Source organism: Myotis daubentonii, chromosome 1 (genome assembly GCF_963259705.1).
Source record: "Myotis daubentonii chromosome 1, mMyoDau2.1, whole genome shotgun sequence".
Taxonomy (NCBI): domain Eukaryota; kingdom Metazoa; phylum Chordata; class Mammalia; order Chiroptera; family Vespertilionidae; genus Myotis; species Myotis daubentonii.
In genome coordinates this window covers 165,930,903-166,219,260 of record NC_081840.1, presented here as the reverse complement: position 1 = coordinate 166,219,260, position 288,358 = coordinate 165,930,903, and the positions used below count along the sequence as shown (strand labels likewise).

General features: G+C 40.3%; 1 protein-coding gene, 3 non-coding genes and 2 pseudogenes across 10 annotated transcripts; 3 read left to right on the top strand and 3 right to left on the bottom strand.

Moving 5' to 3' along the window:
• Positions 1-36,894: 36,894 nt before the first annotated feature.
• Positions 36,895-37,029, top strand: LOC132224601 (small nucleolar RNA SNORA16B/SNORA16A family). Its single transcript, XR_009450701.1, has one exon. It is a non-coding gene; the product is annotated as a small nucleolar RNA SNORA16B/SNORA16A family (small nucleolar RNA).
• A 6,758-nt stretch (positions 37,030-43,787) lies between these two features.
• On the bottom strand, positions 43,788-43,893 carry LOC132224298 (U6 spliceosomal RNA). Its single transcript, XR_009450642.1, has one exon. It is a non-coding gene; the product is annotated as a U6 spliceosomal RNA (small nuclear RNA).
• A 24,330-nt stretch (positions 43,894-68,223) lies between these two features.
• On the bottom strand, positions 68,224-70,532 carry LOC132238127 (UDP-glucuronosyltransferase 2B31-like; annotated as a pseudogene).
• A 28,929-nt stretch (positions 70,533-99,461) lies between these two features.
• Positions 99,462-99,594, top strand: LOC132224945 (small nucleolar RNA SNORA51). The gene has a single exon (XR_009450769.1). It is a non-coding gene; the product is annotated as a small nucleolar RNA SNORA51 (small nucleolar RNA).
• A 38-nt stretch (positions 99,595-99,632) lies between these two features.
• Positions 99,633-118,676, bottom strand: LOC132238085 (glyceraldehyde-3-phosphate dehydrogenase, testis-specific-like; annotated as a pseudogene).
• Positions 118,677-129,416: 10,740 nt separating this feature from the next.
• On the top strand, positions 129,417-273,828 carry RAP1GDS1 (Rap1 GTPase-GDP dissociation stimulator 1). Of its 7 annotated transcripts, XR_009448690.1 has the most exons (18): positions 129,418-130,584; positions 150,935-151,045; positions 186,660-186,782; positions 190,969-191,094; positions 212,691-212,837; positions 230,198-230,326; positions 236,576-236,701; positions 246,638-246,781; positions 247,551-247,682; positions 249,649-249,783; positions 251,158-251,283; positions 252,011-252,150; positions 255,181-255,307; positions 258,016-258,144; positions 264,975-265,166; positions 268,486-268,582; positions 269,999-270,176; positions 273,717-273,828. XR_009448690.1 is itself a non-coding variant. In XM_059665013.1 (15 exons), exons 1-15 carry the CDS (start codon positions 129,771-129,773, stop codon positions 265,100-265,102), a joined length of 2,634 nt encoding a protein of 877 aa, XP_059520996.1. In that variant the 5' UTR covers positions 129,417-129,770; the 3' UTR covers positions 265,103-266,795. The 7 variants fall into 7 exon arrangements, 6 of the variants coding, with proteins under 6 accessions (XP_059520996.1, XP_059521026.1, XP_059520982.1 ...); XM_059665013.1 differs by lacking the exons at positions 268,486-268,582; positions 269,999-270,176; positions 273,717-273,828 and having other exon boundaries at positions 129,417-130,584; positions 252,014-252,150; positions 264,975-266,795; XM_059664999.1 differs by lacking the exons at positions 268,486-268,582; positions 269,999-270,176; positions 273,717-273,828 and having other exon boundaries at positions 264,975-266,795.
• Positions 273,829-288,358: the final 14,530 nt, after the last annotated feature.

The following is a 288,358-nucleotide window of genomic DNA, read 5'->3' as shown; positions in this document are numbered from 1 at the left end:
TAGTTTCAAGCTGCCTGGCTGCCGGCCGCCATCTTGGCTGACAGTTAATTTGCATATCTCCCTGATTAGCCAATGGGAAGGTTAGTGGTCATACGCCAATTACCATGTTTCTCTTTTATTAGATTAGACTAGAAGCCCGGCTGCCTCAGCCCTTGCAGCCCTGGCTTCATCCAGAAGGTCGTCTAGAAGGTCATCTGGCCAGTTCTGCTGTTCAGCCATTCAGTCGATTTGCATATTATGCTTTCATTATTATAAATATAATAAAAGGTTAATATGCAAATTGACCGAATTGCAAAATGACCAGTCGCTATGATGTGCACTGACCACCAGGGGGCAGACACTCAATTCAGGAGCTGCCTCCTGGTGGTCAGTACGCTTCCACAGGACAGCGCTGCTCAGCCAGAAGCCAGGCTCATGGCTGGCAAGCACAACAACAGTGGCAGGAGCCTCTCCCGCCTTCGTGGCAGTGCTAAGGATGTCCAACTACCAGCTTAGGGCCAGCTGGCAGTTGGACATCCCCTGAGGGCTCCTCGACTGCAAGAGTGTACAAGCCAGGTTGAGGGACCCCCCTGAATGCACTAATTTCGTACACTGGGCCTCTAGTATATATGTTTATTAAAATATCATTTCATCAACTTTTTTATACTGAATTTCATTCATTATTTTCCTGTTAAAATTATAGATTCCAGGGAGCAGTGATTTGTATTCTATATATTATCAGTACCCGGCTTTATGGCTGATACTCATAGTTACTGAAAAAATGTCTGGTAAATCCTTACATGAGTAAGTAAACATGTACGTGTCTCCACACGTGAAATGGAGAAAATTTAAATCCTATAATAAAAGGCTAATATGCAAATTGACCAACCAGCAGAACGAGCACTTGCTATGACACACACTGACCACTAGGGGACAGACACTCAACGCAGGAGCTGCCCCCTGGTGGTCAGTGCACTCCCACAGGGGGAGCACCTCTCAGCCAGAAGCCAGGCTCATGGCTGGCAAGCACAGGGGCAGCAGCGCTAAGGATGTCCAACTGATGGCTTAGGCCAGTGGTAGGAAAACTCATTAGTCAACAGAGCCAAATATCAACAGTACAATGATTGAAATTTCTTTTGAGAGCCAAATTTTTTAAACTTAAACTATACAAGTAGATACATTGTTATTAACTTAATTAGGGTACCCCTAAGGCTTAGGAAGAGCCACACTCAAGGGGCCAAAGAACTGCATGTGGCTTGCGAGCCGCAGTTTTCCGACCACTGGCTTAGGCCCACGAGGGAGCAGGCCTAAGCCATGAGGGGGTCATCCCCCAAGTGCTCCCAGATTGCAAGAGGGCACAGGTCAGGCTGAGAGAACCCCCCCGCCAAGTGCACAAATTTCGTGCACCAGGCCTCTAGTATACTAATCTCATTGTGATTGCACTGACATTATTCAACTGAGTACTGAACCCTAAAATATATTCTCCTAAACAAACAGGAAACTAATTCAAATTTAATTAATATGAGTTATGTGAAGAAGTTATGGCAAGAGAAGATGGAACCACTCAAAAGAAACCATGACCAAAATCTGAAAGATTACATTATTTATTTCAAAGAGGTAGGCCTTTGGTGTAAAAATTATTCATTTACATAACACCAACATACCTTTACAAACATATTACCTGCTAGTCCCCTACACAAATTCCTCATTCCAGTCAAATAATATTTTATATATATATATCTTTACCATTTAAATGTTAAGCTTTTTATTTCAGGAATTATGTTTTAAATTTCACTGATTGTTTTAACCACTTGGACAGAGTTTCATATATAAACACATATACAGGTAAACCATTGAGATGGTTTCTAAAAATCTTCCTTACTTTCTGTTCACCATGGATATAGGAAGTGACTATAGATTTATCCAAAGCAAAAAAGAAGTCAGATGGCAATACAATTAAAAACTTAAGTATACAAAATCAAGTGTCCATTTAACTATAAATAACTATTATATGGATACTAATATACCTACTACTTTTTATAGTATTGCTTTTTAAATGCACTTAACATCACAGAAAACACTGAACCGTTTCTACTTTAACTAAAAGAAATGTCATTAGAAGCATACTTTAAAATTGCAACCTACTGATTGAAGATGCTCTTTAGCCTCTAGAACTTTTCTCTTCATGGTATCTAAGGCTCCAGGACAAAACTGATCATAGCTTGCCGGTCCTGGACTATCGGAAATAAACTTCTTAAAACGTTTCTCCCGGTTTTGTAGACTATGGCCTCCTTTTATATTACACTAAATTGAAGAGAAAAAAATGAAGTAATTAAAAGAAGCACTTTATAACTAATACCTATTTGATAAGTACATGCTTATATGAACAAATAGTTTTTAAACTCAACCTGAGAAAATTAAGGCCCATGACTGAAGACCTAGTCCTAAGAGGATGAGAAACTGACAATGATACCTGTCAGTTTTAACTCTAAACTCAAACTAAAATTTACTCAGAGCACTCTAAGAAAATGAAAAACTCAGTTTTAGAATAGGTATCAGAGGCACAGGAGTCTCCAAAGCTGTGGAGCAAAAATAAAGAGTGTATAGCCCAGCCAATGTGGCTCAGTGGTTGAGTGTAAACTTATGAACTAGGAGGTCACAGTTGGATTCTGGGTCAGGGCACTTGCTAGGGTTGCAGGCTCAATTCCCAGTGGGGGTTGTGCAGAAGGCAGCCAATCAACAATTCTCTCTCATCACTAATGTTTCTATCTCTCTCTCCCTCTCCCTTCCTTTCCAAAATCAATAAAAATATTTGTATTTAAAAGAGTGTATGCTTACAGGCTCATGGAGAATTTATACCTCTGAAATGAGCTAAAAAATTCTGGTATTTATATTGCAAGGAAAAAGTAAATCTTCTAAGCTTGCTACGATTATTTATTTTTGTGAATAACATTTTGGTCATTTCTAATGATATTTATGTAGCTTTACTGGCACTTGCTTGATTTTATGCTCGGATTAATTTTAAACATTTTTCTTATTGCAGAGAAGGCACTAGGAAATGTCTTCCATGCCTAATATCTGAATTCTCTCGAATCAGAATTATCAACTGGCTAATTGCCAGTTTATTCAGATAAAATTCCATCACAGTTTCTATAAACAGTCATAGTGCAGTCATTCCAAAGATGATTCATAATAGTGGCTGGCATTTGACTGATCAGATACAATTTTTTTTAAGTCACTGATTTACCAACAGATTTTTTCACATGAGATACATATATATATATATATATATATATATATATATATATATATATATATCTCAACACTAATAAAAAAGAAAAATGGTAATTGGCGTACGACGATACCCTTTTCATTGGCTAATCAGGGCTATATGCAAATTAACCGCCAACTAAGATTGGCAGTTAACTGTCAACAAGATGGCGGTTAATTTGCATATGTAGGCACAATGCAGGGAGGCGAAAGGGAAAGCAGGAAGAAGCCCCCTGCCACTGACAGTGATCGGAAACCCAGGGGGAGCTAAGAGCTGGGGGGCAGGGCAAAGGCGGCCCTGGGGCCGCCTTTGCCCTGCCCCCCAGCCATGATCAGAGAATCAGGTGCCTTTTCCGCCCTGGCCAGTGATAGCAGGAAGTAGGGGTGGAGCCAGCGATGGGAGCTGGGCACGGTCGAAGCTGGCAGTCCCAGGAGCTAGGGGTCCCTTGCCTGGGCCTAAAGTGAAGCCCACAATTGCGGGGCCGCTGCAGCTGCGGGTCCCCGCTGCCCGGGCCAGACGCCTCAACCAGAGGCGTCCGGCCTGGGCAAGGGGCTGATCCTGCGATTGGAGGGTGATGGGGGTCAACGCCTGAGGGCTCCCAGTATGTGAGAGGGGGCAGGCTGGGCTGAGGGACACCCCCCCACACACACCCAGTGCACGAATTTCGTGCACCGGGCCCCTAGTATATATATAATCAGTTGTTCACAATCACTATTCACTGAGCTTATCTCTAGTTTGCATCTTATTTACCTTCATTTGGCTTTTAAGAAGTACACAGTAGAGGTCTTCTTTTAAAAAAATGAGTCAAATTATATTCTTAAATAGCCAATTCACTATTTGATTACTGTTTTAATAAGATCAGAATTCCTATGTTTAAAGAGATTGGATCTATAATAAACTTTAATGATTTTGCAAAAAACATTACAAGTTATATAAAAAGTTAAATCACTCTAAGAGAGAAGGCCTCCTCAAATTTTGATTATTTGAAAGCCATTACTATGGTCTCTGGGATCTTAAAACTCAAACTGCAATTTAAATTTACATTGAATACTTTTACAGAAGATTTAAAAATTGATCTAGATTTTTTTAAACTATGATACAAATTAACCAGAATATTTTCAGGTTATTCATATTTCATAATTACCAATTCTACTGATTTTATAAGAGGTTACAAAAGGAACTGCCGTATGTCAGATAAATGACCCAAAAATATATTACCGATTGTGCATTTTATATGAAAACCTCTGAGAAAATGGTTTTACTACTTTTTGAGTACTGACTTTTGTCTAAATACTATAGTTATTTGATGAGTTATTACATTGTCAGCAACCCCCCAACACTATAGGGGCAATTCTCATCTGAAGGATGAGGACATGTACTGTATCATATGTGATGTCCTATCACTCAGCTCTAGTGAGAGATCTCTCTCAGATCAAAAATCAAACCTAATTTGGACATCTATTCCTAGGCCTACATAATAAAAATTATGAAAGAAACTATTTGTCTAGACCCAGAGAAGAGATTCCACATCTAGAACCATTCTCATGTAGCAAGAAACAAAATGGTACCTACCAAGCAGAGATAGGTCAGAAATTGGAAAAGAACGGGACCAGAAAACATAAGTGAATTTTGTACTGACACTTTGAAGTAAGAATGCTAGGAAACAGGATATGAACAGAACAAGGCAGGTAACTTAAGGGGCTAATTATCTACTAAAGGATCAAAAGCCTGTACTTTGTAAACTTGATTCTTCTCCTTTTATTTTAATTCCTTTATGTTCTTTTCTACTAAACAAACTTCCTTTCAAAAAACTCAGCATGCTGCATTATATTCCACAAATAAGTGAGATCTTGTGATATTTATCTTTCTCTGACTGGCTTATTTCACTTAGCATAATGCTCTCCAGGAGGTGGGGGGGGGGGTAGGAGTAGGAGATCAACCAAAGGACTTGTATGCACACATATAAGCATAACCAATGGACAGACAACTAGGGGGGTGAGGGCATGTGCCAGAAGTTGGGGGTGGCTGGGGGGAGGTCAATGAGGGAAAAAGGAGACATATGTAATACTATATGTAATACTTTAAGCAATAAAATAAAATTTAAAAAAAAACTTAGCATGCTTTAGATATGCTAAAGGAAAAGTGATTTTGCCATAACTGGGCAAGAGTTGTAAAGGCAAAGGTATACCCAACCTCCCTCCCCACTCCCTACCCCCTGCCCAACTTTGGAATAGTAATAATGACCATAATCAAAGTGAAATAGCTTTAAGGGATACAGAGAACCACACAAGACCAAATTATGGCACGCAGTTCCAACACCTAAATGTTCTACTTAATAAAGCTTCAGGTATTTTGTATTTTACACTGGAGGTAGGCCCTCACAACCACAACCCACATTTTAGGTTTTTCAAAATGTCATTTGAAGTCCCTAAATAATATTTACTAGTACTAAGTATTACTGATAGAAAGCAACATTTCAACCCATGCTTCCAAAAGAAAAGTTTTAAAAAAAGTTAAATACGCATATTAATTTCCAATAGTATTATCCCTTTAATTATGTTCCATATTTACAGAATAATTATGTAAACTATGTCACATTACAATCATGTTTCCTAATTCATCCATTTGAAATGAAATAAACTTTTTTTTAAACAGTGTGATAAATGCACACTTCTTAAACTTCTAAAAGTTCTGCAAGAGTTTAGACTAAAACTACACCCCCCAGAAAAAAAAAATCAACAGCAATTAAGTAAATAAATTAGAAGTCATTTTATAAACCAAGGAAATCAATCTTCTTCTGGCATTTGTTTAAAATTTTAAGAAGAAAAACAGAGACTACTAGAACTTTTTTCTTGATCATTCATTACATAAAAAAAGCAGAATTCCTAATTCCTTATTCTTTAAATCCAAGAAATTTACCCAATTTGAAATGAAGTAAATTTTAATCTAGATTGTACTTTATATTATCTCACATGGAATTGACTAAAATCAGTATTAATATAAAATAACATTCCAACATCCTGACACATAATTTTTAACAAGTTTAAATTCTACCTATTGTGTATTTTACTACATTTCCCTCTTAGAATACTGGAGTTATGTATCAGTTTTAATAAGGAAACTGTTGGTAAAACTAGAAAGCCCATACATCCATTAATATGCTAGTCTGTGGACCATGGCATGGAAGTAGGTGTGACACTTCTAATGATTACATTTAATGACCCACTATCGAATTTTTTGCTTTTTGTCCTCTAAGCTCTAGCATTCTTAAAGTTTTAAGACAGGGAGAAGCAACGTATGTTCCATTGAATTGGAAGTTGAGACCACCAACTGACCATTCCAGGGTCTTTATGCTACAAAGCAAAAAGCAAAATAAGAACCTACCCAGTTTGTCAAAGTGGTTAGAGCATTGCCCAAGGACTGAAGAGTCCAGGGTGTGATTCCAGTCAAGGGCTCAATCCCCAGGGCTGGTTGAGGTTTGTGTGAGACAACCAATTGATGTGTCTCTCTCACATCAATGTTTCTCTTTCTCTGTCTCTCCCTCTCCCTCTACTCTCTCTAAAAATCTATGGGGAAAAAATATCCTCTGGTAAGAATTAACAAAAACAAACAAACAAAAAGCAAAATAAGGCGGTTAGTGCATTGACTAAGGTGTTAACCTAACCAGGTCTGAAAAACAAGACTAATGAAAGCCAAGGTTAGATGGAACACCAGGGACACCCTACAGAGCTTTCTCACACGGTAATACAGGGAAAATGCTAAAAAAAAAAACAAGTTTATTTAAAGGTGATGGCTTAGGTGAAACAAGCCTGAGAATCAAGAGTTCAGGCTCCTTAGAACTGAAGATTCTGATCACCCCACCAAACTAAAAACTACCAGATAAAGTGCTTGTTGAAAAGATGGGGAAAGTGGAATGAGTAATGGAAAAAATTCTTAAATTACCTATAACCTCATGATCAGTTACAAAATAGGTTCCTACCACTATTTCCTTACTTCCTCCATCCCTTTCTTTCCCTCTTCTATTATAAAATGGCAACATTAATAATGTTGAAGTGTATTGAATGCCAACTATAATCAGGCACTGTTCTAAATGCTTATTAACATTTAGTCCTTAGAAAAAGCCTATAAAATTATTACTCCTATTTAAAAGTTGAGGAGACTGAGGCCCAAAGAGCTTAAAGGTTAAGATTAAGTCTCACAGCTTAATCAGTAAGTGGCAGAGACAGATTTTGAATCTATGTAGTCTACCTCCAGAGCCTACAGTCCAAACCACTTCTTTATACTATCTCATGTTATACTTCCTACTTAATCTATAGGTTGCCAAATAATGAAATAGAAATGTGAAAGAACAAGAGAATTAATGGCTTTAATTTATTAATACAGGATTCATTTGGTAGTAGTGACACTGTAATATCACCTCTTCATGCAGTAGCTAGATAGTAGTTTGGCTACTCCCAGGAAGATAATTGCTTTTGTTTTTTTTTAAATATATATTTTATTGATTTTTTACATAGAGGAAGGAAGAGAGAGATAGAGAGTTAGAAACATCGATGAGAGAGAAACATTGATCAGCTGCCTCCTGCACACCTCCCACTGGGGATGTGCCCGCAACCCAGGTACATGCCCTTGACCGGAATCGAACCCAGGACCCTTCAGTCCGCAGGCCGATGCTCTATCCACTGAGCCAAACCGGTTTTGGCAAGATAATTGCTTTTTATAAATTACATATATATGGTAAGAATAACTCAGTGTGTGTGTGTGTGTGTGTGTGTGTGTGTGTGTGTGAGTGTGTGTATGTGTGTTGTGTGTTGTATACATGAGAGAGAAGAGAACTGGGCAGTGAAGGGGTGAAATGTAATGGAAATTAATTGTATTGATCTATCCAGCATCTCTTCTATTATCTACTCAACTAGAGGCTCGTTGCACGAATTCATGCACTGAAGGGGTCCCTTGGTGTGGCCTGTGGGGATTGGGTTGTAACTGGCAGTCCAATGCTGCCTGCCACTCCTGCCTATTGCTCCCACTCATCCCGGCCCACTGAGCCTGCTGTGGGCTCATGCCCAGTCAGTTCTGATTGGGAGAGGCTATGCCACCGCAGCCCATCCTGAGAGGAGTGAGGGTGGGGGCAGTACTCTATTGGCCCTCTGAGCAGGTGGTGGTATGCCCTTGTCGGCCCGGGATCCGGATCTGTCCTGCTAACATTCATGCTGGTTGTCGGGAGCAACCTGGAGGCCACTTTCATATTATTTCTTCCTTGTGGGGTGTCTAGGGAGAGGAAGCAGCCGCACTGCCCGAGGCTGACTTCCAGGAGGCTAGTGGTGCTGTCGGGTCCATGCCAGCGGAGCCGATTTGTTGGTGCCTGGTCCGTTCTCCAGAGATTAGACCTGCAGGACTACTGAGGGAGTGAGTGGCTGCTGCCAGGCTGGTGGGGTCAGTCAGATGAGCGGCACTCTCGCTGCGGGAGCACACTGACCACCAGGGGGCAGCTCATGCTTTGAGCATCTGCCGTCTGGTGGTCAGTGCGCATCATAGTGACCAGTCTACCAACTGGTCGTTTGGTTGCTAAGGCTTTTATATAGAGACTAGAGGCCCGGTGGACAAAACTTTGTGCACTCAGGGGGGCAGGGGGCCAGGCCTGTGCCCTCTCGCAGTCTGGGACCCCTCGGGAGATAACGACCTGCTGGCTTAGGCCTGCTCCCGGGTGGCAGAGGGCAGGTCCAATCCCTAGGTGCAGCCCTGGTCGGGCTCAGAGCAGGGCTGACTGGGGAGTTGGGGCGCCGCCCTCTGTCATGCACAGAGCAGGGCGGATTAGGAGGTTGCAATGCTACCCTCAGTCACCCTCAAGGTAGGGCTGATTGGGGGGTTGGGGCACCGCCCGCTGTCACACTCAAGGCAGGGTCGATGGGGAGGTTGCAGCGCCACCCCGTCACGCACAGAGCAGGGCCAATCAGGGGGTTGGGGCGCTGCCCCCTGTCACAGAGCAGGGCCCATCAGGGGGGTTGGGGCTCCGTACCCTGTCATGCATAGAGCAGGGTTGATCAGGGGGTTGGGGAGCTCCCCCATGTCACGCACAGAGCAGGGCCCATCAGGGGGGTTGGGGCTCCATACCCTGTCACGCACAGAGCAGGGCCGATCAGGGGGTTGGGGCGCTGACCCCTGTCACACACAGAGCCGCAGGGCGATCAGGGGGTTTGGGCGCTGCCCCCTGTCACGCTGATCCCGGTGCTGGGAGGCCTCGTGGCTCTGCTGATCCTGGTGCTGGGAGGCATATTACCCTTGTACTATATAGGATAGAGGCCTGGTGCACGGGTGGGGGCCGGCTGGTTTGCCCTGAAGGGTGTTCTGGATCAGAATGGGGGTCCCCACTGGGGTGCCTGGCCAGCCTGTATGAGGGGATGATGGCTGTTTGCAGCTGGTCACACACCCTTCAGGGTGGGGGTCCCCACTGGGGTGCCTGGCCAGTCTGGGTGAGGGGCTGAGGGCTGTTTTCAGGCTGGCGGGTGACTGAAGCTCCCAACTGCTCCTTTTTTTCTTTTTTTCTTTTTTATTCTGGGCCAGCTTTAGCTCTGAGGCTTGGCTCCAGCTCTGAGGCCTCGGCTGCTGAAAGCAGGTATCTGGTTTGTTTGGGTTCTATAATCGAAACACTGTTTCAACTCCAGCTTTGAGATCCCAGCTGGCTGAAAGCAGGTTTCTGGGGTTTTGTTTAGCTTCTATATTTGTAACAATGTTTCAAACAGCAAGCTCAAAGGCCGGCAGCGGCAGGCGGGGAACGTTGGAGTCCTCCGTCACTGAAGCAAGCAAGCCTCATGTTCGCTTCAAGCTGCCTGGCTGCCAGCCGCCATCTTGGCTGGCAGTTAATTTGCATATCTCCCTGATTAGCCAATGGGAAGGGTAGCAGAGGTATGGCTAATTACCATGTTTCTCTTTTATTAGATAGGATAACAGCATATTCATCAGCCTTGGGATAATCAAATCCTAGCCCCCTTCCCAAACTTTTGTGGGGGTTTTAAATTTTTTTAATTTTTAATTTTATTGAATTTATTGGGGTAACATTGGTTAATAAAATCCTATAGGTTTCAGGTGTATAATTCCATAATACATTATCTGCATATCATACTGTGTGTTCACCATCCTAAGTCAAGTCTCTATCACCATTTATCTTCCTTTATCCTCTTTTACCTCCCACCATCCCCCTTCCCCTTTGGTAATCATCACACTGTTATCTGTGTATATAAATATTGGGGGTTTTCTGGCTTATTCCTTTGAACTTTTTCACATAGTCCCATAACCTCTCTCCCCTCTGACAGCTAAAATACTTTGTCGTTTTTAAAGTAGCTTACAAACACAGGATATCCTATCCCTGGAGTCACAGGTGTTGTTCCATAATGAAACCAGACCAATCAGATTCTCCCTATTGAGAATTTTAATCCTCAGTGGAGTCACATGTAAAAAATGAAAGGAAGCAAAAAAAATTTTTTAAAACATGGAGGAGGAGGAGGAGGAGGAGGAGGAGGAGGAGGAGGAGGAGAAGAAGAAGAAGAAAGGTAGTGGGGGGAAGGAGGAGGAGTTTAGAAGGAAGAGAAGGAGGGGGAGGAAAAAAGAGAAAGAGAAGGAGAAAGAAGAAAACATAAATAATTATATCTAATGGCAGTTTCCTATTAAAAGGTGCAGAAGTTTCTACTACTGAAATACCTAGAATTATCTTAGTCCTATCCTGCCTTAAGACTTGACTATTCAATATTCCTTAAGTCTTTGAGCTTCTCAAGTGCCTTTCCTATAAATCTTTCATTGTAAACCTAGTATCTATCTTTAAAATCTATTTTATTGCTTGCAACCAAAGTCTACTAACTGACAGAATGGTTGCTATTCTCAACTCAGGGAGATTAATGCAAAAGTTAAGGCCTCAGTGACTGCATCTGGGCCTCCAACAAGGGAGATACGGTCTGGTGGGGTCAGCGAGGAATCATTATTTATGAAGGCAAAGTGTGTGGAAAGAGTAGAAGGTGATATTCGTGATTATGAAGATATTGGAGTTACATCACTGTTTTTTAACATGAATAGAATATCAAAAATATTCTTGTCACACACTCTTGAGAATGTATAGAATTAGGAGACATATGATTCAGTTTCAATAGTTCTGGCTTTACAATATGTGTTCAACCAGCATTGAAACGCATTTACTTTCTCTTATTCTAACTACAAAATATAGATCAAAAGGAGAAAGAAGATAATATGAAGGGAAAAAAACAATTGACATGATAGTCTATTAAAGGAAGAAATCATAATTTTTATTAACTTATATAATTATCACAATTATTATAAACTTACCTTTTTTTCAGAAACATTATAGTGTGCTGGACCTGGAATAGCTTCCTCAGTGTTAGGGGCAATAGTGTTTCTGGCAGCCAAAGAAAGGAATGGTGCGTAGCCACCTATAAAAGTAAAATCATATCGGCGGCAGGTAAGATTCCAATGATTTCAGAGAAAAAGCGCTCAAAATGCACAAAATCATTTATTAACTACAACTGTTGATACTATACTATCAGAACTAACAGCTAGCTACAGAAATTGTTGCATTTTAAAGATTCTAATGTAAAAGCAGAATTTCTATTAATATATGTATTAAATATAAGAACCTGAATTTGCAAAAATACCTAAAGAAAATAAGAAACAAAAGTCTGTTTTCTTCTAAGCATATGTGGTTGGAATAAAAATGGCAGTTATATTTAGCTGATAAAGTATTTTCATCCTCCAAAGACCACTGTTTTGTATTTTGGAACAGCATCTATTATTTGTAGACAATGACATATATAAGTTTATAGAGACAGCCTAAGTAGAAATAACTTAAAGTGAGTTTATAACAAGTAATTAATAATGTCCCCTTGCTTTGATACATAGTTGGATTGCCACACCCCAAAGGTTTATAAATAAAAGTTACAAATTTCACTGTAAAAGCAATCATAAACTTAGACAAACTTAGTAGATAGACAGTAGACAGACTTAGCCTGCTGAAAGACTGTTAAAATATTTCAAGAACTGTATCAAGAAAATTAGTATAGTTAAAGCAACATAGATATTAAAGAAGAGATGGGAGCCCTAGCCAGTTTGGCTCAGTGGATAGAGCATCAGACCATAGACTGAAGGTCCCAGGTTTGATTTCAGTCAGGAGCACTTCCCTCAGCTGTGGGCTCAATCCTTGGTCCCGGGCACATGTGGGAGGCAACCAAGTGATTTGTTCATCTCACGTGGATGTTTCTCTCTCTCTGTCTCTCCCCCTCCCTCCCACTCTCTCTCTAAAAAAAAAAATCAATAAAAAATATTGTTTGGTGAGGATTAACCAGAGAGAGAGAGAAAGAGAGAGAGTGGGGGGGGGGAGATGGGAAAGAATATAGCAGCTATAGTCAACCGGTAATAAAAAAATGAAAGTGAGGACTCAAAACTGGTAAGAATTTTATACACTAACAGAAACTGAAGGCTAGTATGAAATTTTATGGTGATAATTAGAATAGTTTAAAATCTCACTAATCAGACTAATTATAAAAGGTATTCATTTTAAAACTAGAAATAACGTGTTTCTTTTGAGGCCCATGTGTATTAAAATGTGACTGAAATCAAATATTATTTATTTATGTTAGGTATTACAGCATAAAAGAAGCGAGTAAAATATAGAACTTGCCCTTAAAAAGCAATAGTCTATCAAATATTAAGAAAACAACTAAAATAATTTTAAATAAAGAAAAATATATCAAGTGCCAAAATGCTTAGAAGCTCAAAAGAGGAGAACTTTTCAACCATGCTTTGATGACTAGGAAAAGCTTCATGGATGATGTTAAAACTCTGATGGTTTGAATTGGCTGTGTCAAAGCAAAGAAAAAAAACAAAACAAAACACTTGGATAGTAACAAAGACCACAAGAACAGAAATCCTTAAAAGTAAGCCAATGTTCACTTTGAAAAAGCAAGTGTTGTTCAGTAGAGCTGAGAAACACAGGACATGAGAGAAATATAACAACTCAGGGTAAGAAACTAGAGAACAGTACTCAGGTTTCATTCAAGACACACAGATAGCACACACTAATCAAGCTACAGATTATATAAAGTCAATAGTGCAAACTACCAAAACGTCTTCTTCCAAGTGGGAGGAAAATAAGTCCTATAAACAGGAAAAGAGTCAATGAAAAGAAACAGGTCTAGAAATGAGAAGATGGAGATAGCACATACAAACATTAAAGTATCACAAAAATTCTTCATATATTTAACAAGGTAGAAGAAAGATGAACATGATGAAAAGATAAAGGAAAGATACTACATTAAAAAACTCAAATCAATTCTAAAATGAAAAGTGCCACTGGATAGAATTAACAACAAAATTTATGTGAGTTAATAAAAGAGTTAATAATATGTGAAGTGGTACAGTATTTTTTGAAGGTAGATTGTGATAAGTTAGACAAACCCTAGAGCGGTGGTTCTCAACCTGTGGGTCGCGACCCCTTTGGGAGTTGAACGACCCTTTCACAGGGGTCACCTAAGACCACTGGAAAACACATATATAATTACATATTATTTTTGTGATTAATCACTATGCTTTAATTATGTTCAATTTGTAACAATGAAAATACATCCTGCATATCAGATATTTACATAATGATTCATAATAGTAGCAAAATTACAATTATAAAGTAGCAACAAAAATAATTTTATAGTTGGGGGTCACCACAACATGAGGAACTGTATTAAAGGGTCGCGGCATTAGGAAGGTTGAGAACCACTGCCCTAGAGCAACCACTAAAAAAATAAAACAAAGAATTATAACAATAGTGAAGACAAAAACAGAACAATTTAGCCCTGGCCAGTGTTACCCAACTGTTAGAGCATCAGCACGTGCACCAAAGGGTTGAGAGTTTGCATCCTGGCCAAGAGCATGTACCTGGGTTGCAGGCTTGGGGTGAGGGCAGGAGCAAGCAATTGATGTGTCACTCTCACATCAATGTTTCTCTCTCTCCCCCTCGCTCCCTCCCTTTCACTCTTTCTAAAGATCAATGGAATACAGATCTTGTAACATAGAAACCCACATCTGAAACCTATATGATCATGCTGACAAATTTCACCCCAATAAATTTAATTTTTTTTAAATCAATGGAGACCTAGCCGGTTTGGCTCGGTGGATAGAGCGTAGGCTTGCGGACTGAGGGGTCCCGGGTTTGATTCCAGTCAAGGGCATTTACCTTGGTTGCCAGCACATCCCTAGTAGGAGGTGTGCAGGAGGCAGCTGATTGATGTTTCTCTCCCATCGATGATTCTAACTCTCTATCCCTCTCCCTTCCTCTCTGTAAAAAATCAATTAAAAAAAAATTTAAAAATCAGTGGAAAAAATATCCTCTGGTGAGGACTAACCAAAAACTAAAATAAAATAACAACAAAACAAACAAACAAAAAAAAAACACAGAATAATTAAAAAAAAAAACAAAACTCAACTCATTCAATGAAAGTTGAGAAAGAAGAAAAAGGAAATAAAGAATGGATGAGATGAATAGAAAACAAATAGCAAGAGAGAAATTTAAATGTAAAAATATTGATAATTAAGTGGAAGAATTCCAAACACCTCAATTAAAAGACCAGATTATCAGACTGAATGAAAAAAGCAAAACCCCCATTTTATGCTGTCTACAGTAGACCTTCTTAAAACATAAGGACACAGGTTCAAAATAAAAGGATGAGAAAAATATACCATGTACCCATGAATCCATTAAAATTGTTTTGACTATATTAAAATCAGATGAGGAAAAGCAGGGATAAGAGAGACATTTCATTATGATAAAGGGATCACTTCATCAAGAGAATTTAATAATCTGTAAAGAAAAGCAAAAAGTGATAGCCATAAAAATCAGAATAGTGCTTATCTATAGGGGAATGGAAAAGGATTATGATTAAAAAGGAAATTTTGGCAATGCTATATTTCTTGAGTATTCACTTTTTAAGCCATAAATTTATATTTTATACGCTTTTCTTCATAAGTATTTCTCACAATTAAAAGTCTATTTCTTCTAATTTAAGTTCATACAGACACTAAGTTAATGAGACCTAACATGTGAGAAATATAAGAAAGCTAAGCTCAGGCTAGTTCTGAGGCTACTGTTATCCAAGCATGCAGAGATTCTAACTGAATTTATCTAGACAAATGTAAAATTAAATGCAAAATACTGAAATTAATATAAAAATGCAAAAACAAAATACACAACAGCCCCATGAATTCAAGACTCATCAAATCTTCACTGAAGTTTTCCAAAGGTAATTATTTAGAATCTTTCATCAATGGGCTAACAGTTTATATGAAACATTGAGTTCAAATAAAACCACAAGAAAATTAAAATGTTTATACTGATGATCTCCATGAGAGAATGGAGTTTTCTGTTTTATGCATAGCACTAGAGGCCTGGTGCATGAATTCATGCATGGATGGAGTCCAGCTGGCCCACCCTGATGGGTGCCGATCGGGCCAGGCCAGCTGAGGGGAAGGAACGCGGAGGTTGGCCAGCCCCCTGATCAGACCAGTTGGCCAGCTGCAGTGCACGTCATAACGACCAGCCATTCCAGTCATTCTAGTCATTCCAGTCATTCTAGTCATTCCGGCGTTCCAGTCGCTTGGCTTTTATATAAACTACTAGGGGCCCGGTGCACGAAATTCGTGCACTGGGTGGGGGGAGGGGGAGTGTCCCTCAGCCCAGCCTGCCCCCTCTCACATACTGGGAGCCCTCAGGCGTTGACCCCCATCACCCTCCAATCGCAGGATCAGCCCCTTGCCCAGGCCTGACGCCTCCGCTAGAGGTGTCAGGCTTGGACAGGGGACCCCCATCTCCCCCCGATCACTGGCTCTGACCCCCGCCCAGGCCTGATGCCTCTGGCCTAGGAATCATGCATGGGCAGGGGACCCCCATCTCCCGCTGATGCTTGCTCCACCCCCCCGCCCAAGCCTGATGACGTCTCTGACCCATGCTTCAGGCCTAGGCAAGGGGACCATCATAACCCCCCAATCCCTGGCTCCGCCCCCCACCCAGGCCTGATGCCCCAGGGCCGCCTTTGCCCTGCCCCCCGGCTCTTAGCTCCCCCCTGGTTTCCGATCACTGTCAGTGGCAGGGGGCTTCTTCCTGCTTTCCCTTTAGCCTCCCTGCATTGTGCCTACATATGCAAATTAACCGCCATCTTTGTTGGCGGTTAACCACCATCTTAGTTGGCAGTTAATTTGCATATCGCCCTGATTAGCCAATGAAAAGAGTAGCGGTCATACGCCAATTACCATGTTTCTCTTTTATTAGTGTAGATACCTAGTGTTTACAATTAGGGTGACACACTGTCCTAGTTTACCCAGGAAACAGGACTTTTAGGGCTAAAACCAGGACATGTCTAGATAAACCAAGATAATTGGTCATCCTATCATAGTGCCCTGCATATTAAACAATAAATATCGAATTAATAGGTGATATTCTAAATTACACATTTAATAATTTATTCAACAATACTGACTACTTTATTAGATGTCAGAGAGGCAGTGAGGGTACAGTAATGAAGAAGCTAAAACCCTGGCCTCAAATAGTGAGAAAGCCAGACAAATAAGCAAATAATTACACTATAAATAGTGCTGCTATTAATTATGGTATAAAATTTAGGAGATGAGAGTTCTGGGGAATTAGAGTTGGTGGAATGTAACAGAAGTTTTGTTTGGGGCATATGGACCTATTGGCATGTAAAGTGTGCAACTACAAATGATAAACTGTCAGGTAGGAAGAAAATAAGAATATAGAAGAGGAAAAGATTTCAAAAGAAATAAATTTATTTTGGGATATATTGAGTTTGAGGTGCCAACAGCAGGAGATAAATCAAACTGGCATGAAGCAATAAAATCAGTCCATTCTGAGAAAGAGGGTGGGCAGCATGTGATTAAAAATAAATTCCACCCATACAACTATAACCACAAAACAAAAAAAGAGTATTCCCAACATAAAAGTAGATCTTTGAGCATATACAGCAGCAATTTTCAACCTTTTTCATCTCATGGCAATTTTAGTAAAGTATTTACTAAAATTATGCAGCAAACCAAAAAATATATGTATGTATTTTTGCAGATCTGATACAAAAAATAGGTATAATTTTGATTCATTCACTGGATGGCTATTGTGTTCGCCATTTTTTATTTGACAATCTAAAGGAGAAGAGGTCAGTGCTCCTGACTACTAGTAAATAGTCAGATATAGCATGTTTTAAAATTCTTGCAGCACAGGTTGAAAATCACTGATATTGAGCAATCAAATTAATATTGTTTATTTAAACTTAAATAAAGATAGATTGCACAACCTGATGTGATCTCCTTAAATTCTGATTCGCTAATAAAATAAAATCATCATTGTTGGCATAAGCACATGGGCATAAGTACAAGACCACAGGCAGCTCATGCTTCTGTGGCAAATAAAGCTAACTGCTCTCCAATCAAAGAAAAAAAAAATGGGAAAGAATATAGTATTTATGGACTTATGTCACCCAGTTTAGAAAACTAATATAGAACCGAATCACAAATGACTGTGAGCCTGGCTCCTATCAAGAGTAAAGAACAGAAGATTCAGGAAGATGGCGGCAATATAGGCAGACGCGACCCAGGTCGTGTCCCGGAGCAAATGGAGTGAGCAGCTGAAACTAATAACACCCACCCCGAAATGGCGAAATTGCTCAGCTGGTGAGACCGTTTGCAGCCGGGAAGGGCAGAATTCCCCTGGAAAGCAGATCCAAGCAATAGCAGCCTCCTGAGCACCACACCCTCTGTTGAGGAACAGCAGCTGTACGTGAAGCCTCCCCCACCAACCAGAAGAGCCACCACAGCTGTGAACAGCACCCACCAGAGGAGCTGCTGCCAACTGAGGAGCAGCTGCTACCGCAATCGCCCGAAGAACAACCACAGACCAAGGAGTCACTGCCACCCAGGGAGCAGCCACTGAACGACTCAACATCTAGATATGTCAGTGAGATCAAGCATGGATAGACAAAGAAACCCCCAAAGGAAAGAGAAGGTGGACTCTCCAGAAAAGCAGCTAAGTAATACAGAGGCATGCAACATGACAGAAAAATAATTCAGAATAAGGGTCCTAGAGTGCATAAACTGAATGGAGGAAAAAATCAACAACTTCTACAAGAAGCAAGAAGAAACAGATGAAAAAGTCAACTACCTATGCAAGAAGCAAGAAGAAACAGATGAAAAAATCAATAACATATGGAAGAAGCTAGAAGAAACAGATGAAAAAATCAACAACTTAAGTAAGACCCAAGAAGAAATGAAGAGTGATATAGCTGCAATAAAAGACACCATTGAAAGTATCAACAGTAGACTAGGAGAAGCGGAGGACCGAATTAGTGAATTAGAAGACAAGGAAGCAAAACACACCCAAAATGTACTGCAATTGGAGAAAAAAATTAAAAGACAGGAGGAGAGCCTAAGGGAGCTTTGGGACAACATGAAACGAAACAACATACAAATAATAGGGGTGCCAGAACAACAGAAAGATGAACAAGGATTAGAAAACCTATTCGAAGAAATAATATCAGAAAACTTCCCTGAGGTGGGGAAGAAAAAAGTCACACAAGCCCAGAGAGTCCCAAACAAGGTGAACCCGAAAAGACCCACACCAAGACACATCATAATTACCATGGCAAATGTTCAGGACAAAGAGAGAATCTTACAGGCTGCAAGAGAGAGATAGAAAGTTATATACAAGGGATCTCCCATTAGATTATCAAATGATTTCTCAACAGAAACACATCAGGCCAGAAAAGAATGGACGGAAATTTACAAAGTGATGCAAAGCAAAGGACTGAATCCAAGAATACTCTATCCAGCAAGGCTATCATTCAAACTTGAAGGGGAAATAAGAAGCTTCACAGACAAAAAAAGGCTAAGGGAGTTTATCACCACCAAGCCAGCAATGCAAGGAATGCTAAAGGGACTGGTATAAAAAGAAGACATAAAAAGCTCAGAAAGAAAAAAGCCACACACAAAAAGAAATGGCTACAAACAAGTACCTTTCAATAATAACTTTAAACGTAAACGGACTAAATGCTCCAAACAAAAGACATCGAGTGGCTGAATAAATAAAAAAAACATGACCCATACATCTGCTGTCTACAAGAAACCCACCTCATTAGAAGGGACTCACACAGACTGAAAGTGAAAGGATGGAAAAATATCTTTCAGGCAAATGGAAAGGAAAAGAAAGCTGGGGTAGCAATACTTATATCGGACAAAATAGACCTCAAAGTGAAGGCCATAACAAGAGATAAGGAAGGCCATTTCATAATACTAAAAGGATCGATACAAAAAGAAGATATAACCCTGGTAAACATATATGCACCCAATGCAGGAGCACCCAAATTCATAAAAAAAATTCCTGGAAGATATCAAAGGAGAGATCGACAACAATACAATCATAGTAGGGGACTTTAATACACCACTGACAGCACTGGATAAGTCCTCTAGACAAACAATCAGCAAAGATACAGCAATCCTAAATGACTCACTAGATCAGATGGACTTAATAGACATCTTCAGAACACTTCACCCCAAAGCCAGGGAATATACATTCTACTCATGTGCTCATAAGACATATTCAAAAATAGACCATATATTGGGTCACAAGCAAAGTATCCCCAAATTCAAGAAGATTGAAATCATAAAAAGCATCTTCGCAGACCACGATGGCATAATATTAGAAATAAACTACAATAAAAACAACCCAAAACACTCAAACACCTGGAAGCTGAATAGCATGCTATTAAATATTGATTGGGTTACCAATGAGATCAAAGAAGAAATTAAAAACATCCTGGAAACTAATGACAATGAAAACACAACAATCCAAAACCTATGGGACACAATGAAAGCAGTCCTGAGAGGGAAGTTTATAGCTCTACAGGCCTATCTCAAAAAACAAGGAAAAATGGTAGTAAATCATCTAACTCTACAACTCAAAGAATTAGAAAGACAGCAACAAGAAAACCCCAGAGTGAGCAGAAGGAAGGAGATAATAAAGATTAGAGCAGAAATAAATGACATAGAGACCAAAAAAAACAATACAGAAAATCAATGAACCCAAGAGCTGGTTCTTTGAAAGGATAAACAAGATTGACAAACCTCTAGCCAGACTCACCAAGAAGCAAAGAGAGAGGACCCAAATAAACAAAATCAGAAACGATAGAGGCGAAATAACAACAGACCCCACAGAAATACAAATGATTGTTAAAAAATACTATGGACAGCTCTACTCCAACAAACTAGACAACCTGGAGGAAATGGACAAATCCCTAGAAAAATACAACATTCCAAAACTCAATCAGGAAGAATCTAAAAATCTCAACAGGCCAATAACTATGGAAGAAATTGAAGCAGTCATCAAAAAGCTTCCATCAAACAAAAGCCCAGGACCAGACGGCTTCACAGGGGAGTTTTACCAAACATTCAAGGAAGAACTAAAATCTATCCTCCTCAGACTACTACAAAAAATTCAAGAGGAAGGAACACTTCCAAGCTCATTCTATGAAGCCAGCATCACCCTAATACCAAAACCAGGTAAAGACAACACAATGAAAGAGAATTACAGGCCAATATCCCTCATGAACATAGATGCCAAAATCCTCAACAAAATCTTAGCAAATCGGATCCAGCAGTACATCAGAAAGATCATACATCATGACCAAGTGGGATTTATCCCAGGGATGCAAGGATGGTACAATATCCGCAAATCAATAAACGTGATACATCACATAAACAAATTGAAAGAAAAAAACCACGTGGTCATATCAATTGATGCAGAAAAAGCATTTGACAAAATTCAACACCCATTTTTGATAAAAACTCTCAGTAGAAGGATCATACCTCAACATAATAAAAGCCATATATGACAGGCCCACAGCCAACATCATACTCAATGGACAAAAACTAACATCATTTCCCCTAAGAACAGGAACAAGACAGGGATGCCCCCTCTCACCACTCCTGTTCAACATAGTACTGGAAGTGTTAGCCATTGCAATTAGGCAAGAAGAAATAAAAGGCATCCAAATTGGAAAAGAGGAAGTAAAACTATCCTTATTTGCAGACGACATGATATTATACATACAAAACCCTAGAGACTCCATCAAAAAGCTACTAGACTTAATACATGAATTTGGCAATGTAGCAGGATACAAAATTAACCCCAAGAAATCTGAGGCATTTCTATACACCAATAGTGAACTTTCAGAAAGAGAGATTATAAAAACAATCCCGTTTACCATTGCACCAAAAAAATTAAGCTACCTAGGAATAAACTTAACTAAAAAGGCAAAAGACCTCTACTCAGAAAACTATAGGACATTGAAAAAAGATATAGAGGAAGACATAAACAGATGGAAGAACATACCGTGTTCATGGATTGGTAGAATCAACATCATTAAAATGTCCATACTACCCAAAGCAATCTATAAATTCAACGCACTTCCCATTAAAATACCAATAGCATACTTCACAGATCTAGAACGAATCTCCAAAAATTCATCTGGAATAAAAAAAGACCCCAAATAGCTGCAGCAATCCTGAAAAAGAACAAAGTAGGTGGGATCTCAATACCAGATATCAAGTTGTATTACAAAGCCACTGTTCTCAAAACTGCCTGGTACTGGCACAAGAATAGGCATATAAATCAATGGAATAGAATAGAGAGCCCAGAAATCGGCCCAAACCAATATGCTCAATTAATATTTGACAAAGGAGGCAAGAACATACAATGGAGCCAAGATAGTCTCTTCAATAAATGGTGTTGGGAAAATTGGACAGATATATGCAAGAAAATGAAACTAGACCACCAACTTACACCATACACAAAAATAAACTCAAAATGGATAAAGGACTTAAATGTACGACAGGAAACCATAAAAATTCTAGAAGAATCCAAAGGCCACAAAATCTCAGACATATGCCGAAGCAATTTCTTCACTGATACAGCTCCTAGGGCACTTGAAACTAAAGAGAAAATGAACAAATGGGACTACATTAAAATAAAAAGCTTCTGCACAGCAAAAGAAACCATCAACAAAACAACGAGAAAACCCACTCTGTGGGAAAACATATTTGCCAATGTCATATCTGATAAGGGCCTAATCTCCAAAATTTATAGGGAACTCATACAACTTAACAAAAGGAAGATAAACAATCCAATCAAAAAATGGGCAAAGGACCTAAATAGACACCTTTCAAAAGAGGACATTCAGAAAGCCAAGAGACATGTGAAAACATGCTCAAAGTCACTAATCATCCGAGAGATGCAAATCAAAACAACAATGAGGTACCATCTCACACCTGTCAGACTGGCTATCATCAACAAATCAACAAACGACAAGTGCTGGAGAGGATGTGGAGAAAAAGGAACACTTGTGCACTGCTGGTGGGAATGCAGACTGGTGCAGCCACTACAGAAGACAGTATGGAGTTTCCTCAAAAAACTGAAAATGGAACTCCCATTTGACCCTGTGATCCCACTTCTAGGAATATATCCCAAGAAACCAGAAACACCAATCAGAAAGGATATATGCACCCCTATGTTCATAGCAGCACAATTCACCATAGCTAAGATCTGGAAACAGCCTAAGTGCCCATCAGTAGATGAATGGATTAGAAAACTGTGGTACATCTACACGATGGAATACTATGCTGCTCTAAAAAGGAAGGAACTCTTACCATTTGCAACAGCATGGATGGAACTGGAGAGCATTATGCTAAGTGAAATAAGCCAGTCAATGAAGGAAAAATACCACATGATCTCACTCATTCATGGATAATAGAGACCATTATAAACTTTTGAACAATAATAGATACAGAGGCAGAGCTGCCTCAAACAGATTGTCAAACTGCAGCGGGAAGGCCGGGGAGGGTTGGGGGACAGGAGGTACGGGGGTAAGAGATCAACCAAAGGACTTGTATGCATGCATATAAGCATAACCAATGGACATAAGACCCTGGAGAATAGGGGAGGCTAGGGGACTGTCTAGGGCGGGGGCTGGGGGGTAATGGACACATATGTAATACCCTTTGCATTACTTTAAGCAATAAAAAAATAAAAATAAATAAAATAAATTTTAAAAAGAGTGAAGAACAGGTCACTGCATCAGGATTAAAAAGCCTAGCATACCTGCTTAGTGTGCCCTACTCCCAGACCATGTGCTGCGCACCTTTCTGCAGAAATAAAGGTATTTGCCTTGCTGCCTGGCTCCCAAGTAAAAAAAAAAAAAAAGAAAAAGAAAAAGAAAACTAATATAGAACCAATACAGATAATATACAGCTAATGTGAGGTGCCACTGATTATGTAAATCAAGCTCAAAACCCAATGGAAAAAAAGAAAACCAATGAAATACTGCTTAAGCACAGTAATACCAGGAGCAGATTATTAAAGGGTTTATATTTTTAGTGTATTTTGCCAAGGGGGTTGTCTCTTGGGAAAATTTGCTTTGATGAGATAAGATAAGCTTGCTTCTCAGACAATTGTGAGAAAATCAGAAATAGCTCTTATTACTCTGGAACTGGAATATCCATTATCTCTCCTACTCCTTAAATCAGAACAGCTAAGTCCTGTGCCTTTCAGGCTGCAAATCTATAAAAGTCTCCCGGATCAAATGACCAAAAGCCATTGAAATGGTCAAAAGGCAATGAAGTTTGAAAATTAGGGTGGAAACAATTTCCTGAGGAAAATCTTACAGTACATTGCAGGATTGACAGAGTGGGCAACAGTAAAAGGAAAGCAGTAATTAGGAAAGAGAAATGCCAAAAACAAAGAGTATTTGCTTCTTTCTTTTGAAGATCTAAGACTCTAAAGCAGCAATTGTCAGCCTTTTTCATCTCATGGCACATATAAACTAATTACTAAAATTCTACACACACCAAAAAATGTTTTTGCCAATCTGACAAGAAAAAGGGTATAATAATAATTTTAATTCACTCAAACAGGGCAGCTATTATGGTGTTGGCACATGTTACATTTTTAATTGATAATCTAAGAGAGAAGTCAGTATCTGTGACTAAATAGTCGGGTATTGCATGTTTTAAAAATTCTTGTGGCACAGCGGTTAAAAATCACTGCTGTAAGATCTTCACCTCTTGTGTAATTCAAGGTAACAAGTTATATAAAGTCTCCACATCTGCTCTTCATACATCATACTCTATAAAATCTACCTAACCATTTATTAAATTACAGTTTACTTTTAAAATTATTTTGTATTAGTTTAAGGTATTCTGCATAATGGTTAGATACTCATATACTTTACAAAGTGTTCCCCTGATATTTCCTGTACCCACCAGGCACCATACATAGTTATTACAATACTAGTGTCCCGGTGCACGGATTCATGCACATTGAAAGGAAATTAATTAGAAGAAATATTTTAATATTGCTACTCACCCTCTCTCTATAATAGAAGTGTCAACCAAATTCACAATAGACAATGACAGATAGAAACACGTGTGCGATTTGTGCCAGTGAGAGCTTTATATGTATTGTGCATGTGCCAGTCAACTTAGCCTTTTATAGATATAGAATAAACGTGCTTAATTAGGCCTGCTTTCTGATTTAGCTAAACTTTTTCCAGCCCTGTGAAGCACCCCAACTTCTCTTTCAGGTAATTGTCAACAACACAGCAGTAAATATCAACATGGAGCAAATTATTATTATAGATCGCACAAGGAGAATAAAGGGTAAAATATTTAACTGTAGAAGTGTTTGACTATATTCTGTGCAGTGAGAAAACCTGAAGTCATTTCAAGTTCCACCATTTCTTACTTCTTTTCAGTCGGGTCAAGTTTCTAAACTTTCTAAATCTCTGTTTTCTGGCTAATGAAAATAGGATTCCACCGAGTCTCCTTTCAACCTACTCCAGGACTTCTGTGAGGATCAAATAAGATGAGGCATGGGAAAACACTTCATGGACATTTGGTTAAAGTATAAAATGTTTCCACCTGCTATAAAGCAAGTCGAGCAAGTCATATTCTTGGGATGAAGAAACTCCAAGGAGGCTAGTCGCTAGGGAGAGGAAGCCAGGTGTTGCTACGTGACGTCATTACCTGGTGCCCACAGCCACCATTTCCAGGCTGGGCTGGGCTGTATTTTGCACCATGGGGTCTTAGCAGCATTGGCTGTAATTTGGTGGGGTGTTGCTCCGGGATGGTGACAAGGCCTGTATCCCACTTGGGTGAAGCCGAGTGTTGCTTTGTCGGCACCAGGTCCGGGGTGCCATTTATTTTTAAACTAGAGGCCCAGTGCATGAAATTTCATGCACTGGGTGGTCCCTCAGCCCAGCCTGTGCCCTCTCGCAGTCTGGAGCCCCTTGCTTCTTACCACCCTCCTGCAGCGGAGGCAGGAGTGGCTCCTGCCACTGCCACTGCACTCACCACTCTGAGCCCAGCTTCTGGCTGAGCAGAGCTTCCTGAGTGCACTGACCACCAGGAGGCAGCTCCCACGTTGAGCGTCTGCCCCCTGGTGGTCAGTGCATGTCATAGTGACAGGTCAGACAGATAGCCTTTTATATATATACTAGAGGCCCGGTGCACAAAAATTTGTGCACTCGGGGAGGGAGGGGGGTCACTCAGCCCGGCCTGTGCCCTCTCCCAGTCTGGGAACCCTCGGGAGATAACGACCTGCTGGCTTAGGCCTGCTCCCGGGTGGCAGAGGGCAGGCCCAATCCCTAGGTGCAGCCCCTGGTCGGGCTCAGAGCAGGGCCATTTGGGGAGTTGGGGCACCGCCCCATGTCATGCACAGAGCAGGGAGGATCAGGAGGTTGCGATGCCACCCTCAGTCACACTCAGGGTAGGGCCGATTGGGGGATTGGGGCACCGCCCCCTGTCACACTCAAGGCAGGGTCGATGGGGAGGTTGCGGCACAACCCCCTGTCACGCACAGAGCAGGGCCAATCAGAGGGGTTGGGGCGCCGCCACTCTCACACTCAGGGCAAGGCCGAAGGGGAGGTTATGGCTCTACCCCGTCACACACAGAGCAGGACCCGTTGGGGGGGGGAAGAGGGGGGAGGGGGTTGGGGCACCACACCCTGTCACACACAGAGCAGGGCCGATCAGGGGGTTGGAGCACTGCACCCTGTCACACACAGAGCTGCAGAGCGATCAGGGGGTTGGGCAGCTCCCCCCTATCAGGCACAGAGCAGGGCTGATCAGGGGGTTGGGGCGCCTTCCCCTGTCCCGAACAGAGCAGGGCGGATAGGGAGGTTGTGGCCACGCCCCCTGTCGCACACAGAGCCGCAGGGCGATCAGGGGGTTCAGGGGGTTTGGGCACTGCCCCCTGTCACACTGATGCCGGTGCCGGGAGGCCTCGCGGCTCCGCTGATCCCCATGCACTGGGTGTGTGTGGGGGGGGAGTGTCCCTCAGCCCAGCCTGCCCCCTCTGACATACTGGGAGCCCTCAGGCGTTGACCCCCATCACCCTCCAATCGCAGGATCGGCCCCTTGCCCAGGCCTGATACCTCTGGCCTAGGCGTTCGGCCCGGGCAGCGGGGACCCGCAGCTGCAGCGGCCCCATGATCCTGGGCTTCGCTTTAGGCCTAGGCAAGGGACCCCTAGCTCCTGGGACTGCCAGCTTCGACCGGACCGTGCCCAGCTCCCATCGCTGGCTCCACCCCTACTTCCTGCTATCACTGGCCAGGGCGGAAAAGGCACCTGATTCTCTGATCATGGCTGGGGGGCAGGGCAAAGGCGGCCCCAGGGCCACCTTTGCCCTGCCCCCCAGCTCTTAGCTCCCCCCTGGGTTTCTGATCACTGTCAGTGGCAGGGGGCTTCTTCCTGCTTTCCCTTTGGCCTCCCTGCATTGTGCCTACATATGCAAATTAACCGCCATCTTGTTGGCAGTTAACTGCCATCTCAGTTGGCAGTTAATTTGCATATAGCCCTGATTAGCCAATGAAAAGGGTAGCTCGTACGCCAATTACCATTTTTCTCTTTTATTAGTGTTGACTAGAGGCCCGGTGCACAAAATTCATGCACTCGGGGGGGAGATCCCTCAGCCTGGCCTGTGCCCTCTCACAGTCCGGAGCCCTTGGGGGATGTATGACTGATGGCTTAGGCCTGCTCTCTGTGGGGAGCAGGCCTAAGCCATCAGTTAGATATCCTTAGCACTGCCGCCAAGGCAGGAAAGTCTCCCACCACTGCCGCTGTGCTCGTCAGCCATGAGCCCAGATTCTGGCTGAGCAGCGCTCCCTCTGTGGGAGCACACTGACCACCAGGGGACAGGTGCTGCATTGAGCTTCTGCCCCCTGGTGGTCAGTGCACATCATAGCGACCACTCGTTCCACAGTTTGGTCAATTTCCATATTAGTCTTTTATTATATAAGACTGGAGGCCCGGTGCACAAAAATTTATGCACTGGGGGGGGAGGGGGGTCCCTCAGCCCGGCCTGTGCCCTCTCGCAGTCTGGGACCCCTCAGGAGATAACAACCTGCTGGCTTAGGCCTGCTCCCGTGTGGCAGAGGGCAGGCCCAATCCCTAGGTGCAGCCCCTGGTCGGGCTCAGAGCAGGGCCAATTGGGGAGTTGGGGTACTGCCCCTGTCATGCACAGAGCAGGGCGGAACAGGAGGTTGCAATGCCACCCTCAGTCACCCTCAGGGTAGGGCTGATTGGGGAGTTGGGGCACCGCCCCCTGTCACACTCAAGGCAGGGTCGATGGGGAGGTTGCGGCACCACCCCGTCACGCACAGAGCAGGGCCAATCACGGGGCTGGGGCGCTGACCCCTGTCACTCACAGAGCGGGGCCCATCAGGGGGGTTGGGGCTCCGTACCCTGTCACGCACAGAGCAGGGCCCATCAGGGGATTGGGGAGCTCCCCCCAATCACACACAGAGCAGGGCGGATCAGGGGGTTGGGGCGTCGCACCCTGTCACACTCAGGGCAGGGCCGATGGGGAGGTTATGACTCTACCCCATCACATACAGAGCAGGGCCCGTGGGGGGCGGTTGGGGCATCGCACTCAATCACCCACAGAGCAGGGCTGATCAGGGGGTTGGGGCACCGCCACTGTCACACTCAGGGCAGGGCCGATGGGAAGGTTATGGCTCTACCCCGTCACACATAGAGCAGGGCCCGTGGGGGCGGGGGGTTGGGGTGCCGCACCTTGTCACACACAGAGCAGGGCCAATCAGGGGGTTGGGGTGCTGCACCCTGTCACACACAGACCAGGGCCGATCAGCGGGTTGGGGCACCGCACCCTGTCACACACAGAGCCACAGGGCGATCAGGGGGTTGGGGAGCTCCCCCCTATCAGGCACAGAGCAGGGCTGATCAGGGGGTTGGGGCGCCTTCCCCTGTCACGAACAGAGCAGGGCGGATAGGGAGGTTGTGGCCCCGCCCTCTGTCACACACAGAGCTGCAAGGCGATCAGGGGGTTTGGGCACTGCCCCCTGTCACGTTGATCCCGGTGCCTGGAGGCATATTACCCTTTTACTATATAGAGGCCTGGTGCACGTGTGGGGGCCGGCTGGTTTGCCCTGAAGGGTTTCCTGGATCAGGATGGGGGTCCCCACTGGGGTGCCTGGCCAGCCTGGGTGAGGGGATGAGGGCTGTTTTCAGGCTGGTGGGTGACTGAAGCTCCCAACCGCTCCTTTTTTTCTTTCTTTTTTTATATTCTGGGCCAGCTTTAGCTCTGAAGCTTGGCTCCAGGTCTTAGGCCTCCGCTGCTGAAAGCAGATTTCTGGCCTTTGTTTACCTTCTGTATTTGAAACAATGTTGCAATCCTGCTGGCTGAAGCCCGTCAACTAAAGCAGGTTTCTGGGGTTTTGTTTAGCTTCTATATTTGTAACATAGTTGCTTAGAGTTGCAGGTCAGAGGCCTGCAGCGGCAGGCGGGGAACGCTGGAGTTCTCCGTCACTGAAGCAAGCAAGCCTCATGTTAGTTTCAAGCTGCCTGGCTGCCAGCCGCCATCTTGGCTGGCAGTTAATTTGCATATCGTCCTGATTAGCCAATGGGAAGGGTAGCGGTCGTACGCTAATTACCATGTTTCTCTTTTATTAGATAGGACTAGTGGCCCAATGCATAAAATTTGTGCAAGAGTAGGCCTTCCTTCCCCCAGCTGCTAGCACTGGCTTCCCTATAGCACCCGGGACCTGGGCTTGCTTCCCTCCAACTGCCTGCAGGCCCCTGGGACCTGGGCTGTCTTCCCTCTAGCTGCCTGCAGGCACCCGCAATCTAGGCTGGCTTCCCTCCAACTACCCACAGGCACCCGGGACCTGGGCCTCCCTCTGGCCCCATCTTCGTCTGGGAGGATGTCTGGAATGTTGTCCTGAAAGATGTCTAGTGTAATTAGCATATTACCCTTTTATTATTATAGACTAGAGGCCCGTTGCACGAAGATTCGCGCAATAGGCCTTCCTTCCCCTGGCTGCCGGCACCGGTTTTCCTCCAGCACCCAGAACACAGGTCTTTTACTGCTCTCTACACAGAGTTCACAAAGATTATATTATATGAGTTTTTATACTGCTATGTGCCACTTACTAATTTTTTTTATTTTATTTCAAGAATTACTATAGGTTTTTTTAATTAAGCACTTATCTTGAGCTAAAACCTGAGAATAACAGAGTAAAAATCCTAATTATTTCCCTCAAGAAAGTGACATTTTTGTGCAGCAGCCAGATGATTAACAGATAATTGCAAGATAGTATCAAAGTGCTATCAAAAGTCAATAAGAAGTCCAAGAAGAATTAAGAAAGAGTAAAGTAAGAGAATAACCTCGCTTTACCTGAGTCTCAAAGAATAAATAGGAATTAGCCAGGTGAGGAAGAAAGAGAGAGCATACCAGGCAAAGGTATCTGGAGGTACAAAGGCATGGAGGTGATTAAGCATGAACTTCTAGAAAATGCAAAGTTGGAACTGCTGATATGTAGGTTAAGTCTTGGTGGAGGTGTGCCTGGAAAATTCAGTAAAGCAGGAGAGCAGGTCAGGGATCATATCATGAAGACTCTTATGTACCATATTGAGGAATTCAGATTTTAATCTTAGTTTTAAAAACAAATAACATAACTCTAATGATCATGTGAGCCATAAGACAGAAGTTGGATTGGAGACTAAAATAGAGAGAAACCAGCAATGTCTTATGGGTTTATTTCAGAAAAAAAAAAAATAATGATACCTGAACTAAGACAAGGGTGGTTAAATGAAGAAAGAGGACTAATTTGATAGATAATAAGAAGATAGAATCAATAGGTCTTTAAGATCAATGGAATGGTCAGTCAGAGAAGAAGAAGGAGCCTGGATAATTCTAAAGCTTAAATTTTATAAATGACTGGTAGGGAATTTTTTTTTCAAAGGAGCCAGTAAAGGTGGGGAAAATGATGAGTTCAGACATTTGGAATTTCAGAGGCCAGAAACCACCCAGGTGGAGATGTCCAAAACAGAAATTGGCAATGCGGAGAACTTAAGATAGGGAGAAAGCTCATCTTAGAGATACAAATCACCTGTATCTCTAAAGACTTTCTTTTGGGAAGAATCAGAATGTGGACAGTGGTTGAAGCTATGGGTTTGAATGAGAAAGTACACATGAGAAAAGCAACAAGCAAAGAATAGAAAGTACAGTATATAAATGTTTAAAAGATGTTTAGAAAAATGTAAACTTTTAAAGAAGACTATGAAGGGTTGGTTAGAGATAGAAAATGATTCCCTGACTCAGCATGTATTAGGCACTATTCCTAACTGGTGTGGCTCAGTGGTTGAGTGTCAACCCATGAATCAAAAGGTCGCCAGTTTTGACTCCCTGTCATGGCACCTACCTGAGTTGTAGGGTCACTCCTTAGTAAGGGGTGTGCCAGAGGCAGTGATTGATGTTTCTATCTCTCCCTCTCCCTCTCTAAAAATCCATTTTAAAACATTCAAAATAAAAACAGAGTGGTCAGTTATGCCAAAATAAAATCATACGTGTAATCACTGGTAGCTAGTAAACTCTTAGGGAGTTATTGTTTTTAACAACTCAACTGCATTAAAGACAGACATGGTAAGCTCCAAGGATATTGAAATCAGATGCTGACAACTAGTAAAACTCAATATTAAAGCAAGGACAATTGACAAATATGTCCTCCACCCAGAGAAACCCAAATTAACCTAAAATACTAATCTGATCAGTCATATCAACAGAGTAATGGATCCTGGCATTTGTTTAAAAATACAGACATAGCCCTAACCAGTTTGGCTCAGTGGATAGTGTCAGCCTGCGGACTGAAGGGTCCCGGGTTCGATTCTGGTCAAGGGCATGTACCTTGGTTGTGGGCACATCCCCAGTAGGGGGTGCAGGAGGCAGCTGATCGAGGTTTCTCTCTCATCGATGTTTCTAACTCTCTATCCCTCTCCCTTCCTCTCTATAAAAAAAAATCAATAAAATATTTTTTAAAAATACAGACACAAAATAATAAAAATACAGACATAGTGTAGGAATAGGAAAAATGCAGATTAACAAGGAAAAAAACTTTTAGTTTGAATGGTATTAAACTCCACAAAATCAGCAGATTAGGAACAGCAGAAAGCAAATTGAACTATTTTAACTTCATAAAAATCCCTCCTAAAGTCACTAGCTGCAAACAAATGAGGAGAGTGAATAACTGTTTAAATGATCCATTCCCACTTCATCTCTCAAGATGTAAAGCTTGACTTTGCACAGAATGGGGGAATGAAGGGACTGCTCAAAGAGAACAGGGGTTTGGTCATACAAGAGGCATCGAACTGAAAAAACACATGGAACCATCTTCAAATGACATTGCAAAGCAGAAACATAAAAATTACATTTTAGTAAATCGATGTGTCTCTCGCTAAGGGTAGGGCAGGTGTGTGACGCCAACAGGGTCGCCATGGGAAAGGCCGGCGGGCGGTAAGAAGGACATCTGGAGCCTGTGACGGCCCACAGGGCGGGAAACCGAAACCTGGCATCCAGCTGCACCCCGGCAAGAACGATGTGGGCGGCCAGGGCCCTGTGACCAGCTGGCGCCCGTAAAGACGGGCGGCATCTTCCTGCTGCTTCCTGTGGGTGACACCTGGGAAGGGGCGCTATCCCATTCACCGGCAGGCACCCCACGGGGCGGGAGGGAAGGGAGGCGCCCTGCGGAGGCCTGCCTTGCCCGCACCTCACCTGCTGCCTGCTGCTTCGGGAAAGGCACCTGGTAGGCCCCGGGCCCCACATGGTCCGCGGTGCTGCCGCCGTCCGTGAATCTGAGCACGCGGGGAGCCCGCTCATACATAGCGGCCGGCGGGCGGGCTGGGAGGGGGCGGCTGAAAGGGGTAAAGACACGTTGCTTGCAGCACAAGGAAGGCCTCGACAGCCCGAGGAGCTGGCAGCCTCTGGGAAGAGGGAGCTCGCATGGGCCGCCTCCCCACCTGCTCGGGTGCCCGAGGGACCCCGGGGAGCTCTGGCCCTGTGGTAACGGGAAGGGCGCGGAACGGACTTAAGGCATCTCGCACAATCACCGGTTCACCGCTGAGAGCAGCGGCTGTCGCCCCGTAGGAGATCTAAGGACTGGTCTCCAGCCCTCTGCTTCCGGCGCTGGCCCCGCCCCGGAAGTTCCCGGGGAGCGGCTGCAGACTCTCCCTTGTGAGGCCCACGGAGCATGCGCATAGCGTGGAGCCCGCCTCGCTTGTCCCACCCTGAGCTCTACGTCAACTGCTGTAGGTCCTGGTTTCTCAGAAAAGCTGTAGGAAATGAGTTAAAGGGGTTAGGGCTTCTGATGCATTTTCGCAATAAATGAATTAGGGCGACATGGAAGGGACTAGCAAAAACTGTGAATGAAAAACTAAGCCTTAGTGCCAAGCAGAGCCTGGGTCCTGCCACGCTCACCGCCCAACCCCTACTGGACACCCCCGCACTCACAGAGAAGCACCTCGGACTTTATCCTATGTATAACAGAAACTCTGCTAGAGACGCAATAAGCCGGTCAGAGGAAGAGAACTATCACATGCTCTCACTCATTTGTGGAATATAATGAACAACATAAACTGATGAACAAAAATAGAAATTAAAAAATGACTCATTCCACCTGATTCAAATGACACTGTGATGAGAAAAATCCGTTTCCAAATGAGGTAAACAGATATTGGAAGCAGAGCCACATCTGGTCTAGCGAGGTTCATCATAGGAGACATGTGGAGAGGCACTTGGGAGAGCTTTTGTCACACAATGTAGGGTCGTGAAGGGAATGATGCAAGTTAAATGAAGTTTACACACTTAGGAATTACTCAGGAAGGGACAGATAGAACGTCTCTCTTACTAGCTTTGACCAAAATTAGTGTACATAACAAATCACCTGCCTGAAAGCAGTGGCCACTGCTCATTCTTCTGATGGCCTGTGGAAACTGCATTTGAGAGCAAAGCAAATGAGGTAGCCTGATACTTAGATTGCTTTCCCTGTCCTTATCATGAGTTACTGTGAGTTTGGTTCTCCTAGCGTGGATAGCCCTAGTTAATAATAGACTGGTAATACAATTGCTAAGATTTGGAAACAGCATAAGTGCCCATCAGCAGATGAATGGATTAGAAAACTGTGGTACATCGACACAATGGAATACTATGGTGCGGTAAAAAAGAAGGAATTCTTACCATTTGCAACAGCATGGATGGAACTGGAGAACATTATGCTAAGCAAAATAAGCCAGTCGGAGAAAGAGAAATATTACTTTTGTGGAATATAATGAACAACATAAACTGATGAACAAAAATAGATCCAAAGACAGCGAAGCATCGAACAGACCGTCAAACTTCAGAGAGAAGACGGGGGTGGGGTGGGGGGTGTTAAGAGATCAACCAAAAGGCTTGTAGGAATGCATACAAGCATAACCCATTGACACAGACACTGGGGGGGGGGGGGCGGGGGTGGCCAGGGAGAGGTCAAGGGGCAAAAGGAGATATGTAATACTATATGTAATATTATATGTAATACTTTTAACAATAAATAATTTTTTAAAAAGAAATAAACATTGTTCTGAGTGAAAAAAAATAGACTGGTGATATTTTTTTAATAGTGTGAAAATAAGGAAAACAATAGCAAATGCAGTATTTTCATTTTACAAAATGTGAATGAAATGGTAAGGCATTATACTTTTCCTTCTAGGAAAGTGAAATGAAGACTAAATGAAAATCTTTTTAAAATCTGGTGTGTGCATTTAAAAGATTGGAAATCAGCGATTTTGACACCTATCATCATTTAAATTCATTATGTTAAAAATGAAAAGCATGTGGGTATTAAGATCTGAATCTTGTGGCTCAACTTATAATTTGTTGATAAAAAAATGTAAGAACATTTTTACATGATACTTTTTTAAAAATCTTTATTGTTGTAAGTATTACATATGTCCCCTTTCTTCCCCCATTAGCCCCTTCTAGCCTGCTCCCCCCACCACCCACCCCAGGCCTTCACCACCCTAGATCCAGAGACATATAAGCATGGTACATGACACTTTTTAAAACCTACTGTCTTACATAACATCACAAAGGAGCTTATTGTAGTTTTAAAAGATTCTTAATTGTTGGAATTCTGTCTCAGCATTGTACAGCACTTTACTAAATATATGTAGCTGTGTTTTTTCTGTGTAGACCATATTAATATGAAACCATATTAAATTGACTTGTAGTTCACATCCTATGTAATAAAAGGCTAATATGTAAATTGTCCCCTCGGGAGTTCAACCACTCGCTATGACATGCGCTGACCACCAGGGGGCAGCACGGAATGAAGGAAGGCCCTGGCCAGGAGCCAGAAGGCCCTGATCGGCCCTGATTGCTGTCCCAGCCTAGGGACCCTACTGTACAAGAATTTCATGCACTGGGCCTATAGTTGATTAAATAAATCTGCTGGCTACAATCTAAGTACTCTTTTATTCTTTTATTTTTTTTACTGATTTCAGAAAGGAAGGGAGAGGGAGAGAGAGAGAGAAACATCAATGATGAGAGAGAATCATTGATCAGCTCCCTCCTGCAAGCCCCACGCTGGGGATTGAGCCCAAAACCCAGACTTGTGCCCTTGACTGGAATCGAACCTGGGACCTTTCAGTTCACAGGCCGATGCTCTATCCACTGAGCCAAACCAGCTAGGGCCTAAGTACTTTTTTAATGTCTTTATTAATATTTTATTATTTTTAATATGATTTTAGAGAGAGAGGAAAGGAGAGGGATAGAGAGATGGCAACATAAGTGAGAGAGAAACATTGATCAGCTGCCTCCTGCATGCCCCCTACTGGGGATCAAGCTGGCAACCTGGGCATGTGCCCTGACCAAGAATCCAACTGGAGGCCTCTTGGTTCATGGGTCAATGCTCAACCACTGAGCCACACCAGCCAAACCAGTCTAAGTATTTTTTAAAAATTACCTTAAATAGTATTTAACCTTAAAAATGAAATCTTATCACATGCTACAGCATGGATAAAACTTGAGAACATTATGTTAAGTGAAATAAGCCAGTCACAAAGACAAAAATACTGTATGATATCGCATATATGAAGCATCTAAAGTTGTCAAACTTATAGAAAGTAGAATGGTGGTTGCTAGGCACTGGCCGAAGGGGAAATGGAGAATTGCTGTTTAATAGATACAGAGTTTCAGTTTGGCAAGATGAAAAAGTTCCATTGCACAACAATATGGATGTACTTAAGGCAACTGAATGAATGGTTAAGATGTTAAATTTTATGTTATGTATTTTTTACAATGAAAAATAAAATAATTACCTTAAGTTACATGAGTGTTTGTGAAATCTCAGACATATGAAATATACTTTCTCTCAATGGATGTACTAGATATCAGATTTGTTGATAACATGTTTTTACCTGGGTAAAAGAAAATTCCTCTGAATCCAGAAAACTACATAACAACTACTTATCAATTGCCTGCTATGAACAAAACATGAGAGGTATGCAAAACATTTCACACATATGCAGATATGGATATAGATAAAGTTGCTGACACAGGTCCTAAAAATATTAATAGCAATTCACAATACAAAAATTTTCAAGAAAATAATAGAAGTCACAAGATGATACATGATTAATAGTTAAGTGAAGGTAACTAGATAAAAGAAATCTTTAGCCTAATTGAACAGGCATAATAACTAATACAAATGATCTGTATATGTCCCAATATACAGGTAGGTAGTTACAGAAATTCTTCCTAAAGTTTTGTGGTGAAAGGAATTGATACTTGTTACATCACTATGTTTCTGCACAACTATTTTAAAAGGTACCTGAATTTACCTGACTTTGCTTCCACCTCCACTTTTTTTTAACATATGAAAATTAAGTCATCAAAAGTAATCAGGTAATTCCAAAGTCACAAAAACCCAAATCTGGATAAAAGTAACTTCAAAGATTTCTGTCAGTTAATCTCTGCTGCCAGAACACTGAACTATAATTTTTCATTTTCTCTACCTTCTCCCTCACATTTCCCATTTATCCTAATGCAACTCACAACTCCTCTCTTCTTCCTCTTATGAAAACATGCATGCACACACATACAAAAACCTCTACTTCCCCCAATTCTCAGGATAGGGCCTAGGCTGACAATATAGACAGGGGAAAGACAAGGAAGGGGACAACAATCTTGAAGCCAGACTCTTCAAGATCCTGCCTTTGATGGCCCTTATCAAAGCTGCAGTTACTTCCCTGTGCCTGCTGCAGGCAAAAAGAAGCCCAGAGGGACAGTTTTCCGTGATGGCCAACACTCTGTCTGCTGTAACTGATCTGCAACATTTCAGGAAAATACAGTTCCGAAAGGGAAAAAAAAAGATTTTCCCTTCATTTCATCACCAGCCACCAAGAATCTCATTATTTGGTGGCTTTTGGTCTCACACTCCTCTTATCTCTACTCCCCAATAATACACACGCTCCATAGGAAACATTATATTACATATAGCAAACAAAATCTTAGGAAATGCTTGGAATGACCTCACTAATTTCTAGGGATTGGCTAGAATTTCCTTCTGTGCTTGGAATACACTCTTCCAGTAATATGTGTCCTAAGTTTATTTTATTTTGTACTCATATTGCTTATCTTTCATACTTAGGAATTGGAAAAATAGTTTCCTAGACTCATTTTTAATCAGTAACATTTAAAAATTGGGGAAGCTGAAAAAAAAAATTTTTTTAATACAGTTTTTTCATTAAAGGACACTAGATGGCACAATTTCACCAATTTATGCTAATAAAGTCATTCATCCTCTTATCAATTCGCAAATAAAATAATTTGTCTTTATAAATAGTTATACCTAAATAATCTAACAGGAAACTTATATAACCATAAGAAATTATTGAGAATATAATATTTCCAATTTAACATGTTTTATATTCTTATTTATGAACACAGTAACCAGAATTCCAGTGTTGGATGAATAATTTAAGGAACCCAAAGAAAATAGCAGCCTCTCTACAGTGAAATACATCAAGTAGTTATAGATGTTAGACATTAATATCTATCAAATGAACATTTTTATAGTGTTACTAACATATAATAACACTCTGTAACATAATAAAGTAAGCTGGTGATTCCATTCATTATGCATATTTAAAATGGGGTAAATAGACAAGCCAAAAATTCAACAGTATGAATTTTTCTTACTTTATTGCTTGCCTTAAGCAAATTATACACAATTAGGATCTTAGTTTCCTCATATGTAACAATGAAAAAAAAATAATCTAGAAGCAATAGAAAATGATTTGAGTCTACCTGATTTAGCATCCACTTGACCTTTTATTTGCTAAAAATACCATATTTATAGCAAAAGTAGCAGATGTATCCAATGTTTTCACTATCACTTCATTTTCTGGAATTTTTGAAAGTGTATTAGCTCTTGAGCCGTATCTTGGCAGATAAGACAGCACATCAGCCAAACAAGCAGAATGTACACCTCACCTGGATCATCTCCCAACCCTGATTATACTCAACCCTGGCTGGGGTTCTTGGAGAACTCTTGCCTAGTTACATAGTGCATACTCTGGCCAGATGGTGCAATCAACTGTGGTAAGTCTTTGCTTAAGAGATTCTAATAGGGTGAGTCTCCACTTAGGTACTCTTACCTAATGAAAAGTTCTCTTTAGATAAAAATTATCATCTTGGGCAAAAGGAACACCTCTGGAAGGCCACATATAAAGAGGGGAGTAAAAAAACATGACATCTGCATTGTTAGCTAGACTGTCCCAAGCTACACTAGATATTAATGTAGTGACATGTTGTATAGCCAAATTGCCCTTAGATTTCAACAAACTGGAGTGGGGTGTTGGATGGGCTGAGGAAGTGAGAGAAGTTAGACAATTCCTGGAGAAGAACTCTTAAAGCAATACTGTAGATCTTTGAAAGTTAATGAGTCTATAAGTAGCTCATCAATGGTGATGCTAAATAGACAGTGATTTCTAATAGAGTTGTTCTGACATCTAAGGTGACTTACCTATAACAGCTGAACCAATATCAATTCTACATGTTTTTACATAAAGATTTTTAAGAAATTCCAAATTTGATCCATCAGCTCAAGTTACTCAGCTGTCTCTTTTTAAGATAGTTTACTATGATAGAGTAATAAAAACAGATTCTTTTTGTTCTCAAATGCTAGGCTTCACTTCAAAAAGCATCTTTTTTTCCTCCCCCAAAATAATTTTTAACCAATATCTGAATCAACATATATTACGCATTATGGAAAATAAGGAGGAAAGTAGAATACTAATAATATGATAGTATTCTTTGTAAGAAAAACATATCATAAAGAGAGAATATATAAACCCATTTGGTAATTCTCAAAGAAGCATTGTAATGTGAGTACATAATATATATTGTGGTTTATTCCCCAGTCATTCTATCCCAGAAGACTTCATGAGCAAATTATGGAAACTCATCCCCCATGACAATGATTCTTTCAGGAAAGAGCATGTGATCCAACTGTGGCTGTTGTAGGCATAATTCTAAAATGCTACCCCTCACAAAGATGTTCTACCCTAATCCCTGAAACCCATGAAAATGAAGAGATATCACCCTGGTGATTACGTTACATTATTTGTATGGTTAGTTTTTTAAAAAGGGTAGACCTGATCTAATCACAAAAGCAGAAAGGTTTCTTCAATTGATGGGAGAAAGGAAAGTCAGAGAGATTTGAAGCACAAGAAGGATTTAAGTGAACTCCTTGATGACCGTAGTCAGCCCCAAGGAGCTGAAATCAACCCCCAGTTAAGAGCCAGCAAAGAAACAGTGACCTCAGTCTTAGAACCACAGAGAACTGGATTTCACAAACAACCTGAATGAGCTTGGAAGTGGGTTTTCCTCTCAAGTCCTCCAGTCAGGAGGCCAGCCCAGCCTTCACATTGACTTTAGCATTTAGTACACAGAGGACTCAGTAGAGCCCACCTGGACTTCTGTCCCACAGAACTGTGAAGTAATAAGTGAGTGTTTGCTATAAGCTACTAGGTTTGTGGTGACTTATCATGATAGTATTAGAAAACTTGGTTCTGAGGAAATTTTATTACTTCTACAAAAGAGCCACAGGACCAAATTGTGTCTCTTCTTTCTTTGAATGTTGCTGTCTGAACCTAATGGCTACAGCTGACTTATAGATGTGCATGATTATGTCAATGGCGTTCCTAAAAGTAAATCACCCTGACAATCATAGACTAACCCCTACTAAGACATAAGCAGATTTAAAGATGGAACAAAGGTAAGTCTTCATGCCAGTAAAGAGACTAACCCTGCGGTCCACTCTACCTCTGGAATTACTGATACGTGGGATAATAAATTTCTTTATTGTTTAAACCAATTTGAGTCAGGGTTTCTGTTACAGACAAAATATTTTAAGTGATAGCCTTATTTGACATAAAGCTGAAGACAGTCCCTGATTCATAATTGTTTGATTTAGGATTTTTTGACTTTATATTAGTGCTAAAGCAAAATGCATTTAGAAGAAACTTTAATTTGAATTTTGATCATTTCCTGGGCTAACGATATGCAGTATGATACTCTCTCATGCTTGGCAGCGGCTTAAAGCCACAGCTCCAAGTCAGCCACACAATCATGAGAGTAAACAACCAATACTCTACAGCAGTGGTTCTCAACCTTCCTAATGCCGCGACCCTTTAATACAGTTCCTCATGTTGTGGTGACCCCCAACCTTAAAATTATTTTTGTTGCTACTTCATAACTGTAATTTTGTTACTGTTATAAATCATAATGTAAATATCTGATATGCAGGATGTATTTTCATTGTTACAAATTGAACATAATTAAAGCATAGTGATTAATCACAAAAACAATATGTAATTATATACATGTTTTCTGATGGTCTTAGGCGATCCCTGTGAAAGGGTCGTTCAACCCCCAAAGGGGTCGCGACCCACAGGTCGGCGACCCACAGGTTGAGAACCGCTGCTCTACAGTGTTCTGTGTTGCCAGAGTTTTTTGGATATTGTATTATTTGAATATTGTATTATATGTTTTCCTATCCCATCATGTCTACAAAATGCCTGCCTGTGTATCCTGTTTCTGGTGAGAGGAGGAAGGCAATTACTCGTGAGATTAAACTCAAGATAACTGCTCAACTGTAGGCTAATGTAAGTGTTCTGAGCACTTTAAGGTAAGCTAGGCTCAGCTATGATGTTTAGTAGGTTGGGTGAATTAAAAGCATTTCTAAACTTATGATATTTTCAACTTGTGATGGGTGAAAGGGCGAGGACTACGCCCTCCATCTTACCCTGGGTCCTCCATTTTTGGCAGAGCCATGTGCTTGGCAAGGCTTCTTCCCGGAAGAAGTCTCTGCTAGCCACACCCAGGATTTCTCTGGACTAACCAATGGTAATCAAGGGAAGTGCACGCCATGGAGATGACCACATCCTGTGTAACGAGACTCGTGCCTGGCCAATCGGCAGGGCCCACAGTCCCCTCTCCTGCCCTTACTCCACCCCCCTATAAAACTCCTCGTCCCATCAGGCTTCGCTCTCTCGGCCACTTGGCTTGCCGTTGTGTCGGTGAGTGTGGTGGACGGGGAGCTCGAGCTAGCTTGAAATAGAGGACTCTTTGCTTTTGCATCAGACTGGCTGGCTCCCTGGTGGGCTCTTGGGAGCCTTGAAATCTGGGCATAACAATGGGTTTATTAGGACATAGCCTCAATCTTAAAATGAGCATCTGTAGTATAGTTATATCTAGAGAGATACATAAAAGAATATTGGACATTGAAATGAAAAAGTTGAGATAACATATCTACCTACAGTTGTATATTTATTTAATTTCTCACACATTTAAAAAGTATCTAATTTTCTTCCCTTTTTAATCAACATATCTAATGAAATAGAAAAAAAATTCAAAAGAATAAGATTATGTGGAAGCTATGTCTAACATGAAAAAATCTGCCTAATACTAATACATATGGTTGAGAAACTTAAAGTTTGGGCAATAAAATGATTATTTTCACAGTTTAAAATGCCAACACTTCACCAATACTTGAGAATTGGTATCTAGTTAGTTATGTAAGTATGAATTCAGGAGAGATAATGGTTGATATAGAGATTTAAAGGTCAGCATACAAGAGGTAATTAAAACCACTTTAATGTTTATCCAACATGAGGGACAAAGAGAGAAAAGCCGGGCCTGCAGACAGGAAGACACTCAGAAACAACTAAAATTAAAGATTTATAGGCAAAAGAGGAGGGGCCTGTGAAGGAAAAATAGCAAAATTGGTTAGGCATATGTGATTAGAATCAGAATAACTAATGTCAAGGTCACAGAGGATGGAGTTTTGAAAAGTGCCTGTGCAACAATCAGAAATAGATGAGAGATTCCGTAAAATTAAAAAGAATTCACTGAATATCATAATTATAGTGCATTATTTTATTTCAGTAAAGATAATTTCATTCATGGGGTGAAGGAAGTAGAGGATAGGCAGAAGCCAGATTGTTGTGGGTTGGATAGTGGGAGGGACCTTTTATCTTCTGAGACAGGAGAGAAAGAAAATAAAGATGAATGCAGATGTTTATCACAATGGAAATAACGCAAATAATACAATAGCAGGATACCTAAGCTCAAGTGGAGAACTTACAAGGAGTAGTAATGCTTAAGAGATTTCCTAAAACACCATCTCACACAATCAGAATAGCTATTGATGTCCTGGAAATGCCACCAACCCCAAATGCAGTGATAAGGAAATACTAATTTACTTACCTACAATTGTCAGTACAGAGTGTTACAGGGAGTGATCTCATGAGAATTGGGTTGTTGGGTAAATAAGATTGTCCTTAAAGAGTTAAACTCTGTACTTACTTATAATTGATTTATTGGCAGTCACCAGAAAGACAGAATTCCTGCCAAGTCTGTAATTTTTTACTATACTTTATTAAATATATTAATATAGCTAATGAAAGAATATATCCATAAAAAAGGGGACATTAATTGGCTACAGAAGTAGAGTAAAAGGAGATTCATATAGGCAAACCCACCCAAACACAGGGATGAATATGCTTTTCCTGCTGGCAGAACTATTCTCAATGGGAAAATCAATATAGAAAATATATGCCCAGAAATTATTACAATTCAACCTATAGACAGAAAGACATGGGAATTAAGAGAAAAGGGAGATGACTTCTAATTGATCAATGGCATATAAGTCTTGAGGCAGGGAGGATAAACATAAAGATTGTCAGGCATATGGAAGAATTTGTTAATGTTCTATAATTTTTTTCATTTCTATCTGTTTTGTTTTCCCAACCATGTTATCAAGTTCTTTCCTGTCAGGGACTTATAATAAGACTTAAAGGCCCAGCATACAAAATCGTGCGCATGTAGAGTCCCTACCCTAGCCTGCCATCAGGGCCCACCACACTCCGCAGCGCTGCTCACCACCACCTCGGGACACTCTGTGATGCTGTTTGCCACTGCCCCAGAACGCTCCATGACGCCGATGCCACTCTGGGACACTCGGCCATGCTGCCGCTGCCCCATGAGTCCAATCCCCAGTCCCACCCCACCACCACCCCCTATTCGCCATGGCTCCCTGTTAGCCATGCTGCAATCACAGCCTGCCAGATGGGAGGGTGGGGGGGACAAGAGGTGGTCAATGCACCTCATGGCGACTGGTTGAACAGTTGTTTCAGTCATGATGCTTATGGTCTGGCCTTTTATTAGATAGAATTTTGCTTATCTATTCATCAGTTGATAGACACAGGCTGCTTCCATGTTTTAGTTACTGTGAATAGTGCTGCTATAAACATAGGTATACAAATATCTCTTTGAGACTCTGCTTTCCATTGTAGGCAGCATGTACCTTAAATCATATTGTAATTCTAATTTTAATTTTTTGAGAAACCACCATAATGTTGTCCACAGTGGCTGTATTATTGATTCCCACCAACAGTATGGAAGGATTCAAATTCTCCATATCCTAACCCTTCAAAATGGGTGTGAGATAGATCTCATTGTAGTGATTTATATCTCTAATTATTAGTAATGCTGAGGATCTTTTCATATGTTTATTGGTGTTATGTATTTCCCCTTTTTGTTTTTTCTTGTATGGAACGCTTCATGAATCTGTGTGTCATTCTTGCACAAGGCCATGCTAGTTCTCTTTGTATCATTTCAATTTTAGTGCATGAGTTGCTGAGGCAAGCACTGTGCATTTTTCTTGGAGAAATGTTTATTTGAGTCCTTGCCCATTTTTTAATTAGGTTGTTTGGCTTTTTATTGTTTAGTTTGAGAATTTCTCTGTATGTTCTGGATATTAATCCCTTATCAGATATATGGCTTGCAAATATTTTTCCCATTCTGTGGATTGCCTTTTAACCCTGTTAGTAGTATTTTTTGATGCACAATTTTTTTAAATTTTCATAAAATCCAGTGTGTCTATTACTTATTTTTGTTTCTTCTGCCTTTGATGTCATCCAAAAAATCAATACCAAATCCAATGTCATGAAACTTTTGTCATTTTTGTAAAGATTTTTATTGTTTTAAGTCTTACATTTAGGTCTTTGATCCAGTTTAGTTAAGTTTTATATATGGTGTTAGATAGGATCCAACTTTATTATTTTCCATGTGAATATTCTGTTTTCCCAGCATCATTTGTTGAAAAGATTGTTCTTTCCCTATTAAAGGTCTTGGTACTCTTGTCAAAAATCATTTGACCATATTAGAGAGGGTTTATTTCTGGATTCTCTATTCTTTTTCATTGATCAATACATCTGTCTTTACAACTGTACCACACTGTTTTGATTACTGCTACTATATAAGTTTTGAAATCAGAAGCTATGAGTCCTCTAGCTTTGGTCTTCTTTTTCAAAATTATGTTGACTATTTGGAGTACCTTGAGAGTTTATGTAAATATTAGAGGCCCAGTGCATGAAATTCATACACTCAGCGGGGTGGTGCCTCAGCCCGGCCTGCACCCTCTTCCAGTCCGGGAGCCCTTGGGGGATGTCTGGGGGGAGCAGGCCTAAGCTGGCAGTCGGACATCTTTAGCACTGCTGTGGAGGTGGGAGAGGCTCCCCCCACCACCACTGTGCTGGCTAGCTATGAGCCAGCTTCTTGCCTGAGCAGCGCTTCCTGCGTGGGATCAAGCAGAAACTGGCTCTCCGACATCCCCCAAGGGGTCCCAGATTGCAAGAGGGCACAGGACAGGCCGAGGGACCCCACCAGTGCATGATCAGGGCCAGGGAGAGATGTGGGAGGTTGGCCAGCCGGGGAGGGACTGTAGGAGGGCTCCAGGATGTGTCCATCCTGTTTCACTCAGTCCCAATTGGCCAGACCCCAGCAGCAAGCTAACCTACCGGTCAGAGTGTCTACCCCCTGTTTGTCAGTGCATGTCATAATGAGCAGTTGAGCAGCCTTAGCATACCATTAGCATGTCAACTGGACACTTAGCATATTAGGCTTTTATTATATAGGATTAGAATGAGTTTTTCTAAATCTGCAAAAAAACATTGCTAGGAATTTGAAAGAGATTCATTTGAGTCTATAAATTGCTTTGGGTAGTATTAACACCTTAACAATAGACATATAATCCATGAACATGCAATGTATTTCCATGTATTTATGTCTTCTCTAGTTTCTTTCAGCAATGTTTTTGAGTTTTTATTGTACAAACCTTTCATCCTTTTAGTTAATGTCTAAGTCTTTTGTTCTTCTTTATGCTATTGGAAATGGAATTGTTCTTGAAATTTCATTTTCAAATTGTTCATTGTTAGCGGATAGAAATGCAACTGATTTTTGTGTTGATGTTGTATCCTACTACTTTGCTGAATTCATTTATTAAAACAGGTTTATTTGTGTGTGAAATGTTCAGAGTTCTCTACATATAAGATCACACAATCTACAAACAGAGGTAATTTTACTTCTTCCTTTTTGGGTGTCTCTTATTTCTTTTTCTGGCCTAATTGCTCTGGCTAGCACTTTCAGTACAATTAGTGATAGTTTTAAAGAATTGTTGTAACTTCATACATTTTGTGACTTCATAAATTTCCCATTGCTTAGTATAAGGCTTAAGTTGGATTTTGTTTCTTGTTTTGTTTTTCAATTTTGGTAAAGGCTATGCTGGGGATAAAGGTATTTCAGGTATTGATTATACTAGTAGACATTAATCAAAGGTCACTCTCACATGTGCTCAGGAAAGCTCAACTAAGCATGTGTTTTTCTGCATTGATCTTTTGACCACACCCATGAAGTCTATTCATGATTCATTTTAAAGGAACATCATATTTTAAAACAACTCAAAGAATGAAAATTAACACTTCACTGAATGCACCATCTATTTCTTAGAAGAACTGTGTAATTTTTGTTATTTACACAAGAGAAAAGTAGAGTTCAAAATCATTGGTGATGAATGTGTGACTTGTAAGTTAGAGAGCTAAGATAAAAGCACAGTTCTGATTCCAGAATTCTTTTCACATGCTATAGTGCTTGCATGTTATTATCATACAAACAAGTACAGTGGGGCCTTGACTTACGAATGTCCCAACTAACGAGTTTTTCGAGATACGAGCCATCTCTCGGCCGATTTTTTGCTTTGAGTTGCGAGCTAAAATTCGGGTTACGAGCCAGCTTCAGATACCCCACCGCTAGTTGGTGCAGCAAATGTCACAACATCAGCCCAGCATCACGTGTCTCACTTGTTCACTTCTTGATTTGACATACGAGTAATTTGAGTTATGAGCTCCATCACAGAATGAATTAAACTCGTAGTCAAGGCCCCACTGTATTTGAGAGCAATGAAAGAGAAAGAAATGACTAAGGACAAAATAATTTGTAAAGTGACTTTTATATTCCATTTATGTATTTTTCAAATTTGAGTTTGAAATGTAAGAACTTAGGGTCTGTGGAAAGAAATTTTTCTGCACATCACTGCAGTAATATCTAATAGATATTAGATACTTCTAATAGCAATGTCTAGCTACTAGAATATCCAGTAGCTTCTCTAAAGACATTTGAAAAGAAAGATATTCATTTCAGTGAATTCCCAAACTATAGAAGTATTCAAACTCACCTTAACTACACAGATACAAAAACTAAAGAAGAATAAAAATAAAAAATGTATATGATGTGTTGATGGGTTTGTGGATTATTTTACCTTCTTTTAACAAATAAAGGTGTCCTTCCAGAGACACAGAAGCATGAACAGACTGTTGAACATCAGAGGGAAGGCAGGGGAGGATGGGTAGGAAGAGATCAGCCAATGAACTTGTATGCATATATACATAACCTGTGGACACAGACAATGGGGTGGTGAGGGTGTGGAGGGGGGTATGGGAAGGAGGGGTGGGAGCAGCCTGGAAGAGGTTAATGGGGGAAAAAGGAGGACCTATGTAATCCTTTCAACAATAAAGCTTTTTTAAAAAGTGTCCTTTATTGCTATTATCTTTGCTTATTTTACAACAAATAAACATCAGGAAGAAAAATACTACAGTGGAGTTTGCTTCTTGATTGCACCTTTAGCCTCATTGAAAAAATTACCTTCCTTACAGAGAACAGACTGATGGTTGTCAGAGGAAAGGGAGGGTGAGGTGGGAGGCTGAAAAAGGGATTAAGAACTACCAATTGGTAGTCACAAAATAGTCCTGAGGATACAAAATACAGTTTAGAGAATCTATAATAATAAAAGCATAATATGTTAATTAGATCAGACATCCTTCTGTCCTTCCAGACAAAGCCAGGGCTTCGAGGCAGGCCAGGGTCCCGGGTGCCAGCAGCCAGGGGAAGGAAGGCCTACTCTTGCACAAATTTCGTGCATTGGGCCTCTAGTATAGTCAATAATACTGTAATAACTATGTACAATGCCAGATGGGTACTTGAAATATTGGGGGACCACTTTGTAAAATATATTATTGGCTAGCAACTATGCTGTACACCTAAAACTAATATGAAATAACTAGAGTCCCAGTGCACAAATTCATGCATGGGTGGGGTCTGGCCAGCCCGGCCCAGATCAGGGCCGGGCCAGTCAGGAGGAGGAGATGGGCCCACCCCGATCAGGGCCCAATCAGGGCCAGGCCAGCTGGGGAGGAGGGGCCACAGGTTATTGGCTGGCGGGCCCCAAACCTGATTAGGGTTGGGGGGCTGATTGGAGGTAGAGCTGGCTGTGGGAAGGGACTGTGGGTGGTGGGCCGGCCAGCCCCACCCCTGATTGGTGTGTGTGTGTGTGGGGGGGGGGGGGGATCAGGGGTGGGGCCAGCCAGAAGAAGGGGCTGTGGCTGGTGGGCTAGCTGGCCCTGGCCCCAAATGGGGAGCAGAGGCTGTGGGTGGTTTGCTGGCGAGCCCTGCCCCTAATAGGGGTGGGTGTTGATATGGGGTGGGGCCACGTGGGGAGGGAGGCTGCAGGAAGTTGGCTGGCTGGCCCCTCCCCCAGTCTGGGCAGTTTGCTGGCCACAGTGGGTGTCATAGTGACTGGTTGTTCCCGTTGTTACAGCGTTCCGGTCCCTGAGTTTTTATATATATAGATATTGAGTGTAAACCGTAATTGAAAATAATTTTTTACAAAAATAATGAAAGAATGTACAGGTGAAAATCATTATTTTTCCGAACCGTGGAACTGATTGAATTCTGGATGAACTTATTTAGAATTAGCCTTTTGGACTCTTTTACAACACAAATCTTTTGGTCTATGCTGAGTCAGTTATTTCTGTCCCCCAAGCAACTTCATGTATATCAAAGCTGAAGGTCAGAACAAAGTGAGTGCATTTCATTAAGGTAAAATAGAATTGCTTTGACTTTCAATTGGTGCTATTTGTTTTTGTATATTCAAATGTCCCTATTACCACTGTTGGTTAATTCTAGGTAGTTTGAATCTCTCATACATTTCAAGTTTGAAGCATTTTATGGAAGAAAAAAATAAAATTTAAAAACTGAACGGTAGTTATACAAAATAATTAATAAATGATAATTTTTATCTTTATTAGTAATAAAAGACATTGAAATCCAAACAACGAGATAACATTGTTCTAATATCAAATGAGCAGATTTAGAAAATAATACCCAGTTCCAGTAAGGGTGCAGAGAAATGTTTCTTGTTTTGGCTTTGCTGTGGGTGGTGAAAATGGCACCAGGTGTTAGACTTTTGAGGTCAGATGGGATTTGGGTTCAGCAACCTCTGCATTTGAGTTCTGGCTAGGAAAGAATGCAGAGCCAAGACTCAAAGAATAAGAGAACATTTATTTGGAAAATCACAGCGGTATAACAAGTACTTTGTGGAAGAAATGGGTTTAGGAAACAAGTATAGAGGTAAAAGAAGGTCCCTTGAAGTTTAGAAGTGAGGAAGGTGACAGGTGCTGTGCCTGGGGGCATGGGGAGGGGGAAGAGAAAGGCTAGACGTGCTCCTGCCACTGGGTCCCATGTCTTAAGGGTTTTAAGGGTGGAGACTTTAGGGGAGGTCTCAGGGGAAGATCTCAATAGAATATTCAGCAGCTTTCCAGGTGTGTCTTTTCAAGGTCTAGATCTCCACTGATTGCTTGGTTTCTCTAGGGGATCATTATCCAACGCAGCTGGTCCTGAGGTCAGCTGTGGGGTCACTGTTCTGGTTTTGTTGCTTTTCTGGGCCTGGAGCTGAAATACAGCTGAGGAAATATGTTAACTCTAGGGAGAAAAGGTCAGGGGTTCAAACAACATGACCAGCATATGCTAGGGGAGGAAAGGTCCCCCCGCGGGGGAGGTCCCACCCTACAGTCCTTTGCTAGGCACCTGGGGCTTTCTACCCTGTGACCTTCGGTGCCTAGCCTTGCTCTGCTTATATTTGTCTAACTGCCTACCATAACTTCACATTTCTACAGCTTTCTAGTTCAGATATTCATTATCTCCTGCCTAGAAAATCTCAGTAACTCTCTTCTAACTTGTCTGCCTGATCCAGTCTTGTATTTCTTAAATCCCACGCTGCAGCCTGAGAGACCTGTCTAAAACATCATTCTAACCCAATTACCACATATGTTTCTCAGCCTCTCAGTTTCCAAGGTGGAAGAGTTACTAATACCTTATATCTGTAAAGAAAAAGCTAAATGCATGGCTGTGTTGGGGATGAAAACAGCACCAGGTGTTAGACAGATGGAGTCAGATGGACCTTGGTTCATCAACCTTGGTACTTGAGGTCTAGCTAGGAATGAATTCAGAGTCAAGATTCACACTATAGGAGAAAGTTTATTTAGAAAGTCACAGAGGTTGAAGTAAGCTGTAGAAGAAATGGGCTCAGGAAACAAGTTACAGAGGCAACTTGTTTAGGAGAAAGAGAGAGGTAAGGAAACAGCGCCTGGGGGGCGGGGTGGGGAAAGGTGCAGAGTACTCCATAGTGCAGTGGTTCTCAACCTTGGCTGCACATTAGAATCACCTGGGAATCTTTTTAAAATCCTGATTTCTGGGCCTCGACCTCCGGAAATTCTGTTTCTTTGTTACTAATGTTGTGGCCTCACACCATAACAAAGAAACAGAATTTCCGGAGGATGAGGCCCAGAAATCGGGATTTTAAAAAGATTCCCAGGTGATTCTAATGTGCAGCCAAGGTTGAGAACCACTGCCATAGAGAGAGCTGCACTGTCTTCAGGGTGTTTAGCTGGAGGTCTCTGGGGAGGATCCCAATAAAATATCCATCAGTTTTCCAGGTGTGTTCTTTCAGGGCTGTGATCTCCACTGATTGGTCGGCACCAGAGCTCCTTTTAACGCCTTGGAAGGAGTGAACTGCTTTCTTCTTCAAGCTGACCAATCAGGGCCTGTCCCATGTCTCCTGCCCTTGTATGGAAATCAAATGGGGCTTTCTGCCAGCCCCCTTGTTCTTCTCTAGGGGTATAGTATGTGTGTGTGTTGGGGGGGGGGGGGTAAAGGTGACAGGTACCTCGTCTAGGGGGATAGCTCCAGCCACTGGGTCCCCTGACCTAAGGGTTTTAAGAATGGAGATTTTAGGGGAGATCCCAAGGGAAGATCTCAATAGAATATTCAGCAGCTTTCCAGGTGTGTTGTTTCAAGATCTAGGTCTCCATTGATTGCTTGGTCTCACCAGGGGATCACCAGGTGTGTGTGTGTGTGTGTGTGTGTAGGTGGGGGTGGGGAGGTGGGGACGGGAATCCTACTGCCTGACAAGCTACACGTCATGGGGAGGCTCTCACCCAAATGACCAGAGAGATGATCTAGGGTAGGAAAGGTGTCTCGGGGCAAGGTCCTAATTAACAATACTTATCTCCAAGTATTTGCTCTCCAAGTTCTGCCCATTGCTACTTAACCGTTGGTAGATACGCTTATTTCTGCCCTGGTGACATTTTGTACCTGGCCTATTGGGAAGCTTGTTAAAAACTTTAATCATTTTGTACATATCTATCACATATTGGCTTCTCTTAAAATGTAGCACTGAGGATGACCCTACTTTTCCATTCTCCTTAAATTTAACAGTAGATCATTTTAGGATAACATAGAATAATCGGTTTTGCCTTTAATTCATGTTAAAGAGTTTGAATTATGGGCATAGAGTTTAGTAAAAAGTTGTCATTAATTGCTACATTTACATACTTCTCTTATTCTTTTATCTGAGCTCTGTCTTTGAGCAGCAATGGTTAAGAAATCCTTGTAGCATTTTGTACTCCAGGAAATGGCTATCCAGAAAGCACAACCCTGGCCCCTCACAGTCCAAGATGCTTCCATCCTTCCTCCTAACTCCCCTGTGACAGATGACTTCATTGTTTATCTGCCTCTATAAAATCCTAGGCCCTCCCTTTCCTTAGAGGATGTCTCTCCATTGCAATTGTTTAAATAAAATAATCTCCTTAATTGTCCAGTGCACTCTGTCTTTCATACCAAATCATAATGTTCAATGCTGCCTTAACACTAAGTTGATTAAGTTTTAATGAGGATTAAATAAGTTAATATTTGTATATTATTTTGAATGGTATCAGACATCTAGTACATTACAACTTCAATAATCTGTAATACCTAAATTATCTATAACTAGAGGCCTGGTGCAACCTCTCACAGTCCAGGACCATTGGGGGGTGTCTGTCGAGGGGTCCTTAGTGCTACTGTGGAGGCGGGAGAGGCTTCTGCCACCACCGCTGTGTTTGCCAGCCATGAGCCCAGCTTCTGTCTGAGCAGCACTCCCCCTGTGGGAGTGCACTGATCACCAGGGGGCAGCTCCTGCGTCGATGTCTGCCCCCTAGTGGTCAGTGTGCATCATCGCAACAGGTCGATTTGTATATTAGTCTTTTATATATAGGACTAGAGGCCTGGCGCACAAAAATTTGTACACTCGGGGGGGGGGGGGGGTCCGTCAGCCCGGCCTGTGCCCTCTCGCAGTCTGGGACCCCTTGGGAGATAACGACCTGCTGGCTTAGGCCTGCTCCCAGGTGGCAGAGGGCAGGCCTAATCCCTAGGTGCAGCCCCTGATCGGGCTCAGAGCAGGGCCGATTGGGGAGTTGGGGCGCCGCCCCATGTCATGCACAGAGCAGGGCGGATCGGGAGGTTGTGATGCCACCCTCAGTCATGCTCAGGATAGGGCCGATTGGGGGGTTGGGGCACCACCCCCTGTCAGACTCAAGGCAGGGTCAATGGGGAGGTTGCGGCGCCACCCCCTGTCACGCACAGAGCAGGGCCCATCAGGGAGTTGGGCGCTGCCCCCTGTCACGCACAGAGCAGGGCCCAACAGGGGGGTTGGGGCTCCGTAACCTGTCACACACACAGCAGGGCCCATCAGGGGGTTGGGGAGCTCCCCCCATCACTCACAGAGTAGGGCTGATAGGGGGTTGGGACACCGCCCCCTGTCACACAGAGCAGGGCGGATCAGGAGGTTGGGGCACCACCCTCTATCACCCACAGAGCAGGGCCAATCAGGGGGTTGGGGCGCCACCACTCTCACACTCAGGGCAGGGCCAATGGGGAGGTTATGCCTCTACCCCGTCACACATAGCGCAGGGCCCGTGGTGGGGGGTTGGAGCGCCGCACCCTGTCACACACAGAGCCGCAGGGTGATCAGGGGGTTGGGGAGCTCCCCCCTATCAGGCACAGAGCAGGGCTGATCAGGGGCTGGGGCACCTTCCCCTGTCACGAAAAGAGCAGGGCAGATAGAGAGGTTGTGGCCCTGCTGCCTGTCACACACAGAGCCACAGGGCAATCAGGGGGTTTGGGCGCTGCCCCCTGTCACACTGATTCTGGTGCCAGGAGGCCTCTCAGCTCCACTGATCCCGGTGCTGGGAGGCATATTACCCTTTTACTATATAGGATAGAGGCCTGGTGCACAGGTGGGGGCTGGCCGTTTTGCCCTGAAGGGTGTCCTGGATCAGGGTGGGGGTCCCCGCTGGGGTGCCTGGCCAGCCTGGGTGAGGGGATGATGGCTGTTTGCAGCTGGTCACACACCCTTCAGGGTGGGGGTCCTGACTGGGGTGCCTGGCCAGTCTGGGCGAGGGGCTGAGGGCTGTTTTCAGGCTGGTGGGTGACTGAAGCTCCCAACTGCTCCTTTTTTTGTTTTGTTTTTTATTCTGGGCCAGCTTTAGCTCTGGCTCCAGCTCTGAGGCCTCTGCTGCTGAAAGCAGTTATCTGGTTTGTTTGGGTTCTATAATCGAAACAATGCATAACTCCAGCTCTGAGATCCAGGCGGGCTGAAAGCAGGTTTCTGGGGTTTTGTTTAGCTTCTATATTTGTAACAATGTTTGAAACTGCCAGTTCAGAGGCCGGCAAGGCAGGCAGGGAACGTTGGTTTCCTCAGTCACTGAAGCAAGCAAGCCTCATGTTCGCTTCAAGCTGCCTGGCTGCCGGCCGCCATCTTGGCTGACAGTTAATTTGCATATCTCACTGATTAGCCAATGGGTAGGGTAGCGGATGTAAGGCTAATTACCATGTTTCTCTTTTATTAGATAGGATTATTATTATTTACTTATTATTAATTCCCAATCAATGTTAGGGAATAAACATTATTCAAATTGGTAAAGAAAACATTATTTATCTCACTTGTTAAAGACAGTAGTGCAGACTATTCAAGGGAGATCATGGCAATGGGTGTAGGGAAACTGCAGTGGGGTCTTGTAGCAGGGGAGAGATTGTACTCAACTTCAAATCCAGCACAGTCCAATGGGAATGTATAGCCAAGGAGCATGGTGGGGTCATTACTAAGAGGAAACCAGAGGTGACTTTGGCCAAACCAACTTAACAGGATTCTTGCTAAAGGCAGGTCAGGATAATCAGATATCACCTGGGGAATGATGGCAGATGAGAAACCCAATTAGATGATGAGAATGATCAGATATGGAAGATGAGAGATTCTAGTTAAACTGACTTATCAGGATTCTTGCTAAAATTGGGCAATGCTGAGAGGAACACCAAAGTGCAAAGGTCAGGCATAGTTGCAAAACAGTTCAGCAGAGACAGAATAGTTTGGTTAAGAAGAAAATCTTTGTCGTTAGGGAAAGAGGCTTAGAAAAATATGCTCATATATGGGGGAGAACCAAGATGGCGACATAGGTTAACGCCGGAGTTTGCTGCTTTGAACAACTACTTCAAAAGTGAAACCAAAAAACGGAAGGGACATCACCCAGAACCACAGGAACGCTGGCTGAGTGGAAGTCCTACAACTAGGAGGAAAGAGAAACGCACACGGACACTCAGAGGAGGCGCAGTGCTGAGGTCAAGTTCTGAGGTGCGGAGTGCGTGGAGCGGGCTGGCGGCGGAGGGCGCGGTTGGCGTTTTCAATCAGGAGGGAGTCGCAGACTCTGAGCTCCAGATCCCGGCGAGTCTTTAGGGACCCAGACTCAAACGGGAGAAGCGGGACTGTCTGGCTTCGGTCAGAGCGAGTGCAGCTTTCTCTCCCAGCTTTGCAGCGGGTGCTGGGACTCAGAGAGGCAGAGCCCCTGGGGACAGGACTGAGAGCCACCATAACTGCTCTCTCTGGCCCACCCTGTTGATCCTGTGCGACCCGCCCCGCCCAAGCCCTGCACAGAGGCATTTGCCGGATAGCCTCAGGCAAAGGCTAGATTAGCACCTCCCTAGAGGACAGAAGTTCTCTCACTGCTGACACAGCTGATTCTCATAGCCACTTGGCCTGGAGGTCAAACCCTCCCTGGAATTAGCTACAACAATCAAGATTTAACTATAAGACTTCGAACAAAGAACACTAGGGGGTACACCAAGGAAGCATAACAAAATGCGGAGACAAAGAAACAGGACAAAATTGTCAATGGAAGATATAGAGTTCAGAATCACACTTTTAAGGTCTCTCAAGAACTGTTTAGAAGCTGCCAATAAACTTAATGAGATCTACACGAAAACTAATAAGACCCTCGATCTTATATTGGGGAACCAACTAGAAACTAAGCATACACGGACTGAAATAACGAATATTATACAGACGCCCGACAGCAGACCAGAGGAGCGCAAGAATCAAGTCAATGATTTGAAATGCAAGGAAGCAAAAAACATCCAACCGGAAAAGCAAAATGAAAAAAGAATCCAAAAATGTGAGGATAGTGTAAGGAGCCTCTGGGACAGCTTCAAGCGTACCAACATCAGAATTATAGGGGTGCCAGAAGATGAGAGAGAGCAAGATATTGAAAACCTATTTGAAGAAATAATGACAGAAAACTTCCCCCACCTGGTGAAAGAAATAGACTTACAGGTCCAAGAAGCTCGGAGAACCCCAAACAAAAGGAATCCAAAGAGGACCACACCAAGACACATCATAATTAAAATGCCAAGAGCAAAAGATAAAGAGAGAATCTTAAAAACAGCAAGAGAAAGAAACTCAGTTACCTACAAGGGAATACCCATACGACTGTCAGCTGATTTCTCAACAGAAACTTTGCAGGCCAGAAGGGAGTGGCAAGAAATATTCAAAGTGATGAATACCAAGAACCTACAACCAAGATTACTTTATCCAGCAAAGCTATCATTCAGAATTGAAGGTCAGATAAAGAGCTTCACAGATAAGGAAAAGCTAAAGGAGTTCATCACCACCAAACCAGGATTATATGAAATGCTGAAAGGTACCCTTTAAGAAGAGGAAGAGGAAGAAAAAGGTAAAGATACAAATTATGAACAACAAATATGCATCTATCAACAAGTGAATCTAAGAATCAAGTGAATAAATAATCTGATGAACAGAATGAACTGTTGATTATAATAGAATCAGGGACATAGAAATGGAATGGACTGACTATTCTTGGGGGGGAAAGGGGTGTGGGAGATGTGGGAAGAGACTGGACAAAAATCGTGCACCTATGGATGAGGACAGTGGGTCGGGGTGAGGGCGGAGGGTGGGGCGGGAACTGGGAGGAGGGGAGTTATGGGGGGGGAAAAAAGAGGAACAAATGTAATAATCTGAACAATAAAGATTTAATTAAAAAAGAAAAAAAAAAGAAAGAAAAATATGCTCATATATGTATTTTATCTGCAGTGCCGAAACGTGACCTAAATTGCCCAGAAGGGAAAGGTTAAAGGGGGAGGTAGAAGGGTACAGCAAGGCTATTCCCCTGGATTCCCAATGCTACTTCTTGACAATAAGTAAGGACCTTCTCTAACAATCTAACCATTTGAAACATATAACCTCATTCTAAGTCCCCTCCCCACTTGACAGTGGTATAGCTCTCATGTAGCAGACATCTCTCCCTTCTCCTTCAATACATAAGCCTACAATACATTCCTCTATGTCAGTATGTTCTGCATCCTAAGGCAACTTAGCTCCAGTTCCCTTAGTTCCCATTTCCCTCCTGGACTTGCAGACCTCGCTCTCCATTCCACCAGCCAGTCACCTGCAAGGCCTTTACTTTGATCTGCTCCTCATTCTAATGAGCAATCCTCAGATTCTTTTTTTAAAAATTTCTTTATTGATTAAGGTATTACATATGTGATCTTATCCCCCACCATTACCCCCCAACCCCTCCCCCCGACTCATGCCCTCACCCCGTGGTGTCTCTGTCCATTGGTTAGGCTTATATGCATGCATACAGGACCTTTGGTTGATCTCTCCCCCTTACCCCCACGCTCCCCTACCTTCCCTCTGAGGTTTGACAGTCTGATCAATGCTTCTCTGTCTCTGGATCTGTTTTTGTTCATCAGTTTATGTTGTTCATTTTATCCCACAAATGAGTGAGATCATGTGGTATTCATCTATCGCTGACTGGCTGATTTCACTTAACATAATGCTCTCCGGTTCCATCTATGCTGTTGCAAATGGTAAGAATTCCTTCTTTTTTACCGCAGGGTAGTATTCCGTTGTGTAGATGTACCACAGTCAGATTCTTTACATCAAAAATCCCTCTCTTTTAACAGGATTTCTCTTTTACATGCCACACTTCCACTCTTACCATACAGAGGCCAACTTGCTTTTTACCTTCATCACAACTTGCAGTTACCTAAGCAGTCCCTCTTTCTCAGGTTAAGTTACTAGATATATCCTTGCTCTGGCTGGTTTGGCTCAGTGAATAGAGTGTCGTCTGTGGACTAAAGGGTCCCAGGTTTAATTCTGGTCAAGGGCATGTACCTGGGTGGCAGGGCACGTGGAGGAGGCAACCAATGGATGTGTCTCTCTCACATGAATGTTTCTCTATGTCTCTCCCCTTCCCTTCTACTCTTTCTAAAAATCAATGGAAAAATATCCTTGGGTGAGGTTCCCAAGACTTTTTTCAAACTCTACTGTGTCGGGGATGTTTTCAACTTCAGGGAAAGAAAATCCCAACCAAAAGTGGATTAAGTCTAAATTCTCTGAGAGTTTTAAGTGGTTAAAAGCTAAGATAGTGATCATTTAGTATTTGGAGAAGGCATTTAAGGTGTGAGGGATTGTCTCCAGGACTGAGCAGCTTCGTCCCCCTACCTACATGTGGCATATACATGTTATCATTTCTGTGTGGGCCAGGATATGGAAAGGATGAGAAGCGCTGGCTTAAAAGAATAGAAATTTACTATCTTACTTCCAGACTGGTGCTATGACTCAAAAATGCCACTGGACACCCAGGCTCTTTCTACCTTTTTGGCCTGTCACTTTTATCTTGCTCTCATCATCCTCTTACTTGCTGCCTCACTGTACCAAATAGTGTCAATGCCTCCAGGCCTCAAAACCACAAATCACATCTGCTTACTCTCATTGGTCAGAACCATGTCACATGGGCACTTTAGTTTCCAGAGAGGCTGGGAAATTAAATTTTTAGGTTTTATAGCTGCTATAATAGAGTCAGGTAAGAAAAAGACAGGGAATGAGTGTTATATGAGCCAATCTATAATATGTGACAAGCTGAGACTCCAAGATGACAATATTTAATATAGCTATATCTAATAGAATTCAATACTCTAGAGTCTAGGGCAGTGATGGTGAACCTTTTGAGCTTGGTGTGTCAGCATTTTGAAAAACCCTAACTTAGCTCTGGTGCCATGTCACATATTGAAATTTTTGATATTTGCAACCATAGTAAAACAAAGACTTATATTTTTGATATTTATTTTATATACTTAAATGCCATTTAACAAAGAAAAATCAACCAAAAAAAATGAGTTCGTGTGTCACCTCTGACACGCGTGTCATAGGTTCACCATCACTGGTCTAGGGCCTAGACTAGACATTCCTAACCATGCAGGGGACCTATGATATCTCACTGAACCCCAGTGTCTGCTTCTAGCCCCTTCAGCAGCTGGATAATTATTCATTCTCACTCTCCCGTGGAAATTTCATTCTATTGAAGCTCAGCTTTTCTAATACAAGCCTACTTGTAGTTATTACTGGTCTTTCTTTTAAATGTCCATCCCTTCATAGGAATGAAAAAAACAAACAAACAAAAATACCCCATGATCTACTAGTCATATAGTAGATCAAACTCCCCTTTATGCTTTTAATACCAAAAACAGAAAGAGGAGTGGGGCCAGGTCAAGGGAAGAGAGGGCTATTGTGAAAACTTAAGTTGAACGGAGTTGATCAAGATGGCAGCTGTTACTTGGCAGCAATGTGGATAGGCGGGGCAATGAATTCAAAGGCTTACACCACACCAAAATAGAGTTATTGGGACTGCATTGGGTCCTACGCTGCATTATACTTGAACCTGTTCTCCTCAGAAGGCTCTGGTCCTGCCCCCAAGAATGTGCCACAAGTATCAGTCACCGCACTCTGAACCCAACGCATGACAGATAAATTCAATTCAATTTCTATTTCTTTCCTGGGCATTTTACTTTGTTTCAGTTCTACATTTTTAAGTCCTCACAGGACAACCCCAGTCAGTTGTTTCTGATCTGCACAGGAACATTAGAGTGATATTGGAAGCAAAATGGAAAAGAAAGTCACCTGCATTACCACCCCTATGGGTTAGCGTCCAATTTGTAGCAGGTAAGCTGTGAAGAGCTTTTTGCACAGACTGCCAGGAGGAAGAAAGGTGCAGGGTACCTTGACCTAGAGCAAGGGCTGAATCTTGCCACCCTGGTTTAGAAGAATAGGAGCTTTAAAAAAAAAAAATCAAAGCTGCCAATGGTTTTTGGAAACAAATTTATGACAAACAGCTCCTTTGTTCTGATGAACTCTCTTGCATTTTTTGTTCCGTGAATATAAAGCAAATACAAGTATAAAAAGAAAGGTTTTGTTTAATTATGTAAAAGATTGTTCACTTGGTAGACAAGCATTGAATTTCCACGGGTTTGGTTCCCTTGAGTGAATGTCTCCCCTGAGAGTACACTCCTTTGTACCTGAAAAGAGTTGCTTTTCCTGGGAGATGTGAGATGAGGACATTGCTGACAGACAAGGAGTGGGGGCCAGGGGTTGCAGGAACTGTTTACATAAGACACACTCTGAACTGTGCTGCTTTCCGCTCCAGATTGTGAGGTGTGATACCCAGCTGAGGAGGCGGACTCCCTGCCCAGAATCTTTCATCAACTAACACGCTGAGGAGTGTCAGCTTTTAGAACCTCAGACCTGGAAACAGCACTTGATGTATCTCTCTCTCTCTCTCTCTCTCTCTCTCTCTCTCTCTCTCTCTCTCCCTATCTTTTTGTATTTCTAATCTCTGCTATCTCTCCGGGGGTTTCATTATCTCCTACTACAAACAAACATTCTCCACGAGATAAGAAATAGACCCACTGGCATCTATTTTCAAAACCTTCTAACTCTCGTCTTCCACGGCCAGGCCTTCCTTGCTATCTCCATCTGGTGGAATGGTATGACTTGGATCACATGACTTACCTCACCAGAGGGAGAAGTGTTCTGACTGACCTGGGCTGAGCCACGTGCTCAGGGATATAAAAGCTTTTGCTACTAGAAAAAAAGTGTCATGGAAACTGGCCAGTAATCTGACTGGTGTCCTTGGAAGCTAAAAACAATAGCTAGCACTTGCATTTTGTGAAAAGCCGAGTAAGAGTTATTTCTCAACTCTGGGCATATATCCACTGCTTCAGAGCCTCATCTGTGCCACCTCATTGTCTCAGCTAAGCCCTTAAGGAAACAGAGAAAAGACATAACAATAAATTGTCCAAAGCTTGAACACTAGCACTAAGAATGAGGGAATAAATGAAAATCCGGACCTTTCCCACCACCTACTTTGTTCATCCTGCTCCATCTTCTTCAGGTAATGACATCACCTATGGGGGTTGGAGGTGGGTGGGGGGCTAAGAGGAGTGGTCTTGTCTGTCTGATTCTTGACTGGATAGAGGGGGATGAGGTTTGAGGGATGCAGTTTATTTTCAACAATGAATTTTGAGCCATTTAATTCTCATAAGTCTGTGAAGTAGGAATCCCAGATGCTGGATTTTTTTTTTTTTAATATATTTTATTGATTTTTCACAGAGAGAAAGGGAGAGGGATAGAGAGTCAGAAACATCGATGAGAGAGAAACATCGACCAGCTGCCTCCTGCACACCTCCCACTGGGGATGTGCCCGCAACCAAGGCACGTGCCCTTGACCGGAATCGAACCTGGGACCCCTCAGTCCGCAGGCAGACGCTCCATCCACCGAGCCAAACCGGTTTGGCAGATGCTGGATTTTTAAGTGTGTTAATCAGCCCTGGCCAGTGTGACTCAGTTGGTTGGAGCCTTGTCCCATACACCAAAAGGTGGCAGGTTCCATTCTCAGTCAGAGCACATATCCAAGTTTTGGGTTCAATTTCTGGTCAGGGTGAGCTCAGAAAGCAACCAATCTCTCTGTTTCTCTTTCTTTCTCATTCTCTCTGTTAGGTCTGATCAAATAATTGAATCAATACCCCCTCTCCTGGGAACTGACCTTTTAGATCACTTCACAACCTACATCCCCTTTTGCTGAGACCACATCCCACTTGCTGAGACCATTATCTTTCCTCTCCGGAATTTCCCAGGAACTAGACCTGTCCAGAGAGTTTCTCGCCGAAAAAGCCTGCCAAGAGTCCTTTAAAATCTCTGACTCCCAGAGCCTGGGTGCTAGCACCACTTGGAGGCTCAACATCATCTGAGCCCCCAAATTTATAATTCCTTACCACTTTGGCCCCATGTGTTCCTCCTTCGGCAACCCTAACACCCTCTTTTATAAATAAATAAATAAATTAAATAAATAAATAAATAAATAAATATGTTAGTATGAGTGTAATCAAGTTTAAACTGCATATAGGATCAGAATAGGATTTTTTTAAATTTATATTTATTGTTGCAAGTATTACAGATGTCCCCTTTGTGTTTCTTTTTACCATTGACCCCTTCCCCCCCCCATAACTGCCCCTCCCAGGCCTTCACCACTCTATTATCTGTGTCCACGGGTTATGCATATTAAGTTCCCCAGTTAATCACTCCCCTCCCACCCATCCCCAACACTGCCTTTTCTCTGAAATTCGTCAGCTTCTATGTCTCTAGATCTATTTTACTCATCAGTTTTTTTGTTCATTAAATTACACAAATGAGTGAGATCATGTGTTACTTATCTTTCTCAGACTGGCTTACTTTGCTTAGCATAATGCTCTCCAGGTCCACTCATGCTGTTGCAAATGGTGAGTTCTTTCTTTTTTATAGCTGCATAATATTCCATACTGTAAATGTACCACAGCTTTCTTATCCACTCATCTGCTGATGGGCACTTGGCCTGTTTCCAAATCTTAGCTATTGTAAATTGCACCACTATGAACATAGGGGTGCATATATCCTTTCTGATTGGTGTTTCTAGTTTCTTAGGATATATTCCTAGAAGTGGGATCACTGGGTCAAATGGTAGTTCCATTTTTAATTTTTTTAGGAAACTCCATACTGTCTTCCATAGTGGCTCCACCAGTCTGCATTCCCACCAGCAGTGCACGAGGGTTCCCTTTTCTCCACATCCTCTCCAGCACTTGTCGTTTGTTGATTTGTTGGTGATAGCCATTCTGACAGGTGTGAGGTGATATCTCATTGTCATTTTGATTTGCATCTCTTAGATGATTAATAACTTTGAGCATTTTTCATATGCCTTTTGGCCTTCTGTATGTCGACTTTGGAGAAATGTCTATTTAGGTCTTTTGCCTATTTTTTAATTGGATTGTTTATCATCCTTTTGTTAAGTTGTATGAGTTCCCTATAAATTTGGAGATTAACCCCTTATCAGATGTATCATTGGCAAATATGTTTTCCCACGTAATGAGCTTTCTTGTTATTTTGTTGATGGTTTCTTTTGCTGTGCAGAAGCTTTTTATTTTGATGTAGTCCCATTTGTTTATTTTGCAGGAGGCAACCCATCGATGTCATTCTTTCTCTGTCTCTCCCCCTCCCTTCCATTCTCTATAAAAATATAATTAATAGAAAAATATCCTCAGGTGAAGATTAACCAAAAAAAATCATTTAATAGTTCAGTAAAGTATGTTTGCTTTCTACTTATGTCTTAAAGATATATCAATTTAAAACATAGATTCTTGCCCTAACTGGTTTGGCTCAGTGGATAGAGCGTCGGCCTGCGGACTGAAAGGTCCCAGGTTCGATTCCAGTCAAGGGCATGTACCTTGGTTGTGGGCACATCCCCAGTAGGGAGTGTGCAGGAGGCAGCTGATCGATGTTTCTAACTCTCTATCCCTCTCCCTTTCTCTCTGTAAAAAATCAATAAAATATATTTTAAAAAATTAAAAAAAAATAAAACATAGATTCCTTCTTCCATAGGAATATTATCCTATATATTAACAGAATTATTCTGTAATTTTTTAAAAAATATGTTTTTATTGATTTCAGAGAGAGGGAGATAGAGAAAGAAATAGAAACATTGATGGTAGAGAAACATTGATTGGTTGCCTCCTGCACATGCCTACTGGGGATTGAGCCTGCAACCCAGACATTCCCAGGGCCTGTGCCCTGCCTGGGAATCAAACTGGTGACTTCCTGGTGCATGGGACGACGCTCAGCCAACTGAACCACACTGGCTGGGCTATTCTGTGATTTAACCATGAACAGTTTTTAGATAGAAGTGGTAGAAATTATTTGGTATTTATTAAATATACAAAATTCATGGTCTTTATAATATAACTAGAGGCCCGGTGCACAAAAATGTGTGCACTGGGGGGGGGGGGGAGTTCCTCAGCCCGGCCTGTGCCCTCTCACAGTCTGGGACCCCTCGGGAGATAACGCCCTGCTGGCTTAGGCCTGCTCCCGGATGGCAGAAGGCAGGCCCAATCCCTAGGTGCAGCCCCTGGTTGGGCTCAGAGCAGGGCCGATTGGGGAGTTGGGGGACCGCCCCCTGTCATGCACAGAGCAGGGCGGATTGGGAGGTTGTGATGCCACCCTCAGTCACGCTCAGGGTAGGGCCGATTGGGGGGTTGGGGCACCGCCCCGTCACACTCAAGGCAGAGTTGATGGGGAGGTTGCAGCGCCACCCCCTGTCACGCACAGAGCAGGGCTGATCAGGGGGTTGGGGAGCTCCCCCCCATCACGCACAGAGCAGGGCCCATCAGGGGTTTGGGGAGCTCCCCCCTGTCACGCACAGAGCAGGGCCCATCAGGGGGTTGAGGAGCTCCCCCCTGTCACTCACAGAGTAGGGCCGATAGGGGAGTTGGCACACTGCCCCCTGTCACACACAGAGCAGGGCCGATCAGGGGTTTGGGGCGCCGCCACTGTCACACTCAAGGCAGGGCCGATGGGGAGGTTATGGCTCAACCCCATCACACACAAAGCTGGGCCCGTTGGGGCGGGGGTGGAGTTGGGGCACCGCCCTCTATCACCCACAGAGCAGGGCCGATCAGGGGGTTGGGGCGCCTTCCCCTGTCACAAACAGAGCAGGGCGGATAGGGAGGTTGTGGTCCCACCCCCTGTCACACACAGAGCCGCAGGGCGATCAGGGGATTTGGGTGCTGCCCCCTGTCATGCTGATCCCGGTGCCGGGAGGCCTCGTGGCTCCACTGATCCCAGTGCTGGTAGGCATATTACCCTTTTACTATATAGAATAGAGGCCTGATGCACGGGTGGGGGCCGGCTGGTTTGCCCTGAAGAGTGTTCTGGATCAGGGTGGGGGTCCCCGCTGGGGTGCCTGGCCAGCCTGGGTGAGGGGATGATGGCTATTTGCAGCTGGTCACACACCCTTCAGGGTGGGGGTCCCCACTGGGGTGCCTGGCCAGTCTGGGTGAGGGGCTGAGGGCTGTTTTCAGGCTGGGACTGAAGCTCCCAACTGCTCCTTTTTTTCTTTTTTTCTTTTTTATTCTGGGCCAGCTTTAGCTCTGAGGCTCCAGCTCTTAGGCCTCCGCTCCTGAAAGAAGGTATCTGGTTTGTTTGTGTTCTATAATCGAAACTCCGTATCAACTCCAGCTCTGAGATCCCAGCCGGCTGAAAGCTGGTTTCTGGGGTTTTGTTTAGCGTCTGTATTTGTTACAATGTTTGAAACTGCAGGCTCAGAGGCCTGCAGCGGCCGGCGGGGAACGTTGTAATCCTCCGTCACTGAAGCAAGCAAGCCTCATGTTAGTTTCAAGCTGTCTGGCTGCCGGCCGCCATCTTGGCTGACAGTTAATTTGCATATTGCCCTGATTAGCCAATGGGAAGGGTAGCGGTCGTATGCCAATTACCATGTTTCTCTTTTATTAGTGTAGATTAGTGTACATTTTCTCTTAGACACTTTGATAGGCAGCTATGATGGCAAGAACCATGTTCATCGAGAGATCTTCACTGGGATTTTGTACAGGTTTGGTGTATGGCACAGAACAACTGCTGCAATAAGCAAGTCTCTTTTATGCTCTAGATGTCAAATCTTGGGATCTCAAATGAGGAGTTGTTTGAATACTGTAATGAAGGCAAGTAAACTTTGGGTTTGGCTCCCAAAGCTAGAATACTTTAAGCTAGAACACTGGTAAAGAGCTTCAACCTTTACTAAAAAAAATTAGCATTTCACCTTGCTCATCTGATTGCCAAATTACATATGCATTTACTGTTAAGGACTTCACAAGATATGTCCTCTATGACTTTGATAGAAAATACAACCTTGATCTATGAAAACCAGTTTTTACTAAATGAGGAATCACATCAAAATAGGCTGACACATATTGGGTTATTAATAATATATAATACAAACAAAAATAAAAATAGTGACAATAATTAATATACTTCTGTATCACTGACCATGTGCCAGAGACATTTTACATATTATATATATATATATATATATATATATATATATATATATATATATCCTATATAATAAAGAGCTAATATGCTAATTAGACCAAACAACCATCTGGACAACCTTCTGGGTGATGCCAGGGCTGCAAGGGCTGGCTGGGGCTGCAAACGGCTGTGAGGGCCAAGCCCCTTGCACAAATTTCGTGCTTTGGGCCTCTAGTGTGTGTATATATATATATATATATATATATATATATATATATATAAACTTTTTTTCTACTGAACAGAAATATGAGGTTGATGTAATTATGAGAGTAGGCATATTCATATCTTTAATGTTGAGTTTTTCATCATCTGTTGCTTGAATTCTTGCAATAACCTCCTGTATGGCCTGCCTTTCTACTCTTGCCCCTGTACAATTCAATCCAGAGACTGCATCTTGATGGCTTAATAAAAAAAAAGGAAATCTGATCATATCTATCCCTTTTCACTCCTTTTTCTCTTTTCCATTGGCTTATGCTTCAAATCTACACTAATAAAAGAGAAAAATGGTAATTGGCGTACGGCGATACCCTTTTCATTGGCTAATCAGGGCTATATGCAAATTAACTGCCAACTAAGATTGGCAGTTAACTGCCAACTAAGATTGGCAGTTAACTGCCAACAAGATGGCGGTTAATTTGCATATGTAGGCACAATGCAGGGAGGCGAAAGGGAAAGCAGGAAGAAGCCCCCTGCCACTGACAGTGATCGGAAACCCAGGGGGGAGCTAAAAGCTGGGGGGCAGGGCAAAGGCGACCCTGGGGCTGCCTTTGCCCTGCCCCCCAGCCATGATCAGAGAATCAGGCGCCTTTTCCGCCCTGGCCAGTGATAGCAGGAAGTAGGGGTGGAGCCAGTGATGGGAGCTGGGCACGGTCGAAGCTGGCAGTCCCAGGAGCTAGGGGTCCCTTGCCTGGGCCTAAAGCGGAGCCCATGATCACGGGGCCGCTACAGCTGCAGGTCCCTGATGCCCGGGCCGGACGCCCAGGCCAGAGGCGTTAGGCCTGGGCTGGGGCGGAGCCTGCAACCGTGGGGAGCTGGGGGGGTTGAGCCGGGGATTGGGGGGATATGATGGTCCCCTTGCCCAGGCCTGAAGCCTGGGTCAGAGGCGTCAGGCTTGGGAGGGGGGTGGAGCAAGCGATCAGAGGGAGATGGGGGTCCCCTGCCCAGGCATGATTCCTGGGCCAGAGGCCTCAGGCCTGGGCAGGGGCCAGAGCCAGTGATCGGGGGGAGATGGGGGTCCCCTGTCCAAGCCTGACACCTCTGGCGGAGGCATCAGGCCTGGGCAAGGGGCCAATCAGGCGATCGGAGGGTGATGGGGGTCTACGCCTCTGGCCGAGGCATCAGGCCTGGGCAAGGGGCAGAGCCAGCAATCGGAAGGGTCTGGGGGTCCCCTGCCCAGGCCTGATACCTGGGCCAGAGGCATCAGGCCTGGGCTGGGGGCAGAACCAGTGATGGGGGGAAATGAGGGTCCCCTGCCCAGGCCTGTCACCTCTGTCAAAGGCGTCAGGCCTGGGCAAGGGGCTGATCCTGCGATTGGAGGGTGATGGGGGTCAACGCCTGAGGGCTCCCAGTATGTGAGAGGGGGCAGGCTGGGCTGAGGGACACCTCCCCCCCCCCACCCAGTGCACGAATTTCGTACACCGGGTCCCTAGTTTCTTATAATTACTTATCTCTAACTTACTTTTCCAACATTATCTGCCTCTTTTTCCCCCTTTTTTGTTAATCCTCACCCAAGGATATTTTTGCATTGATGTTTAGAGAGAATGGAAGGGAGGGAGAGAGAGAGAGAAACATCAATGTGAGAGATACATCGATTGGTTGCCTCTTGCACATGCCCTGACCAGGCCCTGGGATTGAGGTACATGCCTTTGACCTGAATCAAACTCAGGACCCTTCAGTTCACAGGCCAATGCTCTATCCCCTGAGCCAAACTGGCAAGGGCTCATTATCTGTCCTCTTCCCACTACACTAAATTTGGACTTCTTGGGAACTGTCATTATGTTTCGTCTGCTTTACTTTTGGTGTCTCTTTCCCTGTCCCGTCCTCCTACTACTGCACATCCTCCAGGTGTCACTAACTGTCATTGATATGAAATACTTTCTTTGCTCCTTCCTGGATGTTCTCTAGCACTGTGGTCTTTCCTTATTATAATACTCTTAATACTCTTCACACAACTTTTATTACTTACTTAAATTCTATCTTTTCATGTAGAATGTCAAGTGTGTATAGATGAGATTGTGTCTACACTGTTTCTTTGCATATCCAGCACTTATCTTGGACTATGCTAGTCATTTTAAGAATATTCTTTGGCTGAAACCGGTTTGGCTCAGTGGATAGAGCGTCAGCCTGAGGACTGAAAGGTCCCAGGTTCAATTCTGGTCAAGGGCATGTACCTTGGTTGTGGGCACATTCCCAGTAGGAGATGTGCAGGAGGCAGCTGATAGATGTTTCTCTCTCATCGATGTTTCTAACTCTCTATCTCTCTCCCTTCCTCTCTGTAAGAAGTCAATAAAATATATTTTTAAAAAAAGAATATTCTTTGAATGAATGACTGACACTTTCTTATGTGTTGGATAATGAGTCATTAATTTAATTAACTGACCCTATTCCCAGAATTTCCCAGGTATAATACTTTATTTTGTAATGATAATGAAATTCAGATTATAATATGGTATTGAAATACTTAAGTTTTTAATTGGCAGGTCATTTTGTCCAATTTCCCATATCTTTCTCATTGTGATCAAACATCCTAAATAAAGAATACATTTCCACTAAAAATGCAAAGTAAAAAAAGCAAAACAAACAAGAATAGGTTAACTTAGGCAAGGGTTTATATGGTTTGCAATGGAGTCCTCCAACAAATTCAAAATGTGGTGAGAGTGGGTGAGGAAATTCAAGAACCCAGTACACTACATTTGGACTTCTTAGGAACTGTCATTATTTTTCTTCAAATGAGCCATGATTCAGCCTTCCCCTTTAACTCACAGAGTGTAGGGGTCTTCCTGAAGGGGGGGAAAGAACAAAAACAAACAAACAAAAACCACAAGCAAATGCTGGGGAAAATGAGAATATTGTAATGTGAATACACCAGGTAATTTTCTGAAAGTAACTTGGAATAATATAGCTAAAGATTTGTAAATGTGTCTTGGTTTGAAAATACAATTACAAATATATATATTTTGTTCATATATAAAAAAAGTATAATAGACTTTTATCACAACTGTCACCTCAGTACAGTCAGAATCATAAACAAGTATTAAACTAAGCATTAAAGAATTAAACATGCATTTGTTTATTCTGTAAAGATTCAAAATTAACTAGTGCAAATGCAAACAATGATTTCTACAACTTAATTAATTAACCCTACCATACCCATGAAGACACCTTTCCTTAGAGTACTCAGTCTACAATGTAGCAAGCTATTCCCTTATTCCTAAGGTTTCCAAGTCAACCGTGAGGGTTCTGAGAGTATGGCTACTACTGCAGTTGGATCATGTTAGGAGCTTAACAATATTTGTGTATTAAATAAAAGTATTTTTTAAACAGCTGGAAAATGTTCATAAAGTATGGAAATAGATGTGCTCACCCATAAGTTTGGCTCATTTTCCTCTAGTGAGAGACATAGTTTTTGAAAATATAGAGTAATAACATGTATGTCCACCCTTCAACAAGATTTTAGACCTTTAAAACAAATAATTTGTAAATACTTAATGAAGGAATGTGTAATGATTAGAAACCTAGAATTATAGGTTTCTGAATCTGAGATAGGGCCACTTTATCTCTCAATTGTGAAGGAATCCTTCAGGTAATATGGGAAAATAGTTTAATTTAAATGAAGCAAAGCTATACAAGGGGAAACAATTTCCTCAATGCTCCATAAACTATGTGCTAGAAATATTTAACTCCTCAATCTACATGTCTGCCTGCTTTGATGAAGATATTTAGTGAAATTTCTAATGCCGCTTATTGACATTGGGGAAAAAATTATAATAAAATTGACATGTAGAATGAATAGGCAAAGCACAGAGGACTTTTTAGGGCAGTGAAATACTCTGTAGAATACTATAATAGTGGATATAAAACATTATAAATTAACACCAAGAGTGAATGTAAACTATGGACTTTGGATGATAATGATATACCTACATCAATCGTAACCAATATACTTCTCTGCTGGGGGATTTTAATAACATAGGAGGAAATGTATATATGGGGGCAGGGCATATATGAGAAATCTCTACTTAATGTTGCTATGGGCCTATAACTCCTCTATAAAATAAAGCCTATTACAAGCAAACCAATAAATAAGAATGAATATGTGATTGCTTAAAGAACTCGTCAGTGCCTCAGTTTGTGGTCTCCAACTTCCAGAAGTACTTGTATTAATAATGGACCACAGGGTTCAAACTGATCTTATAATTTATTTGCAGGTTGAAAGACCATTTATATTATTTCATCATTTCACTTTTAAAGACAAATTTCTCTGACTCTGACTTTATACTTATGCAAACTCACTTTCTAAGACAGTAGGAAATTTAGTTTGTGCTACCAACTAAAAACATGACTTACCCAGTGCTTCACTATAAAATTGGTTCCACTTCTCATTAAATGTTTGGAACCAAAAGTCAAAATACTAGTAAAGCACATAGATCATAATTTTTATCCTCTCCATGAAGGTCATTTGATCACTTAATTCTGACATAATAACAAGTACATAGGTTGGAGGGATTGGGAGTTCTTCACTGTACTTTTCAATTGTCTAGCCAGGAAGGAAGCAGAAAGTGTACACTAAAGGTATTTTCAGTAATTCAGCCAGCAGCTGACCACAGGGAATGATGGCATCTGCAAGAATGATTCTTGTAGTTTTGTTATGTTTCCTATTAAAAATGATATTTTTACAGAGCTTTTCAATAAAATCAGACAATTCCCAAAACATTTCTTGCATTAGGTGAAAAAAGCATCCAAAATGTGTCTTTTGGCAGATCACATGTCTATTTATTTGGTCAGGTACATGAAAACACATACCATGATATTATTTTTTATTGAAGATGTAGGGTAAATCTCAAATTTAATAGCAGATGGTTTGTTGGGATCAACAAACACGGAAGCAGAAGATGTCAGAACAATCACTTCATGACCACTGTGGACAAGTTCACCCAAGATTGTCTGCATATTTATCCAAAGGCTGTATTCTGTGGGATGTACCAGCACCTTTCCACAGCTCCCAGGCTACAGTTACAACTCAACCATAGCAGCAGAAAAACTGAAATCCATTTCATAGACATCCTGGTGGGCACAATGGTTCTTTTCAAATTGCCAATCCCTTCTGCCATTGCTCATGCTTATGACCAAGGAGAAATCAATCCAAAGTTAAAATATAGCCCAGTCAGTGTCACTCCGTGGTTGAGCATTGACTTATGGATCAGGAGGTCACAGTTGGATTCCCAGTCAGGGGACATGCCTGGATTGTGGGGCTTGATCCCTAGTAGAGGGTGTGCAGGAGGCAGCCAATCAATGATTCTCTGTCATCATTGATGTTTCTATCTCTCTCTCCCTCTCCCTTCCTTTCTAAAATCAATAAAGATTTTTTTTAAGTTAAAATTTAACTCCTACACTGCAAAGTGTAACCACAGAACCAGCTCAAACTGGTCCTATCCTATTTCTAACAAGACCCAGAACCAAAGTTTAAACCTTGGATATATCACTTAAGAGTAACACTGTGAACACCATTAATGGGTAACACTTGTGAACCCTTTACTGTTCCCTTCAGTGGAACCAAAGGGCCTGGAAATGACCAGAAACTCAACACCAGATCCTTTTCAGGAGGGAAGGATACATTGTCCAGGAAGATCGGAAGCTGAAACCTCTTAAACCTGCCCTGAACCCTGGATTGAGGAGACAGATTGGAGTCCTGCCTCCTGTCTCCTTGTCAGTCGACTTGCAAATAAAAGCCTTCTCTTTTCTCAAAAGCTGATGTCATAGTATTGACTTCTATGCACACAGAGCAGCAAGCCCTTTGTTCTTTAACAAAAGTAAATGCGTCAATGCCCAGTCAGAGCATTTGGAGGGCAAGTGGGGAAAGTAAAAGGTAGATGAATACTAAGGCAAGGATGATGACACACGTTTTTACATGAAAACAACACACACATTCACAACAGGTAAGGTTATTAACTATATGGAATGATGATTATTTACTCTTCATTAAGTAGAAGTGGATCAACATAAAAGTCTCCATCCCCTTGTCGTCACGTTGAGTAGGCTGAAGAGGAGGAGAAAGAGGAGTAGTGTTCTTGCTGTCTTGGGGGTGGCAGAGGCAGAAAGTTGGAAGGGGAGACACGAGAGGCAAGCACACTTGGTGTAACTTTACAGTAACACAATTTCTGTCTGACTCTTTTACTTTTCATTTTTCAAAAAATGCTTCCATGCAGTGTCAATCCTTCTTCCAAGGCTAGCTTTAATTTCAGTGCCAGTTTCATAGAAGGGCCCATGTCATAAAACCTTAAATATAAGAAACCTTCTGCAAGATGTTAACCACCATGCTATGGTGACTCACCTGTCTGGGTTACAGTTATTTTTAAAATGTAACATTTATAGTTTCCTATTTTAAAAATATATATATTTTATTGATTTTTTTACAGAAAGGAAGGGAGAGGGATAGAGAGTTAAAAACATCAATGAGAGAGAAACATCATTGACCTGCCTCCTGCATACCTCCAACTGGGGATGTTCCTGCAACCAAGGTACATGCCCTTGACCTGGATCCTTCAGTCCACAGACCAACGCTCTATCCACTGGGCCAAACCGGTTAGAGCTTTTCCCATTTTTATAGCTATCTCTTAACTGTACTATTATTACAAATTATTTAAATATAGAAATTTTCCAGCTATCTACCACTGTATTACAAACTGCTCTCAAATGTAAGGGCTTAGAACATCAACAATCATTTTATTATCACTCTCATAGTTCTGGGTGTCTGCTGGGCTCAGCTAGTTAGTTCTCTCTTGGGTTGGTTCTTGGTTCTTGGCTTCTCGGGTGGATCAGGCACATGGTGGCTGGAGCTGTAATCCTCTGAAGGCTGTTCACTCCCACATCTGGTGACTAGTTTGAGAAGACTCAAAACTGCCGGGGGCTGGAACAACTGGGATTCTAAGGCACATTTTTGTAATCTCTCTACCACTTGGTCTTTTATCGTGATACTTCAGGTGTGACATAGGGTTCCAAAGTGAGTGGATCCAAAGAGAGGGAGGGAAAGAGAGTGAGAACGAGACAGAGAGAGACTATATTGCCTTTTCTGTCAGAGCCTTGGAAGTTGTTATATCAGTTCCACTGCATTCTTTTTGTTGAGACAGCTGCAAGGCCTTCCACAGTCCAAGGGGAGGAGATGTGATGGGAGTATTTTAATCTTGTCTCAAAATCACTGCAAATATAACGTTTTCCCCCCACTACTTATAAATTAGAAATGTATTTATTTATTTAAAATGTATTTTTGCGAGTATTATAGATGTTCCCCATTTCCCTTCCCCTGCCCCGCTCCACCCTACCCCAGGCCTCTACCTCACTATTGTCTGTGTACCTGGAAATATAACCTTTTGAAGTAAGCCAGCAGAGGCCACTAAGCTACTGTAAAATTCATGACATGTTGACATGCAAAACACAGCAGCATCATTAAGAATTGTGAGAGTTTAGATTTTCACATGTGCTAAATTAGGAGCCTGACCTTCAGGCAGCTGCTTTTAAAATATGCAAATAGGACAAGATGGAAGCTGGGCTTTTCTGTCTGCCAGTTCTGCACTGCGTCCTGGGGGCCAGCCACAGTGAGTCCTTTCCAGCCTGCCAAGAACTGTGACTGTTTGCTCTGGTTCTGTGGTTGTGTGGATACAAGCTCCATTGGCTTTCAGAACTAGGTGTTCTGGGGGGCTGTCCCTCAGGTGGAAGTTTTGCTAGATGTAGTGCTAGATGTTCAATGCAAACTCTTCATTCTCCAGGGATAATCTGGGAGTTGTGAATTCTTCCTGATTGTATGCTACTGTGCCTGTAGTGGGGTTTATTGTGGGGTTTATAGTGGGTTTAACTTGGGTATTTTCTCATTCACCCAATCTATAGGAGTCATTCAGGTAATTTCTGGATTTCTTTCAGAGGAAAATGCTTTGTGCATAGCTGTAGACTTGGTGTATCCACAGGAGGTGAGCTCAAAAGCTTCCATCTTGGACCAGAACCCTCTTGCAAACTCTATGTGCTTAAGATAGTTAGTTCTAAAATCTTGGTTGTCAACAGTTGTTGTTCATGTTAAATGGTCATCTGTTCACAGTATTAAAAACAAAACAAAACCAGAGAAAGCAATAGTCAGTATCTCATTATGAGTTCCTGACTATTCTCTAATGTTTTATGTATTTGTTTTACCCCCTTCCCCAAATAGATGGCAAATTCCATTAGATATCATACATTTGTGATAAAGTAATCCTGGGTTGAGAATGTATATTAAGACTATTTAGAACTCTTGATGAAAGTGGGGAGAGAATGGATATTTAATAGGCAACAAGTACTGTCTGCTTTTTATATGTTCACCAAATATAATAAATATCAGTGGTTATACTTGAACTAGAGGCCCAGTGCACGAATTTGTGCATGGGTGGGGTCCCTCTGGGTGACCTGCAGGGACTGGGTTGAAACCCGCAGTCCAATGCCACCTGCAGGTCCTACCTGCTGCTCCCGCTCATCCCGGCCTCAGTGTGCCTGCCACGGGCTCGTGCCCAATCAGTCCCGATCAGAAGAGGCTTGCGCTGCCGCAGTGGTGCTCACCAGCAATGAGCTCTGCATCTGGCGCCCTCCCAAGGGGAGTGGCCTGCGGGATTGGGCTGAAACCAGCTCTCCAACATCCCCTGAGGATGGGAGAGGGCACAAGCCAGGATGAGGAACCCCACCGATACACAATTGGGCCAGGGAGGGACTGCAGGAGGGCTCCAGGGTGTGTCTGGCCCATCTCGCTCAGTCCCAATTGGCTGGACCCCAGCAGCAAGCTACCCATCTGCCCCCTGGTGGTCAGTACATGTCATAGCGACTGGTCGACCAGTTGACTGTCTGCCCCTTGTTGGTCAGTGCACATCATAGAGAGCAGCTAAGCAGCCTTAGCATATCATTAGCATATTATGTTTTAATTGGTTGTTCGGTTGTTCTGCCGTTTGGTCTATATGTATATTACCCTTTTATTATATAGGATAGTAAGAATATGAGTGAGTATACTTTTTTGTATTGCTTTATTTTCAACGTGGGTGTGTGTGTGTGTGTATTTAATTGAAAAAGAGCCCAATAAAGCTATTTTCATTTGTGGGGAAAACAGAAAATTTAAAAATTTGTTTTTATAGGCTGCACCAAAATATTGCTGGTATTAAATGTCTGCTTCAAATGATCATGACAAAATATTCTCACTAATGTATAACGTTGGACATATACTCTCTGAGCCTCAGTTAACTTCTCTATGAAATAAGGACATTATAGTCAACTCTCAGTTATCATAAAATTTAAATGGGATAATGTATACAAAATATTTAGCACAGTGCTCACTAAGTGGTATCTTTAATATTAATAATTAGATACATGGTAGATGGTGTAAAATAGCCATTTGATTAACTGTATGGTTTATTGATTTTACTTAGCTATATCTTTGTATTAGCTCATTTCCATTGGACATTTACTATGTGGCAGGAACCTTGCCAAATAGCTTATCTATATTAACTCATTTAAACCTAAGAATAATTTATTATTGTCACCTGCATTTTACATATGAAAATAACTGGGCCTTAGGGGAGGTAAGGAAATTGCCCAAGATTATATAGTTAGAATGTCCCAAAGCTTGACTTAGATCCAGGCATTTTGATTCCAACTTTTCATTCTTAACTAGTCTATTACAACACAAATCTGAAATTCCTCCCTTTTGAAATTATGAAAATATCATTAGCCTGGTTATATAAATCAATTCATCTAAGAAAGTGCTTTGGCTTTTTTAATTTCTTAGTTTAGCAAAAAGAACTGTAGAATCAGCTGAATAACATCCAAAAATTAAAAACATTGCAGTTTTTTCCTAACATTGCACTTTGTTGATAAGGCCACATTGAATAACTTCTAAAATTCTACTCTAAATTGTCAGAAAAATATGGATTCATACTTTTTATAAATATATGAAAACACGAGTTTTTCAAGTTAATTCATGTGCTCATTACAATTTGACTAGGTCAGTCTAGAAAAATGAACAATGCTGTGAAAAAGAATCAAGGAATCTGTAAAAGAAGGACAATATAAATAGATGCTTTTTCTCAGACATTTTACTGGTGTAACTTATTGTAGTAACTACTCACATGACTCCATTTATATGTATTAAAATTAATAAAATGACAAGGAAATAATTTTTTAGTTTAAAAAAAATCCTAATTGAAATAATTGTTTAAACAAATCACAAGTTAGCTGAATCTAAAAAAGACTATAGTAATTGGCAAAATATATTGGTAAAAAATTTAGATAATATTATAGCAAGTATCTCTCCAAGACTCCTGCATCTACCAACACAAATAAATTAAGTTCAGTAAAATGTAATAAGAGCCTAATATCTTTCTGCTGGCTATCAGAAAAGACAGAATAATATAAGAAATGAATTTTATAGCTAGTGTTTAAGTGTTTTTGAGATACAGAGGTACACAGAGGAAGGAAGGATTATATGTGGAGGTCAATCAGAAAAGGTTTAGATGGAATATAACATAATACCGTTTTGAAAGATAATAGAGCCTTTTCAGATGAATTTCATGAAGAAAAACATTCCAGGAAAAGGGACCAATATGAGCAAAAGCAGAGAGAGTATAAAACAATAGGGTAATTCTGAGTAATTGCATGCTCTTCAGCACTCCTAAACACGAATTGTGAGGAAAGAATTACTTGAGATGTTAGCAGTAAAACAGATGATTAATGAAGGCTCTTATCTGCCATAATTATAGTTTGAGCTTTATCCAAGGTCAATGGGAGACACTGAAAGATTTATATCAGTGAAATAATGTCATCTGGCATTTAAATCAATCACTTCTATCATTCTGATGGAAGACCCTTGTATCATTATGAAATATCTTCATTTGCTTCTAGTAATACACTTGCATTAAAACCTATTTTAATATTAGTATAGCTATACCAGTTTTATTTTTATTAGAGTTTCATAGTCTAGACTTTTAAACCATTTCACCTTCAACTTTTCTGCATCCTTATATTTAAAACTAGTGGTCCAGTGCACGAAATTCATGCAGGGGTGGGGTTGTCCCTCAGCCCAGCCAGCACTCTCTCCAATCTGGAACCAGTCGGACATCCCTCTCATAATCCAGGACCCCTGGCTCCTAACCGCTCTCTTGCCTGCATGCCCAATCGCCCCTAACCACTCTGCTGGCCAGCCTGCTCGCCCCCAACTGCACCCCCCCACCAGCCTTCTTGCCCCCAACTGCCCTCCCCTGCTGGCCTCATGGCGCCCAACTGCCCTTCCCGGCCAGTCTCCCGGAAAATCTCCCGGTCTAATTAGCATATTACCCTTTTATTAGATGTTTCCTTTGCAACATTTAGGTAGGGACTTTGTCCCCATCTGACAATCTTAGTCTTTAGAATATTAATCCATTTGTAATTAATGTTATTTTACTGATATAACTGTTTGCTTTCTACTTGTCCCATCCTCTCTCTTTTTTTGTTCTATTTTTTTGCTCTTTTAAATTAGCCAAGTAATTTTTTTGTTCATTCTTTCCCTGCCCAGCATTAGCTTATTAGTTACATATTTTAAATTATTATTTTAAGGATTACTCTAGAGCAGGGTCTCTCAACCATGTTATGATTGACATTATGGACTAAATAATTCTTTATGGGATGTAGGTGCTATTCTCTGTATAATATAGGGTGTATAGCAGCATCCATGGCTTCTACCCATGAGATAACAATAGCACCACCCACACTCCCACAGTCATGACAACTTCAGACATTATCAAATATACCCTGGGGGTGGGGGAAAATCTCTCCCTTAAAGCCACTGTATTAGGGCTGGGCTGTCTAGTAACCACATGTGAACATTTGAAATGTGGCTAGTCCAAGTTGAAATGTGCTCTAAGGGTAAAATATTCACCAGATTTTGAAGACTCAACATGATTTTTTAAAACCTCATTAATAATTTTTATATTGATTTATAAAATCTTAGATGTATTAGGTGAGAAAATATATTATTAACATTATTTTACCTGCTTTTTTTTACTTTTAAAAAATATAACTGCTGGAAATAGAAGAATTATTTATGTGGTTCTCATTTGTGGTCTGCATTATATTTCTTAGATATCACTTCTCTAGAGTTTATGGCATACATTGCTCACTTATTAGAGTCTACTATAAATTAATTAGTACTTTTGCAAATTACCCGACAATGCAAGGATGCAAGAACTTTAGAACATTTTCATTCTGTTAACTGCTCTTTCCCTCCTTTTGTGCTATTGCTGCCAAGTATTTTAATTCTAGATATTATAAATGTCATTTGACATTACTATTGGTGTTTTATACACTTAATATTAACCCTCATTTGACCCTTTATGTTGCTACTTACTGCTTCCTGAATTTCCATGCTTCCACTTAGGATTATTTCTTGATTGATTGGTTGATTGGTTGACTGGAGAGAGGAAAACACAGATTTGTTGTTTCATTTATTTATGCATTCATTGGTTAATTGTTGTATGTGACCTGACCAAATATCAAACCCGAAACCATAGCATATTGGAGTGATTCTCTAACCAACTGAACTACCCAGCCAGGGGCTAGGATTCTTTATTTTATACTGAAGAACTCCCTTTTATTTCTTTTCATGCATACCTACTATTGATTAATTCTCAAAATTTCTGTTTTTTCTCAAAGTGCTTTTTTATTACTAGTAAATGAATTTTTACATATGTATCTACTCATGTAGCCACACCTAGATCAAGCACTCTGGGAGTACTTCCAGCAGTCTAGGAGGCTCCACAAGGCCTCTTCTAAGTATTTCCCCAAAGGTAATACCTTCCTGACCATAATAACCATAAATTAGTTTTGCCAGCTTTTGATCTTTGTATAAATGTACTTGTATGTAGTGTTTATTGCCTGCTTTCTTTTTCACAATTCTGTATCTGTGATATTTATCCAATTTGTTGCATGGAGCAGTTTTCTGAATAATAAACCAATAGTACTACAGTTGGTTTATCTGTTATCATGTTGATGTAGATTTGGGTTGTTTCCAGAATATTGAGAGTATGGGTAAAGCTGTTATGACTATTTTTGTACATCTACTTGGTGAACATAAACACTCATTACATATAAGGAACAGAATTGCTGGGTCATCTGGTATACTGCTTCATAGATAAAACAAATTTCCAGTCCTTTGTTTTTTCAATTATTCCATGAAAAGTAATTTCTTCCCAGTGTTAATTTCTTTATCATCTTTTCTCATTTAGCTCTAAATTAATAAAAGTGTTGATTAAGAAAGCTGTTAATCATGTATTTCCATAAAGATTTACATGTCTGGAGCATGGATAGAACAAACACCAAAAGGATATAAATGGAACAAAAGTAGCAGATACAAGTTTAAGCCGAAGTAGATCTGATATTACTGGTTTAGAGAGTAGACACTGAAGTAAAACTACAGGTTGTAGAATATGGCTGTCTAATTTGTGTCCTGCCTTTTCCACTACTACTTGTGTGACATTGGGAAAGATGCTTAATCTCTGAACGCTTCCTTTTTCTTATTGATAAAATGAAAATAACAGCAATCCCTATTCCATTGGGTTGCTATAACAATTAAATGAAATAATGTGTGCAAAGTGCTTAACACAGTGTCAGGCATGAAACAAACTGTACTCAAATATGAAAAGTACAGGCATGTAACAAACTGTACTCAAATATGACAACTTCACTCATTAAATCAATGAATTTCAATGATTCAAAAGCTAAATGCTTATTTTTTTAAAAAGAATTATAATTATAATTTTTCAATATTATATTAGTTTCAGGTGTGTAATATAGTGATTAGTCATTTATGTATTTTATGAAATGATCACCCAATAAGTCTGGTACCCCTCTCACTTACATCTCTGTGAGTATTTTTGTTGTTATTGTTAACCTTTGCTTGAGGATATTTTTTTCCATTGATTTTTAGAAGCAGTGGGAGGGGAAGAGAGAAAATTCGGTGTGAGAAAGACACATCAGTTGGTTGCCTTCTGCACACACCCTGATGGGGCTGCGGAAGGAAACTGCAACTGAGGTACATGCCCTTGACCGGGAATTGAACCCAGGACACTTCCATGCAAGGGCCAGTGCTCTAACCACTTAGAAACACCAGCCTGACCCCTGTATTTTTATAATTGGCATTAAATGCTTGCTATTTTGTCTAAAAATAATAAGCAAGTTTATATTCAGTGCTGAATAAGTGGAACATTGACTTTACTTTCTTTTTTTTAACTTTTTTTACCTTTAATATTGTCTTCATATGAATGTGGTAAGTTAATGTGCAGTAATGCATTCAGAAAACATCCTTCATTCTTCAAGAAATTTACTTTATCTGTGTGAATGGAAGAGAAGAAATTTGTTTGCCCTATGCTCACATTTCCCTTATATTCTACAAATTGAAAATTTTGAAAATGAGGTAGATACATTGTGTTCTTAAGACTCTTTCAGTTGTAGGTGGTAGAAATACAATACAAATTATTTGGTACTCAGAGCCAATATGTGGGCCAAGTAACTGCAATGCGCAGGAATGGGGCTGGCCTAGACTCAAATGAATTAAGGCTTTCAAACTGCACTGTCACAATTGTCACCTTTATCATCTGTATTGATCTCTCTGTGTCTCTTTCTCTGTTTCTCTCATCTCTCCTGGGGGCTGGGGAATTTGTATTGGTTTTCTTGTCACTGCTTTAACAAATTACTACAACCTTAAAGGCTTAATAAAACAACACAAATTTATTCTGTTAAAGGTGGAAGTCAGAGTGCAAAATAAGTCCTGCAGGACTAAAATCAAGGTGCGGTCAGGGCTAATTCCTTCTGGAGGGTCAAGGCGATGATTTGATTCTTGCTGTGGTGGCTAATTTAATGTGTCAACTTGACTAGGCCACAGGGTGCCCAGATATTTAAGTAAATATTAATTCTGGGTGCTTGTGTATGGGTGTTTCTGCATGAGATTAACATATGAATCTGTAGACTGAATAAAGCACATTGCCCTCGCCAGTAGAAGTGAAGCTCTTTCAATACATTGAAGGATAAAACAAAAAGGCAAAGAAAGAATTCTCTCTCTGCCTGTCTTCAAGATGGACATCAGTCTTCTTCTGCCTTCAGACTTGAACTCAAACTGGAATTTATAACATCTGTACTCCTGGGTCTCTCTAGCTTGCCAGCTAAGTATCTTGGGACTTCTTAGCCTCCATAACCACATGAGCCAATTCCTCATAATACAGCTCTTTATATATTATTTTCTGTTTCTCTGGAGAACCCAGACAAATGACCTTGCCTCCTCCAGCTACTAGAGGCTTCCAGCATTACTTGGTTTGTGGCCACATCACTCCAATCTCTACTTCCATGGTCATTTTGCCTTCTATTCATTCTGATCTTTTGCTCTGTCTCTTAGAATGACTGATGACTACAGTAGGCCCACCCAAAATGCAACATCCAAATAATTCAGTTTAATCTCAACAGCTTAATCAAGTCTGCAAACTTTCTTTTACTGTGTAACTTATTCAGAAGGTCTAGAGATGCCAATATATTTAGGGGGGGGGGGGCAGCATTATTCAGCCAACCACAGAAGATGTCTTGTACACCAACTTTAATTGTAAAGTCCTAGGAAGCATTCTTTTTGGCCCAGTTTGAGTAACAAATCCATCCCTGAGCCAATCACCATGGCCGAAGGGGTGTCAAGAATTGGTTAACTGAATTTGTATGCCCACTCCTTCTGAAAGATGAAATGAGAATGTTTTGACAATGGTTCCACAAAGCCCATAGGAACTGGAGAGGAATGGTTCCCCCCAAAAAGTCGTGGCCAACGGATGGTGAGTAGAAGCAGCAGATGCTCACTACATAGTTTCATTTGAACTACACTGTCAACCCTCCGATAACAGCAGCAGGACTGTTCTTATTTTAAAATTCTATGTATGAGAGAATGAACTTCCTATGCTTTTTGTGTAGACAAAAATAGCAGTGGATAAGGGCATGGGATTTAGAGTTAGAAAAACCTGCATTGATAGCCGAACTCGACCCTTTCTAGCTGTGTAACATCACACGTCATTGAAAGTTCCTGATTTGCAGTTTCCTCACAGGTGAAATAAAGTTGCTTTCCATATTGGACATGGATATTTTTTTCATGTTTTCTGACTACATAGTACATTTTGAAAACATCTTTACCTTACTGGAATATTCCTAGTTTAAGAGTCCTTGCTTCCACAAGGGAGAATGTAGAAAACAACATTCTCAGCCTCTCATGTAGCGGAGGCTAGGGCTATGACAGTGACCGTGGCTTCTCCGAGCAGACTCACACTGACCAGAATTGGACCAGTAAGTAAGCAACAAGAGGAAGGAAGCTCCAGTCAGAGTCCACTTTGGCTGGCAGGGGAGGCTTCTTGCCATGATAGCAACAGCAGTGCAAGCACTTTCTCCGTGGTTTCTAGGTCAAGTTCCTGGCACAGAAGTAGCCTAGATGGGAGCTGGGAGTTGGCAGCACCTTCGCTAGTGCTCTGTAAGACAGCAACGGAGGAAACAGTTTTCTCTTTGGCCAACTGTGCCATGTGGTTTTCAGAATTGTTCCCAGGAGCTTAGCATCAAGTTTAGTTTTCCAGTCCTCCCAACAATTCTGTGAATCAACCAATATCCTATTAATAAACTTCCATTTTTTCTTAATCATGTTTCAGAATTAGCTTTTGAGGGAACCCGATGAAGACAGACCCTATTAATGGAAGTCCAATCTCAGGAAAATATTGCACATTAACTTTGAACATTTTACATACAAATAGGCATTTAAGACTAAAATTCCAAGGTAAATGCCTCTACCATTGTCTTCCTCAAGTCAAAATGCTAAAATACTGAATTTTATCTTTTAAAGTTTGAGATAATTCCCACAACTTCTATGCCGTTAAGGTATCTGGCATACATTATTTATTTTCCACAAAAAAAAAAAAAAAAGATGTTGGCAAAATTTCCTGGAGGGAACAGTCGTCTTCATATATCAAGTAATCTTTTTGTTTATCTCGGAAGTAAAGGTTTAATATTTAGTGCTGAAATTTTAGAATGCATTCAAAAGAATAAGATTAACATTCTGTAATATCCTACTGATTGAAATGTAGTGTATAAGAAAAACCAATTACTTTTACAGAGGAGTTGAAAACCTTAGGCCAATAATATGTGAATGATTTTCATTTGAACAAATTAAGAGGATTGATTCATCTTTGTTGCAAAGAGATCCTGTTACATTTAGTCAAGGAACATTCATAACATTTGGACTCAGTGTTTCTGGAAACTTAAAGGAAAAAAAAATCACACACAAAAATACTAGAGTACATTTTCCCTGCAGGCTTTAACTTGAAAATTCAATTAAGATTTATTGATAAAAGACTGCACCAGCTAAAATATATTACCCTAAGTTAGGCATCAATAAGCATTTCTGTGATTTTTATGTACCATAAATTATGTACTTTAATTTATGTCTATCTGATGTCCAAATGTGTTGGTAAATGAGAGGCCTAAAGCAATGTGGGGATAGACTATAATTCTGTTAATGTTGAAAAGAGGGGACACTTATATTCTAATCATAACAGAGCTTATGTGGACTGTTTTAACAACTTGCACACTAGACTCATTATATCTATACAGTGGCCATTCTTTCTCCAGTCTTTTGCACCTGGCGGATCCACCCACATACCAAAAAAGATTTACTGTTTTAGGCAATTGCCTCCTCACTTTCCTTTTTGTCTCTCCTAAAACTCATACCTCCTTCTGTCCTGCTTTGCTTTCTGATAGTCTGCATATGTAACAGGGCCCAGGTGAGGCTGAATGTAGAATACTGAGTGAGAAGTTGGCAGCATTTCTTGGTGTTGGTATCTATAGCCAGTTCCCTTGGAGATCTCTGTTTTGCTCTTTGTTATGTTAGATATTCAAGCACCTGTTCTCTTGGGGTAAGTCTCATAACCTGATGTTTTCCATCAAGACTTCTTGATATACATGGCCCTACCTGGTTTGGCTCAGAGGATAGAGCATTGGCCTGTGAACTGAAGGGTCCCAGGTTCGATTCCAGTCAAGGGCACATGCCTGGGTTGTGGGCTCAACTCCCAATAGGAGGTGTGCAGGAAGGAGCTGATCAATGATTCTCTCTCATCATTAATGTTTCTATCTCTCTCTCCCTCTCCCTTCCTCCATGAAATCAATAAAATTATATTTTAAAAAAGATTCTCCCAAAATTTAATAGGTTAATTCAATGTCATCGCTCAAAAAAATCCAAAGAGGTTTCTTCTTTTCTCTTTGAATTTGAAAAAATAATACTAGAATTCACCTAAAAAATAAATGTATGCGCAGAGCCAGAACATTTACAAAAAATGAATGTGGAGGGAATATGACTACCTGCATAAATATGTATAAAGCTTCAATATTAAGGAATGTTATTATTAGCCAATGGTCTGTTAAATCAAAGAGAATTTGGAAATAACCCTCCAAACAAACAGGAATTTAGAACATAATAAATATATCCCTTCAAATTATTGAAGAAAAATGAATTATTCAATAAATGCTGTTGAAACAACTAAGCTAACAATTTAGAAAGATCTCAAAATAAATTCCAGATATATAAATAATTAAATGTAAAAGTTAAATCATAAAAGAACTAAAAAAAGATGAGATAATTTTTTTTACAATTTAGTGTAGAAGACTTTTTATAAGAAGGTTGAAAATCCAGATGTCATTAAGAAATGGATTAATACATATGATTACATAAAAACCAAGAACTCCTGCAAGACAAAAGCAAATACTACAAATAAATACTAAATATAACCAAATAACTGGAGGAAAAATAATTTTCGACAAGTGACAATAAAATTCTATTTTTTTAAATATAAATTTAACACTTGCTAACCAATAAGAAAAAAGAAGGAACAGAATAGACAAAATTTGACATAGGGTGTAGACTTAAAAATCAACTTAAAATATTTTATTTTAAAAAAATGATGCAGGCACAAAACAAAGCCTCCTTCATGAGTTTTAATTCTAGTAGGAAGGCTTGACACTCAGCTGAAGTCCCTTCTATGGCCGTATTAGTTGCTTATGACTTGTGCCTAATCTGGTCAGTACCCATGCCCCTTCCAGTTGTTCAGTAGTTTTAATATCATCCCTGCTAGTAGAGGCTTGAGTACCGATAAACCAACAAAGCATCTCAACCTCTAAAGTATTGACATTTCAGAACGGATAGTTAATTCTTCGTGTTGGGAGCTATCCAGTACATTGTAGGATGTTTAACAGCGTCTCTGACAGCTAACCAGTAGATGGCGGTAGCAGCAGCTCGTCCTCCCCAGTTGTGATAACCAGAATTGTTTCTAGACAGTGTCTCATGACCCAAGCAGGTAAAGTGCTATACAGTTGGATAGAGAGAGGCAGAACAGAGAGGAGACAAGTGTACTTTCAGGAGGGTGGGTAAGGTAAGAGCTCTGAAAAGATGCCATTTGAACAGCAAAACACAGTAAGCGAGCCATGCTGCTCTTGAGGGAAGAGATTCCAGGCAGAGGGAACAGCAAGAGCTAAGGCCCTGAAACATAAGTATGTCTAGCATGCTTGAGGAAAAGCAACAACACCAAATTTGTTGGAGCAGAGTAGGAGGAGCAGAGAGAGAGAGAGCGAAAGAGAGAGAGAGACAGAGAGAGAGAGAGAAAGAGAGATTAGTATCAGTATTAGTATTAATACTAGTACCTATTAATAGGTCAGAGAGGAAGCCAGAAACCAGATCTTTTACTTTGGATAAAATTGATAAACACAGGAAGGTTTTGAGAGAAGACTGATATAATCTACCTCATGTTAACAGAAAAAAAGGAACAAAAATAGCTAAGAATCTTATGAAAAAATAATCAACTTCAATTGTAATTAATTCAAAGGGCTTTTTAAAAATTGATATACCATTTTTTTTTCACCTAGGATATCAGCAAAGATTAAAAAGTTGAAGCACCCAATGATGGTGAATATTTAAGGAAATAGACACATATTTCTCTGCTTTTAATTTATGTAAATTTCTTTGGAGGACAATTTGTCCATGCCTATTAACATTTTTAAATTGATACAAAATTGCATTTAAAAGGAACTGAACATACAAATGTATTTGCACAAATGTGCAAAACTATAAAATTACTTTGTGTTACATTGTTTGAAATAGTAAAATCTCAGCATTTTGTTTAGGGTTCACTAAATTGGACTGATTATATAAATTACAGTAAATCCATATAATACAAAACTGTGCAGTACTCAAAAAGTTTAAGGTAAATCTATATAGGCTGACATGGAAATGGCTCCAAAAATATTTTTAGTTTAAAAAAAATTAAGTACAAAAGCAGCTTATAATATAATTCCATTGTTACTTACAAGAATTTGAAAGGCATATGTGTGTTTGCTTTAAGGATATCTATTTTCTTTATATTTGGTTCTAATTAACTGATTTGTTCCCTATAATTTTCACTGAACATAATAAAAAATGATTGCTAATGAATGATTCCTTTTACTTGGGTGCTTAACTTTTAGAACTTTGCTTATTTTTTGGATTTACTTTGGGGAACTCTTCCTTTTAAAAATATTCCATTCCTTACATTTATATTTTAATATAATTGTATGATAAATAGCATAATAATTCTAAAAGTAGAAACTCTGTACTAACAAATGGCAGAAAATTCCTCTAAGGATCCATAAGAAACTGTTAAAATGGTTATCTCTGAGAGTGAAAGCAGAAGTGAGGGAGGGTGGGATATTTTATATTTCATTTTATATCTCTATGAAGTTATTAAATTTTTATTTATGAGCATATTTTCTATAATATTAATAATAATTTAAATTAAAACAAGAAAATAAAGTCTTCTAGAATATCAATGCCATTCCATGAGCAGTCTCTACACCAGTGGCTTTGAACTCTTACCTCCTGGGCCCGTCTCCCATTCCTGGTCTAGGATTACTTCTTGGAAATGATAACAAATTTGTGGGGTTTTTGTTTTGTTTTGTTTTGTTTATTAATATACTTTGATTGATTTCAGAGAGGAAGGGAGAGGGAGAGAGATAAAAACATCAATGGTGAGAGAGTATCATTGATTGGCTACCTCCTGCATGCCTCACACTGGGGATGGAGTCTGCAACTCCGGCATGTGTCCTTGACCGGGAATTGAACTGTGACCTCCTAGTTCAGTGATGGTGAACCTATGACACGTGTGTCAGAAGTGACACGTGAACTCATTTTTTTGGTTGATTTTTCTTTGTTAAATGGCATTTTTTTAATTAAATCTTTATTGTTCAGATTATTACATTTGTTCCTCTTTTTTCCCCCCATAACTCCCCTCCTCCCAGTTCCCGCCCCACCCTCCGCCCTCACTCCCCACCCACTGTCCTCATCCATAGGTGCACGATTTTTGTCCAGTCTCTTCCCGCATCTCCCACACCCCTTTCCCCCCCAAGAATAGTTAGTCCATTCCCTTTCTATGTCCCTGATTCTATTATGATCACCAGATTATTTATTCACTTGATTCTTAGATTCACTTGTTGATAGATGCATGTTTGTTGTTCATAATTTGTATCTTTACCGTTTTCTTCTTCTTCCTCTTCTTAAAGGATATCTTTCAGCATTTCATATAATACTGGTTTGGTGGTGATGAACTCCTTTAGCTTTTTCTTATCTGTGAAGCTCTTTATCTGATCTTCCGTTCTGAATGATAGCTTTGCTGGATAAAGTAATCTTGGTTGTAGGTTCTTGCTATTCATCACTTTGAATATTTCTTGTCATTCCCTTCTGGCCTGCAAAGTTTCTGTTGAGAAATCAGCTGACAGTTGTATGGGTACTCCCTTGTAGGTAACTGAGTTTCTTTCTCTTGCTGCTTTTAAGATTCTCTCTTTGTCTTTTGCTCTTGGCATTTTAATTATTATGTGTCTTGGTGTGGTCCTCTATGGATTCCTCTTGTTTGGGGTTCTATGTGCTTCCTGGACCTGTAAGTCTATTTCTTTCACCAGGTGGGGGAAGTTTTCTGTCATTATTTCTTCAAATAGGTTTTCAATATCTTGTTCTCTCTCATCTTCTGGCACCCCTATAATTCTGATGTTGGTACGCTTGAAGCTGTCCCAGAGGCTCCTTACACTATCTTCGTATTTTCAGATTCTTTTTTCATTTTGCTTTTCTGATTGGGTGTTTTTTGCTTCTTCACATTTCAAATCTTTGCCTTGATTCTTGCGCTCCTCTGGTCTGCTTTTGGGAGTCTGTATAGTATTCGTTATTTCAGTCAGTGTATGCTTAATTTCTAGTTGGTTCTTTATCACAACATCGAGGGTCTCATTAGATTTCTTGAGGATCTCACTACATTTATTGGCGGCTTCTAGACAGTTCTTAAGAGACCTTAAAAGTGTGGTTCTGAACTCAATATCCTCCATTGACAGTTTTGTCCTGTTTCTTTGTCTCCGCATTTTTTATGCTTTCTTGGTGCAACCCCTAGTGGTCTTTGTGTGCAGTCTTGTTGTAGTTAAGCCTTGATTGTTGACGGCAATACCGGGGGTGATTTGACCTCCAGGCTTACTGGCTATGAGAGTCCGCTGTGTCTGCAGTGGGAGAGCTTCTGTGCTGGATCTCTAGGGCGGTGCTAATCTAGCGTTTGCCTGAGGCTATCCGGCAAATGGCTCTGCTCAGGGCTTGGGCGGGGTGGGTCCCCGGGGATCTACAGGGCGGGCCGGAGCGAGCAGTTATGGCAGCTCTCAGTTCCGTCCCTAGGGTCTCTGCCTCACAGAGTCCCAGCAACCACTGCAAACCTCGGAGAGAAAGCTGCCTTCGAGTTCCGACCGAAGCCAGACAGTCCCGCTTCTCCCGTTTGAGTCTGGGTCCCTAGAGACTCGCCTGTATCTGGAGCTCAGAGTCTGAAACTCCCTCCCGATTGAAAACAACAACCGTGCCCTCCGCCTCCAGCCTGCTCCGCGTGCACTCCGCACCTTAGTATTTCACTTCAGCACTGCACCTCCTCTGAGTCTGGGTATGATATTCTCTTTCCTCCTAGTTGTAGAATTTCCACTCAGCCAGCCTTCCTGTGGTTCTGGATGATGTCCGTTCCGTCTTTTAGTTGTTTTTTGAAGTGGTTGTTCGAGGCAGCAATCTCCGGCGTTAACCTATGCCGCCATCTTGGTTTCCCTTTCTGTTAAATGGCATTTAAATATATAAAATAAGTATCAAAAATATAAGTCTTTGTTTTATTATGGTTGCAAATATCAAAAAATTTCTATATGTGACACGGCACCAGAGTTAAGTTAGGGTTTTTCAAAATGCTGACACACCGAGCTCAAAAGGTTCGCCATCACTGTCCTAGTTTATAGGTCAATGCTCCACCACTAAGCCACGCCAGCTGGGCAGTTTTTCTGGATTTCATTCTCAATACTCTGACTCCATTTGCACTGGCTGTTCTTCTTAGCACTTCAGGTAACCACCTCATGTGATTTAACCTGTGCCCCATCAGCTTGCATAACTGGGATCCAAACCAGGCCTGTAAGAGAGGCTTGGGTGGAAGTTCCACAAACTTCCAAGTGCAAGGAAGCAACACCATCACTTAGGAAATGCTGTTATGAAAAATATGGTAAAATTTAATAGAATTGATTTCATTAAGATGCTCAATAACTGTACTGCATCTAAATTAGAGTTAAAAATTAAAAACTGCTTGCTGTTCTTGTTGTTATACTTTTTTAAATTTATATTCTTTACTGTTTAAAGTATTACATGTCTCCTTGTTGTTATACTTTCAGTGTGAAATTATAGATTACTATGAGTTTTGTGATTTAGGGCTGTTTGAGCAGATTCATGAATTAGCAAGATTTGGTCCCTTCAAAATATCCGTGGAGATATTTGGCCTCGCCAGAAGGTCCTTGATATTTGGTTCTGTTCAAAACACCCATAGATATATTGGGTCTGCATAATTAATATAAATCTTGCTCTCCTCCAGCATTTGAACCCTGACCACACCTACCTAATCCCATGCCATTACGTTAGGCTACCGAGGCAAAAGGGTTATTATTGGCGATTCAGACACAGCACAATTATTGGACCAATAAAATACAATATATTTTTATATGTTAATCCTGTAAACTGAAAGCATAAATAATGTTATGGGCTATTTGAACCCTGGCACATTTTCTAAGTGTGGATGTTTTTGACAGAACCAAAAATCAAGGGCCATTTGGCAAGGACCAAATACGATCATGGACACTTAGAACAGGATCAGATTTCAAGCATCTGTTTGTCAGCGACCAAATGTCTCCATGGACATTTTGGACTGAATCAAATGTCCTGCAATGAATGCAGGCCTAGCGTGGAAGATTTACTCACATCATACAGCAGACATAACAATTACAAAAATAGTAGATGGTTTGGTAATTTTTTTTCTTACTGGCCTTCATTAGACCTATTTTTGGTGCCACACAGTCCAGAGAATATATGGCAATACTGTTTCAGACTGACTTGGGGAAATATGTAGTTTGCAAATAAGAATTTCTTGTCTTTCTGTTAACCACCCTTCTTCCCATGGTTGGTTTATTTTCACCAATCTTATTTATTTATCTTTATTGTTGAAAATATTACAGATGCTCCATTTTTTTTCCCCATTGGCCCCCTCCACCCCACACCTGTCCCCTCCCCAAGCCTTCACCATACTATTGTCTGTGTCCATGCATATATGCATATAAATTCTTTGGTTAATCTCTCCCCACCCACCCACCCCCATTCTTAAACACCACTTTCATAGCCATTACTCCCACCTCTCAAATCTAGGTTGAGTACTTTTCATCTCTGCTACTATGATAGGTTACCCTGAGCTGTTAACAAATGGCCAATAATAAGTGATGACATTCTTGGCATTTTCACGAGGAATAAAACAATGTACATGGGTGTATGTGTCAATTTTTTGATGTCCAAACATCAAAAACATGCTTTTTCTAACCTTTATTTTTTTTTCCTTTACATTAACATCAATTTTTGAGCAGAGTTTTCTAGATTAAAATGTCCTGATTTGTTGACATCTTCTGGCTGAATAACTGCCAGATTCCCATTTGGCCTTTATGCTTTCTTCCACACCAAGTGGGTAAACATTAGGAGGGAAAAAACACACAGATACTGAGGAACAGCCTAAATAGCATATGGTGTTTTTTTTTCCTATTCAGCCATTGTCAGTGGCATTGCAACTCCAATTAATAAGTGTGGTTTGCTGCAACAAAATAATAAACACAATTATTTTTTTCAGTAATTATATTAAGACAATATTCACATGATTATTCAGGTACCCTGCTCTTTAAGGACTGATGAGATCCTATAAAACTGACTGAAAAGCTAATTTGATTAAATCATATTTGATATTTTAATTACAGAATTGGAGATATTACCATGGAAAACAAATCCTCCAATTGCCCGAGTCAAAAGCTTTCAGGAAAGAAAAGATTGCTATGGTGATCATCCTTGCGGTTTGCTGTGCACTGTCAGATAATTGCATTCCAGGCTGGCACTGCACGGAGAGATTAGCTCTTTCTGCCTTTAGGTATTGAACATTCGGACGAATCTTAGCAGTGCCTTCCCTACTTCATCCTCTACCCTTTCATCATTTCCTTCCACTATAAAACCTTAGGATGTCTGTTTTGCCAGAATATTTCCAGGTACTACATAGAATCCTCCTACCTCTTATGCTTTTAAAATGTGCTAATGAACCCACATAGATAGTTGACTAACTGCCTGTGTATTTCTTTGCAAGATTTCTTAACTTGAAGTAATGTGCAAGTTTCTTATTTTATCAGTTTTGTAAGTTTGAAGTTTCATATATTAAGTAATGAATGATATGCTATACTATGACTATTTCATATATAGTAAGCCTCACTATTAATATAGAAATATGAAATATTGACAATAGGTCTTTAATTAATATTCAACCAGTCTCAGAAGGACAGCTACCACTTTATAAGTGAAGATCTATTTTATCTGAGATGTGAAAGGAAAGACTAAAATTTTAGTTGCTCACATAGTAATTATTGGGAAGTGACAATAATGCTGTATGTCTTTCAGAAATATGATTACATGGGAAATTAAAATGTTTTTAACATTGTAAAAATAGGTTTTTAAATTTAAGATACATGCATTTGGACTATGGATTGTAAGTTTCTTTAAATCTAATTTTAATTGCCTATTGTTTATTTAATAGTTATCATGCAAGCTGGTGTGGCTCAGTAGTTGAGCATCAACCCATGAACCAAGAGGTCACCTGTTCGATTCCCAGTCAGGGCACATGCCTGGTTTCAGGCTCCATCCCCAGTGGGGAATGTGCAGTAGGCAGCCAATCGATGTTTCTCTCTCATTGATATTTCTGTCTCTCTATCTGTCTCCCTTACTCTCTCTAAAAAAAAAAAACCCCAAAAAACAACAACAAAAAATAATCAATAGTTATCAGTTCTGACAAAGAATACTTACAATTATTACATTGCACTTAATTTTTTTCTTTTCAAGTACCTTTATAAAACAGGGTTTCTAAAGCTGAAAACATAATTTTGGGCCAGATCTTTTTCCTCTATATGCCTCATATATGTTCTTTTTCCAGAAATTTCTTTCAAGTGTCAATAAGTCAAAAGATGAAGAGGGAAGCAATAGAGAGAAATCAAATTTTCACTGCAGCTATTTATATCATTGTAAAGTCATTTCATCAACCTTAAAAGAACAGTGATATGAAGTGGTGGGAAAAGAGATCAGATAGAATAAGTAAACCACGGTTTGAATGAAGGGCTGACAAACTTGGATTTAATTTTACAAGTAAAAGAAAGTCAGTGAAATTTCCTGATCAGTGTGTTGACATAATAAAAAATTATCTTTACAAAGATTAATCTGCAAGTCTGTCACATATTAACAGGAGTCAAAGAGATGAAAAGATGATGATAAAGGAATCTGGTTATAGCCTACCCAGAAGTTCTGACCAACTGAAGTAAAGTGGTTGTTAGGCAGAGGCAGAGAGCATTTAATAAATATTTGAAGGTCCAGCTGGTGTTGCTCAGTGGTTGAGTGTCGACCTATGAACCAGGAAGTCACGGTTTGATTCCCTGTCAAGGTACATGCCCAGTTTGCAGGCTCAATCCCTAGTAGGGGGCCTGCAGGAGGCAGCCAATTGATGATTCTTTCTCATCATTGATGTTTCTCTCTCTCTCTCTCTCTCTCTCTCTCTCTCTCTCTCTCTCTCACACACTTTCTCTCTCCTTTCCTCTCTGAAATCAATGAAAACGTATTTTAAAATTTTTTAAATATATTATAAAGAATAAATGGCAGAGTTTGGAAATTGATTGGTTTGGATAACAAATGAGAGGGAAAGATAAAAGAGACTCTCAGGCAATGCAGTGAAATTTAAAAATGATCTTTTTTATTTAAGGACATCTTTTTAAGAAAGTCATAGCTGTTTACAGGATAGTAGTTATAACTTAAATATTCAATGATGGAGAGAAGTGCATAATAACTCAATATATTGCTTTTAGATAAAGTTGTATATCATGAATCACAGCCACCTTATGGCTGCTCACATTGTGTACTGCGTGGATCTTTCACATGTTGACACTGATCTGAATGCTACCCTAGGAGTTGTGCAGTGTACCAGCTACCCTAGTGTACATAGTGGTGGTGATTATAGTTCCTACATATCTTTGAAAACTATTTAGTAAAACTTGAGAAAACCAATTTATTCAGTTCTCAGATACTATCTAATCCAAAAGGGCTTCAGGGATGCTTTGCAAGGACTCCTTAATTCCCCAGGGGGCAGTCCTTCATAGTCCGGCTACCAGTAGGAGGAGAAATAGGAGGATTATATTGTTGTGAACAGTGATAGGAAAGTTCAGAGAAGGGAGGACTCTTTTCTCCTGGTCTCTCTGCTTCTAAGATAAAGTAAGGACTAAGAATCATCTACTATACAACATTAGTTTCCCAGAGCTACTGTAAAAAAAAAAAAAAATACCACAAACTTGGTGGCTTAAAACAACAGAATTTTTTTCTCTCATCCAAAATCAAGGTGCCAGTAGTGTCATGCTCCCTCTCAATGCTCTAAGGAAGGACCTTTGCTTGCCCCTTCCAGCTTCTGGTGACTCCCAGCAATCCTCGATGTTACGTGGCTTGTAGCTGCATCACTCCAATCTCAGTCTTCATCTTCAGCCTTCTAGGTGCATCTCTGTGTATCCTCACCCCTTCTTATGAGGACTCCCCTTATTGGACTGAGAGCCACCCTAACCCAATGCAACCTTACCCCAAGATCGCTAACTAAGGTCTGCAATGGCCTTGTTTCTAAAGAAGATTATATTCTGAGGTACTAGGTGGACATGAATTTGGGGGAACACTATTTAACCCATTACATATACCTAAGTGAAAACCTCAAAATGTCACAGATGTTCTCTCACATCTCTGAAAGAAAATGTTACATTTTTTACAGTTGCTTAGCTTTACAAACGTAAGGAAACATTATGTTCACTCTCTGTAGTTCAAATAGGAAAATAATAACCACAAGGCTACATTGAGAATGGTTAAAGCAAAAATGTTTTGGTTGAACAAAACAGCGCAGGGCATTAAATAAAAGGCAAGGTCTCTCAGCTCCTGCTTCACTCTCTGGAGAACATAGCCTTCCCTTGAGTGATGGCTTTTATACACAGACCTTTTCCTAAGACAAGTCCTGCTTTTATTTCCTTATGAAGGAGGAAATGAAGGAAAGAAGATAGGACATAATTCTGCAAGCTTGTTATCTAATTTTCTTTTCATAAAACAAAAACCTTTTATTTTCTTGTTAATTGATATTTAAATTGTACAATTCACATTGTACAAAAAACATCAATCAAGTTATTATCTTGATCTTTTCTTTCTCTAATTCAGCATATTTATTCATTGAAACCTGATTAGAATATTTTACTTTATCTAAAACATTCTGATTGCTTGTTAATGTAGAATGTAATGTGTGGGATTTTAAAAATATTAGTTTATAATTCTTTTTGAAGTTTGAAAAAAACTGTGGATTTTAAAAAAAATTATCAATTTTTTTCCATAATATGAATTCTTTATCCTTTGCATAAAGGAATAGGAAAGTGGTGATATGAGAAAAAAAAATTTAGATTTATAAAGCCATGGTCTTTCTTACTCGGTTGTTTTCACATTTTCATGTAGCAAATTAAAGGCAGAATTACATCACTGTAGGAATTTACTAACCTTTTCCTATATAAGGATAAATTTCTTCTCCTGTCTAAATTAACTCTGCCTCTGCAACTGAAGTATTGAACAAACTAGTGGTAAAGAAATAATTATAATATGATGCATGCTGCAGTGGTGAAATTTACATATTGATATGACATTTATGAAAGACAAGTTGGTCATTAGGAGATGACATTTGAACTAAGTCTGGAAGGATAAGAGAGACTTTGCAAGGCAGAGAGTGAGTTGGAGAAGAATGTTCTAGGCAAAATAAACAGCTGTGCTAATTCATGGAGTATGCTGTGTTCAGAAAATGCTAAGAAATTTATTGTGCCTGAAGAACAGGCTATGTGGGCCCTGGCTCAGTTGGTTAGAGCATTGTCCCAAAACGCCAAGGTTGCGGGTTTAATCAACCAATGAGTGTATAAATAAGTGAAACAACAAACCAATGTTTCTCTCTCTCAAAATCAATCAATGAATAAATAAAAAAAGAAGAGGATTTGTGTAGCAGATGGAGCCTAGTAGGGAATGAGGACAAATGATAAAGCAGATCCGGATCAGGTTGTGATGTGCTCTTTTCATGTCGTAGGGAACATATTTTGCAAATACTAAATCTGCATTTTAATATCTCAATTAAAGCATATTCCTTTGCATTTCTGTACTTCCAAAATCAAGCAGTGAGGCTTACTCATCATGTGAGGGTAGGAGAACTACTGTAAAGTGAAGTGGCCTTTGATGAGCTACAAGTCTCAAAGCAGATTGTCTTGACTTCTTTAGGAAGAGAGTATTAAGAGAGAGCTAGGTTTTGCAGGAGACAAAAGGGTTTGCTAAATTCCTTGATTTCTCCCCTTAATATTTAAAAAGCCATCCTATACAGTGTGTGTAGGGAGAACCAATCCAGTCAGGAGGGTTAAGTTGGCAAAGTCTACCCCTTTCGGTCTTGTGGGTTTTAGTAGAAAGACAAGAGGTAGACCAGGAGCATATTTTCTCTCTCCTTCTGGTTCCTACTTGGAGACAGCAGAGGAATCGCAGGTAGAGGTGGGGCATGAGAGAGAAGAGCACCTGCAATATGCTGTTTTACTATTATCATTGACAATTTAAAGACTACAAACACAGGCATCTCTTTGTAGAGCAAACAGGCTCAGTGGAACACCTACAGGAGAGTAATTTCTTGGTGCTGATGTCTAATTAGAAAATTGTGAAAAGTTATGTACTAAAATACTTCAATCAGTTTAGTGTATAACTAAAGAAAAAGAAATAATACAATGTATATATGATTGTATGGATAACCGCAAGTTAATATTATCATATTTTAATTATAGTTACAATGAAGATAGAATCAGTTACAATTCTGATAGGTGTGCTATTTTAAAAAATATTGTTTTTCTTTCAATTACGGGAAATGATAACTGTGGAAAATATTGAACTGTCCTAATAATTAGGATTAGCAAAGGGATATTGATAAACAGATTCAAATCCTAGGGCATATATTAAAACAAAAACATATATAAAATAATGAGGTCTCACTTAGCAGTAATCTCTTTGGGAGCCTCTCTTCAAATTCAGATATGAGGACCTGGGAAACACAAGCTGATGCAATATTCTAAAACATCCTCCAGGGGAAAGAACATCTACAAAACAAGCACATCAAATTAATTGCGTTCAAGAATTTAAGCCAAAATGCTAACATTAAAAAAGCAATACAGGATCATGAAAATAAATTATTTGCATTATCATTTTAAAGCATTCTCTCTGTTGGGGGACTGCAGTAGTTACTTTCAAGAATATATTCCTTATGTAAAATTTGACTACTGTAATTATTTTATCTTGGTTTTGTTTTCTTTTTAAGTATTATTTTAATGATAGCATTTGACTTAATAGAAATAATAAAACTAAAAGCTCCCTATTTGGCCACACCAACCTGAAAAATGTTAAGGCAAGTTTAATGTTCATAATAAATCCAATCGGGTTTGAGAATATTTTCATGACTATGTATATAAAAGTTCCCATGAGAAACATTTGCATTATGCCACTGCATAAAAAACAAAGCACATTGCAAATGAGGTAGAGAGAACTAAATTAAAAAAATTTCACCAAATTTTAATTCTTGAATACCTACCAAACCACTATGGTAATATTCTCATTGACTAATTAACATTGAAGAAATAATTTTTAATTTTAAGTAGTTTTCTAACAGTATAAACTATCCTGGCTCTAATCTTGGTTTACAGTTTAAAATGTTAATATATGATAATTAGGCTTCCTCCTGAATTACTAGTAGAATATACGTAATCACTGTGATATTTGTTTTTATATTTTAATGTATCCTATGGAAAAGATAGTTCTGTGAATTTAGCCAGATATCAAAACTTGTAATGATCTCTGTAGTTAAAATTCTTATACATTATTCAATACTTATACTGATATGTTATCTTTTAGCATTGATATGGATAGCAATCTCACTATTTTATAATAGTACTTATAAAATTTAGAATCCTTGCTAGAACAGGAAGGACTCTTATAAGTTACTTAGTATAAACTCTACTTTAAAACTTTGTTTCTGAGCTATAAAATCAAACATACTCAAAGTGAAAGAAAAAATTATATGTTTGGTATCCATTCATATTTTTGTTGACTATTCTGTGTCTTTGCCCACTTATACTTTTCTATTTGGTTGGTTGCCCTTTTTTCGTTGATTTAAGAGTTCTTTGTGCCTTGGACAAGTAGCTCAGTTGGTTAGAGCATCATCTTGAAATGCCAAAGTTTCAGGCTTGATACCCAGTCAGGGCACATACAAGAATCAACCAATGAATGCATAAATAAGTAGAACAGCAAATTGACGTCTCTCTCAAACCAATTTTAAAAAGAGTTCTTTGTATATTAGACACTGACCTTCTGTTTAGCAAATATATCACAAAATTGTCTTCTACTTTCCAGCTTAATGATTGTCACTTACTGTATTTGAGATGATTTTTCCATATAAATATTTACATGATAAGTTAATTGTTCATTTAGTGGCTTCTAATTTTTATGATATTTTTAAATGTCTACCTCACTCACTCATGTTTTCTGCTTATACATTTCTGATTTTGTTTACCAAAGATATTGAGATAAATGTTTAGCAATCATTTATGTAAATGAAGGTATAGTTTTCTTCAGAATTAGCACACTTAAACATAATATTGAGAAATTCACCCAAAAATAGAAATTAGGGACAAAGAGATTTATTTAAAAAGAAAGAGATAGATGAGTTGAGTTAATATTTCTAAATTTTTAAATATATTTTTATATTTATTGATTTCAGAGAAGAGAGAGGGAAAGAGAGATAGAAACACCAATGATGAAAGAGAATCATTGATCGGCTGCCTCTTGCATGCCCCTTACTGCAACCAGGTCATGTGCCCTGACCAGGAATTGAACCGTGACCTGCTGGTTCATAAGTCAATGCTCAACTACTGAACCATACCGGCCGAGCAAGAGTTAATATTTCTTTAAAAAGAGAGAACAGGCAATAGAGTGTGAAGCTTTAGCATGTATCTAATACGTATTCTTACATAATATAATGGAGGAAATGGCAGAGAAATCGGTTTTGAAAAAACGGTAGCTGAGAAATTTCAAAGTTCAAGACAAATATAAGTGTTGAGGTTAAGAACAGTCTAACACTAGGTAGAAAAATGAAAATAAAGTCATGCTAGGTATGTCCTCATAAATCTAGATCACATTAAGAATAAAGATTAAAAATATAATTTTAATTGGCTAAAGTATAAAGAATACCTAGAACTCTCCTACATTGTTGGTAGGAATGTAAAATTGGACAACCAATTTGGAAAATACCTTTGCAATTTTTTATAAAGTGAAACAAATGCTTCTCATATGAACCAGCAATCACATTGCTAAATATTAACCTAAAAGAAATAAAAGCATATGTCTGCACAAATTTCTGCAGGAGAATGTTTATAGAAGATTTATTTATAATCGCCCCCAAACTGGAAACAATTCAAATACTCATCAACTCTGGAATAGTGAATGGATAAGCAAATTGTGGAGCATTTATACAATGGAATACAACTCGTCAATAAAAAGACACAAGTACTAATACATCCAGCAACATAGTTAAACCTTCAAATGATCACATTGATGATAAAAATCAAATGCAAAATTCTGTATGATTTCATTTACATATCATTCTGAAAAAGGCAAATCAATAGAGACAATAATCAGGTCATTGTCAGAGATTGGAGATGAGGGAGAAATTGAATAACAAGGGTCATGAAAGAACTTTGTGGGTTAATGGAAATGTTCTACATTATTGAGCTGTAACACATAAAAGAGTAACCTTTACTGTATGTAAAATATACCTGAATTTTTAAAAACGAATAAAGAAAAATAAATATTGCAAGCTACCAGAGAGTAAAGGAACACATTTTAACCTATAGCAGGCCTCTCCTCAATAACAGTCAACAGAAGACAATCAAGTAATAGCTTTAAAGCATTGAGGAAAAACAAGTGTTAACCTGAGATTTTATGTCCAGTTGAACAATCACTCAAGAGTGAGGCAAAATAATGACATTGTCAGATATACAGACTCAGAGCTAATTTGCTACTTATGGATTCTCGTTAAAAGAACAAATAAAGGATGACTTTCTGCAATGAGTAAAGAAAAACCAGCAGGAACACCTGAGATGTTTTTAATGGTATGTTAACATTTAACTTAAAATTTTAATTAGTACTGCCTGTAAACAAACTCACTCCTTTTGTTTTTAAAAAAATCAAACTAGGCCTTCCTGGTGCTTACCACAGGCTGTGTTCCTACACTGACTGTACAGAAATAGGAGGCAGAGTAAACTTACCCCATGTACACCTCAGCTCAGGCTCTTTGCCTGGTCTGTATTGTGAATGGGGAGACATTGGGGAAAAAAAACTATCAGCAGGGGAACTTTGTGCGCCTGATGGGGGAGGAGGTGGGGACTGGCTCGCTGGGGATCAGCGCAGAGACAGGGACGCAGCTGAAATGAGCTTCACTAAGTTGTCATTGAGCAAGATGCCGGCTTTAGCATGGAAGATGGACTCGTGGGTATCGCTGACAAAGTCCGTAGAGACAACATGGGTGTCAGCGTTTCTAAGGAAGCATGTATTGAGCATCTGCTGCGTGCCAGGCCCTGGGAAGATGGCTGGAGGTGTGTAAGTGAAAAGATAGTCCCCAATCCTTGCCTTCTTGGAGTGCACGTGCTAGCAGGACCAACAGTGACCAAAATGGAATTTCAGGTGAAGAAAGGGGCCACAACAAGAACGTCTTGCTGAGGAGGGAGGCTGAAGTAAAGAATTGGAGGAGGTGAGGACAAATATATGGCCACTTGGGAGAAAAGTTTTCCAGACCAAAGGAGCAGCAAGTGCAAAGATGCTGAGGCAGGAGATCTGACTCTCCCAGCCCTGCAGTTCCTATCTTGATTCATTGTGAGCAGCTCCTTGGCAAGTGGGAAGTCACGCTCTCCCCCCAGAGGGTTCCTCCCAGGGTCTCTCCTCCTCAGTCCCTACCTCATCCTCATTGTAGGCAAGTATGCCGGCCATTGGCCCCTTGGCTGCTGTTCCTATGGCATCCTTGATGCGGAGTATGGTAGGCCGGCTAGGCGTCAGGTCAGGTCCACGACAGACACGCCTGGGGCTGGCACCCGGAACGCCATCCCTGTCAGCTTCCTGGACAGTCCCACATGGAGGTGGAAGTCAGAACCCAAGGACTTCTCCATCTACACCCTCCCCTCCACCTTCCTCTCATTAGATACCGCAAGGATGGGGGCCCGTCTGCTCTTCCCAGGGTGTGCCTCCCATCCTGGTGGCAGCTTCCCGCCCTCATACCCTTCGAGGTCTAGGATGACTTTGCCTTGGCAGCCCCTGTAGAGGCTGGGATGATGTTCTGGTGGGTTCCTCGTCCGTCTCGCCAGGCCTTCTTTGATGGCCCGTCCACTGTCTTCTGGGTGGCCATGTAGAAATGGACTGTGGTCTTGGAGAAGAAGAGGGCTGAGGTGAGGCCTTCCTGCTCTCAACTTCCCATGCCTCTTTATTTTAGGCCTGAAGTGATGAGCCAGGTGGGGACCAGTGGAGGGGCACCTGCCAGCCAGGGTCCAGCCTTGCCTGAGAGTTACATGGTATTTTAAAAGACTCCACCACTGGCGGGCCTTTCCTCTTGAAACCAGTCTCTTCCTAGTAAAGTCACACACTAAGCAAATCCTAAGCGGAAGAGGTACAGGTTCCCTGCCATCCATCCTGCCCAGCCCTTTCCCCAACTCACCATCAGTCCTTCCACAATCCTAGATCGCTCATGAATGACCTTGGAAAGGGGCGCCAGGTAGCTGGTGGTGCAGGATGCACTGCTGACACAGCAAGGGAACTGTGAGGTGAGTGTCAGAGCCACACTTCCACCCTTACCTCATTTGGGGGAGATGCTCAGAGGCTTGGATTTGTGAAAAGTCAGGATGGGGATGAGAAGGGTCCCTGGGGATGCCTTCAGACTGAAGGAGGCACTGGAGGTGCAGCTGGGGGCACCTCCCCAAGCATATTCTCCAGAAGTTGTGCATTGCTAACAGCTCTAGGGGAATGTCAACATGGTGGCTGTTAACACTTTGGGAGGGAGAAGCAGAGGGATGTGAAAGAAGCACCATTTGGGTGGGGATGGGAGTGGGGAGGCTGAGTCTGATCCCTTCCCATCACAGGCTGGCATATCCTCTGGGCATCACCCACCCACTTCTGGATGCTGCTGCCCGTTACCTGACAAATTTCATGGAATCAGGATTATAGTCCTTTTCATTCACCCCCATGACAAAGATGGGTGCATCTGGCGAGGGTGCGTGATGACCACATGTAAGGCACCTGCCTGGATGTGGTTCTAGGGAAGGAGAAAGGAACACTGGTGTCATGAATTGATGAGATGCTTTCAGTGTCACACCCCTGGCCAGCCCTGTGAACTTTTCTCCCGCTTATGGAAGCTTCCTCTTGGGACAGGTACCCTCCTGTGAACTCCACCACAAAGGGGCTCCCGACAGACTTCCAGGGGCTCTCTCTGGGCTGCCTGCTGTGGAGAGGTGGCAGGGCTGTGAGTCATTCTCCCTTGCATGGCCTTGCCTTCATAGTCCATGGCCTTTACAGTTTGAAAGGCTGGCCAGACACCTTCCTACCTGGCCTGCAACCATCCCCACACATACCTAGCTATTTCAGGTGGATTTGACCCTGCTGGTCTTGCCTCTCACCCCAAGATCCCTTTGTGGGCCACTTACCTTGACTGCCCTTCCCCTGCTATGCCTGGGTATATACAAGTTACTACCTCCCCTACTCAGGCTCATTCACCCTCTGTCTCCAGGGGACCACCCTGACTACCGCCAACCAGGTCAGGCCCTTTCTGCATATGCTGCCCGGAATGTAGACTCCAGGAGGGCGAGGCCTGCCGCATGCTTCTGATTCCCTGCCCTCACAACCTCACCATGGCCCTCCTTGCCTCTCGTTTCTACCCCTCAGCTTCTGCAACAGGGAGCCTGCTGCCAGAGGCTGAGCAAGTCCCTGAAGACAGGCACTACATCCTGGGAGCAATGGGGGAGAGGCGTGTAACTGGAGCCTCAGGCTACCCTGGGGTCAGAAGTGGTTAGTGGTTTACATCAGAAAGGTCAAGGCCTTTTTGGTTTCCTCTTTTATAAATTTATAGTTTTACTTGATAGTTTATCTAACATTTGCATTTAAAACATTAAATATTATTGCTGTTTTCTAAAAAAAAAAAAATCAAACAATCATAAGATTGGAGAGCATAATAATGGGTAATTAAAGCATGCTAAGATCATTTTTATGTTTGGAGAAGAATAGAAACACCAAATAATTTAAAATCTGTGAGAACAAATTATAGTTAAATATTCTGTTGAAAAATAAGAATTACAACTAAAAGGCAGAATATATAATCAGTAATAAATGACTCAGCAACAAAAAGTAGTGAGTGGAAAACTGATGGATCAAGGGATGCTAGAATAAAATTTTTAAAGCAACAAAATAAGAATGATAAGCATATAAAATATAAAATAAGGTGGTAAAAATCAGTGGAGATTCACCAAAAAAATGATGTTATTTGAGATTATTATACAGGTTAGGTAAAAGAACAAAATCCTGCTCTATGCTGCTAACAATATGCTAAACTAAAAGACCAGACAAAATAGCAGAAAACAAAAGATACTGATATCTGGTATCTTATGCAAGTACTAGGCAAAAAAAAAAAAAGGTATTTTAGCAACATAATATTTGAAAAAAATCAAATTTAAAAAAAATCAAGAGGATAAACCACAGTCTGGGAGAAAATACAAAAAGACACATCTGATAAGGACTGTTAATTCAAAATATATAAAAAATGTAAAACTATAATAAGAAAACAAACAACCTGATTAAAACATGGGCCAAAGAGCTGAACAGCTACCTCACCAAAGAAAATATACATATGGCAAACATGCATATGAAAAGATGCTCCACATCATATGTCATTAGGGAATGGCAAAGTAAAACGATAATAAGTTACTATTACAGCAAATATTAGAATGACCAAAATCCAAAACACTGACAACACCAAATGCTGGAGAGGATCTGGAGCAACAGGAACTCTCATACATTGTTGGTGTGAATGCCATTGTTGGTATAGCCAGTTTGGGAGACTTTTGGAAGTTTGGTTATTTCTTACAAAGCTTTACATATTCTTCCATATGACCCAGCTATCGTGCTCCTCGGCATTTACCCCAAAGAGTTAAAAACTTATGTTCACACAAAAACCTATACATGGATGTTTATAGCATCTTTATTCATAATTGCCAAATCTTGGAAGTAACAAAGATGTCCTTCATTGGTGAATGGATAAATTGTGGTACATCCAGACAATGGACTATCATTCAGCACTAAAAATATATGAGCTGTCAAGTCATGAAAGACACAGAGGAACCTAAGTGGAAGAAAACAACCTGAAAAGATTACATATTGTATGCTTGTAATTATATGACTTTCCTGGAAAGGCAAAACTATCCTATCTAATAAAAGAGAAACATGGTAATTGGCCATACATCAGCTACCCTTCCCATTGGCTAATCAGGGTAATATGCAAATTAACTGCCAGCCAAGATGGCAGCCGGCAGCCAGGCAGCTTGAAGCAAACATGAGGCTTGCTTGCTTCAGTGACGGAGGACTCCAACATTCCCCGCCTGCCTTGCCAGCCTCTGTGCATGCTATTTGAAACATTATTACAAATATAGAAGCTAAACAAAACCCCAGAAACCTGCTTTCAGCCCGCCGGGATCTCAGAGCTGGAGTTGATACAGTGTTTCGATTATAGAACCCAAACAAACCAGATACCTGCTTTCAGCAGCCTCAGAGCTAAAGCTGGCCCAGAATTAAAAAAAAAAAAAAAAAGAAAAAGAAAAAGAGGAGCGATTGGGAGTTTCAGTCACCCACTAGCCTGAAAACAGCCCTCAGCCCCTCACCCAGACTGGCCAGGCACCCCAGTGGGGACCCCCACCCTGAAGGGTATATGACCAGCTGCAAACAGCCATCATCCCCTCATCCAGGCCGGCCAGGGACCCCAGTGGGGACCCCCACCCTGATCCAGGACACCCTTCAGGGCAAACCAGCTGGCCCCCACCCATGCACCAGGCCTCTATCCTATATAGTAAAAGGGTAATATGCCTCCCAGCACCTGGATCAGCATGACAGGGGGCAGCACCCAAGCCCCCTGATCACCCTGCAGCTCTGTGTGTGACAGGGGGCGGGGCCACAACCTCCCTATCCGCCCTGCTCTGTTCGTGACAGGGGAAGGTGCCCCAACCCCCTGATCAGCCCTGCTCTGTGCCTGATAGGGGGGAGCTCCCCATCCCCTGATTGCCCTGCGACTCTGTGTGTGACAGAGTGCGGTGCCCCAACCCCCTGATCAGCCCTGCTCTGTGTGTGACAGGGTGCGGCGCCCCAACCTCCCCCCCGCCCCCGCCACGGGCCCTGCTCTGTGTGTGACGGGGTAGAGCCATAACCTCCCCATCGGCCCTACCCTGAGTGTGACAGGGTATGGAGCCCCAACCCCCTGATGGGCCCTGCTCTGTGAGTGACAGGGGGCAGCGCCCCAACCCCCTGATGGGCCCTGCTCTGTGCGTGACAGGGGGTGGCGCCGCAACGTCCCCATCGACCCTGCCTTGACTGTGACAGGGGGCGGTGCCCCAACCCCCCAGTCGGCCCTACCCTGAGCGTGACTGAGGGTGGCATCGCAACCTCCCGATCCACCCTGCTCCGTGCATGACAGGGGGCGGCGCCCCAACTCCCCAATTGGCCCTGCTCTGAGCCCGACCAGGGGCTGCACCTAGGGATTGGGCCTGCCCTCTGCCACCTGGGAGCAGGCCTAAGCCAGCAGGGTGTTATCTCCCGAGGGGTCCCAGACTGCGAGAGGGCACAGGCCGGGCTCTGGGACCCCTCCCTCCCCCCCGAGTGCACAAATTTTTGTGCACCAGGCCTCTAGTAAAGACAATAAAAAGTTCAGTGACTGATAGAAGTCAGAGGAGCAGAGCTGAATCTGTATGATTTTATTATAATGGATACATGCCATTATACACTGTACTCCTAAATAATAGCAAGCAAAAGAAGGCAATAAAGTAATAGCTTTAAAGTGTTGAGGAAAAGTGATTATTAATCTGAAATTTTATTTCCAGTCAAACAATCATTCAAGAATGTATATTACACATTTGTCCAAACCCGCAGAATTTACAACACTAAGAGTAAGCCCTAAATTAAATATGGATTTTGAATGATTATGATGTTACAATGTAGGTTCATCCTTGTTTAAAAAATGTACTATTCTTGCCCTAGCTGATTTGGCTCAGTGGATAGAGTGTTGACCTGCAGACTGAACGGTTCTGGGTTCGATTCTGGCCAAGGGCATAGGCATATGCCCGGGTTGTGGGCTCAATCCCCGTATAGGGTGTGCAGGATGCAGCCGATCAGTGATTCTTTCTCATCATTGATGTTTCTATCTCCTTCTCTCTTCCTCTCTGAAATCAATAAAAATATATATTTCTAAAAATGTACTATTCTAGTGAGTGATGTTGGTAATGGGCTATGCATGTGTGGGGAAGGGGTATATGAGAAGTTTCTGTACCTTCCTCTCAATTTTGTTGTATACCTAAAACTTCTGTAAAACAAAGTCTTAGAAAAAAGATGCAGTGTCTGGGCAGTGGTATTGTTATAGAATTAGCTTGGCTTCAGACTTAGTTTCTATTTGTATAGCTGCCAACACTGATTCTCCTTTCTTTCCAGAGACTTTGAGTGGTATCCAATATCCTTTACTAAAATCCCTTTTTTTTTTTTTTTTTTTTTCTGATGCCCATCAGAGCTGCTTTTATTGTTTAAACTAAGAGCTCATACTGATACAGCTGTGAGGTCCAATCCACCTGGAAAGTTTAGAAAGTTCATCATATAACCTCTGTTGAGAAACAAAGATTCTGCCCTTGGGCTATATTGTTGGGCCTCTGAGCACAATAAGAGTTTGAAGAACCCACTGAAATTGCTCTCCGATTCTTTTACTGCTGAATTCAATGGCCTCTGTTCTCTTTTCAAGGTTGACCACTATGCCATATTTGACACTGCTGACTACTCCTTTCCTCTGGGAGCTCTATTATCCCTTGACAGAGAACATGTCAAGGGCAGAGATTGAGCAGGATTATTTTTGTATTCCCAGCATATTGCATTCTGCTTGACACACAGCACTCAAGTACTTAATGAGATTCCAATGAATGAATGAATGAGTGAATGAATGAATATTGAATTTTTAACTAGGACTAAAGGAAAGAGCATAATTGGATAAAGCACACAGAAAATTTTGGTCGAATGGTGAAAAAGTCACAGTAACTCATTTTGAGTGTTTTGAGCCCACTTTAATTATAGTGATTAATTTGCATGTAAGCAAATTGTGGATTAATGCAACAAATAAGATGGATAATTATCTTGTAACTAAAACATATCAATGGGATTGGTCTATTTGCCAACATATGTTGATTTATCAATTAAATTGGAGAGTAAAAAATAATAAAGGAACTACAAGAACTGCATAAAGTTATAAAGATGCTAAGGAACATCAAAAGTCCCATGGATATTCAGTTCATCATACATGTCTTTATCTAAAAAAAAAAAAAAAAAACCCACAAAAGTGTTCTTGATGAGTTAACAATACTGTTTTATTTTTTGGAACTTGAATGATCACCAGATTGATTTTACCACACTTGGATTAAAATCTGAAGATAAAAGTGATTTTTATCTATGGCTACTTCAGCTCTACAATGGCAAATGTAAGTAGTTGGAGGAACAGAGATGGTATGGCCCACAAAAAGTCTAAAATATTTACTATCTGGTCCTTTACAGAAAAAGTTTGCTGACCCCAGATCAAGATTATATGGAGAAAGTTAAGGGGTCTAATTTACATTTTTAGACTTGTACAAAAAAGGCCTGAAAAGGAAAGTCTTTCTATCCAAACCTCACAGCTGAAGTTTCTCCCTTAATCCACCTCCTTAGTACCATCCCCTAGCTAATCAGGGCTTATATCTGTGAACAGTTTATCATAATTAAACTTTATGATTAAAAAACTATGTTATATCAGAATTCCACATCCACTTGTAAATTATCCTAATTCTTTTTCCTAAGTTCTCACATTGTTCCCACTTTTTCAAAAAGAATAGTCTGATTTTTATCTACAGTCCTTCTGTTTCTTACAACTCTAGATTAATCCGTTTCTTTGCTCCTATTTCCCACACATATCTTTAAAATAATACTTTCTTATGTACATGTTCTTAGCATTATTTTCTTCCAGCTCCACACTTGCTCATGCATCATTTATCTGCTTCCACAGCTTTTATCATCATTCAGTACAGCTACTTCCCCCTCGCTTTGACCTTTCCTTTAAACATCATACCTGCATTTCCAAATGCTATACATCTTCATTTGGGTGTGTTGCTTTCCGGTTCACATTTGTCTGGTTTGACAAACTGAATTTCCTTTGACATCTAAATCATTATCTCTGCCCACACAAAGAAATCATAAAATGCATTAAAAAAAATAGTGATTATTCATTGTTTACATTCCCTAACTCAGTTAATTGCATCACTTTCCAAATGGTTTCCAAAGCTAGACACAAAGGAAACCTCTCAACAATCTACCACTCACATAATTTAAAATTTTTCCTGCTATCTGCGGCATAGGAGTTGAGTCATTCTCCCCACTCACACTCCTGTGCCCACCATTCTAAATGCAGGTGACGAACAATAGGTGGTCATAGTTTGGCTCAGTTAGATTTTGGTTTGAATCCTATGCACCCTGGCTAGAGAAGCAGGGGAGAGGAAAAAGAGGACTGAGCAAGGCAATTAAAAAGGCCGCTGAGGGGATTCTCAGGGAGGAATAAGATGATTATAAGAAAAGAGAAACTGCAGAAAGAGCAGCGTTTTAGGTTGCTTTCCTATATGACTTCTTTAATGTTTTCTCATTAAATCTTTAGTAAGTCTATATTTCTAAGCGATACCCTCACAAGTTGAATTTATTTAAGGGCTAAAACTGAGTGCCCTGGCCTGGAGATGTGTGTGAGTTGAGTCTAAGAAGACTTTGGATTTAATTGAACTGTGTAGATATTTGCTTCCACTTTTATTTTGTAAATTTCTTTGAAAGCATGAATCATGTTTTATAGTAACTGATCTCTGTTTATGCTATTGATTTGGATTCTATCCATCTCTCACCTGTATTTCTCCTGTAATTTCTTTTTTTAATACTCTCTCTGTGTCCTATTCTCCCAATCCTTCATATTATAACCAGCTAGACAAATGAGTTGGCGCTCTTCCACAATCTTATCTCCTATATCTTATCCCTGTCCTATATCCTATCACTGTCACCGGCACAGCACACACTCAAAAACTCCTTGCGCCTATTTATTCATTAGTTGAACCAGAAATTTAAAGATAAGATTCTTTAGAAAACAGCTCTTCCGTGAGACATCTTACCCATTATCAAACAAGTGCTGTTGGATATACCGGCTTCTCCCATTAAATGACATTACATATGGGACACTTTTAATGAGGCTCGTGATATTCTATCTTTAAAGCTCTCTCTTCCAGTATACTAAATTGATGGTTAAAATAAAAGTATGCCAGACACTGTTCTGACAGTGCCAGTGAACAAAAAAGACAAAATCCTTGCAGTCATCCTTGTTACATTCTAGTACAGAGAAAACAAATAAATAAAACAAGAAAATATCAGATAATGATGTGATAGAATTCAATTACTTCAGATCTTGCTTGTGTACATTGTAGAAGATAGGCAAATGAGTTCCTCTGAGATATTTGAGCGTGACCTGCATGACAAGAAAAAAAAAACAGTTATGGAAATATCTGAGGAAAAAGAATTCTTGGCTGAGGGAATAGCTTCAGTGATAGACCAGATCTATCATCAAAAGATCCTGTCAAACACTACAGTTTTTATTATCTCTGTTTCGGTGGTTAGAAATTTTGTGGGCAAAACTAGTGTCAATCCTTCTCTCTCCTGCCCAATTCCTGCCTTCCAGCATAAAAGTCAATATTGTAACTATTGTCTGCTTACAGTTGGTACTTAATAGTTGTACTACAGTGAGACTTCTCAGTGAAGCCTCTACTACACCAAGTGTTGCCAAGAGGAGCAGTCACTCCAAAGTCACTGTTTTACTGTTTAAATAGGACCAAGTGTCATCTTCTTCATTCTACTGAAGGAATATGGTTTCCCAAGTGGGGTATGCAAAACAATGGGGAGTAAGAATAAAATATTAGACTTGATGCATATTAAATATATGTCTATAAAATATGAAGGGATGTACGTGTTTCTAATACTTATTGTGCTGGCTGACACTGCTTTCCTCACTTGTTCCAGAAGTTAATACATAGCGGTTTGGGGTGGGCATTGAGGCACTCATCAGTTGGTTTCCTTTCTATGAATTATACTGTACCACAGTTTATGTGCTACCCAGAATGTCATCAATATGGTTAATTTTTATAAAATAAGATCTTTAAAATAATGATAATTATTATATCTTTATAATAATACTTTATAATAAGACAAGGGTTGACCATGAAAATCATTTTTACCACATGGTATCCCATTATTGGTTTTCTGTAAGAAGCATTGTTCAACTGAAAGCTGAATGACACTTCTCTATAAAAATGACCTGACAAGTGTTCACAATTTTCTGTCCTTTTCTATGAATACAAATGACTGTGAGATTGTTTTCTTTTTACTTTTATATTTTATTGTTTAAAGTATTACATATGTCTCCTTTTACCCCCAATTGACCCTCCCACCCCACCCCTCCCACCGCCAAGGGCAAGCCCTCACTGCCCCAGTGTCTGTGTCCATTGGTTATGTTCATATGCATGCATACAAGTCCTTTGGTTGCTCTCTAAACCCCCTCCCCTGCCATTTGTCTCTGGATCTATTTTTGTTCATTAGTTTATGTTGATCATTATATCCACATATGAAGAAGATCATTATCTTTCTCCGACTGGCTTATTTCGCTTAGCATAATGCTCCCCATGCTGTTGCAATTGGTTAAAGTTCCTTCATTTTTATAGCAGCATAGTATTCCATTGTGTAGATGTACCACTGCTTTTTGTGTGTGTTTTAAAATATATTTTATTAAATTTTTACAGAGAGGAAAGGAGAGGGATAGAGAGTTAGAAATATCAATGAGAGAAACATCAATCAGCTGCCTCCTGCACACCCCCTACTGGGGATGTACCCACAACCAAGGTACATGCCCTTGACTGGAATCAAACCTGGGACCCATTAGTCCTCAGGCTGACACTCTATCCACTGAGTCAAACCGGTTATGGCTGTACCACTGTTTTTTAATCCACTCATCTGCTGACAGGCACTTAGGTTGTTTCCAAATCTTAACTATTGTAAATTGAGCTGCTATAAACATAGGGGTGCATATATCCTTTCTGATTGTTGTTTTTAGTTTCTTGGGACATATACCTAGAAGTGGGATCACTAGGTCAAATGGGAGTTCCATACTGTTTTCCACAGTGGCTGCACTAGTCTGCATTCCCACCAGCAATGAACGAAGGTTCCTTATTCTCCACATCCTTGACAACACTTGTCGTTTGTTGATTTGTTGATGATAGCCATTCTGACAAGAGTGAGATGGTATCTCATTGTTGTTTTGATTTGTATCTCTCAGATGATTAGTGACTTTGAACATGTTTTCATATGTCTCTTCACCTTCTGTATGTCCTCTTTTGAAAAGTGTCTACTTAGGTCCTTTGTCCATTTTTTTATTGGATTGTTTATCTTCCTTTTGTTATGTTGTATAAGTTCTCTGTATATTTTGGAGATTAAACCCTTATCTGAAATAGCATTGGCAAATATGTTCTCCCATGCAGTGGGCTTTCTATTGTTTTCTTGATGGTTTCTTTTGCTGTGCAGAAGCTTTTATTTTGATGTCGTCCCATTTGTTTATTTTCTCCCTAGTTTCCATTGTCCTAGGAGCTGTATAAGTAAAGATATTGCTATGAAATATTTATGATATTTTGCTGCCTATGGATTCTTCTAAGATTTTTATAGTTTCCTGTCTAATGTTTAAGTCCTTTAGCCACTTTGAATTTGTTTTTGCATACAGTGTAAGTTGGTAATCTAGTTCCATTTTTTTTCATGTATCTGACCAAATTTCCCAGCACCATTTATTGAAGAGACTGTCTTGACTCCATTGTATGCTCTTGCCTCTTTTGTTAAATATTAATTGAGGATAATGGCTTGGTTCGATTTCTGGGTTCTCTGTCCTGTTCCATTGGTCTATATGTCTGATCTTTTGCCAGTACCAGGCAGTTTTGAGAACAGTGGCTTTGTAATATAGCTTGCTAGCTGGTATTGTGATCCCTCCAACTTTGTTCTTCTTTCTCAGGAGTGCTGTGGCTATTTGGGGTCTTTTTTTATTCCAGATGAATTTTTGGAGAGTTTGTTCTAGATCTTTGCAATATGCCATTAGTATTTTAATGGGGGTTGCATTGAATCTATAGATTGCTTTGGGTAGTATGGACATTTTAATGATGTTGATTGTACAAATCCATGCACATGGTATGTTCTTCCATTTGTTTATGTCTTCCTCTATCTCTTTTTTCAACGTTCTGTAGTTTTCCGAGTACAGATGTTTTACCTCCTTAGTTAAGTTTATTCCTAGGTATCTTAATTTTTTTGATTCAATTGTCAATGGGATTATTTTTTAAATTTCTCTTTCTGTGAGTTTATTATCTTATATAATAAAAGGCTAATATGCAAATTAACTGAAAGGCAGAATGACTAGTTGCTATGATGTGCACTGACCACCAGGGGGCAGATGCTCAATGCAGGAGCTGCCCCCTGGTGGTCAGTCCGCTCCCACAGGGGAAGTGCCGCTCAGCCAGAAGCTGCTAAAGGAGTGGGCCTAACCTGTCAGTTGGGCATCCTCCAAGGGCTCCCAGACTATGAGAGGGCACAGGCTGAACTGAGGGACACTCCCCCTTCTCCCGAGTGCATGAATCTCGTTCACTGGGCCTCTAGTCCTATATCTTATCTAATAATAGACAAACATGGTAATTGACCATACTTCATTACACCTCCCATTGGCTAATCAGTGAGATATGCAAATTAATTGCCAACAAAGATGGCGGTTAATTTGCATACATAGGCATGAAGTGGCGGAGCAAAGACTGAAGGCGGCTCTAGTCAGAGCAGCGAAGGCTTGAAAGCATCTCGGGCTGAAGCAGCAAAGGCTTAAAGGTGGTGCTGGCCGGAGCAGCAAAGGCTTGAAGGCGGCTCCGGCCAGAGCGAAGGCCTGACTCCTTGGTGCCAGAGGAAAACCGGTGCCGGCAGCCAGAGGAAGGGAAGGCCTATTGCACAAATCTTTTTGTGCAACAGGTCTCTAGTACTAGTAATAAAAGGCTAATATGCAAATTGTCCACTGGACCAGGAGTTCAACTGGGAGATCAATCAGGAGTTTGACCAGAGGGCAGGACTGGCCAGCCAACCGCCCATGACCCACCCAGATTAGGGGTGGGGGCCAAGCGGCCAACTGCACACAGTCCCTCCCCTTGGCTGGACCCCGATCCCCCACCCCCCCATCAGGGGCAGGGCCATTCAGCCAACATCCTGCGGCTCCTCCGCCCAAATGGCCCAGCCCAATTGGCCCCAATTGGGGTGGTCCAGCTAGACCCCCCCCCCTTGTGTACAAATTTGTGCACCTGGCCGTTAGTTGTTGTATAAAAAGGCCATAGATTTCTGGGTGTTAATTTTATATCCTGCTATGTTGCCAAATTCATTTATTAAGTCTAGTAGGGTTTTTTTGTTTTTGTTTTTTGTTATTGCTTAAAGTATTACAAAGGGTATTACATATGTCTCCTTTTTCCCCCCACCCCTGACAATCCCTTGGCCTCCCCTACCCCCCAGTGTCTTATGTCCATTGGTTATGCTTATATGCATGCATATAAGTCCAAGTCTAGTAGTTTTTTGATGGAGTCTTTGGGGTTTCCTATGGACAGTATCATGTCATCTGCGAATAAGGACAGTTTTACTTCTTTTCCAATTTAGATGCCTTTTATTTCTTCTTATCTGATTGCTATGGCTAGCACTTCCAGTACTATATCAAACAGGAGTGATGAAAGTGGGAATCCCTGTCTTGTTACTGTTCTTAGGAAAAATGGTTTTAGTTTTTGCCCATTGAGTATGATGTTGGCTTTAGGTTTGTCATATAAGGCTTTTATTATGTTGAGGTATGATCCCTCTATTCCCACTTTGCTGAGAATTTTTATCAAAAAAGGGTGTTGGATTTTGTCAAATGCATTTTCAGCATTGATTGATACAATTTTGTGATTTTTATCTCTCAATTTGTTTATGTTTATTGATTTATTGATATTGTACCATCCTTGCATCCCTGGAGTAAATCCCACTTGGCCATGGTGTATGATCTTTCTAATGTAATGCTGGATCTAATTTGCTAGAATTTTTCTGAGAATTTTGGCATCTATGTTCATGAGGGATAATGGCCCATAATTCCCTATCTTTGTATTGTCTTTATCCGGTTTTGTGATTAGAATAATGCTGGCTTCATAGAAAGAGCTTGAAAGTGTTTCTTCCTCTTGAATTTCTTGGAATAGTCTGAGTAGGACAGTATTTAGTTCTTCTTTGAATGCTTGGTAGAACTCCCCTATAAAGCCATCTGGGCCAGGGCTTTTGTGTGCTGGGAGACTTTTTGATTACTGCTTTAATTTCTTCAGTAATTGTTGGCCTATTCAGGATTTTTTATTCTTCCTGCTTGAGTATTGGGAGCTTGTATCTTTCTAAAAATATGTCCATCTCGTCTAGGTTGTCCAGTTTGTTGGAATAGAGTTGTTCAAAGTATTTTTTCATAATCATTTGTATTTCTGTGGATCAGTTGTTACTTCACCTCTTTCATTTCTGATTTTATTTATTTGGGTCCTTTCTTTTTTGCTTCTTGGTGAGCCTGGCTAGAGGTTCATCAATTTTGTTTATCCTTTCAAAGAACCAGCTCTTGGTTTCATTGATCTTTTGTATTTTTTTGTCTCTGTCGTTTATTTCCTCTCTGATCTTTATTATTTCCTTCCTTCTGCTTACTCTGGGCTTTTCTTGTTGCTCTCTAATTCTTTGAGTTTGTAGGGTTAGATAATTTATTACCATTTTTTCTTGTTTTTGAGGTAGGCCTGTAGAGTTATGAACTTCCCTCTCAAGACTGCTTTCACTGTGTCCCATAGATTTTAGCTTGTTGTGTTTTCATTGTCTTTTGTTACCAGGATGCTTTTTATTTCTTCTTTGATCTCTTTGGTAACTGAATCATTGTTTAATAGCATGCTATTTAGCCTCCAAGTGGTTTTTTTTTCATTGTTTTCATTGTAGTTGATTTCTAATTTTATGCCATTGTTATCTGAGAAGATGTTTGATATGATTTCTATCTTCTTGAATTTGAAGAGACTTGGCCTGTGTCCCAATTGTTCCGTTTTTTGTTGTGTTTTTTTTGTTTGTTTTTTGAAAAAATAAGAGAAAACTCTTAATCGGTTTCTTCAAGGTAAAGGTGACATTTTTAATAATGAAGGAGAAAGGAATTGCAGCACAAAAGACATTTGTGCTATGGAGAGAGCATTTCCATTTTTTAAATAAACACTTGGAAATGTTCCATTGTTATATAATCTTGTGGCTGAAAACAATTTCAATGTAAAACTCTTAATATTTGCACGCTTAAAAACTTGGAAATAGAGCTTTAAAAACTGTTTAAAAAATCTTTTCAGTGAGTAGTTTCAATGGGTTTTGAACCCATTTCTTAAAAAATCCAAAGATGCAATAACTTCTGATTAGTTTTCAAGAAGAACTGACTGATATGGGGGATTATATATGTTTGCTAGCTGAATTTCAACAAAACCTTTAGTATAACTAGGGATGGGATTGAAAAATGAGTACCATGATTTAGCAAGCACAGCTAATGGTGCACTTCTTCCATCTGGCTGTTCTTATTTTTGTGAGATAGCTCTTTCAGCTAAAACAGCCATTAAAGCCAACATGGGAATAAACTGAACTTAGAACCATTCCTCTGAGCTACTATATCACAAGGTATTAAACCAAGATTTTTTAAATTGATGAGGAATCGGCAACCAAATTGCTCTCATTAGAAAGACAAAGAGGCTATTGAACCATTGATAAGTAAAATAATATGAAAACTACTATTTAGCTTTTCTTTCAAATCTCATCAGCCTTAATATTTATTTTATGTTTGTTCTGCAAAATACATATTACAGCAGAATATTATTATATATAATTGATAATTATACAGTTATAATGGATGAGGAATGTTTAATAATTTTTAGTTTGATGATGCACCAAATAGAAACAGGCATGGATACATGGAACAGACTGACAACTGCCAGAGGGGTAGGGTTGAGGTGGCTGGATGAAAGAAGGTGAAAGGATTAAAAAATATATATGACATAGACATAGACAACAGGGTGGTGATAGCCAGAGGGAAAGGGGGGTATGGCTAGGTAGAGTTGGGCAAAGTAGGGGGAAATGGGGACTGAAAGCAGTTTTGCTTTGGGCGATGGGCTCATGATCAAGTATGCAGATGATGTTTTGTTGAGCTGTAAACTTGAAACCTATATGGTTTTGTCACCCCAATAAATTCAATATTTTTTTTTTTTTTACTTTTAGGTGCATAATTTTTAAACATCTGGAGATCACTGCTTTAGTAGAACTAATGTCATCATGTCTCAATTTTCTGTACCTCATTCATCTTTAAAAGTACAAGTCTTCCCGTCATCTGTTACAACCTGATCTGTAATCTTGTATTCTGACTGAATCCTTCTCCCATGCCAACCTTTTCATTTCGCCCTCTAAAGAGCCTGGGTCCAAATCAACACACTTCTTGTGGTAGCTAATCTCACTGATGACTCCCAGTGGATCTCATCTCCTGATGTGACATCATTGTGAGACCCCTCCCTTGAATCTGAACTGGCCCTTTAATCAATAGGATGTGGCAGAAGTGAGGCAAAGCCAGTTCTGAGTCTAAGCCTCAAGAAGTTCTGGCAGCTTCCACTTCTGTGCTTTTGGGAGCCTTTAACTGTTATGTTAGAAGTCCAGTTATACTGCTGGAAAGTTCAGGGGGAGAGGGAGAGACCCTGAGATGAGAGAGAGAGATAGGGAGACAGATGCAGGTCTAGGAATCCTGCTGAGCCCAGTTTTTCAGTCATCTCCACTAAGACACCAGATATGTGAATGCCAACTTGGGTTTTCCAATGTAATAAAAGCCCCTGGTGACTTCAGTCCCATCCAACATCATGTGAATCATAAGAACCACCCAGCTGGGCCCAGTCAACCTACAGTACCCTTAGAAAGAATAAAAATGTTATTTTAAGCCACTATTTTGGTATGGTTTATTAAGCAGCAATTGATAACAAAACCCTCTGTCACATTCTCAAGCTTCTGGAAAACTTCCTTTCAATTTTTGGACTGAAAACTTACTTTCCGCCGAAACCGGTTTGGCTCAGTGGATAGAGCGTCGGCCTGCGGACTGAAAGGTCCCAGGTTCGATTCCGGTCAAGGGCATGTACCTGGGTTGCGGGCATATCCCCAGTAGGAGATGTGCAGGAGGCAGCTGATCGATGTTTCTCGCTCATCGATGTTTCTAACTCTCTATCTCTCTCCCTTCCTCTCTGTAAAAAATCAATAAAATATATTAAAAAAAAAAAAAAGAAAACTTACTTTCCATTTGAGGACATGTTACCCTAGAGCAGCGGTTCTCAACCTGTGGGTCGCGACCCCTTTGGCGGTCGAACGACCCTTTCACAGGGGTCGCCTAAGAAAAAAGAATCCAAAATTATGAAGATAGTGTAAGAAGCCTCTGGGACAACTTCAAGCGTACCAACATCCGAATTATAGGGGTGCCAGAAGAAGAGAGAGAGCAAGATATTGAAAACCCACTTGAAGAAATAATGACAGAAAACTTCCCCTACCTGGTGAAAGAAATAGACTTACAAGTCCAGGAAGTGCAGAGAACCCCAAACAAGAGGAATCCAAAGAGGACCGTACCAAGACACATCATAATTAAAATGTCAAGGGTAAAAGACAAAGAGAGAATCTTAAAAGCAGCAAGAGAAAAACAGTTAGTTACCTACAAGGGAATACCCATAAGATTGTCAGTTGATTTCTCAATAGAAACTATGCAGGCCAGAAGGGAATAGCCAGAAATATTCAGTGATGAATAGCAAGAACCTACAACCAAGATTACTTTACCCAGCAAAGCTATCATTCATAATAGAAGGTCAGATAAAGAGCTTCACAGATAAGAAAAAGCTAAAGGAGTTCATCACCACCAAACCAGTATTATATGAAATGCTGAAAGGTATCCTTTAAGAAGAGGAAGAAGAAGAAAAAGGTAAAGGTAAAAATTATGAACAACAAATACACATCTATCAATAAGTGAATCTAAAAATCAAGTGAATAAATTATCTGATGAACAGAATAAACTGGTGAATATAATAGAATCAGGGGCATAGAAAGGGAGTGGACTGGCTATTCTGGGGGGGATGGGGTGTGGGGGATGCGGGAAGAGACTGGACAAAAATCGTACACCTATGGATAAGGACAGTGGCGGGGGGGGGCGGTAAGGGCAGAGGGTGGGGGTGAGAACTGGGTGGAGGGAAGCTATGGGGGGAAAAAGAGGAACAACTGTAATAATCTGAACAATAAAGATTTATTAAAAAAATAAATAAATAAAAATAAAAGAAAAAAAGATAATATGCATCCCTATGTTCATTGCAGCATCCTATATAATAAAAGCCTAATTTGCAAAAAAACAAACAAAAAAAACAGTGGTACATCTACACAATATAATACTATGCTTCTCTCAAAAAAGAAGGAACTCTTACCATTCGCAACAGCATAGATGGGCCTGGAGAGCATTATGCTAAGCAAAATAAGCCAGTCGGAGAAAGATAAATATCACATGATCTCACTCATTTGTGTAATATAATGAACACCATAAAGTAATGAACAAAAATAGATCCAGAGACAGAGAAATGTGTAACAGATCATCAAACTTCATAGGGAAGGCAAGGGAGGGTGGGGGTGGGTGGGTAAGAGATCAACCAAAGGACTTGTATGCATGCATATGAATATAACCAATGGACACAGACAGTAGGGAGGTGAGAGCATGTGCATGGGGGTCGGGTTGGCTGGGGAGAGGTCAATAGGAGAAAAAAGAGACATATGTAATACTTTAAACAATAAAGAATTTTTTTTTTAAAAAAAAGAATGTTGGAGCTCCAGTTGCGCAATCGGTTAGCGCGCGGTACTTATAAAAAAAGAATGTATATAAGCAATCACCTACTGGTTCTTCTTCAAACTCTAAATCTTGGCTTTGCTTCCCAGTATTCACAAAAATTATTCTTGCAGAATCATCCATGTTCTGCTTGCCAAATCCAAGGAATATAACTGTGTTGCCGTCTTATTTCTCTCCTAGTTTTTCTCATTTGAATACACGATACCACCAATCATCCAGTCACTTAAACCAGAAATCTTAGCCTTAATTAGCTTTAATCACTTAACCTTAATTCCTCCTTGACTCTCTCCCCTAAATCTAATTCATCAGCAAGTCCAGCCTTTCCAGCTCTAGGCCTCTAATCCTCTTATTTTCTCCTTCTCGGTTATAACTATCCTGGTGAAAGCCACATCATCTCTCACAGATCATCTCACAGATCTTACAGTTCTGTCATCATCAGCTCTCCTTATTTCCACAGGTCTCCATGGCAGCCAAGGTGATCTTTCCAAATTATAAATCAGTCTATGTAACTGCACTGCTGAAAACCTTTCACTGATTTTTATTTGTACTTTAAAATGAAATTCAGATTCATAGCCTATGAAACCCATCTGATGGGGGTATAAGGGTAATATTTATCCCTTCCTACACACATTCCACAGAAAGGAGAGAACTTGCTCTGTGCAGGAAGAAAATAGTGGAAATATTCCTGTTTTTACTCACCAACTGCCCCCTCCACTCTCATCCCTAATACCCCTTTCTTCTCCTACCAGAAAGAGGGAATTGTCTCACTGATGAGACAGGTAACAACAGGAACTGAATGTGTGGCTCCGAGACTCCTTGGGTTCTTTCGTTTAGATTGGCTTCATTCCCTGTTGCTCTTTAGTGAACTGCTTCCCCTCAGGGGCTGTCTGCAGTTCAGTCTGCTGGGGGTGACAGGGGAAGTACGTGGGAAGAGTACTAGGAAGCCCATTTTACTGTATTCTCCAATAACCAGAATCAGTGACAACAGCTGCTATTTTCATCTCCATGAAATCTAACTCCTGAGTCCTGTATCCCACTTGGCTCTAAATTCGGGGATAACACGGAGGGCTTAAAGCCCCCAGTTTCCCTTCGTTGGGCTTTTAGCTCCTTCTGCAGCTTCGTTGTTTGCCTCTCCCTGCTTCTGAGGCTTCAATGACTCTGGCTTTCTTTCATTTCCTAAAACATGGCCAGTTCTGCCTCAGGCTCTCTGCACTTCCAGCTCCCTCTGCCTGAAAAGTTCCTCCTCTGGGTTTTGCATGATTTGCTTCTTAGCTTTAAGGCTCGCATTCGTTACCATGTCCCAAGGGTGGCCTTCCCACTCAGTGTTACATAAAGTCACTTCCCCACTGCCATTTCTGTCTGCCCCAGCTTCCTTCACAGTGCTTGTCACATCTTCATGTTTGTTTGTTTGTCCACCTTTCTCAAATGTGCTCAAGGAATGAGCAAGTCTTTATTGTTTACCATTATATCCCCAAGGATTAGATCATAACAGGCTAGTAATAAGTATTGGTTGACTAAACGAATGATTACATGAAAATAGCAACTTAGAATTAAGACCTGGTTTGTTGACATGATAATTACAAAGTGTTTATTCCAATTAATTTCCAGGTGAATTTTTCATATTCGTGTAATTGTTTCCTATCCAGAAAACCAGGAATTGGTTTCTTTACCACACAAACCAGGTTCCAAAAGTTCAAAAGTCCAAATGCCTTAGAGAGATGATTATTTTAAGGATGCAGAGTCAAGTTAATAAGTGCCTTAACTTACACACATAGAACTATTACTAGGTTCTAGGAAGGAAAAAAGGACATAAGCCCAACCTAACATAGCTCAGTGCTTGAGCATCGACCTATGAACCAGGAGGTCAAGGTTCAATTCCAGGTCAGGGCACATGCCCAGGTTGGGGGCTTGTGGGACGTGCAGGAGGCAGCCAATCAATGAGTCTCTCTCATTATTTGATGTTCTTCTCTCTCTCTTTCTCTCTCTCTCTCTCTCTCTCTCTCTCTCTCTCTCTCTCCCTCCCTCCCTCCCTCCCTCCTTCCCTTCCTCCCTGCCTCTCTCTCTGAAATCAATAAAAGGTGGGTCTGGATGGTGGTTCTGAAAATATGAAAATGTATATCCATGAAATGATTAAAGTACGCCTACAAAATGAAAAGTCTGTTTTCCTGCCCAACCTGTGTGTGTCAGTGGTTGAACGTAGACAAGGAGGTCATGGTTTGATTCTTGGTCAGGGCACATGCCTGGGTTTCTGGCTCCATCACCAGTAGGAGGTGTGCAGGAGGCAGCTGATCAATGATTCTCTCTAATCATTGATGTTTCTAGCTCTCATTCCCTCTCCCTTCCTTTCTGAAATCAATAAGAATATATACATATATATATTTTAAAGAAAAGTCTATTTTTCAGCATAATTAGAGAATTAGTACATAAATTTATCAAGTACACTCATATATACATATTATATATATCACCGATACATATAGGTATTTACTAATTTTCATACATTTCAAAGAACAAAATAAATTTAAAATTGAGTACTGAGCTAGGTAGAATAATGCTTCTCCCTGACTCCCCAAATGTCCATGTCCAAGTCCCTGGGACCTGTGAATATGTTACCTTATGTGGCAAAAGGGACTTTGCAGTTGTGATTAAATTAGCATCATGAGACGGGAAGGTTATCCTGGATGGTCCTAGTGGGCCCCATATAATCATGAGGGTCCTTATGGGGGAAAGAAAGAGACAGGGGAGTAAGAGGAGATGTGATTGCTGGCTAGAAGGGGTACACAAGCCAAGGATATTAGGAAAGGCAAGGAAACCGATTCCCTTCTAGAGCCTCCAGAAAGGGTCACTAAACCTTGAGTTTAGCCCAGTGAGCTCCATTTTGGACTTCTGATCTCCAAAACTTCAAGATAGAAATTTGTGTTAGTTTAAGCCAGTAATTGTGTGGTGATTTGTTACAGCAGCCATAGGAACCTAATACATTAAGCAAACTTTATTCAGTCCTTAATACTTCAGAATGTTACAGCACCTCAGGATCATCATTATAAGAATTAATTACTGGTGAACTGTAAGTAAATAGTCATGCTTTTCTGTTCAGAAGTATGAATGAGCATTTTTATTACAAAACCTATATAAGCACTAATCAGGGTTGGAGGAGATTGAATTAGAATACATCTTCTTAAAGAAGTTTTTAGGTGAATTTTTAAGTAGAAAAGGAGACAGTAGATCCTTCATGAGGGTCTAGAAAAGCACTAAGAGTAGGAAAAAGGACAATACTGGTGATTTGAGCTACATATACTATGCATCCTATCTAATAAAAGAGAAACATGGTAATTGGCGTACGACCGCTACCCTTCCCATTGGCTAATCAGGGCAATATGCAAATTAACTGTCAGCCAAGATGGCGGCCGGCAGCCAGACAGCTTGAAACTAACATGAGGCTTGCTTGCTTCAGTAACGGAGGACTCCAACGTTCCCCGCCTGCCGCTGCAGGCCTCTGAGCTGCAAGCAACTATGTAACAAACATAGAAGCTAAACAAAACCCCAGAAACCTGCCGGGCTTCAGCCAGCAGGATCGCAACATTGTAAGCAAAGGCCAGAAACCTACTTTCAGCAGCGGAGGCCTAAGAGCTGGAGCCAAGCCTCAAAGCTAAAGCTGGCCCAGAATAAAAAAAAAAAGAAAAGAAAAAAAGGAGCGGTTGGGAGCTTCAGTCACCCCCAGCCTGAAAACAGCCCTCAGCCCCTCACCCAGGCTGGCCAGGCACCCCAGTGGAGACCCCCACCCTGAAGGGTGTGTGACCAGCTGCAAACAGCCATCATCCCCTCACCCAGGCTGGCCAGGCACCCCAGTGGGGACCCCCACCCTGATCCAGGACACCCTTCAGGGCAAACCAGCCGGCACCCACCCATGCACCAGGCCTCTACCCTATATAGTAAAAGGGTAATATGTCTCCCAGCACCAGGATCAGTGGAGCTGCGAGGCCTCCCAGCGCTGGGATCAGCATGACAGGGGGCAGCACCCAAACCCCCTGATCGCCCTGCGGCTCTGTGTGTGACAGGGTGCGGTGCCCCAACCCTCTGATCGGCCCTGCTCTGTGGGTGATAGAGGGCGGCGCACCAACCCCCTGATGGGCCCTGCTCTGTGAGTGACAGGGGGCAGTGCCCCAACCCCCCTGATGGGCCCTGCTCTGTGAGTGACAGGGGGCAGTGCCCCAACCCCCTGATTGGCCCTGCTCTCTGCGTGACGGGGTGGCGCCGCAACCTCCCCATCGACCCTGCCTTGAGTGTGACAGGGGACGGTGCCCCAACCCTCCAATCGGCCCTACCCTGAGCGTGACTGAGGGTGGCATCGCAACCTCCTGATCCACCCTGCTCTGTGCATGACAGGGGGCGGCGCCCCAACTTCCCAATCGGCCCTGCTCTGAGCCAGACCAGGGGCTGCACCTAGGGATTGGGCCTGCCCTCTGCCACCCGGGAGCAGGCCTAAGCCAGCAGGGCGTTATCTCCCAAGGGGTCCCAGACTGTGAGAGGGCACAGGCCGGGCTGAGGAACTCCCCTCCCCCCTGAGTGCACAAATTTTTGTACACCGGGCCTCTAGTATGTATATAAAGGAAGCAAGATAATCTAACCAGAATTCCTCTTTTGAATTATTTTATTTTTATCTAACAGGCATTCTTATAAGGCTGATAATATGTTTCACAAGAGAAAGTATGGTTATAAGCCTATTGATATAGATTACTACATTAACATCCTATTATCTGAAAAGAAAGGTATTCTTAGATGGAAACCAGATAGGTAAACTGGCTAATGTGAAGTAGGTAAGATAAAACGTAGGTATCTTTTCCTCATGCATAGTCATAGCAAAGGTGAGCTGAGGGATGAGGAAACACGTTTATATAAGGCAGGGTGATGAAACGAAAGGAGCAGGGACTTTGAAATCAAACAGACTTGGTTCAAATTCCAGCTTTACCTTCAATTGGTCATGTGACATTAGGCAAATTAATTAAAATAGTTTGACTCTCCATTTCTTATCTGTAAAATATCTAACTCATGTGGTTAGTATTAGATGTTAGTATTACATGAGAGTTTCTGACACCTAAATAATCCTAAGAGCACCAGGCTCATCGCAATTACTTCTCAGTTTTGCCTTAGGCCAGCCCAGCTTCGGAGGAATGGAATGTTTTAAGACAGAGTATTGCTCTAGCAAGTCTGCGAGGATGTGCCTATGTGGGTAGATGGGGTGGAGAGGAGAGGTAATTTCAGGTAGTAGAACTAAATGCCTCTATTAGAACCAAGCACAATAAGAAAAAAATATTCCTTAATTTTGAAAAACAGTTCATAGTTTCTCCCCTTGAGAGAGATACTATCAGTCACAATTTTTACAAAGAAGAAATCTGAGAGATAGAAACAAAGTGAATTGCTCCCAAAGACAAATGAACTGCCAAAGTAGTAGTTAGAGGTGGAATAGACTCCGCATTCTTATGTCTTGAACTCTCTTTCCTTCTAAGATAATAGCCTAACCATTAAGTCTCTTGGTGTTCTCAAGCCACCTATTATTTTACTCTGGCACTATTTCCTCATTATAATGAAATGTGGAAGATACAGTGAAGTGAGGAAACTCAGTAAGGTGCCTGTAAACTCAGATTTCATTGTTCTCAGCTGATATCTCACTAACGAACTCTTTAAGGACTAAGTAAAATTTGAAGTTTAGGGGAAAGGAAACAAAGTTTATTCTTACTTATCAAATGGTCTGAAAACATACAAATATTACAGATTCCTACATGTTATGATTTAGAATCTTGGAAGCATAGCAAGCTTTTAAACCCCTGTTTAATTCAATAGAATGGCAAAGCCAACTGAGATTAAAATAGGCTGAATATTATTTAAAGAATTACTGAGCCTAAATTCTAATTAAAAGTAACTTTGTTAAGTATTCATAAATACAATAATATAGTAGTATAGAGATCCCGTCTTTTACACTTGTAAAGTTCAAAGAGGCAGTAGAAAAAAATACTTACATAAGAAACTCTTGCTTCAAACAAATATATTTTACAAACCAGTATTATTTTTTAGTCTGTTGAGGTCACACAAAATATAAGATATTTTCCCTCAACACATTTATCTAAATATTACTGTAATGAGGGGTTGAGTTAGAAAGTCTTAGATTTTGTTTCCTTTATTAATTATAGATCCTAAGTTATTTAACCTCTCTCATCATTTGTATAGCTGAGATCATTGTACCCCCCACATAAACAATACTACACAACATCTAATCAATCACCAAGTCAATACTACTTCGTTAATATGGCTTAAGACTGTCCATTGTTCTCTATGCCCACTGTTTCCATTTTAGTTCAACTCACGTCTGGAATATTACAACAGTATTCTAACAGCCTCCCAGTCTCGTCTAGACCTCATTCTTAGCCACTTTCCAACTACTAAAATATAAACTACATAATTTTCAAGCTTAAAACCCTCCAATAACTTGCTGCTGCCTTCAGGATAATGTCCAATATCTCACCTCAGTCATTGAGGCCCTATAGGATTTGACCTGTTACTTCTCTACTTTTGTTCCAGGACCTTTTTCCTTTCCCCAGGAAGAATGGAATGTATATTTCACTTTACCCATGAATAAGCTGCTTGCAGGTTCCCGTAAAGTGTTTGAGCCCATCTAAAATATATACAATCTAGGTATATATTTCTTTGAGCTATGTAGACATTAATAAGCTTGAGGTGATAGACTATGGGGAAAAAATTTAGATTTCATAAGATTTAGAAAATGGTTAATACAGTAAGTAAATGAGAGGTAGGGGAGGTAGGGTTACATTACAATGAGCCAGGGGTTAATACATTTCAGTTGTTCAGCCTGGACCAGCCTAACCTTACTGAGACCTTTTAAAAATGAAGAGTTTAGCCCTAACCGGTTTGGCTCAGTGGATAGAGCGTCAGCCTGTGGACTGAAAGGTCCCAGGTTCAATTCCAGCCAAAGGCATGTACCTTGGTTGCGGGCACATCCCCAGTAGGAGGTGTGCAGGAGGCAGCTGATCGATGTTTCTCTCTCATCAATGTTTCTAACTCTCTATCCCTCTCCCTTCCTCTCTGTGAAAAATCAATAAAATATACTTAAAAAAATAAAAATAAAGAGTTTAAGCAGAAAACTGTTCACTGTGAAATAATTTTTATCACAGCAAAGTTCAGTTAACTACTACAGTGAGATTCCCTTAAATGATATTCAGAGGCAATCAGTTCCCTGCTATTCTTTTAAAGAAGAGTCTCTCTCTTCTCCTTCTCCTTCCTTTCTCTCTGCCCCTCTCAATACATTTCCTTAAAGAACTTAAATCACCTTCTAATCTCTATAAGGTTACATGCACCAATGAGGTAAGTTATGTTATAAACCTTATCAAAATATAATGCTTCTGATCCTCTCTAATAAACGTTTTCCTTGATACTCTCTGCACCCCCAAAAGCTACTGGGTAATCAAAAATCAATTTTCAATAACAACTTGTTATTCAACTAAATCTGTGATACTTGATGATTATATATTTTTAGATAGAATTTGAAAATGTCTGCATTGGGCCAGAATTTCCTCCTTTATTATGTAGAGGCCGAATCACATCCTGATCATCTACTGGAGCATAGGCACCAGAATTATTTCTGGAAAACTCTTTTAATATCAGGTGAATATTTTCTGGCTATTTATGTGATCAATGGCTAGAATTATCATCAAAGCAATTTTTCTAATATGTAAGATTTTTGAGGGCAGGGGCCATAGTTTATTTTTTATCTCTAGATCCTATTATCATGCCTGATACATAGTAGGCACTCAATAAATCTCTATTGAGTGAACAGGTGCATAAAAAGACTAGACTCTACCCAATGGAGGACTCATAGTCTAAGATAGAAACAACACAGCAGCTATCATCATCATCGTCGTCACTATAAACATTATTGAATCATTAATTTTCCTTGGTGAGGTACTAGAGTTCTGCCACAGCCAGTGGCTCAGTTAGTTGGAGCATTGTCCATTACACTAGAAAGGTTTAGGTTCTGATTCCTGGTCAGGGCACATACCTAGGTTTCAGGGTCGGGGCGTTTATGGGAGGCAACCAATTGATGTTTCTTTCTCTCTCTTTCTTCCCCCCTCCTTCCTCTCTCTCTAAAATCAATAAACATATTTTCCAGTGAGGATTAAAAAACATATTAACATTTTTATTAACAAAGAATAAAAAGACTTCCATTCATACAATAAGTTTCTATTGACCACTTGCTATGTCCTAGCATTGTTCTGGCACTGGGGACATAAAGGCAGACAAAAATTTCTGTCCTTGGAGTGCTTAAATTTAATGGGAATGACATCCAATAAATAAAATATATCTTAGTGATAAGTGCTAAGTAAAAAATAAAGTATGGAAGTGGGGATATGAAGTGGAAGAGAGTGTTGAAATTTTAGATAAAATGGCTAAAGCCTCATGCAGGCAATTTATGAATAAAAAAAATGAAGTAAAGATATGAGAAAACAATGTTACATTTTTATAATAGGAGAAGAAAGGGAGGGGAACTAATGTATGTGACAAGGATAAGCATTCCACCAGTCCACTTCTGCATGTAGTCAGTGCAGTAATCCTCCCTTATCTGAGGTTTCACTTTCCCAAGCTTCAATCGACCACAGTCAACCTGGGTACAAAAATACTAAATGGGATACTACAGAATTATACTTCACAAATTTGAAATTGTGTTCTGAAAATCGTGATGAAATCTCATGCCTTCCCACCCAGGATGTGAATCATCTCTGTGTCCAGCATATCCACACTGTGTATCCTCCCCGCCATTAGTCACTAAGTGATCTTCTCAATTATCAGATTGGTTATCAGAGAGAGAGAGAGAGAGAGAGACCATATGATGCCCACATAACTTTTATTATAGTATATAGTTATAATTGTGCTATTTTATTATTAGTTGTTAATCTCTTACTGTGCCTAATTTGTAAACTTTATCATAGGTATGTATGTAAAGCAAAAAAACAATATATACAGGGTTTGGTACTATCAGTGGTTTCAGGCACCCACAAGGGGTCTTGGGATGTATTCCCTGTGGATAAGTGGGGACTACAGTATTAGATCTCATTATTGCTACACACCAGTATGTTGGGACTCACTGCACGCAGCAAGCCTGGACAACCCAGTGTTTTCTTTTGTGTGTGTGTGTGTTTTTTTTAATTTTATTGTTTAAGGTATTACAAATAGTAGTATCTCTCTCTCTCTCTTTCTCTTTCCCCCAGGGGAGCCTGGGGGTAAGTCAACCCAGTGGTTTTAACTGGTCCGAGGGCTGAAGGGATGGCTTGTGGATTCAAGCAGAATACAGTGGGGCCTTGACTTACGAGTGTCCCGACTAACGAGTTTTTTGAGATACCAGCTGTCTCTCGGCTGATTTTTTGCATTGAGTTGATAGAGTAATTTGAGTTGAGCTCCTTGAATTAAACTCGTAAGTCAAGGCCCCACTGTAAAAAAAAAAGGCACTTAAATTAGCCTCAGGTGGGAGGTCACAAAGCCGAGTCAGCTGCTTTTGCTAGTTTCAATTCATACATCCAAACGGAAGATAGAAGATGCTCTGAGAAAGTATTGTAATATATAATTAGAAAAGGAAGGAGCAGGAAAAGTGAAACAAGTGAACTAGAAAATCTGGAAGAGATTGATGAAGGTTGAGGAAAGAGAAAGCAGGATGAAAAATGAACAGCAATACAAAGGCCCCCAGTGGCCTTCTGGGAAAGTCCAAAATGAATGTGGAACAGGTAGGGTGTGTGTATGCTGGCCGGGGAGTGGAGCCTGCATGGGTGTGTGTTAGGGATGGAATCGTGTCCCCAGCAAATTCATAGGCTGAGGTCCTCAGCACCTGTATCTCAGAACATGACCCTTTCGGAAACGGGGTCAGTGGAGTCATTATAGGGAGTTCAAGATGAGGTCATTCTCGAGTAGCCGGGCCCCTAAGCTGGCTGGTGTCCTTGGGAAAAAGGGACATTTGAACAGACATGCCACAGGAAGGGTGGAGCTACGGTACCGCAGGCCACCGACCCACCAGGAGACCCACCAGGAGACCCACCAGGAGCGAGGCGGCCTGGAAGGGATCCCTCCTTGTGACGTCAGAGGGAGCCCGGCTCTGCCAACCCCGGTTCCAGCCATCTGGCCTCGCGCACTGGGAGGCATCCGCCCGCCTTGTTCTAAGCCACCCAGCGTGCGGTGCTTAATTATAGCAGCGGCCCTAGGAAGCTAACTCAACTTTGCAAAATTATGTTGAGGCAAAAGAAAAGAACATCCTAATATCACAGAAAGCAAAGGCTGGTAGCTCAAGAGGTGCCCGATTGTCTCGTCTTGTGCAGCAGAAAAGTTTTACAGCTTTGACATCTGCAGCTCAATTTTATTTTCCTGTCTTACCAAACCTCTTTTTAACAGTTGTTTTGTTTTAGGGGGAAACAAAAATCACATAAAACCTGCTCCCTGCTGAACAAATTACAAGGCCCGTTCGGACCTGGGTGCTTGTAGGGTGTCGTACAAACGGAAACCGACCTGACTGTAAGAGGGAGCCACGGACGAAGAGGGTAAAACGCGCCTTTTCTCAGCGCTGGATGGGAAAGTAAAAGTTGAAAAGGTGAAGAAACCTCGATTTAACTATTCAGCGCCTCCCTCCCACAGGTTGTGCGGCTCACTGCTCCTCTCCCCGACTACGGACCGAGGAGCCAGGGCCGGGCCCGGCGGCGGCGGCGGCGGCGACTGGGCAGGTTCCCCGCAATCCCCGCCCTCCGCACCGAGCACCGGCGCCCGCCCCTCCGCGCATGCGCAGCCGGAGGGCGCCCTGGGTAGGGAGCGCGCGGCTCAGGTTTTCTCCGCAGCTGGGAGGGGCCGGAGCCATCGGCGGCCCAGCGGACCCCGGAAACTGCGGCCAGGCCACCGGAGGGGCCGCAGCCAACTCTGCCCGGCTTTCATTTCCCGGCCGCGTTCAAAGGGAGCGGGGCGGAGCTGGGGCCATCCCGGTAGGGTGGAGCCCGGCGCCGGAGGCACTTCACTCCATGGCTTCTCCCGTGTCCTCCGGGGAATGGAAGCCCGCGCCCCTCTAGGAGGGGGAACCACACTCTCCCCGAGGAAATCCTGGGCGGCCCCTCTCCCTGGCGGCCCGGACCGCTCGTTCTTACGCCAGCCGCAGCCAGGACGGCCTGAACTGTCACCGAGATGGCCACTAATAACCAGCGCCCTCCCAGCGGGCCCCCGGACGGCCCTGAAAACGGGCGTCCCTCAGCATCCGTCTCCCAGAGGCGCTGGCCTCGCCGCCCAGACAGTTCGGAACCTCCGCCTGGCTGCCCCCCGCCGGGCCCGGCGCCTCCTCCTCCGGAAAGCTCCCTCCACTACAGCCAGCCGTCCCGTGTTGGACGCCGGCCCGTCCTCCGGTGGTGGGCTGGCGGAGTCGGGGTAGTAACCCTGAGGCTAGCCCTCCGTCCGGGTCCGGGCTTCCGAAAGGCCATGCGCCGCCTTTTCAGGGCCCGCCCTCCGCCCCTCAGGCGGGCACGCCGGAGCCCCTCCACCTGCAGAAACACGCCCACCCTCCCGCTCAGACTTGCGGGCCACCCGGGGGTTGGGGGAGGGAGGTGCTGCGCATGCCCGGCGGGGAGGGCGGGGCGCACGGGCTGCGCGTCGGGGCGGGCGCCGTTCCGGCCGCCTCAGCGCCTCCGCTGCCTGCCCGCCCGGAGCCGCGTCCGCTGCAGGCCGCGCCCGCCGCCGCCCTGCCCCGCCCCACCCCGCCCCCAGTCGCTCGTCCCCGCCGCGGCCGCGCCGCTTGCAGCAGCAGCAGCGGCAGCACCAGCTGCTCCTCCCCGGCGGCCGACCCCCGCGGGTCCCTACCCGGCTGCGGGAGAAACCGAGATAGAGGAAGGATACAGCGCCGTGCCGCCCGCCCGGGAAACCTCCGCCTCGCCCTCCCGGCGCTCCAAAGCGACCTCCCGGCGCTTCGCCTCGCCCTCCCGGCTCTCCACCCTCGGGAGCAACATGGGTAAGTCACCCTTCCTCCCCCGTCATCGCCTGACATTTTTCTCTCTCTCGGCGTGTGGCAGGGTGGGGAGCATTTCTCGCGCAAAGTTGCCGATTTCTCAAACCTCCGGGTGTGAGGCGGCGGCTCTTGCTCCGGGGAGAGGGGGCGCGCGCGGAGCGCACGCCGGGGCCGCGGGGCCGGGAGGGTCCCGAGCGCGAGGCGGCTTGGGACCGCCGCCCACCCGGCACCTCGCCGCCTCGCTCCCCTCCTCCACCCTTCCTGCCCGAGTCGGTGCCGGGCCCCGCGGAGCCGGCCTCGGGGGCGCCGTCCTCGGCCCCATCCGCCGTCCTCCGGGGGCCGTCCGCTTCCTTTCCCCCCCGCCCCCACCCCCCCCCGTGTCTGCGGGGCTGCGAGCTCGGGTCGGACGGCGAGCCAGACCACTTCACCCAACTTCCCTGGCCGGGCGGCCTCCCCCGCCTTGGGGACCGCTCGTGCCGACGCGGGGAAGTGCGAGCCAGTCGTGCCGTGTGCGGGCGATGTTGCCACCTGCACGGACGGGGAGAGCGGACCGACACCGAGGTTGGAAGGGATGGCTTGTCAGAGGCCACGGGGGCCGTGGGGAGGATGGACAGCCGCTGGCTGTTGTTGGGTGACTACTATGTGCAAATACTGCCGTGCTCACCCCTCTTCTGGGCTCCTTCGCCTGTCTGCCGTGGCAGGAAGCCGCACCGCCGAGCCTGATAGCAAACTTACATCACTTATTCCTTCCCAGCCTCCCCGGACTCATCTACAGAATCCGATTCCTTTGTATAGTAAATCTGAAGAGATTGGTTTTAAGGAGATATTTAAATGCAGATATGTTTTCTAAAACCATGTAATTCATCCTACAAATTCATCCTACAATTTTCCCTGAATTTGTGGCTTCACTGTTAAATTCAGTGATTGCAAAGCGCCTGATGAATCCCATAATGTGATTAAAGGCCGGAAGTTTTTAAAGAATATAGTAGCCATTTGGGAATACCATATTAATTTTTACATGTTCCCTGGTTGGCTTTCACTCCTGTCTTACCATAATTTCTTCTTTTTAAATGTGCTCCATAGGCATCTGCCAACCCAGACTTTCCCCACCCCTCTGTGCAAGTTATTTTAAGCTGAAAGGAGTGTGGTCCTTTCCTCTGTTGTGCAGTGTGCAGCAGATCCAGGGTTAGGTCATGGCAGCCCAGAATCCTCAAGGAAGTATCTGAAAAATGTAGAAATGGTTGGTGTCCATGGAGCTTCCTTGAAAAGCATATGCTTCCAGGTCTGATTCAGACCTTTGGCCATAGGTCTGGAAGAAGCCAATGCTGCAGGAAGTGGTATGAATGAAAAATGAATCTAGGACCCTGAATTTTATTTTCATTTGTTCACTGTTTTCCCTTTTAATGTACTATTAAGTATGCTGAACAAATATCTGTAAAAATTGGGTGGCCCATTTATATGTACCTAGCGTTCCTCTGACAGTGTAGTGTTAAGTAATTATTAATATCGGTTATTGGACACATTATGTCTTTCTCTTGAACATACAAAATTTTCCTTCTCAATTGTAACCCACAAGTTTTGTCTGTAAAATACATTTCCCCATGTTTCAAGGTGAGCTAAAAAAATATCCATTTAACTTAAATTTTAACTTGCATGTTGAATCAGTACCTTTTCAATGGGAAAAAAGCCAATTCTGTTGTAATATTAGTGAATAAAAATACTTAAAATGAAATTATCTACTTAAATAATAATCTTGAAAATTGTGAATGTTATTGCTTGATTTTAAAAAGGCCTAATAGGAACCCATCTCTCATTAGAAGGTTTTCAGGTAACTCTTGATTAAATTCATCTCTCTCTTTCATAGAGCTCTGTTTGTACCTTATTGGGAGCTTTTTAGCACTTACATAATCTGCCTTATAATGGAGCTGTTTATGTGTGTGTTGTGCATTTAGTCATGAGTTCCAGAAGATGAGAATTGTCATTAATTTTTGTTTCCTCAACAGTCCTTTCCACATAGTAGGTATTCAGTAAATACTCCTTGAATTAACTGTTTAACTTAAAACCTATCATTTTAAACTGGTGAACCTGAAAGTATGGCTCTACACAAACATTTGGGTTGATAGATGTTATGAAGCTGTGGAGGGAGGGAAACCGAGAAGTATAATTATACTATGACTGGCCTGCTCTAAAAAAAAAATTTGGTTGCGTTAGTGATAGGGTTTTGGGGCAGCCTCCAGGCAAGCCATTTCCTTCTACACTACTGTTTTCAATGGTAAGGCGATTGAGTGTATGATCATTAGGTATATATAGTAGTGTAAAATTGAAATCTTGGAAAGCAATTTTATATTCTGAGCCAAGGAAGTTTTTATAATTATTCATGTACACATAAGAGGTAGAAGGTGTACTGATTAATGTTGAGGGAAGGGCGGGAATCACGTTTTAATCTGTCATTATAAAAAATTAAATAAGGTGACTTTTGCAAAAGATATTCTCATGGCAGTGATTTTTCTCCATAAGAAAGTGAAGGAAACTTCTTATATAATTTTATGGACCATGCTATTATTTTATATATATATTTTATTTTAAACTTAACATGTATTTAGTATTTATTGAATGTCAACCATGTGCAATATACTGTGGGAGGACAAAGATGAATAAGACATTTCATATTTCAAGTTGCTTGTAATCTTAATAGGAAGGATGTAACATACATAGGTAAATATAGTAGAAGTAAAGTAAAAGTTATATTAAAAATAGCCTTTACATATATATTATAGAGTCAGGATGGAGGGATGATTTTTGAAAAATGATGTTATTTGAAACAAAGGTTGGGTAAGTTTCTGAAAGATACAAATGAATGAAGACTGTTAATAAGGTTGGGAGGAGAGAAATGACATAAATGAAGATAGATAGGGACTATTCAAGGAGTTTCCAAATAATATTAAGTAGCCATGTTGGCTGGATCTAAAGGTAAGGAAATAGTGGATGGCAGAGATGAAAAAGTATTAATAGATAAAGACCAGGTAATGGAGGACTATAAATGCCAAGCTGAAGAAGTTTTTGGATTTGAATTGTCTATTGAGGAACTATTAAACATTTTTATTTAGTGAAGTGATGGATCACATCTGTTTGTGGTTTGGGAAAATTAACCTGTTAATTGAGTTCAGGATGAATTAGATGAGAAATTAGAGAATGCTTCGGAAGCAATGGTTGTTGCAGTTTGGGTGAAAGTATTTAATGGCTTGAACTAGGCTCAGGCAGTGGGAATAGAATACTGCCAATAAAGAACAGGATTTAGTTGGTAACAGATCGAATATGGAATTGAGAAAGGAGTTATACATTACCGCCTTGGCAATAATGAGAATGTGCAGTCTATTAATATGTTGAATCCATTAGAGGAGGAAACAGCAATAGTCAATTTTGGACCTTTAGAGTTCGACTTTTGGTCTGTCATTTACATGATCTGTTCCTTGATGACAGTGACTTTCATATTAGGTTCTGAATACATTTCTAGCACTAGTGTCTGGCACATAGCAGCTATGCAGTAAAAATTTATTGACTGACTGAAACTAGGTACAGAGTATTTAACAGTTATTTTAACTCTCAAGAGAAAATTCCAATTAGAGATCTGGAAGTTATCCACAAATGTACTGCTATGATATTTTAAGTTTGGTGGGAGGAAGAGAATCAACAAAGAAAAAGGAAGAAAATTTGTCCAAGGTAAGAATCTTGAAGAGTACCCTGTAGATAGAGGAAAGGAGTGAAATGATTTGACACTGAAAAAGACAGAACTAGAAAGACTGGAATTGGCCGATAGTTGGTTTCAAGAAAGAGTAAATGGTCGAAAAGTTGTTCATTGCTTCAAAACAATTAGAGTAATAAGGATGGAGAAAAGGCTCTAAATTAATGTGGTTTAGTTAGTTTACTACCGTGTGTGTGTGTGTGTGTGTGTGTGTGTGTCCTTTTATATAATAAAAGCCTAATATGCTTAGTGTCCAACCAGCCGCTATGATGTGCATTGACTACAAGGGGGCGGATGCTCCAACCTGTAGTTTAGCTTGCTGCTGGGGTCCTGACGATCAGGACTGAGTGAGAAGGGCCAAGCACACCCTGGAACCCTCCCATGGTCCCTCCCCAGCCCCGATCATGCCCTGGCGGGGTCCCTCAGCCTGGCCTGCGCCCTCTTGCAATCTGGGACCCCTAGGGTGATGTCAGAGATCCAGTTTTGGCCAGATCCCCGCAGGCCAGGCCGAGGGACCCTGGGCCTCTAATGTGTGTGTGTGTGTGTGTGTGTGTGTATAAATATATTTATATATGTATATGTAAATATATATACATATTTAAAAGGCATCTTTAAGAGGTGTGGTAAATGTGGAGGTGAATTGTAAAAGCTAAGTGATAATGAGTAAGTGGAATTAAGAGTTTACTGTGTATAGTCATGCTGTATTCCTTGACCATTTTAAAGATGTGTAAATTAGCATATATTTTTTAACATTTTAAAAATATTGCACTTTACATGGAATGACACATGCTGTTTTCTTGCCCGAGAATAATTTGTAATCTCACCATAGTGCCTCATATCTCTTTGACATGCCTTTGACTTAGTTTAGAAACTTTTATTTTTGCAATATCTGTCATGCAGAATGAGTTTAGGAATGGTTTTATAATTTTACATGGCATATTGCATAAAATTTTTTCTTTTTCTTTTTGCTAATCCTCACCCAAGGATATTTTTTCCATTGATTTCTAGAGGAAAGAAAGGAGGGGGAGAGATAGAGAGGAACATCTAGGTGAGAGAGATACATTGACTAGTTGCCTCCCGCACACACCCTGACCAGAGGCTGGGGATCAATCCTGCAATTGAGGTATGGGTCCTTGACCGCCCTTGACTGGAATCCAGCCTGCCAATGCTATAATCATTGAGCTATATGGGCTAGGGCCATAAAGGTTATTCTTACCAATTAATGTATTTTATCCCTCTTTATTTAGTCTTTGTGAATTTGGAATTTCTCTAGTTATATTTATGCCTCTAATTTTACTCTTATTTCCTAGAGTTTTGTTTTTCTCTTTAAATGTGTACAGTAGGTCCTTGAGTTACGTTGGAGATCCGTTTCTATGGCGAGACATAATGCGATTTTCACCAAGTCGGAACCACCTATATAAACACCTACATCACTCACATGGAACACATACAAGCAGTAATGAAGTGAAACAGTAAAAAAAAATTAAAAGAAAGATAACAATTCCTGACCTTTACTTGTGGTAAATAAATAATAAAAAACATAAAGCACATATGTACATACGTCAAAATGACGGAACTTTTTTTTTTATAAATAAATGAGAGATGGCGACGTAACCACGAAACAACATACGTCAAGTCTGAAGTAACTCGAGAACTGTCTGTATTTGGCAATATAGATTTTTTTAATCTTTGTGTTTTAAGTCCAAGAATGGTTTCATGGATAAATAGTAAAAAATAGTACTTTACTTGCACTTTGCATGTCAGAGTAGAGTGATAAAATGTTTTTGTAATCTGGTGGTCACTAAAATTAATTTTTTAAAAAGAGCATAGATGATAGATTGACTGGTTCAATAATTTTTCTTATGTTGGTATTATATCTATTTTGTATATGCCCTCTTTTTTGTTTTCATATGGGAGAAGGGCTAAATTCACTATCCTTGAGAGAGTCCTGTTCTGAAATCACTAGTACTACTATTTGGAAAGTGATAATAGCCTTAATTCATTTTGAGATCCATAGAGTTTTAACTTTCACAGTGGAATGATGGGACTTCTATCACTGGAGAAATATTGTGATTATTCTCTCCAGAGATTCCAGATCACCTGAATTTGAATTTGAAAATTCTGGAGTTATTGGTGGCACCACAATAGCCATAAAAATTACCTAATTTTTTTAAAATTATACTTTTAAATTTAGAGAGGGAGGGAGAGTGAGAGAAAACATTAATGATGAGAGAGAATCATTGATTGACTGCCTCCTGCACATCCCCTACTGGCGATGGAGCTTGCAACCTGGGCATGTGCCCTGACCAGGAATTGAAGGGTGACCACTGGGTTCATAGGTCCATGCTCAACCACTGAGCCACACTGGTCTGGCAAGAATCACGTAGGACGAGAACCAAGATGGCAGCATAGGTAAACACCAGAGATTGCTGCCTCGCACAGCCACTTCAAAAATACAACTAAAAGACGGAACGGACATCACCCAGAACCACAGGAAGGCTGGCTGAGGGGAAATTCTACAACTAGAAGGAAAGAGGAAAGCATACCGAGACTCAGAGGAGGCGCAGTGCGGAAGTAAAATACAAAGGTGCGGAGGTGCGTGTGGAGCAGGCTGGCGGCTGAGGGCGCAGTTGTCGTTTTCAATTGGGAGGGAGTCTCAGGCTCTGAACTCCAGTTCCAGGCGAGTCTCTAGGGACCCAGACTCATACGGGAGAAGCGGGACTGTCTGGCATCGGTCAGAACTCGACAGCTTTCTCTCCGAGGTACTTGAAGCAGTTGCTGGGACACTGAGAGGCAGAGCCTCTGGGGACGGGACTGAGAGCAGCCATAACTGCTCACTCTGCCCACCCTGTTGATCCCCTGGGACCTGCCCCGCCCAAGCCCTGCACAGAGGCATTTACTGGGTAGCCTCAGGCAAAGGCTAGATTAGCACCTCCCTAGAGGACAGAAGTTCTCCCACTGCAGACACAGCCGATTCTCACAGCCAGTTGGCCTGGAGGTCAAATCCCCCCCCAGTGTTACCTACAACAATGAAGGCTTAACTACAACAAGACTGCACACGAAGACCACTAGGGGGTGCACCAAGAAAGCATAAAAAATGCGGAGACAAAGAAACAGGACACAAATGACAGAAATGGAGGAAAGCAAAATGCTGGATATAGAGTTCAAAACCACACTTTTAAGGTCTCTCAAGAACTGTCTAGAAGCCGCCAATAAATTTAGTAAGGCCCTTGAAAAGACTGGTGAGACCGCCGATAAATATAGTGAGATCCTCAAGAAATCTAATGAGACCCTCGATGTTGTGATAAAGAACCAACTAGAAATTAAGCATACACTGACTGAAATAAAGAATATTATACAGACTCCCAACAGCAGACCAGAGGAGCGCAAGAATCAAGTCAAAGATTCGAAATGCGAAGAAGCAAAAAACACCCAACTGGAACAGCAAAATGAAAAAAGAATCCAAAAATACGAAGATAGTGTAAGGAGCCTCTGGGACAGCTTCAAGCGCACCAACATCAGAATTATAGGGGTGCCAGAAGATGAGAGAGAGCAAGATATTGAAAACCTATTTGAAGAAATAATGACAGAAAACTTCCCCCACCTGGTGAAAGAAATAGACTTACAGGTCCAGGAAGCGCAGAGAACCCCAAACAAGAGGAATCCAAAGAGGACCACACCAAGACACATCATAATTAAAATGCCAAGAGCAAAAGACAAAGAGAGAATCTTAAAAGCAGCAAGAGAAAGAAACTCAGTTACCTACAAGGGAGTACCCATACGACTGTCCGCTGATTTCTCAACAGAAACTTTGCAGGCCAGAAGGGAATGGCAAGAAATATTCAAAGTGATGAATACCAAGAACCTACAACCAAGATTACTTTATCCAGCAAAGCTATCATTCAGAATTGAAGGTCAGATAAAGAGCTTCACAGATAAGGAAAAGCTAAAGGAGTTCATCACCACCAAACCAGTATTATATGAAATGCTGAAAGGTATCCTCTAAGAAGAGGAAGAAGAAAAAGGTAAAGACACAAATTATGAATAACAAATACGCATCTATCAACAAGTGAATCTAAGAATCAAGTGAATAATCTGATGAACAGATTGAACTGGTGATTATAATAGAATCGGACATAGAAAGGGAATGGACTGACTATTCTTGGGGGAGAAAGGGGTGTGGGGGATGCGGGAAGAGACTGGACAAAAATCGTGCACCTATGGATGAGGACAGTGGTGGGGAGTGAGGGCGGAGGGTTGGGTGGGAACTGGGAGGTGGGGAGTTATGGGGGGGGGGAAGAGAAACAAATGTAATAATCTGAACAGTAAAGATTTAAATTAAAAACAAAGAAGAATCACCTAAATTTTTAATACTCATGAATGTCAGGAGGATGGGAGAAGGAAAATCCACTCCTTTGGGAACTCCATGTTAATTTTAGATAACCAAATGTTTGGATATCTATAAGGAAAAAAATTAATTTAAAACACTTTCCTGGACATTTAATTTGGCAAATAGCTCTTGTGGAGAGAAAAGCAATAATAATGAAGCTATCAGAATAGATTTTAAAGTCTATTTTGATTCTATGATTCATTGAAACTAAACCTTAAAATATACTCTGTATCATTGATGTCTTAAATATGATATAATCAGCCGTAAATAATTCATTTTTCTTTAGTATTCAAAGGGTAACATGTGCTTGAGGTAGCTACTTCAGGGTTTGAACCAACTTGTTAGCTTTGTCTAAGTAGATAGCCTGAAATACCATTACCCGTGCTATCCAAGATGTGGATGTTGGATTCAAATTGCAGAATAATGTAATCCTCTCACAACATCTATTTATACAACTTTTGTGGCTAGAAACATTCTAGGAGTTAAAACTGAGAATTAGGATAGTGATAAATGGAAGTAGTTACATTGAGCTGGAAGCCATGGTTGGCTTTACTTACAAACTCCAAAGTTGACTTTTTTCACAAAATGAAATTTTTTCACAAAATAATTTTTTTTTATATGTGCTCACTATCTGTCCTCTTTTCTAAAGACTTTTTTGCTTAATTTTGTCCATGTTTTGTATTTCAGCTACTATGTATGTACTATTGGTGCGAAAATATAGGGTGTCCCCCAAAAATGTATTCACACTTTAACAGTTGATAGCTCAATTGATGTTTCTTTACTGATTTAACCCATTGGAATTAATGATTATTCAAAATGTGTATACATGTTTTTGGAACAGACTGTTATATATATCTGGGCTATTTCTTTGTATTTAGTAGATTATTTGACATCTCTACATGCATAGTTAATTCAAACTCATTGAGCTAAAAACTGAATTCACTGTGTAATTTTTAGGAATTTTAACCAGAGGTATGCTGGTTAATATTTAACCCAAAATGCTTCTCCAATAATCTCACATTTGTGGTGGCGGTTGATTTCCTGTGACTGCATAGTTGGGAAAAGATGAGATGCAGCATGCCATTATATAGAATATCTTTACATAGAATATCCTATAGACTCTAGAGGCCCGGTGCAGGAAATTCGTGCATCGGGGAGGGGTGTCCCCCAGCCCGGCCTGCACCTTCTCCAATCTGGAGCCCCTTGGGGAACATCCTTCCCACAATCCAGGACTGCTGGCCCCTAACAGCTCGCCTGCCTGCCTGCCCGATTTCCCCTAACCGCTTTTGTCTGCCTGCCTTATCGCCCCCAACTGGCCTCTCCTGCTGGCCTGATCACCCACTACTGCCTTCCCCTGCCATGACCCGCCTCCTCCGCTGGGACCGGCCTCTTCTGTGCCACGCAGAGTGTGGGACCCCCAGGCCTCACCACACAGAGCAGCCACTGGGCCCCTCCTCTGCTGTGCGTGATCTTGTGGCGGCCATCTTGTGATGATGTTGTGTGAGGGCGTGACGCCACCTAGGCTTTTATTATAGAGGACTAGAGGCCCGGTGCACAAAAATTTGTGCACTGGGGGCAGGGATGGGGAGATCCCTCAGTCCAGCCTGTGCCCTCTCACAGTCTGGGACCCCTCAGGGAATGTCCGCCTGCCGGCTTAGGCCCATGGAAAGTGGGCCTAAGCCAGCAGTCAAACATCCCTGTTGTAGTTTGGGACCCCGTGCTCCTTACCACCCGCCTGCTCACTGCTCCTTACTGCCTGACTTGTTGCTCCTTAGAGCTGCCAGAGGCGGGAGAGGCTCCCACCACCACCGCTGTGCTCGCCAGCCATGAGCCCGGCTTCTGGTTGAGCAGCGCTCCCCCTGTGGGAGTGCACTGACCACCAGGGGCCAGCTCCTGCATTGCACATCTGCCCCCTGGTGGTCAGTGTGCATCATAGTGACCAGTCGTTCTGGTTGTCCCACAGTAGCAGTCGCTTAGGCTTTTATTATATAGAAGATATGAGTGAAATCATTTTGTTATTGACTCTTCCTGTCTGACTTATTTCCCTTAGCATGATATTCTCAAGATCCATCTATGTCGTTGCAAATGGCAGTACTCATCTTTTCTTATGGCTGAGTAATATTCCATTGTATATATGTACCACACTGAAAGGGGTGGCATTTTTTCTACAAATCTACATGCCTGTCATAATAGAAGATAGTGGATTCTCATATCTGCTTCTGTATTCAATCTTTTGTAATTTGTTATTTTGGTTGAGTAGATGAAGAAAGTCTAGCCTCATCACACATATACATAGTTGAAAAACAGGAGAATGCTAACAGTCTTTTCAGATAATCATGGATATTCTTTGATACCACACCAAACCATAGCAAGTGGTAATTTTTTAGAGGTTAGCTGCCATGTGAAATCTGAAACAATATTAATGAATGTTTCCAACTCTTACATTACAATCCATTGGTTTCTTACACTTTGAATCTTATATGCATACAAGATATTTACCATCAATGCATTTGGTCATTAAAAATTTTGGTGAGAGTTATGCATACCTTTCAAGTATTGACACATTTCACTGTACTATTTTAAAATACCACATTTGTTAAAATCACTGATCTTATTAAAAGACTTCTTTAAGTACTGGGAACATGTCCAGTTCAAGGTAATACAAGTTTTCCAAAATTCTAATTTTTTAAAAAAAACTCCAACTTTATCACTGGCAAAATATACCGTCAGTTGGTCGGTTGTTCTCCTTAAATGGCAAATTAACCTCATTCATTTGTGAGAAAATGTCTGCCAAATAAGAAAAACCAGTTTGTCGCTTCTTTCAAATAAAAAGTGTTATTCTATGAAAAAAATACTTTGGTCAGCTCACAACTCAAACTGTTACTTTCGTGTTTTTCTTCAAAATTACCACCAGATTTTGTAATGTAATGAAAGTTTATATGTACTTCCCATTTCACCAAATAGAATATTTTTAATTTTACACAAAGGCTGAGATTTTTAGAAACACTATTTTCCTGCTTACTTATGGACATTCATTAAGTCAAACTGGTATTTTTCACTTCAAGAATATGATGGTGAAAAATATCATAACTAGCCCTAGCCAATTTGGCTCAGTGGATAAAATGACAGCCTGCAGATCAAAGGGTCCTGGGTTTGATTCCGGTCAAGAGCATGTACCTCAGTTGCAGGCTCCTCCCCAGCCGGGGCCCTGGTCGGGGACGGGGCAGGAGGCAACCAATCAATGTGGTTCTCTCACATCGATATTTCTCTCTCTTTCCCTCTCTCTTCCACGCTCCCTAAAAAGCCATGGAAAAATATCCTTAAGTGAGGATTAACAACAAAAAAGAGAATATCATAACTACTAATACAGTTTGGTGCTACTACTACCCTGATTTACACAGACTAAAGCATCAGCAGTTTTTTACCCACAACTGCTTTTGCACCATTATCAGTGCAAATGTCAACACAGTGAAAAAAAACAATGTCTTGATTGTATTATGCAAAGAGTTTTGATCTCGTGAACAACCTACTACAGTGATGGCGAACCTATGACACGTGAACTCATTTTTTTGGTTGATTTTTCTTTGTTAAATGGCATTTAAATATATAAAATAAATATCAAAAATATAAATCTTTGTTTTACTATGGTTGCAAATAACAAAAAAATTTCTGTATGTGACACAGCACCAGAGTTAAGTTAGGGTTTTTCAAAATGCTGACGTGCTGAGCGCAAAAGGTTCATATCACTGCCCTAATAGGATACTGAGCACCCCCTAGGATCAGCGGCCCGCGGGCCATATCCGGCCCGTTTGAAATGATAAAACTAAAAAAAAAAAAAAAAAAAGACCGTACCCTTTTATGTAATGATGTTTACTTTGAATTTATATTAGTTCACACAAACACTCCATCCATGCTTTTGTTCCGGCCCTCCGGTCCAGTTTAAGAACCCATTGTGGCCCTCGAATCAAAAAGTTTGCCCACCCCTGCCCCAGGATGCTGCTCTCATATTAGAATTTCAGGCATTTTCTTACTTCAAAGTAAGGTATACACTTTAATAGACTTTTGTGCACTGCTAGCTCATGACAATTTGAAAAACATGATGGAATCCTCTGTTATAAAATTAGAAATAATTTATTTTCCATTTCAGCCCAGGAAAAAGTAGCCTTAAAAAAGTACATCAAATAACAGTAGCATGCTCTATTGATGCCTAGTATAACAAGTAATTACTAGTAAACATAAACCAATACTTTATTAAAAATTCTAAGGCATCATTCACAACGAAGGTTAATATTTATTTCCTTAGAAAAAAATAGTTTTGAAAAATTGATTTTTTTTTCCTAAAGATAAAGAAACTATATATAAAAGTATCTCTTCTATAAACTAAAAAGAAGTTGAAGGATATCTCAGATATACTTCTTTAATCTTATTAACTGGATATGAAGTTGATTTTTCTAAAATAAAGTATAAATAATATACTATAATAACTAAGTTCATATTATTATTTTTTATTGATTGATTTTAGAGAGGACAGAGACAGAGAGAAACATTGACTTGTTGTTCCATTTATTTATGCATTCACTGGTTGCTTCTTGCATGTGCCCTGACCAGGGATCGAACCCGTAACCTTGGCATATTGGGACAATGCTCTAACCAACTAAGCTACTTAGCCAGGGCCTAAGTTCGTATTATTAAAATAAAAAGTAACTATCACAACACTGAGGAAATAAATAAGACTTATAATGTTAGTCAAATTATAGCAATTCATCAAAACTACCAGTCAATAAGTAATGAAAGCAGTTAGGACTTATTGAATACTACCCATGTTGGCACATGGGTCTTTTTAAAATTCTTTCCTTTCCTTTATCTCATCCCCAGTACTCCTTGCTTGCTATCCCTTCCTCATCAAGTCTCAACCTAGATGTCTCCACCTCAGAGACCATCTTTGCCCACTCTAAGTCTCCTCTTCATTAATCCTCCAGGGTCATTCTCTAACACTGCATCCAACCTTCACGGTTCCATGCACAAATTCTAATATTCTTTTGTTTAGTTTTTTTGTTTAGCTATATGCTCCCCCACTATATTATGCACCTTGTTAGTTCCAGTAGTCCCCCACTTCTCTGTGGTTTCACTTTAGTTTCAGTTACCTGTGGTCAACCACAATCCAAAAATATTAAACAGCAATACCAAAAATACACCACTCATAAGTTTTAAAATGCGCCCCCTTCTGAGCAGCATGATGAAATCTCGTGCCTTCCTACTCAGTCCCACCCCAGATGTGAATTATCCTTTTGTCCAGCTATCCATGCTGTATGCTCTCCTCACGCCCCGCCCATTAGTCACTTGGTACCCATCGTGGTTATCAGATCGACTGCCCTGGTACTGCAAAACTGTTTCAAGGAACCATTCTTTTACTTATTAAAGGCCCCAAAGTGCAAGAACAGTGGTGCTGGAAATTCAGATATGCCAAAGAGAAGCCTAAGTACTTTCTTTAAGTTAAGGGTGGGGAATCTTTTTCCTGCCAAGGGCCATTTGGATATTTATAATGTCATTTATCAACTTAAAAATTAGCCTGCTATATTTAGGCACATTTAATTTAACCCGCCCTAATGCCTTGGCAGAGCCAGACCAAATGTTTTCTCAGGGCTTATACAGGCCACAGGCAGGACACGTTCCTCACCCCTGCTTTAAGTGAAAAAGTGAATATAATACAATAAGATATATTGATAGAGTATAACTTTTATTAGAGTACATTGTTATAAATGTCCTACTTTTTATGTTATTATTCTATGTGCCTAATTTATAAATTAAATTTTATCATAGATGTTAGGTCTGATCAAAAAATCGAATCGATACCCTCTTCCTTGGGAAACTGATCTTTAGGTCATTTCGCTACTGACATTCCTTTTCATTTAGACCACATTCCATTTGCTAAGACCACAATCTTTCCCCTCTGGACCTCCCCAGAGAGAATTCTTCACCCAGAAAAAGCCTACCTGGAGTCCTTTAAAATCTGTGTCTCCCAGTCCCCGGGTGCTGGCACTATTTTGGGGCTCAGCCCATCTGGTTTTCCAGATGACCTAAGAAATTCATCATTCTTTACTACTTCTGACCTCATACGTACTTCCTTCAGCGACCCTAACAATAGATATTTATGTAGAGGGGGAAAAAACAGTATATATAGGGTTCACTACTATCCTCGGTTTCAGGTATCCACTGGGGGTTCTTAGAACATATCCTCCTGAGATGTATAATGCAGAGTCATTGCACTATACCTATCACTTGGCACATAGGAGGTATCCAGTAAACATTTGTTAAATTAACTGAATAGGGGAATGAATTTCTCATTTGAAATTAAAGAAAAACTCAGTAAACATTTATTTAGCAAGTAGTTCCCACTTTGGTGAGTACAGTCAAACCCCGGTTCTCAAACGTCTCCCATCTTGAACAATTCAGTTCTTGACCAAGTTGTTCACAGAAAAAATGTCTGGGTTGTGGAACTAAACTTTAGTTTTAGACCAGAAAACTCTTTCAGGCTGATACCTCAGCAGGACAGAGAGAGTATCTCAGGATACAAAGGAGGGAATGCACAGCTTTAAAACATAAAGAGGCCATCACAAGTGCTGATGTTGCTAAGGGTGTGAAAGAAATCAGGGCACAGGCACTTGAAGAGGTAGAAAACTGAGTTGATTTGGATAACTGAAAAACAGTTAGCCGGGGACAGCATTCAGAGGCAGCCATATATGAACAAGCAAAAATGCTACATACTGACAGAAAGACACCTCTAAAACTAGTGCTGAAAATGATTTGGTTAAAGCTAGTAGGGGGTGGTTCAATGAACTTAAGAAGTGTTTATTTACAGATTAAACAGTATATTAGACATATACTGTATTTAAGAAAGTTTAAAACAGGGAATCATTTGTGGGTCTGGAATGGATTTATTCAATATACATTATTTCTAACGGGAAAAAACGATTTGGTTTCCAAACTGCTGCTTGAACAACCTTCTAGAAAAAATTAAGCAAGAGAATGGACGTTCCACTGTAATCTGTTTCTTACTGAGACAATGTATCTTTAAAGTTTTATAACTATTCCAATTAGTAATGTTATATACAAACCACCCCAAATGTACTGACATAAAACAAAAGCCATTTTATTGAGTTCAGATTCTCTGAACCAGGAATTCACAAAGGGCGCATTGAAGATGGCTTGTCTCTGCTCCACCAGGTCTGGAGCCTGGATGCAGAGTCTCCAAGTCTAGGAGTGTCCCTGGGAGTGATTCAATAGCTGAGGCTGGCATCATCTGAATCATCAGATAGTTCATTCACTCACACGTCTGGGGACTGGCCTGGAAGGACTTGAAGGCTAGGACTGACCACCTGAGACCTTAGGTCTCTCCATGTGGCTTTCCTCCCAGCATGGCAGATTCAGGGTCTTAAACTTAGTGCTCCAAGAAGCCAGTGTTTCAACAAACAAGGTGGAAGCAGCATTGCTTTTTAAGACTGAGGCTAAGAAATCACACAGCATCACTTCTGCAGCATTCTACTGGTTACCAATAGGCATGTGCAAATCCAGCAGGAAGTGAACTCCCCAATTCTTAATGGGTGTAGCCAGTTCTAGAAGAATATGTGGGGCAAGAGATATTGCTTGTGGTCATCTTTGGAAAATATAATCTGCTACAATAACTCAGTACTCACTACATGATTTGGTTAAAATAATACAAGTAGCACTATATCCTTTGTTTGGTTTTAACCCACAATACAAAATAATATTTCCCCCAAATGACTGTATTTTCAGCCTTGGAAATAGAGATTAAAATTTATATGGATAGCCCTGACAGGGTAGCATAGTTGGTTAAAGCATCGCCATGACATGCCAAGGTTGCAGGTTCAATCTCTGATCAAGGCACATATAAGAATCAACCAATGAATGTATAAATAAATGGAACAACAAATCAATGTCTCTCTCTCTCCCCCTTCTCTCTTTAAAATAAATTTAAAAATTTTACATATATTATTTTATGTGATATTTACAACTACTTTGTGAAATAGATGTTATTACTACCTGTATTTTTAGTAAGGTGAGAAAGTTGAATTCAGAAACTGAGTAACTTGCCCAGAAAGATAAGTGCCAACGTTGGGATAAATCCAGACATGTGTGTTTCAAAGTCCAGGATCTTTCCACTCAACAGGCAGTTTGCACAGTACCATTTTAAATAAAATTCACACAGATCTCATGTACATCAGAGCTGTGCAAAGCAAGGACTACCTGTATCTTGCTTTATATAGATGTAAGCTCTTCAGGAATGAATTTATAACCCAACCATGTTAGATAGTTGTACTAGCTAATAACTGTCTATAGATCTGAATATGTTAAGTTTAAAAAATCACAATGAAATGTACCAGGCAGCACTCTCTGCTATAGTTTCTTAATGGTGGTATAGCGCTGAGTACATATTCTAGCTTTCAGTACGTAACTGATTAAGTGAATTCTAGGGAAAATTTCCAGATCATTGTAAGTAATAAGCACTTTCATATTTCAGAGAAACTGTACTAGATGCTAAAAAGCTAAATATGATCTATCCTCTCATTTAAATTCTTTGGCATTTGTGTCTCAGGAATTAGGGCCTTATCTGTATCTATTATTCATTGCTTATATTATTCTTCATCTACCAGTTAGAAGTGAAGCTTTTAAAAAGCAGAAGATGTGGCTACGTTGCACTACTTATTTTTTCACTTTCCGTAATGCCTGATATGGCTGTCTTGTGTTTCTGATTTGACTGACTGTGCTATGTACAAATCATATCAAAGCCAGAAATGTGGCACAGTGGACAGTTATTCTCTTGGAGCTTAACACTACCCTCCCCCAAAATGCATTCTTGCAACCAAAAGGAAATTAATCAAATCATGTAAATTTTCTATCTTCGTTCTAAATAATTTTAAGGCCAAATACCTTATAAGTCTAAAGGCAGACAAACATTTGTACTTCTATGGAGGATAAGTATGTCAACGTAATGTTTGCTTTTTCTAATGAACAGTCTCACCTTTTATGCTGGAGTTACTTAATAAAACAACAAAAGGGAATATTTTCAGAAGAATTAAAGAAAATAGTTTTTAATAAAACAAATTTCTTGTTAAAATAAAATTATTCCTGGTTTGTTTGTTTTCCGGCTATGAAAAACAAAACCTCTCCCCATAAATTAGGGAACTTCCTAGATATCTAAAATTAGTTTATAAATGTTATATAATTTTTAATACAAATTTTTAAATACATTTTTAAAATGTAAAATCAGGATTTTATATATTTATAGTTATACTAGAGGCCCGGTGCACAAAAAATTGTGCACTCGGGGGGAAAGGGGGGGTCCCTCAGCCTGGCCTGTGCCCTCTCGCAGTCTGGGACCCCTCGGGAGATAACGCGCTGCTGGGTTAGGCCTGCTCCCGGGTGGCAGAGGGCAGGCCCAATCCCTAGGTGCACCCCCTGGTCCGGCTCAGAGCTGGGTCGATTGGGGTGTTGGGGCACCGCCCCCTGTCATGCACAGAGCAGGGCGGATCGGGAGGTTGCGATGCCACCCCCAGTCACGCTCAGGGTACAGCGTATTGGGGGGTTGGGGCACCGCGCCCTGTCACACTCAAGGCAGGGTCCATGGGGAGGTTGCGGCACCACCCCATCACGCACAGAGCAGGGCCAATCCGGGGGGTTGGGGCTCCTTACCCTGTCACGCACGGAGCAGGGTCGATCAGGGGGTTGGGGAGCTCCCCCCTGTCACGCACAGAGCAGGGCCCATCAGGGGGTTAGGGTGCTCCCCCCTGTCACGCACAGAGCAGGGCCCATCAGAGGGTTGAGGAGCTCCCCCCTGTCACTCAGAGATAGGGCCGATGGGGGAGTTGGGGCGCTGCCCCCTGTCACACACAGAGCAGGGAGGATCAAGGGGTTGGGACGCCGCCACTGTCACACTCAGGGCTGGGCTGACGGGGAGGTTATGGCTCTACCCCATCACACACAGAGCATGGCCCGTCGGGGGGGGGGGGGGTTGTGGCGCCCCCCTCTATCACCCACAGAGCAGGGCCAATCCGGGGGTTGGGGCGCCGCCACTCTCACACTCAGGGCAGGGCCGATGGCGAGGTTATGGCTCTACCCCATCACACACAGAACAGGGCCCGTGGGGGGCGGGGGCGGGTTGGGGTGCCGCCCTCTATCACCCACAGAGCAGGGCCGATCAGGGGGTTGGGGCGCCGCCACTCTCACACTCAGGGCAGGGCCGATGGCGAGGTTATGGCTCTACCCCATCACACACAGAACAGGGCCCGTGGGGGGCGGGGGCAGGTTGGGGCGCCGCCCTCTATCACCCACAGAGCAGGGCCGATCAGGGGGTTGGGGCGCTGCCACTCTCACACTCAGGGCAGGGCCGATGGGGAGGTTATGGCTCTACCCCGTCACACACAGAGCAGGGCCCGTTGGGTAGGGGTGTTGGGGCGCTGCACCCTGTCACACACAGAGCAGGGCCGATCAGGGGGTTGGGGCGCCGCACCCTGTCACACCCAGAGCTGCAGGGCGATCAGGGGTTTGGGGAGCTCCCCACTATCAGGCACAGAGCAGGGCTGATCAGGGGGTTGGGACGCCTTCCCCTGTCACGAACTGAGCAGGGCAGATAGGGATGTTGTGGCCCCGCCCCCTGTCACACACAGAGCCGCAGGGCGATCAGGGGGTTTGGGCGCTGCCCCTTGTCACGCTGATCCCGGTGCCGGGAGGCATATTACCCTTTTACTATATAGGATAGAGGCCTGGTGCATGGGTGGGGGCCAGCTGGTTTGCCCCGAAGGATGTCCTGGATCAGGGTGAGGGTCCCCACTGGGGTGCCTGGCCAGCCTGGGTGAGGGGATGATGGCTGCTTGCAGCTGGTCACACACCCTTCAAGGTGGGGGTCCCCACTGGGGTGCCTGGCCAGTCTGGGTGAGGGGCTGAGGGCTGTTTTCAGGCTGGCGGGTAGCTGAAGCTCCCAACCGCTCCTTTTTTTCTTTTTTCTTTTTTACTCTCGGCCAGCTTTAGCTCTGAGGCTTGGCTCCAGCTCTAAAGCCTCCACTGCTGAAAGAAGGTATCTGGTTTGTTTGGGTTTTATAATCGAAACACTGTTTCAACTCCAGCTCTGAGATCCCGGCTGGCTGAAAGCAGATTTCTGGGGTTTTGTTTAGCTTCTATGTTGTAACAATGTTTCAAACTGCAAGCTCAGAGGCCGGCAGGCAGGCGGGGAACGTTGGAATCCTCCGTCACTGAAGCAAGCAAGCCTCATGTTAGCTTCAAACTTCCTGGCTGCCGGCCGCCATCTTGGCTGGCAGTTAATTTGCATATCGCCCTGATTAGCCAATGGGAAGGGTAGCGGATGTACGGCTAATTACCATGTTTCTCTTTTATTAGATAGGATGTCAGTCCAATGAATGGAATAAAAAATTTAAAAATACCATCTTTTTCAATAACTTTTGTTTTTCAAATAGTTATTTTTCAGTAAATATTAAGTACGTAATAAATAATAGTTTTGTAGTTGTTAGATTGAAATGCATTATTGGAATCTTAAAAAGTCTCAGTTTTAATATGTTAAATATCAATAGAAATAATTGATGTGAGAAAGAAAAACCACACCTAAATATGTATAATTAGGAGGTGAGCATAGTTTTATAATCTAAAATGTACATGTTTTGGCTTAAAGCAGTATTTTGATTTGAAGTGTTTTTGAAATGGCAGTGTTAAAGTAGGTTACAGTCGGTGTTACTTTAAGTTATATTATTTTGAAACATTTCTAAACCTTCATTTTAATTTTATGTCTTTAAAATACAACAGAAGCAGCATAAAATGAAATAAAATATTTGCAAAACTAAATTTTATTTTGTGGAACCTTAGTTGTTGTTGTTTTTTTTTTTTTATTAACCATGGCTAGTTTCTTGAACAAGCTAAATAAGATCTAAGAATGCTGAAAAAGATGTTCTGCAACCGTTTGTGGACTATTCCTGATATTTTATATATACAGAATAAATTCTTCATATTTGACTTAAATGGATAAAATTTTATTTAATAAATTAGTAGTAGTACAGTCCATTGCCATTTTGGTATGTATGTGGATGTTAATTCACTATAATGAGAGCCCTTTGCCTATTATTTTAACTGTTTGTTATGTAGCATATGATGACCATATATTTAATAAGGTTTCTGATTTTTTTTTCTTTCATAAGCAGATAATCTCAGTGATACCTTGAAGAAGCTGAAGATAACAGCTGTTGACAGAACTGAGGATAGTTTAGAAGGATGCTTGGATTGTCTGCTTCAAGCCCTGACTCAAAATAGTAAGTATCATTATATTTATTCAAGTGCCAAACAAAAAGATCAGCAGTCATTCAGAAATTGGTATGTAGTTTATCCATAACTTGCACTCACATAACTTGAATATTTTGAATCCTATCTCTGTATACTGAGGTTGTTTTACATGTTCCATACTCCTACCCCATATCGCCATCCCCAAAGTATTGAAAGCCAAGTTGATAGTCAGAAGAAAGGAGGAATTAATTAGTGATGGTGATGACATTAATACCATTCCCAGAGAGAGGCCATTATTTCATTTTTAACAGATAGTTGTTTTTCTTAACACCTACATTTGTTCTTTAAAAAAAGACTGTGTTTATATGTGAGGAGACTAGGGAGGAGAAACAGAGGAAGCTTAAAAGACCTAATATTTTAATCTGAGATCTTATGGCCACCTTTTAAATAATTTTACTTTAAAATAATGTGTATCTTAGATTTAATTGAAAAGAACCATTAGACCCTAGCTGATTTGGCTCAGTGGAAAGATCGTCAGCCTGGGGACTGAAGGGTCCTGGGTTCACTCCAGTCAAGGGCATCCACCTCAGTTGCAGGCTTGATCCTGGCCCTGGTCAGGATATGTGCGAAGGCAACCAACTGATGTGTATCTTTCACATCAGTGTTTCTCTCTCTCTCTCCCTTCCACACTCTCAGAATTGATTTTTAGAGAGTGTGGAAGGAAGAGAGAGAGAGAGAGAGAGAGAGAGAGAGAGAAAGAGAGAGAGAGAGAATTGAGGATTAACAGAAAAGAACCATTAGTAGTCATCCAAAAGTCCCTTAAAATTGGGGTAAGATTTAATCTTTGGAGGTAAATAGTACTACCCATAAAAATTATACAACTCTTCATTGACTTACACATTGTATTGTTGCATTTGAGCTATCATATTTCTATTAGTTAATTTCTGTATTCTCACAGTGAAGATACAGATACAGAATGATTTTCATTTTTTCCCTTAATTCTGCTTGGTTGTGCTATCATTTGCACTGTACTTATTTGTAGTTATGCCATTATCTTACCCTGGGACTAATTATGTAGCTGACAAAAGAATTTAGGAGAAAGTATATATTGTTAAAAGTTTCCATTTCAAGCACTCAGAGATGTATATGCTATTTCTTTTTAATTTTATTTTTTAGTAAACTGATTAGCACTCTTCATTAAAAAGCACATTTTAAAGCTAGCTTTGAAAATTCTTTACAAAAATTCTCTTTCTTTTGATCTTAGAGATAATAGAGAAGCATTTGATACAGGGACTTTATTAAGAGCATCTGTATAAGACTCACAATGGTAAAGAACAAGAACAGGAAAGGAAAGTCTAAGGCTATGTTATCCATTGTTGTAGTACATGTGACTATTTAAATCTACTAATTAAATTAAAAATTAGGCTCCTTAATCTTACTTTTCAGTAGCCATATTTAACTAGTGACTACCTCATTGGGCATCACAGATACAAATCATTTTCCATGATCACAGAAAGTTCATTTGGGTAACACTGGTCTAGAGGTAGAAATATCATGTGATGACCTGATTTTCACACATCCTATCCTATATAATAAAAGCCTAATATGCTAAGTGTCCGATCAGCCGTTCAACCAAAATAACATGCTAATGATATGCTAAGGCCACTGAACTGCTCGCTATGATGTGCACTGACAACCAGAGGGCAGACACTTGAACTGATAGGTTAGCTTGTTGCTGGGGTCCAGCCAATCGGGACTGAGTGAGATGAGCTGGACATGCCCTGGAGCCCTCCTGTGGTCTCTCCCTGTCTGGCCAACCTTCCGCATCCCTCCCCGGCCCGATTGTGCACTGGTGGGGCCCCTCAGCCTGGCTTGAGCCCTCCCACAATCTGGGACCCCTCGGGGGATGTCGGAGAGCTGGTTTTGGCCCGATCCTGCAGGCCAGGCCAAGGGACCCCACTGGTGCACAAATTTGTGCACTGGGCCTCTATTATCTATATAAGCAGATTTATTTTATCATGTAATTAGACTAGGTAAATTGAATATTTCAAGTTCATTTTTTTAAAGAGTTGTTCTATTATAATGTTCCGTTTTTAATGGCCCAGTTTTTTCTCTGTATTAGAAAAAGTAGAATTACCTAAATGGATCATTGGTTCAGGAACTGAAGAGCATGGAGGTGATACCATTAGTTATGTGGGTAGGATTGCTCAGTCCTCTCCTAGAAATACTGATAGAGAGATGAAGAGAAATGAATAAAAGGAAGCAAAAATTTATAACTTTTTAAAGAAAGGGTTCAAGAAATATTGAGAATTATGTAATTGTTGGATTAAAATTCAGACCTATTACAGACTTATTCATGGAACCCATTTTTGAAAATGGTCTTAAACTTGTATATCATCAAATATTAAGACCAAATAGCCACTAGGTATTAATTAAAAACAATAAACTCTACCATTATAACTGTTGACTCCCCAGGGAGGGAACAAAAGGAATATGTCATTTTAAGAATCTATATCAAAATTTATGTCCTTACATCTAAGACTATTGACAGAAAAGAATTTGACATAGGAAGAGGGAGTACATGCAGATGTCCAATCTTTGACTGAAGAGTGATAGCTGTCATTGATTGAGCACCTGTTATGTACTCAGCACAGGGCTTGGCACTATATCTGTTAATTAATCTTTCCTATAGCTCTTGAGGATGTACTACCATCACCATTTAAAAGATAAGGAAACAGACCCTGTGATATTTGCTTTGCTCTGACAAAATCAGTTTGGATTAAAAGTCTTAGTTCACAAAATCAAAAATTACATTTTGAGCAAAGTGCAGATTTTTGTTGAATTTATAAAACGTGAAATTGTTTCCGGAAGCTAGATTTTAAAACATATTATGCCTTAAATATTTTCTTTTTAAAAAAAACAACTTTCAAATTGGTATTAAAGAGAAGGATGATATATAAACCTTGTTTTTCCCTTGAGCTATGGACTGATATATTGATTTTATAGCTATTTATTGATATGTTTTATAAAATTAGCATCTGGCTTTTAAACAAGAAAGGGTAAAAATATCAGTAAGATGTTTATTTTCTACAGTTGTTCTTCTCTGAATAAAGTGATTGTTCGATTGCTACTGTCCTCTTAAGGGTAAAATTATAAAACATCTAACTTATGTGAATCTGTACTGTTATTTTCTTTTAAACAGAGACCTTCTAGTTTCATAATTCTTCCTTACTGTCAGCCTTTTTAACTAAAAATATCACGGTTTGCACCAGCATTGCACCTGATCAAGAAAGAATGATTTTATCATTTTACTCAAGTACTAGAGGCCCGGTGCACAAAAATGTGTGCGCTCGGCGAGGAGGAGGGGTCCCTCAGCCCGGCCTGTGCCCTCTCGCAGTCTGGGACCCCTCAGGAGATAACGACCTGCTGGCTTAGGCCAGCTCCCGGGTGGCAGAGGGCAGGCCCAATCCCTAGGTGCAGCACCTGGTCGGACTCAGAGCAGGGCCGATTGGGGAGTTGGGGCACCACCCCCTGTCATGCACAGAGCAGTGCGGATCGGGAGGTTGCGATGCCACCCTCAGTCATGCTCAGGGTAGGGCCGATTGGGGGTTGGGGCACCGCCTGCTGTCACACTCAAGGCAGGGTCAATGGGGAGGTTGCAGCACCACCCCCTGTCACGCACAGAGCAGGGTCAATCGGGGGTTCGGGCTCTGTACCCTGTCACGTACAGAGCAGGGTCGATCAGAGGGTTGGGGAGCTCCCCCCTTTCACGCACACAGCAGGGCCGATCAGGGGGTTGAGGAGCTCCCCCCAGTCACAGAGTAGGGCCGATAGTGGAGTTGGGGCACCGCCCCCTGTCACACACGGAGCAGGGCAGATCAGGGGGTTGGGGCGCTGCACCCTGTCACACTCAGGGCAGAGCCAATGGGGAGCTTATGGCTCTACCCCGTCACAGAGCAGGGCCGGTGGGTGGGGGGGGTTGGGGCGCCTCCCTCTATTACCCACAGAGAGGTCTGATCAGGGGGTTCGGGCACCGTCACTGTCACACACAGGGCAGGGCCGATGGGAAGGTTATGGCTCTACCCCGTCACATACAGAGCAGGGCCCGTGGGGGGTGTTGGGGCGCCGCACCCTGTCACACACAGAGCAGGGCTGATCAGGGGGTTGAGGAGCTCCCACCTGTCACGAACAGAGCAGGACGGATAGGGAGGTTGTGGCCCCGCCCGGTCACACACAGAGCCGCAGGGCAATCGGGGTTTGGGCGCTGCCCCCTGTCACGCTGATCCCGGTGTCGGCAGGCCTCACGGCTCCACTGATCCCAGTGCTGGGAAGCATATTACCCTTTTACTATATAGGATAGAGGCCTGGTGCACGGGTGGGGTTGGTTGGTTTGTCCTGAAGTGTGTCCTGGATCAGGGTGGGGGTCCCCACTGGGGTGCCTGGCCAGCCTGGGTGAGGGGCTGAGGGCTGTTTTCAGGCTGGTGGGTGACTGAAGCTCCCAACTGCTCCTTTTTTTCGTTTTTTTTTTATTCTGGGCCAGCTTTAGCTCTGAGGCTTGGCTCCAGCTCTAAAGCCTCCACTGCTGAAAGCAGGTGTCTGGTTTGTTTGGGTTCTATAATCGAAACACTGTTTCAACTCCAGCTCTGCGATCCCGGCTGGCTGAAAGCAGGTTTCTGGGGTTTTGTTTAGGTTCTATATTTGTAGCAATGTTTCAAACTGCAAGCTCAGAGGCCGGCAGGCAGGCGGGCAATGTTGGAGTCCTCTGTCACTGAAGCAAGCAAGCCTCATGTTCACCTCAAGCTGCCTGGCTGCAGGCCGCCATCTTGGCTGGCAGTTAATTTGGATATCGCCCTGATTAGCCAATGGGAAGGGTAGCGGAGGTACGGCTAATTACCATGTTTCACTTTTATTAGATTGGACAAGATGGCAATGTTTGTAATGAGAATCTAAACTTATAGTTCTATTTTATAATCTACTAACCTGCCATTAAAAAGGACAATACTGAAAGGAAAGAAATTATGCTTTTAAAATTTACACTGTGGGAATTTAGTATATTTGAATTGTACATTACAAATGATTATAATATGAAATTAGAGTTTTTACTTTGACGTGTGATTTCAAAGTGGTTTTCTGGTTTTTTAGTTTGAGTGACATTAAATAGAGTATATGTGTCAGAATCGTGATGTGTGACTTCAGAGTGGTTTTCTGTTTTTTTAATTTGGGTGACATTAAATAGAGTATATGTGTCAGAATCATAAGAGACAGGAGTTAGAAAAATTTGAACACTGATTAGACTTAATGGAAAATATTTTGTGTAAGCAAGCTTTTTGTGTAAATCTCTGATCTAAATTAATATAGGAGCATTCATTCTCTCATATAAATACTCAGTTTTAAATCTTAGTAAATATGTGAAGGCTACCAGCCAAGAAATCAGCTTTTGTTTATTGTGGTCTCTTGATTCAGAGACTAGTTAGGAGAGTCTCAATAAATGCATGCTGAATTGTAATACAGTTACTCTATTTCATACTTATTTGAAAATTAAAACAATATGCCACCTATTTTCACCTCTAAACTTAACATAGGAATTGCCTTTATAGAAAGTATGACATCTATACATGATAATTTTGCAAAAGCAAGTATCATAAATCAAAGGCTCAAAGACAAGAAATATTAACAGGGCATTCATTATAGAAAATCTATTTCATATTAAGAACATGGGGACCATGTTGTATTGCTGGAGAACCAAAAAAAAAAAAAAATGCCAGCATGATAACCAACACAGCTTTAAGTTCTTTTCCTGCAGATTAGGCCGTTTACCTGTCTCATTGCCTCATTTACCTTTGTACTTTAACTTTGTTTAGTTAGTTGCCTGACTACAATTCCTATTTCATACAAGAGTCACATAATTGTTTATTTTCTATGGAACAACCTTGTGAGAGAATACATTTGTCTTAAAATAAAAAAGTATTTGCTATCTAGTTCCGCATTCCAACTTTATATCATAGTACTCATCTAACTGTTGAACTCTTAGGTTTTCTTAGTTCTTATATTGATTTTTCACTTCCTTCTAGGCTATAATTCTAAGTATACCAAATTATGTACACCAGTTGCTAATGCAGATTACTGTATGAATCTTCTCTAACAGTAAGAACTTTCTTTTGTCATTTGCTTTTAGTCTCTTTTGTGCCTTTAATATTTCTAAACAAATTTACTCTCAGGTTTATCAAAGTTATTTCTTAAGTAGAAGACTTTAAAACTTAATAATCAACTGTTTTTCAATAGCCATATTCAGTCTGCATCACTGAACATGAAAGATTGCTGCTGTTTTCATAGAAATGAAAAATTATTTTACTTAATCCTTTCATAGGAATACCTAGATTATGCCTTATTATGCCTTTTTACCCTATGTTATCAAATACACTACAGAAGTGATAATGTTCCCTTTGTAAACTAATTGACTATGCTCACTTCCTTCACATATTTTTTATCACGTGGCTCTTTTAGTTACTGTGTTTTTTTTGTCCAAGAGGGCTTATATTGGTGCTAAACATAATTGATCAAAGTATCAGTTTTTCCTAAATAAATACAGGGGTGGGCAAAAGTAGGTTTATAGTTCATATGGGAAAGATATGCAGGTTATGATTATGGCAGCTTTATTCACACTCTGTTTCTCTGTTTAAAACTGTAAACATACTTTTGCCTACTCTTGTTTAATATTTAAAGAACTGCCCTGAGCGGTTTGGCTCAGTGGATAGAGTGTCGGCCTGCAGACTGGGGGGTCCCGGGTTTGATTCCGGCCAGGGGCATGTACCTTGGATGCGGGCACATCCCCAGTTGGAGGTGTGCAAGAGTGAGCTGATCGATGTTTCTCTCTCATTGGTGTTTCTAACTCTCTCTTCCTCTCTGTGAAAAAATCAATAAAATATATTTTAAAAAAATAATAATAATATTTAAAGAAGTAGAGGCCCGGTGCACAAAAATTTGTGCACTCGGGGGGTCCCTCGGCCCGGCCTATGCCCTCTTGGAGTGTGGGACCCCTCAGAAGATGTCCATCCAAGTGTGGGACCCCATGGAGGTTTGGCCAGCCTGGGTGAGGGGCTGATGGCTGTTTTCAGGCTGGCCACACCCCCGTTAGGGTGGGGGGTCCCCACTGGGCTGCCTGGCCAGTCTGGGTGAGGGGCTGAGGGTCATTTTCAGACTGGCCAAGCATCCTGGCCAGGTAAGCTCCCAGCCTCTCCTTTCTTTCTTTCTTTTTTTTTTTTTTCTATTCTGGGATTTATTTACCTTCTATAATTGCAACTTTGTTGCCTTTAGCAGAGGCCTGCGGAAAGCTTGGCTTCCTGCATTGCGAGGGGCAACCCACTCCTGCTCGCTCCAGCTCTGTGGCCACGGCTGGCTGAAAGCAGGTATCTGAGATTTATTTACCTTCTATAATTGAAACTTTGTTGCTTTCAGTGGAGCTCAGAGCCGGCCGTGTCATTCGGGGAACCTTGGCTTCCTCCATCACTGGAGCAACCAAGCCTCCTACTCGCTCCAGCTCTGTGGCTGCCGGCCACCATCTTGGTTGGGTTAATTTGCATATAGTCGCTCTGATTGGCTGGTGGGTGTGGCTTAAGGCATAGCGAAAGTATGGTCAATTTGCATGTTTGTCTTTTATTAGTATAGGATAAAGGAGGCATCTCACACGTGTCAGGATGGCTAGCTCTTTTTTTTATGACTATTACAGTAGCTTTATTAACTCAAAAGAATATCATAATAATAAGACAAGTAATACAAGAATTAATAAATGAATAATACAAGAGCAATCTCCGTGTTTCATTACTCACAACTGTATACCTACTTTTGCCCACCCTGTATTTTGAAATGCTTACCTTGAGTACTTCTTGTTATCTAGTTCTTTTGGGTTTTGAAATCAGAACATATAAAAGTGATATTTTTGTTTCCTCTTTCCCTTGCATCTATAGTTGACTTACTGTGTTGCTTATTGGGTTGGCTTGAACTTCTGGCACAATAGTAAATAACATTGAACTGAATAGTATCTTATTTTAGTTTCTGATATTAATGGCAGCCCTTCTGATTCTTTACCAATTCAGTCTAAGACCTCTTGATTTAATGTAAAAGTCCCTTTTCCTGTTAAGAAAATATTCTTTTTTTAAAAAAATATATTTTATTGATTTTTTACAGAGAGGAAGGGAGAGGGATAGAGAGTCCGAAACATCGATGAGAGAGAAACATTGACCAGCCGCCTCCTACACACCTCCTACTGGGGATGTGCCCGCCACCAAGGTACATGCCCTTGACCGGAATCGAACCTGGGACCTTTCAGTCCGCAGGCCGACGCTCTATCCACTGAGCCAAACCGGTTATGGCAAGAAAATATTCTTAATTAAATGATTTTTTTTAAAAAATCAAGAGTAGGTAACTTTAAACCACAAATCCTTAGCCTAATCAATTAGTATTTCAAAAAGTAAATATCCACCTTTTATTATTTTATGGTTTGTTTATAATAAAATTGTTGGGAACATTAATACTAGAGGAACTTTTTTTAGAATTTGCCGGGAGCCGGTCCATCCTTGCTGTTTCAAAGGACCTGGCATATATGGCATACTGTTCCTAATATGTTTGCTCACCTTCTTGGCACTATGTGTTTTAACCAAGGTCTCTGAGAAAGGTTGTTTTCCCAGGTAGGGATTTTCCCCTGAAGTTAGGGAGGGAATAAAACCCCTTAACTAAGTGCCAGGCGGGTAATTAATCACTTTAACTACAAAAAATCATTCTTAAGCTGCATAATCTTTACTCCCTGGAATGGAGATAAGAAACGCCCTAACTTTTGTAATAGAGATTGATAGGATTTAATCAACTGGTATAAATACAGATGTAACAAGACAGAAAGAGACAGAACTTAGAACACAGAACTCAGGAGACAGAACTTAGAAGACAGAATTCAGAAGACAGCAAGACACAGAACTTAGAACACAGAACTCAGAACACAGAACTAAGGAGACAGGGCTTGGAAGACAGGACCAAGAGAGGCAGAGCCTAGGCACAGAACCTACACAGAATGTTCTCTAGGGACAGAAGAACTTCGCTGGCGAGAGCATGCCGGAGGATCCTGGACAGGGACTGGCCTCGGAGCCTGGAGGCGGAGCCTGGCGAGAGAGCATGGCAGGGGATCCTGGACTGAACCTGACTGCGGAGATTGGCAGGAGAGCCTGACTAGAACCTGGTGACTGGACCTGCCTGGAGAACCTGGACAGAACCTGGCTGGAGATCCTAAGCAGAACCTCTCTGGAGATCGAGACCAGAACTTGGCTGGAGATCCTGGCTAGGCTGCTGATCAACTGAACGCTGTCTCCATGTCATTCCTTCTTCGCCGACTCCGTCCACACCTTTGGGGACCCCTGGACCCGCTGGGGCTGGACCCCGGCAAGAATTGGGAAGTATAACAGTTACATGGTCTCAGAGTCAAGGTCATTGAGTATTATTAGTGAGGTTCAATATAATTTATATCTTCCTTTGTGTTATTCAGGGACATATGTTTATGTAATGAGAATTAGTACCTAAAAATGACTAAAATTAATATGGCACTAGCCAGTTTGGTTCAGTGGATAGAGCGTTGGCCTGCGGACTAAAGGGTCAGAGGTTCGATTCTGGTTAAGGGCATATGCCTGGGTTGTGGGCTCAATCCCCAGTAGGGGGTGTACAGGAGGCAGCCAGTCAATAATTCTCATCATTGATGTTTCTATCTCTCCCTCTTCCTCCCTGAAATCAATAATAATATATATAAAATTATAATAAAAAGTAAAATTATTAATATGAATTAGATATTTTAGAATGAATGATTATTAAATGGTCTTATAAACACCATAAAAATTTCTTAATTTAATAATTATAGCCCCTATAGGTTCAAAACTACAGTTAGTAAAGTATTTTTTTCTACCAGAAAATTGTTTACAATTGCAAGGTCATACCACATTAACCTTTGAACTATGTCTATAGCTATAAATTTAGATATTCATTTTTTGTTAGTTTGTTTCTATTATTCAACCCTGAAAATGTGAACTTGATTGCTTACGATTTTTCTTACTTTATTTTAAAGTAGCTTTACATAGATTCCTCTTAGTGAATTTGTGATGCCATGTGAATTTTGTTACTTCAAGACTTAGTGAAATATGAATATAAATTATTTTATAGATTAAAATTGTTTTAAGTATTTCGCATTAAAGAATATTTAAAAGTATGTAACTTTTGACTCAGAGGAAAGAAGAAATATTAGCTAGAAAATTCAGTGATTAAAGTAAATTCTCCTTTTGGAGGTTTGATTTTGTATTAATTTTAATTCACACAAATCTATAATTCACCAATATTTTAAAACTAGAATGGATGTCCATCATATCATGGGAATGTTTTATACTGAATTAATAAAGAAAGCAAAATTATTTCATTTTTATTACATATTTATTGTAATTTTCACTTTGAGTTATACTAGTAAATGTATGTGAATATTGATGACCATCTGCAAAATTGTTGAAATAGGAAAAAGAGTCATAATATTAAAGACAAAATACACAGCAAAAGATTAATTATTTGCTTGCAGCAGTCAAAATAAGTCAAAAATAGCTAGGAAATGAAAAAGGTCTCAAATTAAGAACCACTTTTTAGAAGCACATTAAAAAGAATTCGAAGAAATGTACACTAAGTCAGAAATATATCTTATTAATATAAGATACTACATTATTTTCTATTTGCTGTACAATAAGATCTTGATGAAAAATATTAAGGACAAAAGTATTATATGTCATATTCTTAACCACATGCAGTTCATTGTCACTTTACTCTTTCATAGAAAATCACTCATAATTGAGGAAATGTGAATATTTCATGTTTTTATTAAGGTAGAGTTTATAAGTTTAATTTTTAGAGTAATCCTATCTAATAAAAGAGAAACATGGTAATTAGCCGTAACTTCGCTACCCTTCTCATTGGCTAATCAGGGCTATATGCAAATTAACTGCCAGCCAATATGGCGGCCAGCAGCCAGGCAACTGACGCGAACAGGAGGCTTGCTTGCTACAGTCACAGAGGAAGCCAACGTTCCCCGCCTGGCGCTGCTGGGCTCTGAGCTGCTCTCAAAGAAACATTGTTACAAATATAGAACCTAAACAAAACCCCAGAAACCTGCTTTCAGTCAGCCGGGATCTCAGAGCTGGAGTCGCAACAAAGTTTCAAATACAGAAGGTTAACAAAGCACAGAAACCTGCTTTCAGTAGCCGAGGTCTGAGCTAAAGCCGGCTTTCAGCTCCAGTAACAGCCATAGATGGTAAATAAATTCCAGAATTTAAAAAAAAAAAGGAAAAAAGGGGAAGTTGGGAGTTGCTTCAGTCACCCGCCAGCCTGAAAACAGCCCTCAGCCCCTCACCCAGACTGGCCAGGCACCCCAGTGGGGACCCCCACCCTGAAGGGTGTGTGACCAGCTGCAAACAGCCATCATCCCCTCACCCAGGCTGGCCAGGCACCCAAGCGGGACCCCCACCCTGATACAGGACACCCTTCAGGGCAAACCAGCCAGCCCCCACCCGTGCACCAGGCCTCTATCCTATGTTTTAAAAGGGTAATATGCCAGCACCGGGATCAGCGGAGCCGCGAGGCCTCCCAGCACCGGGATCAGCGGAGCAGCGAGGCCTCCTAGCACTGGGATCAGCGTAGCCAGGAGGCCTCCTGGCCCCTGGAGCAGCGTGATGGGGGGCAGTGCCCAAACCCGCTGATTGCCCTGCAGCTCTGTGTGTGACAGGGGGCGGGGCCACAACCTCCCTGTCCACCCTGCTCTGTTTGTGAAAGGGGAAGGCGCCCCAACCCCCTGATCAGCCCTGCTCTGTGCCTGATAGGGGGGAGCTCCCCAACCTCCCCATCGGCCCTGCTCTGTGCATGACAGGGGGGAGCTCCCCAACACCCTGATCGGCCCTGCTCTGTATGTGAAAGGGTACGGAGCCCCAACCCCCCTGATGGGCCTGCTCTGTGTGTGACAGGGGGCAGCGCCCCAACCCCCTGATCGGCTGGCTCTGTATGTGACGGGTGGCGCCACAACCCCCTGATCCACCCTGCTCTGTGCGTGACGGTGTGGCACCGCAACCTCCCCATCGACCCTGCCTTGAGTGTGACAGGGGGCGGTGCCCCAACTCCCCAATCGGCCCTGCTCTGAGCCGGACCAGGGGCTGCACCTAGGGATTGGGCCTGCCCTCTGCCACCCGGGAGCGGGCCTAAGCCAGCAGGTAGTTATCTCCCAAGGGGTCCCAGACTGTGAGAGGGCAAAAGTGGGGCTGAGGGATACCACCCCACCCCCGCCCCGGCCAGTGCACAAATTTTTGTGCACCGGGCCTCTAGTATTCATATAATTGGCTATATAATGCAGAGAATCTTAATTCTCTGTTTTTAAAAAAAGTTAATAGTATTTAGTGCCTTTTGTTGTCAGATACATTAACTGGAAAATTTGGACTCTTTTACCACTACTTAAAAACAATGTATTTGTATATTTCTTTGAAATTTAAGAAAGCTAGTACATTTAGGTAGAGTGAAAGTTTTTTTTTCTTTTCTGACTCTAGTTATACAGGGCTGTTGGAGCAGTAGTAGAGAATACTGTGTGACATTTCATGATCATACACATCAATTATTCATCTCTAGAGTAAAAAAAGAAAGTGCACTTACTAAGTGTAGATGGACTCACTAGAATATATGTATTCATTTGAGTTCATACTGCCATGCTATGTCATACTGCTTTGGTTAAATCTTCAATATCTAGTTTAAAGTTATATTTGGGACATTTTCTGCAGTCTTGTCATACTTGGATGAGGTGTGAAGATTTAGACTGCACATCTTCCATCTTCAGGTCTCATTGATTCATATATTCAACACTGAGTATTTATTTAGTATGCTATCTCCTATTTATTTTGTGTGCTATCTCCTCATAATGGCAGAAATTTAGTCCCTGCCCTCAGAGCTCATTATTCTGTGTTGGAGACTGATAAATAAATGTAAAGTTATAGTTTATCATAGTGAGTAGTGTAATAGAGATATGTTCAATGTCTGATAGGTGTGCATATATTTGATTTATTATCACATCAAAAAGGAATAAAAGGCAATAGGAAATGCTCTGACTTTAATACTTAATTCAGCTTTTTAAAACTATCAACTCTTCAATTGTTGACTAGATTTTTAAAAATTTATAGTATACAAAATTAGGCTTATGTGTACAACATGGTGATTTTACATTTATGTATCTTATGATCACAAGTCTAGTGACCACTTCATATTTATTACGATATTATTGACTATACTAGTGGCCCGGTGCATGAAGTTCATGCACATTAAAAGGGAATTAATTAGAGGAAATATTTTAATATTGCTATTTGCCTTTTCTCTATAATAGAAGTGTCAGAGATGAAAGAAAATTAGTAAAATAATTTTTACTAATTTGAAAATGTCCCTCCTGTCAGAGTCTGGGGCACTCCGCGGGACCCAGAGTCAAGTCCCCACCCACACATGTGCACCTCGAGATCACGAGACCCGGCCGGCCCCATTCCCTGTCAAGCCCCGCCTGGCGGGGGGTGCAGCCTCAGGTCTGCAGTCAAGCCCCACCTGGCGGGGGGTGGGCGCAGCCTCAGGTCCCTTGTTAAGTTTCGCCGGGCGGGGGGCGCAGCCTCAGATCCCCCGTCAAGCCCCACAGGGCTGGGGGCGCAGCCTCAGGTCCACCGTCAAGGCCAGCAGGGCCGGGGGCGCAGCCTCAGGTCTCCCGTCAAGCCCCGCCTGGTGGGGGTGCAGCCTCAGGTCCCCTGGCCCGGCACCAGAGCGGGGAGCATGGCCTCAGGTCCCCTAGCCTGGCGCTAGGCATGGGGTGCGGCCTCAGTTTCCCCGGTGCAGCCTCAGGCCCCCTGGCCCCAGTGCCTGGGCGGGGGGCGTGCGTCCTCAGGTCCCCTGGCCCCAGCGTGAGGGCGCAAGGGCATGATGACCATTTGCATACTAGCTCTTTATTGTATAGGATTCCCTATTCTATATATTACCTTGACTGATAACTGGCAATTTGTACTTCTTAACCCATTTCACCCTTTTTTATAACAAAAAATTGTTTTAGAAAACACTAAAAGTAGTTAATTTACATGAAACATACTGAGCTAATTTATACTGTGCCCTGAGTAACCTAATAATCAAAAGCATGCTGATGCTTTTGATTCACGAACCACTCTGGCATGGTTCTAGACCTGTGCTATCCAGTGAAGTGTCTACTAACCACATGTGGCTATTGAACACCTGAAAGATACTAGTGACTAGTTGAAATTGAGATGAGTTATAACCTCAAAGGCTTAGTACTAAAAAAAGAATGTAAAATGACTTGATTCTTATGTTGATTACATATTGAAATGATAATATTTTTAAGTAAAATATTTATTAAACTTAGTTTCATTTGTTTATTTTTACATTTGTTTAACATGGCTGCTAGAAATTTTTAAACTATGTATGTGGCTCACATATTTCCATTGAACATCACTATCCCAGACCAATGCTTCTCAAATATTAGAGTGAATAAAAATTATTTAGAGAAATCGTTAATACTCAGATGCCTGGGTCCTATCCCCAGAGGTTTTATTCAGTAGTTTTAGGCGGAGCCCAAGACTTTGCATTTCTAATAAGCTCCCAGAGGACACTGATGTGCTAAGCCATGGATCATACTTTAATTAACAAGGTTCTAATGTAGGCAGTATTTTTCTTCTGTGGCATGTATGTATTTTTACTTGGAAATATTTATTAAAAAGGATAAGGGATACTCTTTTTTAGGAGTAGTGTTATATTAGGGTTCTCAATAGAAAAAGAACCAATAGGATATGTAAAGATAGATTGATATCTCTAGATCAGAAATTTTTTTAAAAATATATTTTATTGATTTTTTACAGAGAGGAAGGGAGAGGGATAGAGAGTTAGAAACATCTATGAGAGAGAAACCTGGATCAGCTGCCTCCTGCACACTCTCCACTGGGGATGTGCCAGCAACCAAGGTACATGCCCTTGACCGGAATCGAACCTGGAACCCTTGAGTCTGCAGGCCGACGCTCTATCCGCTGAGCCAAACCAGTTAGGGCTAGATCAGAAATTTTTAATGTTTTTTATCTCATGGAACACATAAACTAATTACTAAAATTTTTTTGGCACCCAAAAATATATTTTGTCTTTTGCCAATATGACAGAAAGAAAAAAAGGTGGTATTTTGATTCATTCACACCGGATGGCTGTGTTGTATTGGCTGTTGTCATTTTTTTAAATTTGGCAATATAAAGGAAAAGAAGGCAGTGCTCCTGACTAAACAGTCAGGTATTGCATGTTTTAAAAAATTCTTGGAACACTGGTTGAAATTCTCTGCGATAGATAATAAGAAATACGTGCGAGAGATTTTAAGGAATCTCACTCAGTTATGGAGCCTGGTAATTCCAAAATCTTCTGGATGGGCTGGCAGGTTGGAAACCCAGGGAAAAGCTGATGTGCTGTCAGTTCTGAAGATGATATGCTAACAGAATTATCTCTTGCTCTTGTACTGGGGGCGGGATGGGTGGGTGGGCGTTGTTTGTTAACGAGGTCAGTCTTTTGTTCTATTCAGGCCTTCAACTGACTAGATGAGGTCCACCTATATTATGGAGGGCAAACTGCGTCACTCAGAGTATACAGATTTAAATGTTAACCTCATCTAAAAACACCCTCACAGAAATACTCAGAATACTGTAGTGTTTGATCAGATATAAGGGTATCCTTGCCCAGCCAAGTTGACACATAAAAGTAACTAACCATCACAAATGGAATTTATATTCCACTAAAGTATCAAAATGGATTGTGTGGCATAATAATTATGTGTTGGGAAAACTGCTAGTGAGGAATGATGCCATTGGTATTAGAACTTTCTAGACAAGAATCTGTAAATAATTTTACTGAGGTTTTTCATGACCTACTTTTTAACATTCATTGTGATAAATCCCAAAACAAGGCTCCAAAAGGCAGAGTAATGGGTTATCTTGTTTTGTTTTCTTTTTGAAAGGGATGTATGGATTCAAAGTCTAGGTTGTAGCATACAATGTTCTGTAAGATTAATTTATTTTAGATGCTTGTGATTTTCACTTTTCTATGGTTGTTACATACACATCTTTGCTAAAGGAGCAAAAGGATGTTTTCATTTGGTTCATTATAACAGTGTGGATTATTCATTTTTTCTTTATGATGTGTGCATGTGGGAGGGATAATATAAAGACAAGGTAATTTTTTACAATGATTTCTGAAGGTTTAAAGAACATTTTTGCATATGTTTGCTTTTGAAAAATATAATCTAGGACTTGATTAGCTTATGCAAAGTGAAAAGTTTAGACTCTGCATGAGCTAGTGATTGGTAAATAATTCTGTAAAAAATTTTCATTCTTGAGAGAATTCTTAAAATATAAGATGGTCTTTAAAAAGCTCAGTTCTTTTTTATGTTAAAAGTAATAACAAGCCGAAGCCGGTTTGGCTCAGTGGATAGAGCGTCGGCCTGCGGACTGAGGGGTCCCGAGTTCGATTCCGGTCGGGGGCATGTACCTGGGTTGCGGGCACATCCCCAGTGAGAGATGTGCAGGAGGCAGCTGATCGATGTTCCTCTCTCATCTCTCTCATCGATGTTTCTGACTCTCGGTCTCCCTTCCTCTCTGTAGAAAATCAATAAAATATATTTAAAAAAAAAAAAGTAATAACAACATCTACAACATCAATACATGTAACTCAGTTGCTCCATCTTCAGTATTCTATAACTGTTTATCCATTCCTCTATTTTAACTTATTTCAGTGTATATTATTTGCATATTCCTTTTTAATTGGTTGAGTTGTAAGGGGAAGGCAATTCTGTTGAACTAGCATTAATTGGGTACCACCATGTATTGGGTACCGTGCCCTGGAACATTTGGTAAGACAAGTAATAGTTAAATTTTAATAGAGTGTAATACATTATATGGTAGAGCTGATTATAAAATGTTGGGAAAACAGAGAGCTGGATTCAACTCATAGTTGTTTTTCAAAATGTCACAAAGGGACTGACATTTCACCTGGGTCCTGAAGGGTAAATAGGTGTTTTGTAGCCACACTACTCTTCTTTTACCTGCCTTTTCTTCAAACTTTGAATAATATCAACCATCTACCTTTTCACTTCTCAGTGCTGATAGCCTTCAGCTGCTGGCAAAAACAAACAAACAAATAAAAAACCCAAAAAAACAGTAAAAAAAAAAATCACCCTGTGGTATAGAATGTTGCTATTACAAATTTAGAGTCTCTGGCCCCAGCTAGTAATGCTTTTTCTTTCTTGTAGAATATATATTTTCTCCTTACTGCTTAGAATATGCTTTATTATCTTTTAAAATTCAGTTCAAATGTTACCTTATTTATGAAGATTTCCATGATCTTCATGGAGGTTTTGTACATAACCTCCATAGTAGTATCAGTCCTCATTTATTAAAGTACTAGAGGCCTGTTGCACGAAGAGATTCATGCAATAGGCCTTCCCTTCTCCTGGCTGCCGGCACAGGTTTTCCTCCAGCACCTGGGACCCAGGCCTTTGCTCCGACTGGAGCCGCCTTCAGTCTTCTGTCTTGGCTGCTCCGGCTGGAGCCGCCTTCGGTCTTCCATCTTCGGGGCTCCGGCAGTAGTCGCCTTCAGTCTTCGGTCTTCGCTGTTCTGGCTCACCTTCAGTCTTCCCTCCACTGCTTGGAGCCTACGTATGCAAATTAACCGCCATCTTTGTTGGCAGTTAATTTGCATATCGTGCTGGTTAGCCAATGGGAGGTGTAGCGAAGGTACAGTCAATTACCATGTTTGTCTATTATTAGATAGGATAGATAGGATTTCTCTCTCTCTTTTTTTAATTGTTTTATTGCTTAAAGTATTACAAAGAGTATTACATATGTCTCCTTTTTTTCCCACCCTTAACAATCCCCCGGCCTCCCCTACCCCCCAGTGTCTTAAGTCCATTGGTTATGCTTATATGCATGCATACAAGTCCTTCAGTTGATCTCTTACCACCACCACCACCACCACCACCACCACCACCCCCCCCTTGCACCTCAACCCTCCCCGGCTTTCCCGCTGTAGTTTGACAGTCTGTTTGAGGCAGCTCTGCCTCTGTATCTATTTTTGTTCATAAGTTTATAATGGTCTTTATTATTAATGAGTGAGTGAGATCATGTGGTGTTTTTCCTTCATTGACTGGCTTATTTCACTTAGCATAATGCTCTCCAGTTCCATCCATGCCATTGCAAATGGTAAGAGTTCCTTCTTTTTTACAGCAGCATAGTATTCCATCGTGTAGATGTACCACAGTTTTCTAATCCATTCATCTACTGATGGGCACTTAGGCTGTTTCCAGATCTTAGCTATGGTGAATTGTGCTGCTATGAACATAGGGGTGCATATATCCTTTCTAATTGGTGTTTCTGGTTTCTTGGGATCTATTCCTAGAAGTGGGATCACAGGGTCAAATGGGAGTTCCATTTTTAGTTTTTGAGGAAACTCCATACTGTCTTCCATAGTGGCTGCACCAGTCTGCATTCCCACCAGCAGTGCACAAGTGTTCCTTTTTCTCCACATCCTCTCCAGCACTTGTCATTTGTGAATTTGTTGATGATAACCATTCTGACAGGTGTGAGACGGTACCTCATTGTTGTTTTGATTTGCATCTCTCGGATGATTAGTGACTTTGAGCAAGTTTTCATATGTCTCTTGGCTTTCTGAATGTCCTCTTTTGAAAGGTGTCTATTTAGGTCCTGTGCCCATTTTTTGATTGGATTGTTTATTTTCCTTTTGTTAAATTGTATGAGTTCCCTATAAATTTTGGAGATTAGGCCCTTATCAGATATAACATTGGCAAATATGTTTTCCCACGCAGTGGGCTTTCTTGTTGTTTTGTTGATGGTTTCTTCTGCTGTGCAGAAGCTTTTTATTTTGATGTAGTCCCATTTGTTTATTTTCTCTTTAGTTTCCAATGCCCTAGGAGCTGTATCAGTGAAGAAATTACCATGTTTGTCTATTATTAGATAGGATAGATAGGATTTCTCTCTTTTTTTTTTAATATATATTTTATTGATTTTTTACAGAGAGGAAGGGAGAGAGATAGAGAGTCAGAAACATCAATGAAAGAGAAACATCAATCAGCTGCCTCCTGCACACCTCCCACTGGGGATGTGCCTGCAACCCAGGTACATGCCCTTGACCGGAATCGAACCCGGGACCCTTCAGTCCGCAGGCCGACGCTCTATCCACTGAGCCAAACCGGTTTCGGCTATAGGATTTCTCTTAATAGACAGCTCTGTGAGGTTATGATTTGTGTCTTCTTTAGCTTATATCCCCAGTAGGGACTCAGTAAAAATGCATTTCCCTTGAGTGATCGCATCCATTCTCAGGTCTTTAGCCACTATAAGTAGATTCTAACAGCTCGAACACAATTACAGCATTGAGTATTGGGGAGGGGGTGATTTTGATGAGTAGGATCAGGGAATACTGGATTTTGAAAATATAGTGTACTTCACCCAGTTAATGTGAGGACCCAGGAATTATGGGAAGAACATTCAAGCATAGAAGCAATGTATACAAAGTCATAGTGGTGGGGGGAAACCTATTTCAGTTAGAAACTGAAAAGTTTGGTATGGTTAGCAAAAAAGTGCATTCAGGGAAGATAATACCTGGAAAAGGGAGTAAGAGGTCAAATTATGAGAAACATGCCATGTGTCTTAGTCCACATGGGCTGCTATAACAAAATAGCCTAGATTGGATAGCACTTCTAACAGTTCTGGAGGCTGGGAAGTCCAAGATCAAGATCAGGGTATCTGGTGAGGTATGTTTCTTGACTCATAGATAGCTGTCTTTTTGCTGGAACCTCACATGGTACAAGAATTGAGGCATCTCTCTGGATCTGTAGTTGTAAAGCCACTAATCCCACTCAGGAGGACTCTGCCCTTATGACCTGATCACTTCCCAAAGGCCCCACCTCCTAATACCATCGCATTGGGGGTTAGATTTCAATATAATGAATTAGGGGAGGAGGGTACAAACTCACTCTACAACCACGCTAAGGGAAACCACTGAAAGCAAATAAAAATTAGATTTGTATTTTTAAAAGATCTCTATGGTGGCAGATTTTAAGAAGGTTGGAGGATAGCCAATAAGAAGAAAAGAAGAGGACATCTTTTTCTTAGAGGCAGGAGTTAAGGGTAGTTTACATCATGGTTAAGTATGAAGGAGTAAAATATTTGCACTCTGATACCAGGAAAGGTTATCTGTTTTCAGTATCTCTTGCTCCTTTTCCCAGATATTTTCTTCCCTAAATGTACCCTTTTTTTGGTGTATACAGAGAGTAGTAAATGTTTAGAATTTCTGGCTTAGGAAATGTAACAGGGGAATAACTAGAGTTAACTAAAACATTACTGAATAATGGAGAAGGTCCAGTTAAGATTGTAAAATGTGAACTTATCTTGTGGTGCTAGTTAACATATTTAATAACATAACATTTTAAAATTAGAGAACAGGAACACATATATGACTAGATTTATCTAGCCATATATTGTCAGGGATTGAATGGCAAAGTGCAATAGGGTTTTAGGAAAATTGCTGAAATCATTGATCATTTTTCAGAGTAGGTAGAGATGAAATGAATCATGGAGAGGGCTGATAGATTAGGAAGGAAGAAGTTGAAGGAATAGAGGTTTCAGTAAGGTTAAAACTGTTCAATAATAGAAAAATAAAATACACGATAGAATAGAAGACTGCGCTCAGAAAGTTACTTCCAAATTTAAGCTTTCAACCATGGGGCAGTTCTACATAATCATGGGGCCCTGGTGTGATTGTGTGGTGGATTGTTAAAGTACAGTAGAGAATTTGGTCACTTATTAAAGTCAAAGAATGTGAGGCCAAGTCATTAACCACTTCATGAAGATTCATAGTTGTTCAGGATGATATCAAGAATTGTAGGAGAGAGAAAACCTGAGAGGAAGCTCCAGTGAATTTGAGGGTTATTAGAATGCTAGTGATGAGAATGGGGCAAATAGAATGTCACCAAATGGTAGAGAAATTATTTTTGCATGAAGCCAGAGGACAGACGGTTTAAAAAATACACTTTTCAGTTAAGAAAATAATAACTCAAGCTTCAAGCTCTCAGTCTTGGTGTAGAAGGTAAGGAAAAGAGAGCTGAGTTCTGCTTAAGAGCAGTGAAAGGAGGAAGGTAGTGTTTTGGGAGTGTCTGGCACTTGTTTAGAAAGTTTAGAGATCTTCAAAACAAGACAAGAAAATAACACAATAAACCCCACCCCCCAAAAAAAAATAGTTTAGAGATCCAAAGGGCACAGGTAGGAGTGTTCAAAACTAGTTCTGAAGGGAAAATTCTGGTCTAGATAGGAAATTCTCTGAGATAGGAAAGTTCTTTAACCATCTTGCAATTATTCTTGTTCTAGCTATATGGCTTGGGAGATTGTGATTTATTTTCTTATTTATGATCCTTTCTCATCCTCTCTTTAAGAGAGTGAATTCTTCTTTGACTAGTATTATTTCCTCCATTGTTCTCTTGAATTAGGCACCACTAACAGACCTCATTCACACTTTTTCTCCTTATCATTTAAGTAGAGCCACCCTGTGAAACTCTGCTTTCTTTTCTATCTTAGGACATTTTGCCTTGACCTTTCCCCCATTGATTTTGTAGGATTTTCAATTTGATATTTGTCTTGGGCATTACACAGAGACCTAAGCGATTGCTGTAATGCCATTATATCTAGTAAATCCAGAGCCAATTTGAAAACCTTTCAGTACTCATTTTGGGTGCTATACATTACCATTCCCTACATTACTATTGCCCAGTCTGCAAAGGGCATCTATATAAATAAAGAGCCAGGGGCCATCGCAACCAAATGGACGACTGAACGGACAACTGAACAGGCTGAGTGGGGCGACAAGGCCAGCAGGGGGCTTAGTGAGGGATGACCAAACGACTGAACAGCAGCCTGTGTGGGGCAAGCAGGCTGGCAGGGGGGGCAGTGAGGGACAACCAGGCCAGCAGAGGGGGGCAGTGAGGGGCAACCAGGTCGGCAGGGGGCACAGTTGATGGCATCCAGGCTGGAAGGAGGGGCAGTGAGGGGCGACTAGGCCAGCAGAGGGGTGGCAGTTTGGGGCGACCATACCGGCAAGGGGGACCGTGAGGGGTGACCAAGTTGGCGGGGGGGGGGGGGGAGGGTCAGTTGGGGGCAACCAGGCTGGTGGGAGGGGGCAGTTGGAGGCAACCAGGTCAGCGGGGGGGCGGGCAGTTAAGGACATCCAGGCTGGCATAGGGGGCGGTGAGGGGCAACCAGGCTGGCAGGGGGGCAGATGGGGGCGACAAGGCCAGCAGGGGGGCAGTTGGGGACAACCAGGCCTGCAGGGGGGGCAGTTAGGGGCGACCAGGCTGGCAGAGGGAGGCTGTTGGAAGCGACCAGGCTGTCACGGGGGACAGTAAGGGGCAACCTGGACGTCACGGGGGGCAGTTAGGGGCGACCAGGCTGGTGGGGGGAACAGTTGGGGGCGACCAGGTTGGCGGGGGTGGGAAGTTGTGGGCCACCAGGCCGGCAAGCAGAGTCAGGGGTGATCAGGCAGGCAGGCAGGTGAGCAGTTAGGAGCCAGTGGTCCCAGATTGTGAGAGGGATGTCCAACTGCCGGTTTGGGTCCGATCCTCAGCCTAAACCGGCAGTTGGACATCCCCTGAGATGTTCTGAATTTGAGAGGGTCCAGGCTGGGCTGAGGGACACCACTCCCCCCCCCCCCCCCGCACAAATTTTATTCCCCCGGCCTCTAGTTATTACATAAAGGGTACAAACATCTCCAAATATGGGGTCTAGGTCATTTTGCCAGTTCTTTTAGGTTTCTATACTCAATTCTAATGTGTAGGAAGAGAAGGTTTTCCTCACAACAACAACAAGCAATGCTCTGGACAGTAGTTGGGTGTCCTACAATTCAACTCAATTCCCACACTGTCTATCTGAAGATAGTATCAGATTCCACAGCCTAAGCGTTCAGCCCTACAAGACTGCTTTCTGCCCCCACTTCTGATGCCATCACAAGCCCAGGCAACATGTTAACCTGTGCTTCTGACTTACCCTCTATAAATTAGTCTGGGGCTCTAGTAAGGTCTCATTGAGGTCATGTCATCTTCCTCTGAACTTGAGCTGAGAAGCAGCTCTTTCCGAAACTGCCCACTAGTGGTCTGCTTCAGGAACTACTGACTGCAAGGCCACCCGTAGAGAGGTGGCTGAAGACAGTGTTGGTCTGGCCTGTCAGGAGCCCAGGACAGGCCCCACCCTAACGGCTCATGTTTAATTTTATACCTAACACCTCTGTACATTATATCTGTGTGGGATTTTTAAGAAAAATATGTTCTTTATTGATATCAGAGAAGGAAAGGAGAGAGATAAAAACTCAATGATGAGAGAGAACCATCAATCGGCTGCCTCCTGCACGCCCCTACTGGGAATCATGCCTACAACCGTGGGCATGTGCCCTGACCATGACCTCCACACTGGCTGAACTGTTGTGGGATTTTTATCAAGATATTAAAACTACTGGTCTCTCTCACTAAACTATAAACTCTTTTTGAGAGCAAAGTATGTATCTGACTAACCATTTTCCTAGTACTTATTATTTAATGCTGAGCCAGTACATGATTTAATGTGTGTTGATTTAGTGATAGCTTTTCAATATCATCTGTATTTTAAGAGCCATTATTTAGTTTAGTTACTATTTTATCAGCAATAATTAAATTCAACACATATGCTTACTCCACTCTTGGTAGATTATTGTGGCCTGAAGTCTGTTTCTCTTTTCAGCTTAGTGTTGATGGGTTTTGTTGTTATTGTTGTGGCCAAAGTATATTGAGAAGAGCTATTTGAAAAGTTGGATTCCCTCCTCTTTTCAGAATGATTCAGTGTAGTTGTAGTTCTAGACAAGATATCCTATAAAATAAAAGCCTAGGTGGCGTCACGCCCTCATGTGACGTAATCACAAGATGGCCACCATAAGATGGCCACTGCAAGATGGCCGGCAAGGGAGGGGAGTTGTGGGCGATCAGGCCTGCAGGGGAGGGCAGTTGGGAGCAACTAGGCCTGCAGGGGAGGGCAGTTGGGTGTGACCAGGCTGGCAGGGGAGGGCAGTTGGGGGCAATCAGGCTTGCAGGGGAGGTCAGTTGGGGGCGATCGGGCCAGCAGGGTAGGGTAGTTGGGGGCGATCAAGCTTGCAGGAGTGTAGTTAGGCATCAATCAGACCAACAGGGGAATACTTAAGGATGATCAGGCTGGCAGGTAGAAGCGGTTAAGGGCAAGCAGGCAGGCAGGTGAGCGGTTAGGAGCCAGCTGTCCCGAATTGTGAGAGGGATGTCCGACTTCCAAAGGGATCGGGCCTAAACCAGCAGTCGGACATTCCCCAAGGGGTCCCAGATTGGAGAGGGTGCAGGCGGGGCTGAAGGACACCCTCCCCCCCCCCTTCTGTGCACAAATTTCATGCACTGGGCCTCTAATTTTTAAATAAATTATCAACTTTTTACCAGCAGGTTCTTTAGTCATACTCTTGATGTCTTCACACAAATATAAAATAAACATTTTTGTCTCATGACTTATTTTGTAGCAACTACTATTTCATCTGACAATCTTGTATATTACTTTTCTTGAAGTGCTTTGGTTCTTTCATTTATTTCTTCAGTCTTCTAAATCCACCCTTTTTAAAATATTGATTTTCCTCAAAATGTCTTATAGTCAACAACTCCTATGTCACAACCTATAACCTAGACATTTTTCCTAATAATTAAAAACCTCTACCAAAAACTTACATAAATTATTGATTCTTTATCACTTCAGCATTAAGTTCTTTGTTTCAAAGTGTTTTTTAACCTTTGGGAAATTAGCATCAAATTTAATTCTTGGTTAATAATAATAATCTATTTTTGCTTCCCCATTCTCAGCCCTTTCTTGAGCCTCACTTGCCAACTTTGAATTTCAGCTCTCTAGGATTATACTGGAGAGGGAATTGAAATTTATATCCACAAACTTTCAAAACTTTTCAGCTTTACTTAAACCAACATGATTTTACTTGGATTTGCTTTCTCTTTCATTGAGTTTTTTTAATAAAGCAAGTCACTACAGATCTTGATCAGTTCTTTGCTTCTTTTATACCGTGTGTGTGTGTGTGTGTGTGTGTGTGTGTGTATTTTTTTCTTTTAAAGAGTCTCTGCTTTGCCCTCACCCACCCACCCCCTTGCTCTTTTTTCCTCTCCACTTTGGGAAAGCTACGAGATTTTAGTGAGATGACTCTCATCTTTACTCCCTAAGTCACAGAGTCCTTTCACTGAAATTTGTTTAGCCCTGAACTAATCAAATACATGATATGGCATTTATCTGGCCAGACTAATTAACTCAGATCGGTTTAATTGCTGTGAACCATGGGACTTTGAGTTTGTCTTGTTGGGAGGTGTGGGGAAAGAAACTATGCTATCTTGCTTGCCTGTTATGACCGGGAACTTATAGCGATTTTTCTACTATGATATGAACTAGTCTGATAATGCTAACACAAAGGTGAGTTGAGGAGACTTCAGAAAAATGGAGTAGAAGCCCTAAAAAATCACTCAGGAAGCTCACTTTATTTCTAGATTTTACAGTTATGTGAACTGAGAGCTAATAAATTGCCCAATTGGAGTATAGTATCATAGTATATAGTAGTATGCCCTGATATATACAGATTTGAAATAGGTTTTTCTTTTTATAAAATAATGTTAGCATATTGTATACAATTTGGAAAATAGAAAAAAATTATAATTTTTTTATTTTATAAAATTTGAATTATGCCATGTAAATGTAGGTTCCTTTTTTACACCATATTTTTTAGCATTTCACATGATAAACTTTTAAAATGGCATTTTAATTATTACATAATGTTATTTTGGGTGGCTAGTCCACAGTAGTAGTCCTCTATTGTTGGACATTTTTAAATTATATCTCAATTTGAGATGATACTATGAGCTATTTAACTGTTTCCTTTAGCCAGCCTTACGGTAATGCCCATTTTAAGTGACTCCTTACTCTTTTTCCTTGTATGTGTAACTTTTTGTTACTTCTTTTTGTTTTCCTGAAAAAGGTAGTGTAAATTTTGCATGCATCACATTGACTTGTTTACAAAGAGTAATATTTCCTTAAGTGGGTTCCTTGGATCACTCTTTTTTTAAATCCTCACCCGAGTATATTTTTCCATTGATTTTTAGAAAGAGTGGGAGAGGGAAAGATAGAAATATCATTGTGAGGGAAACACATTGATTGGTTGCCTCCTGCACCAGAGCTGGCCTGGGCTGGGTAGGATCCTGCAACCAAGGTATATGCCCTTGACCGGAACCGAACCCAGGACCGTTTGGTCCACAGGCCGACGCTCTATCCACTGAGCCATATTGGATGCTCCTTAGGAAATAATTTGTTTATTTCAGGAACAGTATATATTCCTGTAGGCTTTTGGTAAACATTAATAAATTAAGGTCTTCAAAAAATCCAATCATGTATATGCCAGGTCTCTAGCTTTGTTTACTTCATATTTCCTAGCAAGGTATTTCGCAATAGGATGGAGATGGGTCTTTTACTGAAAATGCTCTTTACTCTGTTTTACTGTATTCTCATTTTCTTAGTATGAGGTGAGGAAATCGACATTTTCTATAGGAACTATATTTTCAGTAATTACTTTGAACTTCTAGGTGAACAATTCTAGTTATACACTCTGCTTTTACCAGTCATTAACACAATTCCTCCTGGTGTTTATTTTCTCAGTAAATATCTTTCATTTATTTTCTAACAATACAGATCCTAATTTTTTAGCAACTACTCTATGACCTAGTTAGTGGTAATTTTAAAGAAAATAGTCAAACTAACAGATCTCCCTGCTTATTCTAGTGATGATTTCCACACACAGAACTTCTTTTGACTCCCACAGCTTACATTATCCTAGAATTAAAATGACTGCAAGACTACCAAAATCACTGGTAATTTTCTAAAATGACTCTCACAATTTAATGTTTTAGTAAGACCTGTTTCTGAGAGTGAGTCACTGTAAAATGTGTCTTTGTTCTGCCCTCTTTCTTTTCATGACTACATACATCCTTTTATTTCCTGTATCTCATGTTCCTTTTATTTGCTTAAAATCCTTATTGGGGGGAAAAAAAGGGTCTCATCAGTGAAAGAAATACCATTTTATTTATTTCCCTCTGCCCCACTTTATATACTTCCATTTTCTCTAGAAACATTGCCTCTCATTTGTCATGCCCTAATTTTAATCTTCTTATACTCAGCATATTCCTCTTATGTGTTTTAAATATTTTAAACCCGTTTCACTTTATCACTTAGTTGCTTCACTGTAGTTCTTATTCCTGCAAAATAGGTTAAATAATTTTTTTTTCACATAATAACTTGGCAAATCTGGTCAAGGTATTGTCATCACCATATGTCTTCTAAAATAACAGTTAACAGTAGGAAAAGCAGTGGAATAGGGAATAAAAATCATAAAAACTGGATTCTTTTTCTTTTTCCAGTATAATCTTATTACAGAGCCTTATTTGTGATATGAAGAGAACATGATCCAGCATGCGTATCTCACATGACCTGTTTTAAAAATGAAGAGAGAATATGTTTGAAAATGCTTTCAGAATTTTAAAAAATGTTTTGATATAAATTTAAGATAATGTATCAGTCAAATACCTTTAAATGAGCACACTGAGTCTGAACAGGAATTAGCTAAAGTAATAGGGAGTGTGTGGTGTTTCAGAGAGGGAACATGTGCAATAAGGAAGTAATAAGTAAGGTGATTAATTTGGTTTACTAGGAGTAATTTAGGGTGGCTAGAGTGTAGATTGTCATGGAAGAGTATCAGGAGATAGGATTGGGAAATATTATGGATGTGCTTGAATGTTTAATTAAAAATTATGCAGCCCTGGCCGTTGTTGCTCAATGGTTAGAGTATCAGCCCTTGAAACCAAGGGTCTCAGTTTTGATTCCTGGTCAAGAGCATATACCTGGGTTTCATGATCTGGGCTCGTGTGGGAGGTAACCAGTCGATGTGTCTTCTCTCTCACATGTTTTCCTCCCTCCCTCCTTCCTTTCTACTCTCTCTGGAAAGCAATGGGAAAAATATCATCAGGTGAGGATTAACAAAAACAAACAAAAAAGTTATGGAGAATCATTTAAAGATTAAAAAGAGGGAGTGACATAAAATTTGCATTTCCAGAAGTTTATTCTGGTATCTGTGGATCACAGAAAGGAGCAGTGGGATGAGTGTGTGGCTGGAGTTAGGGAGACTTGTGAGGAGGCTGTTGCATTTAATAAAGGTCAGAACTAAGAACTTGATATAACATGAATGTAGAAAGGAAAGGATAGATGCACAAGATGCTGGTGAGATGGAATTTGGAACTTATGTTCTGATTGAATGTGGGTGGTAAAAAGGCATTTATTCAAAGAGAAAAAATTGCAATCATTCTGGGGCAGGCTTGTGGCTTAGATGGATTCTCTTTCACCAAGATAGAGACTAGAATGATTTTAAAGAAAAAGAGGATAAGTTTGATTTGAAGGATATTAAATTTGAGTTATTTATGGTATATCCAAGTGCAAATACTTTGTTTTCAGTTGGAAAAAAGAGAGAGGATTTGGGACTTGTCTGTGTTGTTGTAAATCAGTGATGGCGAACCTATGACACACGTGTCAGAGGTGACACGCGAACTCATTTTTTTGGTTGATTTTTCTTTGTTAAATGGCATTTAAATATATAAAATAAATATCAAAAATATAAATCTTTGTTTTACTATGGTTGCAAATATCAAAAAATTTCTATATTTCTATATGTGACACAGCACCAGAGTTAAGTTAGGGTTTTTCAAAATGCTGACATGCCGAGCTCAAAAGGTTCGCCATCACTGTAGTAAATGAAGCTTTGACTTTGGATCAGATTGCCTGAGCACAGGGCAAGGTCACTTGTTGCACCCTATTCTAAAAATTTACCCCTTGAGAAATGAATAGTTCTTCAGAGACAAGGATACACATACCCTCCTTTTAAGTCATATTCCATTGACTTGCAGTCAATTCAAATCAGCATCTCCTCTTCAAAATCTGTTTATAAGGATTCCCTGGATATGTAATATAAAGATACTATTCTTTAAGTAAAACTTAAATTTTTTTTTTTAGTTTGTATTATTTAATATTGTTTACACTGTTAAAGATGTCTCCATTTTACATCCCCTCCCCTCACCACACTGTTGTCTGTGTCTATGGATTATGCATATTTGTTCTTTGGCTAATCCCTTCACTTTCTTTCATGCAGTCTCCCCCCCTCTCCCAATCCCACCCTCTGACAGCTGTCAGTCTGTTCCATATATCCAGGTCTCTGATTCTGTTTTGTTTGTCAGTTTATTTTGTTCATTAGGTTACACCTTTAAGTGATATCATATGGTATTTGTCTTTCACAGAATGGATTACAGTATTTCCCTTAGCATAATAACCTCTAGACTTGTCCATGCTATTGCAAAAGGTAAGAGTTTTAATTTGATAAATGCATGCATCACCCCCGCGAGGGGTTTTCCCCCTTTAATTTCTTTATTTGCACAGATTTTATTTAAAAGGCATTTTTATTACTTTTGAAAAAGGTATTTTTATTAATTTAAAAAATACTATCAATTTATACAAATACATTTTTAATCCAAGAGAGTTCTAGTAATTGCAGTCATTATTTTTTTTTTCTAACTTGGAGTTTACTATAAATTGGTTATCAAATGCTTTTTATTAATTTATCCTCATGAAGTCTATATGCTAACATAACATCAAAAATTCAATTTATTATAGTAGCATACCTGAAAACCCCATCTTGGTATTTAACTGTAAAGCCAATTTTTTATTGTATTTATTTGGCAGCTTTTTGGGGAACTTCAGCCTTTCTCAAGCTATATCTTAAAGTATGAGTTATTCCCATTCTGCTTGTTTCCTGTGTTCTACCAGGTTATTGGCCTTGAGAAGTTCTACAAGCGGTGCTTTAACTTCTCCCCATAATGCCATTGTGACCTAGGTTCTTGATGTACTCTTCTTTAAAGTTTCTCTGACCTGATTGCTCAGTTTTCTTTTCCCTTTGGTCAGTGGCAGTTTCATAACTAAGCTGCTTATTGCCACCAGGAGGCCATATGGAGTGTGGACACAGGACTATAGGGACAGAATCAACGCTTGCTGCACTGCAAGGGCTGCTGTGATGGATATGACTGCTGCAGTAGGTTCTACAGATATTATTTTAGAGGAGCAATTGCCCATCATATATGGGTCCTTTAAAACTCAAGGACTGCCAGCGCCTGTAATTTATAGTCATACTGAAACATTTTTTATGACCGCACCTAACTGTGCAGGGGGAGAAAGATAGTGAATTGATTCCTAAAAACATTTAAAAGACGTGTAGTTAAAATGTCTATAGTAGACTGGCAAAAATAATGAAAAGCCAATTTTTTTATAGGCCTCTTGAGCTCAGTTCATGATTTTTTTTAACAAGTAGCCCTTCCTTATTTAGACCTGCAAACACTAACTGCTGACTACTTCTTGAGTCTGCAGGCTGACGCTCTATCCATTGAGCCAAACCGGTTAGGGCCTGACTACTTCTTAATGTGCTCTTAAAATCATTTCAAGGGTATTCACAGATATCTGAGAACATCTTTTAGTTTCACAAATCACTATGCATTTGAAATGCAGTGTAATGCCAGTGGAGAAAGTATATATGAAATGAGGCTGAAACTTTATAATTGTTTATTGAACAGTGACATTTTAGTGATAAGCAGTATTTGGTCCTTTGTGTATTTCTGCCACAGGAAAGAAGGGTAATTCCCAACTGTTGAATTTAAATTCTAAACCTATATAGAAATCCAGATGCTAGCAAATAAATAGAATTCCTGTTAGATTTTTTAAAATTGTAAATCAGATTTACATGAGAGATGATTATATTTATTTCTTTGATTTCTCTGACAATAGCATAAAAAATACCATTCCCAAATTCTTGATTCATCTTAGTATAACTTTTCTTCCAATTCCTTGGATTATAATCTGTGGAAAGTCTGTCTCATCAGAGTACAAGAATTTTGTATTGTTTTCTTTTTTCTCTTTCCCCATCAGCTCTGACGTTAAGCCATTCTTTCATTTATAGTCAAAGGGAGACATGCATGGGTGATTTGCAGTTAACTGCTTGCCTCCAAGCACATAAGTGCCTTGACTTCACATTTAATCATGATCATGCCTTATGCCATACTCTTGCTCTTTTGTCTTAGCACCAACAGATGGTGGTATAAGACCCCTGGGGCAATCTAAGGTTGTAGTAGTACATCTTCTGATAGAAAAGGAAGGATTTTACTATGGAAAATTGGGTTCAGTTCTTTTTGGCTTCTTGCTTAAAAAAAATTAATGGAAATTTAGTGTGAGGTTTTCAGGTGGTACCTTAAAAACTTATTTTAATCCATGAAACAAAACAAAAGCAAAAAGGCAAATTATCCTATCTAATAATAGACAAACATGGTAATTGACTGTACCTTTGCTATACCTCCCATTGGCTAATCAGCATGATATGCAAATTAACCGCCAACAAAGATGGTGGCTAATTTGCATACTGCAGGCAAATCCCGCTGCGCCGCCCCACCTGGGGCTGGCGGCAGCGTGATCCCCAGCCGCTGGCCACCCCAGTGCAGGATCCGGGCCTGTGGTGTGTGGGGCAGGGCGGGTGGGGCTGGTGGCAGTGAGATCCTCAGCCGCTGCCCGCCCCACTGCAGGATCCAGACCTGCCCTGTGCTGGACGGGGCAGGCAGGGCAGGCGGCAGCGCACTCCCGCCCCAGCCCAGAATCCGGGCCTGTCATGTGCAGGGTGGGCCAGGTGGGGCGGGCGGCAGCACTATCTGAGCAGCCGCCCAACCCAGCTTAGGATCTGGGCCTGTCATCTGCAACGGGGGGGAGATGGGGCAGACACCACGGGATTGGGCATGCCATCTGCCACCAGGGGAGCAGGCCTAAGCTAGCAAGTAGTTATCTCCCGAGGGGTCCCAGACTGTGAGAGGGCACAGGTTGGGCTGAGGGACACCCCCACACACACCAGTGCACAAATTTTGTGCACCGAGCTTCTAGTAAACACTAATAAAAGAGAAAAATGGTAATTGGCGTACGAGCTACCCTTTTCATTGGCTAATCAGGGCTATATGCAAATTAACTGCCAACTAAGATTGGCAGTTAACTGCCAACTAAGATTGGCAGTTAACTGCCAACAAGATGGCGGTTAATTTGCATATGTAGGCACAATGCAGGGAGGGGAAAGGGAAAGCAGGAAGAAGCCCCCTGCCACTGACAGTGATCGGAAACCCAGAGGGGAGCTAAGAGCTGGGGGGCAGGGCAAAGGCGGCCCTGAGGCCGCCTTTGCCCTGCCACCCAGCCATGATCAGAGAATCAGGTGCCTTTTCCGCCCTGGCCAGTGATAGCAGGAAGTAGGGGTGGAGCCAGCAATGGGAGCTGGGCACGGTCGAAGCTGGCAGTCCCAGGAGCTAGGGGTCCCTTGCCTGGGCCTAAAGCGAAGCCCATGATCGCGGGGCCGCTGCAGCTGCGGGTCCCCGCTGCCTAGGCCGGACGCCTAGGCCAGAGGTGTCAGGCCTGGGCAAGGGGCCGATCCTGCGATTGGAGGGTGATGGGGGTCAACGCCTGAGGGCTCCCAGTATGTGAGAGGGGGCAGGCTGGGCTGAGGGACACTCCCCCCCACACACACACCCAGTGCACGAATTTCGTGCACCAGGCCCCTAGTATTTTATAAATGGGGTTGTTAAAAAGACAACTGCTATGTTTATGTCCCCATCATGTGTACATGACATTTTGAGTAATTTGAATTGTAAGAAATCTAGTAAGTGACAGCATACAAGAGGACAGGTTTCATCTATTTTTGCTTAAGTTTTCTGTTGTAAAAAATAACAGTGGTTGCCAGGTGACACACATTTCAATTTGTTAGTTCAATAGAATCTGAAGTTGCTGTTTATGCTCTGTGATTAGTATGATTGGTGACTTTTAGACAAGTCTACTTCATTTTTCTGGGTATCTGTTTATTTCAACTAATAAATAAGGTTGTTTTAAGTACTACAAATGTCTTTTGTAGTACATAAAATGTTAGAAACTCAAATAGTACTGGCTGTGTGAAAATGCACTATGCTTATTTATGCTAGGTAAAGAAAATGCATGGTTGGAGTTTCAACATTGTATAATCTTGGTTACTTGATTGATCTGTAGTATCAATGTCATGGATAAACACATATAAATAAATTGCAAATTACTTTTTCAAAGATAATAAATACATGGAAGTGTAATTATCTATATACTTTTCTATTGCTTCAGTCACTTGACAACTCGAGCTTCTCTTGATGTTAAGAGAGTGTTATGGTTCTCTAACCCTGGGTAGTCACGCAGTGCACAGCATAGTGGTTCTTAACTTTTTGACCAGAACCTGTGGTTAGAAATACATTTTACATAAAGTAGGCATACACATACAATTAATTATACATGTGCATATGTATAATTCAAAGTTTCACTAACAGTGTTTTTACCTTACTCCGGGCAAAATTTTTCCTATTCTTTTGTTGTTTTGGCTGGTGGTGTTCATTCTGGTCTCTCTTCAAGAAATTGCTAGACCTTGTTCACCAAGTCCATTTCAGAGTTTCTAATGCTGCACTAATCGGCACTTACTATAAAGAAATGCATTATTTTTGTAGAATTTCTCAAATTATTTTATTAAAATTATTTTTCTACTCTCGATCACATTAGCTACTATTTACGTAACAAGAAATCTTCAGTGTTCTCTCTTATTAGTTTGTATATCTAAAGTATGTAAAGATAGAGGATCTATACATACTAGTAGAAACAATTTTAAATTAAATTTTTTAATGAGCTTACCACTCTATCTTTAAACATATGCTATGTCTCTCTCTTTTTTTTTTAATGTTTTTATTAATTTCAGAGAGTGGAAGGGTGAGAGAGAGAGATTGAAATATCAATGATGAGAGAGAATCATTGATTGGCTCCCTCGTGCACGCCCCCTACTAGGGATCGAGCCCACAGTCTGGGCATGTGCCCTTGACTGGAATTGAACTCAGGACACTTCACTTCACAAGCTGACACTCTACCCATTGAGCCAAACCAGACAGGGATGCTATGCTTCTTCATTGTTCAGCATCAAATAGCAATTTTAAGTTTTATTTCCTTGAGTTTTTCTCTATTTGCATCATCATTCCAGATGTTCTTGTTATCTTTTAATAGGTCATGCTTTTAATAATAGATACATGAAGTAACTTGGTTTCATTGAAAGGTTCTTTATATATATTTTTTATCAAAGAAAGAAGTAGGGGGTCTCTTGACTTTCTATATCACTGAATCTGTTCACTACTTCTTTTCATCCTTAGTGGTGGTTTGAAGAGTTGAATGAAAAACATAGTAGTCATATAGAACTATAGTTTCCTCTATCTCTCCATATAAAGTGATATGAGGTGGGTTTTTTGCTCATTTAATTATTATTTTAAAAATTTATGATAGTATATAGGAAACCATAGAATTTATATATACAGGGTGGGGCAAAAGTAGACAACTGTAAACCTAGTTTTGCCCCAGCTTATATATAGTGTCCAAAAAAAATTTAATTTTCATTCCTTTTCAGGTTTAACTGATTTGAAATAATGTAAAGTCAGGCTGAGCTTTGAACAAAGAACATTTATCCTAAAGTGCCACTAGACTTTTTTTTTCTTTTATGTAAATACATAACAGATCAAGTTTATGGTACAAAACCAGCAGCAGTTGACAAATTGAGGATGCGTATGAAATGAAGTCGACAAATGAAATGATTTTTGATGTTTGTGGTTCCATTGCTTTGCATTATCAGCAGTGCTTGGACCAGAATGGTCATCAGTTTCAAAACAGGCATTTACAAAAAAATTACTCATTTCTGTAGATTCTTTTAAATCTTGAAAATGAACTATCTCTAATAGTAAAAGCATAATATGCAAATGACGGAACGACTATCTGGATGACCTTCTGGATGAAGCCGAGGCAGCCGGGGCTGCGAGGGCTGAGGCAGCAAAGGCCTACTTTTGCACAAATATCATGCATCAGGCCTCTCGTATGTTAATAAACACTGATTTTTTAATCATCCCAAGTGTGTAAACCTATGTAAAAATAGTACACTGTTACAGAATTCAGAAGGGAGATAGAAAAAAAGACATTCCTACTCTGAACAGACAGGCTTGGAACTGACATTGAAAAGTAAGTTTAGTATACAAATGGTATATTCAAAAAGAATTCCTTTATAATCTGACTGTAGATAGAGAAAAGACTGCATTATAAAGTGTTTTGTACAAATAAAAACTCAAAAGGAGGTCGTTGAAATGAAGGTAATTTTATATAAGTTGCATACATTTGAATCTATACTGAACAGATTTTTATTTGGATGGTGAGAATTCTTGAAGAATGTATTGTATATAAAATTGTCAGGCTATTGTTGAAGATTTTCATTGAAGCTCTTTGTATATATCTCTTTCAGATATGGAAACAAGTGAAAAAATCCAAGGAAGTGGGATACTTCAATTGTTTTCAAGCCTGTTGATTCCACAGTCTTCCTGTACAGCCAAAGTAGCTAACATCATAGCTGAAGTAGCCAAAAATGGTGAGGTTTTCCTCAAGAACTTTTCTGCTGGGAACATCTTCAGTTTTACACCTTAATTGTCAGTATGTTTTATTAATTTATGTTTTAATTTTGTAGATTAGACATTTTCAATTTTTTTTATATTTCCTTTGCCTTTTTCATGTAATTGTTAAAAATGACTATATTTATAGTCATTTTATTTATACATTTCACATCTGCTATTCCCTTCTTTTAGAGTTGAATTAAAGGAAAACACTGTGCTAGTCCTTGCTGTACCTATATCATTTATTACTTTGGTTATAGGATTCTTAAAATTGCCACTGAGTCATTTATCTTTATTGTCACAGAGAACTTAGCTTATTCTTTTCAGTGTATATATTGTTTGTGTTGTACCCAGGTTTGAACTATTTATTTTTAGTCTGGTCTATCCTCCTGACATTGGCACTTGACAGCAACAGAGCAATTAGAATATATGTTCTGTTTTCTGAATTTACCTTCAAGGGAAACATTTATTTTTTAAATTTCCATTTAAAAATACTCTGGAAAAATAATAATTACAACAAAGCTTAGATCATGTAATAGCTAATCCATCCCATTACATATAGTTTACATCTAATAAGAGATTTTTTGCAAGAATTTATTGTAGCAGAAATATTTGCATGTGATTTTTTAATTTGGTCAATTTGTGAAAACCCTGACTTAAAGCAGTTTTTAACATTAAGGGAGGGCCATACTAAGTGTAATACCTTTAGTTTGTCTCAGTTTATGATTTGATACTATTTTTAGGCATTTTATTTTAGTAAGTTGCATATGTTATACTTTAAAGAAAATTTTTTTTAAAATTCTGGCCTCATTTGTGTAATCACTATGGCAGGTGGCATTGTACGATACTAATGTATGTTGTTTTTGGCCCAGTAAAACAACTTGTTAATAAATGTATTACCAAAAAGAAAATTACCATGAAATTCTTTTCATTTGTTTAGAGGTTCTCAAAATGTCTTTCAGGCTTCAGTAAGGTTTTTATATGTAAATCACGGCTAGCTATTGTAATTATATTATCACTATACTGTGCTTTGGATTTCAGCTAGTTATGAATGTTCAGGTCTTGAAATATTTCATGTACTTCAAGCAGATTTGAATTGCTGTGAATAGATAGTGATTACCTCAGGACAACAAAGAACTTCTGAGGCAGATTTAGTTTGAAAATAGATCCCCCTCAGAAATGGTTTGTTAATCTAGACCACCACTGTCTGACTCTTAGATGCAAAGCAGCTTTATTTTTAAGATCAAGTAGTTGATTTTTAATCTCATTAGAATCACAATATAGATTTCCTGAAACTAGGGATGTAGATAGTAGGTACCACTTTGAGAGAGGATGACCATCATGGTCATTCTGTAATAGTATCTATATTTCTGTATGTAGATCAATGATATATATTATTTTAAACATATTCCTGAAAAATTACTGGAATGTTTTCACATTTATCCATCTGAAGTAGGTAACTTCATGTTTTTAATACTAGCTAATGAGGGCTGCACTGCTTACTTAAAAAGTAAATTGCCTGAAAAGCAAAAGGTTTTGGAAGTTTACTTTCTCCAGGGACTGGCAATGTTGCTTTTACATTGACTGAAAAAGCTGAGGAATATACTAATTTTATCTTTATTCTTTTTTTAAATAGAGCTAATTGAAATATAACATTGTGTATGTTTAAGGTTTTTTGTTTTTGTTTTTTTTTTAATTGGTTTCAGAGAGAGGGAGAGAGAGATGGAAACATCAATCACGAGAAGAGAATCATTGATTGAATGCCTCCTGTACACCCCACTGGGAATTGGGCCCACAACCCAGGCATGACCAGAGTTGAACTATGACCTCCTGGTTCACGTGTCAATGCTCAACCACTGAGCCACTCTGGCTGGGTTAAAGTATTCTTTATATGCTTTGGAATAAAATATAAAAAATTCAGTTCAGAACAGTTTTACTTGATCCACAATTTTCCTGTAATTATTTACCCTTTATCATTTCAAGAACACTGAATATTGATTATAGCATCAAAAATTTGAAAGATAGGTTGATATAGACAATTAGAACATAAAAGCAAAGAAAAATAGTAATTCATCAATGCTGCCATTGCCTGAAGAATACTAACAAAACAAATAAGCAAAACAATAAGATATAACCACAGATTCCATTTATGAAAAGAATGCAAATCATTCTGTTCCTAAATTTTTGTAGTCATTTAAATATGCCCTGTTGGAATCTAGGCATTGAGAAAGATGAAAAGAATAATGAATATCTCTGCCTTTAATTTGATTAATTTGAGTTGATGACAAGTTATTTTAAGGTTTGAAATCTATAAAGATTCTAAAGTAATTATTAATTTAAGAGGTAGACAAGCAGACTGATGTGTCATCTTCTATAGTCATTGAATTCATGGAAGTATATAGCATAATTTTCAGTAGGTAATAGAATATCTCATACTACTGAGTTCAAAACAAAACATTGACAATATACTTAAAGGTTAGCTTTAGAAGTAAGAAAGTACTCTTAATCTTTGAGTTTAAATTATAGAGGATTTTCAGTAATCTAGAGGTAAGTAAGAAATATGATAGAAATGCAATCCTTTATTTAGGTAGAGAGGAATACCTCTTGACTTATAGCTATAGTTAGGGGGAAAAGAAGCTGCTTCAAAGGTAACAAACAGTTCACATAATAGCCCTATAAGATATGTTCTAAGAATTTGAAAATGAAAGGAAAGAGGGATATTGTTTATGAGGGTACTTGTGGTACCATTTAAAGAGTTGACCCTCTCTGAAAGTGAGTGTGAAAGGATTAAGTAAGATAAATTATTGGTGGAAGAACTAGATCCTTATTGATTAGAACATTCAGTAAGTCGTGATATTCAAAAGGATGATTCTAATATTGGTTATTAGAGAACTTTCATCAATTAGTTATCTTCATATCCTTAAATTTTGTTAGTCCCTCATGAGACACTGTATAAAAGTTTGTCTAATCATGACTATGATGGTATCATTGGGAGTTGTTAAATTTAGATTGGTATATTATAAAGCCAAGGAAAGAAAAATGTTTGAAGTATAAGAATATGTTTTGTGCTTTAGACCAAATGTATGGGTACAACAGTAGATATGAGTGATCCATGAAATGAATTTTAATAAAGAGTAGGAATGAAGATAAGGAATAGATGGTTCTTTTGAGTCTTATCAATGGAAAAGGATTTATTTATGACTAGAGACCTAGTGCATGAGATTCGTGCACTGGGGGGGGGGGGGGTTCCCTCAGCCCGGCCTGCTCCCTCTGGCAGCCTGGGAGCTCTTGGGGGATGTCTGACTGATGGCTTAGTGCTGCTGCAGTGGCGGGAGAGGCTCCCACCACCGCGCTCACTGGCTGTGAGCCTGGCTCCTGGCTGAGCAGCGCTCCCCCTGTAGGAGCACACTGACCATCAGGGGCAGCTCCTGCGTTGAGCATCTGTCCCCTGCTGGTCATTGTGCATCATAGTGACTGGTTGTACCGCTCTTCAGTTGATTTGCATATTAGCCTTTTATTATATAGGATGATTCACTTGAACCTTTTAAAAAATGCCGTATTTTAAATTTTTAGAGAACATACAGTGAAAATTATGCAATTTGATGGCTTAGTTTAAAACTTTAGTACAGTAGCCCTCACTTAGTGTCATTAATAGGTTCATGGAACTGTGGTGAAACAATGGATGACAAAACCGATTTTACCATAGGCTAATCTGATATAAGCAAGAGTTAGATTTCTACTGCATCTCATCAGCATTATAACAAAACAGCATTGAACGGAACAAGTTGTTTGAGGACCTGCTGTACTTTAATTATCAGGCTCATGGAAAGACCATTACCAGTTTCTCCACCATCATATGTACTTCATAAGCACATCCTATTATTATAAGAAAATGGTGATAAATTAGGTATAAAGTAAGTTAATTAAAAGTCCTTTTGGTTTATGGCAGACTGTCAGCAAAGGAAAATATGACTCCACTAATTTTTTGTGTACTTGTTTCATGAAGTATGTAGTAGAGCAGCAATGGTAATTTTGAACAGAAATGTACTCTTCAAATAGTAAACCACCTTAAACATTTTAATAAGTATTTATTTTATTAAGGAACATGATTTGTGTAACTTGTGAATTTTTAAATTTTTAATTAAATATGTCTCTTATTTTCAGAGTTTATGCGAATTCCGTGTGTGGATGCTGGATTGATTTCACCACTGGTGCAGCTACTAAATAGCAAAGACCAGGAAGTGCTGCTTCAAACGGGCAGGGCTCTAGGAAACATATGTTATGATAGCCGTAAGTGTTGAAATATCAGTGATACACTTATAAACTTTTGTTAAAGATTATGATTTTCAGACTGATTTCCCTTTTAGTGTTAGCATTGTCTGTTCTAGGCTAAAGACACTAACATGGGCCTGTATGACAGCTCTGCACATTTAGTAGAACTGGTGGAAATATGGGCCATACTAGTCTTAACTAAGAAATTATAGGAAATGATAGTTCTTTTCCTCTGCTATCACAAATTATATTTTTAGAGGAAAGTAAGTTAGTTTCTAAGAAATTGGGCGTTTAATTAAATATATCTGTATCTTTTTAATTAGGTTTATTAAAGTACTATCTCTGAATAAGAATGTTTATGAACACAGTTTTTTAAAGTTTCGAAGTCTGTCCAAATACATTTTTATTTCATTTTTTTTAAATATATTTTTTTTATTTCAGAGAAGAAGGGAGAGGGAGAGAGAGATAGAAACATCAATGTGAGAGAGAATCATTTATCAGCTGCCTCCTGCACACCCCACATGGGGGATCAAGCCCACAACCTGGGCATGTGCCCTTGACTGGAATCAAACCTGGGGCCCTTCAGTCCACACACCAATGCTCTATCCACTGAGCCAAACCAGCTAGGGCAGTCCAAATACATTTTTGCAATTCAGTAAAACCATTTATAAAAACCATTACCTTCTCAAAAGCTAGATTGGCCTACTACGTCTGCGTTGAGTCCATTCCTATTTGTCACAAAGCCATTGTCATCCTCACCCTTTTCTGTCATATACTGTTGTAGGCAAAAAGAAAGCAAGAACGTGGATATGGATATATTGCAAAAATTTTGCACTTCCTGCTTCTCCTTTGCTACATATATGTAAGCAAAATATAGAAAAATTTTGAGTATATTTAATTTAATTAGATTTATTCTGATTTTCCCTAGATTTATATTTTCTGAGCCCAAAACAAATACTTTAAATTTAACCCTTAAAGTCTCCTAGGAATTTAATTCTATTATATAACTAGGATAACTTTTATTGCTTATTTTCTCCATTGAGTTTATAATTCACTTTTTACATGAGTTCTATTTTGGTATAAACACACAAGACAAAACCTTTTTGTGATAGGCAATGTTTCCAATAGTGGTTTGTGCACATAAACCAGATATTACATAAGGTCATAAACATATTCATTTATGATAAGAGAAAGAAATAGAAAAAAGGATTAAAACTACAGCTTTCAGTCATATTGTCTGTAGCAGTGGTGGTAAGGTTAGTCTTATTTATTCTTCCTTTCCTTCCTTTTTCTGGAACATTAACTATTATCTCTGGGGGAATAGATGCTAGTTCTTTCTTTGCTAGATTATTAACTTTATTTACAAAATTCTAGTGCTGTATGTTTATAATTTGCATTTTCATATTTAATGTTGTTATTAAACACCATAGCTTACAATGTTAGTTTTCAAGAATGAACCACTTATTTATATTTTATATGATTAATTTTAACAATATATATTCTAAAGACTTCTACAGAGTAATTGTGAATGATTGATGGCATGTACTTGGAGAGCATTGATCATTACTATCCTGTGTTTATTTTTAGAATTTAAGGCTATCAAAAGTATTTTTTAATCTTGTTTAGTTCAGGTATTCTTGAATTACCCATTGTTTGAACATAGGAGATACCTCTTTTGTGTACTTTTGTTTTGAGTTTCACTTAATGGTAAAATAGAAGAAACACCCATAGTGATTTATTGTCTCATGTTACTCTGTTGTTATGGGCAGAGTAATTTTATTTCCTGTGTACTAACGAACCTTGAAGTTAGGGTAATGTCTAGTTAATATGATTGTTATTTTGATGAAACCACAGTCCATTATTATAGTGTTTTTATCATATCCATTCACTCTGTTCTTACAAGGTATACAGTAGAAAATCTTTAGACTATGATGTTCGTTTTTTAAATTTCATTTATCTGTAATATTTATAGCCACTTTATTCTCATGTAATTTAATGGAAATTATAGTTCCATGGAAAATTGAGCATAGTGAATACAGCCTGATTTTTATACATACTTTTAAACCTTTTTTAAGAAAAATGAAGTTAGTAGTCTTAAATATTAATATAAGAAGTAATTTATTACTATAAATCATGTGATGAAATGTGTTCATTGTGTCCTGCTTATGCATATAATTTTCATTAGAATGTATGTTTTCTTATCCTTTTATTTGAAATTAGCTTTCTGTGATCTTTTTATTGATTTTTGAAAATAATTGTAGGAAAAATATAGTGCCTATATTTGAATTGCAGGAGTAACATAAAAGTCTGTAAATGGGATGTTATGTACTTGACTTGTGAATGTATTTGAAATGTATTTCTCATTGTATTTTATGACAGTTGGCAGTTTGAAAGAACCCAGAAATTAGATTTCTCTTTTTAAAAAGTTTTGAATGGCTTCTATTTTAATTAATTTATTAAACTTCCATCTTGAGAATGTAGTTTTCTATTATCCTTCAAAGAATGAAGGATAATAGAAAACTACACATGGCAGTTTTATAAATACAAGAAATCTTTTTCTTATAAATAACATGTTTTAAAATTCACATTTGTGTTTTATTAAACTTATACATTAGAATAATCAGTTTACTTACATTTTATAAATATACTCTAAATAAATAATTTTTTGTGTGGGTTTATTATAAGGAATTCACTGTTAGAGAAGTAAATTTGAGAAATGTATGCCTGTTTTACAGATTTTTATTTTAACACTTAAAAAGCAAAGTGTTCGCTAGCATATTTCAGTTAAATTTAAATCCATGGAAATCTTTTGAAAAAAGTAGGTTAGATTTCAGTTTTACCAGCTTTTACCGGATCTTAGGAACTCTTCCTAATAGGAGGAAATGATCTTACGTAATGCTAACATCTGGTAACAGACGATAAAACTGCTAAATGGGACGTAGTGAGGCTTTGTTGTTATGAACTTTTTAAATCCCAGGCTCTCTCTTGCATATAGAAATGAAAGAATCGCTTTGTGGGAACATTAAAATACCTGGTCTTTTTTCTGTTTTTCCAGAAAGCATTCAAAGCACTTCAGTTATGGATTTCTCTTTAGAACTATCCAAACAGACTTTTGATATAAGCAACATCTTAAAACTCTTTTGCTCTGGAACTTTGGCAAAATAACTTATGGGAAGTTTGACTTCTTTTAGATCAAAGAAGAAAATTGTATTTCATTTTTAGAAATCAGTAAAGTTGTGATTGGAATATGCTAGGGAATGTGATTTTAAATAAACAGAAGTATTAACCCTGATTGGTGTGGCTCAGTTGGTTGAGCATCATCCCACGCACCAAAAGGTTGCCAGTTTGATTCCCAGTCAGAGCACGTACTCAGGTTGCGGGTTTGATCCCTAGTCAGGATTGATATTTGTCCCTTTTTTCCTTTCTTTCTAAAATAAATAAAAAACAAAACATTTAAATATTTCAGAAATGAACATCTTTGGCCTGTATTATTACACGTTCCTCTCAAAAGTAATAAAAAAATTAGTTCTTTTTTTCTCCTTAATATGGCTATCTTAGTCCTTTCTTTCAGTAATTAGCTTTGTCTACATAGCTGTGCACATTTTAAATTGCTGATATATTTAAATGGCTTTATAGTATTGAAGAACTTCATATTAAATTTACACCCTTTATAATTTATAGGGATAAACAGAAGTTTTTTTTCTGTTTGTAGATGTTACTGCTTGAGGTTAGGAAATAATTGATATGGGATATACTGGTTAAAAGTTAGGTAGTAGAAGCTTGAAAAAAATGATTACATGAAATTAAATATTTGTGCCTTTTAATACACCAGAGAAAATATATAATTCAAATGAATACATGTTAAAATTAAATAACTATGCCTTTTTTTGTTGTTTAAATTGAATCTTTAATTTTTTATGACTTATTTTCCACTTCTTAATAATGTACTTGATTATTTTCTGAATGCTCACAGTTTCATAAATTTTGAGTTCATAAGTCCTCTTAGTACTGTGTGAAGGCTTCAGGTCACCGTCGATCATTGGAAGAGGAGCTTTAGTGATGGCAGATGTGGAAACAACACTAATTTTTAATTAACTCTTAGCAGTTCCTTCCCTAGAAGGCAGATGTAGTTCCTGGCCTAAGCTCCCTTCTGGAATGTTCTCTCACTCCACCTGTTGAAACTTTTTACACCTTACTTGCTCTCTATATTTCATGTTTCTTTTTTTAAAAATTCTTTATTATTTAAAGTATTACATATAGTATTACTTGTCTCCTTTTTCTCCCATTGATCTCTCCCCAGCCACCACCCCACCCCCGCACATGCCCCTACACCCCTAGTGTCTGTGTCCATGGGTTATGCTTATATGCATGCATACAAGTGTTTTGGTTGATCTCTTAACTCCCCCCCACACACACCCCCCCTCTCGCCTTTCCTCTGAAGGTTGGTGGTCTGTTTGATGCTTCTCTGTCTCTGGATCTGTTTTTGTTCATCAGTTTATGTTGTTCATTATATTCCACACATGAGTAAGGTCATGTGATATTTATCTTTTTCCAACTGGCTTATTTCGCTTAGCATAATGCTATCCATGTCCATCTATGCTGCTGTGAATGGTAAGAGTTCAACTATGTTCTTTTACAGAAATAAAATTAATGCCTGTTATTATATAATTAGTTCTGTTATTGGAAAGATGCATACTTAAGAATCTTATTTGACATACTATCTTATATGATACTAGAGGTCCAGTGCACAAATTCGTACACCAGTGGGGTCCCTTCGCCTGACCTGTGGGATTGGGCCGAAACTAGCTCTCTGACATCTCCCAAAGGGTCCTGGATTGTGAGAGGGCACAGGCCAGGCTGAGGGACTCCACCGGTGCATAATTGGGGCCAGGGAGGGATGTGGGAGGTTGGCCAGCTGGGGAAGGACCGTGGGAGGGCTCCAGGGAATGTCCCGCCCATCTCGCTCAATCCCGATCGGCTGGACCCCAGCAGCAAGCTAACCTACTGGTCGGAGCGTCTGCCCCCTAGTGGTCAGTGCATGTTATAGCGAGTGGTTGAGTGGCCTTAGCATATCATTAGCATATTACACTTTGATTGGTTGAACGGACAACTGGACACTTAGCATATTAGGCTTTTATTATATAGGATTATATAGGATAAAAAAACTTGGATTTTTGCTCACTAATGAATAAATAAATATACAAAATGATATGGAATTCTGGTTTGGCAAAGCCAGTGTTTATGAAGTGAAATAGATATTGTTTATTTCATTGACTTCAAGTGTAAATGGAAAGGATGTCCAAATACATGCATGGACTTGTTTGTATATTAGTGATTCTAATTATGCCACACTATTTTTATGTAATGGATGAAGAATTCATTGTTCTGATTATAAATGCTGAAAAAAAATAGCAATAATTCTATAATATTTTGAAATGTAAGTTGGTTAGTTAAGTATGTATTAATACATACATGCTGTGAAATTGTGTAAGTAATCAAAGTGTATTTATAGCAGTTATAGTCAAGAGGGAACTATTCGGGAACTGTTCATGTCTGGCATTTAAAATAAGTGTTTAGTTCAGTGATATAAATTAGGTTAAGCGTTGATGAATTATATTAAAGGGTTTTTTAGGTCTTTGTATTTACCCTACATTTTTCAATATTGAGTTTTAAAATTATCAGCCAATAAGTAAAAATAAGATTCTTTAACTCTCAATTAATCTGTTGCACATGTGTATATAAGAATAAATGAAACTGCTGTTTTTAGAGACAATAATTATGGCTGTTATATGAAAATATTCCATTGTAAAGATGTCCTACATACATTGTTGAAAATAGATGTTATTGTGTAGCACTATCATGAACTCTAAAAAAGATTCATGCCAGTAAAGAGCTTTTAATATGGTGTAGAAAATAGAATGCACAAAGGTACACAACTTGTGAAAAATAATGGAGTACACACTAAATCAGAATAAAAATAAATGGATAATGGGAGTAGTAATTGGAGCCATTTTTTAGAAATTAAGCAAATAAGTGAATTGTTTATTGAAGAAATATAGTTCATTTTAAAATTAATATAAATAATGATATATCCTGGAAATATTGAAGATTGATAGTGTTTCAAGTTCTGCCATCTACTAAATTGTCGTCTAATCTTTTTGAATTTTAGTTTTTATTTTTCTAATTTTCTTCTTTGCAACCAAGCTTAAGTCCTCAGAACTTTCTCTGTTTCTAATCAAAATTGTCCCCGGTACAAGTTGGGGATATTTCCCTTGGCTGGGAGGAAATTAAAAGATAAATACTATTTAAAGGTGAATAATCTTTTTCCTGCTGAGTAGAATAATTGTACTTCTTAAGAAACTGTGCTGTTGCCCTGACCTGTTTGCTCAGTGGATAGAGCATTGGCCTGCGGACTGAAGGGTCCCGGGTTCGATTCCGGTCAAGGGCATGTACCTTGGTTGCGGGCACATCCCCAGTCGGAGGTGTGCAGGAGGCAGCTGATTGATGTTTCTCTCTCATCGATGTTTCTAACTCTCTATCACTCTCCCTTCCTCTCTGTAAAAAAATCAATAAAATACATTTAAAAAAATTTTTAAAAAAGAAAGAAACTGTGCTGTTATCACTTCAAGTTGAATTTTAAATTAGAGCTATATGGACATGTGTACATATACACACATACACATATACATAGGCTAGCATGATTTACTTTAAGTATGAATAGTTTGATACAAAAGCATCTTTGATTCCTAAAATAATTGGAATAAGTTTTATTTTGATCTTGAGCAGTTGGACTAATAAACTGGAGCAATAAATTATTTCTGTTGTTACCTGAATGCTGTTTAGAAGTCATTTAAGATAATTTTATGGAAATAATTCACTTATTTTATAATTTATATGTAACCACAATCTTCTGCTTATAAAATAATATAAGTATATAAAAATATAGGAAATAGTGTAACTTTAGTGAGTAGTTTGGCAAATGTCTGGTGATTTATAGATGTTCCATTAGTATATAGAGGCTTTTTTTAAAAAGTATAATTGTCAGAAAATTTTGACTGATGTGAGAAATCTATTGGATTACAGAAATTAATACCACTATCAGTAGATGCAGGAGCTGTGTCTTATCAACTGCCATTCCATGACCTAATTTTAAACTGAATCTGTGGAACTCGTGCTTTCCTGATCCTGAACTATAAATGTAAATATTTGGAATTTTCCTGCATGAAGGCAGACTTTAAACTGAATATAATGCTCTGCCACAAGAAGCTTTGTGCTTCTTTTTTGACATATGAATATTAAATAGTCATGGTGGTTGTTTTTTTCATGACTCATTTTTGTAATTTTACTGATGTAACATTTATAGCTTTTGCTTTTATATGTAGGCTTTCGTGCATTTTTCCTGCACCTGGATCATGAGTAAATTGCATTTTAAATTTTAGTAAAGATGTTGATGGGTTCTAATTTTTCAGGGAACCATAACTGTGTGGAAATCACAGGCAACTTTTTAAAAAGTAATTTGATGTTAAAATTGATCAACTAATAGCTAAGCCTACAGGTGAAAATACTTAATGATTTCTGAGAGTAGGATCAATTGCATAAATCTTACATGAAGGTCTAGTGCAGGGGTGGGCAAACTTTTTGACTCTAGGGCCACAATGGGTTCTTAAACTGGACCGGAGGGCCGGAACAAAAGCATGGATGGAGTGTTTGTGTGAACTAATATAAATTCAAAGTAAACATCATTACATAAAAGGGTACGGTCTTTTATTTCAATAGTTTTATTCATTTCAAACGGGACGGATTCGGCCCGTGGGCCGTAGTTTGCCCACGGCTGGTCTAGTGCCTTTTTTCCTCTTTATTGCTATGACATAATTTCTTCATAGTCTTTTCCAAATTTTTTTATAACATATTTCTTTTAGCTCTGATTTTTTTCTCATTTTGTGATTTGGGTGGTTATTTATTGCAAGGTTAATTAGAAAAGTTTTACATTAAAATCAGCTTCAGGAAAGGGCTGGTCTACTTCTATACATGCTATATTCACAATAGCCCCAAACTAGAAATATACCAAATGTCTCTAAATATGAATGGATTTAAAGTAAAAATAGTAATGTAGCCATACAATGGAATACTACTCAGTAGTAAAGAAGAATAAGTCACTTAACATACTGCTACTATTGATGGATCTCAAAATCATTAGAATGAGTTAAGCTAGATATAAGAGAATACATACTGCATGAATCCACAGATATAAAATGCAAACTAATCTATAGTGACAGAAAACAGTGGGTTGTTTAGGGCTAGAGGCAAGGGAGAGATGACCTGCAAGGGAATATGAGTAATCTTTTCATTGTGATGAAATGTTTGGTAACTTTAACTTTATTATGTTGGTGGTTTCTAGAGTGTACAGAACTATTAAATCTCATCAATTACACATTTTCAAATTTATATAGTTTGTGTTACATAAGTTTTTTTTTCTTAATAGAGTTTCTAAGGAAGGGAATCCATCAGAAATCTAAACAGTAAAGTACATACTGTTTTTTTTCTTTGTTCATGTAATAAATACAAATAAGTACTTGAAGGACATGCTGGGAAATATGACCATGAATCTTTTTTTCTAACCCCTCTAGGTAAAACTTAAATTCTTTATTTGTGCTTCCATTTTACTCTGAAAACTTAATTGTGCTTATTACTTAAATATTTTCCTTCATGCTTTTCTCTTAACTGTGAATAACTACCTTTGTATTTCTCAAACCTAACTCAGTATGTGAAACATTGTAGGTATCCTGCAAAAGATTGATAAAGGCAGGGGAATAAATGCTAATTTGGTCATAGATCTTAAATAACTTGACTGATTATGCAATGTACCATATGTCATTAATCGGTAATCTAAGTTAATATTATTCCTAAAATATTTTAGTTTTGCTGGATAATCTACCTCATATTATGGAATCCTTCATTATAGATCTTAAGTGAATATACTTATGAACATAATGAACATTTAATTTCTGTGAAGTTTTTTAATAAACTGCTTTTCCCTTTCTTCCTCCATGTGTTCTTCCTCCATGTCTGTATCACAAAAGCATAACATTTCAACAGATAAAAATATTAAGCTACTGAATCTGAAAGGCAGGTTAAGAATATACTGATGAATAAATCTGCATCATGAATTTGTGTTTTAACTTTTTAGGAAGAATGTTGATATTTTATTCTTTTTTAATTCATATAAATTTAAAGATCACAATTAACTTTTAAAAATCACATTTTAATAAAGACATTTGCTGTTTATTTGGAGCATTATTTACTGAGAATTCTGGTAAATTTAAGTAATTTAATCATTTCATTAACTCATCAATGGGATAGTTTGGGGATTTTCAGTAATATTTTTCATTTAGTTTTCTAAGGCATCTAAAATTCTTAACACCTGTGGCTGGCATACACTGAGAACTATGGGCTCTTTGGTTGCCTTCTGCATGCACCCCGACCAGGGCTCAGGGAACTTACAACCAAGGTATGTGTCCAGACTGGAATCGAACCTGGGACCCCTCAATCTGCGGGCCGACGTTCTATCCACTGAGCAAATCCAGCTAGGGCAAGTTATAATTGTTTTGACTTTAAGCGTTTATTCTGAATCACCTTTTGTTCACTAAGAAAGGTACATCAACGACTCCTGCTTCTAGACAGCATCCATTTCAGAACTCAGCAGGAAAGTATTCATAACTCAGCTTTCCAGCTTACTTTATAGAAAGAATTTATTTGCCGTTAGTCTTTATAGGCTCTAGTAATAGTTACCTGGAGAAAATAAAAATGAGAGTCTGGTTTATAATGATTAATGATTAGAAAGCTTCAACAGCAAAATTCAAGGTTTTATTTTAATGTATTAAAGGAAAACCCCACATACAACATATTGCTTCCTCTGTCCACAAAAAGGACACAGGAGAACAAAAAATAAAAGCATCTACACTAATAAAAGAGAAAAATGGTAATTGGCGTACGGCGATACCCTTTTCATTGGCTAATCAGGGCTATATGCAAATTAACTGCCAACTAAGATTGGCAGTTAACTGCCAACAAGATGGCGGTTAATTTGCATATGTAGGCACAATGCAGGGAGGCGAAAGGGAAAGCAGGAAGAAGCCCCCTGCCACTGACAGTGATCAGAAACCCAGGGGGGAGCTAAGACCTGGGGGGCAGGGCAAAGGCGGCCCTGGGGCTGCCTTTGCCCTGCCCCCCAGCCATGATCGGAGAATCAGGCGCCTTTTCCGCCCTGGCCAGTGATAGCAGGAAGTAGGGGTGGAGCCAGCGATGGGAGCTGGGCACGGTCGAAGCTGGCAGTCCCAGGAGCTAGGGGTCCCTTGCCTGGGCCTAAAGTGAAGCCCACAATTGCGGGGCCGCTGCAGCTGCGGGTCCCCGCTGCCCGGGCCGGATGCCTAGGCCAGAGGCGTTAGGCCTGGGCAGGGGTGGAGCCTGCAACCGCGGGGAGCTGGGGGTCCCCTGCTCAGGCCTGACACCTCTGCCGGAGGCCTCAGGCCTGGTCAAGGGGCCGATCCGGTGATTGGTGATTGGAGAGTGATGAGGGTCAACTCCTCTGGCCAAGGCATCAGGCCTGGGCGGGGGCCAGAGCCAGTGATCGGGGGGAGATGGGGGTCCCCTGTCCAAGCCTGACACCTCTGGCGGAGGCATCAGGCCTGGGCAAGGGGCAGAGCCAGCAATCGGAGGGGTCTGGGGGTCCCCTGCCCAGGCCTGACGCCTGGGCCAGAGGCATCAGGCCTGGGCTGGGGGCAGAACCAGTGATGGGGGGAAATGAGGGTCCCCTGCCCAGGCCTGACGCCTCTGACCCAGGCGTCAGGCTGGGCAAGGGGCCGATCCTATGATTGGAGGGTGATGGGGGTCAACGCCTGAGTGCTCCCAGTATGTGAGAGGGGGCAGGCTGGGCTGAGGGACACTCCCCCACACACACCCAGTGCACGAATTTCATGCACCGGGCCCCTAGTGTCATATATAAAAGGGCATTCTGCAATTGTCTGCTCCTTTTTCTAGATCAGGAAATTGACATCAACAGAAATTAAGGGGCTTTCTTATGGACAAACATAATAAAACTTAAAGCTTATATAATTCTTATATGTCATTATCTCAATGATATTATAATTTTTCCAATATTAAAAATTTCTGGCCCGGCCATTGTGCCTCAGTGGTTGAGCATTGACCTATGAACCAAGAGGTCACGGTTTGATTCTCAGTCAGGGCACATGCCAGGGTTGCAAGCTTGATGCCCAGTGTGGGGCATGCAGGAGGCAACCGATCACTGATTCTCTCTCGTCATTGATGTTTCTGCCCCTCACTCTCTTCCTCTCTGAAATATATATACTTTAAAAAAAAAATAAAACTTCTACCTTTCTTCGGAATTCTTAAATTAATATTTAAAATTTTAAGTAACAAATTATAATTCCCTTTCTAACAACCAAAACTAGTCCTAGGATTTCATCATTACATGTTCTTTCCATTCACGTCTTTAGAGTCCTTAAGCTTATGACATATCTACAGCTTTCTTTACTTGAAAAAGTCTTACCTTCTGCTGTAATAAATCTTCTTCCTTTCCTTTGCCCTTAATTAGCTATAACTGAACTTGAATTATGAGATACTGAAAGTGATGAGAAACAATTACCTATAATTCTACATTTAATAGTGGAGAGAGTAAAAAAGGGGAGATTTTATCTTCCATAGATGTCTTATGTTTCTCTCTGAAGTAGGAATCAGGGTTCCTGTGAAGAATGCAGAGGTTGGGGAAGGGAGGAATTTTATAGAGTTGTGACTGTTTGGATGGGTTATCATGGGCAATTTGACAGGGACCTGTGAAAAGATTGTGCAGTACAGTTTAAGGGCTTGTTCATACTTACAAGGCCTATAATTTTACAAAGTTAAAAGGTTGTATAATTTGTTCATTCTTTACTGTGCTTCTAAATATTGTTCTTTAAAGCACATCTCTAGGAGTTTTAGAAATTATTTGCTTTCAAAATAGATCTCAGTGAATGGATGTGTGACTCCCCGTGAATTTTTATAATGATATAGGAATTGTGTTATTGCTCTTTGCCTCTTCAAGTTCTTACCAATTATATGTGAAATAGATTTTGTATACCGACTTCTCTCTATTTAGTTGCATTTTGACAACTGTTGTATAGGTTGGTCTTAATATTTAAGTTCATGGAGACTAATTTTTTGAGAAAAGATACCAAGGAACTTTTCAGAGATGAATCTTCAAAAATTGATTCTCAATTAATACTAAGACTATGCTATATTATTGTCTTGCTGAACTGAATGGCAAAGGTATTTCAGTATACCATTTTTAGGGTTTAATGAAGGAAGATTGAGTTAGAATTCATATTTTCCAAGTCTTAATTAAGAACGCTGGTATTTAATTATAATTTCTTTAAACAAAGTCTGAGTTGAAATGTAAGAAAAAAGAATGTTTTTTTTTATAAGTTATCTTAATTCACTTATTAGAGCATTGTGTCTAAAGTACATATACAGTTAAAAAAAGTCATTTGTATCTGCTAAGTAAGTGCCTTAGCTTTCACTCTGGCTATCAAGTAATCTTTTTTTTTCTTTTCTTTTCTTAATAATAGGTGATCTTTATTTTTATGGAATTAAAACCCCTTGTTTTCCAATGACCCATTTCCCTTTGTCCTGCCATGGGAAAAGTTCAACCTTATATTTAGCAGGGTTAAGGCCACTACCCAGAATTTCTGCTCCATATCAAAGCACAGTCCAGTCCAGCATCTGGCTAGCTTAACTTGTGCTCCCAGTTGCAGTCCATTGCCCGTGGGGTCCTCATGGCCATGGGCCATGCAGCTGCTTATGGCCATATGGCAGCTAGCACATGGACAAGTGCAGGTCATGGAGCAAGAGAGTGAGAGGGAACAAGGGGCACAATAGAGAGGGAACTCTTTAGGGATTTTTAACCTTCCAGGATTACACATGCTTGCAGTGGCTTCCTCCCTCTAGCCAATCCATGGTTCCCTTGGCTAGCCGGACAGGCAAGCACCTTCCTTACATCACCCTGACTTCATCCCCACATCCCCCTTTGTTGGATTCCCTCCCCCCAGTGATTGGCAGGGAATGGACAGGTGGTGCTATCAAGTAATCTTAAAAATCAATCTTTATGCCAAACACTCTTAAGCCTTGCTTTTATAGGAACAGAGAGGGAGGCAGAGCACAATCCACGACACTTTAAAATGTTAAAGGTGAACTCTTTTCATTTGCTAAAACTTCTTTGAAAACACAAAAGATAATGAATTCAGCAGTACATCTACATTCACATACTTTTTGCATGTTTCTGAATATTAATTTTAAAAAATGTTAGATGAAAGCTTATTAGTCTGACCAGCTCCTGCTGTTTATTTCTCTCATGGAGTCATAATTTTCTGAGGTGATGCATTATAATTATTAGCACAGTAACTATTCCTGATGTCACAAAGGATTGTTACTTCTTGTAGTTTGACCAAATGAATACATAGGGAACCAAGAGCCCGTTATCATATACTTAATTAGAGGGTGGGAGGGAAACTAATATCAAATATGTATGTAGGCATAATTTTAAAAATAAACTTTCAAAATTTATATTTCATACAGAGAATTTCTAAGAAGAAATGAATGAGGTGATGTTAAACCACAAAAGTGGAAAGTAGCATGAAATTTTAGAGTTAAATTATAAAAATAGATCAATATTAGAAAAATTAATTTTAGGTAGAATTTACTATTGCGCTGCACATTCTGGAGTTCTTTCACACCCACCACCATGCTGCCTCCCAGTTGTCCTCCTCAGTCTTTTTAAAGATTTGAGCCTTTTAACTTCTCATTTAGGAAAGCTGATGATGATCGAGATGATAAAAATTATAAGGCTTTTTTGTAAACATGAATGTAAAAATGTTCGAGAATTTACTTCAGTCATACTACTACATAGGTTTTATAGTCAGTTTCTATTAGCTACCCGTCTCTCCTTTTTTTTTTTTCTTTCAAATTCTAATATCTATGCATGTATCCATTTACCTCTTTCCCTCCCTCCCTCCTTAACATAAACTGTTCAGGGTTTCTTTTTTCATATGCTGTATACTCTTGATACAAAATTAACGGCCTTATTGAACATACATCAAAGTGACTGTCAGCAAAGACCTCCTTTTATATTCTGGAATAGTTTCTACCTCATCCATTAAATTTCCTAAACTTTACAAATCAAATAATATCGAAGTAGTAGTGAAGAGGTGAGCAGCAGGAGCTCACACACTACTGGAGGAAATGTACACTGGCTTGGGAAACCTGTTTGTCATTATCAAGAAAGTGGAAGATGTGCAGATTATATGAACCAACAATACTGTCTATGCATTATAAATAATAGTTCAAACCTAGGAACAACCCAAGTATTAATCAGCAAAAGAACAAACAAATAATTGTGATACGTTCATACAATGAATAATTGTGCAGCAAGGAAGCATAAAACAGAGTGGATGAATTTTACAAACATATTGTTGAGTATAAGAAGGTAGGCATAGCACAATAAATACAACATGATTTCATTGAAATAAAGTTCAAGAAAATGAAACTTAAACCATATGTGGTGATTCAAACATTAAGGTGTGCACACACACAATCATGAAAAAGTGAATGCTAACTTACCAAAATCTAGCCAATGATCCCAGTTATTCAATAAATATTGAGTGCCTATTATGTACTAGGTATTTGCTGCCCTTAAGGAGAAATATTTGCTGCCTATTTGGGGAAACATGATAGTAAAATCTGAAATTAGGATAGACCAGCCGTGGGCAAACTACGGCCCGCGGGCTGGATCCGGCCCGTTCAGCTGTTCTATCCGGCCCGCGGAGCCGAAAGAGCGGAGGGTTCTCTTGCTCTCCCCTCCGCTCCTTCACCAGCAGCAGTGTTAACATGGCAACGTTGGGAAACACGGCCGCAGCTCCTTCTGAGTCCAGTTTAAGAACCCATTGTGGCCCTCGAGTCAAAAAGTTTGCCCACCCCTGGGATAGACTATACTACATCACAATAGTTGTATTCAGTGGTGGTTTTAAATATTTTTTTTCATCCTTACTATAAGGGCATCCCAAAATTCACGCAAGAAGTAATTTTGATAGGAAACAGGTTTATAATTAAAAGTTGTAATTTTTTTATTGATTCATAAAGTACACAGTATAGGGTTATGTATGGAATAGCATATCAGGTAAATGGCCTCCACGGCTTTGCTGGCGCACACGCGCTCTTTTGTTGAAATTTTCCATGACCTTTTTCATAAATGTGCCTGAATATCGTTGATACAGCGCTCAATTTCCTCCTTCAAGGCATGGTGGTTGTCGGCTTGTTGGCATAAACCTTAGACTTCTAAAAACCCCAAAGAAAAAAGTCCAACGGCATTAAATCACATGAACTGGGCGGCCAATTCTGATCCCCAAGATGGGAAATTACACGACCAGGAAATGACTCATGCAGTAATTGAATTGTTTCTCGGGCTGCATGACATGTGGCACCGTCTTGTTGAAACCACATGTCGTCCACATCCATATCTTGCAATTTAGGCACAAAAAACTGGATTATGTCGTGATAGCGAGCACCATTAACTGTTATTGCCTGAGCAGCCACATTTTCAAAGAATGATCCGATAATGCCTCCAGACCAAAATCCGCACCTAACAGTGACAAGTTGTGGATGCGTTTATTTCTCAACAATCATTCAGATCATGCGATTTAACGCCGTTGGACTTTCTTCTTTGGGGTTTTTTGAAGTCTAAGGTTTATGACAACAAGCCCACGAGCACCCACGCCTTGAAGGAGGAAATTGAGCGCTGTATCAACGAACTTCAGCCACATTTATGCAAAAATGGTCATGGAAAATTTCAACAAAAGAGTGCGTGTGGGCCAGCAAAGCCATGGAGGCCATTTACCCGATATGCTATTCCATACATAACCCTATACTGTATACTTTATAAATCAAAAAAAAATTTACAATTTTTAATTATAAACCTGTGTTTTCTATCACAATTACTTCTTGCGTGAATTTTGAGACACCCTTTATGACTTGTACCTGGTAATGAAATAAATGTAGTAGTAATTTTTTCTTTTTGAGATACAAACATTTTACTACTTCCTGCTTTGTAATAGAAGTGCAGTATTTCTTTAGATTTAAAACCCTGCTCATACCTAGTGTGAAGAAAGATCACATTTATGCTGGAAAGTAGTTTGGGTGACAAGTCATTATTAAAGAAAGTAGCAGGACTTAAACAGTTCCTGGGCTACACTTTATCCAGTGGTTGGATACCTCATAATTATGGAAAATTAAGATACAAATTTTAGGAGGAGCAGCAACTATGCAAGCAGCCTACCCCTGCCAGTTAGAGGAGCCACCATTGCTGTGAGCATCGCCCCACAGGAGCCACTGCTTACTGAGGTGCAGCTGCTGCCCAAGGAGCCGCTGTCACCTGAGGAATAGCCCCTGCTTGACTGGACAACTAGATCCTTTGGTGAGAGCAAAAATGGGGAGACAAACCCCCAAAGGAAAGGAAAGAAATCATCAGAAAAGCAGCTAAGTGAAATGGAGGCATGCAATATGTCAGAAAAAGAATTCAGAATAAGGGTCATACAGTTCATAAACAGGATGGATGAAAAAATCAACAACTTATGTCAAAATCAAGAAGAAATAGAGTGATATAACTGCAATAAAAAATACCATTGAAAGTTTCAACAGTAGACTAGGAGAAATGGAGGACAATTAGCAAATTAGAAGACAGGGAAGGAAAACACACCCAAACTGAACTGAAATTGGAGAAAAAAATTAAAAGACAGGAGGAGAGCCTAAGGGAGCTTTGGGACAACATGAAACGAAGCAACATACGAATAATAGGGGTGCCAGAACAACAGGAAGAGGAACAAGAGTTAGAAAACCTATTTGAAGAAATAATGTCAGAAAACTACCCCAATGTGGGGAAAAAGTCACACAAGCACAGAGAGTCCCAAACAAGATGAACCCCAAAAGACCCATGCCAAGACACATTGTAATTACAATTTAAAAAGTTTAGGACAAAGAGAATCTTAAAGGCTGCAAGAGAGAGCCAGAATGTTATATACAAGGGATCTCCCATTATCAAATAATTTCTCAACAGAAACACATCAGGACAGAAAGGAATGCAAGGAAATTTACAGAGTAATGCAAAACAAGGGACTGAATCCCAGAATACTCTATCCAGCAAAGCTATCATTCAAAATTGAAGGTGGAATCAGGAGCTTCACATACAAAAAGGGACTAAGAGAGTTTATTACAACCAAACCATCAATGCAAGAAATGCTAAAGGTACTGCTGTAAAAAGAAGAAAGAGAAAGGCAAGAAGAAACAAATATTAAGAATAAAAATGATGACAAACAAGTACTTATCAATAATAACATTAAACGTAAATGGATTAAATGCCCCAATCAAAGACATAGGGTACCTGAATGGATAAGAAAACATGACCCATATATTTGCTATCTACAAGAGATCCACATCAGAACAAAGGATTCATACAGACTGATAGTGAAGGGATGGAAAAAATTTTTTCAGGCAAATGGAAATGAGAAAAAAGCTGGGGCTACAATACTTGTATCGGACAAAATAGACCTTAAAGTAAAGGCCATAACAAAAGGAAGGCCACTACATAATACTAAAGGGAGCAGTACAACAAGAAGATAAAACTCTGGTAAACATATATGCACCCAAATACATAAAACAACTTCTGGAAGTTATCAAGGGAGAGATCGATAGCAATACAGTCATAGTAAGGGACTTTAATACCCCACTAACATCACTGGGTAAATCCTCTAAACAAAAAAATCAGCAAGGAAACAGCAATCCTAAATGACTCACTAGATCAGATGGACTTAATTGACATCTTCAGAATATTTCACCCCAAAGCAACAGAATATATATTCTTCTCCAGTGCATATGGGGCATTTTCAAAGATAGACCACATATTAGGATATAGGCAAAGTCTCTTCAACTTCAAGAGGATAGAAATCATATCAAGCATCTCCTCAGATCACACTGGCATAAAACTAGTAATCAACTACAATAAAAACAATGGAAAAAAATCAAACACTTGGAGGCTAAATAGCATGCTATTAAACAATGATTGGGTTACCACAGAGATCAAAGAAGAAATAAAAAGCATCCTGGAAACAAAGGACAATGAAAAAACAATAATCCAAAATCTATGGGACACAATGAGTCCTGAGAGGGAAGTTCATAGCTCTACAAGACTACCTAAAAAAACAAGAAAAAATGGTAATAAATCACCTAACGCTGCAACTTAAAGAATTAGAAAGAGACAGCAAGAAAAGCTTACAGTATCCAGAAGGAAGGAGATAATAAAGATCAGAGCAGAAATAAAATGACATAGATCAATGAAACCAAGAGCTGGTTCTTTGAAAAGATAAAAAAGATTGATGAACCTCTAGCCAGGCTCACCAAGAAACAGAGAGAGGACCCAAATAAACAAAATCAGAAATGAAAGAGGTGAAGTAACAACTGATCCCACTGATATACAAAGGATTGTAAAAAAAATACTACGAACACCTCTACTCCAACAGACTGGACAACCTCGATGAAATGGACACATTCCCAGTAAAATACAAGCTTCCAAAACTCAACCCAGAATTGAACCTGGGACCGTTCAGTCCTCAGGCCGTTGCTCTATCCACTGAGCAAAACCATTTACAGCCCAACACCCTTTTCTGATAAAAACGCTCAGCAAAGTGGGACTAGAGGGATCATACCTCAACATAATAAAGGCCATATATGAGAAACCTACAGCCAACAACATACTCAGTGGGCAAAAACTAAATCCATTTCCCTTAAGAACAGGAACAAGACAAGGATGCCCACTTTCACCACTCCTGTTCGACATAGTACTAGAAGTACTAGCCATAGCGATCCGACAAGAAGAAAAAATAAAAGGCATCCAAATTGGAAAAGAAGAAATGAAACTGTCCTTTTTTGCAGACAACATGATATACATAGAAAACCCCAAAGACTCCATAAAAAACTATTAGACCTAATAAATGAATTCGGCAATGTAGCAGGATACAAAATTAACACCCAGAAATCTATGGCCTTTTTATACACCAATGATGAACTCACAGAAAGAGAAATGAAAAAAAATAATCCCATTTCCCATTGCACAAAAAAATTAAGATACCTAGGAATAAATTTAACCAAGGACATAAAAGACCTATACTTGGAAAAATACAGGACATTGAAAAAAAGAGATAGAGCAAGACATAAAAAAAATGGAAGAACATACTATGTTCATGGATTGGTAGAATCAACTTCATTAAAATGTCCATACTCCCTAAAGCAATCAATACAATACCTATTAAAATACCAATGGTATATTTCAAAGACCTAGAAAAAACTCTCCAAAAATTCATCTGGAATGAAAAACATACCCAAAATAGCCACAGCTAACCTGAGAAAGAAGAACAGTTGGAGGGATCAGAATACTAGACATCAAACTATATTACTAAGCCACGGTTCTCAAAATTGCCTGGTACTGGCACAAGAACAGACATATAGAGCAATGGAACAGAATAGAGGTCCCAGAAATTGACCCAAGTCATTATACTCAATATTTGACAAAGGAGGCAAGAGCATACAATGGAATCAAAATAGCCTCTAATAAATGGTGCTGGGAAATTTGGTCAGATACATGCAAAAAAAAATGAAACTATAACACCAACTTTCACCATACACAAACTCAAAATGGCTAAAGTACTTGAATGTAAGACGGGAAACCATAAAAATCCTACAGGACTCCATAGGCAGCAAAATTGCAGACATGTCGTAGCAATATCTTTACAGACAGATCCTAGGGCAAGAGAGACTAAGTAGAAAATAAACAAATGGGATTACATCAAAATAAAAAGCTTCTGCACAGCAAAAGAAACCATCAACAAAACAACAAGAAAGCCCACTGCATGGGAGAACATATTTGCCAATGTTATCTCCGATATGGGTTTAATCTCTAGCATTTACAGGGAACTCATACAACTCATCAAAAGGAAAGTAAGCAATCCAATCAAAAAATGGTCACAGGAACTAAATAGAATCTTTTCGAAAGAGGACACTCAGAAAGCCATCCGGCCAGGGGCAGGGACCGCAGGAGGTTTGCCAGCCACAGGAGGTTGGCTGTGGGAGCGCACTCACCACCAGGGGGCAGCTCCTGCATTGAGCATCTGGCTCCTGCTGGTCAGTGAGCATCATAGCGACCGGTCATTAGGTCATAACGGTCACTTTGGCTTTTATATATATAGATAATATTATTGGACAGTGAAACAATATATAGGACCTCAGTTTCAGTTCTTTCATTAGAAAAATGAAAATTTTTTAGGTACTAACTTTATAGATATATTTCCTTTGTGAGCCATTTCTTTTACTGATCCTTTCTTGATGCTTCTATAGCTGCATTATCCAGTGTAACAAGCCACTAGCCAGATTAGGGTCTTTGAGCAAATTAAAATGTGGCTAGTCTGAATTGACATGTAAATGTAAGTGCAAAATACACATGTATTTCAAAGATTTATTACAAAGAAGAGAATGTAAAATATTTCATTAATAATTTGTAGGTTGATTGCATATTGGAATGATCATACTCTCTATATATTGAATTGAATGAAATATATAGCTAAAATGAATTTTTAACCTGTTTCTTTTTACATTTTTAATGTGGCTACTATTAAATTTATGTACGTGGCTTATATTTATGGCTGTCAAAACTCTTGGACAACACTTTTCCTGGAGTCTACCATATTTTATATCAGGAAGTCAGATTTAGAAAGACTTTTTTTTTCATCTCCTTTCTTATGTTCCAAGGTTAGAAAGTATTCTAAAGCTATATGTTCCAATAGTTAAATGACATGTAGTATATAACATAATGTATGTTTGACCATCATTTGACCATCTGTTGTAATGTTGAACTATATTGATGTGTTCTAGATTGGAGAGAAAAAGGAAAAGTGAGGCGCACAAACTACCAAGAATTAAAAAAAGGAACATGCTTATGCACTATAGAAAATGTCATTAAAAAGACCCTAGTCCTAATATTTAGACGTTATATTGTTATCTAAAATTATACTATGCCATAGACAGTTTTCTTTGATAATATCTAACTTTGAGAACCACTGATAGAAAGATATATATATTTAGTGGTTTTCAAGTTGAGAAAAAATTTCCAAAAGAATATTCTATTTTTTTCCTCCTTATGGAGAATTGTCATTTGTGAAAGAGGGGGGAAATTTCATGTTATAGTTATAAACTCCTAAAACATAGAGAAGTTCTTTAAGTTCCTATATTATGCCAATGCAAATAACCTTTTCTTCCTTTAGAAAGTGATTATCTCTTTTCCCCATCCCACCCGCATTTCCATGTTTATTTGTTTTGTTTTGTATTTCCAAAAAGACACTTAATGCCCTTCTTAGGTTTATTTTTTATTTACTCATTAAATAAGGAATAGCACTGTTATGTTTTATATTTGAAACTGTAAGGTACATTTCTTTTCTATTTTATTTTAAATTTAACTCTTTGTTTTACAGATGAGGGCAGAAATGCAGTTGACCAAGCAGGTGGTGCACAGATTGTAATTGACCATTTAAGGTCACTGTGCAGTATAACAGATCCCGCCAATGAGAAGCTCTTGACTGTCTTTTGTGGCATGCTGATGAACTATAGCAATGAGAATGGTAAACAAAATTGAAAACTTGCTTTATCTCGGGGGGAAAAATTAAAAATCAACATTACTATAGCAAAAAACAAAAATATTTAGAAACATAATGAACAAAGAATTCATAAGTGACATGTAAAATTAGTAATTAGTTAAGAAAATTACAGTATTTGAAAAGCACAGAATGGTCTAATTTATTAAATGACACTAGTAATTGAAGGAACTCAAAAAACACACACAATGGTATGGTTCAAGATTTCTTGCAATGAGCATTTTAAAAATAAGTTATTAAAATAGCTTTTCCCTGTCCAGGTGACTCATTTGGTGTATGAACATTGTCCCATATCTCAAAAGGTGGCAGGTTTTATTCCTGGTCAGGGCACATACCTAGGTTTAGGTTTCGGGTTTGATCCCTGGTCAGGGAGTGTATGGGAGGCAACTGGTGTCTCTCTCTCTCTCCCCCTCCCTCTCCCTCTCCTTCTCCTCTCTCTCTCTCTCTCCCCCTCTCTCTCCCTCTCTCTCCCTCTCTCCAAACTTAATAAAGTCATATCCTCAGGTGAAGATTTTTTAAAAATATATTTTATTGATTTTTTGCAGAGAGGAAGGGAGAAGGATAGTTAGAAACATCGATGAGAAAGAAACATCGATCAGCTGCCTCCTGCACACCCCCTACTGGGGATATGCCCACAATCGAGGTACATGCCCTTGACTGGAATCAAACCCAGGACCCTTCAGTCCGCAGGCCGACGCTCTATCCACTGAGCCAAAGCGGTCAGGGCTGGGTAAGGTTTTTTTAAAAAATACCTTCATATTTATTCCTTCATATTAATACCAGGAGTAGCTTTAAAACAAACACTGTAAAAAAAACAAAAAAACCATAAACACTGTCTTTATAAGTAATTTTATCTAGATACTAGATTTAGTTGTAAGAATAACAAAAATTTTTAATAAAATCTAGCATAAAAATAAAGTTTAGAACAGTTGCAGATGTCTAATTTGAGAAATTTAATAAGTACTTTATAGCCTATGTGGTTGTTAATCAAATGCACATAAAAAGAGTGGCATGAAGGCTTCACTATACTTCTAAATGTCACAAAATTCATTTATTTTATATGAATTACTTTATGTGTCAGTTGTCAAAATTCTAGTAACTTCCTAAAATAGAAATCAGGTCTTTCTGTGGTTTCTTTTATAATGCCATTTTAAATTGGAGTCTGTAACAGAGACATTTTATTTGTATATTGACCATGCAATATTTTTCTTTACTTTCACGTGTTTTAGAAAAATAAGGCATTTTAGGCATATTTTTTTTTAATATTTTTACTTAGTAGACATGGGTTTAAAGAAATACTCTCAATAATTGGAGAAAAAAAAGATAAATGTCGATAGCACATGACTACAGACATTTGACCTTAGTGTTGGAGATGATAGCAAATGGCAGAGACTGTGGCTCTTGTCCCATTGAAAGGGTAAAACCACTACCCTCTTCTCTAGCTGGTTGTTTCTGTAGGACAATTGGGTCAAACGCTACCAAATCTTTTCATTTGGGGGAGAGCAGTAAGCTGAAAAATGTAGCTTTTCCCATGACACCTGATTTTTAAATGTTCAATTACATTTGCTTTTTTAGCACTTACAAGTTAAACAATGTTTCCTGGGGTTACATCATATCCAAAAGACACAAGTTTTAAACCTGAGTTAAAATTATCCATAATAATAATAGTTTTCTTTCATCAAATGGCTTGTCTATTAAACTCAAACTAATAATAAATGGCAGTCTTTGTTACAAGGTCAGTTACTTCTGTTTTCCTTGCCCTGTCATAGAATCATTTTTTAAAAGAAAATGTCCAAACTATGAAGAAGATAAACAGAAAGAACAGTCTGGGTAACCTGCAAAATGAATAGCTAGTGCCTAAATAATTTAAATTTGACCATAAAACACAGGTATCTGAATTGCATTAAGAAATCATTGGCCAGTTGTTCATTTTGCTTCATTTTTCTTCAACTTCATTCAGGCTTGGACACCTGAGTAAGTGGGAAAAGTGCTAAGTGGGAGAATGATTGAGGAAGATAAATAGAAGAAACTAGTCATGGAGTGATAGCAGCTTTGGGTATAAAAGAATTAGCCTTGTTATGCATCTAACCCAGGGGTGGGCAAACTTTTTGACTCGAGGGCCACAATGAGTTCTTAAACTGGACCAGAGGGCCGGAACAAAAGCATGGATGGAGTGTTTGTGTGAACTAATATAAATTCAAAGTAAACATCATTACATAAAAGGGTACAGTCTTTTTTTGTTTTGTTTTGTTTTATTCATTTCAAACGGGCCGGAGTTTGCCCATGGCTGATCTAACCTGTTTGTCCTTCGAGGAAGCTGTTGCTCAAAAATCTGTACCAAAGCCTATCACATGGCCAAATGGTCATCAAAAACATCATTGATTCTAATCCAAAAGAGCCTGTGATTGAATCCATGTTATAGGAAAAGCATGTCAAACTCAAAGGCTAACACGGGCCAAATAAACAAGGTTTAGGTTTGTGTGGGCCACAAAAAAACAAAAGCTTCAATTTTCATAGAAACGTAGATTTATTTCAATAGAGACATGCTGAATACAAAGGGCTGAAATAAATGAGTAATTGTTAACATAAAATAATAGAACATTTTAATAAAAATTAATATTTTTTCTTGAACATTAACTTACCAGACACTGATTAACTGCACAAATTAATAAACGTAACGCAAATAAACCTATTTTTCTTGTTCTCCAAAAGTGAAATATTTCCTGTTGTGCACACCAAAAAAGTCAGTCCAAGACTAATGACGTGGCAATAGGCTGCTAAAATATTCGCTGCTAGTGTTAGTGGAGAAAAATGGTACGCCTGCGCATAAGCCATGTAAGGGAAATGAATGCAACATGATTATAGTAATCAGTCATTAGCGAATGTTGTAGTTTGTTGTTAGTAATTATCTATAACAGGATATTGTAAAAATGAAGTCATGAAATTTTTATTAAAATGTTTCTTACATACCGTTATATTGGCTGGGCCGCAAAAATATTCATTGTGGGCCATGAGTTTGACATGCTTGTTATAGGCTATCACAATGTTTAGAGAAGTGCACTGAGAACATAGTGATTAAAAACATGAGTGCACAGTCAAAATGCATAATACATTTCTTCTGTAGGAGTTTTTTTCCCCTGGTGTGCAAGTATTCCCAAGAAGTAACTTATATACTTTGGAAAACTCTATTAACTTTTCTTAGACCGTTAATGGAGCAGTGGTGTTTTTGTTCCATTATTCTAAGCTGCAGTTTGAATTCAGCTTTCAAAACTGATACGTAAAATAGAAGTAAAGTTATTTTTAGTATTTTAAAGGAACAAATGCCAAACATAACTATCCCTTTTCTGCTGCTTCCCTTTATGTTTGTCTTTCATGAAGATCATAGTTTAAGAAGTGGTTCTTTTTAAATTTACATTTAACTTACATTTTATTCTTTTTTAAATTTTCATTTGCATAATTATTAAGCATCTTTGTTTTGTGTGTCAATTGTTTATTTACTGTATTCTTTAAAATATGCATTTAAAGAATTTCCAACTTAAATTCTAGGTCTTATTGGCTAACTTTAAATCATTTGATCCTGTCTACCTAGATGAGTCACTGAAACCAAAAAAACAAGAACAGTAGAATTTTATGAAACTTGGGAGCCACTTTTTATTAGCACTGGTAAAATAAAGGAAGTTTCTTGTTATCTGTATTTACTATTGAATTTCAGTATACAAGCCTCTGCTACTTTCTGAGTAGAATAGTTGGGTGAACTCCTTGTTATTCTAGCAGAAAAATGAGCTGTACCCATTGACCCAATAACTTAAGCCTTATTTATAGGGAGTTATTCTTTAGTTCCATATATAAAAAAATTTTAAATATAAAGATAAGTATTAGAAATGGTCACAAAGACCCACCAACATAGTTTCTCTGATAAGAACATTTTCAAGTTTTTTATTAGTCCTAAAAATGGATTGACACCAGACTGAGACTTAGGATATGTTGATTTCTGTCCATATAGTGGACAACCCTGATCATACCCAATTTTTAAATCCATTAAATAGGGACTTAAACAAGTTTCCTACACACATGCAAGGCATATATTGTGAAAATGCTTACTCGGTAAAGGTATTTTTCTACCCATTTATAAATTTGCATACAACTCAAGGTTTCTAAGTTTTAAAACTTTTGAACTCACTCAAAATGATATACTTATAAGCGATGAGCTAAATGTATTCTTTTGTTTCCTTGTTGGTGAAACAATTAAAACTTTTTATATTCAGGTAAGTGTGGAATACATGAATAGAAAAAGTTATAATTACTTTGCCAGAAAAGTCATATCAGTAATATTGTATAAATAAAATCAGGTTTAAATAGAATAAGAAAAAACTTTTGTTTAGTAAAAATCACTTCAATTTATGCTTTTGGGGAAAATCATACCTGTTTTTCACATGGTAAACAAGCACTCTTCAATTCTAGTGGCACACTAGTATGCTGTGGCAAATCGGTGGAAAATTGCTGATCTTATAGCAAAGCACCGGCATAATTTAACACCTTATTAAAGAGTCTATTAGTGTACACCATTTTTATTATATTAGAAGTAACCATTATTAGTCAATTAGTATCTAAAAAAAATCCTCTATAATTAAGAGTTTAGGATGCCCGAAACAGGCTCCTGAAGGACAGCCATGTGAGGGGCCCTTCAAGGGGGGTCTGCCACAGGGACACACACACAATGCTAACACCGACAGGGAGAGCCACGAAAATGAGGGTGTCAAAGAGCAGTCAGCCTGAGGCAGCACAGAGGTCACAAGGAAAGGTCGTGGTATCATGCTGCAAGGGACTGTCAGCGAGGACCAGAACTGAGCCGTTGCTACGGTACCAGGCGCTTGGGTTAGTGGTCGATGTCCACCCAGTCATGCACATAACTGCCGGGGTCCAACCCCAGCAGGTCCAGGGGTCCCCAAAGGCGTAGACGGAGTCGGCGAAGAAGGAATGACACGGAGACAGCGTTCAGTTGATCAGCAACCTAGCCAGGATCTCTAGCCAGGATCTCCAGCCAAGTTCTGGTCTCGATCTCCAGAGAGGTTCTGCTTAGGATCTCCAGAGAGGTTCTGTCCAGGTTCGCCAGTCAGGTTCAGTCACCAGGTTCTAGTCAGGCTCTCCTGCCAATCTCCGCAGTCAGGTTCAGTCCAGGATCCCCTGCCATGCTCTCTCGCCAGGCTCCGCCTCCAGGCTCCGAGGCCAGTCCCTCTCCAGGATCCTCCGGCATGCTCTCTCCAGCAAAGTTCTTCTGTCTCTAGGCTCCGTGTAGGTTCTGTCTTCTTGATTCTGTTCTAAGTTCTGAGTCTTTCTGTCTTGTTACAACTGTATTTATACCAGTTGATTCAATCCTATCAATCTCTATTACAAAGGTTAGGGCGTTTCTTATCTCCATTCCAGGGAGAAAAGATTATGTAGTTTAAGCATGATTGTTCGTAGTTAAAGGGATTAATTACCCGCCTGGCACTTAGTTGAGGGGTTTTATTCCCTCCCTAACTTCAGGGGGAAATCCCTACCTGGGGATTCAACCTTTCTCAGAGACCTTGGTTAAAACACATAGTGCCAAGAAGGTGAGCAAACATATTAAGAACAGTATGCCATATATGCCAGGTCCCTTGAAACAGCAAGCATGGACCGGCTCCCGGCAAATTCCCCCTTTTTTATTTTTTAAAAGCAGGCATTAAAAAGAAAAACCTCAAACGCTCTCTTGTATCCATTTTAAGAGTAGGATTGGCGCTTTCCGCTATTACCTGAGTCCTGATCTATCACCCCAGGGAGAGCTTGCCAGTCCTGCACTTTCCCGGGGTGGAAAGGCTGCAGTGGGGTTAAGGATAAGGCTCCTTGGGCCTACCTTCTCCCATGCCTCTACATTTACCTTTCCGGCACCTTTCCTTCCTCAGAAAAGCATGGACGTATTTCTTGTATAAAATGTTCTGTCTGGTAGTAACCTTAATTCCTCTGCTAACAAGCATATATGTTAAAAGATCAATACGGAGTCTTTTTTCTTTAGACTCAGTATGGCACATCTTCTTAATCTAAAGATCAATACAGAGTCTTCTTTCTTTGGACTCAGTATGGCACATCTTCTCAATCTAAGTTCTGTACTATCCACCTTCTTACCCTACTTATCCTCTATAGGGGGGTCTGTAGCACCCTGGTGGAGTCCTATCCGTCCCGAGTGTGGGGTTCTCAATGTGGGGGGGCTTACCTAAGGGAATCCTGTTCCAGGGGTTCCCAAAGGTGTGGACGGAGTCGGCGAAGACTATCCACCCTCTTCCTATGGTGGAGTCCGATCCGTCCCGAGTGTGGAGGTTCTCAATGGGGGGGCTTACCTAAGGGAATCCTGTTCCAGGGGTTCCCAAAGGTGTGGACGGAGTCGGCGAAGACTATCTACCTTCTTCCTACGGTGGAGTCCGATCCGTCCAGAGTGTGGAGGTTCTCCATGGGGGGGCTTACCTAAGGGAACCCTGTTCCAGGGGTTCCCACAGGTGTGGACGGAGTCGGCGAAGACTATCCACCTTCTTCCTACGGTGGAGTCCGATCCGTCCTGAGTGCGGGGCGCTTACCTAGGGGTCCCTGTTCGGGCGCCATATGCCGGGGTCCAACGTTCGGGTGCCAGATGCTGGGGTCCAACCCCAGCGGGTCCAGGGGTCCCCAAAGGTGTGGACGGAGTCGGCGAAGAAGGAAGGACACGGAGACAGCGTTCAGTTGATCAGCAACCTAGCCAGGATCTCTAGCCCGGATCTCCAGCCAAGTTCTGATCTGGATCTCCAGAGAGGTTTTGCTTCAGATCTCCAGCGAGGTTCTGTAGCCATGTTCCCTCGCTAGGTTCTCCAGCCAGGTTCTGTCCAGGCTCTCCAGTCAGGTTCAGTGTCCAGGTTCCAGTCAGGCTCTCCTGCCAATCTCCGCAGTCAGGTTCAGTCCAGGATCCCCTGCCATGCTCTCTCGCCAGGCTCCGCCTCCAGGCTCCGAGGCCAGTCCCTGTCCAGGATCCTCCAGCATGCTCTCTCCAGCGAAGTTCTTCTGTCTCTAGAGAACGTTCTGTGTAGGTTCTGTGCCTAGGCTCTGTCTCTCTTGGTCCTGTCTTCCAAGCACTGTGTCCTTAGTTCTGTGTTCTGAGTTCTGTCTTGTTACAACTGTATTTATACCAGTTGATTCAATCCTATCAATCTCTATTACAAAGGTTAGGGCGTTTCTTATCTCCATTCCAGGGAGAAAAGATTATGTAGTTTAAGCATGATTGTTCGTAGTTAAAGGGATTAATTACCCGCCTGGCACTTAGTTGAGGGGTTTTATTCCCTCCCTAACTTCAGGGGGAAATCCCTACCTAGGGATTCAACCTTTCTCAGAGACCTTGGTTAAAACACATAGTGCCAAGAAGGTGAGCAAACATATTAAGAACAGTATGCCATATATGCCAGGTCCCTTGAAACAGCAAGCATGGACCGGCTCCCGGCACATAACCAAGGCGTGGGATTCACTCACAGCATCTGTAAGGGCCGGGAGACAGTAGGCATGCCATTTTTACAGGCTTCAAAAGACAGCGTAGACTCCAACATGGCCACTTGAAATGAACAGATACACACTTTAGTTCCACAGAACACGCTGGCAAACCACTGGGTGATGAAAACTTTGACACCGCTTTGCAACAACTGTCTGCAGGCTGATCGGGACAATGTTAAAACTCTCCTAGCAGACAGATGGGGGACGTGGGGAGGGGATACTAGCCGCACTGGCTGCCAATGATTCAAAGTAAGCGGTTTAGAAACCACACGCCGACAGAGAGCCAATAAATGTAAAATTAAAAAAAAAAAAAGAGTTTAATGTATTTCCTAATACACCTATGTTAGATAGAGACACAAAATACAGGGAGAAGTATGTTATAATTCTAAAGCAAAATAATAATGAATAAACATTAAAGCAATGACTATAGTTATTTTACATAAACTATGCCATAAGAGAAAACTAAGGGAATTAAACATTCCATTAAAAAAAAGGAAAAATTATTTTCCTTCTAAAATGAGTAATATAGTATACACAGTCTATGACTGTCTTCTTCATGTGACCTGAACTATATACAGGATGTCCCCAAAATATGTATACACACTTAATAGCTGGTAGCTCAATTGATGTTTCTTTCTTTTCAGATTTAACCCATTGGAATTCAAAGTGTGTATATATTTTGGGTGGACACCCTATATATGATATATATATATTTGTGTGTGTGTGTATATGATTTTTACATATAGAGCTGATTTTTCTCTAATATCTTAATAAGTCCCTATGGTGAATTTCTTTTCTGTGTGTGTGTGTGTGTGTGTGTGTGTGTGTGTGTGTGTGTGTGTGTGTATGGTTCTTGAGATCTCTCCAGGATATTCTCATGATAATTCTCACATGTATTTGCTATGTGGACTTAATGATAACTGAACTATGGTTGAAAGGAGACCATCTGTGTAATTTATGAACTACAGCTCATGGGATATGTTATTTGAGCATAATTGAATTTAAATAAGTCTGATACTTAAATTCAGTAATTGAAAATAGACCTATAAAGTATTTTCTCCCCTCTAATTTAAAGATCGCTTAATATATAATTAATTTCATTTCAACCAATAGCAGCAGTTTCACAATTCTGCTCATACACTTATTCATTATCTTAATGAACTCAGTTCAAAAACGTGGCTTACTTGTTTTTGCTTCATACTTAAAATAGGAAGAATATAAATTATGTAGAAATAATTATATATAGGAATAGTTTTAATTAAAATTAAAAAGCAGTTTGACCCTGAGTATATTATATTTTGGTATTACTTTTACAGGTAAGAAAGACTATTTCCCAGATGTTAGACGTTTAGTAAATGATTTGCTTTGAGGAATTATTCCCAAAGTGTACTTACTGTGGGTACAAGCTAATTAATACTTCCATATATTTCCTAAGTACTAAAAATATTTTACCTAACATTAAGGAAAACAAAATTCAAAAATATAAAATTTTACCTTTGCAAGTCAGTCTTTTTAAAATTATATTAATTTTCTAATATACTATTTGGGTTTTTTTTGTTTATAAAGGCATTGAAGATGTACTTTTATATTTACATCTTTTGAAGCCCAAGTTGTCAAAATACTCAGAGTGTGTAAATGACTTTTATTGTGGAGCTGAAAAGTTTTAAAAAAATATATCAACTCTTTACTAACTGTTCTTTTCTTTGGAAAAAAACCCTGAATTTTTACTGTTTATTCAATAGAACTTTCTAATCAGTTTACTGTAGCAGGTTGCTTTCATGAAATTCTGTTATAAATGTTATTTTCAGCAAATTGTTTTATGGAAAGTCAGAGCAATTAATTGTTCTTGTACCTTCTGCTAGTTAGTTTTTCATCAGAATCCTCCTAAGCAATCTATAATAAAAGCCTAGGTGGTTCTTGCACCCTCGCACGACATCCCCATGTCATCACAAGATGGCCACCACAATGTGGCCGACACAAGATGGCCAGCAGGGGAGGGCAGTTGGGGGCCTTCAGGCCGGCAGGGGAGTGGTTAGGGGGCGATCAGGCTGGCAGGCAGAAGCAATTAGGCAATAGGCAGGCAGACAAGCAGTTAGGAGTCAGCAGTCCCGGATTGGGATCGGGCCTAAACCAGCAGTGGGACATCCCTCGAGGGGTCCCAGGTTGGAGAGGGTGCAGGCCGGGCTGAGGGACAGCCCCCCCCTCCCGCACAAATTTCCTGCACCAGGCCTCTAGTAATTCTAATAATGCTGTTACTTAATGGACAAACGCCCTAAGATAAGAACTGGGTTTGTAGTAGAGGTATACCAAGTGCACATTTGGGTTTGATTCCACATGGTCAAGTATTGATATTAATATTCACCTTTGGCCATTATAGAATGAATTTCTGAATGAAAGAATCTTAAACTTTATTGTAAAAATATGAAATGATTGTTATAGTTGTTTCATTAATGATTTAAAGTTTGGCATTATATTACAGAAATAATACTTTCTCAGATTGTCAGCTTTTGGATTGTTCCTGATCATTATAGTGCACTCAGCAATGTGATACTAAATAGATACCCAATTTTAAGTGAGGGCAGCAGAATAACAAAATATGTTTGGGGTTTGTCATTCCCTAACATGTTTTTCTTTTTTTAATTTGCTTTATGTCTGGGCTAGAGATGATTAATCATAGATGTTAATGAATATTATTTTCAAGATTTTCCTCAGAGTGAATATTTGAGGTGACAAAGTTGGCTTTCTGATTTTAACTCATTCTCACAAGCTATAGAGAATTCCCAAATTCTTGAAATTCCCAAATTCTTTTTTGAAAGACTCATGGCCCGAATGGAATTAAGTAACTAAAAATTAAAAACAGCTTCTAACATTTATTTCATGCTGTGAATTCTAAAGAGAATAAGTAATCTCTGTTATTCTGCTTTCATTTAATTTTTACATTGTATATGTTCACTATCATTAGTTATTGCCACATTTTAATATTGTATAAGTATGCATTTATGTTGTGAGGCACATAGAGAGATTTTCTCTGTATATGGAATGCTTATTTATATTTGAAAATTAATATTTAGATAGTAATAGTAAAATTGAGAGGTCAAGCCTTGTTTTTATTATTGATGTTACTACACCATTGAACTATGATGGCATCAAAGCATATGAATATGGACCATGCGCAAGTTTTAAAGCCAAAGATAAGTAATGGATTTTGGCCAAATATCAATGTATGTTTAATTTAGACCACTTAAAATATCCATTCACAGAGAAATTCAAGGTAGAAAAATATCATTTGTGCCGAAACCGGTTTGGCTCAGTGGATAGAGCGTCGGCCTGCAGACTGAAGGGTCCCGGGTTTGATTCCGGTCAAGGGCATGTACCTGGGCTGCGGGCACATCCCCAGTGGGGGGTGTGCAGGAGGCAGCTGATCGATGTTTCTCTCTCATCAATGTTTCTAACTATCTCTCTCCCTTCCTCTCTGTAAAAAATCAATAAAATATATTTTTTTTAAAAAAGAAAGAAAAGAAAAATATCATTTGTAAATTAACTTGTATAAAAAATTCTGTTTTATTTTATTTAAGTAATTCTGTTTTCTAACTACAATTAAAATCCAGTTAACATCAAACTGCCTATATTTTATTTATAAAAAATTTTAAAATTAAATACTATTGGAAAATGGGTATTAACTACAAATCAGAAGTTTTTGGTTATGAGCTGTGTCTTATTAATAGTTTGTGTGTTCCCAAATAACTTGTATGTAATTTTAAAGTATAAAACTTAATGATAGTAATGTTTCAGGGTAACTATTAATATTTGCTTTAAAAAAAAGCCAGTTAATCCTTTTGTAAAACAATTTTTATATTATTAAACACATATGTTTGTAAGATATATATGTTGTAATGTTAATTAATCTGGCATTTAGCTTCATTTCGGTGTAAATTCATACTTTAGATAGCACTTTTCTCTCAGCACTGCTATCTGAGAGCAGAGACTGGATTTATTTCTCTCAGTAAGAGATGCTTAAACAACAGATGGCGGCAGTCCTCTTTAAAACAAACAAACACAAATCCAGTTGTAACCTTTAAAAGACCAGTTTCTTTGTGAGATGGAAGTGCAGAGTTTTCTTTAATCAGAGAAGATATATTTGTAGAAATTTCCTTTGTAGCAGTATACATTATAAGAAGAGTTGATCTGTAGTAAATAATATAACCTAATGAGTCTAGGGGAGAAAAAAAAATCTCGATTAAGACATAATCACTCTAGATGTCATTGGATTCAGAACACTAAATAGATATGTCTCTTAAAAATAATAATTCCATTTTTTCTTCCACTTGTGATTTTTGCTTTGGGGTCTTGTTACTGTTGTTTTACATTACACTCACTCATGTAATTTGGTCCTTTATCTCTAGAGCACTTACAAGAGGGAAATTTTGCTCTGTAGAGACTCTTATTTTCAGAACCCAGAAAAAAACTTCTCAATTAGCTTTTCCACATTTTATTGTTAACTTTTAGAAAGTAAAAAAATGTGTAAAAGTATTATTTTAAGCCCCTTGTATTTTTTTAAAATGTATTTTATTGATTTTTCACAGAGAGGAAAGGAGAGGGATAGAGAGTCAGAAACATCGATGAGAGAGAAACATCGGTCAGCTGCCTCCTGCACACCTCCCACTGGGGATGGGCCCGCAACCAAGGCACATGCCCCCGGCTGGAATCGAACCCGGGGCCTTTCAATCCGCAGGCCGACGCTCTATCCACTGAGCCAAAACGGTTAGGGCCCTTGTATTCTTAATACTAATGAATCTTGATTCTCTTTATTTCCTTTGAAATTTCTGTCATTAAAATGTATAACCTGGGGCTTACATTACTGAGATAATCTTGGTGCAAAACCCATAATGCATGTTTTATATAAAGAGGGCTTTTAAAAGAATTGATTTTGAAGTTAATTTTAATCACATAAATATTTTTAGTTTTATATGCTCAACACTAGAATAACAGCTCTTTACATTCCTTATCAATCAACAAAAAGATACTCAGTAATAACTAACTGAAAAGGAAGTTTTTACTTGTGCCTGCACTTGTGTTTTTAAATGTGAACCATCCTCTCAGTAGCTGTAGTTAAGTCAGTTTATTTTTAGTGTTATAGTGGAGGTGTAACTTGCTTAACTTAAACTCCTAAGTTTTACTTCACAGATATATAATTTCTAATTTATCTTTTCTTGGAAATAAAACTATGCCATTAGTTAAGGGCTTTTTACTCAGTCTTTATTATGCTGCAATGGTTTTTAGCCAATTTGTATTAGAACATCACATCAAGTTTTATATTTGCTTGTTTTTGCTTGTTAAATGTATATAATTCATTTAACTGTAGATGGGTTTTTATGTAAACCTGTAAATAGGATACTCTTATACTATGAATAATATACATACCATATGTACATACTAATGTGGAAATTGTGTTTTTTGAATGGTGTGTCATTTTAAGTTTCATTATTCATTAAGTCATATTTACCAATAAACGTTAATAGTTTTATAACATTGTAAGAGCCTTTTCTTAGGAATGAGATAAACATGTTATAATCTTAAGGAACTTTTTCTATTTAGTAACTGATCAACATCAGCTGAGTTACTTGGCATACTTTTCTGGACCTATAGTCTGTCTATACATTTGTTTTTAAACATTAAACTTAAAACTCAGGGGGAAAAGGTTCTTCAACTTGAGATCTTCTCTCCAGATCTCCATTCTTTGGAGTTTCCATGAGTGTGACCTGAAGAACTTGGAACCATTGAAATTCAAATGTAGGTAGGTAAGTGTTCACACCAGCGCATGCATTGATTGCCTTATATCTCTTTGTATATGCATCTGTATTGCACCCTCTCAGTGCCTTTCTTCCTCTTCCTCCCCATAGATCATGTAGGGCCTGTGTCACCCTGATATTATGTAATTGTGTGATTCTGTATTTTGGTCAGTATTTGTCTGTGATGTGTGTCAGGAGCAATTTTAAAATGTCTTCAGATGTTTATGATGTTCTGCTGTCTAAAGACTGTCACACATAACTGTGTGCTATGTATGGGCCTGGGTTTTGTTTTTGTGAATTGTGTTTATTGAGCTCTGAATAAACATTCCACTGGAGTTGCCGATATTCGTTGAGGGATGCAGAAAGTCTCAGTCATGCATTATTTCACTTACTCTCTCAAATGTATTTAGAGATGTGAAGTGTTTCTGGTACTAAGAATTTCTTCCACTTAGTCTTTGACTTAAAAGTTATCCTGATACCATTATGATAGCATTAATGTCAGTACTATCCTTTGAAGTACATTCACAACATCTCTGGGCAATTAAAAAAATGATTAAACATAATCATTTGCTTCTAGTGAAAAGAATTAATACTAATTTATTCCACACATACAGGACTCCTATTTAGCTTTCTCCCCCCAAATATTTATTGCTAGTATACTAAGTTGTAACTGAAATAGGCAAACAGACTCAGTCATGGAATATTCTCCTAGGCTTAAGTAGAGTTTCTACTCAAGTAAGCAAAATGAGATGTTCAGGTGCTTAATTAATGTAATTTTGCTCAAAATATCTGAACACCAAAATCTAGAATTTCTAGTATGTTTTTTATTTTTTTATTATCACATATGCCAAACACATCATTGAATTTCAGAATCTCCTGGGTTTGTTTGTTTGTTTGTTTTTGTTTTGGTCTATCTCCTATAAAAATTAGAAAATTCTTTAGCAGTGGTTCTTAAACATTTGATATCAGGACTCTTTTAGACACTTAATTACTTGAAGACTTCAAAGATCTTTTGTTTATATATACATATGTATATATACTCATGTACTCATTACATGAGTAATATCTATTAATATTTTACTGTATTAGAAATGAAAATAGAGACATTTTAAAAATTATTTAGTATTTTTAAAATAATAAAACCCCACTATATGTTAACATAAATAACATTTTTATGAAAAATAGCTTCAGAATTTAAAAATGCTAAATAAACATAACATTTATTTTACTGTGTGTGATGGTGAAGAATATAATGACTACTAATACAATTTGGTGTCACTGACTGCGTTCATACTAAAGCCCCAGCAGTTTTACCTACCAATGTGTTTTCACCATCATTGCAAATGTCAATACAGTGAAAAAGGCAAATAAAACTTTGGTAAATTTATGAAAGTAGTTTTGACTTTGTGATCCTTGAAGGGTTTTGGGGCTTCTATTTTGAGAACCATGTCCTAGGATGCCTGCTTATCTTGAGAAAATTTGTATCACCCTGTTAAATGCTTTTTTCTTCTTCTTCTGGGCCTTTATTATCCAAGTCTCCTTGCTTGCAGTTGATATGAACAGACTTGAGAGTTATTTGAGCATAAATTTTGTTTTAGTTAGCATCATAGAATTAGATATTAAAGAAAGCAGCCAAGTGCTCTAAAATGAGTCTCTCCATTGGATAACTATACATTTTTCTCTTCATACCTGTGTGTGGTTTATTGTATGTGAGTATACAATTAATTTGCTCCTGGGTAGTAGTAAAATATGTTTTCATGAAGCAACATGATTTTCTTGAATTATGGCGATTCACACCATGTGCCATTGTGATAAGCTACGTTTTTTTCCTGATCTATCACAGTTTCAAATATTATTGCTCCAATTTGTATGCCAAAGATTGTATGAAACTCTGAAACATTTCTTAACTTTTTGTCCACTCTTTTTTCTGGAACCAAAATTCGTAATATTGTAAAAGTGGTCAAAGAAAGTTGTAGAGATGCCAAGTTAGGAGACCATTAACATCATCTTCTAAGTGGCATTCTCCTGTTGAGTTATCTCCTTTGTAAAATTTGTTATGCTTCTGATGTCCCTGGACTGTGGGATTTTTATAGTTTGTACCAACAGTACTGAGGGGGTGTGTGATGCCTACATATGTGCAGATACATAGTGGAGTTTGACTCACACTCAATGCATGCGCTAGTGCTCACGCTTACATACTTGAAATTTAATGATTCAGCAGCTCTGCGGTATTTGAAGAGGTAGTCAAAATGACTAAATAAATAATTGAAAGTTTAAAATACTGCTAAAGAACAAGAATCTGCAGGTGACTCAATAATAAGGAACTCTATCTACTGGTAAGTAATCCACGTAATTTCTAACTTGGAAAGCTTCTCTGTGCACCGAGCCTCTAGTATAGGTGTAATACTGTATCCTATAACATAAGTAATTTGCCTGTAAGATGCATATTGTGAATCATTTATTAATTGCTGAATTGTATAGTTAGGAAAAATATTGAACATCAAAAGCCTAAAAACAAATCATTTAGTTGAATATATTATTTGTGTCTTTTTAGAACAGTCTTCATAATTCTATTGCAAAATTTGAAATTGTTTTAGACTATTTGAACTCAAAATGTAAACTTCCGTTTTTTTCCTCAGGCCTGTTTCTGATTCTTGTTTTGGTAATAGGCCCCTTTCTAGTATAGATAGGTTTCCACAACTGAATGAGAGAATATTCGTAATTATCCACTCATCAGTTTTCAGGGCCATCAGCCTCTGTTGGCTATCTCTTCATACTTTCTAACAGCAGGAAAAATTAACTGTATAGACCACCAGGTGAATAATCAACTGGCATGTGATACAGCTCAACCCTGTCTTTATGTTCTTTTCTGGTAATCACTCAACTACCTCCTTATCTGTAGGTTAAAAATTATATAGAGATTAGTAGGCAAGCTCTGTCAAGGGAAGCATGCTATGAGGAAAATTTGTATTGTAAAAAACAGATTTTTATCTTTAGATTCCCAGTAGGTAACTTACTAGAATTTGGAGAAAATTATTAGCTTGAAAATGGCACATACTTTTTAAAGAAAAAAATTGATAATATCCCGTATCTTTGGATGAACCACTTATTAACAGTAACTTTATGTTTTGCATAGACATGTGAGTGTTTATGTCTTCTTATCTTATTCAGTACTTTGGGTTGGCATTTTGGTTTATTTACTTTCAACTTTGTTACAGGTATTCTGTTGTTAATGAAGAAGCATTGTGGAAGTCCAAGTCATATTAAGTACTTTAAATCCAGTTAGTTTCTTAGAATATGAAGATAAGCAGTGATGGCAAAGCCATACTGACCTCATTCTTATTCTCTTCACCTCTCAAGCTAAATTTTCCTTTCTTTGCTGATTGTTACTATTATTAAATACCAATTTGAGAAGAAAAATATTTTAAGTAACCCTTTCTTTCCTTGTTGAAACTACTTTTCATCCTAGTAGTCATTGAAGAATGCTCTGCTGCAATTAAACAAAAATTTTTGTGAATTACGTTTATACTTTTTATTCTTTATTAAGTGATTCTAATTGTCTTCTCTCTTCATCTTTATTAAAACTTGCTTTTTAAAATGCTTTTTATATACTCTGATTTCCTGTAATGCAAATGTTACTCAGTCTAACCTTTTTATTTAAAAAACAATGGTAATGTTTATTCACTTATACATCTTTAAAGCCTACTTTGTAAAGGTATAAGAGCCTGTTTTTTTCTTAAAAAACAAAAACAAAAAACAACAACAACTAATGTTTGACATATTACTTCAATTATTTTTATTTCTAAATTTCTTTTAATTATTGAAAAGATTCAAGACTCAATTCTTCTGAACTAATGTCTTTAAATTTTCAATACAATTATATGAATGGACTTAATCTTGTTTTACTGTCATTGAAATAGTATTGAGTTTGCAATAAAGAGAATAAGAGGTAATTTTCTCCTTACTGATGTCCATTTGGTACAAAAACACTTCTTTTGTTTGATTTTGCAGATTCCCTTCAGGCCCAGCTTATCAATATGGGTGTTATTCCTACCTTAGTGACATTACTGGGCATCCACTACCAAAATGCAGCTCTTACAGAAATGTGTCTCATAGCATTTGGCAACTTAGCCGAACTTGGTAAGTCTTGTTCATGAACCACTAATGTAATCAACTTATTAATGTACTTAATTTCTCTTTAATTATTAACAACATGGAAATCCATTGAGATTAGTTTATTTCTTTGAAGCATTACAGATATTTGCTTCAATGTTAAAGAAATGTAGATCCAATTATATCTTATAATTGTATTATTTAAAATTGAGAGCTATTTTGCTTTCCTAATTGTTTCATACATTGAGGTTTAAGTGTTATATTATTTTATAGAGCTGAACATTTAAAATGATCTCCCTTGACTTCAGTATGTTTACATGAGTGATCATCTTAAAATCAAGTAATTGTATTTCTTGGGCAAAAAGAAAGGACTTCATAATTTATTACATTTTCTTTTTTTTTTTTTTTTTAGGGCAACAACTTTAGAATTTTATGTTTCTTTCTTTTTTTTTTAAATTAAATCTTTATTGTTCAGATTATTACATTTGTTCCTCTTTTTTCCCCCCCATAACTCCCCTCCTCCCAGTTCCCGCCCCACCCTCCGCCCTCACTCCCCACCCACTGTCCTCATCCATAGGTGCACGATTTTTGTCCAGTCTCTTCCCACATCTCCCACACCCCTTTCCCCCCCAAGAATAGTCAGTCCATTCCCTTTCTATGTCCCTGATTCTATTATAATCACCAGTTCATTCTGTTCATCAGATTATTTATTCACTTGATTCTTAGATTCACTTGTTGATAGATGCATATTTGTTGTTCATAATTTGTATCTTTACCTTTTTCTTCCTCTTCCTCTTCTTAAAGGATACCTTTCAGCATTTCATATAATACTGGTTTGGTGGTGATGAACTCCTTTAGCTTTTCCTTATCTGTGAAGCTCTTTATCTGACCTTCAATTCTGAATGATAGCTTTGCTGGATAAAGTAATCTTGGTTGTAGGTTCTTGGTATTCATCACTTTGAATATTTCTTGCCACTCCCTTCTGGCCTGCAAAGTTTCTGTTGAGAAATCAGCTGACAGTCATATGGGTATTCCCTTGTAGGTAACTCGGTTTCTTTCTCTTGCTGCTTTTAAGATTCTCTCTTTGTCTTTTGCTCTTGGCATTTTAATTATGATGTGTCTTGGTGTGGTCCTCTTTGGATTCCTTTTGTTTGGGGTTCTCCGCGCTTCTTGGACCTGTAAGTCCATTTCTTTCACCAGGTGGGGGAAGTTTTCTGTCATTATTTCTTCAAATAGGTTTTCAATATCTTGGTCTCTCTCATCTTCTGGCACCCCTATAATTCTGATGTTGTTACGCTTGAAGCTGTCCCAGAGGCTCCTTACACTATCCTCGCATTTTTGGATTCTTTTTCATTTTGCTTTTCCCGTTGGGTGTTTTTTGCTTCCTCGCATTTCAAATCATTGACTTGATTCTTGCGCTCCTCTGGTCTGCTGTTGGGAGTCTGTATAATATTCGTTATTTCAGTCCGTGTATGCTTAATTTCTAGTTGGTTCCCCAATATAACATCGAGGGTCTCATTAGTTTTCTTGTAGATCTCATTAAGTTTATCGGCGGCTTCTAAACAGTTCTTGAGAGACCTTAAAAGTGTGGTTCTGAACTCTGTATCTTCCTTTGACAATTTTGTCCTGCTTCTTTGTCTCCACATTTTGTTATGCTTCCTTGGTGCACCCCCTAGTGGTCTTTCTTCGCAGTCTTATAGTTAAACCTTGATTGTTGTAGCTAATACCAGGGAGGGTTTGACCTCCAGGCCAAGTGGCTATGAGAATCAGCTGTGTCAGCAGTGAGAGAACTTCTGTCCTCTAGGGAGGTGCTAATTTAGCCTTTGCCTGAGGCTATCCAGCAAATGCCTCTGTGCAGGGCTTGGGTAGGGCGGGTCGCACAGGATCAACAGGGTGGGCCGGAGAGAGCAGTTATGGCGGCTCTCAGTCCTGTCCCCAGGGGCTCTGCCTCTCTGAGTCCCAGCACCCGCTGCAAAGCTGGGAGAGAAAGCTGCACTCGCTCTGACCGAAGCCAGACAGTCCCGCTTCTCCCGTTTGAGTCTGGGTCCCTAAAGACTCGCCTGTATCTGGAGCTCAGAGTCTGCGACTCCCTCCCGATTGAAAACAACAACCGCGCCCTCCGCCGCCAGCCCGCTCCGCGCACTCCGCACCTCAGAATTTGACTTCAGCACTGCGCCTCCTCTGAGTGTCCGTATGCGTTTCTCTTTCCTCCTAGTTGTAGGACTTCCACTCAGCCAGCGTTCCTGTGGTTCTGGGTGATGTCCCTTCCATCTTTTAGTTTTACTTTTGAAGTAGTTGTTCAAAGCAGCAAACTCCGGCGTTAACCTATGCCGCCATCTTGGTTCTCCCTACATTTTCATATGAAAAGGAATCTATCAGATTGTGGTCCATCCTTCCTCTTTTTACAAAGTCCTTAAAAATGGTAGGACACTTTTTCAAAAGAATATATTTGTAATGGAATAGAAAAATTATGAGAACTCCTTGAAAATCAGAAGACAGGCAAAAACAGACCAATGCTGGAAATAGTCCAGTCATAGCAGAGAAGAGGACTAATGACCCCAGCACTCCGATCTCTTTTCTTTGTTTTATTTTTCTCTATATCATGTATAGTACTCTTTTCTCCTTCCTTCCCATGATAGAAAGTTATAACTCCTCGTCTGAATTTACTGCCCAACTATGTTCATAAATTATTTATTCTGGAGACAATGAAACCAAATGTTTTGTCATAGATAAATATAATAGCTAGAACAAAAAATAAATCTAGTATTTATCCCCATTTTATAATTAAACTAGAGGCCTGGTACATGAAATTCGTGCACGGGGGTGGGGGGCACTTCAGCCCAGCCTGCACCCTCTTGCAATCCAGGACCCCTTGGACATCCCTCTCACAATCCAAGACTGCTGGCTCCTAACCGATCACCTTCTTGCCTGTCTGATCACCCCTTACCACTCTGCATGCCTGCCTCATTGCCCAGAGCTGCTCGCCTGCCTGTCTCATTGCCCCTAACTGCTTGCTTGCCTTCCTGATTGCCCCTAACTGCTCTGAATGCCTGCCTGATCACTCCTAACTGCTCGCCTGCCTGCCTATTCGCCTCTCTAACTGCCTCTGCCTTGGCCTCTGCTGCTGCGGCTTTGTCCAGAATGACATCTGGAAGGTTTTTGGCTGTTTGGTCTAATTAGCATATTATGCTTTTATTATTATAGATAAACAGAAGCACCAGAACTCTAAACTTGGATTTTCTAACTGAAAGTTTATGTCCTAACATACTACTTACTAAAACCTTGATTTTAGTACTTTACTTTCGCTTTAAAAAGTTAAGAGAATAGAGATTATCACAGTTAATTTTAAAAGTCATTCTTTTTCAGTGGGTAACCTGCTGGTATTTGTGAATCTTTCTTCTCCCCTCTGTTTTTTTTTCTTATACTATCTCATTATTTCCATTATTAAGTAAGACTAAGAATGAAAGAACATTCATTTACTTTTCACAAGTTATTATTTTCCATTATTAAAATGGAATGTGAGAGTTTGTGTTCAGTATAGTTTATAGAAATAAAACAAATTGTGTTATAATCCCTGATACCGTAAAATCTGTAATGGAACAAACAACATTTAAAATGAATTGCCTGTGTTAAGGTACCAGAAGTTGTTTGGGAAGTTATATAGACCACCTAAATTTCCCTGGTCTATAGTAAAAAATGGATATGCACCAATTTAGTTCAGCCCAGTTTCATACTCTGTTCCCAGCTGTTACTGCTCTTACCCCATTTTTTTTTCTTTATTTTCTAAGATTTTTAGAGTTTATATCATGAGTCTTGTGCCCATGTAGCTAGGTTATACATCACCACCAAAGTAGAGCATGTATGCCTCAGAATACTTTTTCTCTTTTCAGTGGCCTTACTGGAGCCCATGAGTTAACAAATCATGTAGTATTATTTTTATTGACACAACTAAGTATCAAGTTCATATCACATTCCTGGTAGTATGAGTATGGGATATTATACTCTCATAAAACTAAAGTACATAATTTTCTAAATTAGGAGGGTCTGTCAGATTCCTTGCTTAATAGATGAAAATAGGCCCAGACCATAGCATATCAATGAGAAGTTTTAGGATAATGGAGAAAAGAGAACATCTTACAGGCACTGTATGTGAATCTGTACCCATCAATTATCTCAAAACAACACTGGCAGCCAGAAGAAAATGGAGTTATAATAAAGATATTGTCAAACATGAACATCTCAGAAAATTTATATACTTCATAACTTTCCTCTGGAAACTGCTGTAAGATGTGTTCCACCGTTACAAGGTATTTAAGTTACGAAAGAAGACAACATAGGAATCTGGATACAAGAGATCGAATAGAAAACAGAAATTCCTGGTAGTATGGTGACATGAGAACCCCAAATGGTCTGTGTTCAAAGAGCAACCAGTCCAGATTGGAACAAATCAGAAGGCTGCTGGCATCAGGGTTGGGGAAATTCATATAGGACATGAAATTGACCGAATGCCTAAAGTGAATGGGCTCAATAAGAGATGATTAGACACTGATGGAGAGTTTAGAGTTAAATTAATGATAAGAATTTAGAAAAGTAAGCAAATTAGAAAACAATAATTGCAGGGGAAATGAAATAGCATATTATTAAAGCACTAGTAATTGATATAACCAAAATTACATTATAATTACATTAAGAATATGGAGGTATGTGGTTTAGACAGGGGCGAAAAAGAAAGCTGATGCTTCATCTTTCATAATAGAAACTCAATAAAAAAATTCCAGGATGTTCGCTGTATTCCACAAACAGAGAGTAACCAGTGTAGATTGAATTTGTTCAGAATTTTTTTGAGAGAAACTTCTAGATAAATTAATAGGATATCTGATACAGCAAACTAAATTAGAAGAGAATTGGAGAGAAATGGAAATGGATTTCAGTTGTATTTTGGAGGCAGATTGGCAGACCTTGGTAATCCATTGGATGTAGAATTGAATGATGATAAGTCATCAGTGGCTCCCAAGTTTTTACCTACATAGATGAGTAGGTAGAGTATTCATTTACCATGTTAAGTCTGGAGGAAGAACAGAAATCAGGGTAATATCAAAAGTCCACTTTAGATATTGAGTTTGAATGCTAAAGATATTTAAGTAGAGATGTCAAATGGTCAGTTAAATAAGTAGCCTGGAATCCAGAAGAGGGGTAGAGAGATATGATTCTGTAATTAGCAACATTCAAAGACTGTTAATACAATGGAAAAAAGTTAGATTGCCTAGGGCAGTGGTTGGCAAACTGCGGCTCACGAGCCACATGCAGCTCTTTGGCCCCTTGAGTGTGGCTCTTCCTAAGCCTTAGGAGTACCCTAATTAAGTTAATAACAATGTACCTACCTATATAGTTTAAGTTTAAATAATTTGGCTCTCAAAAGAAATTTCAATCATTGTACTGTTGATATTTGGCTCTGTTGACTAATGAGTTTGCCGACCCCTGGCCTAGGGTAAAAGAATGGACCAAAAAGTTAAGAAAGCAAAGGATCATATCCCAAGGAGCTGGAATTTATAGAGGTCTGGAGGGAACAAGCAAAGGACACTGCAGAGAGTAGGTGTGGACCCAAAACTGGCTTGAAGTGAGTTTAAGAATTAATGCATGTGAGTTAAGAAAGTAGAGAGAGTTTATCTTAAACAATGCTATTAACTTGTTTGTGAAAGTGAACACAGATGGATGGTATTTGAAGAAAAGTGGAGTAGAGGGAAGGTGTTTATTTTTTTTATATTGCTTTTTTATGTGAGGTTCTAGAATGGAGGAGAGGTTGGATATGTGAAAGAGACAAGAATGAAGGGGACCCCAGATACATGTGAAGAATTGATTGGCTTTTAGCAGTAGGCATATCAGGATTAGTGAAAACTCACACCACTTTAATGATATAAAGATAAGTCACCTTTAATTCAACCACACAAAGTTCAGTCTGTTCTGAGTACTTTTTCTTAGACAAAACCTTGAAACTGAATTTAAAACTTAGTAATTTTATTGTTGCTATGTCATGCTAGTGAACATTTTTATAGTCTTGACCATAATTGGGTTAGAACATTTTCTTTAAAGCCTTAGACATTTTTTCTTTTCAGGGGCATTAGAAAGTGGATTTGATTATTCCTGTATTTGAAGAATGTTTATCAGTAATGGTATACAATGACCAAGTATTGGAAATAATAGGAAACAAACAATTTCTGGGTTTAATTTTATTTGCTTACCATAAATTTTCCTTTTTTTTTTTTTTTTTTTTAACAGAGTCCAGTAAAGAACAGTTTGCCAGTACAAACATTGCTGAAGAGATGGTAAAACTGTTCAAGAAACAAATAGAACATGATAAGAGGGAAATGATTTTTGAAGTTCTTGCTCCTTTGGCAGAAAATGGTGAGAAAATAAATGCATCTCTTGATTATTTTTTTTTTATCATGTAGGCCTTTTCCATCTTTTTCTAACATTATTTAATTGCTAGCTATTTAATTGATTTATTAATGATGCAAGTTTGAATTTGGATATCTCTAACTTCAGCTACATTATCTACTTCATAATTGTATCTACATTGGCCAAAGCTACTGTCCAAGTTTGTTCAACTTGTAAGTCTTGGCAAAGATGGTTCTGTAGCTTACAAATTCTTATGCTGATCTGAAAAAGGCAGCTGAGAGCCTGAAACCCACTTTTGTACCCTTGCAGAGCAAAGGGGATGAAAGTTGGAGCTCTAGGCCTGTCAACAGTGTAGACACTGGTAAACTACTCATGTGTTTGGGGGGAAAAAAAAAATCTTAAGGAATACACCTTAGGAATAAGAGTGATCCAGAATAAATAAACCATTCCATATGAATAATTTTTCAAATACAGTGTCTAGCATATAATCAAAGAGGACCAGACACATGTGGAGACAAGACATTATAAGCAAGAACCAGCACTAAGAACAGGCAGCAGCAACAAATCTCCAGATATTGAAATTATTAGACATTGACTCAAAACAGGTATGCTTATGATATTCAAAGCAAGCTTGAAAATTTTAGAAGGAAACTGAAAACTCTAAAACATGACATGACAAATTTGAAAGAAAAAAAAATTGGAAATTCCGGTATTGAAAAATACAACCCAAATTAATGGTTGGAAATGACAGATTAAATGTAGTTGATTTGGGGAACTAGTGAAGATAGATTGAAAGGAAGTCCAGAAAGAAAAGAACCAATATGCATAAAACAGAATAAGAGGTACAGAGGATAAATAAACAGCTCTCATATACATTTCTGGGAATTCCCAAAAAGGTGGGAGGAAGGTAGAGATCAGAGGATGTATTTAAAGAAATTTTGGTAGAGAATTTCAAAAAATTCAAGAAGCCAAATGAATCTAAAACATGATAAAAATAAATTTACCATCATATTGAATTATAGAAAAAAACAATGACAAAATCTAAAAGTAGCCAGGAAAAAAATAGCTTATTTTAAAAGGGCAACTATTCAACTGACAGCTAACTTCTTAATAGCAACAATGAAAACCAGCTGACAGTGAAACAACAACTTCTATGCACTGAAAAAAAAAATGTCAGCTTATAATTCTAAACTCAGTGAAATACCCTTCAAAATTGAAGGCAAAATAAAGTTATTTTCAGATGAAAAAACAGAAAGTTCACCACCACTATATAATCACTAAAGGAAATTGTAATGGGTGTTTCTGAGAGGAAAATGCTTCCAGAAGGAAGGTTCTAGATGCACAGGAGAATAAAGAGCAAAAAACTAGTAAGTAGATAAATTTCATGAACATTGATTTTATAAAATAATAAAAATAATTTAATATATATCAGAAAATAAACATAAATATTGAAGGAAGAGAAAGGTGTTAAAGACCCTTGTATTAATTAAAGGATGGTGTGGTATTGGTGCAAGAATGGAGAAAAAGACCAGTAGAAAGGACCAGTAGACTCTGATTATTCAAAGATTTCAACTTTTAATGTGCCTGCTAAAATAATTTTTTAAAACCATCTGTAATTATCAAATTAATGGAAGAATTTATGGAAAGATTTTTAGCGAACTGAAAGATCGAAAGGAAGTCTAGAAAGAAAAGAAAAACAATAAGGATATAGAATATTTGAACAACATGATTAAGAAATTGGCTTAATAGACATATTTCAGAACACTGTACCCAACTACAGAATCCTTTCTTTTCAACTACACATGAAACATTTTAAAACATAGTCATGAAACAAGTTTCAACAAATTCAAAGGATTGCAGTCTTGCAGAGTATGTTCTCTGACTTAAGTGGGTTGTCTAGTAATAAAAATATAACTAGGAATTCCTGTTTATATATTTAAAAATACACTGCTAATATTTAGGAGGTCAAAGAAGAATCATGATGGAAATTAGGAAATTTTCTGTAATGAAATTGAAAAGACTATCTCAAATCTTATGTGATGTAGGTAAAGCCATACTTAGAGGGAATTTTTTTTGCTTTAAATGAATATATTAGAAAAGGAAAAAGTAAGAGCAATGAGCTTAGTATTCATTTCAGAAATTTAGAGGGAAGGAAACCAATGAAGCCAAATAACATAGAAAGGAACAGAGCTGAAATTGGTAAGATAGAAAATACATAATGAATACAAGCATATAAGTCATCAAAGTTGAGTCTGAAGTAAATTAATAAAACTTGTAAATCCCTCGTAAGTTAATCAGAAAAAAAAGAGAGACACATAATGAAAATCAAGAAATGTAAAAAGAGATCTTACTACTAATCTTAGAGAAATTATTAAGATGATGTTATGAACAAGTTTGATGCCAATACGTTTTAAAGTATGGATGACACAAGAATAGAAAAACTGAGTAATCTTAAATTTTTCCAGAGAATAAGAAAAGCAGATATACTCACCAATTTATTTTGAGACTACTGTAATCTTTATACCAAGTAGATAATACAAGAATGAAAATTAAAGCCAGTTTCACCATGAACATAAATCCAAATTTCCCCTTAAAATTTTAGTAAATGAAGCCCAGTAATATATTTAAAATTTATCCTCAAAGCAAATGGGACTTACTCTGAAAATGCAAAACAGTTTAATAGTGAAAATGTAATCAATATATTTTATTACATTAAACATTATTAAAGGGGAGAAATATGATCTTCTTAGATTAAGAAAAGCATTTGATACAATTAACTGTGCATTCATGATTTTTTTTTAAAATCTTTAAATTCTTTATTAAGGAATTACAACTGTGTCCTCATTCCCTCCAATTAACCCCCATCCTCCCCCCCCCACTCATTCTCTCATGCATTCATGATTTTTAAAAACTTTGCAAATCAGCATTAGAAGAGAATGAAAAGGATTTATACCACAAGCCTACAGAAAACAATATGATGATGAAACAAAAGCATTTCCTTTCAAATTGGGAATAAAAAGGATCATTCCTATTTCTAGTCATTATTGTAGGAACTGTCCAGTACAGTAGAATAAGAAAGAAAATATATAGGAGATATAAATAAAACAATATTTATAGATTATATGGTTTATGTCAGAAATCCAAAAGAATTCATAGATCAATTTTTAAAAATTAATCAAAATTAGATTGCTAGCCAAAACAAATGAAAAGATCAAAACATGGTATTGTGTACCAGCAAAGAAAATAGGAAATGCATTTTTAAAAATATGTTTTTACCATAGTATAAAATATTAAATGCTTTAAGAATAGACTAGTAAATGTTTAAGATCTCTGGCAGAAAACTATAGGAAATCATCAAGAGAAATTAGAGAAGATCTAAATAAATGGGAAGCTATATCATTTTCATAGATTGGAAACCTCAGTGCTCTAATGATGTTATATCTACCCATCTTGGTCTGTAGACTCAATGAAGTTCTAACCAAAACCCCAAACACCAGGAATAGCCAAGATACTGTGAAAGAGAACAAGGTAGCAGAACTATTTCACTGCATAAAATTCTAATAAAGGACAGTGTGGTACTGGTGCAAGGATGGGCAAAAAGACCAGTAGAACAGGGTAGCGCAACGACAAATGGATACCTTAATAGATGTTTATTTATTAGGGGGTAAAAAGAATTCACTGTAAAACAGTATGGAAAGTACAGTCATTTCAGTCAGCAGTGCTTTGAATATGAAAAAAAAATACAACTGGAGAGACACATACCCCCACTTTATACTATATTAAAAAATTATAGCCGTAACCGGTTTGGCTCAGTGGATAGAGCGTTGGCCTTCGGACTCAAGAGTCCCAGGTTCGATTCCGGTCAAGGGCATGTACCTTGGTTGCGGGCACATCCCCAGTAGGGGGTGTGCAGGAGGCAGCTGATCGATGTTTCTCTCTCATCGGTGTTTCTAATTCTCTATCCCTCTCCCTTCCTCTCGGTAAAAAATCAATAAAATATATTTTAAAAATTATACTATATTAAAAATTAATTTCAGATTATTGACCTGTTTGTGAAAGTTAAACCAGAAAGTTTATCTTAAAATATAAGGTAGGAGAATATCATCAAGATCTTGGAGTCCAGATAATTTTCTTAGGTCACAAAAAACTCTAACCATAAAGGAAAAAAATTATTAATTTGGACACCGTTAAGAATAAAAAGGAAGACAGTGGGGGAGAGAAAATATTTACAATATATAACCTAGAAAATGTGTACAATATATTAAAACTTCCACAGATCATTAAGAAAAATGTAGAAAACCTAGTGGGGAAAACTTGAGTAAGTAGTTGAGAAAAGATACAATCCAATGGCTATTAAACACATACAGATATGCTCAACTGGTCATCTCATACACCAATTCTTGGTCAGGGCACATACCTAGATTGCCGGCTCTATCTATTTCTCTCTCCTTTTCCCTCTCCCTCTCTCTAAAATCAATACGCATATTCTTGGGTGAGGATTAATGCTCAACTCCTTAATAATCAGGGAATGCAAAATACAGTACTATATACCCACTAAGATGTCTGATTATACCAAGTGTTGATGAAGGTTTGTAGCAGTAGGAATTGTCATCAAGTGCTGGTGGGGTGTAAATTGGTACACTTTAGAAAATAGTACCTACTGAGTTGGAATCATGCATTCCCTATAATCCAGAAATATATGCACTAGGAACCATTACAGGAATATTCATAGCAGCATCCATTAATAAAAGCCTAATATGCAGATCGACAGAATGGCAGAATGACCGGTCGCTATGACACACACTGACAACCAGGGGGCAGACGCTCAATGCAAGAGCAGCCCCCTGATGGTCAGTGTGCTCCCACAGGGGGAGCGCAGCACAGCCAGAAGCCGGGCTCAGCACAGCAGCAGTGGCGGGGAGCCTCTCCCACCTCCCCTGCAGGTTGGTGGTAAGGAGCAAGGGATCCTGGACTGACAGAGCCCTGACTGTGAAAAGGATGTCTACCGGATTAGGCCCGATCCCCCTGGGCAGGCGGACATCCCCCGAGCGGTCCCGGACTCTGAGAGGGTGCAGGCTGGGCTGACAGACACCCCCCAACCCCCACCCCAGTGCATGAATCTCGTGCACCAGGCCTCTAGTTATTTCATATCCATTAACAGTAGAATACATAAATCATGCTATCCTATCTAATAAAAGAGAAACATGGTAATTAGCCGTATATCCGCTACCCTTCCCATTGGCTAATCAGGGCAATATGAAAATTAACTGCCAGCCAAGATGGCGGCCGGCAGCCAAGCAGCTTGAAGCAAACATGAGGCTTGCTTGCTTCAGTGACGGAGGACTCCAACCTTCCCCGCCTGCCTTGCCGGCCAATGAGCGTGCAGTTTGAAACATTGTTACAAATATAGAATCTAAACAAACTCCAGAAACCTCCTTTCAGCCAGCCGGGATCTCAGAGCTGGAGTTGAAACAGTGTTTCGATTATAGAACCCAAACAAACCAGATACCTGCTTTCAGCAGTGGAGGCTTTAGAGCTGGAGCCAAGCCTCAGAGCTAAAGCTGGCCCAGAGTAAAAAAGAAAAAAGAAAAAAAGGAGTGGTTGGGAGCTTCAGTCACCCGCCAGCCTGAAAACAGCCCTCAGCCCCTCACCCAGACTGGCCAGGCACCCCAGTGGGGACCCCCACCCTGAAGCGTGTGTGACCAGCTGCAAACAGCCATCATCCCCTCATCCAGGCTGGCCAGGCACCCAAGCGGGACCCCCACCCTGATCCAGGACACCCTTCAGGGCAAACCAGCCGGCCCCCACCCATGCACCAGGCCTCTATCCTATATAGTAAAAGGGTAATATGCCTCCCAGCATCGGGATCAGCGGAGCCGCGAGGCCTCCCGGCACCGGGATCAGCATGACAGGGGGCAGCGCCCAAACCCCCTGATCGCCCTGCGGCTCTGTGTGTGACAGGAGGCGGGGCCACAACCTCCCTATTGGCCCTGCTCTGTTCGTGACAGGGGAAGGCGCCCAACCCCCTGATCAGCCGTGCTCTGTGCCTGATAAGGGGGAGCTCCCCAACCCCCTGATCACCCTGCGGCTCTGTGTGTGACAGGGTGCGGCGCCCCAACCCCCTAATCGGCCCTGCTCTCTGTGTGACAAGGTGCAGTGCCCCAACCCCCCCCCCCCCCGACCACCCACAGCCCCTGCTCTGTGTGTGACGGGGTAGAGCCATAACCTCCCCATCGGCCCTGCCCTGAGTGTGACAGTGGTGGCGCCCCAACCCCCCCCCCCCCAACCACGGGCCCTGCTCTGTGCGTGACGGGGTGGCGCCACAACCTCCCCATCGACCCTTCCTTGAGTGTGACAGGGGCTGGTGCCCCAACCCCCCAATTGGCCCTACCCTGAGCGTGACTGAGGGTGGCATCACAACCTCCTGACCCGCCCTGCTCTGTGCATGACAGGGGGCGGCGCCCCAACTCCCCAATCAGCCCTGCTCTGAGCCCGACCAGGGGCTGCACCTAGGGATTGGGCCTGCCCTCTGCCACCCAGGAGCAGGCCTAAGCCATCAGGTCATTATCTCCCAAGGGGTCCCAGACTGCGAGAGGGCACAGACCTGGCTGAGGGACCACCCCCAGAGTGCACAAATTTTTGTGCACTGGGCCTCTAGTATTTATATAATAGAAAAATATATAGTTAAGAAACAAAATGAAGATACTTAAAACCAATAATGTAACCTGGCTGGTGTGGCTCAGCAGTTGAGTATCGATCTAACCAGGAGGTCACAGTTTGATTCCCAGTCAGGGAACATGCCCGGGTTCTAGGCTTGATCCCCAGTGTGGGGTGTGCAGGAGGCAGCAGATCAATGATTCTCTCTCATCATTGATGTTTTTATCTTTCTCTCCCTCTCCCTTCCTCTCTGATATCAATAAAAATATATTTTAAAAAATAAAACAAATCTTATAAACAGATGAAAAGGAAAAAGCTAACACTGGAAAACACATATTGTAAGATTTTATGAATGTAAAATTCAAAACAAGGTAAGATTATTGCAGTTTTTTTGCTTTGTTTTGTTTTTTAATACATTTTTTTAATTTTTTACAGAAAGGATGGGAGAGGGATAGAGAGTTAGAAACATTGATGAGAGAGAAACATCTATCAGCTGCCTCCTGCACACCCCCCACTGGGGATGTGCCCACAACCAAGGTACATGCCCTTGACCAGAATCGAACCTGGGACCCTTCAGTCTGCAGACTAACGCTCCATCCACCAAGCCAAACCAGTCAGGGCTAGTGTAGTTTTTAGAAGTGATTATTTGGTGAAACAATAAAGAAAAGTATGGTTGCGATTGCCATAAAAGTCAGGGAAGTAATTTGAGAGAGATGGATGGAGGGGAGAGATTAGTGGCGGGAATGCCCAGTGTGACTTTCTGGATTGTTGGCAATTAATTTTGTTTTTTAAACTTTTTTTCCTTTATTGATTTTTAGAGACAAAGAGAGAGGGATAGCATTTATGAGAGGGAAACTTCATCAGTCGAATGTCTCTTGCATGCCCTCTATTGGGGATGGGGCCCACAACCTGGGCATGTGCCCTGACCAGGAATTGAACCCATGACCTCTTGGTTCCTGGGTTGCTCAACCACTGAGCCAAACCAGTCGGACTGAATTTCTTGGTTTAGGTTGTAGTTACATGGTTATTGGTTATTTATATGCATATTTTGTTTGCACTTCTCTGCATTTGTGGGATTTTTTTTTAACCATTTAGAAAAGATTTTTAAATACGTGTGTGTGTGTGTGTGATGCATACATATATGCATGGGTACATAAATGCATATATATGCAAAGGGTAGTGATAAAGGTAGATGTTCTTGGACAGAATCATGTTGATAGGTGTGTGATGGGCTATCTGCTGTAGCAAATGTCTTGCTAATACTCCTTAATAAGGTTATTTAAATCTCCCAGGTGTGTATATATGTGTGTGTGTGTGTGTCAGAGTGATTACAGTCAAACTCTGAGAGGAGAGATCTATAAACTTTAATCATGACAAATTTTTAATTTTCTAAATGCCTTAGCTCTTATTCTCTAGGGAGAAATTTGTTTTTCATCTCATTTGTTAGTTTGGCCAAATGAAATTTTTATTATGACCTTCAGTAAGTTTTTATGCCAGAGAATTACCTGTAACCTGCCTTGCAATGTTTCAACATAACAATGTTTTTATTATTTGTTTCTCCTCTACCACCTTCACTTCTCTTTTATAACTGTGCAGTAGATTGAATGATACCTTTGAAAACTTATTTCTGGACTATCCTTAGCATATCATTTTTGGTTTTCCTTATATGCAAAGGAAAGTGATTCCAACATTTCAATTGGGATTTTGTATGATTCAAGAGTTGTTTTTTGAGTGTTTTTAAGGCTTTTTCATCATGGCTTTCAATTCTAGTCACTGCACATTTCTAGCCCTAGCATTCTGTAACCAAGGAAACGCCCTACTTTCAGCATGGCACAGTGCAAATGTACCTTTTAAAAAAATATTCCAGGTTGAATATTCCGTGTATTTGGAAATAATATAAAGATCAGTTGTCCTGGTAGTTTAAAAAACAACAAAACAAAATCCTCAAGTTTTACACATTAAAATTGCCTGAAAGAAAAAGTCTTAGGTATAAAAATAAGTATTTTTCTCCCAAATAACAACCATTGTTGTAGAACCTATACTTAAAATCCAACTGAGTAATAAAACTTGTGTAAGTTTAAAATTTCTGTGTAGCAAATGTATTTCTAAGTAGTATTAGATATATCCAAAGCATTTAGGTAGGCCAGTTTAGGTTAAAATACAAAGATGAATGAGGTGTATATAATATCTACTCTAATGGAAAAGGCAGATATGAATGTGAATATAAAATCTTCAGTGATGTAAATTTTGTAATGAAAAAGTATTTGTTATTAAGGAAGTACAAACAAAATTGATTTGATGTGGGAGTAGAATTTGCTATGAAGATAATTTTTAAAAATACAACTGGAATGTAAATTCCCTAATATTCCTTATTTTGTTGGTTATCCATCAGAAAGCTTGAAAGTTATTGTTTTCTTTAACCTGTCATTATGGAAATTTTAAAACCTATTCAGATATACAGAGAACATAGTATAATGAACTACCATATATATCCATCACCCTAGAAAGTTTCAAATTAATAAAACCTGAAGCTTTTGTAAAAAAAAAAAAAAAAAACAAAACATTTAAAATTAAGAAAGGTATAGATCTTCTAATTGCCCTGGAAAGATAACATTTATACAAATATGAATCCAAATATACTTGTGATATAGCTTAAAATTTACTAATAGCTCTTTACTTTTAAATAATTTATATTTAAACTTCATTAATGGATCCATTTTAACTTTATGTAACAGTTATGTGTGTTTTAATTTAAACAGTGTGGGATATCTTATTTATTGACTTTTAAACATGAGCATAATATCTAGAATAACAGTGGCATGATAGTACTTACCTTCAGAGCTGAGAATTTGTTTAGGAGCTTCCAGACATTGTGAAAAGTAACAATTTCAATTAGAAAAATGAAATAAAGCTTCTCTGTGTTTAGGCTGCACTGTCAGACACTTCCTTTTGAAACTCAAATCTTCTAGCAGCAGTTCTCAACCTGTGGGTCGCGAACAGTGAAAATACATCCTGCATACCAGATATTTACATTACGATTCATAACAGTAGCAAAATTACAGTTATGAAGTAGCAACGAAAATAATTTTATGGTTGGGCGTCACCACAACATAAGGAACTGTATTAAAGGGTTGCAGCATTAGGAAGGTTGAGAACCACTGTTAGGGTGTGTTATCTAACTTAGGCATTTTCTTGGTTTCTTGTAATTCTTCATAATGGATTGCTTATCCCAGAATTCCTATTTTCATCTCAGGTTTTGGTTATTTTGTTCACATTATTGTTTAGATGCTATTAAACTACAGCTGGTTGAAGCAGGCTTGGTAGAATGTCTACTAGAGATTGTTCAGCAGAAAGTGGATAGTGACAAAGAGGATGATGTTGCTGAGCTCAAAACTGCTTCAGATCTAATGGTTTTATTACTTCTTGGAGGTGAGTTGTAATATATACCAACCAAAGAACATGGTTGCCAGATTCTTAAAAATTTATTGTCTCTTTTGTAAATACTATATAAAGCATTTTTTCATTTTCCTATCTCATTAAATCCTGTTGATGTGAGGATTTTGAAATCTTAAACAAACGGAGAGGACTAGAGATAATAAGCCTGGAAAAGAGAAGGCTTCACTGTTTATTTATGTATGTATGTATGGATTTATTTTTAATATATTTTCATTGATTTCAGAGAGAAAGGGAGAGGGAGGGAGGGAGGGAGGGAGGGAGAGAGAGAGACAGAGACAGAGACAGAGACAGAGACAGAGAGACATCAATGATGAGAGGGAATCATTGATCTGCTCCCTCCTGCACGTCCCACACTGGGGATCAAGCCCGCAACCCAGGCATGTGTCCTGACCAGGAATTGAACCATGACCTCCTGGTTCATAGGTCAACGCTCAACCACTGAGCCTTGCCAGCTGGGCTTCACTATCTTTCACTATTTAAAGAGCTGTCATATAGAAGAGACAGCTGTAGCACCAAAGGGCTAAAAGCCAGATAGTTACTTGGGACTTAGACTAGAAGAACTCTAAAGTTTCTTGTCCAGTCTCTACTAAAATGATTCTTATTCTAAAAAGAATCATTACTTTTCCCCTTATTAATTCTATCATTTTTGAAGTATATAGTTTCCCCATTGACTATTTACTTAGAAATATGGATTTGTTACTCATTTATTTTCCTCTTATCTGTTTGTTTCATTTACCTCCAGATGAATCCATGCAGAAATTATTTGAAGGAGGAAAAGGTAATGTGTTTCAAAGGGTGTTGTCCTGGATTCCATCAAATAACCACCAGCTGCAGCTTGCTGGAGCGTTGGCGATTGCAAATTTTGCCAGAAATGGTAAGCATATTGCTGCATTTTTTAAAAATTTTCTTTGACATTTCATGTACTAAAACCAAACAGTTTAGAATTACACGTAGTATGTATGTGTACCGCTACCTTAATTTTTCAGAGATATGAAATATTTATAGTGACTTTCTAACAAATTATATATTTTATGGAATTAAACTAAGTTCTAGTAGTTTAAAGATCTTGAACAGCCCTACCAGCGTGGTTCAGTTGGTTGGGCATCATCCTATGCACAAAAATGTTGCTGATTCAATTCCCCATCAGGGCACATGCCAGGGTTGCAGGCTCCATCCCTGGTAGGGGGTTTGCAGGAGGCAGATGATATATGTTCCGCTCTCACTTCCATGTTCCTCTCTCCCCCTTTCCCTTCCTCTCTCTAAAAATCAATTTTTAAAAGTTCTGTTGTGTGTTTTTTAAGAAAGATAGATCATGAATATTGATCATGAAGTCCTTTAGAATACTCTACACTTCAGAGATTGATAAACTTGAGTCCCATTCTATTTCACATCTGATTTAGAAGGATATCTCTCTTGCCTGGTGACTTTATTTTGGATTTAATCATCTGAATTTTCATTGTAGGGTTATTGTACCTCAATTTATACTTTTATATCTATAAAACTTGTGTGGCTAATTCTCTGGTTTAGAGTAGAATAATTTAGCTTAATATTTCAGAAGCACCAGACTTGCATATTTATTTTTGAAGTCTGGTCTAGGAATATGAGTTACTTTTGTGTTTAGTTTGATTTTATTGCAGAATGAACTGTTGTTATACTGGATGACTTATTCCATTTTCATTTCCTTCTTTTGGGGAACCATCATTAACCCTTTGCGGTCGTATTAAATTTGGACATGGGTGTCATACTGGTTGGAATTAATTTCCATTGAAAGAGCAGTGATACATAACATGCAAGATTATGAAGGATAATAAAGATTTATTAATTCTTTTTTGGAACTACGTCACTACTAGTAGAATCACTACAAACGTTATCACTTTCTATGTCAGAGTCAGTATTCAAGGTGCCAAAATAAAACTCTTCATCGTTACTTTCAGATTCGCAGTACACTTCATTCAGTAACTTCCTTTTTGCCATTTTGGAGTATTATTTTGAAATATCTTAACAAGCGAGAATGCCTAATTACAGTTAAACGTAATTTGTAAAGCTTTATTTGAAATTCTGCAAAGTATCTCCGAAGCTTGTCGATTTCTTCACTCTCAAAAGGCGATTGACTCGCCACGGCGTTTTGCATGGCGAGTGTGGAACGACCACGTTTGTTTATATTGAGTTTTGATATCTCCGATTTGTCGGGGCAATGTTTTGGTTCGTGACAAGGTCGCTTAGACACTTAAGAGCTTTCAGAGAAATTATGAACTGATACATGAATGAATAGAGTTAAGATTCATACAGTTCTTTGCTGTGGTGGCTGAGAGCAGACATACGACCAGAACGGTAAAAAAGCTTTGGTGGCTGAGAGTAGACAAACGACCGGGTTAACTCCTTAATGATGGAAATAAGACTGGTAAAAGATTAATAATTGTTGAAGCTAAATATGGGGTATAAATAGTGGTTTATTTTAATATTCTTTCTGTTTTATAAATGTTTCAAAAATTCTATCAATGAAAAATAATTTAAGTAACAGCAATGATAACAATATAGAATACTGTCTCAGTCACATTGGCAAAACTCAAGCATGCTTCACTATTGGTGGACATTTTAAGCATGTGGTTTCTACTTATCTTCTGATATGTTTAAGCTAGAGAGTTTTCTTATTTTAAAAATTCTATTTTAAGAATCTTTTAATCGGACTTCTCAGTTAAAAAAAATTATAAATCTGAGGGAGAGTTAGATTTTCCTGTGGTTCCATTTTCACTAATGTAGATAATAAATAGGCATTGGCATTACAAAATATTTATAGATGTTTGTGCAGAGGAAGAAAAAAATGCTTTGTTTTTCTTCAGATGGAAATTGTATCCATATGGTAGACAATGGAATTGTAGAGAAACTTATGGATTTACTGGACAGACATGTAGAAGATGGAAATGTAACAGTACAGCATGCAGCACTAAGTGCCCTCAGAAACCTGGCCATTCCAGGTAAGACTGAAGGATGAAAGGCAACGATGTAAGAAATAAAATCTATTGTTTTGGTAAGACTTTTACTTTATGTGATTTGTAGATCTGCCCTGACCAAGGAAAAAAATCTTCAAATTGTTTACATTTTTTTTACTGATACATGAAGATAAATTAGTTTTCTGAGACTGTACAAGCATAATTTTGCCTTTGTTTAGATCATTCAAATAATTCTATTGCCTTCTGTGAACTCCTAAGATTTTCATTATATTGTATAGTTAGACTTTTTAAAGCATCTTCAGTTTAGGTAAGATAATGGCATCAATTAACAGAGTCCCCTAAAAAATGACTTTAAAAGTTTGTATTTTCCCACAAGCATACAATTTTTTAAAAATAGCCCTAATGTGCCGTAACCGATTAGGCTCAGTGGATAGAGCGTCAGCCTGCGGACTGAAGGGTCCCAGGTTCGATTCTGATCAAGGGCATGTACCTTGGTTGTGGACACATCCAAGTGGGGGGTGTGCAGGAGGCAGCTGATCGATGTTTCTCTCTCATCGATGTTTCTAACTCTCTATCTTTCTCCCTTCCTCTCTGTAAAAAGTCAATAAAATATATTTTTTTTAAATAGCTCTAATACGTCCTTTTGGATTAAAGACTTAAGCCATGGAATCACATTATCATTGGAAATAATACAGGAGATGATTTAAAATGTTCTTTTATTTTAGTTTCTAAAAATAAATTTCTAGCCCTAACTGGTTGGCTCAATGGATAGAGCGTTGGCCTGCGGACTCAAGGGTCCCAGGTTCGATTCTGGTCAAGGGCATGTACCTTGGTTGTGGGCACATCCCCAGTAGGGAGTGTGCAGGAGGCAGCTGATCGATGTTTCTCTCTCATCGATGTTTCTAACTCTCTATCCTTCTCCCTTCCTCTCTGTAAAAAAATCAATAAAATATATATTTTTAAAAAAATAAAAAATAAAATTTCTAGTTAGGTAAAATAATATAACTATGAAGATATAATCCATATGAAATTAGTTTGTTTCATATAGCAGATGATGTTTATTAATGACTATGACATCTGTATTAACACAGCTGGTCAAGAACAGAGGTAAAAAGAAATAAAGTTGAGGAATTGTGCTTTTTATAAATAGAAGGCAACATTGTGAGGTTTCCATTATAAACTATTTAGGTAATTGTTTTGAGGTTAGGTTTGATTTTGTATATTATGCTCCTATAGACAAACAGGATACAAGATTTTTTTTTTAAATAGAAAAAATATAAAACATAGGGCCTTAGAGATAATAAGACCCTCATAAATATTTATTGAATTGAGTGATTATCATCAAGAATGCTAACATCACTTTAATCATGGTCTTTTTTTCCCCCTCTCTCTCTCCAGTTGTAAATAAAGCAAAGATGTTATCAGCTGGGGTCACAGAGGCAGTTTTGAAATTCCTTAAATCTGAAATGCCCCCGGTTCAGTTCAAACTTCTGGGGACATTAAGAATGTTAATAGATGCACAAGGTAAAAGAAATGCTTTCCCAAGATGTATTTTTGCTATCATAATCTCAATGTGCCTCTAGTTGAAAAAGGACTTATTTTCAGCTTTCAGAATTATGTAATCATAAAGGTAAATAGCAAATGAAGACAAAAAGAGATTGGTTTTAGAACCCATTCATTATCTCATGCTTGTCATAATTGGCTTTAAGTGGAAACTATATGGCTTCTATTAGTACATGTGATCCTAATTTTAGGTTGATTTATTAGCAGTTCCTAAGGGTTTTTGTTTTTAGCATTCCATACCCATTTTTACCTCGTCTTCAGAATCATCATGTTTCAGTATAATAACAAATTCTTGAAAAGTTTGCTTTGCAAACAGGGAGATAATTTTTCTGTGTACAGAAACAGCAGTGAAAACTTGGAATTATGTTTATTTACTTATAAATTTCTTCTCTATATTGATTCCTTAGAGTCCTTCTAAAAATGCTTTATTATTGTTTGACAGAGTACTAACAGACTACCAGGCTGACCTGGAAGCATACGAAGTTACTTATTTTTATATTTTGTACTGAAGTCCACAATTTTATAGGAAAGGCCAAATAGTCCTTCAGATATGGAGTACTGTATTTGCAGTTCCTGCTTTAATAAAATTGTGTTGTTTTTTAAGCATGTAATTTTCTTGCACACTCTTTATTTCAGTTGATTGCCTACCAGTGATTCATTCCTTTGTGGTTTGCCTTCTTTCCTATAGCAGAAGCTGCTGAGCAACTAGGAAAGAATATTAAGTTAGTGGAGCGTTTGGTGGAATGGTGTGAAGCCAAAGACCATGCTGGTGTGATGGGAGAGTCAAACAGACTGCTCTCTGCCCTCATACGACACAGTAAATCAAAAGTAAGTTCCAGAAGAAACCATTCACTAAGAACATTTGAGTGGCCTTTTTGTAAAACGGGTATTGTAGATCCTACATCATAGGCTTGCATTTTTTATGTATTTATGTATAAATACATTAATCAAGAGTTCTGAAAAAATAATTGAAGATTGAGCTTTTTTATTTGGTTATATTCATAATAGTTAAGAGTAAGGCTTTGGAGTTAAACAGAAATGAGTTCATAATTTATCTGCTATATGTACTTGGTCAAGTGTCTTCACATCTAAGTATCTTATGTAAAAACTGGGCTGTTACCTACCTGAAAGTGTTGTGAGGATGATTCAGTGAGATCACGTATAGAATGCTCAGTTGGTACCTGAGACACAGCAGGCACTCAGTAAATGGAGGTTGCTGCTGTTACTATTTTTACCACCACCACTACCACCATTACCAGCATCAGTGTCAAACATCTGTGTGCTAGGCACTGACCGGGGTAGCTACTGATATTTAGAAATTAAATGATGTCTGGATAGTATTTGATGCCCAGAACCACAGAGTTGTATAAAATCCATTTTATGGCAGTGTCCAGCTTATCAGGTGTTTGGCTCATGGTTGATAACCTGTAAGTATTTATTGAGTGAATCATTAAATTAACAAGTAAATACTTTAAAGAACACAATGGTGAAAACCTGGGCCAGCATTCAGCAGCTGATTTAGTGTCTAGATTACATATCTTTTCTTTTTTATAACCTCTTTTCTAAGGTAAGCCTTTTGACTATTTCACCTGTGTACATCTGCAGAGAGACCAACTCTGTCACAGAAGAGGTGATGGTTTAGAGGTTAACTTGGAGTCACTCAGGAGGAGAAGGGGAAGATTGACTGTGATGAGTTCAATATATAAACTTTTATGTAGACTAGACATAATATTAAGAATAAATATTAATATTATTTAAGACATAATATTAAGAATACAAATATTAAGAATAAAACCACAAATATTAAGAATACTACCTGGATTTGAATCTTGGCTTGTTAACTACTTAATCACGGACTTTTGGGAAAATTTCATAGCTTAATCTGAGCGTCATGTTTTTCATCTATAAACTAAAAGTAATATCTACCTAATGAGATTTTCTGTGAGGATAAAAATGAGCTAATTTCCATAAGCTACCTGATATAATATCAATTTTATAGTTGTTGCTCTATGAAGGATAGCTATCAATATTATTAATTTTCTTTTGTCATATTACGTTTAAGTACAATGCTTAACTTATTTTTTATCTACCATTCTGTCAGACAAAGCAACTCTATCCAGTAGCTATTCAATAGCATTTATTGTAGTAGGAGAGAGGGCAGGTATTTTAAAAGAAAATAGATATCTGTTCCAGAAAAGTTAGGTGGAAAAGAAGCCATGCTGAGACCTAGAAGAGGTTATTTGTTTCTGATATACAAATTTCCTTCATTCATTCTCTATCCTTCTACTATAGTGGACTATTCAGGATGAATCACAAAATAGAGGATGAAATGACAATCCAGGAATCTTTCCTACGCGATTGCATTTGTATGCACACATCTCTGTAGTCTTCTTTATTCAGTAAACTCCTTTGTGATTTTTATAAAAATCTTTACTGATTTTAAGATTTCTGGTCCTGACTAGTGTGGCTCACTTGGTTGGGCATCGTCCCATGCACCCAAAGGTTGCTGTTTGATTCCGGTCAGGGCACATGCCCGTGTTGTGGACTCAATCTCTGATAGGGAGTGTGCCGGAGCAGCCTATTGATGTTTCCCTCTCACATTAATGTTTATATATCTCTATCTCTCTCTCTCCCTCTCCTTCCTCTCTTTCTCTAAAAATCAGTTTTAAAATCTGAAAGAAAAAAAAAAGATTTCTATATCAGTTTCAAATAAACTGCTACCAAGTAAGCATTATATTGGGAGACTTTCTTTTAATTAGAAAAGGCTTTAAAAGATGAGTTCCTCACTTTCTAAAAGAGGTTGATGGGAAAAGACCTATATTAGATGCAAGAACCATAAAAACTCAGTACTTGCACTCTATTGATTTAGAATGTTTAATTTCCAAACAAGTTAATCTCGAAGCAAATATCCCGTCTATATAGTTTTTAAAAAAATTTACATAGATGGAAGCATAATGGAAACCCTTTTTAAAATATTTCAGCAAATTAATTTGAAAAATATTCCTAATTACCGTTAGTTTTGTGCCATTGATGCTAGCTCGGACAGGCTGCTTAAAATATCAAGCTTACTTCAAATTACTAAAAGTGAAAAATAGCAAAGAAAATTACTTTAAAATGTCATATAATTAAGACTTTCCACTAAATTATATTTAACCCAAGATTTTTTAGGCAATAAAATTCTGAGATGGAAACAGAAATGGCTACTAGAAATAAATGTGACCATTTTTCATCTGATTTTTGTTATACATTCTATATGTGTTTTTCATGTAATAACTATAATTATCACAGAAACCTGAGAGATACACACTTACATGATCTCAACACTATAGATAAAGTCACTGAGGTGCCAAGAGGGTCAGTTATTTGCTCAAAGTCAGTGTTGGTGGTAGGATTTATTGAATCCCTTTGTATGTAATTCAGTTTTGTCAGATCCAACAAAGGATGAAAGCTACTCCCAATACATGCTTTACCTGAAGCATCTGGCGAACAATACCAGTTGCTATAATAAAATTTTGAAGGGAAAAAAAAACATCTTTGTTATTACAAGGTTTATTCTCTTTTGTTGATCCTATGGTAAGTCAACATTTGGGTCAATGGCACTTGTATTTGACTTTGGTAGCTTCTGGGACTCTATTTCTTGATATGAACTGCAATGATCTTTTTCACTTAGGTAGTTTAAGATGTCATCTATTGATGAATTTATTTAAAGCTAAAAGCTTTTTTCTTCATAGAAGAAAATATTACTAAATGTAATGATTCATACAGGACACTCAACTTACAATGAATTGACTGATTATAATGCAGCTTCTTTATATTGAAAATTAAAGTTTATAATTCTGTGATATTTATTTATTATAGGATGTAATTAAAACCATTGTACAGAGTGGTGGCATCAAGCATCTAGTTACCATGGCAACTAGTGAACATGTAATAATGCAGAATGAAGCCCTTGTTGCTTTGGCACTAATAGCAGCTTTAGAATTGGGTAAGTACCCTAGTGACAAACTTATTTTCTCCTATTTTTATCTTGGATGAAAGGAAGCACAGGAATGGAAGTCAGACAGAACCTTAACTAGAAGCATTTTGCCAGTGTGTGTCTATATGTATATCTGAGTATATTGAAAATCATATTCTACAGATTGTCACCACTGCTGTCCCTTTTGGTTGTGCTTTTTGGCAACACTTTGCTTTAAGGTTAGTTTGATTCTTAAGTGTTATCTCAAGTAATAAGCAATTGGGGAACATAGAACTCATTTTTAACAGGCCTCAGAGAAATGAAACCATTTTTATAATGCAACAAGTTTAGGGTTTGCTACTTTTACAGCGACCCAGACCTTTTCTTCCATTTCTACTGCTAAGTTTTCTGTTGCTAATCTTCTATCAATGCTTTGTGGGGGTGGTGAACCTTTTTTATGCCAAGGGCCATTTGCATATTTATAACATCATTCAGGGTTCTGTCTTGACTTCTATTCCACTCCTGTGTGTTAAGTTTTATGCAGGTGTTTTTTGTTGTTGTTGTTGTTGTTGTTGTTTTGCATGTGTAGGTCTGTATATCTACCACCACAGTCAAGATAATAGTTCTAAGACCGAAAGGATCTCTTCATTTATAACTACACTCACCTGCCTCCTACCCTTACCTCCCATGCTGCTCCTAACCCCTGGAAACCACTAATCTGCCCTTCATTTCTAAATGTTTTCATTTTTAAAATGTTATGTAAGTAGAATCATATAGTATGTGACCTTTTGGAATTGGCTTCTTTTGCTCAGCATAATTTCTTAAAGAGTCATCAGATTTGTCTTGTATCTCAGTTTTTTATTGCAAAGTAGTATTCCACAGTTTGTTTAGCCATTCACCTATTAAAGGACATGTGGGCTGATTCCAGTTTGAGGCTTCAAAAAATAAAGTTACTATGAACATTCACATATAGGTTTTAATGTGAACATAAATTTTCATTTCTCTAAATAAATGCCTAGGACTGCAATTGCTGGGCTCTATGGTAACTACATGTTTAATTTTTAAAGAAACTATCAAATTGTCTTTCAGAGTGGCTATAGCATTTTATACTCACACTGCCACTGTATAAGTCAGTGGTTCTCAACCTTCCTAATGCGGCGACCCTTTTTTTTTTTTAATTATTATTTTTTAATATATTTCTTTATTGATTTCAGAGAGGAAGGGAGAGGGAGAGAGAAATAGAAATATCAATGATGAGAGAGAATCATTGATCGGCTGCCTCCTGCACACCCCCTACTGGGGATCAAGCCCGCAACCCAGGCATGTGCCCTTGGCCGGAATCAAACCTGGGACCCTTCAGTCTGCAGGCTGACGCTCTATCCACTGAGCCAAACCAGCTAGGGCTGCCGCGAACCTTTAATAGAGTTCCTCATGTTGTGGTGACCCCCAATTTCATTGTTACAAATTAAACATAATTAAAGCATCGTGATTAATCACAAAAACAATATGTAATTATATATGTGTTTTCCGATTGGTCTTAGGCGACCCCTGTGAAAGGGTCTTTCGACCCTCAAAGGGGTCGCGACCCACAGGTTGAGAACCGCTGGTGTACGTGATTAATTTTCTCTGCATTCTCATCAGCATTTGGTGTTGTCACTACTTTTTTATTTTAGCCATTCTAATAGCTCTAAGAGATATCACATTGTGGTTTTAATTTACTTTTTTTTTAAATGTAGTGATGCTGTACATCTTTCCATGTCCTTATTTTCAGTCATATATTCTTTGGTAAAATGCCTATTTGTCTTTTGCTTATTTTCTGTTTTGAGAATTCTTCATATATTCTAAAAGTTTACATTTTACACTTAAATTTGTGATCCCCTTTGAGTTAATATACGTATAAAGTATGGTTTAGGTTAGGGTTCCTTTCTTTGTAGCTGTCTAATTTGCAGCAACATTTGTTGAAAAGGTTCCCTTTACTCCATTGAAATGATTTGAACATTTGTCAAATATTAGTTGAGCATATTTGTGTGGGTCTATTTCTGGAGTCCTATATTCAGTTCCTATGATCTATGTATCTATCAATAAATACCGCACTATCTTGATAACTACATAGTGAACCTTAATATCAGGTAGGAGAATTTCTCCCACTTCATTATTTTTAGTCAAGATTGTTTGCCTCTTCTAGGACCTGTGGCTCTTCATATAAATTTTAGTATAAGCTCATCTGTTTTTATAGAAAATCCTGCTGGGATTTTAATAGGAATGAACATTCTTTATCTCTTAAAGATAGAGACATCCTAAAGTACATATGGAGGAAATTATGTAATTTATAAGATTTGCTTCAAAATAATTTGAGATGTGTGAGAGTAGGTAGATGAAACTAGAGATAGATGAAACAAGATTGACCATGATAATTTATGAAGATGGTAGTGCATATGGTATCATTATACCATCTTTTCTGCTTTTGTATATGTTTAACAAAAGGTTTTTAATTGCTTCATTTAAAAGGAATGTTTTAATTCTAAATATTAGTTTAAACTTAAAATATTTGCTGAAATTTAGCTCTCTCTACTTTTTTTATAAGGTCTAAATTTAGTATCATATGTCTAGGTCATTATCAGTCCCTTTTGGAAAGTTTCACATGATCATTTTCTAGAAAAGGAAGCAATGTTTACCCAGATTGTACTGGGTTCATAAACAGTGGGTATAACTGCTACTTTAATCATTTCCTGTTCTAGACACTGCTGAGAAAGATCTAGAAAGTGCTAAACTTGTACAGATTTTACACAAACTGCTAGCAGATGAGAGAAGTGCTCCTGAAATAAAATATAATTCCATGGTTCTGATCTGTGCTCTCATGGGATCTGGTAAGCATACGTCTTCTATCATATACTTGATTTCTGTGCATCAACATATGTTTGGGATTATTAAATATAATAGTAAATGGTGGCTTTGGGTTTAAAAAAACATTAGAAATTAGTTTATGGAGGTTATAGCATTACGTTTACATTGAAAATATTCCCAAAAGGTTCTTACTATAATAAAAAACACTATGTAGCAAATATAGGCTAAATCAATATTAAAAATCAATACCTGTAAGTTTTATCAACCTTAAAATATTATTTTATATAAAGAACAAGTTCTGATTTTTATGCCATGATATTAACTAAGAAATTTGTTAAGAAATCATTGGCATGTCTTGTGATATATGTTCCATGGACAATTGAAAAGAATGTTTTTTCTGCTGTTATTGGGTGAAGTGGTCTTTAAATGTCAATTAGATCTTTTGGTTGGTAGTGGTATTGAGTTTCTCTATTCTTGCTGATTTTCTGACTAATCATCGTTGAGAAGTGGTGAAGTCTTCAACTATAATGATGAATTTATCCATTTCTCTTATCAGTTCTATCAGTTTTCACTTCACATGTTTTGTAGCTCTGTTGCTAGGTATATTCAACTTTTAGGATTGCTATGCCTCCCTGATGGATTGATCTTTCCATCATTATATAATGTTTCTCTCTGTCTCTGGTGATTTTCTTTACTTGAAGTCTACTTTATCTAATCTATAATAATAAAAGCATAATATGCTAATTAGACCGATGTCCTTCCAGACGACCTTCCTGATGAAGCCGGGGCTGCGAGGGAAGCCCGGGTCCCAGGTGCCAGAGGGAAGCTGTTGCCAGTAGCTGGGGGAAGGAAGGCCTGCTCTTGCATGAATTTCATGCATCAGGCCTTTAGTATTAAAATAACTACTCCTATCTTCTTCTTCTTCTTTTTTTTTGTACTCCTATCTTCTTTTGAATAACAAACATTCATTTAGTTTCAGTCTGCTATATCATTATATTTGAAGTTTAAGACGGCATATTGTTGGATTGTATATTTTCTGTTTTGTTGGTATATAGTATTAGTTACATTAGTTTCAGGTGTGTAATATAGTGATTTGACATTTTTAAACCTTACAATGTGATTGTCTGTTACCATGTAAAATTATCCATGATTATATTCCCCTTCATCTTTTTTACACACCCTCCCTCCTGGCTAACCATCCTTTTGATCTCTGTTTCTATAAGTCTATTTTTGTTCTGTTTTCAGATTCAACATATAAGTAAAATCATACATTATTTATCTTTCTCTGTCTGACTTATTTCTTTTTTCATTTAGCATAGTAACATCTAGGTCCATCCATAGTGTCACATAATATTTCGTTGTATTTAAATACATCTTTATCCATTTATCAGTAAACACCTAAATTGCTTCCATGTTTTGTCTATTGTAAATAATGCTGCAGTGAACATAGGGATCATTTCTAATTTTTCAATTATAGTTGACATACAGTAGTTTATTAGTTTCAGGTGTACACCCCAGTGATAAGACATTCTATAACATACTAAGTGGTCATCCCGATAAATCTCATACCCACTTACACCGTATACAGTTATTAGGATATTATCAACTATATTCCCTATATTGTACTTTACATCCCCATGACTATTCTTTTACTACCAATTTGTTCTTAATCCCTTCAACTTTTTCATCCGACTCCCCTCCCATCTGACAACCATCAAAATGTTCTCTGTATCCATGTTCATTGATTTAGTACTTTAGATTCAATTGTTGATAGATATGTATTCATTGCCATTTTACTCATCTTTTATCTTAATTTTTTCTTTTTCTTCTTAAAAAAGACCCTTTAACATTTCATGTGATACCAGTTTGGTGTTGAGCTCCTTTAGCTTTTTCTTGTCTGGGGAGCTTGTTACCTGTTGATTCTAAACGTAGATGCAAGCCACAGACCTCCACATGCCACACACGTCTGTAAAAAAAAAAAAAAAAAAAAAAAGTTTTCCCTAAGTGGCAGCCCTGACCAACTTTAAAATAGTTTTTCATGAGAATTTTCAGCTGAAAATATTCAAGAACACCCGAATTCTGAGTAATTATTTTTATAATATTCATTGCAAATTGATTTTTAAAATTTAAATTGAAAATATCATGCCCTAACTGGTTTGGCTCAGTGGATAGAGCGTCAGCCTGCAGACTCAAGGGTCCCAGGTTCGATTCTGGTCAAGGGCATGTACCTTGGTTGAGGGCACATCCCCAGTAGGGGGTGTACAGGAGGCAGCTGATCTATGTTTCTAACTATCTATCCCTCTCCCTTCCCCTCTGTAAAAAAACAACAAAACAAAACAATAAAATATATATTTTAAAAAAAAAAAAAAGAAAGAAAATATCGTGGTGTGTGGGGGTGTGGGGGTGGTTTCTATTTTGGAAGCATGGCAGTTAACTGGTTAAAGTAGGTTTTCACTTTCTTGCTTTCTCTCTTCTCCTTCTGGCACCCCCATGATGTGAATGTTGTCCCAGAGGCTCCTTACACTCTTCTCTTATTTTTGTATTCTTTCTTGCTGTTCTGATTGGGTGTTTTTTCTTCCTTATATTCCAAATTGCTGTTTTGATTCTCGACTTCATCTACATTACTGTTGATTCCCTATAAATTATTCTTCCTTTCAAGTAGTGTATCCTTTATTTCTGACTGGTTCTTTTTTATGGTGTTGAAGTTTTAACTTCATCCACTCTTCCCCTAAGTTTGTTGAGCATCCTTATAACCAGTGTTTTGAACTCTGCATCTAGTAGATTGCTTGTCTCCATTTTGTTTAGTTCTTTTTCTGGAGTTTTGTTCTTTTCTTTCATTTGGGACATGTTTCTTTGTCTCCTCATTTAGACAGTCTCCCTATATTTATTTCTATATATTAGGTAGAGCTGCTTTGTCTCCTGGGATTTATAGTAGGTATCCTGTAGGGTCCAATGGCACAGCCTCCCGGTTCACTGGTTCTGGGCACTCCAAATGCGCCCTCCTCTGTGGGCTGTGTACACTCTCCTGTTGTAGTTGAGCCATGATGCTGTTGTCATGTCAATGGGAGGGACTTACCACCAGACTGATCACCTGCAAGGACTGGCTGTAAGCACCATAGAGAATTAGCTGTGCAGGAGCTCACCCCACAGAGCAAGACTTGCATTAGTAGGGCTCTGGTGCCCTCTGAGTGTGTCACTTGTGGAGGTGGTTGGTTGGTGATGCTTTGACATTGTCTGAAGCTGTCCACTGGGTGTGTTGGCTCTGGGGCCTCCCAGTGGGTTCAGGCCAAGGTGAGCCATTGCCTGTGTTCTTCCTGGGGCCACTCAACACGAGGTACAAAGCGATCTGAAGATGATTGCTACTTGTACTGGGCTTACCTACACTGCCATCTTGACCAGAATCCCCATCTGGAGGAAGGGCAGAGCTAATAAGGTGTTGAGATACAGAGTTATCCTGCCCAGACTCTGTTCTGGCCACTTAAAGCAACAGGGCATGCAGGCAGAGTTGAGTGCATGAGGAGTTTTATTGCCTGGTCAGGGGATGGACTACTGGGGTGTTAAAATGCATGCAAAAAAGCCTACACATACCCTGTTTTGATCAGATAGTTAAAGGAATAGGGCACATCAAGAGTGACCCAACCTGCCCCGGTTACATCAGGCTTCCCACCTGCAACCCACACACTCCTCCCAGCTACAATCAGTCTGCCAAAACTATCCAACACAGTCTACACAGAGACTACTCTTTCAAGGCTGAGAGAGACATCAAACTCATAGGAAGAAACAGAAAGTCAAAACAAAATGAGGAGACAGAAGAACATGCCCCAAATGGAGGAACAAGAAAAAACTATAAAAACCCTAGTGAAATTGAGGTAAGTAATTTGCTTAATGAACAATTCAAAGAAACAGTCATGAGGATGCTCAACAAACTTGAGAGTACAATTAAAAAAACACTCAGAGAGCACTTCAGAAGAGAGAGAAAATGTAATAAAGAACCAATCAGAGATGAAGAATACAAAAACTGAAATGAAGAATACATTAGAAGGAATTGACAGCAGATTGGTTAATAAATAAGAACAGGTTAGTGATGTGGAAATCACCCATCAGAACAACAAAATGAAAAAAAGAACTTTAAAAAATCTATATATATAAAAAGCTAATAGGCATAGTGTCCCCTCAGGAGTTCGACTAGGAGTTCAATCACTCACTATGACTTGCGCTGACCACCAGGGGTGGTGTGGAATGAAGGAAGTCTCTGACCAGCAGCCAGAAGGCCCTAATTGCCAGCCAGGGCTAGGGACCCTATCCATGAACATATTTTATGCACCAGGCCTCTAGTATAGTATAAGAGATTGTTGGGATAACATCAAGCATCCTAACATTCACATTGGAGAGATTCCAGAAGGAGAAAGGAGAGAGAAAGGAGCAGAAAGAGTATTTGAAGAAATAATTTCTGAAAACTTTCCTAACCTGGGAAAGGAAACAGACATCCAGGAACCACAGAGAGTTGCAAACAAGATGAATTAGAGAGACTCAGATCAAGACATTGTAATTAAAATGGGAAAAGTTAAGGATAAAGAGATAATCTTAAAGACAGCAAGAATTAAACAAGTTACATACAAGGGGAACCACATAAGGCTGTCAGCTGATTTCTCAGAAACAAATTTACAGGCTAGAAGGGAGTGGCAGGAGATATTCAAAGTACTAAAAGAAAAGAATCTACAACCTAAAATATTATATCCAGCAAGGTTATCATTCAGAATAGGAGACATAAAGAGTTTCCAGACAAGCAAAAAGTAAAGGAGTTCACAACCACTAACCTAGCTTTACAGGAAATGTTGAGGGGTCTTCTTTTTTTTTTTTTTTTTTTTTTTAATACATTTCATTGATTTTCCACAGAGAGGAAGGGAGAGAGATAGAGAATTAGAAGCATCAATCAGCTGCCTCACACACATCTCCCACTGGGGATGTGCCCGCAACCCAGGTACATGCTCTTGACCGGAATCGAACCCAGGACCCCTCAGTCCTCAGGCCGACATTCAATCCACTGAGCCAAACCGGTCTCGGCAAGGTGTGTGTGTGTGTGTGTGTGGGGGGGGGGGGGTCTTCTTTATGCAGAAAAGTCCATAACCAGATATAAGAAAATACAGGAAAGAAAAAAAATACACAAATCAATGATAAAGGCAAATATATATATATATATATATATATATATATATATATATATATATATAAAAGGCTAATATGCAAAGTATCCCCTTGGGAGTTCGACCAGGAGACCAGGAATTCAATTGCTCGCTATAACGTGCGCTGACCACCAGGGGGTGACGCAGAACAAAAGAAGTCCCCAGTCAGCAGCTGGAAGGAAGGCCCTGGCCATCAGCCAGAAGGCCCCAGTTGGCCCTGATCACTGGCCAGGCCTAAGGCCTGTAGTATAAAATAATCATAGTTAATCAACCACTTAAAAAACTAATCGGAAGGTTTAAAGATAATAGTAAACATAAATGTAAGTACAATAATTAAGAGTTACACAAAACACAAAGATAGAAAACATGTCAAAAACAGAGTTCAGGGAAGCATAAAAAGGTAGTATTTTTAAAATTTAATTGAACTTAAGTGCCTATGAGCTGAAAGTAGACTGCTATGGATATGGGTGGATATGTATGGAACTCCTGGTAACCACAAACCTAAAACACACAAAAAAGGAAGAGAAAGGAATTCAATCAAAACACTAAAGAAAATCAAATCAAAAGCAAAAAAATCAAGAAGATAGAACACTGGAGAACAACAAAAGTAATGAACAAAATGGCAATAAGCACATACCTATTAATAATTACTCTAAGTGTAAATGAATTAACTGATCCAATCAAAAGACACAGAGTGACAGAATGAATTAAAAAACATGACTCAGTATACTTACTGCTTACAAGAGACTCACTTTAGATAAAAGACACACAGACTGCATGTGAAGGCATGGAACAGGATATTCAATGAATACACAGAAGTTTTAAATTTTGATAAAGTCCAATTTACTCATTGAATGGTATTGACACCCATGTCAAAAAAATCATTTGACTACCTATATGAGGTTTTATTTCTTGGCTCTCTGTTCTATTCTGTTGGTCTATATATCTGTCTTTAAACCAGTACTATACTGTTTAATAAACTTTTTAGTAAGTTTTGAAATTAGGAAGTGTGAGACCTTCAACTCTTTTTTTTTAAGCTTGTTCTGGATATTCAGTCCCTTGAGAATCTGTGTGAATTTTATAATGGATTTTTCTATTTTAACTAAAAACATTGGTTCTAGTTTTATTCCACCATCTCATTAAAGTAAACCATCAGTTTGAGGAATGCTGATTGCTTTAAACTTACTGGATCTCAGTCTTTCCATATAGTAGTTCTCAGAGTCTTACAAGTCCTGTATTTTTCTGTAATTGAGGTTAAATAGAGCAAGAAAAGCCAGAAAAGAAATCTAAAAGGGAGCCTAGTGTCACAGAAATTTGTTGAATGGATGTAAAGTATAACCTTTTTTATTTGCCACAAAATTAAGTTGAAACAGATCTAAGTCACTAACCTTCATATTTGAACTATATAACTAAAACCTTGAGATCACACAATGAGCTCTGTTTAATTATCTCATTACCCTAATCACCCTTAGACCGAAAAACTTGACATCTGATTTATCTTTATATTAATGTGGCAAGTAAAGGTTCTCTGATTTTATTTATTTATTATTATAACACATCTCTAAAGATGACCTTTCTAGGCTACTGTTATGTCTTTTTCCTAGTTTTATGGTATCATCCAAATAAACATTTTGGATATATGTGTCTGCTTTTTGATTTTTGTCTTCCAGAATCTCTACACAAGGAAGTACAGGATTTGGCCTTTCTAGATGTTGTATCCAAACTTCGCAGTCATGAGAACAAAAGTGTTGCCCAACAGGCCTCTCTCACAGAGCAGAGACTTACTGTGGAGAGCTGAGAACTGCCCCTCCCTGATACATGGCATCATCCCATCTCTGGTTTCCCCTTTGTCCTCCATCCAGGTGCCTCTTCTGCTTCATTCTCTTCCATATCACTTGTGCATGCGTGTAATGTTTCAATACCAATTGAAGAACTCTGTAGGTACCTGCCTAATAAGATTTCTAAACCCAGTTAGTGTGAACATGAAATTGTCAAAAACAAGTCTCCACCCATAACTGTTCTTTTGTATTCCTGTTGCTTGAGCTACATTAAGTAGAATGTGCATGTTGTAGTCCTATGATGATGTTAACTTGGTACTACATAATGACTTGCTCCTCACACTTGGTAAACTACATAATAATGTACTGGTAAATTAGCAAGAAACAAGAATGCAGCAGAATCTGTCTAGCTTATTAAAGATGATATTGAATAGTAAAAATAGCTCCATTTTTTGGTGCTTGGTAAGCACAGTGACCAAAAAACTGTATGGCTGTTCATTCATTAGTCTTACCTACTAATGTCAAACTCCTGGTACCTAGAGTTAAATAAAATCCAATGCTCTTACTCTTTACACTATGGTTTCTCCTTCTTCCTAACTATGTAGACTCTTGAAACTGCCACAAACTTGGCAGAACTTCCTGGGGTTTTTAATTTCATGTTTAATTGGCTGTCATCAATAACCTGATGTTGAAAACATTTGTGGTTTTCAGTATGAAACTACGGGGTTGAAGACTCCCTTTTACACTAGTACATCTTGGATTTTTGGCTGTATTTTAGATTCTTATATATATACAGTTTCACCTTAGAACTTTTTCTTCAACTAATCAGGGTTGTCCAACACTTATCTATAAAAGTCACTTTGGCATTTGTTTTCAACTAAGGAAACAAATATAGCTCATTGGAGACTGGATATTTTTCCCTGTTTTTCATCATTTAGCTCAAAAGCAAGAGGTTTCCTCTCAGAGTCTTTTAAAATCATATTAGAACTAGCAGGACATAGGAAAACATTAAGAAATCTTTGTCTAGATTAAAGAAAGGAAACAGGTTATAAAGCCATATAGCCAGTACAGTTCATCCTGCAGATGGTCTCATACCAGTAGCTGTTAGAGTCCCCACCTCCACTTCTTACAGGGAACTGCAGATTTTAAAGGCTCTCTCAGAAAAGGTGACAGCTCCAGGACCCAGGAAAGGAGAAGACCTCCTTGGAGAACCATAATGTACTCTTCACTGCCACTACCACCACCAAATGGATTTTTAGAGCTTTGAAACAGTCTTTGTAAGTTAATCAAAGCATCCCTGTGACATACCTGCCTTCTCCCTGTGCCCAAGTTTGACGAACAGTGGCTGAGAGGTAGAATAGGCTGCATTGTGGAAGGACTGCAGGACAGATGGGCAGCCAGGGTAGAGGCTCCTTCCCCCACATGAGATGGTGTACATCTCTAGGCGATCAAAGTTGGACTTTGGACTCTGAAACAGCTATAATTCAAGAAAGTTAAAACCCCAGTGGAGGTAAAGAACCCTTTGACTAATTATTCTCTTGATACCCAAGAAAGGGACTGCTGTATGTACACTTACTGCAAGAAGGATCTTGTTTACTATCTTCTTCTGGACTGGATAGTTAACTATATTTTATGATAGTTTTGAAAGACATCTGTAATGTAAAGACTGTCCATATTAATAACTAAATAAATAAATTGTATATCAAACCATAATGGCGGCATCATTTGGTTTGTTTGTGTAATTTACTTCTATTTCCATCTCCTAGAACAGTGCTTTACTCAATTGTTGGTGCTCAATAAATATTTGTTGAATGAATTCCGATTTCCATGAAACTTCCATACTGCCTAAAAAAATTCTACATAGATTGCTACTGAAACTGAGATTTAGATCATTGTCTGACTTCAGAGATTTTTTTTTTTGAAGGCAGGATCCTTCCCCATTATACAGAAAACCTCAGAACAGAGGCATCCACAAGTCATAGATTTGAGAGATGCCATTCTCTGTCAGCTGTGCCAGCAATCAGTTTGCTGATATGCTAGAAACTCCTCTCCAGCAAAACAACATGCAGTTCAAATCAGCAGCTGTTCTACAAGAGACCAGAAGCCTGTGCCCTTATGGTGACAAGTCCACCACACGTGATGTGCTGCTATGCCATGACAGTGGGTAGGAGCCCACAGACAGTACTACCCTTACCTCTATCTTAATGGAGGCCACCTCTAGCTTGCTACCCACTATGAGTGCATTCCAAGGGAGAGAATGGGAGGTACAGCACCACAAAGCTTGAATTATCACCTTGTGCCAGGACTAGAGCACAGATGAAGAGCAAAACCAGAAATGAGAGTTCCGGAAGAAGATGGGTGAGTGAAATGCACTAGAATGTGTTCCCACCCTCTCTCCCCGCGACATTAGCTCCTTGGAATCCTGTTAACCCTCCCCCAAACAGCAACCCCATTGTACTCAAAGCAAAATTGACTAAATACTGGCCCACAATCCAGTGTTGCCCTTGCTAAAACACGTTTTGAGCATACTGATAGCAATGGCGATGTGGAACAAAACTCTTCAGTTCTAGAACGATTTCCTCTTGGATGGAATAGAATGCAGCTCTCGGATGTAAGCATTCGTGTGAAGTGTTCTGAGAAACCCTGCATGTGAACATTTAAAAAAGAAATACCCTTTGGTATCATTAGAAGGTTTATTATCTAATTCTGCTGAACATAAGGGGTGAAGATGTGTATTACCTTGGTGAGCATTACCTTTTATATCCAGCTGTTAATAGAATCAGTAAGCTTACAGGCCACTTCTTAACTCTAGGAAGACATAACATTTGAATTATACAAGTGTCTATTAAAAAGCACCTAGTGATTTTAGGGATGAGTCTTCATAGCTGTAGCCAGGAAACGTGAGGATTTTTTTTTTCCAAAGATGAGAGCTCTTATTTTACATACATACATGCATAATTATATATTGTGAAGCTTCATAGATACATGTTTTATAGGTGTGTCTAAGATGTACTAAACATTTTAATGTGTGATAAGTGCAGAGTAAGGTCTTTGGATCCTGTCTGATGCGTATCCCACCCTGGTTCTGTTCATCACCAGATTCCTTACTCTCCGGGCCTGTAGGGAATTAATATGATGAGTTTAATGATCCCATCATTATATGATGAGTATAATGATCCCTACTTCCCAGGGTTTTTGTGACTATTGAAACCTAGAGGTTGAAGGTAAAGTTGGATGGAACTGTGATACCTTATGGCCTAACCTACACTCCCCTGTCCCCCCTGCAGGATTCCCAGCTAAAGGAACTCAAAGAATAGCCAAATGGGAGACAGAGAGTCTATTAATAGTTTGAGGAGCACCCTGTTGTCAATGCAGAATGTAACCCCTTGTTTCCTTCCCCCAGAGACTAAGGCGGCCAGGTCTACAGAAGCAGGCCTTGAATGTAGGTCCCTACTAGTACTTCCTTTTCCTGTCTCTTCATATGTCAAGTGGGAAGAACAGTAAGTAGCTCAGTAATCTTAAATTTTATTGTTACTAAGTCAATATAAATGAGGCTATAATACTATGAGTTTTTTTCTCAATATAGAAACAAAATCCCCCTTCCCATTTTCCTTGCTGCCCAATTACTTATCAGTATATATAAAATATACCTTTACATATACATACCTGTTCATGTACCTGGTATATGTCTTTTTCTTAAATATAAATGGTACTAGAAGCCCGGTGCACAAAATTTGTGACCTGGAGGGGGGGGGGGGGCGGCCTCTCAGCCCAGCCTGAACCCTCTCCAGTCTGGGACCCCTTGGGGGATGTCCAACTGCCGGTTTAGGCCCGTTCCCATCACACAGTCCTGGACCACTGGTTCCTAATTGCTCGCCCCACTGCCGGCCTGGTCACCCCTAACTGCCCCCCGCTGCTAGCCAGGTCGCCCCAACTGCTCCCTCCCTGTGGACCTAGTCGCCCCCAACTGCACTCTGCCACCCTTGCCGGCCTGGTTGTCCCTAACTGCTCCCCACATCAGCCTGGTCGCCTCTTACTGCCCCCCCCTCCTGCTGGCCTGGTTGCCCCCGACTGCCCCCCTCTTCCAGCTTGGTCACCCTTAACTGCCCCCCCCTGCTGGCCTGGTCACCCCTCATAGCACCTCCCACCCCCTGCCAGCCTGGTCACCCCACACAGCCTGCTTGTTCAGTCATTTGGTCATCCCTCATAACCCCCCTGCCAGCCCAGTTGCCCCATGTAGCCTGCTTGTTCAGTCATTCAGTCCCTCACTAACCCCCCTGCTGGCCTGGTCACCCCACGCAGCCTGCTTGTTCAGTCGTTTGGTCATCCCTCACTAACCCCCCTACCGGCCTGGTCGTAGGCAGCCATCTTGTGAGGGCATGAGGGTTAATTTGCATATTACCTCTTTATTATATAGGATGTGTTTTGCATGAAGGCAGATGGTAGCAAATCCACTTGTGGTGGCCTACTTGTCATTATGATTCTTGACTAAACAGGCAAGATCCCTTTGATGTTGGAGGTTTCCAAGGGTAACTGCTCTTATATGTCATGAATGGCCAGCTACAGTATTTGAAGGGGGGGGGGGGGGGATGAGTCATGAGTAGAATTTATGCTCCTTTCTAAATTTAACTAATTTTTTATTATTTCCTTCTTAGTTGACTTTTAAAAGTTCGTTATTTCCTTATCCACACTTTGTTTTTGCCTAGAAAACAAACATTTTACCAAAACTTTTTAACTATGGCTACAGAGATTCTAATCTAATGGCATGTCAAAAATGGACCATATACTTCTATTTATAACACTAGATAGGAACTTAGTATAATGACAATTCACTCATAGAATAGAACCCATTATAATTGGGCCAAACTTGGACCATGTAGGCATTGATACTCTCAATTCCCCTGATGTCCCTTCAGTCTCTTGCTTTCCTGCTGCCTGGTGTCACATTTGTCCAGTAAGAAGTGTAGAGTCTCCCACTTCCCAAGGCAACCAGAGGATCCCAGTGATGCATGAGCAGCACTGTTCACACAGCGACTTCCCTGGTTTCTCTCGTCCGCAGCCTCATCGATGCAGCTTTCAAGGAATCAAAATGGAGTAAGTCGGGGGGTTAAGGCACGGAAATGGGGGCTCAGGTGAGAAGTGATTTATCCCAGACCTCAGAAAACATTTTTGGAATTTGTCCATGCTCAGAGGTCCGTGATTTTTCTGGTAGGCATGTGTACAATTTGTTAACGTAAAAAAAAACCATTGAAACCTGTAAAGAATTTTTGTGAGTTTATTTGAGCCAAACTGTCGACATATGCCGGGAAGCAGAACCTCAATGAATTGAGATAGTGCTCCAGAGGATGGCAGGGTTACATCCGTATTTATACATGAAATTCATTGGTGACAGATTTAAGGAGGTGGGATTAAGCGAAGTGGGGGGGGGGGGGTACCTCTGTGATAGGATAAAAAGTAAAATGATGGACACGTACTTAGGTGGGTGCAGGAACAATTAACAAGGAATCTGTGGTATCTGTCCTGGGCCCAGCACACCTGGTTGTGCCCCAGGGGCTCCATAAAAAGGGAAGTCACAAGTTACCCAGACATCCCAAGGACATGTTATCATAGATGCAAAAGGACAGGCTCAGTTACAGTAAAGGTTGACCTTATCAGTGAGGATTTCGGCTTAGGATGTAACTGCCCACCATAACTGCTTTTAGTTAGGGTTTAATTTCAGACCATCCTTTGTGGTTACTTTAGGTCTGCAAAACCGCAATGCAGGCCTCTCCTGAGCTTGTCAGGTCAGCATGTGGCCCCTTTCGTCCACAAATTTTAATCTGCTTAGCCATAGAGTTAAAGCCATGTTCAGTGGTGTGTAACACTTCATAGTGTCTAATTGGTTTTGGTCACATATTCAGAGAATTTTTCATTTCAGCATTAGGTTGTAAGAAAATTAGCTAGATTTTTTGATCCTCAAGAAAGTATAAGCCTTGGTCATACTTGAAGTCTCTTACTTTGGGGTTTGGGATTTTTTTTTTTAATCTTTATTGTTGAAAGTATTACATATGTCTCCTTTCCCCCCCATTGTTCTCTTCTAGCCCGCTCTCCCCTCCCACCCCAGGCTGTCACCACACTATTGTCTGTGTCCATGGGTTAGGCATACATGCATTCAAGTTCTTTGGTTTATCTCTTCCCATCCACCCACCCTCCCCTGCCTTTCCTCTGAGGTTTGACAGTCTGTTCCATGCTTCTATGTCTCCGGATCGATTTTGTTCATCAGCTTATTTGTGTAAAGTTTATGTGTTTGTTTGTTTCCCCCCACGTCCCACGTGGTTCAGGGTTCAGGATCTGGAAGAGGGCTGCACGCAAATAAAAGAGACAAGACAAGAAATAGTAATTTGGAAATATTGGGGGGCCAGGTGGGCAAGTCCAACTCAAGGGGAAGGACTTCCACTGGTGCTCAGGCCTCGCCAACCTTTTATTGGTTTGGGATACACACATAGCCCTTAGGCAGGCAATTTCCAGTAATAGGCAGACTAGCCCATCAGCAAGGATTTACATAATAATGAATGGGGACATTGCTTCAGCCACCATTGTCTGGACTAACAGTGGGTGCACAGCTCTGACCTTTGCCAGGGCTTCAAGGGTCACCAGCCTTCCGGGTTCCTTGTCCACACCTCTCTGCTAGTGAAGACAATAGGCAGCTTCCCACACTTATTTTTTTCATTGGATTCCACATATGGGAATTTTTTTTTAATTAAATAATTTTAAAGATAATTTATTGTACTTCTGTTATCTTAAGATAAAATTTTTTAAAGCTTTAACCAGACTTCCAGTATATAAACTTTGAATGTAACAATAGATCTTTTAAATATATATATAATCTATTTTCAAGTAAAATTGAGAGACAACACTTACTGTTGTATAGTTACTTTGTCACTTACTGACTCCCAGGAATCCTGAAGAATTCTGAGGGAAAGAAATTCTGGGTGTACCCTCAGATTACTGTAAAAAATATATCCTTCTATGAGTGTTCACTTTGAATTTTATAACCATACCTACTTTAAAAATAGGCCTCCCTTCTAGTCACATGGTGTTTTTGTTAACTGGTTTGTTTTTAAGCACTGCCATGTACAGAACAGAGCCACACCTGCTGCTAGGTCCCTGCCCTCGTGGTGGCCATACACTCAGATGCAAACCCCTTCTCCTAAGGCTCCCCCAAGGTCAGCATTGCCCCGCTAGGACCAGAGCAGGTTGGCCACCTTCTGACCTTGTCCTCCATCCATAGCTGTTGGGTTCAGCCTCACAGTGCTCAGCCCTGCCATGTCCAGCAGGGGCACATCAGACAAATACCTATAATTAGAAATTGTGAAGGAGTGAAGGTTGAATTGTACTTGGAGATACACAAAGCTATGTAGATTGCAACTCAACCCAAGAATACCAAGAGCCATCCTAATCAGGGTAAACAATGGGGAGGGAATATTAACCTGAGTAACTGATTCCAGACCTGTATCTGCAGGAATCCAAAATAGTCCCTGATTTCAATGGAGCCAACCATCAGTAGACGATTCCTTCACCTTGCACTCCCTTTTTTAAGGTTCTAGAATGCAACCTACTCCCCACCTTGCCTCTCCTACAATGATTTCCTTCTTCGTGCAGGTAAGAAAAGTAGAGAAGTTATTAATGACTCACATTCCACTCCTCTCATCCACAGTTCCCACCTCCTAGTGCTCAGCAGAAGTTAGGGGAAAGTGACACAGCAGAGTGACCATTGAGCTTCAAAATACCACAGTCTAGTACAGTGATGGCGAACCTTTTGAGCTCGGCGTGTCAGCATTTTGAAAAACCCTGACTTAACTCTGGTGCCATGTCACATATAGAAATGTTTTGATATTTGCAACCATAGTAAAACAAAGATTTATATTTTTGATATTTATTTTATATATTTAAATGCCATTTAACAAAAATCAACCAAAAAAATGAGTTCACGTGTCACCTCTGACACGCGTGTTGTAGGTTCGCCATCACTGGTCTAGTACCTGATAAACCCTGCTTCCCCTCTTCTACACCTGCCCTTGCCTCCCCCCACCAGGATAACCGAGGCAGTGCCTTCCCTGAGTCACAGGAGTCAGCAGCAACCAGAAACGCAGCTGCTGACAGGGGACAGTTACCTGAACAAATGGGTGCTCGTAACCCGATCTGACAGTCCCTTCCTCTGTGAAGCGCAGGCGTGGGTAAACCTGGGGCTGACGTGTGATGCAGAGTTTCAGAAGGCTGTCCTGGCAGGCTCCCCAGGGCCACTGCCCTGTGTGTGCATGTTTTAGTGGCTGAGTAATATGCCACGTGTAGCTACACCCTTTACACACACACACACACACACACATACAAGCATTTTTTCCACATTACTAAGAACTCTATTTCACAAACCTCCCTTTTATTAGTCACATATTCTTCAAGTGTATGGATGTTTTATAATTGGTCATTTTCCTACATATGGACATTAAGACATGTTTCCAGTTTTGAAAAGCAAACCTCAAGTACTAAGTTGTGAGCATTTGCCGATGCGAGGGTAGTTCCTAGGCTAAAAACTGTCAGTGCCTCTACTTCCTGATCCTAACCCTAAATCAGCAGACAAATTCCTTTCTTTGTCAGGACCCCTCATAAATTTCTCAGTGTGGCCTCTCTGCACCTGCTAGATCCACTGGTATCTTTGTCACCTCCTGGACACTCAGTGCTCCTGCCAAGCCCTCCCTCATCTCTTAAGGTAACGATTTTCAACCTTTGTCATATCTGGCACACATAAACCAATCACTAAAATTCTGCGCCATACCCAAAAATATATTTTTTGCTGAGCTGGCAAAAAAAGTGTAATTTTGAATCATTCACATGTTGACAATCCAATCTGAGGGAAAAGTGGTCAAAGACCCTGACTAGATAGTGAAGTATTGCGTGTTTTAAAAATCCCCGTGGCACACCGGCTGAGAATGGCTGTCCTAAGGGACCCACCACAAGGGAGGAGGGGTGCAAGGGCAGAGTGGCAGCACCTCCCTGCTGGGCACCTAGGCATGGCACCACTCACCGTTCACCACCCCCTTACAGTGGGTCAGAGTGGCCTCCTAGGAGGAGGGGGCACAGGACCCAACTCCAAGCACTCATTGGAGCCTAATTGCCTGCCAACACTGTCATCAACCACAGCCCGCACCCGCGCAGCTCTTACAAGCCTGCGGGCCACCGCTCTGATCTGTAACTGTCTCCCAGCACCGCGAGCAGGGAAAGGGGAGGCATGGGGTGAGAGCCACCTCTTCCAGGACAATCCTCATGTAGCACTCCCAGGACGCTAGGGCCCAGCTAACCCATTTCTTCCTACAGACCACAGACAGCAAACGGGCAGGGGGGCCATACATCTTTGTTTGGTATTTTGAAAAAAGAAGTGGAAGCAAATGAACAGCTCTCAACATTTAAAATTTGGATGGCCTTGGCGGCTCCAACTCAGTTGGGTCAGAGCATCATCCCATGCACCAAAAGATGGAGGGTTTGATTCCCAGTTAGGGCACATGCAGCAACCGATTGATGTTTCTTTCCTTTCCTTTCCTTCCTTCTTTCCTTCCTTCCTTCCTTCCTTCCTTCCTTCCTTCCTTCCTTCCTTCCTTCCTTCCTTCCTTCCTTCCTTCCTTTCTCTCTTTCTTTCTCTCTTTCTTTCTCTCTTTCTCTCTTTCTCTCATCCTTCTCTCTCTCTCTCTCTCTCTCTCTCTCTCTCTCTCTCTCTCTCTCTCTCTCTCTCAAATAAATTTTTAGAAATTTATATAAATAAAAAGAATTAAAATTGGGTTGATTCTGCATAAAACTGTATTTTTCTGACTTTTAAAATGGTAAGGCCTAGCAACCTGGGTGCTATATTTTAGGAGAGCAGCCTGTGGCCATGGCTGTGGCCGCCTTTGGACAGGACCTATGTCTCTAGCCTGTTAGAATCCCCCCAGGCCCACCCTCCCCAGTCCCTTTAACTCCATGGCCACTGGAAGCCTGTGTCTGTGACCCCGTGGAGAGCTCCCATGCAGGTAGCAGGCAGGGACACGGGTCCTTAGGGGAGAGAAGCAGCACTATGGGAAAGGCCATGGCTCGCAGCGGTCCAAATATTTGACCCCAGAGCATTGTTATGGCTTGTGCGAGCTTGCATGGTTTACCCCCCGAGAAAAGACGTCATGTTCTGAGGGCCAGTGACAGCTGCAGGCTGGCAAGTGTCAGGAACACAGACAACTGCAAGCCACGCCCAAGCCTGCACCCACCCCATCCTGCTAGTAGGAGGGAGCTGGTGCTGACCTTCCTGTGCCCTCACAGGGCTGGCAGCTCCTGTGGTCACTGGGGGAATTTAGAAAGCCCTTTCTTAGCTGAGTCAGGCCTTCTCCTAAGGCCAAAAGTGTCCTCACATCCCCTGCATCCCATGAGTCAGGAGCGCTTATGCAATAGGGGCCCTGCTAACTCCAGCGGATTACACTTGGCTCTTTGAGAAGGTGTCCCTTTGGAGAATTCCAGCACCTGCCAATGTCTGAGGATACCCAACCCCCCACTTAAAAAGGCTCATACACGTAGAAGTTTCCACCCACTCTCAGCCAAGACCCCTGGGGAGAGAAACACCCTGCCCCTAAATGTTTCATTGGGAGTGTGGTGACCTTGTGGAAAGCCTCTGGGACAGCTGATGCTCCAGGCCTCAAGCTACAAGAATGGCACCGACCACGAGATAAAGTGTAGCAACAGCTCAGAAACAGTTGTCAAACCTTGTTTTCTCTAAATGTTCCTAACCAGGACCTCAAAAATGCCAGCGCTCCCCACGTTTGCCATATTTGAAGAGGAATATAGTGTCAGCAAGAAACCCGAGCAAATAAACAGCACACCTTCAGTTTCTGAGAAAATGAGGCAGAGCATGGAAGAGGAAGGAGAAGTCAGGGACACAGACATTCGGCGCAAATGTCTACACAGCCAGTGCATGTGCAGGAACTGTGGGTCAATAAATAATAATAAAAAGATAAAAACATTTAAAAAGGCATTTGTGGCAGATATACGAGGTAGTTGTCCAATATCCTACTCCCCCTTGTTCTTTATTGACAGAAAACTGTTCTAATTAACAAAGCTTTAGATGCTCCAATTACCCAGCTTTCTAGGCTGGCGTGACGGTTCTCTGGAAGTGCCTGCAAAGAGCATCCTTAGGGAATAAAAGGGCAAAGACCTACATGAAGGCCTTGGCCCCTTCACCTCTTCCTTTCCTTCCTTTTCCCTCACCCAACTGTTGTCATGGGCCCCAGAAGTACAGCAGCCCTCTTGCAGCCATGAAGTGCAAGCCTGAGGATAAGAGCCTACACATTAGGGGCAGGGGGGCAGAAAGGTGAGGAGAGCCCGTCCGTCAGTAGCACCAAGGAACTTGAGAACCAGCCTTGTATTGAGGACCCTCAGACTTGGTGCATAAGGCACACACCTGCTGTTCAAAGCCCCAGAGCAAGGTTTCCTGTTATTGGGAGCAGAATAAAATCTTGATTCACGAGGCTTATCATTACAGCACCAACATCTCCTAGGACAACTTGTTTTGCTTACGAGCCTGGGAAACAGAACTCATGAAAACAAAGCCCAAAGGTTTAAAACAATTGGGGCTACCAGCTTTCATTCTCAAACTTCAGAAAAAAACCCAAACAACCTGACTCGCTGACCCAGCAGACTTCCTCACCACAGAAAGATGAACTGAGCACTTACTATGTACATCACACACCATGGATAGAATGAGAGCGTGGACATGGTCCCTTGAGGGAGAAAATGAGAAACACATTCATCTTATATTAAGCAAACAAGTTCAAGTGTTAACAGAGGTATAAACAGAGTTAAAGGGGTTCTGTAGAGAGAGGACTCAGCTCTCCAGGGGCCAGAGGGCACGTACAAGATAGGGTGGAAGCAAGAAGATGGGAAATGTAAAGCAGACCAGATGGGGGTGGGCCTTAGACATTTCAACTTTTTATTATGTAATGGAAAACAAAAGTTTGCAAGCTGAGGGTTGGAATGTTTGCTTTATGTTTTGTTCCGGAGCCAGAACTGCTAACAGGAGAGAGACAGAAAGAACAGGGAGAGACTGACAGCAAAGAGATGAATAGCTCGGTGCGATGAGTTCCTATTGTGAGAAAATTCCCCATGGGTATCGTGTTGTTATATTTCTGTGAAGAGACCACTTTTGTCTCAAACTATCTCTTCAATGACATTTATATAACAAATGCCCTTGTGGGCAGAGGATAATGCCAAGGTGGGCCAGGATTACATACACACCCGTTATAAGATTGGAGTTTCCTAAGCTGAATGTCCCTCGTTGTATGTGCAGCATCTGCCTGAATTACTGTTCTGTGTGGGGCTAGCGGACACGAGGAACGATTGCAAACGTGGAACTCGTGCCCTGCAGGGTGTGAGTAATAAAGTCCTCTGTCTCTGACCCAGGAGCCTCACGCCACCTCTCCGCACTGGGGAAACGGAGGCAGGAGAACTCGTTAGCTTGCAGGGAGGGAAGGCCTCGGAGCCCCACAGTTCTTCATGCTTCAACTAGGATTAGACAGACAAGGAAAGGTGGAGACTGGAAGCCAAAACGAGCTGGAGTGCCCGGGTCGGGTGACAAGGCAGAAGACAGCAGTGGGGTTAACTGAGAGGAGGAGCAAAGAGGGTTCCTGAAAAACAGTAGCTGGCTTGGGTGTGTTGGAGCTGCGCTGCTGAGGGGATCTGGAGGCAGAGATGTCCCATGGGCAGGTCCTCATTCCAGTGGAGCCTTGACTACCGGAGGTGCTCCCTAAACAGCTGGAGCCCCGCCACGTGCAGTGCTCCCCGAATTCAGCTCTTCCTAAACCCACACATCATTGTGTCACCTCAGAGTCCTCAGGAGACACCAAAACAGATCCCTTTAAAAAAAAAAAGTAAATGGTGTGCTTTACCCAAAACTTAGGGCATCAAATCTCTGGCGCTGGAGCCTCGGTATCTGAATTTCTTGAAACTCCATCGGTGATTCGGATCTGCAGCCAGAGTGGGAAGTGTTGGCCTGTTGGAACCAAGGCAATCACACTTTCCTTAAGTCCTGAGTGCTTGATGTAGCCGAGAGAAAGGCCATCACCCTATTTGCACAAGCAGGTGGCCATTTCCTGCGCCTGTCACCCAGGGTGATTACTCATCCTTTCTGAGGCCACTGATTTCTGCACCCAGGGACCATCATACCTGCCACGCAAAGCACTGCACTTGGATGGAGCAGGCAGACTCCTGAGCTGCTCAGCTCCACCACGGTCTAAGGTAGACATCTCCCAGAGCCGTCGACCTTTCTGACTCCCTAAACGGCCTGGACTAATGACTTAGCTTGTCAGAACCTCCGCAGAAGTCATCTGGAAAGCCCCATGCTTGCCTAGTCCAACTGGGCACAGCCCCAGACACAGCCGCGCCTCTGCGCATCCTGTCCCCATCACCCTGGGCTCTGAGCTTCCAGAGACAGCAAAGGGAGTGGCTGTGCCCTCCTAAGCACAGAGCCTTCCTCTTCAGCTTTCCATGTGTCCATGTGTGCCTTACAGCCTTGCCCTGGGGCGACTTAGCACTTCCTCTTATTTGTCCCTCTCCCCTGCAGGACAGCTGAAGGGTAACCATCTAGTCCAGAAAGTGTCCTCTTAATACTCTTTGAACCTAAACTCATGATATGAGAATCTCAATTTAGTCTTGCAATCCCACAAGTTTTTCTCAGCTTACCTCGATCCTACTTCCTGGCAACATAGCCATTTCAAAAAATGGTTGGCTCAGAAATCCTTCAAGCTTGGGAGAAACTCAGAATTTCTTAGCAAAATAATTTCTTCCAAGGCTTAATCCACACTCCCATTTGCCCTCCCAGTTGGATGCTTCACCAGAACTGGGGGCCAGAGGGAGATGCCTTTGGGGAGTTAAGTACCTGCTGTCAAGGCTCAGGCTGAGCTCACCCCCGGGCTGGCAGACAGTTGCCAGGGTCAGTTCATTTAAAAAAAACAAAACCCACACACACACAAGAAAGTAGAGATAGATCCATTTTTCAGAATAAAAGTCCATCCTTTGGGTGAATGTTTCTCTCATCCTCTGTGACACTCTCAGAGCAGCAGCCTGGCAAACATCTGGGCACTAGAGACATAGAGGCTGACAATAGAGGCCAATTCCGTGGAGCAAAGATGCTGCTCAAGGTAGTTCAAGTACGACAACTTCCTCCAAGAGAGTCCGAATGGGCCCTCCCTGGGAAAGCCGGCTTAGGTGAGGTCTGAGGCATGTGCAGGGTTTGGGGACATTACTGTCTCCATCTTATAAGGGGGCACTGAGATGGGAGAGAGGGTAATGTGTGCAAGGCCACACCCTGAGCAGTGGCCACGCTCTAAGCGGCACTTGGATCTAATGGGCACAGTCACAATCCGTGACTTTTTTCCTTTACCACACATGGGTGTCCTTTCTTCTAAAAGGAACCCAAAGAGGTTTTTCACGGTGTATAGATTGCTCAGTGTTAAAAACAAGACAGCAGACACACAATGGAGTCACTTATGGGAAGGCCCATGTCACCAAACCAGTCAGGCAGGGGGCTGATCTGCCCATAGACCCCTGCCACCCGCTAAAGGAAAGCCATCCTGACACCACAAATCCACTTTTTGTCCAGTATGACTTCCTTGTTTGTTCCCTCCTGCCTGTAAGTCTCACGCAGTACAGCTGCTCAGAGCTCCTATTATCTGCCCGATGGGATGCTGTTCGATTCATGAATTGTTGAAACAAGCCAATAAGATCATTAAAATTTACTCAGCTGAATTTTGTATTTTTAACAACAACATCCTTCAGGCTTAGCAAGTGAGCCACCTCCTAGTGTCTCCCTAGAGACCGAGTCATTGAGGCACGGGCTCCACTGTCCAGTTTGATGCCACTTCTTTCCATGACAGTCAGTCGGTGGCCTCAAGACTCTCCTCTGCTCCTGGTGGACTAAGCCGGGCCTCCTCCTCTGCATGCCTTCATGCTGCCCTCTCACCCTGTTCCTGAGTAGAATGTTTGAAACACACGAGTCTTAAAAACCGTGTGTTGAGTCAACACAGCGCTTGTTGCAGGAAGTCGCATAATGATGGCATCAGAAGTTAGGACTTGAAGCCACAGTCCTGAGACGCTCCTTCCTAAGAGGTGCGGGGCATACCCTGGAGCGCCAGTTTCTCATTCCTACTCTCACACTCAGTGATGGAGGGGAGGGCAGCTCCCTGTGGACTGTCCTTGCCTTTCAGAGTGTGGTCTGCAGCTGGCACAGTGTCACCTGGGAGCCTGCCAGCCCCACTCCAGACCTGCTAAGCCAGACCTCGGTGATTTAGAGTGAGTGAAGATGACCCAGGATTCATGAACGTTTAAAGTCTGAGAAACCCTGGTGGCACTTTAAAAAGGGGCGAGGAAGGGCTGCGTGTGGGTGTTCTGTTGGCTTTGATGCTCCTGGGTGATCCTGATGTGCATCTACCATTGCTGAGGATGCCGCCCTCCTGCAGGGGCCTGGCTCCAACCCGAGAAAGAACAAGAGGGTCCCCTCTGACCTCCGCCTGCCTCAATGCGACGTCCCCTGCTGTGACGAGCTGGGGCTCTCCCTGCCAGCTCCCAGGGACCTGAAATGCCCTAGGACAGTGGCACTGCGGGGAGGGGGCTGTGTCCAGAAAACAGTTGCCGCTGCCCTACAGAGCTTTGAGGCCATGTGATTTGCAAGTGTGTGAAGCTACAGTGACTTCTTGAGAGGAGGGAGCGTGGTAACTGTTACTGTATTTGCCTTCCACAAAACGCTTTCTGAAATGACTTTTTAAAAAATATTCCCATCCAATGGCAGGGTTGTACCTGCAGATAGTGTCCTGCTTTACCCAACATTCTACTTTGCACCAGTCACCCCTTCATTCCACAGTGAGGTGGCTCTTACTCGCCTCAATCAGGAGCCCTTATCACTCAGCAGGTTTTTGAGGGCCTGGCGTAGGTCTAGGCACTGGGCGGCAATTCCAGAGCTTCCCGCCCTGACCTCCTCACTGCTGCTCAGTGCTTTCCCCACTCCCACAGCCTGGCAGTCCTGGGGCTGGCCCTCCCCAGAGCACTCCCCTTCTCACTCCTGCCCTGGAATGACGTCGTCTGCTTTCCGAAGGGAGGGGCAGGGCAGGCCTTTGCCCTCCTAGAGGCCTTCTTCCAGTGCCCTTGTCCCTCGCTCTCCTTTGGCCCCACCTGGAAGATGTCAGTGTAGCTCTTGAAGTCAATTTCCCACGTGGGCTACTCAGTTTACATTTCCTCTAATGCGTATGCAGAGTGATTACAGCCAGGGTCTAGAACACAGCAAACTTTCAGTAAATGCGAACTATTAGGTTAAGGTGAGGGTAAGGGTGAGTAAGGTTAGGGTTAGGGTTAGGGTTAGGGTTAGGTTTACGTGAGGGATTGGGGTTAGGGTTGAGTTAGGGTTAGGGTTACGATAGGGATAGGGTTAGAGTTAGAGATGGGGTTACGATAGGGTTAGGATTACGGTTATGGTTAGGGTAATGTTAGGGTTGGGGTTAGGGTTATGACAGGGATAGGGTTGGGTTTAGGGTTAGGGTTACAATAAGTTTAGGGTTCTGAAAGGATTACGAAAGGGTTAGGGTTACAATAGGGGTAGGGTTATAGGGTTAGGGTGAAGGTTAGTGTGAGGTTTGCGTTAAGGTTAGGGTTAGGGTCCGTGTTAGGGTTATGATAGGGTTAGGGTTGGGTTAAGGTTAGGGTTAGGGTCCGTGTTAGGGTTATGGTTGGGTTTAGGGTTAGGATCGGGTTATCATTAGGGTCAGGGTTAGGGTTAGGATAATGCTAGGGGTTGCATTATGGGTTGGATTAGTGTTGAGTTTAGGGTTAAGGTTACAATAAGTTTAGAGTTAGTGTTAGGTTTATGATAGGGACAAGGTTAGCCTTAGGCTTAGGTTTAGGGTTATGATAAGGTTTGGGTTAGGGTTGGGATTAGGGTTAGGGTTATGATAGGGTTAGGGTTAGGTTTAGGGTTATAGGGTTAGGGTTTTGATAGGGATAGGGTTAGGATTATGGTTAGGTTTACGGTTAGGGTTATGATAGGGATAACCTTTAGGTTTAGGGTTTTGATAGGGATAGTGTTAGGATTAGGGTTTGGATTATGGTAGGGATAGGGTTATGATAGGGATAGTGTTAGGGTTAGGATTAGGGTTAAGTTTATGGTTAGGGTTAGGTTTAGAGTTAGGATTTGGGTTATGATAGGTATATGGTTATGGTTAGGGTTATGATAGGTTTAGGGTTAGGGTAGGGCTAGGGTTATGATAGGGATAGGGTCAGGGTTAGGGTTAGGGTTAGGGTTATGATAGGTTTAGTGTAGGGTCAGGGTAAGGGACATGATAGGGCTTGGGTTAGATGGGCCCCAGCTAGGGTTAGGGTTAGGGTTAGGGTTAGATGGGCCCTAGAAAGGGTTAGGGTTAGGGTTAGGATTAGATGGGCCCCAGCTAGGGTTAGGGTTAGGGTTTTAGGGTTAGGGTTAGATGGCCCCCAGTTAGCGTTAGGGTTAGATGGCCCCCAGCTACGGTTAGGGTTAGGGTTAAGGTTAGGATTAGGGTTGGGTTAGATGGCCTCAGCTAGGGTTAGGGTTAGGATTGGCGTTAGGGTTAGAGTTGTTAGGGTTAGGGTTAGGGTTAGATGGCCCCCAGCTAGGGTTAGGGTTAGGGTTAGTGTTAGGTTAGGGTGAGAGTTAGATGTGCCCCAGCTAGGGTTAGGGTTAGGGTTTGGGTTAGGGTTAGGGTTAGGGTTAGGGTTAGGGTTAGGGTTAGATGGTCCCCAGCTAGTGTTAGGGTTAGGATTAGGGTTAGGGTTAGGGTTAGGGTTAGATGGCCCCCAGCTAGGGTTAGGGTTAGAGTTAGGGTTAGGGTTGTTAGGGTTTGATGGCTCCCAACTAGGGTTATGGTTAGGGTTAGGTTTAGGGTTAGGGTTAGGGTTAGATGGCCCTCAACCATGGTTAGGGTTACGGTTAGGGTTAGGGTTATATGGCCCCCAGCTAGGGTTAGGGTTAGGGTTAGGGCTAGGATAATGATAGGGATAGGGTTAGGATTAGGTTTATGGTTTTGATATGTATAGCGTTAGGGTTTGGGTTAGGGTTATGACAGGGTTAGGGTTAGGGTTTAGGTTAGGGTTACGGTAATGATAGGGATAGCGTTAGGGTTAGGGTAATGATAGGGATAGCATTAGGGTTAGGGTAATGATAGGGATAGCGTTAGGGTTATGGTTATGATAGGGTTAGTGTTAGGTTTATGATAGGGTTAGGGTTAGGGTTTGGGTTCCAGTTGGGATACGGTTAGGGTTAGCATTAGGGTTATGATAGGGACAGGGTTAGAGTTAAGGTTAGGGTTAGGGTTATGATAGGGACAGGAGTACAGTTAAGGTTACGGTTAGGTTTAGTTTTAGGGTTAGGCTTGGGTTAAGAATAGCCTTAGCATTATGTGTAAGTTTATGTTTGGGTTATTATTAGTGTTAGTGTTAGGTTTATGGTTATGATTAGGGTTAGGGTTAAGTTTAGGGTTAGGGTTAGGGTTAGGATAGGGTTATGGTTAGACTAATGGTTAGGATTAGTGTTAAGGTTAGGGTTGGGTTATGATTAGGGTTAGGTGTACGGTTAGGTTTAGGGTTATGATAGGGTTAGGTTTAGGGTTAAGATTAGTTTTCTGATAGGGTTAGTCTGTTGGTTAGCATTAGTGTGAAGTTTATGTTAAGGTTATGGTTGGTTTTAGGTTTAGTGTTAGGGTTATGACACGCTTAGTGTTTGCATTATGCTTAGGGTTGTGCTATGGCTAGGTTAGGGTTGGGGTTGTGGTTAGGGTTAGGATTCACCTCTGCTAGCTGGTGTGCAGTAGGGACTCATGGAACTATTGGGCTGATTCTTTCACGAAGTAATAAGCTTCAAGGAAGCATACATCCTGGGAAAGAAGCACTTTTATTTATGACTAGAGTCCCGTTGCATGAAGATTTGTGCAATAGGCCTTCTTTTCCCCTGGCTGCCGGCACTGGTTTCCCTCCAGCACCCAGGACCCAGACCTTCGCTGCTCCAGCTGGAGCCTTCAGTCTTCACTGCTCTGGCTGGAGCCTTCGTCTTCGAATCTGCCGCTTTGCGCCTACGTATTCAGATTAACCGCCATCTTCAGTTAATTTGCATACTCTCCTGATTGGCTGGTGGGCATAGCAGAGGGACGGTCAATTTACATGTTTGTCTATTATTAGGTAAGACTAGAGGCCCGGTGCACAAAAATTTGTGCACTTGGGGGGATCCCTCAGCCCGGCCTGTGCCTTCTCGCAGTCTTGGACCCCTCGGGAGATAATGACCTGCTGGCTTAGGCCTGCTCCCATGTGGCAGAGGGCAGGCCCAATCCCTAGGTGCAGCCCCTGGTCGGGCTCAGATCAGGGCCAATTGGGGAGTTGGGGTGCTGCCCGTCATGCACAGAGCAGGGCGGATCGGGAGGTTGCGATGCCACCCTCAGTCACACTCAAGGTAGGGCCAATTGGGGGGTTGGGGCACTGCCCCGTCACACTCAAGTCAGGGTTGATGGGGAGGTTTCGGCGCCACCCCCTGTCACGCGCAGAGCAGGGCCAATCAGGGGGTTGGGGCGCTGCCCCCTGTCACAGAGCAGGGCCCATCAGGGGGGTTGAGGCTCCATACCCTGTCACGCACAGAGCAGGGTCGATCAGGGGTTTGGGGATCTCCCCATTATCAGTCACAGAGCAGGGCTGATCAGGGGGTTGGGGAGCCTTCCCCTGTCACGAACAGAGCAGGGCCAATAGGGAGGTTGTGGCCCCGCCTCCTGTCACACACAGAGCCGCAGGGCGATCAGGGGGTTTGGGCGCTGCCCCCTGTCATGCTGATCCCGGTGCCGGGAGGCCTCGCAGCTCCGCTGATCCCGGTGCTGGGAGGCATATTGCCCTTTTACTATATAGGATAGAGACCTGGTGCACGGGTGGTGTCCGGCTGGTTTGCCCTGAAGGGTGTCCTGGATCAGGGTGGGGTCCCGCTTGGGTGCCTGGCCAGCCTGGGTGAGGGGATGATGGCTGTTTGCAGCTTGTCACACACCCTTCAGGGTGGGGGTCCCCACTAGGGTGCCTGGCCAGTCTGGGTGAGGGGTTGAGGGATGTTTTCAGGCTGGTGGGTGACTGAAGCTCCCAACCACTCCTTTTTTTTTTTTTTTATTCTGGGCCAGCTTTAGCTCTGAGGCTTGGTTCCAGCTCTGAGGCCTCGGCTGCTGAAAGCAGGTATCTGGTTTTTTTGGGTTCTATAATCAAAACACTGTTTCAACTCCAGCTCTGAGATCCCAGCTGGCTGAAAGCAGGTTTCTGGGGTTTTGTTTAGCTTCTATATTTGTAACAATGTTTCAAACTGCAAGCTCAGAGGCCGGCAGCGGCAGGCAGGGAACATTGGCTTACTCCATCACTGGAGCAAGCAAGCCTCATGTTCGCTTCAAGCTGCCTGGCTGCCGGCCGCCATCTTGGCTGGCAGTTAATTTGCATATCACCCTGATTAGCCAATGGGAAGGGTAGCAGAGGTATGGCTAATTACCATGTTTCTCTTTTATTAGATAGGATTCTTCATCACTCCAGCATGTTGCATTTAAGATCACCGGATCCCGTAAACATAGTCTGCAGCACTGCCATCATAAGTCAGAATGAGACAAAGCACTGCTTATTTTAAAATGTCCCACCAAAGGTGACAAGACTGTTTCCAGGAGCTCAGGGCAAATGCGGAGAGGGCACCCCATGCCATATTCTGTTGCATCCACTCCAATAGTAAGGGGCACAAGCACACTCAGCATCCTTTTAGTGAAAAAGTAGCTCTGAGCAGTCCTCCCATTTCCAGCCTGAAAATCTGCAACAGGGCACCAAACCCCATCTCGGCTTCCTCCGACTCCACAGCAGGACCGCAGAGCAGGAGGGAGGCTGAAACCACAGACATGGATTGTCTCACAGTCGGGAGGGTGATGGCCAAAGTCCAGGTGTCAGCAGCATCGGGTCCTGCAGGCCAAGGCAGAACAGGTTCCATGCCTCCCAGGCTCCAAGGCTCGCTGGTGGTTCTTAGTGGTCTTTAGTGGTCCATGGCTTACGGACATATCCCTCCATCTCTGCCTTCGTGTTCATCTGGCCATCTCCCCGTGTGTGCCTCTGAGCCCAAGTTTGCCTTCTTACAGGAACACTGGCTAGACAGGATATCACTTCCTCTTACCTAGTTAGTTACACGTGCAACAACCCTACTCCCCAATACAGTCACATTCTGAGGTATCCGGGTTAGGACTTCAACACATGGATTTTGGGAAGATGCAATCCCACCCGTATCAAACTCCTAAAACACAAGTTACAGTCAGTGATCCAGACCGGCCCAACACCCTACCCATCGTCACAACCAAGGTTGCAAATTCTCAGATAGAAGCAAACTCCAGGTGATCGGCACGGGTGCTTTGAGAGGAAGTAGATGGGAATGTTCCATTCGTTGTTCCCAAAGAGTTATCTGCCTGGCAGATGAGTCATTTTAGATCACCCCCACCTCTTCCATGAACCGTTAGTCTAGGCTGGAGGGCTGTGCCCTTTGAAGTCCTAGCAGCAGGATCAGGATGTAGATGTGACGGGGGTTCAACACCCAGCTCCCCAGCTCTCTAAGGCAGGCGATGCCACTTTCAGGAGTGTGTGAAGGGACCCAACATACAGTCGTTGAGCCTTCCTCCTGCAAAGTGCGAGCACCTCCCCATGGGCCGTTTCCAGCCCTGCAGCAACTATTCCAGCCGCCCGCGCTTCCGCAGGATCGCCACCAGAGGGCAGGCCATTAAAGGTTCCTGTTCAAGCCAGTTCTGCAAAAGCAAAACCGGAGACAGGATAAACTCCCGATTTAAAAGGTTGTCTTTCTCCCACATAGAATGCAATTACGCCTTAAACACGGGGCAACAACATGGGAAGGGCTGCCTTGTTTGCACACCGCTGTGTCCGCACTACGCTGGTGAAGGGTAAAGCCCAGGAACTCACCCTCTCCGCAGGAGTGCTCCTGGCAGTGGAGGAATCGGGGCTTTGCTTTGGGTTCACGGACCCCAGGAGCGGCCTAACGCAGGCATCCTCTCGGGGCCGCCCGGCTGACGAGAGACCTGCTCAGCATGAACAGGCCACAGGGAGTGTATTTTATTCCTCCACTTAAAGAAGTCCTCCAAACTGTAACTTTATCAACTTTACTTCGTCACCAACCCTTCCAAAAAGAAAGGCTCAAGCCATTCTAAAGATGGCTTTGGCTTCTCTTCTCCGCCCTGCCCCACCCAGGTACCTCCGCCCTGTCTGTTGTCACATAAAGATCTCTGTAGATGTCACCATGGGTCCCTATTCCCAGGCAAACACCGCATTCTCCTCCTCATTCCAAGACCAGGCTTCCCACTGCGGAGAGGGCTCGCTGGGGGGTGCGGGCGGAGAGCTTCCCGCTCCTCCTCGGAGTCGGAACAGGCTTCCCTAGGGAAGCGGGGCTTCGTGGAATAAAGGACCCACGGAGCCGGGAGGGCCAGCCAGGCCCCTGGCTCCTCATTGTCCAGCCGCTTCCCAGGGCTCCCGTCCCAGCGGCGGGCAGCAGCCCTGAGAGGAGCTCCAGAAACTGCAGAGCAAGCGTCCCCGCCCAGCGCGCACAGGGCCTGCGAGAAACACTGCAAAACCAGAAACAAGACCCTGTTCAGAATCCCGAGAGCAGCAGGGGGCCTGCGGCGGGGAGAAGGCTGGAACAAACGTGAGAGGTTCATTCCTGGGTAGAAAGAAAAAACCAAAAATCTCCTTTTTTTCAAGTGTTTCATGATGCAAAATTCTTTTTAATCCCTGTGTTCATTCTGAAAAACACTATTAGATATTTTTAAATCATGGAGGCAGTGATGTTGGTGTTAACCGGTCACATAACAGATATAATAAATTAAATAATCCTCCTCCAAGCCTACCTACACAGAGGAAACTTCCTGTAAGTTCTGAGTTCAAGACAAAGCATTCCTTTCTTTTTCTCAAAATATATTTTTATTGATTTCAGAGAGGAAGAGACAGACAGAAACATCAATGAGGAGAGAGAATTACTGATCGGCTGCCTCCTTCAGGCCCCACACTGGGGATCAAGCCCGCAACCGGGGCATATGCCCTGACCAGGAATCGAGCCAGTGACCTCCTGGTTCATTGGTTGATGCTCAACCACTGAGCCACACAAGCCAGGCTGAATCCCTTTACTTCTGAGCTGTAATATTTCTCCTTTCTGGGCCTCGAGTTAGCCGAGA

Coding starts and splice junctions, on each gene's coding strand:
- RAP1GDS1 (XM_059664999.1), top strand. CDS start 129,771: ATGGCCACTAATAACCAGCGCCCTCCCAGCGGGCCCCCGGACGGCCCT. Junction 191,095..212,690: donor AAACATATGTTATGATAGCC/GTAAGTGTTGAA, acceptor TTTGTTTTACAG/ATGAGGGCAGAAATGCAGTT. Junction 251,284..252,010: donor AATGTTAATAGATGCACAAG/GTAAAAGAAATG, acceptor TCTTTCCTATAG/CAGAAGCTGCTGAGCAACTA.